Below are 287,251 nucleotides of genomic sequence, written 5' to 3'. Positions count from 1 at the left end.
CTTCCCCAACTGGCAGTTGTTTGCTTGACATTAGCTTACAGATGTATTCGTATTAATACAAGCAACTTCAGTTCAGTTCAGTTCAGTCACTCAGTTGTGTCCAACTCTTTGTGACCCCATGAATCGCAGCACACCAGGCCTCCTTGTCCATCACCAACTCCCAGAATTCACTCAGACTCACGTCCATCAAGTCAGTGATGTCATCCAGCCATCTCATCCTCTGTCGTCCCCTTCTCTTCCTGCCCCCAATCCCTCCCAGCATCAGAGTCTTTTCCAAAGAGTCAACTCTTCGCATGAGGTGGCCAAAGTACTGGAGCTTCAGCTTTAGCATCATTCCTTCCAAAGAAATCCCAGGGCTGATCTCCTTCAGAATGGATTGATTGGATCTCCTTGCAGTCCAAGGGACTCTCAAGAGTCTTCTCCAACACCACAGTTCAAAAGCATCAATTCTTCGGCGCTCAGCCTTCTTCATAGTCCAACTCTCACATCCATATATGACCACTGGAAAAACCATAGCCCTGTAGCTTAGTTTCCTTCATTTCCATCTCTGCATAAACATGCCACAGGTTATTTTTCCATTCTCCCATTACTGGATTTTTTTCTTTTGCCAAATGCGGCATTACCAAAAAATGCTGTCACTGTCACCACCATTTCACTTTTGGAAGGACATTGTAATATAAATACAATTGGAAAGTCCTACTCTCAGAGTCAAAGATGGTGTTTTTAATGGAATAAATTCTGGCTTTATATAAACGTGCTTGAGGGACTTCCCTAGTGATGCAGTGGTCAGGATGTGGAGTTTCACTACTGAGGACCACAAGCCACACACAGCCAAAAAAATAAAGCATTCCATTTGCCCCTTCGGGGGATGAGATTGTTGTTATTTCCTTGTTGATTGTTAGTTTGTTCAGGAAACTGATAAAAACACAATCACCTATACAACAAGCTCTGCTGAGGAGAGGTGGAGGAAGCAAGTAGAATGGAGAAAGGGTTCCAATGGAGTCTCAACTCTAATGCTTTATTTCTTTTGTTAACTGAAAAAAAAGGTCCAAGTCATTCCTACTCTTGTTTCTCTTTGAAACAAATCTTTTGCTTTTGTTACTATAACACTGGGACTTGCCTGGGGAGGGATAGGCAAGTGTTGCTTCAGTTTTTTGAGGCCTTGTAAGATAAACAATCACACGCTAGTAAAGGAATGCTCAAAATTCTCCAAGCCAGGCTTCAGCAGTACGTGAACCGTGAACTTCCTGATGTTCAAGCTGGTTTTAGAAAAGGCAGAGGAACCAGAGATCAAATTGCCAACATCCGCTGGATCATGGAAAAAGCAAGAGAGTTCCAGAAAAACATCTATTTCTGCTTTATTGACGATGCCAAAGCCTTTGACTGTGTGGATCACAAGAAACTGTGGAAAATTCTGAAAGAGATGGGAATACCAGACCACCTGACCTGCCTCTTGAGAAACCTGTATGCAGGTCAGGAAGCAACAGTTAGAACTGCACATGGAACAACAGACTGGTTCCAAATAGGAAACGGAGTACGTCAAGGCTGTATATTGTCACCCTGCTTATTTAACTTCTATGCAGAGTACATCATGAGAAATGCTGGACTGGAAGAAATACAAGCTGGAATCAAGATTGCTGGGAGAAATATCAATAACCTCAGATATGCAGATGACACCACCCTTATGGCAGAAAGTGAAGAGGAGCTAAAAAGCCTCTTGATGAAAGTGAAAGTGGAGAGTGAAAAAGTTGGCTTAAAGCTCAACATTCAGAAAATGAAGATCATGGCATCTGGTCCCATCACTTCATGGGAAATAGATGGGGAAACAGCGGAAACAGCGTCAGACTTTAATTTTTTGGGCTCCAAAATCACTGGTGATTGCAGCCATGAAATTAAAAGACGCTTACTCCTTGGAAGAAAAGTTATGACCAACCTAGATAGCATATTGAAAAGCAGAGACATTACTTTGCCAACTAAGGTCCGTCTAGTCAAGGCTATGGTTTTTCCTGTGGTCATGTATGGATGTGTGAAGAATTGATGCTTTTGAACTATGGTGTTGGAGAAGACTCTTGCGAGTCCCTTGGACTGCAAGGAGATCCAATCAGTCCATTCTGAAGGAGATCAGCCCTGGGATTTCTTTGGAAGGAATGATGCTAAAGCTGAAACTCCAGTACTTTGGCCACCTCATGCGAAGAGTTGACTCATTGGAAAAGACTCTGATGCTGGGAGGGATTGGGGGCAGGAGGAGAAGGGGACTACAGAGGATGAGGTGGCTGGATGGCATCACTGACTTGATGGATGTGAGTTTGGGTGAACGCTGAGAGTTGGTGATGGATAGGGAGGCCTGGCATGCTGTGATTCATGGGGTCACAAAGAGTCGAACACGACTGAGCGACTGAACTGAACTGAACTCAGATAAACAAGGCCATAAGTCAAATACGGCCAAATGTTGGTGTTTGTTAACTCTGGAGTGTGAACAGGATAATCTAAGCTTTGATCTAAGCTTTCAATAGTTTATTTAAAATGTTTCCATCATCAACAAATATCAGAAAATTTCCAGCAGACTTAAGACAGCTAAAAGACAGTTTGGTCTTCATTGCATAAAATCCAGAGCTGCCAGCTTGTCAATCCCTCTGTGATGTTGGTGAAGTCATTTAACTTTACTGAGTCTTGCGGCTCTCGTCTGAAATGAAAAAAGGGCTTGGTCAACCCAAATGTCCATCAACGAATAAATGGATAAATGAAATGTGGTCTCTCCATACAATGGAGTATGCTGCTGCTGCTGCTGCTGCTGCCAAGTCGAGTATGATTCAGCCATAAAAATAAATGAAGTACTGACACATATTACAGCGTCAATGAACACCAAAAACATGATGCTGAGTGAAAGAAGGCAGACAAAGAAGGTCTCGTGTATAATTCTATTTGCATGAAATGTCCAGGATAGGCAAAGATAGAAAACAGCTGGGTGGTGCCAGGAGCTTGGAGGAAGGAGGAACAGGGAGTGACTGCCACTAGGTACAGCGTTTCTTTTTGTGGTGATGAAAATGTTTTGGACCTAGATAGGACTGTGACAGGTAACACAGTCCTAGATAACACTGTGAATGTACTGAACACAACGGAATTGTACACTGTAAATTGGTTAGTTTTATGTTATGTGAGTTTCATCTCAATTCAAAAAGCAGGGGGAAAGCTTGTTCCTCCAAGAATTATTGAGGATGAAATTTAAAAGGACACGCATGCAAAGCTCCTAGCACTGTGCCTCCATCGTTGTTCAGAGCCATCTCTCCTGTAGTGGGTAAGGTGAGGCTGGGCTGATTAAGCTTGTATCACCTACTCAGTCAAGTTGGTGGCTTGCTCAAGGCCACACAATGAATCATGTGTGGACTCTGCACTAGAACTTGACTTTTCCAACCTGTGAGTACTGAGCAAGTTGTCTCCATGCTGCTTCTCCTGCTTTATACAAAAATGGCACTTTGCTGTTTAGAAAATATTTTTTCCCATGTGGTTTTCTAATACCCCTGGCTTCAGAGGTTTAGTGTGGCAGAGTGCTTAAAGGGTATGGCCCCTGAGCTGGGCAAATCTGGGTTCAAAACCAGGTTCTGTCAATTCTTAGCTGTGTGTCTCTGGGCAGTCACCTCTCTGAACCTTGTTTTCCCCATCTATTTATGAAGAACAATGACTTACTATGTGCATTAAGTGGAAATAAAGCTGGAAGATACATGGTTAAAGCAAGAATTAGGTCAATACCTAGCACATAGTAAATTCTGAATTGTTGTTTAGTTGCTCTTTTGGGACCCCATGGACTGTAGCCCACCAGGCTCCTCTGTTCATGGAATTTCCCAGGCAAAAATACTGGAATGGGTTGTCAGTTCCTTCGCCAGGGGATCTTCCAGACCCAAGGATCGAACCCATGTCTCCTGCATTAGCAGACAGATCCTTTACCACTGAACCACCTAGGAAGCCCTAAACTCTATTAGTATTAGTATTAGTAGTATTAGTAGCTCTGGCAAAGCACTTAACACATAGGATTAAAATTGATAGAAGGGGACTTCCCTAGTGGTCCCATGATTAAGAATCTGCCCTGCAATACAGGGAACACAGGTTTGAGTCCTCGTTAGGGAACTAAGATCCCACATGCTGAGGGGCAATTAAGCCCACAAGCTACAACTAGGGAGTTCATGTGCCACAGGTTTGATTCCCTGTTAGGGAACTAAGATCCCACATGCTGAGGGGCAATTAAGCCCACAAGCTACAACTAGGGAGTTCATGTGCCACAGTGAAAGACCCGGAAAGAAATAATAAAGAACCCTGCATGCCACAACTAAGACCCAACACAGCCAAGTAAATAAATAAATATATATTTTTAAAAAAACTGACAGAAGAACAAAACAGCTTCAAAGTCACTTTGCCACAAGCCCCAGATGCTGCAAAGCGGTGGTTCTCACCTAGGAGTGGGAGGGTGATGTTTGGCAGCGCCTGGAAAAATTTTTGAATGTTACTGTTGAGGAGAGGGGGTGTGCTTCTGGCATCTGGTGGATAGAGGTCAGGTATGTCACTAAACATCCAAAATGCACAAGACAACCCCACAATAGAGAATGATTTGACCCGGAAGGTCAGCTGTGTCCAGGCTGAGAGGCTCTACTCCAAAATGACCTTCCTTTTGCCAGACATATTTCCAATCAACAGTGTCAGCCACCCTCCAAATACTGGGATAACTTGCTACTTTCCCAACCCAGAGTGAGTCATTTTGTGAAGCTAAGGAACATTTAGCAAGGCGATAATCACCCTAATTTCTGTGTTGGGCAAGTGCAGATGGAAATATATTTGGAGCCTTCTCTAACACAGAAACATCCAGCATCAACATGGACTCTGAGGGCCAAGGATGGTTTGAAAGATCCATCTTAATCTCCCTTTCTTTAAGGCTTCTGGGAGCATCCCAAAGAATCTGCTCTCCTGATTCTGCATGAAGGGCCTGAAAAACAGAAATTGGCACACAGTAAGCACTAAATAAATGCTGCTGCTGCTGCTGCTGCTGCTAAGTTGCTTCAGTCGTGTCCGACTCTGTGCAACCCCATAGACAGCAGCTTGCTATTATTATTGTTATTATCATTATCAAAATTGTCCTCATTATAACTATTATCTCCCCAGGTACAGGGGAAGGTACATTCCCATAACAGCCTTCTTTAAAAAAAAATTATTTATTTGACTACACCAGGTCTTAGTCACAGCACGCAGGCTGGATCTTCAGTTGCAGCATGAGAACTCTCAGTTACAGTATGTGGGAACTAGTTCCCTGAACAGGGATTGAACCAGGCCCCTGCAGTGGGGGGAGGGCACAGAATCTTAGCCAATGAACCACAAGGGAAGTCCCTTACAACAACCTTCTCAGATGGGTGATATCACTCCCATTTTGTAGATGGGGAAACTGAGGCTCAGAGCAGTGAGTTATGCCACATTTTCCATCAGCCTTTTCCTTGATCTCAGAGCTTCTACTCCTATAGTCTGTTCTCCTCACAGACACCAAAGGGATCTCTTAAAAATGAAATTAGACCTTATTTAGGAGAAGATGCTCTCTGGGTGACAATGTTACATGATATATTATGATCCAATGTTTCTTTATGATTTAAATATCTTGAAAAATTAAGAGCAAAGCCATGATATCAGAAACCAACACAACACTGTAAAGCAACTATACTCCAAAAAAATTTAATTTGAAAAAAAAAAATGGGCAGTGGCCCAATTCCTGGAAATCTCCGCCCCTTCCCCAAAATAGTTGGAATAATCCTCCCACTCATTAGTCCATGAAATTGCCCAGCCCATAAAAACTAACCACACCATATTTGGGGGCCTTTTGCTCTCTGAGATGGCCCACACCCTGTATGTAAAGTGTATTTCTCCCAAGTCTGTTCTTGCCTTTTGAGACGGACCAAATTCTGTCTATGAAATGTGTACCTCTCTAAATAAATCCATTCCTTACCTTAAAAAAAAAAAAAGCCATGGTTTTGTAAAATGTTAGCATTAAAGGCAAACCAAGTGGAAAGGAATATGGAAAATCTTTGCACTATCTTTACAACTTCTTGGTAAATTTAGAATTATTTCAAAATATAAAAAAACTAATCAGATGATGTTACTCTTTGACCCAAAACCTAGAGACCCCTCCTAACACTCTCCCTCTCTGCACTCCAGCCACTCGGGTCTTCTTTCCATTCTTTCAACACTGGAAGATTGTTCTTGCCTCAGGGCCTTTGCACTTGCTGTTCCTTCTGTTGAGAATATGTTCCCCCCATATGAAGCTCTTCCCATGACTTTCTCTTTCTTATCCTTTAGATTCTGACTCAAATCTCTAATCCTGAGTCCCTCTCCCGTGTGATCACATGACCATTTCTAATTCTCTCATAAAACTGGATTCTCCTCAATTACCTTCTACACTGGTTTCTCTGCTCCTCTGTCTCCTCCACTAAACTGGGAATTCCAGGGGAAAGAGACTATGCTGCTTGGCTCACTGCTGCCTGTCCAGCTTCTCTCACAGAGTAAGGCCTCAGTAAACATTTGCCCCCTCCCCAAAAGTGGTAAAGAACTGCCTGCCAATGCAGGAGACATAAGAGATGTGGGTTCGAGCCCTGGGTTGGGAAGATCCCTTGGAGGAGGATACGGCAACCCACTCCAGTATTCCTGCCTGGAGAATCCCATGGACAGAGGAGCCTGGAGGGCTACAGTCCATAGGCTTGCAAAGAGTCGTATATGACTGAAGTGACTGAACACGCATGCACGCATGCAAAATAAGCCATGTCTGCTGGTTCAGTTCAGTTCAGTTCAGTGGCTCGGTCCTGTCCGATTCTTCCCGACCCCATGAATCACAGCACGCCAGGCCTCCCTGTCCATCACCATCTCCCGGAGTTCACTCAGACTCACATCCATCGAGTCCGTGATGCCATCCTGCCACCTCATCCTCTGTCGTCCCCTTCTCCTCCTGCCCCTAATCCCTCCCAGCATCAGAGTTTTTTCCAATGAGTTAACTCTTCGCATGAGGTGGCCAAAGTACTGGTGTTTCAGCTTTAGCCTCATTCCTTCCAAAGAAATCCCAGGGTTGATCTCCTTCAGAATGGACTGGTTGGATCTCCTTGCAGTCCAAGGGATTCTCAAGAGTCTTCTCCAACACCACAGTTCAAAAGCATCAATTCTTCGGCGCTCAGCCTTCTTCACAGTCCAACTCTCACATCCATACATGACCACAGGAAAAACCATAGCCTTGACTAGACGGACCTTAGTTGGCAAAGTAATGTCTCTGCTTTTCAATATACTATCTAGGTTGGTCATAACTTTTCTTCCAAGGAGTAAGCGTCTTTTAATTTCATGGCTGCAGTCACCATCTGCCGTGATTTTGGAGCCCAGAAAAGTAAAGTCTGACACTGTTTCCACTGTTTCCCCATCTATTTCCCATGAAGTGATGGGACCAAATGCCATGATCTTCATTTTCTGAATGTTGAGCTTTAAGCCAACTTTTTCACTCTCCTCTTTCACTTTCATCAAGAGGCTTTTTAGCTCCTCTTCACTTTCTGCCATAAGGGTGGTGTCATCTGCATATCTGAGGCTATTGATATTTCTCCCAGCAATCTTGATTCCAGCTTGTGCTTTTTCCAGTCCAGTATTTCTCATGATGTACTCTGCATAGAAGTTAAATAAGCAGGGTGACAATATACAGCCTTGACGGACTCCTTTTCCTATTTGGAACCAGTCTGTTGTTTCCATGTCCAGTTCTAACTGTTGCTTCCTGACCTGCATACAGATTTCTCAAGAGGCAGGTTAGGTGGTCTGGTATTCCCATCTCTTTCAGAATTTTCCACAGTTTCTTGTGATCCACACAGTCAAAGGCTTTGGCATAGTCAATAAAGCAGAAATAGATGTTTTTCTGGAACTCTCTTGCTTTTTCCATGATCCAGCGGATGTTGGCAATTTGATCTCTGGTTCCTCTGCCTTTCCTAAAACCAGCTTGAACATCAGGAAGTTCACGGTTCACATATTGCTGAAGCCTGGCTTGGAGAATTTTGAGCATTACTTTACTAGCATGTGAGATGAGTGCGATTGTGCAGTAGTTTGAGCATTCTTTGGCATTGCCTTTCTTTGGGATTGGAATGAAAACTGACCTTTTCCAGTCCTGTGGCCACTGCTGAGTTTTCCAAATTTGCTGGCAGATTGAGTGCACCACTTTCACAGCATCATCTTTCAGGATTTGAAATAGCTCAACTGGAATTCCATCACCTCCACTAGCTTTGTTTGTAGTGATGCTTTGTAAGGCCCACATGACTTCACATTCCAAGATGTCTGGCTCTAGATTAGTGATCACACCATCATGATTATGTGGGTCGTGAAGATCTTTTTGTACAGTTCTTCTGTGTATTCTTGCCACCTCTTCTTAATATCTTCTGCTTCTGTTAGGTCCATACCATTTCTGTCCTTTATCGAGCCCATCTTTGCATGAAATATTCCCTTGGTATCTCGAATTTTCTTGAAGAGATCTCTAGTCTTTCCCACTCTGTTGTTTTCCTCTATTTCTTTGCATTGATTGCTGAAGAAGGCTTTCTTATCTCTTCTTGCTATTCTTTGGAACTCTGCATTCAGATGTTTATATCTTTCCTTTTCTCCTTTGCTTTTTGCCTCTCTTCTTTGCCTTGAGAACCCCATGAACGGTATGAAAAGGCAAAATGATAGGATACCGAAAGAGGAACTCCCCAGGTCATTAGGTGCCCAATATGCTACTGGAGATCAGTGGAGAAATAACTCCAGAAAGATTGAAGGATGGAGCCAAAGCAAAAACAATACCCAGTTGTGAATGTGATTGGTGATAGAAGCAAGATCCGATGCTGTAAATAGCAATATTGCATAGGAACCTGGAATGTCAGGTCCATGAATTAAGGCAAATTGGAAGTGGTCAAACAAGAGATGGCAAGAGTGAATGTCGTCATTCTAGGAATCAGCGAACTAAAATGGACTGGAATGGGTGAAAATAACTCAGATGATCATTATATCTACTACTGTGGGCAGGAATCCCTCAGAAGAAATGGAGTAGCCATCATGGTCAACAAAAGAGTCCGAAATGTAGTACTTGGATGCAATCTCAAAAACAACAGAATGATCTCTGTTCGTCTCCAAGGCAAACCATTCAATATCACAGTTATCCAAGTCTATGCCCCAACCAGTAATGCTGAAGAAACTGAAGTTGAATGGTTTTATGAAGACCTACAAGACCTTTTAGAACTAACACCCCAAAAAGATGTCCTTTTCATTATAGGGGACTTGAATGCAAAAGTAGGAAGTCAAGAAACACCTGGAGTAACAGGCAAATTTGGCCTTGGAATGCGGAATGAAGCAGGGCAAAGACTAATAGAGTTTTGCCAAGAAAATGCACTGGTCATAGCAAACACCCTCTTCCAACAACACAAGAGAAGACTCTACACATGGACATCACCAGATGGTCAACACTGAAATCAGATTGGTTATATTCTTTGCAGCCAAAGATGGAGAAGCTCTATATAGTCAACAAAAACAGACCAGGAACTGACTGTGGCTCAGATCATGAATTACTTATTACCAAATTCAGACTCAAATTGAAGAAAGTAGGGGAAACCTCTAGACCATTCAGGTATGACCTAAATCAAATCCCTTATGGTTATACAGTAGAAGTGAGAAATAGACTTAAGGGCCTAGATCTGACAGATAGAATGCCTAATGAACTATGGAATGAGGTTCGTGACATTGTACAGGAGACAGGGATCAAGACCACCCCATGGAAAAGAAATGTCTGCTGGTAATACCATCAAAATAAAACTATGAGCTTTGTCAAACAGCTTTCATGCATATTTTTTCCTAAGGTTTCCTAATTTGTTCAAAATTTCCAGGATAAGAAAGCAGGAATAGAAGGAACATACCTCAACATAATAAAAGCTATCTATGACAAACCCACAGCAAACATTATCCTCAATGGTGAAAAATTGAAAGCATTTCCCCTAAAGTCAGGAACAAGACAAGGGTGTCCACTTTCACCGCTACTATTCAACATAGTTCTGGAAGTTTTGGCCACAGCAATCAGAGCAGAAAAAGAAATAAAAGGAATCCAAGTCGGAAAAGAAGAAGTAAAACTCTCACTGTTTGCAGATGACATGATCCTCTACATGGAAAACCCTAAAGACTCCACCAGAAAATTACTAGAGATCATCAATGAATATAGTAAAGTTGCAGGATATAAAATCAACACACAGAAATCCCTTGCATTCCTATACACGAATAATGAGAAAGTAGAAAAAGAAATGAAGGAAACAATTCCATTCACCATTGCAACGAAAAGAATAAAATACTTAGGAATATATCTACCTAAAGAAACTAAAGACCTATATATAGAAAACTATAAAACACTGATGAAAGAAATCAAAGAGGACACTAATAGATGGAGAAATATACCATGTTCATGGATTGGAAGAATCAATATAGTGAAAATGAGTATACTACCCAAAGCAATTTACAAATTCAATGCAATCCCTATCAAGCTACCAGGCACATTTTTCACAGAACTAGAACAAATCATTTCAAGATTTGTATGGAAATACAAAAAACCTCGAATAGCCAAAGCAATCTTGAGAAAGAAGAATGGAACTGGAGGAATCAACTTGCCTGACTTCAGGCTCTACTACAAAGCCACAGTCATCAAGACAGTATGGTACTGGCACAAAGACAGACATATAGATCAATGGAACAAAATAGAAAGCCCAGAGATAAATCCACACACCTATGGACACCTTATCTTTGACAAAGGAGGCAAGAATATACAATGGAGTAAAGACAATCTCTTTAACAAGTGGTGCTGGGAAAACTGGTCAACCACTTGTAAAAGAATGAAACTAGATCACTTTCTAACACCGCACACAAAAATAAACTCAAAATGGATTAAAGATCTAAATGTAAGATCAGAAACTATAAAACTCCTAGAGGAGAACATAGGCAAAACACTCTCAGACATAAATCACAGCAGGATCCTCTATGATCCACCTCCCAGAATTCTGGAAATAAAAGCAAAAATAAACAAATGGGATCTAATTAAAATTAAAAGCTTCTGCACAACAAAGGAAAATATAAGCAAGGTGAAAAGACAGCCTTCGGAATGGGAGAAAATAATAGCAAATGAAGCAACTGACAAACAACTAATCTCAAAATATACAAGCAACTTCTGCAGCTCAACTCCAGAAAATAAACGACCCAATCAAAAATGGGCCAAAGAACTAAATAGACATTTCTCCAAAGAAGACATACGGATGGCTAACAAACACATGAAAAGATGCTCAACATCACTCATTATTAGAGAAATGCAAATCAAAACCATAATGAGGTACCACTTCACACCAGTCAGAATGGCTGCGATCCAAAATCAGCAAGCAATAAATGCTGGCGAGGGTGTGGAGAAAAGGAACCCTCCTACACTGTTGGTGGGAATGCAAACTAGTACAGCCACTATGGAAAACAGTGTGGAGATTCCTTAAAAATTGCAAATAGATCTACCTTATGACCCAGCAATCCCACTTCTGGGCATACACACCGAGGAAACCAGAATTGAAAGAGACACATGTACCCCAATGTTCATTGCAGCACTGTTTATAATAGCCAGGACATGGAAACAACCTAGATGTCCATCAGCAGATGAATGGATAAGAAAGCTGTGGTACATATACACAATGGAGTATTACTCAGCCGTTAAAAGAATTCATTTGAATCAGTCCTGATGAGATGGATGAAACTGGAGCCGATTATACAGAGTGAAGTAAGCCAGAAAGAAAAACACCAATACAGTATACTAACACATATATATGGAATTTAGGAAGATGGCAATGACGACCCTGTATGCAAGACAGGAAAGAGACACAGATGTGTATAACGGACTTTTGGACTCAGAGGGAGAGGGAGAGGGTGGGATGATTTGGGAGAATGACATTCTAACATGTATACTATCATGTGAATTGAATCGCCAATCTATGTCTGACGCAGGATGCAGCATGCTTGGGGCTGGTGCATGGGGATGACCCAGAAAGATGTTATGGGGAGGGAGGTGGGAGGGGGGTTCATGTTTGGGAATGCATGTAAGAATTAAAGATTTTAAAATTTTAAAAATAAAAAAAAAAAAAAAAAAATTTCCAGGATATCCAGGCAGGTCCAGATCTACTGGCAAACTGCATCAACATTTCTTTGTATCACTTAACAATAATCCCAATGCTTAATAAATTGGGGGAAGGAATGAGGAAGAATTCACCCCAACGTTCTAAAACAGAATCCCAAATTGTTGACCTAGTGTCAAATGTAGCTCATGGATATGCTTTGGAAACCTTACATAGTTTTTTAGACGAACTTGAGTTCATGACCAACTTTTAAAAATTGGAAAATTTCACATCAAACTCCAGATGCCCAAGTTCTCCTGAAATCTCAGGGGATCTGGCCTTGCTGGGCCCGTTTCCCACTGGGTCCCCAGGGTCCCCATGGACTAGAGTTGGGGTGTGTGCTCCTCAGTTTATCACAGTCCCTATCCACCTGGCTTGGGCTACCCAGGTGGTGCTCGTGGTAAAGAATCTACTTACTAACACAGGAGATGCAAGAGATGCGGATTTGATTCCTAGGTCAGGACGATGGATCAGGAAATGGCAACCCACTCCAGTATTCTTGCCTAGAAAATTCCATGGACAGAAGAGCCTAGCAGGCTACAGTCATGGGGCTGCAAACAGCCGGACACAACTGAGTAACTGAACATACACACATCCACATCCACCCAGCTTACTTCCTTCGTGTTATCAGCCTAATCCCTCTAGGTACTAAGATTCCCCTCAAAGTCTAAAGTATCCTTAGGAATACTATTAGTTTCAAATATTTTCACTATAGCCCCTCTCTTCAAATCTTACATGGAAGTTTAATATCTAAAATAGATAATAGTGATTACAGTTCATTCTGATTGAGTGCATACTGCGTGCCATGGTTCTGCTTTGGTTGACTCAAGGGCTTGGGGACCCGAATTCTATCAGCTCTCCATCATTTTCAGCAGGCCTTTATGAAACCTCTGTCGATCCAAGGAAGACAGTTCAAAAAGAACAGGTTTTTGGTTTTTTTTTTTTTGGCCTTTCTGCATGGCATGCGGGAGCTTAGTTCCCCCATCACTGACAGTATCCATGCCTCCTGCAGTGGATCCTCAAGAGTCTTAACCACTGGACCACCAGGGAAATCCCTTCAAAAGTATATTTTAATCCATGCTCCTCACTATAGGCAAACTACAGGAGGGAGGAGACACTCTACCAATTGGAACAGTAGCCTTTCTGGCAGTTGTTTGTCTGCTAGCCCTGAGTGTTGATAGTGGCAGGAAAAAAGCCAATAAGGGGATCTGTTCTCTCCTTCCAGAGTTATTTGCTGTTTTCTGGGAGCCCTTCAGGCCTCTTAGACATGTTTTAGCAATTATGGACTCTGGAGGGGAGTTGCCTGGCAGAGAATGGTATGGAGACAGAGGCCCTCCCCATGTCCCAGTCCAGTCAGAAGTTTTCCTCCAGCCCTGATGATGTCAGCAGATGTGAACACACCTGCTACTTTGTCTATGGAAATTTTATGGCACTCATCGTCCATAGAGACTCTTTCAGATCATTCCATTGAGTCCCACATTTATGTACCTGGTGTGCGCCAGTGTTGCACTAGGTTCTGGGGATTTGCAGTGGGAATTTATTAAATATGAACAAGGGCTTTGGTTTCTGACTGTGCCTAGTTCCAGCTCTAGCTCTGAAACTTACTAGCTGTGTGACCTTAAGCAAACAACCTAGCCTCTCTGTGTCTCACTTCATCTGTAAAATGGGTGTGATAGGAATAGCACATAATTCCTAGGATTGTCTTGGGGATTCAGAGATAATTTTTTGACACATACAAAGAAAAGGAGTGCAGTTTTTTGTTTCGTTTTTCTCCTCTAGCATGCATCAGAAGATGATATGTTTTATTTGTATTTTTGTTTTTTGTCTGTCTGGCTTACTAGATGACTCTCCATGAGAAAAGCCTTGTCTTTCTTGTTCACCCCTGATTCTCCCCCGGAACAATGCCTGGCCCAGAGGAGGTGCTCCATAAATGTTTGTCTGCTGAATGAATCGCTGTCTTTCATATTCCTGCTTTAATTGCCATTCCGATGATGTGCCTTGGAGGAGCCCAGAGTCTCATGGACTCTGGGGAGAGCTACCATGACTTTGACAGCCAGCTGTTCACAACGGTGCTGTGCATCAACTTCGAACGTCGCCAACTGGGCTCTGTGCCCTGGGCTGACAAATGACACTTGTTTGTCTTCTTGCGAACAGAGTTACAGCACGGGAGGGTAAGTTGGTGACTGGGGAAAGCTGAGTGAGCAACTGCGCCAAGCAGGTGGGATCTCTGAACCTTAACGCCTCCAAGCCAGCCGCAGGGAGGCCTCGGGTCCATGTGGAAGGAGCCTGGGCCCCACCACTTTTGGGCCCCGGGGGGAACACCGGTTTTGAGACTGGATGCCCGGGTGGCACAATGATCTCGATATTTCGGGCTGGGAATTCGTGCATTTTGTGTGCCTTGAGAGACAAAATTAATTTCTCTGGCGGGAGGGAAACGGCTTTGCAAACTGTAAAGCGCTGCAGGAAAAAAGCAGTTAAATGAAAAGGTCAGGATCCAAAAGAGCAGATGCGTTTGCTGAGTGTAACTGCACTTTCAAACCCAGCTAAGACGACACGCAGCCCCCGGAGGTGGCACATTTTGGAGGGATCTCCTGGAGAGAGATTATATGTGGAGACTGAGAAGCCGATGGAAATTGACCAAAGTTTTCAGGGGTATCTGCAGAAGTGGGGACCCGACCGCAAACCTGCAAATTCTCCTTTATCTGCTGCACACGCTCGCTCATCTTCGCTCTGGCCGGAATCAGGGTAAACCGTTCCGATGATTATATAACTTCGCGAGTTCAAGAAAGATAATCCAGAGAGAGATGATGAAATTTTTTTGAGGGTAGATTAAAAAGAATTTTTTTCCCCAAATGTAAGTTACAGAGTGCACAAAAATGTGCATACAAATACCCATATTTCCACCACTCAGAAAGAATAACCTAACATTTTTATTTATCTGGGAGAGGACTTTTTAAATTAACCATCAAATGTATCTTTCCCTCCCCCCTAAATTCTAGCAAATTTGAAGCCAAAAAGAGTCAACCTATTTCACTGTTCACCTCTACCACAGATTTATCTTAAGGGGAAATTCCAGGACACCCAAATTCCCTCCGTGGGCTTTTCACATGGCCAGGTCTGCAAACACTTGGCCGCAGTGAACAGTGTCCTGCGGAGCCCGCAACCCTCGAGTGCACAGATGCATCTTCTCCCCCATCCCCAACTCCCGCGTTCAACTTTGCAACTCACGCTCCCGCCAGGGGGCCTATTTGCTCGGCCCGTTTGGCGGAAGGATTCCGCGCGCGAGCGCATTTACGCTCAACCGTCTCCTTCCCATTCCCGCGTTCTGGCCCCGCCTCCTTCAATCTCCCTGGCCCCGCCCCCTCCCGGGTGCCCTATGGCCCACAAAGAAGTCCCGGCCGGACCGCTGCACTCCCCCGCGCGCATTCGTGCGCCGCCCGAGGCTGGCTAAGGAGTCGGCGGCCATTTTGTTCTTCTCGTGGTTCCAGTGGGGAGAGAAGGAGGAAGCAGGGAGCGGGGCGGTTGGGGGGAACCCACCGCGGCTTCTGCCACCGCCGCCACCACCACCATCTCTGTGCCCGTGGCGTGGGAAAGGAGGTGTGAATCCCGGGCGCGAGCCGGCGGCGGCGCCGCTGCGGGAAGGTCGGCGGTGGGAAGGCGATGGCGGATATAGATAAACTCAACATCGACAGCATCATCCAACGGCTGCTGGAAGGTGAAGGGGGCGGCGGGCGGCTCCGGAGACTCGCGGGGGAGGGGGATTTGGGAGGCCTGTTGGGCTTGCTGCGCCGAGACGAGTGAGCCCCGCGAGTTCGCCCGCGGGCCGGGGACTGCCGCGGGAGGGAGGTTGCCCGGCGTTCCGCGCTTGGCCCAACCTGCGGACCCTCCTGGCTCCGCTCATTCATTGCTTGAGGGTGCAGCCTTTCTCCTGGCCGTGAAATTTGAAAACTCCGCTCCCCACCCCCACGTTTCCGGTACGTACCCCCGTGCGCCCGGCACTCCGGACCAATCTTTGGAGAATATTGGGGGCCCCAGTCCAACCTACTGGACTGCTCTTTCCGAACTTCGTGGTTCTCAATCTTTTGGAAAGCAATAAGATGCGGATATGGATTTCACCAAGCTTGAGGGCTTCTTTCCTAGCCTGCTTATTTTTATTTTTTTGTGAGGCTTGGGGTCGGGGGCCCAGTTACTTGTTACTCGGTAACGAACGTTCATTCTCAGAGAGATGTTGGAACCTGTCTTCTTCTACCCTCCCAGATATTCTTTTTAAGTTGTCTTTATCCCGGGGAAGTCTCCGCGCTCTTTTCTGAACCTGCCTCTGAATCGTGAAACCGGCAGTGATGACAGTTTCGTTAGGATCTTTCCAATGTGCCAAGCTCTGTTAAGCGCTTTGCGTTCACTGACTGCATTTTGCTGTCTTTTAGTCGCATCCGACTTTTCGATCCTATGGACTTCAGCGTGCCAGGTTTCCCTGTCCTTCACCATCTCCCGGAGCTTGCTTAAACTCATGTCCGTTGAGTCGGTGATACCATCCAACCCAACCATCTCGTCCGCTTCTCCTGCTTTCAGTCTTTCCCAGCATCAGGGTCTTTTCTAATGAGTTGTCTCCAGTACTTTGCGTGTGTCGCAAAAATCATATTAGCCATGCTTCTAAAGCGCTTACTGTGTGTAAGGCATTTTTTGGAGCTCCTTACACAGATTTCATGTAATACACCAGGTAGATGCCTTTTTTTCCTGACTAAGACCCAGAGAAGTGTAGTCACTTAACCAGTTAGTGACAGTCAAGTTTCAAACCCAGGCAGCCAGGAATTCAACGTCATTCAAGTCACCCTATGTGTGAAGGAAGGTGTCCAGTGGTTGAGCAAAGGTTAAAATAAATCTTCAGTTTTGACTGACCTAAAACTCCTGAGGTGTCTTGCGATTGATTTCTATTGATGTGGGATGGGAGAGGGATGAAGTTCGGATTTTAAGGAGAGACACTGAAATAAAATCACCCACCACCCCTGAATTCTAGAGCACATCTATTAATAATAACGTCTAATTCCTAACTTTGAAAGAATTCAGATCCTTTTCTTGAGTGTTGGATAATGTAGATTTGGCTGAGTTTTAACTGCATTTTTGCCTTTATATTCTAAAATATTGTTGGACTGTAAATGCTCAGAGATGGAGTCGAGCCTAAACAGTTGGACAGCTCTGATGTTAGAATTTACAGATCTTTTAAGTCATGAGAATGAAACTTCATCTTTTCTTAATCTCTGTTAAGGTTTTTTTCCTTTTATAGTGTCTCAAAACAAAAACTCGTTAAATGAGCCCCTGAAATGTCACTGCCATTTGTGGGTGAAAACCTTGTTCATTCAGTATCTGCCGTTTATTAGAGGAATCACACTTTTAATATTAGTTGATATAGTTCTTTGGTTTATGTGAGACAGCAGTGGGTCAGAAACGGATTAAAACAATTTGCTGTAGGAAAAGAACTTAAATTTTTTTCATTCAAAAATTGTAAATTCTGCATGTCTATGCAGGGACATGTGTGGCTTTATTTCTTTGAGAAAGCTGGAAAAAATGGAAGCTGTGGATTAGAAACAGAATTTTAAGATTAGTTAGGTCTTAATTGTGGGGTTGCCCATAACTTTTATATTCATATAACATCTTGTTAATTTTAATCTTATTTTTTAAATTGTGCTAAGGAATTTGCGTTGATTAACCTGGATCATTTACAGTGAGATCAGTCATTATTTCTTAATAGTTTCTATACATGTTATGTTGTGCTGGAAAACCAGGTTTTTTTAACATTTCATTTTTTTTCATTGAAATTAGTACAGCAGTGCATTTTCAGTCCTCGGGAATAAACTAGCTGCTCAACATTCTTAACGTTTGTTTTTTTTTTTTTTTTCTCGTCAATGTTAGATTGGCAGAGAAACTATTGAAAATGATCTATTGAAGATATATATGTATATCTTTCCAGGGTAGAAGATGTTGATAAGTTTTGTGATTTTTTTTTTTTTAATGCCTCACAAAGTTTTTCCTCTAAAAATTTTCATTAAGATTTAAGTATATCTGAAGATGGAGGGAATGTGAGTTTTATGACCTTTTTAGAATTTTTTACATTTTCAGAATTGTCTAAGGTGGAGGACTATACAAGCTAGTTGAGAAGTAGCTCAGTGATAGTACTAAAAAGACCATTCAAAAGTGAAGTCTTATCTAATGAAACGTCTTGCTTTAGGTTTTAGTCACTACAGCTTTGCAGTTATTTGCTACTCTAAACTTTCAGATTTTCTTTAAGGAGGCAACATTCTGCCACCCACCCAGGAAGGTCTGCCTTGCAAGTGATAAAACCTTGAGATTGTCACTCTTGTGTGTTATTGATGTTCACTTGCTTAAATGCATGGTAAAACTTTGGATTTAGAGAATAAACCAGCTGCTGATTTGTCTGGTAGTCCTACTGTGTTGGAGAAAAATGAGATTAGAGTCAGATTAGCTTTGTAAGTGATCTCATACAGAGAATGATTGATGGCTAGTGGTTTTCTTGCAAAGCAGACAGTTGTAATTTCTCGTCCTGCTTTGAGAGAAGCATCTCACCTCTGAGAATGGTGGTTGTCAAACTGCAGGACTGTGTCAGGCTCTGCACAATTGCTTGATTTGCATTAGTGATTTAAATGTGACTTCTGTCCTGGCTCTATGAATTTAATCCTCTAATTTGTCAAAGTAATCCCTGTGTTTAGTTTTTTGATGTGAAATGAAACATGTTTGTATTGTAATGTTAAAAAAAAAGACAGTGGTCCCTGGTCCTGAAGATAATAAAGGACAAACATAATGACACAAGAAAAAAATTCTCAAAATGCTGACCAAGGAAAACAAAAATAATCTTTCTTAATGAGTTTACACATCAGATCATTTTAACAATTAGACGCCTTTCTTGGGATTAATGATCATAGGGCATTTTGTTGATAAAGACAGTAATCGTAAAGTTGTGTGTTACTAATACCCTTAACTTCCAAGAAGCCTGTATTGTGAGGACCTCCCTCTCCCCTCCCACATGTCAACTGTATGCTGCATTCTGTCCTACAGGTAAGAAGAGAAAGGTCTTAGAGCTGTGATCTGCAGCTTGCACCAGTCCTAAACTGCAGCTGGGGAAGGGCTGCTCTCTGTGCCCACTGCCCTCTCGCCTGACCGTAGCAGGAGGAAGCAGTGAAATCTAACAGGATGGGGTGTGTCACTCTGTGATGCTTGAGGGAATGTAAACTGCGGGAGCAGGCAGGCTTTCCTCCTCCAAGCTGGGGGAGTGGATGCCAGGCTGCACCATGCATTAATGGCACATCCACCGTAGAGGTTGGTGAGATTGTTCTGTATCTGTGAAACTGCAGGCATGTGCCATTGCCATTCAGTCTGCCTGAGTAGGTGAGGGTTACTGATATTGAAGCAGGGAGATGATATGCAGACTTGGTCATTTCACTCAATTTACTCTCAAGGGTGTTAGTAGACCTTGAACACTGGAATGTGAAGGAGATAATACCCTGATAGGAATCGCTGTGTAAATGAGGAAACTGAAAAGTCTTAATTCAAGAACAATGTACAGAATTCTGGGGCAAATTTTGTATGTTCTAGGATCAGACCACTGTATCCAAAGCATGTAAGAATAGATGATTTACTTAATGGTCTTGATGTTTTATCTGCAATCTCCAATTTCACCGCCCCCGCCCCTCGGCTTACTGGCATCCCTCATCTAGAGGAGATTGTCTGTTACTAATATTAAGGCTTATGAAAATGCCACTCAGTACAAATGTAGGGTCAGATGTCAAGTCTAATCAAGCGTAGGTGGTTAGACTGTAGAGAGTTAAAGATTTTTCAATGAATTGTCTTCACTCTAGGTGTAGAAAACTCCAGGTTCTTCATTGAGAGCAATAGACAGTGTTTTGCAGCTACATCCTGATTGTATATATGCCTTGAGAAAATTGATGTCACCTTTAAATGCCCAAAGTATCACACCAGCAGTTAGCAAAGTCAAGGTGGGAGAGGGCGGCTTAGAAATTAAAATGGCCAAAAAGTGGATGTCTTCCTGCTGGTGACTTTGCAGTGAAACTGAATGGTTCTTGATTAACTTTTTTGTGGCTTACAGTTTTTGTAGCAAAGACCTCAGTTGTTTGTGGGAAAGTTTTGATGTTAGATGCTCAGTGTTTTTTGTTTGTTTTGGTTTGAGATTTTATTTTCCTAAATTTGTCAAATGTTGTGAGGTTATTGTCACTAGAATAAATATGATGTGGCATATTGTTAAGATTACCACCTTTTAATAGGATTTTCTTATTAGCAAAATCTCTGTTGACTTATTTTTATACTGGTTGTGCCAATTTTAGATTTTAAAACTTGATTATAATTGAGCTGAGGCTTTTTGGTGGGTATGCTATTCCTTTTCTGTGACCTTCTTTCAACAATTAAGGGGCAAGAGGAATACATGCTTATCCCTCATAAGTAATCCCAAAGTTGTTATTGTTGCTAAGTCACTTCAGTCGTGTCCGACTCTGTGCGACCCCATAGACGGCAGCCCATCAGGCTCCCCAGTCCCTGGGATTCTCCAGGCAAGAACACTGGAGTGAGTTGCCATTTCCTTCTCCAATCCCAAAGTAGTCTTAAGTTATTTCAAGTTTTTATCAGTTTGTTTAGTATAAAATTGCATAGGAGTTTTTATCATGTGCTCATGTGAGTGATTTGCCAGATAAATAAATGATGATATAAGGTAGAACAGAACAGTCTTTGCTGGTAACAGCCCTAATGCAGTTTTCTGAATCTGCCGTTTTAGCCAGATAAAAGCTTTTACTCAAAAGTTGACATTTGGGAATTCCCTGGCCATCCACTAGTTAGGACTCCAAGCTGTCTCTGTCGAGGGCAATCCCTGGTCAGGAAACTAAGATCTGCAAGCCTTGAAGTGCTGCAAAAAAAAAAAAAGTCACGTGCCTAAGACCTAAGGACCATTTTAATGTACCAGTCACTAATCTATATATGTCCGCTGTGCCTGCTGATTTTATTTCCTTACAGTATATAGCACCTGGACTTCCTAGAAACATTCTGCCTGGAAAATGAAATTCTTTTGGAATATTTTGGATCTCATTGGCAATTGTTGAAATAACTTCATACATGCAGTTTGAACTGCTACTTAGGAAGGTATCATTAGGAGACAACTCATGAGCTTCCCACCTTGGGGCTCTCTTGTTTACGTCTCTTCCGTCCTCCACAGCACAGTGAGGGCTGGAGTGGGCAGTGTTGCTGCTGCTGCTGCTTAATCACTGAGTCCTAGCTGACTATTTGTGACCCCGTGGACTGTAGCCTGCCAGGCTCCTCAGTCCATGGGATTTACCAGGCAAGGGTACTGGAATGGATGGCCATTTCCTTTTCCAGGGGATCTTCCCAATCCAGGGGTCGAACCCAAGTCTCCTGTGTTTCCTGCTTGGCAGGTGTATTCTTTACCGCTGAGCCACCTGGGCAGCCCTGAAGTGCAGAGTGACTGATGTGTATTGAGCAGCACTGTACTGTTTGTATTTTTTCTTCGTAGCTAATAGCGATAAAATAGATATGCCAGCCTTTGTCTTTTTAATGGTGTTGAAGATGTTGTCCCTAAGATAAACGTTTAGTTTTACAATTTTTATAGAGGGGTAGTTCTCGGTGCAGAATGTATAATAATCTGCAGTTACCTAGTTTGTCTTATCTTCTGAATCCTGTACTAGAATGTAAACCTCTCAAGAAAAGGGACAAAGTTCTTGTCTCGCCTGTTGCCAGAAGAGGATGCCCAGCATCTATCACCGGTTGTGGCAGGTAGTAGGGGCCCAGCAGCTATTTTGTTGAATATTTGCGTAAAGCATGGTAAAAATGAATATTGATAGTCTTAACAAGTAGATTGCATTAATTTTTAATGCTTCCTGTGTGTAAGGATGCCTTATGATTTTTATACTCATCAAATTTTTCTTAAGCACCAATGACTGTATAGAGGTTTAGTAGTTTGTTCTATAAAATTTCTTTTGGTTTAGAAGTATAATGAAAACAAATTCTTTTTTTTTTTTTTTAACTTTTTCGTCTTTGTTATTGCTTATGAACTTACAAAATGGCAAAAAACAGTTGTGTGCTGTTTACTTGCTTTCATTTGTTTTCTTACTAAGTTTCTAAGTTAATGCCATATTTTTTAAACATATTTTCAAGATGAAGAACAAATTCTTAAATGGGAGAGTGGTCTGGTGGAAGCACCACTTCAGAGCTAGAGTCAGCTGGGGCCTGGTGTCCTCCTTACAGGCTTTATGACCTTGGACCAAGTCACTGAGCCTCTTCCAGCCTGTAACACAGAGAAGTGACAGTGTCTGACTTCATGGGATTGTTGTATTGAATGGCACTGTAAATAAAGCCTCCTAGTGCAGCAACCCAGCACATGGGAAGTGCTCCCTAGGTGTTAGCTATGACTAGTACATGATTCTGTATGGTGGACCCTGAAAATAGTGAAGTAGATTGCTTATCCTGTCAGCTAATAGACCATCTCTAAGAAATGCCTGCTGTGTTCACCTAGACTGCCAAAACCCATTTTGAAATCTTTATTTTCTGTTAGATAAATTTTAAAGAGTAATCCTAAGTTTTCCCAACTAGAAAAATACTATAGTAAAGCCTATAAGAATGATACTGTTGCTTTGTAATTTGAAAACACAGACATGGTTTTTGTTCTTTTTTTTTTGGCTAATCAGTGTATAGTCTGGGGTGCATGCTAATTGTCATGCCACAAATGAACGAAGATTTATTCAGACTTTCATTCATGCAACAGATTTTGAGTACCTACTGCCTTGGCTATGGGCATGTACACTGCAGGGCTAGTGCTGTGGTCCTGAGGTTTACATTCTACCAGGATGAATAGATAGAGGTGAACTGGCAATTATAATACAGTGTGTGTGCTGGACGGTGTTGGGAGAGCATTTCAGAAAGCATAAAGCCGGCTTGTTAAGGGGAGAGACGATCGCTAAGAGGGGTTTTCCAGTGTGAGGTGATATCTAAGCAGTCTCGGAAGATGAGCAGGTATTTGCCAGTTAGTAGATGGTTTTGATGGAGTTTCTGTTTATATAGTTTTATTTCTTGAGCTAATTGTTGGGAATTTAAGAAGCTTTGTGACTGTGTTTTTAATGAGCACTGTTCAGACATAAACTGAATCCTGATTTGTTCTGGAAAAACTATTTAATCCTCAGTCCACATTAGGGACACTTTTTATAATTGTTAGTGTTGCATGGAGCTCTGCCAGGTACTGTGTGATGACTTAGAGGGGTGGGATGAAGATGGGAGGGTGGGAGGAGATAAGTGTATACCTATTGCTGAGTCGCAGTATTATACAGCAGAAATTAGCACAACGTTGTAAGGCAGTTATCCAATTAAAAATAAATTTTAAAAAATTGTTAGTATTGTTCTTTACTAATCTCTGTGCTCTGATACTTCAGGGACAGTCATATTAAGAAAACTAAAATTATCATGAACTATGTCTAAAGGTTGTAGTTGGAAGTCTCCAAACGAGTAAAATGTGTATTAGCAGCAACGATTTAATCTGATAGCATTCATATTAAAAGTATGGCTTGTGTTCCCTATAGGTATAAGTCTTCTAAAAGACCTAGAGTGGGCTGTTCCCTTACAAGTGTGGGCCTCTGCTGAAAAAGGTTCCCTTTGAAACCAGAAGTGTTTAGGAGTCCCCTAGCCAAAAATAAAGTTTCCTGTTGGGCAGTATGCCCAACCTTCTGGCTGACTTGTGGTAAAATCACTAATGATTGGGGTTTTCTGGCCAATAAAGCAACGATCCCACGATCTTTCCACTGTGAGGGTTTCTTGAGTTCTCTCCTGTGTGTGTCTGAAAGAAAAAATTACTTTGGTTCTGGAAAAAAGTCGGTTTTGTTTCACAAACAACCCAGTTGCTGTTGTATTGTGTATGTGTCCATTTAGTGTAGTCCCTCAAAGATTATTCTTACTGTGCTTTCCCTTTAGTCGATTCTTGTTTCTTAATATTTGATGAGCATGAGACTGGTGGTCACTTAGTTCAGTTACATGTTTTGGAGTCCAAAGAGGTGGTTTGCTCAAGACTATAAAACCAATACAGAAACTTGGTTTCTAGTTGCCAGTCCAATGCACTCAGCATTTTCTTTTCGCTGTACCCTCTAAGAGTTTAACTCTTTCCCCTTGTCATCCTTCCTTATTTACTGTCTTTCATTGAAAAAAAATAACACCCTTCCATTTCTGCTCAGCTTCTTTCCTCAGAGAATTTCATTTCAGTGGCTATTCAGGCTGAAAGAGGGCTTCCCCTAAGACAGTATTTTTCAAATTTGGGCACAGCCCTTTTTAATAGAAAAAAAAAAATCTCGGCAGATACCAGGATTTTTTTAACTTGCAATTTTTATTACTCTGTAATGTTACTTAGATATTTACAGAACAAAGCTAGATAAAAACCAGTTAACCATATTGCTCTTGTTTATCATTAGGCTAGATGATTTTGAATTTGAATATAAAGCCTTCAAAACTGATAAAGTTTAAATTAACAACATTGATTTAATCTGCTTATCACTTTATATTGGGTTTAATGGTAGAAAGATGTAGGCTTAGTTCTGTACTTAGTCTGGTTCTGTGTTTTTGCTTCAGTTCTAGTTCAGAGAATGGCTCCTTTCATGAATCCTTTGTACAAAACAAGTGTTAAAATTTTGATTGGAATCTGGTGGTAATCAGTCCCCATATTTAACCAGACCCTGGCACTTCATAAGGGGCTTCCCTGGTGCCTCCCTGGTGACTCAGATGGTAAAGAATCTACCTGCGATACAGGAGACCCAGGTTTGATGCCTGGGTTGGGAAGATCCCCTGGAGAAGGGCATGGCAACCCACTCCAGTATTCTTGCCTGGAGAATCCCATGGACAGAGGAGGGCTGCAGTCTGTGGGGTTGCTAAGAGTCAGACACGACTTAGAGACTGAGCAGCAAGAGCAGCCACTTCATAACTGTAAGATTAAGGTAAATTTAGTAATGCAGTGCTCCTTGTTATTTATTACCCTGGAAAAGGAAATGGCAGCCCACTCAAGTATTCTGGAAAATCCCATGGACAGAGGAAGGAGCCTGGCAGGCTGCAGGCCATGGGCTTGCACAAGGTTTGGGCACGACTTGACGACTAAATAACAGGCAGTGCAGTGCTGTTTGTTATATGCTTAATAACTGTCTAATCTGTTGCAACTAGAGTCAAAACAGAATTTCATTTCTTACTGCTACCTACCTGCTGATAAATGAATTATTATAAGGCCAGAGGAAATCTTGTGCTTCACTTTGATAGTGAGTAGAACTCGAGTCTTCTGATGTGATGTGTGCTGTGCCCTGATCTCTTCCTCCTTTTTCTCAAGTTTTACCTGTTCCAGTTCTAGGAAACTATTCTCACAGCAAACGCTGACATCCTTTGCCCTGTATAGACATGAGTGTATTCACAAATTCAGGCATACAACAGCACAGCACAAGATAGAGATCATGATCTGATTGAGATCCTGAGTGGGACTTGTTAGAACTGACTGAGTAACATGACAGTCTCTAAGGCTGATTCAATAAGGCTGATGATAAAAGAGCTGATCTGGTGAGTGGGCTGCAGGTGAACAAGGCCAGTTGTTACAAGTGTCCTGAAGATTACGCCTAAAAGCCTATGTTCTTGTCTCCTCTTTATTTAAAGCTTGTGCCTTTTCATATATGTTTAATTTTTATATGAAATCTTACTTTGACTTCACTTGACTAAATTGGGGTTTTTCTCCCCCTACAGTGAGAGGGTCCAAGCCTGGTAAGAATGTCCAGCTACAGGAGAATGAAATCAGAGGACTGTGCTTAAAGTCCCGAGAGATCTTTCTCAGTCAGCCTATCCTGCTAGAACTTGAAGCACCACTCAAGATATGTGGTAAGTTTCGGTGCACTGTTTCCTTTGGTTATGTGATTAATTGACTGAGTCAATGGTATATGTAGATGGTGTATAGATGATATTATGTTAGCCAGTAGAATTATGTACTGTTTATGAATAACCTAGAATTACATTATATAATTGTAGCTTTAGAATAAATACCTCTAATGGACCGAGTTTACTTAGATGTGCTTCAAAATTTCTTAAAATTATTTTGCTAAAGAAATACAAACATTGCAGAAGAAAGGAACGGAAACAGAAAGGAGAGCTAGGAAAAGGCCTGAACCTATGTATAAGCTTAAAGCAAAGGAACATTCTCTGGCAGTATCTAGCAGGGAGACATAGAAAGCCAGATGTGTTGGTGGGTGTAGTATGTGTGTGTGTGTGTTTACCTTTGTTCACGTGGGGTCAGGGCTTGTTAAGAGTGCATCACTTCTGCTGGCACGGTCCCTAGAGACGGAGCTGTTGGACATCTGATACTGATCAGCCAGCCTGAAAGGGAAACCGTGTTACTTGGCACGAAGGCCTGCCTAACCATTAATAATCTGCTCTGCAAAATAAATTATTAATTACTTGAGTTTTGTGTGTGATTCTGATATACACTTAAAATTTTCACTAAGCTCTGTTGGACTAAATAAATACTACACAACAGTGGAAATTAGTTATGTGGGTGGTTTGAACTATACAAATGAAGACACTGTATAATAAAATTCTTGCTTCTAGGTGATATCCATGGGCAATACTATGATTTGCTTCGACTTTTTGAGTATGGTGGTTTCCCGCCAGAAAGCAATTACCTGTTTCTTGGGGACTATGTGGACAGGGGAAAACAATCACTGGAGACTATCTGCCTCTTGTTGGCTTACAAAATCAAATATCCCGAGAATTTTTTTCTTCTCAGAGGAAACCACGAATGTGCCAGCATCAATAGAATTTATGGATTTTATGATGAATGTAAGTACTTTCTACAGGAAGATTTTCTTACATTGAGATAGATGGTCATAAACTGAACATGTTTCTGTGAGGATTTGTGAGAGTTTAGATGTAGTGTTGCCATTTTTCATGCTTACTATTTCGTTGACTAGTTTTTGTCCTGGCTTCTTTCTTGTGTTAAAAAAATTAACATTCGTTACAGTATGATAATGCCCTGGATTCTTGTATGATGTGATGATTAGATTAGGAAATAGAGATAACAGTGGTGATTGCTTTTAAGGTAATTGTGAATAGTTGCAGATAATTTTTAGTACAACTCTGAGAACCTGTCCAAATAGATAGCTTTGTTTTTGATAACTTTATTGAGATAAAATTTCATCCATTGTAAGTGTACAGTTGAGTGAATTAAATTGATAGAATGACACAAGCATCACCACAGTCATGTGTAAGCACTAAGCTACTTTCTGTCTCTATAGGTTTGCTTTTTCTAGATGTTGCATATAAATGGAAACTTGGAATGTACAAATAACTTTCGTAATTTGTAATATAGTTCTTTTTCCTTTGGCACACCCACACAAGAAAAACAGTACTCACTATCTGAAATTGTGTGCTGAAAGGAGAAAACAGGGCAGCAAGGGGAAGCTAATTAAAAATATTTGAATAATTTATGCATTGTTTGACCCATTTTGAAGGTGCACTTTGAGTTGATAATTGACAGGAACAGGATTCCTAAAGCCTTGAAAATAATCAGTTTCAGTGGAGTTTTTATTGATGCTATTTAAGTAATTATAAATTAAAGAATTTTTTTAAATCCTTATCTCCATCTTCCTTTTGTATTCATCATTTCTGTGAGTGGGAGTGGTTAAGGAATTTGAATTACTAGCACTTGGCAGTATAATTACAAGACTGGTTTTGTCTCTGTGGCCGTACCCTAGACTATAATCATAACCTATAGTCTCGCAAGGTGTGGTGTACTCCGTGTCAGTTTCACTTGGATGTGTTCATCTAGTTTCTTTGTTAGAAGTACACTGCTAGAAAGGTTACCTTCATAATAAACGTAGTCCTCGTACTCACAGCCTCTCCCTTGACTGTATGTATGTGTGTAGTCCAACACCCAGTTCATAAGATGAGGCGGGAGAAAATTGACTCTACTTCAGTAAAATTTAAAAAGAAAAGAATGAAGTGGGCGAGAAAGATATTTGATATTGACAACGAGTCAGAGAAGTGCTAGTAAGGCAGTCACTATTTAGGTAATGAAATGAGAGGCAGAGAATTTTATAACATTGTGTTTTAGGAATTCATTACAGGTACTACTGTTTAGAACAGTTTCCTTTTTATATAGCGGTTAGCCAATATTCTGAGGTTTTATTTGATAAAGTTCAAATTCACACAGTCTCTTTGTTGTGATATACTTCCTAGTGTGTTGGCTACATCACTTTTGGTTTCTTTTTTATTAGAAGCGTTAATCATTGAGAAGGTCAGCATTGAATAGTATCAATTTTGACTCTTTGTCTTCAAGACTCATGTAATGAATGACCTTGTACTGCAGCTTTCCCCTCTCCCATCAGGGAGGTATAGTTTGCCACCCAGTCTGTGGGCCTGAAAGTATCCTGACATAGGTGGCTTTCAGTGGATGGTTTACCAACGTAAGAAAACATTGATAATTTTGTTAAAATTGTACTGTATTGGAATTTTTTATTCAAATGTAGGTTTCCATGAGGGGATTTTATTTTATTTTATTTTATTTTTCCATGAAGGGATTTTAAAGCCACTGCTGAACGTGGTACTTTTTTCCTAAGTGTAGCAGGCACTCTGTGCTACCATTTCCTCCATTCCCCCTGCCCATGTTGTGACTGTAGTCCTGGAAAAGCTGAGGTATCTGTTGCTGGATAAAATGTGAATGTGTGTTACACTTTTCTGATGCCAGAGCTGTCTGGTCTGTGGTAATAGGAAACTGCATTAGGGGTTCTGGCTCAGAATCTGAGGATTTGGAAGCTTGAAGAGGCCTTGGCAGTTATCCAGGAATCTTTCTGGAGCCAGATGCTCCTGTCGGTCTGAGGTGGCCTTAGCGGGGAAATGTACAGAGGAAAGAAAGCAGCAGCCCGGGACTAAGTTAATAAGATGCTCAGGCAACAGGAGGAAGAATCTTAATTTTTGATGAAGAAGCCGACAGAGTGAGTTGTGAGTTGTTTCTTGGTCGCCTTTGGAAATGGAACCCACCTATGGTTTGAGAGTGGACAGAACAGACTATATTGCAGACAGAGTTGGTGCTATCAAATAATTGTTGAGGCTTAATGATAATCCTTAATCAGTATATCTGGAATTCTGTTTTCAGACTATTTTAAAATAGTGCATATGAAACTAAGTTGTTGCTTATAAATCATACATCTCTTAAATATTATATATATCTAATTCTCTCTTTTTTAATAAAAGCATAGTTTTTGAATATTGCCTTGGAGGACTTATCTTGAGGGTATGTATCTGCAGAACACCAGTCTCTCTTTTAACCATCCCAAAATTTCCACAGGTAAAAGAAGATATAACATTAAACTATGGAAAACTTTCACAGACTGCTTTAACTGTTTACCGATAGCAGCCATCGTGGATGAGAAAATATTCTGCTGTCATGGAGGTATGTGGGCTGATTTTAATTCCATGTAGATTTGGATTCTTCTAAAGGGTATACACTTTGACATTGATGAATTAACATTCGGATGACTTCCTCTGTGAGGTGACTCTCCTGTACTGCTGTGTTAAACCAGGAGTCCACTCTGGCACATCCAGGATCATCCGGATACAAGTCCAAAGTATGCAGTTGATTTGTTACAAAGACTTCTAGGCTCTGTAACAGTTAGTCTTGAAACTAGAGTAGAAAGTATTTTCGAATATAAAATAAACAATGTGCTATACCATAGACTCTGTAGGATACTGAAAATGTGAATATACTTTCCCTTGGACTGTTTTTGGTCTTTTCCTTTCAGAAATTTCTCTGACTTAGATGTTAAAAGTTATTTTGCTTGGTGATTGTACTTTATATGATGTAATTAAAATAGTAATGGCAAAGAGGATATCTTTTCATCTATGTCAGAAGTTAGACAACCATCAAAAAGCCAACTCGACTATATTTTAATAAAACCACTATCCTTGCCCTCCTTAGGTACTTATATACTGGTTTTGGTAGAGTTGGACATGTGATTTTTAAAGTCAGATTGAGAGCCAGTTATATCTGAGCTGGTTTGACTTTACAGTCCTTGGCCAGTGCACGTTTCCTAGAAAGCTTCATCACCTGAGTGTCTGCATCTTCTACGCCCGGTCACTACAGTGGTCATTAGGGTGCTCTGAATGTTGAAGTAACTTTCCTTGTCCTGTTTGGGCCCACACTGCCCCACAAATTAGTGCATGTAACAAGTTCCAGTGTCCCCCACCCCCCGTCCCTTTTTAACAAAAGCTAATAGGTAAGAAAAGATAACCAAAGAGTTCATGATTGAGTCTCTCTGAAGAGAAAGGGAAATATTAAAGTGCTGACTTCCCTTTTAAAATTGTGTTTTCTTCCATTTTGGTTTTTTCCCCCTCATTTAATAGGTTTATCACCAGATCTTCAATCTATGGAGCAGATTCGGCGAATTATGCGACCAACCGATGTACCAGATCAAGGTCTTCTTTGTGATCTTTTGTGGTCTGACCCCGATAAAGATGTCTTAGGCTGGGGTGAAAATGACAGAGGAGTGTCCTTCACATTTGGTGCAGAAGTGGTTGCAAAATTTCTCCATAAGCATGATTTGGATCTTATATGTAGAGCCCATCAGGTATTGATTTTGAATTTTACATGTACACTTAAGAGCATGTGTGTGAGCACAGATTCTCCTTGTTGATTTTGGTGGGTAGGTATTGCTTATTTATACAAAATGTCTCTGGAAATGACCTACAGGATATCAGGCTCAATGGGAAACTGAAGAGTGATTTTACTCACCTAAAGTTTGCACCCGTTCACATTGAAAACATTTTCTCTCCAAGGTGGTTGAAGATGGATATGAATTTTTTGCAAAGAGGCAGTTGGTCACTCTGTTTTCTGCGCCCAATTATTGTGGAGAGTTTGACAATGCAGGTGCCATGATGAGTGTGGACGAAACACTAATGTGTTCTTTTCAGGTAGAGGATGTTTTCAGCATTGTTTCCTTTTATTATGTCTGCATTTTATTGATTTTTTAAAAGTGCTAATTTCTGCCTATATTCATTTATGTGGAATAGACTGAAAAATTATTATTTTCCCTTAATTGGTGTTTGTCCTAGTTCAGTAATGAGTGAATTCCTTTTAAAAGAATGAAATGATCATAGAACTTTTGCCCCAAGTATTGAATTTAACTTTTTTCATATTATTTGAATACATTAAAATCATGAGACATTAAGTCTAAAGCTACAGTGTTAGTACCGTGTTCCGCTGAAATTAAACCACATGAAAGTAGCCCTCGCTGCCGTGCGCCAGGTGTGCCACGTGATGACTCAGTTCTCCCTCCATGTCTCTGTTTCTAAAAAACCTCTAGTGATTGACCGTGACATCATTTGGCCGTCACTTGGCACAAAAGAATCATTTACACATAAAGTCTGCAGTTTTTTTCTCATTCAATTACTATGATTAAACTTATACGACTTCAGGCTTACCCAATCATAAACAAAAACACAGCCACTGAAGTCAAGTCATCAGTTAACTGAATTAAAACAAGTGTTTTTGACTTTTTTTATTTTTAAATTATCAGGTCTTGCAACCCCCAGAGATTATGACATGATCCCCTAGGGGTTTGAGAAACACTATTCTAAAGAACTATATCCCCTGGGTCAGAAGGGATACCTAAAGATGTGACTTCAAAAAACTGTCATTTTATCCAGAGGCGAAACAGTTTGTCCAGATCATATATCATAGCGGTTTATAAGAGTATTTATTACCAAAATGTTTGTCAGCTTGGTTTGTGTTAATACGCCAGTGGAGCTTTCAGAGTTGTTGGGTCAATTTTAAACAAACTTTCTGAACAAAAGATTTGAGTGAAATGTAAGACTTGAGGTTAAGTGTATTTCCTAAAATACACTGTCTTGAATCTTTGCAGATTTTAAAGCCTGCGGAGAAAAAGAAGCCGAATGCCACAAGACCCGTCACACCTCCAAGGGGTATGATCACAAAGCAAGCAAAGAAATAGATGTCATTTTGATACTGCCTAGTTGGGACTTGTAACATATAGTACATAACCTTCATTTTTAAAACTGTAATGTGTATTGGTCAGCTTGCTCAAATAGTGTTTGTGGGGCTCCCCTTTCCATTTTTGACTTAATGAATGGTATTTGCTGGTTATAACAGCAAATGAAAGATTCTCCACTCCCAAGGAAAAATGTTTTGTTTAGTTCCCTGTTCCTTTTACAGACAACATTAATGGTGTTAAAGCTGTACACTCAGGACAGTGTCCCCTGTCTAAGGGGTGAGTGTACAACTGATCTTTTTTTAATTCAGTACAGCCCATAAATAATGTAAATGCTCATTTTCTTTAGGATATAAAGAGAGCCCTAGGGTGCTCAATCTGTACATGTTATTGTCATAAAATGCATACTGTTGGATACAAACCACTGTGAACTTTTTTGTTTCAAAGGGATTGCTTTTTTTTTTCATTGTCTTATGTACAAACTAGTTTTTATAGCTATCAACATTAGGAGTAACTTTCAACTTTGCCAGCATCACTGGTATGTATATTTAATTAAAGCACACTTTCCCCTACGGTATACTTAAAATGACGATTAAAGCCATTATTTTAAATGTTTGTGACTTTTTTCCTGAAGCCAAAGTTTCTGTTGAAATATATATTGACACTCCCCTAAGTAAGTACAAGGTGGCATGGTTGTGTACACCTGTCACCTTTATGGGGATTCAAAAACAGGTTTTTGAGTTTGAATAGCAGTTAGTAACATAGTGCTGTTTAAGCTATTAATAATTAAAGTTAATTACATTTTGTATGATTTCCATATAGTCTATTCATTAAGTAATCTTTTTACAGTTACATCAGGCCTGAACCCGTCCATTCAGAAAGCTTCAAATTATAGAAACAATACTGTTCTATACGAGTGACCGATTATGCATTCTTTGGCCTACATTCTTTATTCTGCGATGAAGTTGAGGCTTATAAGTCAAAACAAAGGAACTAACTTACTATCCACCAGTTTATACAGAACTCACAGTATATGACTTTTTTAAACTAAGATCTGTTAAAAAGAAATCTGTTTCAACAGATGACCGTGTACAATACCATGTGGTGAAAATTAATTCAGACTTATTAAATGATGAACTTGTTAAATCCTCTCAGTGTCAATTTATCAGCACAATACACACAGGAGAACTGTTGATGGCATATTGAATAGATTTTAATGAATAAATTGCTCTGGAAACCACACAGTTTCAATTTGGATTTGTCTTCCTTCAAATAGTCTGTTTTCCAAAGATGGATTGTAATATGGATGCTCATTCTTCAAATTCTTATTGGATATAACTAAGTTTCTGAAGTAGAGAGATGAGATTGAGCTATTTAGGGAGGTGTGGGACTTGGTGAGTTGTGTGACATCATCTGTATCCATATTTTTTGTCTGGGTTTATTTGAACTTGGCAATAAAATTCAAGAGCTACTTTTTGAATTATTCTAAGTCAACCACCAGTGTTTTTATACACAAACCTTTGCTCTTTTCTCTCTTCCCTAATTCATATGAAACACAATGTTGTGTCCTACATTTTTCACAAGTGTGTTGAATGCATATTCATTTCTCTGGTACATTAAAAGTGGATGGAGAGTGTGTCATTTGAAAAGCACATTCTTCTATCAAAAACTGGTTGTCTCATAGGGAGCTGAAAGAGGACCACCTAGTGGGGATTGTTTGAACCAGCATTTGCTTGTGGGAGAAAAGAGCATAGTTTGTACTGCAAGCCCTGGCCCTGGGGCATTGGCCGTGTCCGTGCCCCCAGTGTGCTCCTGGGTGACCTCGTGACGTCTAGCTGCTTCTCGCTCCTTCCTGCTCTACATTTGTGACAAATTCAGAGTTTCTTATTCTACTTAACGATATTCTCCCAGGTCTCTAACGGAAGAAGAAGATGAACAACAAGTTGTATCAGTTTCATAAATCTTTAATCTGTGCCTTGGACATTATCAATTTTATCACTTCCAGGATTTCAAAATCCTATAGGATTGTAGAATTGAGCCATTTGTAACCCATTGGGCTTGGGTTATAAAGTGTGGAGTATAGTTCCTAGCTCAAAATTCTTCTGAAAAGAAGCACAGCACTGGTTAAGTAGAGAACAAAATCAACCTTTGGTTTTAGGACATGAGATCTTAGGAGAGACTCAAATAACTTGAACTTAATATGTGAAAAGATACAACTTCATATTTTCCCTTGTAGATCCCTGTCTGCACTAACCTTACTCTCTCATTTGTCCTTATCCCTATGTGCAGCTCAGGGAACATCTGCCTTTATACATAGTCAAGGTCCTGGCTCCTAGCTGTGTGATTTGAGTGAGTGACTTAAATGCAGTATCCCTAGCTATGAAAACGGACAATATCTAATATCTCTCTCATAGCGAATCACTGAGTGAAGTAATGAGATCTGTTCAGAAGAATGCCTGACTCAGTATTCAGTAAACGTTTACTATTTGTTACCTTATAATTAATCCCGGTTGTTTCTTATGTTTGAATATTTCAATTGGCTAAGTTCTAAGAAGTATCTGCCTTTTATGTGTAGCCCCTGTTAAGACCTGATACTGAGCCATGGCTAGCTAAGCATTTCTGAGCAGTGATTGCATGCAGGATAGATATTTTCAGCAGATATGAAAGAAGTAACTAGGAAATGAAGTTCTTGCAGTTATTAGTGTAATTTTTCCATTCTAGTTTCAAGTGATTACGAAGTATTTTAGCTCTCAAGATGACGACACCATTACAGAACCATTCAGATACACAGGTATTGCCATCCTTATTTAACATGATACACATTATACATGATATGATATATATCCAAATAGTTAACATAATACTATTTGAACTCATTCACAGAAATTACTGATAGTTATCTTCTGTACTTTACTTGCCCACATCAAACATATCGTCTTGTTTTTCAAGCCCCTCGATTTAAGACTAGAGACTTTAAAAGTAACATACACACGTGGAGTATGAGACAGGGGAGCTGGGGGCAAATGAATGCTGCTTCATGAAGGCGCAGGATTTAGACTGATGGGAAAGGAGAGAACCTACGGTTCCCAACGTGGAGCCATGATGAAAAGTTGAAAGAAAACTCAAGTTTGTGCGAGAGTGAAGATGTATATCAGCCAGTACAACTACAGCAAGGTGGGCATCTTGGTACCCAAGTAAGACTAAAGAGCCATTGTAGGGAGGTGCTTCATGGAAAATGTTAACTTTTATTTTGGCAGAAAGAGACCCTCCAGATAAGAGAGATCATCATATCATGAATGTAGTAGAAGAGAAGATTAAACTGATGGAGGGCAAAGAATGCTTTGTTCATGTCTGGTTACAATAGAAGATATTAAAGGCTCCTTCAAAAATAGAGAAGGGGCCCCTAGGGCTCAGTGGTAAGGAACCTAGCTGCCAGTGCAGGGGACATGGGTTCCATCCCTGGTCTGGGAAGATCCCACATTCCCAGCGACTAAGCCTGGAAACTACAGCTACTGAGCTCACGCTAAAACTACTGAAGCTGGTCCACCTTGAGCCCATGCTCTGTCACAAGAGAAGCCCTGGCACCGCAACTAGAGAAAAATCCTCACAGCAACGAAAACCCAGCACAGCCAGAAATAAATACAATTTAAAAAAAACTCATTTAAAAAAATCAAAGAGGTTTCAAGTTCTATATGCCAGCTTTGCACATCAGCTAGTTTGAATCCACAAGGGTGGTTCTTCATTTCTTTTTTTAAAGTCATGTAAGGAAAATATGAACAGAGGCAAAAGCCAATTTTCGTTCATCTTCGCTGGATTAAGTATGTGAATTTATGATGAGTGAAAATGAAGGTGTACTATCAGTGCCTTCAGCCTCAACCCAAGAAATTGATTTACATAAATTTTCTGCATCCATAAATTAGTATATGATTATGATTGTGTGAACAGAAAGATGACTGCTACCCATTTGATCAGCAGTTAGCTCCCATCACCCAAACAGGCATGGCATTTGGATTTATTGCAGACACTTGAGTCATTTCAAGTACAGGTAAGCATCTTAGTTGTGAGAATTATTTGTGTGGCCAGTTATTTGAATTATATGTTCCAGAATAAAACAGTTAATTATAAGCACTTCTGTAACTAAAAAATTATAACTAAGAAACTTAGCAATAATTATGTAGGGAAATAGATTGTTACCTAGGTAAGGATGAACTTTATATTTGAGCTAACAGATTTATAAGGCATGCAAAATATTGGAAATTAATCAGTGTAGCAATCTTGTAAATGCTTTAAAAATCTTTATCTTACTGTTTTAGGGCACAGCACTCAATTTGGTTGTAGCACCAGCCAGACGACTTCCACCAGCTTCAGGTAGAAGTGAGCATCTGCTTAATACTAAACAGACGTCCAGATACTGACCGTAGGAGCCGTAAAGCAGATGATGTTGCTGAGTATCAGTCCTGCCCAGTATCTACTTTGGAAAATTCGACAATTCTAATAATTTAAAACTTAGATTTTCAGGGCATAAATTTCAAATTCATCCTTAAGCCCCTAACAACCACTTCTCTAGTGGTGATTTGACTGTAACCAACTACTGAATTTTAATAATCATTTAGCAAAGATGTGTATTTGATGTAATTATAGAAAAATTACTAAGCAGCCACATGAAAAACATGCATTCCTTTTTTTCTTCTAGCCACCCAAATAGCACGTTATCAAATACCGTGTTTCCCAGGGATGACCAGCCCACACACCAGTTGTTCAGGGCTGATGAACAAGAGAACAGTAACCAGTCATGTTCTGGGACAGACTGGCTGCCTGACCTTTCCAGCAAAACCCTAGTGAGTTAGGTAGGTGCTGCAGGAGAGCGGGTGGGATTAGGGATGTTCTTGCTGAGGTTGGCAGAAGTTCACATGCCATCTGCTGGAGACGTGCTTGTTCACACCCCACCCCACCCCCCATGAGCATTTAGTGGAGACAAATTCTATACCTTTCATTTACCAAAATAAGCTACTTCCCAGGTTTTTATGTCTCACCAACAAACACCAGCATCTTCCTTCTTATGTTTAGGTTTAATCTTTCTGAGTAGGGGAGTTGATTCTAACAGATCGTAGACTTGATTCCCCAGTTGGGAGGCTGTACAGTGTAAGTAAGATGCACAGGTCCAGTGTGGTGGATCAGGGGTTGACTGGGTTTTTTGCTCACCACCTTTGCTTAGATTGACTTGAGGTCTGTTTTGCTGTTCTAGGACCATTGGGTATTTCTAATGGTGGTGGACTAAGGAGAAGAAAGAAAACCAGTGATCCTAAGTTTTGCTGCAGTGCAGATTGCTTATTGGGTGCACATTTTGGTCACCATGATTTATTTTGATAAGATTATTTTTTTAATCCATAATCTTGCTCAGGTTAACACAATTTCATTTATATAGAGAGTTAAGAAAGGTGATCTGCATTCTCTTCCAACTCCAGGAAGCTTCGATTCCTGACAGTGCTGTTCAAACTTTTTTTTGCCAGGTGGAGCCCTTCAAACAAAAAACATCAAAGGTGGCATATGTAAAATGAATAAAATCAGAAAGGCCCTGTTAGAAGCAGAGGCTTATCATTCTACTTACAGACCTGTAAGCATGGGTAGGGTGTCAGTATAACCTGCTACTGTTAGAGGCTTTCCAACTTTGTGATGCTGTGTCTAACGTCTGATTAGCTAAGTAGGCTTTGGGTAGAGAGTCAGAAACAAGTTACGGCTTTCAGAGTGATTTAGCTGCCTTTCATTTCTTAGTGTTGCATTATGGGACGCAGTAGATCAGGAAAGCACTCTGCAGATTCTAATGAAACATCGTTTAGGAGACCGGTGTATTTCCTTGAGGATGTACCAGAGCCACTTTTTTGTATCTTGAGAGAGTGTGTGTCCCAGTGTGTGTATATGATCGATCCTTCCTTTTCTTTACTGTGCATGTCCCTGAACTGTATGTTAAATTTTTGCCAGTTTTTGAACACTATTCTGTAAATGGTTTCTTTCAGCGTATTTTGTTTTAGGGATTTATCCATGTTGACATGCTTGATTGCTGTGTTTTGGAGAGATGCAGTAAAGGGTTTCCCTCCTTTCTTGCTTTTTTCCGCCCTCCACTTTTTTTCTGTTTGAAGTCTTATCCTTTATAATTTATTGTTACTGTTCTTTTAGTGGTGATTCTAACAAATTTAAATTACTAGTGTTAGTAGTTATCTTTGCTCTTCTTCCCATTCTCCTTTGGGATTTATAGCAAGATGTGTCTTAGACCTCATTTTTCCATTTAACCTCTCACCTTTTTCCATCTCTGACCCTTTGCTTTGCATTCTCAAAGATGGCTTCAGCTCTGTCTTATAGTTTACTCATTTTCTCAGTTTTATTTTTGTTTTGATTTCAAAAATCTGCTTAGTTCTTCTTTGTTGTCATTTACTCCCTCCCAGTCTCTTGAACTTAAGTGTGATTTATCTAAATGTGGTAAACATGGCTGTTTTACATTTCGTCTGATTATTCCAGTATCTGAAATCTTTGGGAGTTTCTTTGTTGTTCCTACTGGTCCTATTTCTGTGTTTTGTGATCTTTTCATTGGAGTTGCCCGTTTTACTTGCCCGTTTATCTTTATCTGTGGGAAGTCTCTGCAGGCTGAATTGGAGTTCCCCTAGAGAAGATAAGAGTTTGCCTCTCCGGGTAGACTGGGGCAGTAACAACATAGAATCTTTAAATTCCTCATTTGATGTTTTTCACATTATACAGGTATTATAAAATTAAGCTAATTATGAATTTGTAGGAAAGAGCTTTTTGCTCCCCTCTAAGAGTTGACTCATTGGAAGAGACTCTGATGCTGGGAGGGATTGGGGGCAGGAGGAGAAGGGGACGACAGAGGATGAGATGGCTGGATGGCATCACGGACTCGATGGACGTGAGTCTGAGTGAACTCCGGGAGATGGTGATGGACAGGAAGGCCTGGCGTGCTGCGATTCGTGGGGTCCCAAAGAGTTGGACATGACTGAGTGACTGAACTGAACTGAACTCAAAGCCAGGGTCAAGATAGACAAGCTTCTTGGCCTTTTTCTGCCTAGAAAGGTATTTCCTCTTTGTTTTTAATGCCATATACCCAGCTGTAATTGAGGTCTACTATAATTAGGTTGAATCAAGTGGGGATGCCGCCATAATTCATCAGTGTTATAAAGTTCAGTTCAGTCCCTCCGTCGTGTCCGACTCTTTGTGACCCCATGAACTGCAGCACGCCAGGCCTCCCTGTCCATCACCAACTCCTGGAGTTCACCCAAACCCATGTCCATTGAGTCAGCGATGCCATCCTACCATCTCATCCTCTGTCGTCCCCTTCTGCCCTCAATCTTTCCCAGCATCAGGGTCTTTTCAAATGAGTCAACTCTTCGCATTAGGTGGCCAAAGTATTGGAGTTTCAGCTTAAGCATCAGTCCTTCCAGTAAACACCCAGGACTAATCTCCTTTAGGATGGACTGGTTGGATCTCCTTACAGTCCAAGGGACTCGCAAGAGTCTTCTCCAACACCACAGTTCAAAAGCATCAATTCTTCGGTGCTCAGCTTTCTTTATGGTCTAACTCTCAACATCCATACATGGCTACTGGAAAAACCATAGCTTGGACTAGACAGACCTTTGTTGACAAAGTAATGTCTCTGCTTTTTAATATACTGTCTAGGTTGGTCATAACTTTGCTTCCAAGAAGTAAGCATCTTTTAATTTCATGACTGCAGTCACCATCTGCCGTGATTTTGGAGCCCCCAAAAATAAAGTCAGCCACTGTTTCCACTGTTTCCCCATCTATTTCCCATGAAGTGATGGGACCAGATGCCATGATCTTCGTTTTCTGAATGTTGAGCTTTAAGCCAACATTTTCACTCTCCTCTTTCACTTTCATCAAGAGGCTTTTTAGCTCCTCTTCACTTTCTGCCATAAGGGTGGTGTCATCTGCATATCTGAGGTTATTGATGTTTCTCCCGGCAATCTTGATTCCAGCTTGTGCTTCTTCCACTCCAGCGTTTCTCATGATGTACTCTGCATAGAAGTTAAATAAGCAGGGTGACAATGTACAGCCTTGACATACTCCTTTTCCTATTTGGAACCAGTCTGTTGTTCCATGTCCAGTTCTAACTGTTGCTTCCTGACCTGCATACAAGTTTCTCAAGAGGCAGGTCAGGTGGTCTGGTATTCCCATCTCTTTCAGAATTTTCCACAGTTTCTTGTGATCCACACAGTCAAAGGCTTTGGCATAGTCAATAAAGCAGAAATAGATGTTTTTCTGGAAATTGCTTGCTTTTTCGATGATCCAGAGGATGTTGGCAATCTGATCTCTGGTTCCTCTGCCTTTCCTAAAACCAGCTTGAACATCTGGAAGTTCACAGTTCACATATTGCTGAAGCCTGGCTTGGAGAATTTTGAGCATTACTTTACTAACATGTGAGTTGAGTGCAATTGTGCGGTAGTTTGAGCATTCTTTGGCATTGCCTTTCTTTGGGATTGGAATGAAAACTGACCTTTTCCAGTCCTGTGGCCACTGCTGAGTTTTCCAAATTTGCTGGCAGATTGAGTGCACCACTTTCACAGCATCATCTTTCAGGATTTGAAATAGCTCAACTGGAATTCCATCACCTCCACTAGCTTTGTTCGTAGTGATGCTTCCTAAGGCCCACTTGACTTCACATTCAAGGATGTCTGGCTCTAGGTGAGTGATGTGATTATCAGGGTTGTGAAAATCTTCTTTGTACAGTTCTTCTGTGTATTCTTGCCACCTCTTCTTAATATCTTCTGCTTCTGTTAGTTCCATACCATTTCTGTCCTTTATCAAGCCCATCTTTGCATGAAATATTCCCTTGGTATCTCTTAATTTTCTTGAAGAGATCTCTAGTCTTTCCCATTCTGTTGTTTTCCCTATTTCTTTGCATTGATCGCTGAGGAAGGCTTTCTTATCTCTCCTTGCTATTCTTTGGAACTCTGCATTCAGATGCTTATATCTTTCCTTTTTTCCTTTGCTTTTTGCTTCTCTTCATCTCACAGCTATTTGTAAGTCCTCCTCAGACAGCCATTTTGCCATTTTGCATTTATTTTGGGGGGGATGGTCTTGATCCCTGTCTCCTGTACAATGTCACAAACCTCCGTCCATAGTTCATCAGGCACTCTGTCTATCAGATCTAGTCCCTTAAATCTATTTCTCACTTCCACTGTATAATCAAAGGGATTTGATTTAGGTCATACCTGAAGGGTCTAGTGGTTTTCCCCACTTTCTTCAATTAGATGCCTTTAAAAAGGGCGGGGGGGGCAGCCTTCTAATAGTATAGATTCCCTTCCTTGAGTAGGTTCTGGGCTTTATCTCCTTCCCCAGCACCCTCAGAGAGTCATAAAAACTGAAGTGGAAGGGTTTTGGGCTGTTGAAGAAGCCTTTAAGACAGGCTTCCCAGGTGGCTCAGTGGTAAGGAATCTGCCTACCAGCACAGGAGACATGGGTTTGATACCTGGGTTGGGAAGATTCCCTGGAGTAGGAAATGGCAACTTGCTCCAGTGTTCTTTCCCGGAAAGTTCCATGGACAAAGGAGTGTGGCAGTCTACAGTCCATGGGACACAATTGAGCACACACGCACTGCTGAAGACAAAGCCATGTTGGTGCCCACCTGCCTCCCAAAGTTCAAGGTTCCTATTTGCACTTTGTTTAGGTATCCGTCTGCTAATCTCTTTCCTGCCGGCCCTATAATTTATTGTTTTAACATAGTTTTTACATTTCATTTAGCATGTTAGTTATTTCAATTAAGAGGATCTTTCAGGTTCTTTCTCCATCATTTGTTCTCTCCAAGTCCCTTAACTCATTTCTGTTTCAGTAGTTGATCTAATTAAGTTGAATCCCTGGCATTGTTTTATGAATTCAAACATAAATATGTAAACCCAGAGACTTAAGTAGTTGGGTGCCTGTCAGATTTCTCTTTGATCCTGGATGGCACTTCAAGTGGGATTTTTTACTTTAAAATTGTTTGAAGTTACCACCTGCAGATCCTTTTAAGATCAGAGTTTGAGGTAGGAAATAATTTCCTGGGTTGGGTGTATCACTGCTGTCTTAAAGACCCTTGTTGATTTGCTGTGCCGTTTTGCTTCTATCAGAATTCATTATACACTTGGATTCCACAGCAGAAAGTGAAACGACTGTGGTGAAAAGACTATAAGGACTTAGGCCAAAGAAATTGAGCAGCAAGACCAGGCAGCAGAGGTTGGTCTCACTCCATAATGCCCTAATTCAGCCTAGCGGGTTATTGATCTGGGTCTGTGAGTGCCCTGAAAGTCTATGCTGTTAAGTTACTGTGAGTGTATATGTGACTTTTTCTACGGAAAGGATTTACAGCATCATCAAGTTTGCATAATTTAGAGGGGGTGAGTAGACCCGGGTTCTACCTCAGACTTCATTTGGCTTGAAGGTGGCCATTCTCATAATGGCTACTTGAATTCTGGAGTGTTTTTAAAATACAAAAATAATTCTCAGGCCTAGAATTTAATTCTTGCTTTTTTTTTAACTTCATGTTTTGAAATGGTATTTATGCACTCTTGTTAGTAATTATCTCGCTCATGGTTTCTTTGCCAAGACTAACAGAAATCCCACTGGTAATAACTTTTTTATTTATGTTGAACACATCTGTGTTCATTTTGATGAAAAAACAGCAGAATCATACATCTTCCAGCCATAAGGGAACTTTCTGAGTTGTTAATAGTTTCTTTACAGTATAGATGGGTGAGATTCAATTTAGGCTGTCTATTCCTTCAGGAGTCATTTGTTGCAAAGAAGTAGAAAAACTAACTCAAAATCACAAGGTTCTCTGTAAACTGCTGCTCCAGCTAGTTCTTACATAAACAGAGGTGCCCATTTCTATAATGAGTGTGTGGATGTTTGCAGAAGCCCACATAGGCAGCAGCTTGCAGCTCTTCCCCTTCCTGAGGGCTGGAGTGGCAGTGGTTAAAGAATGGACTCCGCAGCCAAGGGCCAAGATGGGAATCCTGGCTGTCACTGCCAGTTGTGTGGTCTTGATCAGGTCATTTAACCTTAGTGCCTCAGCCTTTCCCTTGCTGAAAATGGGGATGGTAACTTATATCAATGGTTGCTATGAAGATTTTAAGCAGTGATACGTGGGAAGAATTGAGACCCAGAGCCATAAGAGCTGTATGGTAAATATGAGGTGTTACTGTTATTACTGGGTTTCCTTGATGGCTCAGATGATAAAGAATCTGCCTGCAATGTAGGAGACCTGGGTTCGATCCCTAGGTTGGGACGATAACCTGGAGAAGGGAACGGCTACCCACTCCAGTATTCTGGCCTGGGGAATCCCATGAACAGAGGAGCCTAGCAGGCTACAGTCCATGGGGTCGCAAAAAATCGGAATGACTGAGTGACTAACACTTTAACTTTCACGATTATTACTGGACTGTTCACTGCCATCAAACCAAGTAGCATTAAATGAAAGGTATAAAACAATTTAAAAATTCGGTCCACACCCCCTACCATTATAACCAAAAATGGAATTGCTTTGCAAAATGCACTGTTGTGAAATTCTGTTCTATGAAGCTCCACAAGCTGTCTGTACATCACATGAAGCCAGCCAGTTTCACAGTCTCAGCAAAGCAAATACTAGTTAATTATTTTTTTAATATGTGGAATGCATGTAAGACATTTTCCAAAATACTCTGAAATGTTAGGCCTCACATGTTCCCTGACCCTTCGGCCACCCTCCCCAGGTGAACCTATTTTTGTGCACTTTTCAGGAATATGCTCGCATATGCCAGCATGTATGAGTATATATCTTACACCATCTTTTTTTTTTATGTGAGTGGTATTGGAACACTTTTTTCATTATGGTAGACTTTTTCATATTACTACATTATACAGCTACCACATCACTTTGCCAGCAAAGGTTCATCTAGTCAAAACTATAGTGTTTCCAGTAGTCATGTATAGATGTGAGAGTTGAACCATAAAGAAGGCTAACTGCCAAAGAATTAATGCTTTCGAGTCGTGGTGCTGGAGAAGACTCTTTTTGAGAGTCCCTTGGACTGCAGGGAGATCAAACCAGTCAATCCTAAGGGAAATCAACCCTGAATATTCATTGGAAGAGCTGATGCTAAAGCTGAAGCTCCAGTACTTTGGCCACCTGATGCAAAGAGCCAACTCATTGAAAAAGACTCTGATTCTGGGAAGGATTGATGGGAATAGGAAAAGGAGGCAGCAGAGGATGAGACGGTTAGACAGCATCACCGACTCAATGGACATGAATTTGAGCAAACTCTAAGAGATAGTGGGTGACAAAGCAGCCTGACATTCTGCAGTCCGTGGGGTTGCATAGAGTCAGACACAACCTAGCGACTGAACAGCACAGCCACCACATTCTTTGAACTCAGCCCCTGATTCTAATTTTTTAAAAAGTGTATAAGAGAATATTCTTCCTCTCTTTGTTGAAAATAGAGAAGTGTGAAGTCAGAAATACAGTAGTAAATTGTGGGGAGGAAAACCCTATCACAGTCAGACACAGAGACCCTGTTTTATGCCAAGAGAACTGACAATATTTACCTGGAAACATTTATTGTTTTTAACAAGCCACGTTCCCAGCTCTGGTTTGAAAGGTTGTTGCTGTCCCGTGGAAGACGCCGGGATTCTTGGCCTCTGGAGAAGAGGAATTCAATCCAGGGCCAGTGACGGGGCTTGATGACTCAGAGCTTTTGTGTGATAAAGTTTTATTACAGTATAAAAAAGATAGAGAAAGCTTCTGACATAGACATCAGAAGAGGGCAGAAAGAGTGCCCCCCCCCCCCACCTGCTGTTATATAGCTACTAGCAGGCTGCTAATTAGAGAAAGGAAATGTCTCAAAACTCAAGAGTGGCACCAGGCCCCTCACCCACAACATGTATTTTGAGATAACATTGGCACAAGGTGAGTCATCCCGGGCCATAAAATGAATGACATGAACCTTGAAGAAAGGCAGGTTTCCAAGCAAATACATAGTCTCATTAGCATAGCTTAAGAGAATATTTGCATGAGTAAAACATACTGGTTTGTCAAGGCGGTTCTGAGTCTTAGGCAAACTGACTTTGAAGAAAGTCAGAGTCTAGGGTAAATAGTACGTAGTTTATTAACATAGCTTAAGAAAAATATTTCCATAAGAAAAATGCATTGGTTAGCTCAAGGTTTGAGAAAAGTTCAGGTGGAACCAGGTGTTGTCATGGCAACACAATTTTAAAAGAAGCCACCTTTTGATTTTGTATAGAGAAGGGGAAAAAATCTGACACTTTAGTTTGTTTGCTCCTGCCACTTCAATAGTACCTGAACCGTGAACTTCCAGATGTTCAAGCTGAATTTAGAAAAGGCAGAGGAACCAGTGAAGGAGGAAACAGAACAGGCTCCATCTTGAGAGTAGGACTCTATCTTGGGCTGGAGTGTGGACTTTGAGCTATATGCCCAGCATCTATGGAAATGACATACCAACTGGAAAACCAGACCCCCTGGATGAAAGAGCCCAAGGGCTCGTACCTAGATTCTCCGCCACCTAAAAGAATAGCCTAATTATCTGTGTAGCCGAATAGAATCATAAATTCTATTATGCTTGTTGGCGTATGACCACAGGCCTATTGATAATTGTCTACTGTTAACTACCGGGCTTAAGGCATATGAATCATGGATTAACTTTGATTGTATCTTTCTTTTCCTTTGTTCAGACTAGTTTCAGGGAATTTGGGGAGGTGGGTTTGGGCATGTACACTTAGAGTATATAAGGTTTTCACAAAAACTGATCAGGGTCCTTGGCTAAGAGGAGACTGCCTTGGGCCCGCCAGTGTAATAAACTGCACTCCACTATCTGCATTGTCCTTCTGAGTGAGTTTGTTTCCCAGAACGCATGGCTACAACACCAGAGATCAAATTGTCAACATCTGCTGGATCATCGAAATAGCAAGAGTTCCAGAAAAACATCTACTTGATGCGAAGAACCAACTCATTGGAAAAGACTCTGATGCTGGGAAAGATTGAAGGTGGGAGGAGAAGGGGACGACAGAGGATGAGATGGTTGGATGGCATCACCGACGCCGTGATGGACATGAGTTTGAGTAAGTTCTAGGAGTTGGTGATGGACAGGGAAGCCTGGCATGCTGCAGTCCATGGGGTCACAAAGAGTTGGACACGACTGAGTGAGTGAACTGAACTGAACTGCTGCTTAAGAGAGAGAAAAAAACGACTGACTCTTGCAGCCTATTTCCTCAGTTTGGAGACCCCTAGCCTTCCTGCCCGGAGAAGGCGATGGCACCCCACTCCAGTACTCTTGCCTGGAAAATCCCACGGACGGAGGAGCCTGGTAGGCTGTAGTCCATGGGGTCGCAAAGAGTCGGACACAACTGAGCGACTTCACTTTCACTTTTCACTTTCGTGCATTGGAAAAGGAAATGGCAACCCACTCCAGTATTCTTGCCTGGAGAATCCCAGGGACGGGGGAGCCTAGTGGGCTGCCGTCTGGGGTCGCACAGAGTCGGACACAACTGAAGCGACTTAGCAGCAGCAGCAGCAGCAGCCTTCCTGCCTGTTACCCTCTCAGGTTCCTCAAGTGCGGGTTAAGGAGTGCCTTCTGAGTAAGTGCTGGAAGACTGAAATGAGCTCGGCGAGCCCCAGTATGGCTCTGGGATTGTGCCAGATGGAAGCAGTATGGGCTGCACCCCAAAAGCCAGGTGAGGGCTGAGCGCCTCCAGATGTGGCAGCTCACCTCTAATGACAGGCCATTAGCTCCTACCCTTGTGCCCATGGACCCTAGAGTGTCTCGTTCAGATTTTCTCGTTGGTTTTATGTAGTGAATAATGGCTCTGCCTGTGGTTAAAAAAATTTTTTTTTTCTGAAGGTAAAAAAAGAATAGTGAAAGGTCTCCTAAGCCTCAGTTTTCCTTCTCACAAACAACGAATGTCCAATCCTGTATATTTGTAAGTTGATCATCATTTCCTTACACTAATTTTTAACACACTTCTATGTCTTGATTGATTTAGTATATTAACCTATGGTGGTGGTGTAGTTGTTAAGTCTTGTGACCCCATGGACTGTAGCCTGCCAGGCTTCTCTGTCTGTGGGATTCTCCAGGCAAGAATACTAGAGTGGGTTGCCATTTCCTGCTCCAGAGAATCTTCCCAATCTAGGAATCAAACCTAGGTCTCCTGCATTGCAGGCAGATTCTTTACCGACTGAGCTATGAGGGAAGTCCATATTAACCTGTAATCAATAATAAATCTTCAAGATCATCTTATAGTATGTGTTCATATTGCTCACTTATTCTTTTTAGAGCTGTTTGATATTTTACCATATTTGATTTAATCCATCCCCTTGTTTGCTGCTGTACTAATGCTAAATAAACATCCTTGTCCATACTGAGGTGTACACATGATCAGCTTAAGTGCTATCTGTTGAATAGATTCCGTGAAGTCAAAGTGTTCATCAGAAGGGGGGGGTCAGGTTTTTCAACTTTTCGTTCTGAAAAAAAAATTTCAAATACGTAAACAGGTCGAAGAGTACTGAACCCCCATGTAGCTGTCACTCAGCCTCCACAGTCAACTTGAAGCCACGCTGTGTCATTTCAACTTTACGACCCCATGGACTGCAGCCTACCAGGCACCTCCGTCCATGGGATTTTCCAGGCAAGAGTACTGGAGTAGGGTGCCATTGCCTTCTCTACCTTTTGACATGAGTACTGTGGATTTCCTTGCCTTCTGCTCTGAAGAGGTTCTAAGTTCATTTTGAACTTTTCTTAGTTCTCCAGAGCCATGACTTTCCTTCAGTGGGAAATCGCCTTTATTTTCAAAGTTAGGGTTGGTGTGCATTGCCACTGAGTTTGTAGATTTCGTCAGTGAACAAAGCTAGGAAGTTCTTAATTTAACAATGAGTACTAAGAAAAGATCCAGCGAGTGTTTGGGTGATACCTGTGGTTTGTTTGGTATAAAACCCAGTGGCTGTCCTCATGTTGGCCCTCATAGTGCCCCATACTGTGTGTGCCAGGCACCAGAGAGGTCAGTCTTCCCACGCCCAGGGTAGGTACTCAGATCCCCATTTTATTGATGAATGAGGAAACTGAAGTACAGATTGTTAGTAAGGCAAATGATGTGGGTTTTTGTGTGTTTTTTTAAATAAAGATCAGCCAGATACAGAGTAGGCAACATTTGTCAAGTGAATACATGTTGCATCTTTTACCAGGGTTGCAAAAAGCTGTCACTTCATTAGTAGCTTTCTTCATTCAGGGACTATAGCAGTTGCTTTGCACTGGACCCTGGGAAGGCCGGAGTCCTGCCCTCACGGAACTCGCTGTCTGTTAGGAGAGACAGGCATTAAGCCAAGCACTGACGAGTGTGGATCAGTGTGCCGGGGGAGCTGCCAGGGCTTGGCCTGCTCTAGGGGCTGAGGGACTTTGCTGAGGAAGTGTCATTGCAACAGACTTGAGCACAAGCAGGCACCGGCTACACCCAGAGGGCAGGCCGGTGTTTCCACAGGAGGGAGAGCCTGGTGCAGGAGAGCAAAGCTAGGCAGGACAGCAGGAGCACAGCAGAGGGGTGCAAATGAGGCTCAGAGGAGCAGGGCCCAGGCTAGGCAGGGAAGGCCTCCTCAGCCACAGGATTGTAATCCCAAGAGGAAGGGAAAACCAGGGGGCGTTTCTGAGCTTTGTGACTCAAGAAAAATACTTTATTCCTTAACCTGGTGATGAGGACATGGCTGTTTTCATAGTATTCTGTTTAATTTTTTAATGTCTGTGATGTTTTTTTTAACAAAGTATAATTTTGTGAAAAATCACTCAGTACTGGGTGGGAGAGCAGGTCTGAGAACAAGAGCGGAATTGGGAAGACTGCTGGAAGCAACAGGTGGTGCTGACATGGCCCAGGATGGCTATAGTGAGGAAGAAAAAGAGGACAGGTGCCAGGGAGGAGAATAAGCAGGGAGAGAACTTCCAGGAGGTTACCAGGTTGGAGCAGGCAAGGGCGGCAAAGAAGAATCAAGACTCCTTGTATAGCATGAGTAAAAAGGTCACGTGCCCAGCATGTAGAAAGTTCTATTTTCATTCTAAAGACAGAGCAGGTAGTATGGAAAGGTGCTTACTAATGGGGACTTTGGGACAGACAGGAGCTGGTTTTAAATTCACCAGAGTGACTTAAGGCAGGTCGGTCAGCTGCCCTGAGCCTCCATTCCTTTCCTTAAAGATTGTCAGTGGTTATGGGGGTTACATGGGGGTGCGCATGTAAAGCATTCCCACAGCACTGTGCTGGGCACCCATGAAACAACTCGGGGAAGGGCTCTGTTTGGCTGTTACTGGAAATCGAGACTTTTTTTTTAGCGCACTGTGCAGCATCGGGATCTTAGTTCCCCAGCAAGAAATTAAACCCCTGCCCCTTGTAGGGGAGCAGTGGGAGCAGAGTCCTAACCGCTAGACTGCCAGGGAAGTCCTAAAGAGATTTAACATCCAGGTTGGTGGCAGGATCTTTGTTGGATCCTAGGTCACCTGCTTCAGCCATTGGTTCTCAGATGGGGGTGTCACGAGAACCCCCTGGAGTACTTGACAAAGGGCAGAGTCCTGGGCCTTGCCTCCAGAGATTCTGATTTGGAAGTTGGAGCCCAGGAAAGTGCATCTTCAGTAAGTTTAGTGTCAGAGTGATGCAGATAGTGGTGGTTCCTGGACCACACCTGCAGGAATTCTGCTGTGAGCCCTCCTGCTTTCCTAAAGCACACAGATACTCCCCAGCTTCCCCTAGCTGGTGATCCAAAGGGATCTGACATTTTCTTCCTCTTATTAGTTGACACTGACAGGAATACCAGTCAGACTGGCTGTAGCAAAAAAGGCATGTTTTGGCTTGTGCAACTGACATGACCAGGGTGGCTGTGAGCACACCTGGATGCAGGGCCTCACATCATGTGAGATCAGGATGTGGCCTCCATTTTTCCATCAGATCCCTCTGACGTCCTTCTCCGTGTTGGCCTAGTCCCAGGCAGGCCTTCTCTACATGCCCCACCGGTCCAGGCAAACCCACCCTTGCAAATAACCATCTCGGCAGGGGACTCCTCAGTGACGAGTGCCAGCCGGAGCCCGCTATGGAGCCCCCACTGGGGGCTGGTTGGTTGGTTTCTGAACTTGGATGGTTCAGTTTCTCAAGCCACCTGGATTGAAATTGAGGCGGCAGACATTACCTGAAGGAGGGGGACAATGCTGAGCAGGGACTCACTAGATGGCCACCACCCTACTCTGACCAGAAATATGCCCCAGCACAACGAGATGTCTCACAGGTAGTGAGCTCCCTATTGATGGAGATAGTCCAGCTGTAACCAGAGTAAGCACTTTGTAAAATGCTACTCAGAGAAGATTTTCTTTCCTCTAGATCTCAGCTTTTACAGTGTCCATCTTTCCCCTTTTCTCAACCGACCCAGCTTAATACCACTTCCCCCAAGAGGCCTGTCTGCCATCACCCTGTGGCCCTGCTTTCCTCTGTGTGACTGTAGCCACAGCTCCCTGAGACAGTGGGTTCGCATCTTGTACGGCTGGGTGACCTAGGACAAGTGACTTCACCTCTCAGAGCCTTGTGTTTTCTCACGGATTACTGGCAGTTTCCCAAGTCCTCTCTACTTCAGCAACCATAGACTTTCCAGCTGGGCACAAGGTACCCTGAGTAAGGACTGCAGTTCCCAAGTCCCCTTGCAGCTGGGTGTCCTGGGACGAAGGCTTCCCCATGAGTTGCGAGCAGTGCCATGAAGCCGCTCTGATGAGATGGCTGGCACACAGCCATCTAGTGTCCCTTTCCTGTTTATCCTCCATCCCGCTGCCTGCAGTGCAGGTGCTGCCGTCTTTGACATGAGGAAGGTGGAGCAGCGAGCCACGAGATGCTTTGTGAAAAGGAGGCACCTCCAGCCTTTGGTGCCAGAAATAACTTCTGGCTTGTTTACAGCACTGTTACTTCGGACTTTCTCTGACAGCAGAAGCTGATCCTGAGGCATCAGCACTCCTGCCTCGTGGGGTTGCTGTAGGGGTTAAAGGAGGAGTTGTGCCCATGCAGGGTCTGACACATTCCAGTGAGGTGTTTACAGTTGCCTCTGTAGCAGAGACCTCTCTCTCCCTCAGCTCCTGGCCTGGGTTCCTTGGATGCAAATGAGAGAAAGCAGCTCAGGCAGACTAAAGCAGGCAGGGAGCTTATTGTGAGACAGTGAAGCACCCAGTGGAAGGAAGGGAAGGCTGGAGTACACAGGCACCCACAACCCAGAGCTTCTCCACTGCAGACCCCGCCCTCTCTGTGAGCCGTCTCTCTCTGTCTCCCATTGGCGCCATGTGGGTCACCTGGAGCAGTTCCATCAGTCTGGACCCAACAGGTGAGTTAGTTCCCTCAACAGTAATGAACGCTCAGCAGCATCCAAAACCCAGCAAGTATCCAGGTATGGACAAGGGCTGGATGTTCTTGGCAATAAGTAACAGAACTCTTCATCCAAACAGTAGTGAAATGTGTCATCTGTCAAAAGTGGAATGATGCACATGGCTGTGGGCTGAGTAGATCGGGCGACTCAGCAGCAGTATCAGGGGCCCGGTGCATTCCACCCCCTTGCTCTGCTCTCAGATGGAGGGCAAGAGTGCCCTACAGACCTTAGGTCCAGATCTGAACCAGAGGGAGGAGAGAGGAAGCAGGTTCCTCCCACGATATTCCTGAAAGGAGCAGGCTTCCCCCTCAGGGCTCGCTGGCGAGACCATTGCGTCAAATGCCCTTTCCTGAAACACTGGCCGGGAAGGACAGCATCACCCAGATTGGTCTAGACGAATCTCCTGGGTGGAGGGAAGTTAGGAAGTCAGTCTACCTCTGGACAAACGTGGGACCCATCCATCTGGTTGAACCTTCTCCAGCCGGCCAGGAGGGCTGAACCACGTGGTCCAGAGTGGTTTCCAGGAGTAACCAGCATGTGGGACAAAACGAAGCCGTGTAGATCTTTTAGTTTCAGGTCCTTCTCACCAAAGTGAGAATCAGAAAATATTTCCAGGGTCTCCCATCCTCTTCCTCCTAGTTTTAAAAGTCTTACCCACTTCAACAGACAGGGAAGATTCTAGAGAACTGGAGAACCTGACCCCTGAACGTTGACACTCACCGCTCCTGGCACAAGTGGAGAAGGAGGCCACTGAGAATCCTGTGTTCACAGCACGATTCGTGCCGCAGCTCTGCCTTTTCCCAGCTGGGTGGCCCTGTAACTCACAGTCTTCCCTGAGGAACAGGGACAGGGTGCTTAGCACATCTTCGCCTGCATACAGTAGGACCTGAATAAGTGGAACTTCCTACATTCCAGGTTCCCTCTGGCGTGGGCCCTGCCAGCCCCTTGCTTTTGCCTGCTCTCTCTGCTTCCTTTTGTAAGCACCCGTTCTTCCTTGAGGGGTCCTGTGCCTTTCCTCCGCTTCCCTTCCTCTGCTCTCTTCAGCCCACTCCTATCAGCACCGACACCATTTACTCCTCTGTCTTCCTTCACACACGCCCTGGGTTTTTCCTCTACCTCCCAGTTACTCTGTCTGCCTTGTGGCTTCTTCCTCACCTGATCCATCTCTAGCTCAGTCCTGGGCCTCTTTGTCTACACTCAGGACGGGGAGATCTCAGCCTGGTCCATGGTTTTGAACACCAGCTGTATCTTGATGACCCCCTAAAGGAAAAACTCCCTGTTTTTCTCTCAATACTTTGAACAGATGTGTGGGGTCTGCACACCAAGCAGTTCTGACACTAACAGCCTGGAGTTAGCTCAGACCCCACAGGTTAAGGGCCCAGCCCCACAGGCCTTACCCTCTCTCCCTCCACCCTTCAGACAACCATCACAAGTCCAGGTTGTCCCCTGTATTTCTGACTGACTAGCTATAAATCAGAGGTTCCTGTGATCCTCTCCTCATTTGATAATTTGCTAGAATGAGATAGGACTCAGGAAAATGGTTTACTCTATATTAGGGTTTACCACAAATGGATACAAGTCAGGAGCAGGCAGATGGGAGAGATGCGTAACCAAGACATTGGGGGATGCAACACACGGCTTCCACACCCTCTCCAGGCACTCCATCCTCCCAGGACCTCCACAGGTTCACCAACCTGGAAACTCCAAACCCCTTCAGTGAGGATTTTTAATGGAAGCTTCATCAGGTAGCCTAAATTGGCTAAATCATCGGTCACTGATGATCAACTGTCTCTAGCCTGTCTCCCCTTCCCAGGGGAGATGGACTAAAAGTTCCAACCCTCTAACCCCTTAGTTGGCTCCCGCTGGCAACAAGCCCCACATCCCTAGGGGCTTTCCAGAATCACTTCATTAACAAACTCAGATGTGGTTCAAAGGGGCTGATTTTAAACAGCAAGAGATGCTCCTTTAACCTTAATTGCTGGAGCATTTCAGGAGCTGGGGACAAAACCAAATATAAGAAAAGATGCACCTGTTAGAAGAGTTTTAGGCGCTCTGGCCAGGAGCCCAGAGGCAAAATCCAAAATACGTAGTTCTTCCATCACAAGATCATCTCTCAGATCTCTGCCAGGTCTCAGACTCAGATCTACTACCGTCATGACACAGCCAGTTTGACAGTTCAAACATCAAAAACAACTGGGATGTCCTAGTTCCTTCTCTGTCTCAGTGGTGGCACCACTGTGTACTCAGGGGCTCCAGCCTTTTCCTCACCCTCCACATCCAGTCCCTCAGTTCCTCATCTGTTCTATCTCCCAAATGGGTCCTGAGCCCCTGCCCTTTTTCCCATCCCTCTTCCCAACATACTAGTCCAAGCCAGCATCTCTCACCTGTACTTTTTGCCTTCCCTGTAATCATCTTCACCCAGCAAGCAGAGTTATCTTTGTAAAATCAAACCATATCAGTGGATGAAAAGATAAACAGCCTTCCCTGATGGTCCAGTGGCTCAGACTCTGAGCTCCTAATGCAGGGGGCCAGAGTTCAATCCCTAGTTGAGGAATTAGATCCTACATGCCACAACTAAGAGTTTGCACCCTGCAACTAAAGATTCCTCATGCTGCAACTACGACCTGGCCCGGCCAAGTAAATAAAAATTTTTTAAGTTTATCTTTAAAAAGAAAAGAGAAAATGTGGTCTGTCCATACAGTGGACTATTTAGGCATAAAAGGAATGAAGTAGTGACATATGCTACAACATGGATGAACCTCAGAAACACACTGAGTGAATTAAGCCAGACACAGAAGGCCACATGTTGATTCCATTTATATGAAATGTCTAGAATAGGCAAATCCATAGAAACAGAAAGCAGATCAGCGAGTGTTTTAGGGCTGGTGGTAGGCAGTAACTGCTCAGTGGATGCATGATTTCTTTTTGAGATGATGAAACAGTTCTTGAATAGTGGTGAAGGTTGCGCAGCATTATAAATACACTAAATGCTACTGATTGTATACTTCCAAATGGTTAAAATTACATATGCGTGTGTGCTAAGCTGTTTCAGTTGTGTCCAACTCTTTGTGACCCCACGGACTATAGCCTGCAAAGCTCCTCTGTCCATGGGATTCTCCAGGCAATATTAGAATGGGTTGCCATGCCCTTCTCCAGGGGATCTTCCTGACCCAGGGATTGAACCCTTATCTCTTGCGTCTCCTGCATTGGCAGGTGGGTTCTTTACCACTAGTGCCACCTAGGAAGCCCAAAGTTATGTATATTTAACTACAATAAAGTTTAAAAAAAAAATCAAGCTGTGACTCTTCCCCTGCTTAGAACTCTCATAGCTTCTTTTTCTCTACTAATGATTTTATATTTCACTAATTGTGTAAGCTACACAACAGCTTTTTTTTTTTTTTTAGTTTTATTTAGTTATTTATTTGGCTGTGTCCAGTCTTAGTTGCAGCATGCGGAATCTTTCATTGTGGCGCATAGGCTCTCTAGTTGTGGTTCTTGGGCTCAGTACTTGTGGCCAAGAGGCTTAGTTCCCCGACCAGGGATCAGACCTACAAGGCGGATGCTTAACCACTGGACCACCGGGGAGGTCATTCCCATAGCTTTCTGTACTTTGAACTCCAGCCTTCCCATTGGCGTCTGTCCTTCTCTCTGACCTTGCTTCTCACCACTTTTTTTCCCTCCTGCCACGTTTCAGTAATTCTGACAGCCCTTTGGTTTTTCATCAAGCCAGGCTCTTTCCCAAGTCAGGCCCTTTGCACATACTGCCTCCACTTAGAAAGTTGTCCCCTCTCTTTACAGTCAGCTTTCAATATTAACTTAAACACCACAGAGAGGCCTTCCCCAACTATCCAACCTTGCTGGCCTTATCTCTATTCCCACCACTATTTACCGTAATCTCCTGGTCATTTCTTTAATAACCCCATAGTTTAGTCTTTGTATGTCTCCATCTAGAGTAAGTTCAATGAGAGGGGGTGGAACCTATCTCATTCGCCTCTGTATTCTGTATCTAGCACATAGCTGACACGCAGAAATTATTTGCTAAACTAATGAAAGATCACCCAGCTAACAAGGGAAAGGGTGGAGGCAGGATTTAAACCCAAATCTCTGACGCCAACTCCTATGTTCTTCCTAACCTTTCACGTGATTCTGAACCATGAAAGTTTGAGCCAAATACCATAGAAGGGGGTCAGAGATAGCCATGACCTTTTTATAAGAAGATTATTTGGGGTTGCGCCTGGGTCTTTGTTGCTGCACGGGCTTTCTCTAGCTGCGGCAAGCAGGGGCTGCTCTCTAGCTGCGGTCCACAGGCTTATCATTGGCAATGGCTTCTCTTGTTGTGGAGCACCGGCTCTAGAACACACAGGCTGCAGTAGCTGTGGCACACAGGCTTCGTCGCTCCCCAGCATGTGGAATTTTCCTGGATTAGGGATTGAACCAGTGTCCCCTGCATTGGCAGGTGGATTCTTAACAACTGGACCGCCAGGGAAGTCCAGCCATGACCTTCTACTGCAGCTACATCATCTTACATGGTACCTGCACCTATCATACATAGGTAGGTATCCTGTGTGGCTGTCACCACTGTGGATAAGTCATATCTGCTGGAAAAGGAGACTCTTGACCCAGATAGCAGGTGTAACTCTGGAAAATCCAAACAGCCCCTACCCGGCCCTGGTAGATTCTCTCTCCTTTCCATTTTTGTACCTTCTCCTTGAGCCTGGCTTTTCCCCTAGGAAGGGAGGTGGTCAGCTGCAGCAGCTGAAACACTGCGCTGGAGGAACCAAAACCAACAGAGATAGACTTCTCTCTTCCTACTGGGAAAAACCAGAACTGGCACTGTCCCAGCTCTCCTAGCATAAGCTCTCCTGCACAAGCAGGCTAGACCCAAAGCTTAGAGCTTCCTCAAAATGCTCCGTGAAGATCAAAAGGCATGATACCCAGAAAGCTCCTGGGGCAATGACTGACACATACTTGAGCAAGCTGGGCTTGCTACTTGATAAGAAATGTGAAGGATGGGGGCGGGGTGCTCCCTTGTGAAAGAGAACCATGTCAGCGTCACCCAAACCAGAGAACACATCCTTCCTTCAAGGCAGGAGTTTCTGATCTCTTTTGTAACCTGAGTCCTTCTCTCAGGGGAGTTTTTAAATGAGTAAAATAGAACACATCATATTGCAAAGAACCCAGTTACCTTGAAATGCATGTATTTTTTCTAATGGTGATACTATATGAAATTCTTTGTTAGCACATTAAACTGTGAGAACTAAGAAGTAGTTTAAAAACTACTGTAATTTTGAAGTAGTGGTGAGTATAACTTCTTTTTTGAGATGTCTACAAATACTCTATTGTAATGTAGACACATCTGTGAATTGACTGCAAAATCATGGGTGCTGCTACTATAACTTTAGTTTGTTACCTACATTCATAACTGAAGGAAGTGCTAAAACTAAGTTAGAGGTTAATGAAAATGATGTAATCGTTTGCAAAATCACTGCAGATGGTGATTGCAGTCATGAAATTAAAAGACGCTTACTCCTTGGAAGGAAAGTTATGACCAACCAAATAGCATATTAAAAAGCAGAGACATCACTTTGTCAACAAGGTCTGTCTAGTCAAGGCTATGGTTTTTCCAGTGGTCATGTATGGATGTGAGAGTTGGACTGTGAAGAAAGCTGAGCACTGAAGAATTGATGCTTTTGAACTGTGGTGTTGGAGAAGACTCTTGAGAGTCCCTTGGACTGCAAGGAGATCCAACCAGTCCGTCCTCAAGGAGATCAGTTCTGGATGTTCAGTGGAAGGACTGATATTGAAGCTGAAACTCCAGTACTTTGGCCACCTGATGCGAAGAGCTGACTCATTTGAAAAGACCTTGATGCTAGGAAAGATTGAAGGCAGGAGGAGAAGGGGACCACAGAAGATGAGATGGTTGAGTTGGCATCACCGACTCAATGGACATGGGTTTGGATGGACTCTGGGAGTTGGTGATGGACAGGAAGGCCTGGTATGCTGCGGTTCATGGGGTCGCAAAGAGTTGGACATGACTGAACTGAGTATTTTGCTTATCCAAGTTAATGGACTTCTTAGATTCTTTCTGTGGACTGCAGGTGACTGTACTAAAGACTATTGGCCTCACCTCCTCAACTACTTAGATAGGAACTCAAAGCTCCTTCATCTAATATTATCTAGAAAAGGCCTGCCACACAATCTGTATCCAGTGCCAAGCTGCTGAGTCTCATGGATTTTCCTGATAGACAGTCACATTGTTTGCAAATACTCGGTTTTCTCCTTTCAGTCTTTGTACCTCATGTTCCCTGTCCTATCGCATTAGCTGGGATCTTCAGTACAATGCTGATTAGAAGCAGCGATGATGGACAGCCGTACTGTATTATGCTCAATACTCATGTGTTAATTTATGCTACTGCATAATTGGACTTCCCTGGTGGCTCAGACGGTGAAGACTCTGCCTGCAATTTGGGAGACCTGGTTTACATAATGGGATGTAAAACACCTGCTACATGCCAGACTCTCTGCTAAAGATGGTAACACAATTGAGATCTTCTCCTGTCCAGTGAGAAGACCAAGTAGTCGAGGGATTCCAGTGAAGATAGCAGTATTGAGAACTTTACTAAATCCTCCATATTTGCTGACCAGCTCCCTCAGGATCCTGATTCCTAAAAAAAGTATGGGAATAGGTCCCTGCTGGTGGCCCCAGCCTCCAGGACATAGGTCAGGTTAGCAGCTGCAGGCTTTTCCAGCGTGGGTCAACAAAGCAACACGTGATAACAGTAATGAGTGGAGCCTCCAGCAGGGGTCAGCCAGAGGGTCCAGCCAGGGGCAGCATTTGATCCTGGCCTTGGTGGGGCCTGTCTGTTCTGCCTCAAAACGGTAGTCAGGACTAGTTGTTGAAGCCAACAAAAAGAGGATTGCAGCTTTGAGGTGGGAGGCACCTTAACCTGTTCCCTCGCCCTCTTCCCTTCCCCAGCCCTCAGGGAGTGAAGACAGGCGAGGGCTGGGAAGTACAGTCCCCACACCCTCTCCACTCGGTCTAGCTGGCCCTGGGGGTGGGAAGGGAGTTTCTAATAAAATATAAAGTGGAAGTTTAGAATGGGCCAGACTACGCCCCAGGAACCAGGATGGCTCTCCTGTAGTAACAAAATGTAACTGAGAAGTCAGATCAGACTGAGCTGTTTTAAGAAAGCCTGCTCCCCGCAGGAGACAGGATTGGGAAGAGCAGAATCAACAGAGGCTACTGGAAAGAGTATCTCTGTGCTAGGCAGCACACTGAATCCTCAGAACCTGTACAGATGCTACCTTACATGGCAAAAGGACTTTGTAGACGTGATTAAGTCAAAGATCTTGAGAATATTGATTGTTCAGGTGGGCCCAGTATAATCACAAAGGTCCTTTTAAGAGGGAGGGAAAGGGTCGGATGTACAGAAGAGATGTGATGATGAAAGCAGAGCTCAGGGTGATTAGCCAGCAGTCGAAGAATGCAAAGAAGCTGGAAAGGGCAAGGAATGGATCCCGCCCCAAACCCAGCTCAAGTTTTCAAAAGAAATAACAACACAGCCCTGCCAACACCTTGACCGGCCTGGACCTCTGACCTCCAGTGCTTTGCTGTTGTAAGTGTTTTTTTTGTGTTATGTTAAGCCACTAGGTTTGTGGTAACTTGTTACAGTGGCCACAGAAACCTAGTAACCGTACAATTCCAGGGAGTTGTGACTGCCCCACCACCACCACCACCACTACCAACTAAACCAGGAGCAGGAGAAGTGTAGAACAGATGCCTTCAGGTCTTGGATGTTTGGGACTAGTGATACTTTGGGGGAAGATAGAGGCTAACAGAGTAACTGAGACCAGTGCGAACCATCCCAGAAAGGTCTGGACGGAGTCCTGGGGAAGCCTGGGAGAGGGAGGGCCCGCAGGGGAGGAATGGTGCAGCTGAGCCAGGGGCAAGGGTGCGCTCAGCCTCCAGGCCAGAAGGGTCCTCCCTCTTGTCAATACCAGCACCCCCTCTTCACCTCCAGCCTCATCCACTCCGCTAGTCCAGGGGCTTTCTGACAGCTTATAAATTGGCCACCCGCTTAGGGCATTCTGTCCACCTTCCACCCCCTGCCTACAGATACTGTGCAGGGGACACTCAGCTCACGCTTAAGTAATCAGGAATTGGGGAGAGGGGTTGGAGGGAGCGAACCGGAGCCAGCCGGGCTTCACCGAGTGTGTGGTGGGGAGGGTGCGGACCCGCGGGCAATACATCCCTGTCAGAGGAAGGAAGTGGCTCCCTACTCCTGCCCCTCCCCTTAGGGTCTCCGGGGCCAGGATTCTCGAGATTCGCGATTGGCTCCCACGGACGGGACCTTTGTCCGTCTGCGGGATTGCAGGCGGCCCAGGCCAGGCTCGGGCCTGAGGAGCGGGAGGGGGCCAGGTAGGGGGAGGCCAGAGACCAGCGGGGAAACTGACAGGCAAGAACGAGGGCAAGGGGGCCGAGAGCCGGGCCGGAGCTCCCCGCCGGTCGCGGACTGAGTTAGAGGGCGGGCAGCAGGAGGGGGCGGGAGGAAGAAGCGGGCGGGGCGGCCCTGCAGACGCCGAGCTCGCAGTTGCTGCGGTGGCTACGGGCAGGCTGGGCGCAGAGTAAGTGCTCGGGGCTGGCCCGGGGCGCGTGGCCCTTTTTCGAGCCCTCCCAGCCCGAGCCGAGCCTGCCGGGGACCCCCCGCGGGATCCCAAGGGTCCCCGGTTGCCCGCGGTTCTGGCGTTTCCCAGCTCAGGGCAACGCGGGCGGGCAGTGCTAACGCAGGGCCCCCCTGTAGAGGGGAAGGACAGGAAACAACGCGTGCACCTCACTTTGAAAACGAGGGTGTGGACGAAAGCTACCCTTTTGTATGGAGTGATTCCCTGGGCCAGGTGCCTTCACTTCCTCACATGCCATGAAGCAGCAGCAACAGGTGAGCTAGGTACCATCCTTGTCTCCCTCTTACAGGTGAAGATACCAAGACTCAAGGAGGCCAAGCCACTCGCCAGGGGGTTACACCGCCCGCAGAGGCAGAGCCGGAACTCACCCAGGTCGGTGTGAACACCTACGTTCTCTTACTCATCAGACCTGCCTTGCCTGGGTCCTACACCCTTGGGAGATGGCAGGGAGAGACCAGTGCTGGGAATAGGGGAAGAGGCCAGGGTGAGCCTACCTGCTCATCACTGCAAAAAGAACTTTGTTGACAGCAAATCCTTCACCTGGGTAGGGGGCACCAAGGAATAAGAACAGTGCTTTGGGGCCAGGTTAAACTCCAGAACAGAGAGGAGGCATGGTGCAGCCCCCTGGTCTAGAAACTCCCAGGCCTGTACCAGCACCCACGCTGGGCACAGGGCTCTTTGCAGCTTTAGTGATGGGACTTTGATTTTCCATGCCTCAGTTTCCTTGTCTTTTTCCTTTGCTTATCCTTGACCTCGGGATTAAGCTTGGTACCTGCCCTGGAGCCTTGTTGAGGAGACTATGTGAGATGGTTGGTGTGAAGGCCTAGCCCAGTGCCTGATTCAGGCTAGGCCCCGTCTGTACCCGTATCTGCCCATCTGAGAACACTTCTCTGTCCTTCAACCTCAAGTCGCTCAGAGCTGTCTGAGATCTGCAGTATTTTCAGCAACCCCACCAGCAGCTGAAAGCTTCTTGAGTAAGACCAAGGCTGGAGGGCCTCGACACCTTCTTCTCTGACTTAGAAGGAAAGGCCAGCAGGAACAGGATTTTGAAAATCTTCAGGCTGAGGCTTGCACAATTCCAGAACTGCCCTGTAGCTCCTCAGCCCCAGTTTAGCAAGGAGGAAGGCCTAGGGTATTCTTACTCCAAAACCTGCTCTTTTCTTAATCCCCCCCATCTTGGCTAGCTGCAGGTCCTACGCCTCAGCATATTGTGAATCTGGTCACTCCTCTGCATCCCCACCTTGACCCACAGACCCTCAGTACTGTCTTCTGAAATCTCTGCACAGCCGGGCCTTGAATGATTCCTAACTCTTCTCCTCCCATGCTCATTCCTCTGCTCACTGCAGCCATACTGGTGTCCTCTTCCTTCCTTAGACATACAAAAAGCTCTCTCAGGGTCTGTGCACAGGCCCTTCCTTCTCCCGGTAATACTCATCCCTTCCATCTTCTTGTGACGTATTTCCTTGCAATTCAGAGACCACCATGAAAGTCACCTACTTGGAAGACTTCCCTGCCCACCCCAACCTGCAGGAGCCACTCTTTGCCTGCCCTTTGTTGCATTACTGTTCTTCCTTCCAAGTGATGTTATCTTGCTTCATGTGTTTCTTGGCTAAAATGTCAGTCTACCAGGGCCCAGACTTTTTCTTGTCTCTTCACTTTGGATTCCCCAGAAGCCGGGGCCATGCTTTGCACTGAGTTGTCGTTGTTGTTTAGTTGCTAAGTCATGTTTGACTCTTTGTGACCCCACTGTAGCCCGCCAGAGTCCTCTGTCCGTGGATTTCTCCAGGCAAGAATACTTGGAGTGGGTTGCCATTCCTTTCTACAGGGGATCTTCCTGACCCAGGGATCAAACCTGTGTCTCCTGCATTGGCAGGCGGATTCTTTACCGCTGAGCCACCCGGAAAGCCCCTTGCACTGAGTAAAAGTTCTGATAACTTTGTACAATTGCAGGCAGTGTGCGCAACCATTACAGTTCTGCTTCTCATTGCTTAACAACCTTCTTTCTACATTTCTACACAAACCTCAGAATTGTCATTCCTCCCACTGCCTTCTTCAGCTTTTCCCTACTATGGGACCTAGCCGCTATTTCCAGGTTCTAGCCATTATCCGACTTTGCTTAAAACAGTGTGATCCAAATTGCACTTTTATTTTCTTGCTTTCAAATTTCATTTTAACTTTATTTTATATTGGAGTATAGCCAGTTAACAATGTTGTGATAATTTCAGGTTCAAATGATTTTTGAGTCACAGTCACCAAACTGGTGTGTTCCAGTTAAGGGCCATCCTAAAGGCATACATCACTTATTACCAGGTGGCTGTTTAGAAAAATTATCCCCAGCATCTTGTGCAAGTTTCCCTACAGTCCCTTGAGCATGGGGCTTTTTTTTTTCTCGTTTTTATTTTGTCTAGTATAATGGGGAGGTCATGGCACGTTTAAATTTTCCATTGCTTGAATGAGTGAATCTGGGTGTTTTTCTATGCATGCGCTAGTTCTGTTTCCTGTCCTGTGGAGGAAGGAAATCTCCAGGGTACCTGAATTTTTCCCTTCACCTTCACTTGTGGTGGTGGTTCCACTTGAGCCCCATCTCTTGAGAGCAGGGTGAGGGCCCCCAGGGGCTGGAACAGGAACACACCCAGGTGAGCTGTGCTGGTTGCAGAGGCTGCTCTGCCAGTCAACCAGCAAGAAACTGAGAGTCCCTTGTGCCCTGAGCATGCTACCCTGGGGAGAGAAAGAACTCTTTTTTTATTTAATTTTTTTAAGTCTTTGTGATTTTTTTCAAAATTTTAATATTTTTTAAGTTATAAAAGTAGTATATGACATATAGGCGCTTCCCTGGTGGCTCAGATGGTAAAGAATCCGCCTTCCAATGCTGAAGACCAGGGTTTGATCCCTGGGTTGGGAAGATCCCTCGGAGAAGAAAGTGGCAACCCACTCCAGTATTCTTGCCTGGAGAAACCCATGGACAGAGGAGCCTGGTGGGCTATAGTCCATGGGGTTGCAAAGAGTCAGACACGACTGAGTGACACAACGTATAAGGTCATTCATTGAAACACTGGGGCAGCAAAAGATTGGGAAACAATCTAAATGTTGGTTGCTAGTGGGAACTACACACGCTCCCTCAGGGGAATCCCGCGCAGTCAGCTAAAGGCTGCATTTGCTCTAGAATATCCTGCGAAAGTCTCTGGTTCACTGTGTTAGTCTCCTGTGGCCACTGTAACAAAGGGTCGAAAATCTGATGCCTTTACCAGCTTCTAGAGGCTGCGCTTACTTATTTTAAAAATTTTTGATTGGAAAGCTTTGCACTGTTAGTTTGCAGTGTTCGTGTCTGCTGTACAGCAACATCAGTCAGCTATCTGTATACACCTACCCACCAATTTCACTCTTCTAGGTCATCACAGAGCCCCGAACTGAGCTCCCCGTACTACACAGCGGCTTCCCACAAGCTATCAATTATATCTTATTTTCTTTTTTACTCATAACCACGTTCCCTCAATCTTCAACACAGCATAACATCAAATCTGACTCCAGTCCCTGCTTCTGTCATCACGTCTCCTCTTCTTCTGGTTCTCTCACTCTACTTGTGAAGACCCTTCTGATCACACTGGGTCCACCTGGATAATGCCCCATCTTGACGTCCTTCATCTCATCACACTTGCAGAGTTCCTTTTGCCATGTAAATGGGCACATTCACAGGTTCTGGGAATTCGGACCGTGCATCTTTGGGCAGGGCATCTTTCAGCCTCCCACACCCTAAAGGGAAATAAGGAAGATTCAGAGCAGTGTGAGAGCTCACATTTAAAGGGAAAAAAAGAATAAATAAGACTGTGCTTGGGAAGACATAGAATACCTCCAGGGGCTACATGGGAAACTGATAGGAGAGGATGTTTCTGGGAAGACCAGGAATAGAAAGACTTATCATAGTATATCTTTTTGTGTCTAATTTTTTACTGTATATGTCACCTACATTAAAAATAAGCTTTAAGAAGTCACACATAGTCATTGTAAAATTTCAGACCTTTCAGAAAGAAGCCAAGAGAGAGAAAATACCCACCATACCCTCAAATCTCCAGCAGTAACCACTGTGAAGAATTCGGCTCTATCCTTAACAGATTTTTTTTTTAATGCGTATATCATCTTTTCACATGGATGGGATCATAGTACGCTATAAAGTGATGGGAGACTTGTTACATTCCTCACATCTTTCCTCATCCACCTATGGACATTTGACAGTACCGGATGTACCACAGATGTACCGTGACTGACTTGACCAGACCCTCAGTGGTGAAGATTTAGTTAGATTCCTTGCTGCTTTCCTGAGCAGTCTCAACACTAACATGTCTGCCTGGTTCCTAATTGGAGTGAAATGCACATCAAATTAAATTTTTTAAAAATTAAGTTTTAAAGTGAGCAGTGTCATTTAATACATTCCTGATGTAGTACACCTACCACCTCCATCAAGTTCCAGAATATTCTCGTCACCTCAAAGGGAAACCATGTCCCCATTAGGCAGTCACTCTCCTGTTCCCCTCTCCCCCAGTTCCGGGCCACCACCAGTCTGCCTTCTGTCTGTATAGATTTGCATGTTCTGGATATTACACATCAGTGGAACCATGTAATGTGTGACATTTTGTGTCTGCCTTCTTAACATAATGCTTTAGAGGTTCATTCGCGTTGTAGCATGTGTCAGTACTTCATATCTTCTTTCTTTTTTATTAAGATATAATTGACATACAACGTTAATTTCAGGTGTACAACATAATGATTCTATAATTTGTATGTATTGCAAAAGTACTTCATTTCTTTTTATGGCTGGATAACATTCCGTTATATAGATATAACATCTTTTACTTATCCATACATATGATAATGGGCATGGATTGTTTCCATCTTTTGGCTGTGAATATTTTTGTGCATGTATTTGAGTGCCTGTTTTCAGTTCTTTGGATATATATGGTCATCCTTCTACATATGGCTTGAACTTTACTGTTTACTGTTTTCAAACACTATTAAGCAAGTTAAAAATAATTTGTAAGAAAGTGTTGGAAAGCGCATAGTAAGGCAAATGCTGGCAGGATGACAGATCTGGACAAATGTTTTCTTATTTTCCAGATCCTGAGAAGACAGGAAAATGGCCACGTGGAATGAAAAGGTAAATTAATTCAGGTGGACTAGCAGAATTAATGGAGCTCCCAGCCTTGAGAAGATAATTGTTTGATGTTTCTAACAGGATGGAGGGAAAACACGTGTTCAGGGTGCTTGCACCATACCAAAGTGTTTAAAGTCAGAGGTGAAAGCTACAGGAGGAACCTCAAGATAGCCTCAAAATCAGAAACAGACTGTTCAAAGCCCAGCTCTGCATTTTAATAGCCCTCTATCCTTTGGTCACGCCCTTTACTTCCCTGAGCCTCCAGTTTCCTTATCTGGAAAATGGAACCAAGTTACCACCCTTGCTCCTGAAGGCTCGTCCAGAGAAGTTGAGGAGACCATTGCTAGGCTGATACTGAGCTCATCAGGACTCCTCCTGCCCACTTATTTTACAGGTAGAGACACTTGGGAACAGAGAAGGAAAGCTACTTGCTCAAGATCACACAGGAAGTAGCAGAAATGGGCTTCCAACCTAGCCTGATGGCCAAGCGAATGCTCTGCCTCCTGTATTGTGTGGCTGTCCAGAGGAGGGCTAATAAATTCTGTCCTTGGTATCTGGGGCGCAGGCTTGTTGGATTTGAAGAGATGTTGGTTGTGAAGGGTAGGGCAAGGTGGAAAGGAGAGGCTGGCTTCCATTTCAGCTGTTCTCTTGGAGTTTCTAGGGGCCTGGCCGGGTGGAGTTGTCAGGGCAGCACCAGAGGCTCAGGGTAGCAGCAGAGTAATGGGGCAGAGGACCATGGGACAATGGTGATGATCTTGCATTTTGTCAAATCGGTGGCCCCTTTAATTGTAAGAGTCTTTCTGATTTAAAGCTGTTTACAGTGTGGGAGGGGGAAGTGACCAATGGCCCTTACAACATGCTACCAATTCTGATTTCACAAATGTTGAAATAAGGGGAAAATGTCCGTCTTTGCATTAATGAAATTCGGTGGCATTTCCAGTAGAGGATGACAATCACCCTCCGTATTATTGTGGCAATTCCTGATAAGATACTGTAGGCTTAGTGCCTGCCACCCAGTAACAGGTGCTCCTTGAGTTCCCGCTATGATTACTACTCACAGAAAGGCAAATGGAACGGTTTCCTTCGTTTATCGCTCCCTACTAAGCAAAACAAAAAAAGCAAGCGGAAATTCTCAATGATGGTTATGCTGTGGTGAAACTGGCTCACTGCTACATCTCACGAGGGGCTGGATCAACCCACACAACTGCTGGAAAAAACTTGACTGGGTGTATCAGGAGTCACGAAAATGGTCATAATCAAACCTGGTCATCTCACTTACGGGAAAGGAAGCAACCCACAGAAAGGCAAAAGTATCATTTACAGCACAATTTAGAAACGTATGTGTTTCTTAGTCCATAAGATGCCCTTGACTGTAAATGCACCGTTATTTCATGTGCTATGAAGAAAAAAAGGGCCCGCCTGTTTACTGTGATCTAATGTGACACAGCACTGACATTGGGCAGTTGGAGGACAGATTTCAGAAATGTTAACATGTGTAAAAACGTGGCCTTTGAATTGGTGATAAAGATGCTGAAAATGAAAAATCAGAAAATACAATAATGAGAGCACTGTCTTCTGTGGTTAAAAAGCCTTGGCCATTAAAAAGGCATAAGTCTGATGCGTATAAGTAGTAAGGGGACAAAGATACAAAGTTGTGTGCAGCCTTGGATTATAATTGTAAAAGATAAGAGTGAGATGGATAGATAAGTAGATGATAAATTTGGTGTGTTGGAATTATGAATTTGTCTTTCCTCATGTTTTCACAGTAGTAATACTAAAAGAAATAGATGTGGAGTGACAGTCTGCTCATTAGGGTGAATGACAGCAGGTAAAACTTAGGGGTCTGGATGGGTCAGGAGGTCTGGCTGCAGGGACAGGGCACAGGAGTGGGGGTGAAGACATGAAACATCAGGGCAGGCAGCGTGTTGGAATGCACAACTAGGGACACACCTCAGGGGAGCCCTGGGGGTGGGAGCCTCTCTTTCATCGCACAGAGGCCAAAGCAAGAGGTGGTCCCAGCCGCATTGTTGGGCAGCTAGGGAGGATTGGCAATGGCAACCCACTCCAGTACTCTTGCCTGGAAAATCCCATGGACCGAGGGGCCTGGTGGGCTGCAGTCCTTCGGGTCACTGAGTCGGACACGACTGAGCGACTTCACGTTCACTTTTCACTTTCATGCATTGGAGAAGGAAATGGCAACCCACTCCAGTGTTCTTGCCTGGAGAATCCTGGGGACAGGGGACCCTGGTGGGCTGCCATCTCTGGGGTCGCACAGAGTCGGACACGACTGAAGCGACTTAGCAGCAGCAGCAGGGAAGATTGGACCAGGGCCACTTGTAGCAAATAAGCCTCTTACTGGTTCTAAAACACATTCCTTTTAATAATTTACCCCAATGAAGTTAATTATGTTTTTTAAAAAATTGTTTTAATAGGATTGCATTTAGGAGCTACTTAATCATCCAGCCCCCTTTAGCTTTAGGGAGCAAAATAGCTCTGTTGTAGGAGAAATGGGTGGGGTTTTTAGCCATGGTTCACTCCTGATCTGCTGTAGCCGGCTCTAATCAGAGGGGCCCTCAGCAGGCTCTGGACACCTGCCCTCCTGAGAGGCCCTCCCTGCCCCTGCCCACCTCTCTGAGCCTCCCTTTTCCTTTTTTGTAAAATGGGAACAGTGAGGATCAAACAAGATAGTGCCTGGAGAGCACGTAGCAGTGTGCAGTCCTAATACACAGGAGCTGCTGACGCCGTCATGAGGATCAAGTGGGTTTTGGGCCATCAGCTGACCCAGTCCTCAGCTCAGTCACCTGTCACCAGCCACACTGGGCAACTTGGTTGCCGGGTATGCTTAGAAATCCTTGTGGCCCTTTGGCACCTTTCTCATAAGGTGTTTGGAGGTACCAGGTTCATTCATGATGCTGGTTCTTGACCTTGACTGCACAATGGAGATCCCAGCCACCCAGGCCACTCTCAGGCCGACTGAATCACAGTCTTGGGGCCTGGGAGCCAGGCACTGGGGTTTGTTTGTTTTTAAATCATCCAAGGGGTTCCAGTGTGCAGCAGATCTGAGAGCCATTGGTTAAACTGCAGCTGCACTGGCCTCCTTCCAAGGACTGAGCCACAGTGAGGCAAGAAAGAGGGGCACCCTGAACTCTTGTTTATCTTGTCTTTTCCTCAGCTGAAGCATCACTAAGATGCTGGGGGATGGGGTGGCCCAGATGATTCAGTCATACTGATGATAGGTCCTAATTTCTAGCTGGGTAACTATATATTTTTACTTCTATGCTTTCATTTCTTTCTATGCTTTCAAAACACAAATAGCAGCCTGACTTGTGCTTCCCAGTTAACATGGGCAAATCACAGACTTGGGGCAGGACTGCCAGCTTTCCAACAGCTATCCTCTCCCTCCTCCAGGGAAACAGACAAAATATGTCCTACTGTACCCATGTGTTTCAGACTCAACCCACTGGTGATTCCTGAAATCCGTTAATGGGCTTCAGTCAGCCTCTTAAGAAATAGAACAAAGTGGAGAACTTTAAGTCTCTCACATATTAACTTTAATGTTGATTATAGAATGTATATATGTTAGCGTGTCCTAAGTGGCAGGGTATAAAATGTGTTTCTTATTGAGTAACACCGGGCTGAACTCCCGACTCAGTGTTGGCCTTCTTCACCAGCTGAGTCCAGAGCACGTTCAGAGGGGTCATGGAGGAGGGAGGGGATTCTGGGCCAGGCAGCCTGGCTTGGAATCTGAGCTCTGCATCTCACTGGCTGTGTGAGCTGGGGTAGGTTGCTTGGCCTCTCTGTTCTCAGTCTCCACACCTGTAAATGAAGAGGATTCCGTCTCCACCTCATAGAGTTGTTGCTGTATGTTGCCACAGGCTTCTGCACAGAGCTCAGAAAATGGCAGGTGCTTTGGCGATAGTTGCAGTCTCTGCAGTTTGCACTACCTTAAATATTAACTCCCACGTTGCCTCCCCAGCCTCATGATTGTCTTGCTAGGTCAACAGACTCTTCCATCAAGGCAGGAGTGATTCTGACCCACAGGAGATGGGGAAGAAAGTTGGAGAATGCATCTCTGGAGGCACCTGGGCTGCTGGTCAGGCTTCTCAGTCTGCAAGCAGCACCCACCCCCCACAATCTAGTCAGCCGTCATGGTGGTTATTTTCATGAACCTCAAACTTCCTCCCCACCCTAGAGAAGGAAAAGCTGCTACGCTTATTTAAAGACTTCCCTGATTTTAAAAATAGGCATTCCTCAGAACACAAATCCCTGGGGACTAGGGGGTTGGGAGATGGTGGTAAGAGAACGTGAGCTGCTGGGGTGCAGGAGTCCCCCAGGAGGAGAGATTTGCTCGAGGGATTCGTTCCACCCTCCAGGTATGTTTGGTGGGAACTTGCAGTCTTCCAGGCATGAGGGCTGTGGAGAATGTAGCATAAGCAGGAGCCCAGCCACCCAGGCCCCTAAGGAGGAGCTGGGAGAGGAAGCAGACTCCATTATACAAATGGGTGCATCCGTCTCTATTGTGGGAGGTGTGGGCCATGCATGAGTGCAACAGGGAAGGTACATGGTCAGCCTCCTGGAGCTTGGGTGCTTAAGAGAGACCTCCTGCAGGACACAAAGAAAAATGATAAGATGGCATTCCTGACAGAAAATCACACGTGCAAAGGGCCTGTGGTTGAAGGAACCTGTTGAGTATGGAGGGCTAATGGAGACCATGTGGCCAGACCAGAGACCGGTAACAGGTGAGATCAGATAAGCAGCCAGAGGTCACAGCCTGGGCAATGGCTGTAGGTCTCTGGAAGGCACTTTGGTCTTTTTTTTTTTTTTTTTTTCGCTCCTTACCATGCCACACAACTTGTGGGATCTTAGTTCCCTGACCAGGGATCGAACCCTGGGCCCTTAGCAGTGAAAGCAGAGAGTCCTGACCATTGGGATATCAGGGAGTTCCCTGTATCTTTAAGATCAGTGGGAATCCCAAGGAGAGTTTCAAATGAGGGAGTACCGTTGGGCCCCAAGATCGCTCCAGGTTCAGTGATTCAGTGGGAGGCCTCATAGGACTCAGCACACAGTTCCACTCATGGCTAAGATTTTTACAAAGGAAAAGGAAAAAGGTACATGAGGTGAAGTCCAGAGGAGATCAGACACAAGCTTTCAGATTCCTCTCCCATGGGAGTCACATAGGCCTTGCTTAATTCCTCCAGCAGGAAGCTGTGACGACACGTGAAATGTTATCTGCTGGGAGAGCTTGTTAAGAGACTCAGCACTCGAGGTTTTTATTTGAGAGGTGGTCACATGGGTGCCTTCCAAACTCCAGAAGTTCCAGACTACCCTGAGGAAAGCAGGTATTCAACATAAACCGCAATGTCGTTTACAAAAACAGTCCAGGCACAGTGAGCTGTTCTCACCAGATGAGAACCCTCCCGAGATACAAGTTCCCAGATTCCAGCCAGGGGCCAGGCAGACTTTCCTAAGGCCACAGCCCCAGGCCTTTTCTGCACAGGGAGACAGGATTGTTTCAAGGAGTGCTCTCAGGCTGTTGACAAGAGTGTGAAAGCGATAGGGAGAACAGTGAGGGGCTGATACATCTTCCAAGTAAAATGTGCAGGCTGAGGCAGGGAGGTGCCCCAGCAGCGAGGCTGAGGCAGAAGATGAGAGAAGTAGGTGATGGATTCAAGGATTATTTAGATGCTAAAATGCACAGGGCTTTGTGATTAGGTGAGCTTTGTGGGAGAGGGAAGGAAGGCAGGGATCGGGACAGCGTCTCTGACCCTGCCTGGGTGGCTGTTAAGACCCTTGGACCCAGAAGGTAAGAGATGCAAGGCCATTGGCTGTCCACTGGGTGGCGGTGATTGCCATGCGGCAAGTCCTTATTTTCCCCTACTGAGGGAAGGAACCCTTGCATCTCAGAACCTTGATTCCACTTCTTTCAATATCATTGTTCTTGTTGCTTTAAAAATCAGCCCTTCTGGCATGTTTTCCTCTCATTGACAGAGCGTCTCAGAAAGAACAAAGCTAGTAGAATTGAGTTCATATGTCAGCTTTACTACTTATGTTTGTTTTCAAAAACTGTACACAAATAAGTTCTCAGTATAAGAAATTAAAACAACAAACAGTTAGATATTAGGTTGAACCACATAACTGTCCGTTTCTACCAGTTTTGATCTGCAAAAATGGTAATTTTTAAAGAAGTCTTGTTTCAGTAGTTTTCTTGAATTATATCTTGAACCATTCTGTTCCATCGTTTTGGTTCTCTTATTTAGGGATTCCAGTTACGTATATATTGGATTTGTGTGTGTGTGTATATTTTTAAAAAATTCTTCCTCCCTTTTCCCCTCACCCAAATACTTCATTCTCTGCAGGTTAGATCTGACTCCAAAAATGGCTATTTCTTATTGTTAAATCTAACAGGGAAAAAAAAAAAAGTTTCTCTTCACCTTCCAACCCAGTCCTAATCCCTTTTGCTTCACAGAAGTAACGATTTGGTTTGGGTTGTTGATTTTGTTTTTAACAAACATGGAATTATACACTGTGGTCTGGTTAGAGTTAGTACTATGCCGATTTTCACTTGACTGTAGTTACATTTCTGTGTCAGTCCCTGCAGCCACACTGACGTAGGGCATTCTTAACAGCTGTGTTGTATTCCATAGTGTGGGTCTGTCACAGCATATTTAACCGTGGACCTTAAGGTTGTAACAGGACTGCAGTGAGTACATGTGTGACTGTCTTTGTGCTTGTGTGTGAGTCCCTTGTGTCAGGTCAAACAATATGGACATTTAAAGTTTTGTAGAAACTAGTTTAATGCTGATCCTTCCTTTGCTCCCACACCTGGCACATTGGGGAGACTCAAATATCCTTTGAAAAGATGAAAGAAACTGCCTCATTGCCCTCCTAAGAAGGACGTACCCATTTCCATGCCCACCAGGTGGTGCAGAGACATGCCTTCCTTCCTCCACCCGTGTCACCCTGCTATAGCAGGCGACTCTGGGTAGTAGATCTCTCCTCCCTGAGCCTCAGTTTCCCCTTCTGTAGAATGGAGAGGCTGCCTCTCCCTGCCCAGCCAATTTCTCACGACTGTCAGCATCCAGTGAGAGCAAGAGGAGATGGAGGTGGCCGATACGCTGCAAGCAAAGAGAAATAAGCTTCTTCCAAGTGGTTTTGTTGACCTCCAAAGGAGCCTGCTTCATCCCAGGAGTGTGGGACCGGTGTGTGGCCCATGAATATAAAGGGGGAGAGAGAGCACTTGATCTGTGGCACCCTTGAGCTGACTCAAGTACACCCGCTCTGTCTTAGCTTCCTGGGGTTGCCATAACAAATGACCACAAACCAGATGGCTTAAAAAAACAAATTTATTCTCTCAGTCCTCAAGGTCAGAGTTTCTAAAATCAGGGGCTTGGCCAGCTCAGTTCCTCTGGAGGCTCAGAGGGAGGGTCGGCTCCATTTTTCCTAGCTCCTGGTGCGAGCGTGCTAAGTTGCTTCAGTCGTGTCCGACTCTGCAACCCTATGGACTGTAGCCCACAGTCCATGGGATTGTGGACTGTCCATGGGATTCTCCAGGCAAGAGTACTGGAGTGGGTTGCCATGCCCTCCTCCAGGGGCCTTCCTGACCCGGGGATTGAACCCAGTCTCCTAGTCTCCTGCATCGGCAGGCAGGCTCTTTGCCACTAGCGCCACCCGGGAAGCGTAGCTTCTGGTGGTTTCTGGCACTCGTTGGTCTCCAGATGCGTCGCTCCAGTCTCTGCCTCCATCCTCCCATGGCCTTCTCCTCCAAGTGTTCCCTCCTTTTCTTTTCTTTTAAATATTTATTTATTTATTTGGCTGTGCCAAGTCTTAGTTGCAGCATGTCACTCTGTAGTTGTAGCATATGGGGTCCAGTTCCCCAACCAGGGATCAGACGTGGGCCCGCTACATTGGGAGTGCAGAGTCTTAGCCACTGGACCACCAGGGAAGTCCCCCCTCTTTTTCTTATAAGGACACCAGTCACTGGATTAAGGTCCATCCTAAATCCAGCATGGTTTTATGTCAAGATTTTTTTTTTTTACAGCACCGTGCACTTTGTGGGATCTTAGTTCCTTGACCAACGATTGAAGCCCAGGCACTTGGCCATGAGAGCCGGGGGTCCTAACCACTGGGACCTCCAGGGAATTCCCAGCAAGATCTTGACATCTGCAAAGGCTTGTATTCTAAGCAAGGTGACATTCTGAGGTTTCAGGTAGACATGGATTTGGGACAGCTGCGTTTCAACCCACTGCACCCTCCTAGCCAGCAGATGTCTGGTCACAGCCTGCCTGGCCTTTTCGCAGCCATGTCTTGTAACATGGGGGCCTCCAGGTGATACAGCCCAGCCCAAGGGCAAGTCCTGGTTCTGCCGTTTTCTGAGTGTGCGACTTTGGACATATCACCTTTTTCACCCAGACCCAAAATGATGACTTTGACCTCAGAGAGTTGTTAGGAATTAAAATGAAATAGTGCATTTAAGGAACTTACCAGTGTGCTGTTATAACAAATTATAAACAATCAGCAATAATAGATGTTGCTGCTATTGTGCCTTGTTTGGGGGTGGGAGTGTTGATTAATGAGGCTTCCCAGGTGACATTATTGGTAAAAAAAAAAAAAAAAAAACTCATTTGCCAGTGCAGGAGACATAAGAGACGTGGGTTGGATTCCTGGATCAGAAGCATCCCCTGGAGGTGGGCATGGCAACCCACTGCAGTATTCTTGCCTGGAGAATCCCATGGACAGAAGAACCTGGCAGACTGCAGTCCATAGGGTCACAAAGAGTCAGACCACAGCTGAAGTGACTTAGCATGCATGCACACACGTGTTTATTAATAAGCAAATGAAGTCCCCAAAAGTAGGCTCTGAGAGGGAATGGGGAAATGGGGACTTAGCAGACATTTGGCCCTGGGAATCAGCAGTCAGATGAGTTTCTTAAAAAGTACCTATTTCAGTGATTGCTGGATGACCATGAAATAGGGACTTTCCCCCTCCTACAGATGACAGCTTCAGAATCTGAAAAATAGACATTCACAAGAACACTTTCTTCCACATCAATTGTAGATCTGGTTTTTTGTTTGTTTGTTTTTCCCCCTCTCTCCCAGGTAGTAATTTTTCTGGTATAATACCTGTCATGTCTAAACGAGAAGTAGGCAATTACCTTTGATGGGCAGCTCCTGCGGTTTTGTTGTTAAATCGTTTATTAAATATTGAGCCCCTCCCTGTGACTGAGGGAGGAACAACATCTGCCCTCCCGGGGTTCACAGACTAGCGCCGGAGACAACCTTGCGATGTCACAGTGTTCGTTAGTGGCTTGATGGGGAAGTAGAGGAAGGACCCTCACCCAACATGTGGCAGTTAAGGAAGTCCTCCCAAGGGAGGTAAAATTGATTCTATAAAACGTGAAAAAGAACTAGGGTGAGGCAGAGGGTGGGTATTCCAGGCAGGGTGGGGGTGGGGGGGCGTGCAGGTCGTGTGAAGTTCTGAAAGCAAGAGAGAGTGGTTTATTCCAGAACCACAGTGCATTTAGTGTAACTGGAGTGTGGTGGAGGCTGGGGAAGGGACCAAGAGAGCTTTGACCTGGTCCTGAAGGCAGCAGCTGGCAGGGGGTGAGGGTGGAGGGACTAAAAGTAATGGGAAGCAGGGGAGGGAGATAGGCAAGGGCAGGGACGCAGCCAGCCCAGCATTGGAGAAAGGTGACCTGGCCACCACTGGGTGGAGAAAGGGTCAGAGGTGAGAGGCCAAATCAGGAGGTTGGTGCAAGTGTCCCATAAAGAGGTGAGGTGGTAGGAGAGAGAAGAAGACAAGGTGCAGCAGAAATGGTGTTCAGGAGGTTAGATCAACAGGCCTGATAGAGAGAGTGATCTTTAGCCGTGGACTTGAGCGGTGGGGCGGATGTGACTCCATGACCTAGGCCAGTGTGGAAGGAGAAGTGGATTTAGGGGGAAAGAAAAAAAATTAGTTCAGTTTGGATCACAGCAGACTAACGACTTGGCAGGATATCAGACGGCAGACTGGAGACTGATTGGCACCTGAGCAGCCTTGAGAACACAGATGTGCAGAGACCACCGAAGAGGGGCCCTGTGCCAGGGTGAGCTCAGGGTCGGGGACTCGAGGACTTGAGGTGGCTTGGGGGCAGGGACACGGTACAGGAAAAGCAGCCAGAGATGGGAGAAAAATCAAGAGGAGGCAAGATTGTCAAACAGAAAGTCCACACTGTGAGAGGATACAGCCCAGTCCAGGTGGGAACCACAGTTGTGGGCTTTGATACTGAAAAGTGACCCCAGAGAGAGCAGGGCCAGAATATACTGGGATGGCAAGGGGTAATGCAGGAGCAGTGGGGACAGTTCAGGGCCAGGGACTCCACTGGTCTAGATTCTCCGGATTGCACATGATAGAAGCAACTAAATCTAGCTTCAGCCAGAAAAGGAATCTTTCAGTCCATGTGACTAAACACATGGGGCTGCAGAGGCAGACCGTTTGGGCCCAGTAACCAGTGAACCGAGATATCCACAGGTGATGAAGAAGTTGGGGGAGTGGAGGTGAGAGTGTCTGTTACTGAGGAATAATAATACCAGCGGGTGCTTACAGAGGGTCTGCTCCTGGCCAGGCACTAAGGCTTGTGGTCCCCGCAACTCGCTGAGTCAGTCCTTCCACCTGCCTGGGCAAGGTGGGGGGTAGGCGGGTGCCGAGAGCTGAGAGTCCAGGGTGGGTGGTGAAGTTGCCGAGGCTCACAATGTTTTCATGATCTTTGTCTTTTCTGGAACTTTGCTGCTTCTGGCATGACGGATTTTTAACTTAAAACTAGAGTTGTTTTCTGCTCTGCTGGGTGCCATATTTTCATTCCAAATTACTGAAAGTTGCTTCGTTATTAGATGCAAAGTTTCAAAAAAAGTTTTCTGTATAAAATATGAATGTGGTTTTTGTAGCACACCCTGAGGGTCCCACCATGATGAGAATTAGTGCAAGAGGTTTCTGTCTGTCAGATGAAGTGTTTTGGTGGAGGGGATCATGGCCACTCACCACCCAGAAAGATTCAGGTTGGCTGTGGGCCTGGTCCTTGGCCAACCTTGAGAGCCTAGCAGTTGGAGGCACCAGGGCCCTCCACCAACAGGCACTTGATGAGCTTCTGCTCTAGGTCAGGTGTCACGTGGTACTCTGGGGACTCAGAATCTTGGACCTGTATGTTTGTATTTTTCCATTAAGTTTGGAGATTTTTTCCAGGTGTTATTTCTCCAAATATTTTCCCTCTCTTCTCCTTTTGGTACTCCAGGGACATGTATATCAGGAACTTAATGTCCCTGAAGCTCTGTTCTTTTTTTTTTTAGCCCTAGCCTCTTTTCTCTTCTTGCTTCCACTGCATAGTTTCAGTTTTTTATCTTTAAGTTCCCTGATCTTCTCTTCTGCAGCATCTAATCAGCTATTAAGCCCATCCAGTGATTTTTTCATTTCATATATGTGTTTTTCAATTCTAGAGTATCCATTTGGATTTTTTATAGTTTCCTTTTTTCTTTTGAGATTCTCCATTTGTTCCCTCATTAAGTTCATGTTTTCCTTGAAATCCTTGAACATATTTATAATTAACTATTTTCAAATCTTTGTTGGCCAATTTCATTATCTCCATCCCTTTTGAGCTGATAAGCTGATGTTTTATTGGTTTATGACCACGTTTTCCTGCTTATTTATCTGTCTGGTAATTTTTTATTATATGTTGGACATTATGAATGTTGTTGAGAGTATTTTGCTCTCTTCTTCAACAGAGTACTGAGTTTTGTTTCAAGAGGCAGTTAATTTACTTAGAGATAAGCATGGTCTTTTAAAAAGCCTTATTTTTAAGCTTAGTTGGGACAGGTCTAAGGTAGCCCTGACTGGAGGGCTAGATTAGGTCTATATATAAGGCATGGCTTTTCTGGAATTTCTACTGAATATTCAAGAGTATTCAAGAGGATCTCTCTACTCTTGCTGTTTGGAACTCACAGATCTCCCAACCCAGACCTATGTAACTCTCTGGTAGTTATTCAGCTCACAGTTCCATGAGTTTTTTTATGTTTTGTTTTTTCCTGAAAGTTATATTTTGCCCTGTTTCATGGAGTCTTGCTCTGCACATGTGACGTTTAGGACTCAGCCTAAGTCCAATATTTAGAGTGTTTTCTCTCTGCACTGCTTCCTTTTCTCTGGTACCTTGTCATGCAAATTCCTGAGGAAGTAAAGTTCAATAACCCTGAACTATAATCTTTGTCTCCACAGTCCAAAAAGTACCTCCAGGCAGAAGGCTAGAGTGACTGTGGGGCTCATCTTATTTGTTTCTCTTCTTTCAAAGATCACAGTAAATTTCATACATTTTACCCAGTTTTAGAGTTATATTTTATCTAGTCTTATGGCAGGTACTCTAACTGGTATAGTTACTTTTATGGCAGTTGCTCTAACTGGTATAGTTGTTTATACCAGTTACTGTGTCATTGGTCAGAAGCAGAAATCTCATTCTTTTGTATATTTATGCTCACATTTTGACACATTCCAAAAACAATACATGGTAGTATTTGGTAGCCATTGAGGTAGCAGGAAACTCAGAAAGTGGGATTTGAGAAGCCAGTGAAGGATGTTTTTGAAGAAAGGGAGTGATCTTTCTGTTTTCAGTACTGCTGAGGGGGTACACATGGATGTCATCAGTGATACACAGAGACATGGTTCATTCATTGTAACTGCTGTATAAAATTCCATCACGTGAATAGAGAAAACCCACTTCTCTGTCTCCTACCATTTAGGTGAACATTTGCAGTGAACGTTCTTGAACATGTCACTGATCTGAGTACATGTGGGCGAGTTTCTCTTTGAAACCTATCTAGGGGTGGGATTACTAGATCATTAACTAGTATAATTTCAACTTGACAAAACAGTACCAGATTGCTTGGAAAAATAGTGGTGCCAGTGTCTGTTCCTACCTTCAGGGTTCGAGAGACCCCCATTGCTTCACATATTCACTGTTTGCTATTGGAGATTCTAAAATTCTTGCCAATCTAAGGAATGAAAAGGTATGTGATTGTTACTTCAATTCACCTTTTCCTAAATATTAGTGAAGTTGATTGAGTGTCTTGGCTATCTGGGTTTCCTCTCACGTGACCTGACTGGTAATATCCATTAACTAGTTTTCCATGGAGTTGTCTTTTTTGGGTAAGATTTCTTTCTATATTCTGGATACTAAAATCTTTGTCTATTAAATGCATTGCAAATATTTACTCCCAGTCTGTGATGTGTCTTACTTTGTACAGGTGAGAAACAAACATTTTTAGCTTTCCTGAGTCAGGTCTGTTGATTTATTTTATGTTTTTTGTCTTATTTAACCAATCCTTCACAGTACTGAGGTCATAAAGATACTTATCTGTATTTTGTTTTTAGACTTTTAAATGCATTTATATAGATTAATACAAATGAAATTTATTCTCTGTGTGGCATGAGGTAGGATTTTTTTCCCCCTTGTTGGAAAAGACAAATGTCCTAACCTTGCCAGTGTTTTCTCACTGATCTGGACTGGCATTGCCATCACATCCAGGTTCTCACAGTGAGCTGGGTCTGTTTGGGGCTCTCTTTTCCTGTTATTCTGATCATATTGCCTCTTCTCATAGCCATACCTGAAAGTTTTCATTATTGAACTTTAGAAAACGTTTGATGTCTGGGAGGGTAAGTTCGGTAAAGGAGTGGGAATCTTATTTGCTTTTTCACTTTGAAGTCATCGGTCTTTTAAACAACCGTCTATAATTATTCAAAACAGCCCTGGCTGAACTTAGGAAAAATCCACTTGCTGACCAGACCTTTCTAGGACTGATCAATGGCGAGGGTGGCTTCGCTTTTGTATGAAACTCTGGGCACTTTTACTTCTGCCTTTGCCCTCTCCCTGTCCTGCCAACTCTCACCTCTGGGTTTTTAGGTTGTGATGTCTCTGCACCAGGGGCTGCTATTGGGTCTTCCGGTATTTACATGCGGGCCTGCGGTGGGTGTTTTGCGACTGGGCGGCAGTACCTCTCCTGTTGGTTACTGCCAACCAGACCACAGTGGCAGGCCTGACGGAGTCTGGGGTTTCCTGTTGCCTCACCGGTGCTGAGACCCTGGATTCCAAAAATAAATGCACGAAAAACCACTGTGACCTCACGGTCTGCGCTCGCAGGGTGCTCTGAGCGCCGGACCGTCTTCACCCCGGGGCCCGGCCTAGCGGGGGCTCTGCTCCCCTGGAGACTGACGGACAGGCTGCCTGAGCGCTCGCTGTCTGTCCCCCCTTTCTTCAGGCAGTCACCCGCAGGGCCAGGGTGGCTCCCGCCGAGAGGATGAGCAAATTCTTGAAACACTTCACCGTCGTCGGGGACGACTACCACGCCTGGAACATCAACTACAAGAAGTGGGAGAATGAGGAGGAGGAGGAGGAAGAAGAGCAGCCGCCGCCCACTGCCGCCTCGGCCTCGGCCGAGGAGGGCAGAGCCACTGACCCCACCCCGGCCCCGGCCCCTGTGCCCAGGCCCCGCCTAGACTTCAGGACCACTTTGAGGAAGCTCTTCAGCGCCCACAGGTTTCAGGTAGGTGGGCAGAGGCCCAAAATGCCTTGGGTGGGGCAGAGCCATCAGCCCCAAGTCACGAGGTCAGGTAGGGGCCCATCTCTGTCACCAGTTCCTTCACTCCGCAGATGCCTACCCAGCACGGATCCTGTGCAGGGCAGGTCCCCTGTTGTCAGGGGCAGAGTAAGTCCTAATCCAAAAGTCAATTAAAAATTCATCACCTGATGAATCCATTAAACAAAATGTGCTCCATCCCTACTCAGCTGCAGAGAGGAATGGAGCATTGACGTGTGCTGTAGTTTGGATGCCCCTTGACAACATGATCCTAAGTGGAAGAAGCCGGACACAGAAGGCCACATGTCTCGCAATTCCATTCACGTGCAGTGTCTTGAATGCATACATCCGCAGAGACAGCAGAGTAGAGGGCATGGAGGGGGGAGTGACCGCTCAGTGGATGTAGTTTCCGGCTGAGGTAACGAAAATGTTCTAGAACTAGATACAGTGATGGTTGAACAACCTTGTGAATGTACTTAAGGCCTGCGAACTTTATGCCAACCGTAAAGGAGTGAACATGTTAAGTTTTGCAATGTTAAATGTTAAGTTATGCAAAATTTACCCCCTACACACACAAAGGAAATGAAAGGATAAATTGGGGGGTGGGTGCAGTCTCTACTTTTCTGAAGTGATGCTGAAAATATCTGCCTGGCGTAACCAACCCGCCACCAATCTCTAGGTGTGGTTATGGGGAGACCCTGAGAGGGAGACACAGGCTTCAAAGAGTAGCAGAAGGAATAGGACTTCCTGCAGGGTTCAGGGTCAGTCCCAACGTGAGTGGAGTCTGGCCAGCCCTGTCTGAACCCCATCCCGCCACCCCAGCGTGGGTGAGCAGGTGTCTGGAAGCATGTTCTGAGACCCAGCAGAAAGCGGGAGGCTCCTTGTCAGCCCAGTCTGTCAGTTCCCAGAATGGAACTCTTTGAGGGCCCCTGCTGCAGGTTACCCCCCTTCAGCCATGATAACCCAGCTCCTCCCTGGAGCTGGTGTCCCTTCTGAAAGTAGAGAGAAGCAGCCCTTGCCTCTCCCATCACTGACTTTGTTCCAGAGTAAAAGAGAAGGAATTATTTTGGTCTTTTTTTTTTTCCACTCTTGTGTGACTTACAAAGCAGGCAACCAAGCACTCCTGGCAGCTCAGCACTTTCCTCTGTAGCTCTGACAGAAGAGGAAATGTGGTATTATGTTGTTGGGGTTGAAATCCCAAACCCTCAATTTCAGGAGCAGAAGGAAGGAGCCAGCTTCCTCCCAGCTGCAAGAGGAGCCCTGGGGAGGTACCCCCTCTCCTGACTGGACCCCCAGGCCACGTGGCTCTGGGGAAAAGCATAGGAGAGGTGTTTATTCATTCACTCAACAGTCACTTTTTAGTTTCTGCTATACACCAGGGTCATGGCAGTGAGCGTGGTGGACACATCCCTGCCCTCACTTGCAGAGGATGGATGCTCCGTGGAGAGATGGGCATTCCAGAAATCAGACAGATGCTGGATACAAGTGGAGGGAAGCCCTCGTCAGGGAAACGGGGGTGGCTCTGAGAGATCCTCGGGGTCGGGGAGACCCAATCGAGGACGTGAGGCAGAGCAGGTGATACTTCACCTGACATCACGAGGCTGGGCAGGAGTGAGGTTTGTGGATGGGAAGGGAGGTGCTTCCCAGGCAGAGGGGCCGTGTTTGCAAAGGGCCTGAGGGAGGAAAGAGTCTTGAGCATTGCAGGAATTGAGAAGGGTCCATGAGGCTTGTGCGTATCCAGTAGTGGGAACGGAGGCTTTGGAAGTCCACCCAGCGGCAGTGGGCAGCCATCAGAGTCCGAGTGTGCGGTGGGGAGGCAGCGACAGGAGCAGTTTGGAGAGGAGCCCAGACTGGAAGCAGGGAGGCTACCTCGGGGTAGGGAGCAAGGATTCAAGGGCTTGATCTCTGCAGATAGAATCCGCATGCAAGAAGAGTCTGGAATCGATCTCTGCAGATAGAATCCGCATGCAAGAAGAGTCTGGGATCCCCTCTCTTGGGTGCAGTTTCCACCTGTTCCCATGGTTTGAGGTGACCAAGGTGACATGATATATAGTTGACTGTTGTCACTTCTCACAGGATGGCACAACCAACCAAAGGAGAGAACTTGGGGTGAGTCAGGCCTCTGTGGTAGGCACAGACAGGCAGGGGAGCATGGCCAGGAAGGCCAGGAGGAGCCTCACTTTTATCACCTGCTGACCGTGGCCAGGCCGTCTGCTGAGCGCACCTCACACTTTTATCTCGCTCGATGCTGCCATTGTCAGTCGGGGTGGAAAATGCAGCAAAGTCCCATCTCCCCCGGCAGGACACTGAAGCTCGTTAGAGTTAACGCCAAGGCACAGCAGAGCTGAGAGCTGTACCCAAGGTCCAGGCTAACAGGGGAGCCGGCTCAGGACTGGCTGCCCCATAGCCCGCTACACCCTGCACCTCTGGGTGCTGCTGCTAGGGATGGCTGTCTTCCAGTGAGGATTTGGAATTAACCCACTTCCCTGAGTTCTCAGCCTTTTCACTTGTGATGTGGGTCCCCTCAGAACTTGTCCTGCCTTGTGAACTGGTGGATTCAGAGCCTTAGGGGTCAGTTCATAGAGGCCGGGGTTGGGACCCAGGCACTGTAGTTTTGTGACCTTGGGTCTGTCTCTCGAACACTTTTTAAAACTGAGGTGAAATTAAAATTAAGTAAATAATTTTATGATCAAATTAATCATTGCAAAGTGGATAATTCAGTAGCATTTATTTAGTACATTCACGATGTTGTGCAGCCATCACCACTATCCAGTTCCAGAACACTTCCATCACCCCCAGAGAGACCCAGTACCCAGTAACCCCCAGTCCCCGACAAACCCTAATCTACCTTTTGCCTATACCGGGGCATTTCATGTAAATGGAACCCTACCATGTATGTGATCTTTTGTGTTTGGCTTCTCTCACTTAGCATCATGCTTTCTAGGTTCATCCACACTGTAGCGTCCGTCAGTGCTTCATTCCTTTTTACAGCTGAGTATCCAGTCTGTTTTTAATATCTCTGTGCCTTGCTTCTAGACTAGATAAGCTCTTAGCTCCCTTTACCTCCAACATGAAACCAAAGAGGGAGGGAGGGAGGGAGGAAAGAAGGAAAGATGCTGTCTGAGGCTTGAGTCTTCATTAAGCTACTGAATTCGGATTTGTGTGAATATCTCATTACAGAGCACTTTGCCATACAATTTTCAGCAGTAAACCATGTCATCAAATACTTTAATTAGTGACATAATTGTTACAGGTCGAAATGGTAAAAAAAAAAAAGTTTAATAGTCCATTCTTTATAGGCCTGAACTGGTTCAATTGCGACCTGAAACTGCAGAAACTGCCAAGATAACGGCAGACTAATTCTCAGAGGTCAAGATCTATCTGCCTGACAGTGTAAGAGGCAAGGCCCCCGGGGAAGTAAGTGACAGTCCAGTATGTTCAGGGGAAGAAAGAGGTCACACAAGTGTCAAGGGAAAGAAGAGGAGCCCCCCACCCTGGGGTTCCTCCTGTAGCTGCCACTTCCACCACTCCCACCTCATCCCTGTGGTCTTCCCAGAGGCCATCACCTCCACCTCCACCTCCACCTTCACTATCCGATTCACCATCATCACTGCCTCCGTCACCATGACCACCCGCACCGCCATTGGTGAGACCACCCACTAACTTCACTAACTTCACCCTGGTCCCCTTCCCTCAGCTCCCCGCTCCAGCAGGTCACAAATCCCACGAGATTGTCTTTCCCTCAGCAGCTCCTCTGTTTCCCAGGACACCCAGAACTCCCTGCCCCCTCCCCCACAGTGAGCACATGGGGTTGGGGTGGGCACCTCAGGTCTCCACTCTGAAGCTGTTTGACGGGCACAGTGGACGTCACCCTAACCCAGCTGCCTGGAGGAGGCGTCCCTAGAGATCCTCCCACAGCTTGGGTCTCTGAGGCTGGATGTTTTATTTATTGAGCCCTGGCAAGAACAATTCCCAGATCTAGAAACAAAAAAGTTTTAAAAAAATTACTACTCATTTTTTGCCATCTAGGCGTTAGCAGTTTGGTTCAAGAGATACTGAGAAGCAGTGAACTTCCAAGTTAAGAGAAAGACCAGTGGTGACCAAGGGTCAGTCAGTGAGCTGCACGGAGGCTTTAGGAGGACAGGCACGGCCCCGGGCTGGAAGGAGGGGCTCCTGTGAGAGGAGCCAGCCCCCAGCAGGCCTCCTGTGAGGCGCTGGAGCTGCTGTGGGCAACTGGCCTCCCATCCTTGACCTCCAGGTGTTAACAGCCCTTAGAGATGGAAGGAAGGTCCCTGTTTAGGTCTCACGGTTTCTTGCTTCTTCCGTTGGCCCACAGGTTATCATCATCTGCCTGGTCGTCCTGGACGCCCTCCTGGTGCTTGCCGAGCTTGTTCTGGACCTGAGGATCATCCAGCCCGACAAGAATAACTATGCCCCCAGGGTAGTGTGTCCACAGCCCTTTAACATGGTTCACTCTTGTTACCTGCACTGAGGCTGGGCGGAGGGGGCAGCACCCACAGAGAATCAACCAGGGCTTCTCTGAGAGTAGTTTGATGGGGTGCTTTCAGTCAAAGAGCAGAGCACATGTCTTCCTTTCCCAGTTGTAGATATGAGTTCCCTACAAGCAGGAGACCTCAGGTCACTTGATGGCTTGCAGGCTTGCATCCTGCGCTGTCCAAGACACTGAGCTGGAGTCTGTCACTGATTCTCAAACCAGGAGAATGATTCCTTCCCATTCCCAGAGGAGGACGGGCTGTTTGTCCTCCTGTCAACATGCTGACGTGGTCCCTGTGCTGGAGCCACTGGGGGGACACGCCCACCATTCATTCCCTGATTCACAGTTACTGCCTGGCCCATCCCGGACAGTCATCCAGAGGGCAGTGGGTGCATTCTGTGACCCTATCACCAGTAACTGGGAGGAGGCCAGGGGCTAAAAAACATCTCCCCACACCCTTTGAAAAAAAATTCAGTGGGTTGTGCATAAGTGTCTTTTCAACTGGCAAAAGGGCAGGAAGAAAACATTAAACCTCCTTCCTACTCGTGGCCCCTTTGACCAAGGCAGTCGTTAACGTTCTCTTCTGTGACACTTGAGTCCTCCCGTAGATGGGTAATCTTTTCTCCCTCTACTGTTTAATAGAATCAGTAACTTACCACCTATGCTCACTGTCTTGTGCCTTTTTTCTTTACTTTTTATTATGAAAAATGGCAAACATACATTTTTCTGTATTTGCTTTCTTTATATACATACCCACAAGCATGCCCATATATTTTTGACCATTTGAAAGTCACACATCATGACACTTCATCGCTGAGTACTTCAACAATGCCTAAGAATGAGGTTTTTCTCCTATGAACCATAATAGCATTATTACACCTAAAAAAGTTATAATTCCGTAATATCTAATAACCAGTTTTCATTGAAATTTCCTCTTTCATAGTGCTTTTTTTTCCAAACTCGATTTCTGACATTATATTTGAGCTCTTTTAAAGTTAAATTCACTCAGTTGTGTCCAGCTCTTTGTGCCCCAAGGACAATACAGTCCATGGAATTCTCCAGGCCAGAATACTGGAGTGGGTAGCCTTTTCCTTCTCCAGGGGATCTTCCCAACCCAGGGATCAAACCCAGGTCTCCCGCATTGCAGGAGGATTCTTTACCATCTGAACCACCCTATTCCTTTATTCTGTTTCCTGTATAACACAGGTTAGATCAAGAGGCTTAAAAAGCAAGAGTTCTTCAAGGGTGGGCTATTTTTTCTCTATTTTTAAATCTCACGGCTGCTTGGGCCAGGGACCCACTGCTAGTCTGCTCACTTGGTTCAGGTTGTAAACACTGAGCTGTTGCATTGTCAAGGGGCACTTTTCCCTTTGCAGTCATAAATAATCCGCACGGAGACACTTCCATGTCATACAGACTTCTTCCCCAGTTGGCATCCACTGATGATCATTGTGTGAGTCTGTGAACACACTGGCTTGCAAACCAGTGATTTCTAATAATGCCTTTCCTTCTACATTGACTAATCAGTATCCTTTTATCAGTTCAGTTCAGTTGCTCAATGTTGTCTGACTCTGCAACCCCATGGACTGCAGCACTCCAGGCTTCCCTATCCATCACCAACTCCCGGAGTTTACTCAAACTCTGTCCATTGAGTCAGTGATGCCATCCAACCATCTCATCCTCTGTCGTCCCCTTCTCCTCCTGCCTTCAACCTTTCCCAGCATCAGGGCCTTTTCAAATTAAGTCAGCTTTTTGCATCAGGTGGCCAAAATATTGGGAGTTTCAGCTTCAGCATCAGTCCTTCCAGTGAATACTCAGGACTGATCTCCTTTAGGGTGGACTGGTTGGATCTCCTTGCAGTCCAAGAGACTCTCAAGAGTCTTCTCCAACACCACAGTTCAAAAGCATCAATTCTCTGGCATTCAGCTTTCTCTATAGTCCAACTCTCACATCCCTACATGACTACTGGAAAAACCATAGCTTTGACGAGATAGATCTTTGTTGGCAAAGTAATGTCTCTGCTTTTTAATATGCTGTCTAGGTTGGTCATAGCTTTTCTTCCAAGGAGCAAGCGTCTTTTAATTTCATGGCCACAGTCACCATCTGCAGTGATTTTGGAGCCCCCAAAAATAAAGTCTGCCACTGTTTCCATTGTTTCCCCATCTACTAGCCATGAAGTGATGGGACCGGATGCCATGATCTTTGTTTTCTGAATGTTGAGCTTTAAGCCAACTTTTTCACTCTTCTCTTTCACTTTCATCAAGAGGCTCTTTAGTTCTTCGCTTTCTGCTGTAAGGGTGGTATCATCTGCATATCTGAGGTTATTGATATTTCTCCCGGCAATCTTGATTCCAGCTTGTGCTTCATCCAGCCCGGCATTTCGCATGATGCACTCTGCATATAAGTTGAATAAGCAGGGTGACAATATACAGCCTTGATGTACTCCTTTTCCTATTTGGAACCAGTCTGTTATTCCATGTCTATTTCTAACTATTGCTTCTTGACCTGAATACAGATATCTCAGGAGGCAGGTCAGGTGGTCTTGTATTCCCATCTCTTTAAGAATTTTCCACAGTTTGTTGTGATCCACACAGCCAAAGGCATTAGCATAGTCAATAAAGCAGAAGTAGATGTTTTTCTGGAACTTTCATGCTTTTTCAATGATCCAGTGGATGTTGGCAATTTAATCTCTGGTTCCTCTGCCTTTTCTAGATCCAGCTTGATCATCTGGAAATTCACAGTTCATGTACTGTTGAAGCCTGTCTTGGAGAATTTTGAGCATTACTCTACTAGCGTGTGAGATGAGTGCAGTTGTGCGGTAGTTTGAGCATTCTTTGGCATTGCCTTTCTTAGTGTGTATCACAAGAACACAGTCATTCTTTTCAGTGTTCAGTTTCAAATGGTCCCAGATTTGGTCACTGTGAGCCTCTATGGGCCAGGATGATGTCTCAACTCTTCATATTTTCCCTGCCCCAGAATGGAAATGGTTATTTTAGTGAAGACTAGTATTTATAAATCTAGATCTGGGAACTCTCTTCATTTATCATCCACCTTGGTGATCATTTCTAGTAAATACTTATGGATCAGCCTTGGTCTTTTGAACAACTGTGTAGTACTCCACGAGGAGGTACTGAAATGCTTTTAAATGAACATTGCGGGGGCGGGGGGGGGGGGGCGCTCCGCAGAAAGAGAGAGGCAGTGGAACTTCCCTCAGCAAAACGGAGGCGTCCCGAGGAGATGGGAGCCTGCTGTCCGCCAACCCAGCCCCTCTGCGAGCAAAAGACAATCACACGAGCCAGGGGTTCCGTCTAAGCAGTTCTGCTTTATTGCCCCAAACTCTTGGTTTATATAGGCAAGCAAGGGGGGTTTGGGGAGGGATTTTCCATAGTTGCACCAATCATGTTAAAGGTCAAATCATAATATGCCATAGTTGCACCAATCACATTAAAGGTCAAATCTTAATATACCATAGTTGCACCAATCACATTAAAGGTCAAGTCGTCATGGGCTTCATTGTAACAGGAGTCTATGGTGATCACAGTAGTCTATGCTGTCCACGTGCGCAAATCAAGAGAGCCAATCAAAAGTTTTGACAAACAACTTCCGCCATGCCCTCATCTCTTCCGCCAGGCGCTATCTTAGCTCTAAACGGCAAAGCTAGCCCTTCTTTTTTAAGGTTTCCCATGGCCCCACAGAACATTTCTGTTGTTCTACAAACAATGAAGAAAATCGCCTGTTCTGCAAATAGTGCTGCAGTAAATATCCTTACTGTCTTTGTGCCCATGTGAACTTAGCTGTATGATAAATTCCCAGCAGCGTAGCCGCTGGGCCAAAGGGCATGGTGGATGTTTTCAGTTCTGCCATTGCCTCATTGCCCTGCAGGGAACAATGTCTGTGCTGTTCCCAGCTACAGTTGGAGCCTGAAACCAGTGCCTGGTGCTGGCAGGAATGTGGGATTGGTGAAGGGAATGGATTCTCTCTGGTGACGGGGCAGGTACATTCAAAGCTGGCTCATCCGTGTGAACCAGCTCAGCCCGTGATCAGCCTGTGTCTACACTCACGTGTCTCCTTGTCCCCTTCAGGTGTTCCACTATATGAGCCTTGCTATACTGACCTTTTTCATGACGGAGATTTTCTTTAAAATATTGGTCTTCCGCTTGGAGTTCTTTCACCACAAGTTTGAGATCCTGGACGCCATCGTGGTGGTCATTTCCTTCATCCTTGACATCGTCCTCCTGTTCCGGGAGCATGAATTCGAGGCTCTGGGACTACTGATCCTGCTCCGGCTGTGGCGGGTGGCCCGGATCATCAATGGTATGTCCCCTGCATGCCTGAGCTGGGGGGCTGGGGTTGGGGGGTGGGACAGTGGGTAGAGCCTGGAAGGGGCGCAGAGCCCCCGGTCCTCCTGGCAGCCAAGAGAAACATGAAACGGTCTGCTCTGGTGTCCCACTGCCACCTCTGTGGTTACAAATTGACACCAGCACATGTGCTCTGAAAGGAAGGGCCCTTCTCCTTTAGGCTCTATTTTCATGATTAATGAAAGATGTTAATAAAAAGGGTTATAAAAAAAAAAGGGTTATAGACCAATCCCTGATCTGTTGCCAAAGTACTTTTGTTTCTCACGAGGTGTTTCCTGAAGAGTGTTTTATCAAACCCCATCCCACCCTGGGAGGGAAGCCATCAGGGAAGGGAGCAAGGAAGCTGAGAAATACTGTACATTAGATTCTGCTGGCTTGGAGAAAATCACAACACGAGCGAGCACGATGAAGGCTCTGAGAACCGTAGTTGTTTTCCAAGTTGACACTGGGAGGAAATAACACCTGTCAGCCTGCTGTAGACTCTGGCTCTGGAGAACACGCTGGGGGAAACACCACTTTCTCGGATTTTAGGCACAGGTCCTGTTCCTCACACACTCCCTGCTGGTGTGGGGAGCCTGTTTCAGAGCAGCTGTTTGTGTTGTGATTTGATGTGGACTCAGTGACTGGTCAGTGGTTCAGCTGTTAGTGAATGCTCGTCTGTGGACCTGCCGCGTCAGAATCACTCTCAGCGCTCTAAGTGGCAAGTCTGGTGCGGAGGAGCCCAGGCGGGGTATCTGTTTGTGAAGCACTCCCAGGTGATTGGTGTCCAGCAGGTTTGGGAATCCCTGGACTAGGGCCCAAGCCGATGGGCTGTGGGTGGTTGTCAGGAGACCAAGTGAGCAACAGTGAGGCCTGCTGGAGGTGGGCTTGTCCCCTGCCAGGCGGCAGTGAGTCCCAAGGCACCTTCTGTGTTGGGTGCCACCCAGCAGGGTAAGGGCCTGTGCAGCGGCTCTGTCGGGCACGTGGGCTTTGGAACCTGCCAGTTCAGATCTAGTGATTTAGAGTAAAGCCTATTAAGAACATTTATTTGGGTTCTGTCAAAGGAAATAAAGGAAGCTTTTCGGATAATGTGGAAGATGCTTATGCTGACTGATTTTTTTTGGACAGAAACATACTGTGTGCAAAGGTTATGTGAGGTAGCTAGACTCTGACAGACTATAAATGACTCGTGAACCAGCTACTACCCAGCACTCTTCACATCACACTGTTATGAAAAGTGTTCATTTTGTCTTAAAAAAAAAATGGCTGCGAGGTGTAGGAGGACTAGCTACTGCCCATTATTACACTGCTATCAGATTTCAGCATGACTGAACATAGGCTAAACCAGACTCGGTGGGACAGCCAGGAACACTGTGAACCAGGAATGGCTGCTTCCAGGCCTAGTGGGCACCACATACATGGGTGATGGTCCAGACTCGGTCACTCACACTTGGAAGGGGGCAGAATAGCCCCACTGCAGCACAGGCTTTAAGGCCTCATCCCCACTGTGGTGTGGGCATCAGGGAGCTCTGTCCCCACTGTGGTGTGGGCATTGGGGAGCTCTGTCCCCCCTGTGGTGTGGGCATCGGGGAAGCTCTGTGCCCCCTGTGGTGTGGGCATTGGGGAGCTCTGTCCCCACTGTGGTGTGGGCATCAGGGTGCCCTGCCCCAACCAGGGTTCAGGTTAGTGCCTGACAACTAAACTGGCCATAGCCCTGGAGGCAGAAAGTGGGGAGAGTGACAACCCCAAGCTTGAGCATTTCCAGACTGGTACTTGGTGCCTCCTGAGCAACTGCTGCTAAGTAGCAGAACTGTTATGAACAAGGTCCCTTAAGGAGCTTAACCCTCATCTGGTCAGTGATTATTTTTAAGGATTTTTCACACCAGGCAAGCTGAAGAAGTATGTCTCAGCTGGGTACTGAGTAGCTCAGAAATGAAAAACCTGACCCTCCTAGTTATGATGCCTTTAAGCCATGATTGTTTTACTTGTCACTGCTCTTCCCAACTGTATACATTTATAAGGAATACAGGGTTTTTTCCCAGGTGGTTAAATCAGAAACTGGTATCATGGAGACCCTCACCATTATTTTTCAGGGATAATTATCTCGGTTAAGACACGTTCAGAACGGCAACTGTTAAGGTTAAAACAGATAAACATACAACTGGCCACCAAGATACAGCATCTTGAATTCAGCTGCTCTGAGAAGGTAAGAAGGCGCTTGGGAAAACACCCTGTTTACAGATTGTTCTCTCCCAGCCAGGCCTCTGCTCTCGTGGGGCCGTTAGCCCAGGGCCCCGCCTTCCCTGCGTCAGGCTTCCTTGTCCTTTCAGACTCAGGTCAGGCACTGCCTCCACCCCTGCAGGTTCGCCAGGAACCCCCCTCCTCTAGTGTCTCTCCTCTCTGCTGTCACTATTGGGCCCCGACTAAGTGATTTCCATGAGGAGTGTGGTTTTCATTCAGCTCTGTGGCCCAGTATGTGCCTGGGGAGGCTCAGAAGGTAAATTCGGTTATTTGTCTGCTTTTGTAATAACAGGAACAAGAAATTGAGAGACTTAACAAGCTGTTGAGACAGCACGGACTTCTCGGGGAGGTGAACTAGACGCACACCTTCTCCAGCTCAAAGGGAAGACCTGCCTCATGGGCTTGTGACAAGGAAGACAGCCGCCCCTCTGGGGCCATGTCGGGGAGAGCTCTGGTTTGATGGCTTTGCCTCACTGCTGCTGGCTCGGATCCTGGGGGACACAGCCTTTTACAGGCTCTATTTCTTCCTTGGTGTGACTGAGAATGTCCCACCCCACACTGTGTAACAAATGTATCATAAACTATATTTTTTCTCATGTTGGAACACTTTACTCTTGCTTGAAAATGAACAAGCTGGACAATTACTAGCTGTATATAAAATTTAATCTCATCAAACGTACAGTTTTCACTTTTCACATGTATATTGAGGGATCAGTACATCCTTTCATATGAGCACTCTGAAAAACAAAAAAGAAAGCTATCTTAGCTATCAGCACTTTCTAGAAGTCTTTTACATGTCCAAGCTGTTCTAAATAGCTAACCACAATTTCCCCCAAGGAGGCCATTCTCGAGTACCCAGCCCCCTCCTCTGCATCCTCCAGCTTTTAGCTGGCTCCACCTAGTTCTGCCACCTGACAACATTTTCCTCAGTTACTGTACAACTAATGTATAAAATAAACTCTCTCCTTCCCTCGGGCCCTCCTACTAGATCCTTCCAGCTTCATCTGCTGGGAATCACTTGGTGGCATCCCAGACCAGCCCACTAACTGGAGAGCAAGCTAGCTCCGGTGCCTGGTACAGAAGTGGCAATTAGACCCAAGACGCCACTGTAATTAACATGACATTTGGGGGAAGATCCTCTTGTGAGGCCTTGTCCTCTACTCGCATGATTTTAAACAATTTGCTATTTTTGTACACATTTCAGCAGGACCTGAAAAGGAAGAAAACCTGAATGAAAAATAATATTTTAAAAATAACTCACATTTAAAGCAGGGGATGAACAAACTGGATAAACCCTCAACGCCTGCACTACTTGAAGGTCTGTCCTCGTGTCTTCTCAAAGGTGCAACTTGGTTTCCACATATGACCTATGTGTTGAGAGTACTGGAACTGGCTAAGACCAGATCATGCCTCCTTCTAATGTCAGACCAACTAGAAGGACATTCCCGAAGGGAGACGAGAGGAGGGAAGCGAGTGGAAAGGAAGTGTGCTGGTCTGGGGGCAATCTCAAGGGTTATAATAAAGTGGGATGTCTCCGAGGGGCCGTGGGCCCCACACGTGCTGAATTCTGCAGATATGGTGTAGTTTCCTTATTTAACGACTTACATCAAACAAATGGGAAGAAGAAATTAAAGGGCAGCCTGGCGTTGATGGTTGGCCGAGCTCTGAAGCCTGCCTCTGCAGGGGCAGACACATCCACAAAAGTAACCGCAGTGGAAATAAGAATCGTCCTTTCATTTCCTGAGTTGGTCTGTAATACAAAATCAGAATAATGCAAGCCCTGCCCTCCAGTGTGCTATCAGGATAACAAAGATGGGACAAGCTTCCATGCCCTTCCTCACCCAATAGCTGTCAGTTCATGAATCTGATAGGTACATGGAGGGCTCATCAGTCACTAACTCAGAGGAGAGAGACAGTTTTCACTCAGGTTGTCCCTCACACACTGATGTCATGCACAACTCAATTCTGACAAGAATTTTAAAGATCAAATCTAAACAAGAATGCAAATGTGAACAAAACCATTTTGTTCAGTGGAGGCTTTTCCTCTAAGTAAACGATGACTGCTAGATTGTTCTAAGAATCCAGATTGTTTAAATTTTAATTATTTTTTACAAAATAATAAATTTCACCTATCACAGCTGAGTTTTGTCTGGCCTTGAGTCTTGTATCTTTAACATTAGGCCTACCTCAGGAAAGGAAGATGAAATTAGATTTGCAGTTACATTGACTATTTTGGCCTGTGGGTTCAGTAAGGATCCGTATTTAGTCCACTTCACTTCTACCATCAAAGCCACTGGGAGCTGGCAGGATTCCTGTACAATAATATGCCATTAATCAATTTGAGTATTATACAACCTTAAGTCAAACTTAATCTGCAGTTCAGAGTTTTAATTATAAAATGTTTCCCATATTACAAAATGTTCTGAACAAGAGAATGAATAGACTCTGGAAGTTCAGATAAAAACAGCTTAGAAGCAGCATGTATTTTAAAAGTACTCAATGCTCCAAAAAAATTTTAACACCTAAAGCATAATTCTTCCAGCCCTTCCTGTTTCTAAAGAGACCAGCATTACCTGGGAGTTGTACCCCCAATTATGGACCCTCCAGGGCCGACAGGTCTAACTGCACCCACCCATTTACATCTACCTCAGAGATTCTTTAGGAAAGGAGTTGGCATGGGGGGAGGAGGAAAGGGAATATAGTATTATTAAGTCAGAAATTAAACCTGACTGCATATCATGTTAAAATGTACTTAGAGGAAATTCAAGTCCTTTCTTTTCATTTATCTGATTTCACTGGTTGGCAATTAAGATGTTACATCGGGGTATACAGGCGCTGTCTTAAGTTTTCAAAGAAGTTAACTCTCACTCTCAGTCGAGGGCACTGGTGCCACAATGGAGCTGCCCCATGCAGGCCTGGACACTGGGAGCTGGGCCTGAGACCTCAGCCCCAGGATCTTTGTTTGCTCAGCCCTACGGGGAACATATGAAGGGGGCCTTCCAGACCTCTTTCCTGTCTTTACAGTTTCTTCAGTTGGCAAATGTGTTAAAGCTGCCTGATAAGGAGATGGAATTCCACTGGAGTATTCTACTTTTTGTCTATGTATGTGTGAAATTTTTCCACAGTGAAAAGTTTTTTAAAATACATTTCTTTGGGGCATGCAAAGCTAGCATACCTGCTAAATTTGGTGCCGGCTGAAAAGGCAAGGGTGGAATGCCTTGGCTTAGCACTGTCTCTTAAGAAATTTGCAGGCTCAAAAATCCTTGAGAATATCCTGTTTAGAAGATGCAACACGCAGCTGGTGTCACCTGAGCCCAGCAGATGCCCTCGTGTCGGCTCTGCCTAGAAGGCTGGGATGAAACCTGCCCCGGGCCCTCTAAGCTCCCGACTGGCACAGACCCCGACAGTGCTTGCGTCCATGCTGCTGCCTCTCCCGCCACAACTTGTGTCTTCCCTTCTAAGGGAGAAGTAACAACTGGACATCTTAACCCATCTGCAAGAAGCTGGGAGCAAACTGCCTGGTTCACTGAGGCAGCAGAGCTGAGCCAAGACTTAGCTGAACCGCAGGGACTGAGTAAACACGGCTCTCTGCTGGGGACTCAGTGGGGATGGTGGGATCGGAGCTAGTGAGCTAGTCCTCACCCCACTGTCCCCATGCTATAAATGTGCTAAGCAGATAATGAGAGGCCTGAAGAAACGGTGACATGAAAAAGCCGGGCAATTAAAGGATAAAGATGGAGAGCACGCCTCCGCTGACGGGGCCAGCCCACACTCTGACTGCTGAGACAAAAGAAAAAGGTGGGCAGGAGAACCACATGTGATCTGGAACCTATTTGTAGGATGTCAATTTCCATTAAACTCTTCTGGGAACTTTAGAATTGAAAGCTCTCATGGGTGGAGTGCTTTTATAGACCAGGGAACAATGGATAGGACAGCTCTGCAGATGGGAGGAAGTCTTGCTGAAACAGTCCACTTCACCTATCATATCATGATACCTAGAGAAACCTTGCATAACACCAACAAGGGACAGGATGGTGACTGGTAGTGGTCCCCATTTATAGAGAGACCACTAGGCACCATTAATATTACCCGATTTTAACTCTCAACAAGCCCTGAGGGCAGTAATACAGCTATGAGGAAAAAGAGGCTCAAACCGGTAAGATCGCTGGCTAAATCACTGCTAACTAGGGGCAAAATCAGTATTCAAGATCCAGGCCCATCTGATAACAAAGTCCAAACTCCCACCCACAGCCACTCACCCTCTTAACAGGTACCCCCTGCCTCTGTCTCCCCACAGTGAGAGGGGCAGGTGCACACTGGAGACCACTAGCAAGTGGCCTTCAGCTTCTCCCCCTTTACCTTCACATGTGACGTCTGGGTGATGAAATAGACGGGCACCCAGTCCAGCACATCCTGGGCCTGGGAATTTCCAAAAGGGGCCACATAGTCTGGGAAGCCCTGACCCTTTAGGAGGCTCTTCATCTTCTGCGCCACCAGCTGACACGTGAGAGCTTTGGTCAGTCTTTTGGGAAGAAGAATGAGGTCAAATGAGGTGATTGTTCAAACCTACAGTTTTTTCTTAATAAATGTCAAGGTCATGTTTAATTATGACATTTCTCTAGCACAAAAAAGTACTAAAAATAAGAAACAAGGGCATCTGTCTCAGGTATTAGACATCTTTATGTTACATCTGCCAAATACCTCACTTTATTACAGTGTTCAGTTCAGTCGCTCAGTCGTGTCTGACTCTTTGTGACCTCATGAATCACAGCACGCCAGGCCTCCCTGTCCATCACCAACTCCCAGAGTTCACTCAAACTCATGTCCATCGAGTCAGTGATGCCATACAGCCATCTCATCCTCGGTCGTCCCCTTCTCCTCCTGCCCCCAATCCCTCCCAGCATCAGGGTCTTTTCCAATGAGTCAACTCTTCACATGAAGTGGCCAAAGTGCTGGAGTTTCAGCTTCAGCATCAGTCCTTCCAGTGAACACCCAGGACTGATCTCCTTTAGGATGGACTGGTTGGATCTCCTTGCAGTCCAAGGGACTCGCAAGAGTCTTCTCCAACACCACAGTTCAAAAGCATCAATTCTTTGGCGCTCAGCTTTCATCACAGTCCAACTCTCACATCCATACATGACCACTGGAAAAACCATAGCCTTGACTAGAAGACCTTTATTGGCAAAGTAATATCTCTGCTTTTGAAGATGCTATCTAGGTTGGTCATAACTTTCCTTCCAAGGAGTAGGCATCCTTTACTTTCATGGCTGCAGTCACCATCTGCAGTGATTTTGGAGCCCCCAAAAATAAAGTCTGACACTGTTTCCACTGTTTCCCCATCTATTTGCCATGCAGTGATGGGACCAGATGCTATGATCTTAGTTTTCTGAATGTTGAGCTTTAAGCCAACTTTTTCACTCTCCTCTATCACTTTCATCAAGAACAGTGTTAGTACCCATAATATCTCTGATTACAGAATACTGTACCTGCAGTGTTTTTTTTTAATTTTTACATTCCTCAACAATACACATATTCTCTCTAGTTTCTTTTCTCACTCTCCAAAAAGGGGATTATTTGAAGTTAAAGTGTCTCTCACTTTGTGAAATTTTGGTTAGCCAGGGAGATGAATCCAAAACAAAGTTTCCCAAACTATATTCCATGGAGAAGCTCTGTACAAGAAGGGTTCCATGGCCAAACATTTGAGAAATATTACATACCCATGTCCCCGTTGAAGTACACTGACATTACTAAAGACTCTGAGAAGTGCTTACTTAGTAAGGAATCATGTTTTGAACTTTAATTTGGTGTTTCCCAAAATATTAAACCACAGACTTACCCCTGCTGACATTATAGAAATGTATCCCCACAGAACCTCCTTTCAGAAATGCTAATCTAACACGATCAGAATAATGTAAATGGTGAATTCTGGTCTAACCAAAATAATGATGTAGATACCCTGGGGAGATATAAGGATGGGAAGCAAGTCGCTTGTGGGGTAGGGGACCAAAAGAGAAAGAGCCAAATCTTCATCTCCCATAGTGGGAACTCAAATTAATAGTCATAAGAAAATAAACAAGGATTTGCTGTTGCTGCTGCTGCTAAGTTGCTTCAGTCATGTCTGACTCTGTGCGACCCCACTGACGGCAGCCCACCAGGCTCCCCCATCCCTGGGATTCTCCAGGCAAGAACACTGGAGTGGGCTGCCATTGCCTTCTCCAATGCATGAAAGTGGAAAGTGAAAGTGAAGTCGCTCAGTTGTGTCTGACTCTTAGTGACCCCATGGACTGCAGCCTACCAGGCTCCACCATCCATGGGATTTTCTAGGGGTGCCATTGCCTTCTCTGATAATAACCTATAATGGAAAAGAATCTGAAAAGAATATAACTGAATAACTTTGCTTTACACCTGAAACACTATAAATCAACTTTATACCTGAATAAAAAAATAAAAACAAAAGTCATAAAACCAGAAAAATGAAGAAGCATTATATATGGGTTATTTAAAAATTTGGGGACAAATTTTCAAAAACTCAACCATAAGAGCTGAAAGTGATTGCCTCTGGGATTCTGGGATAGGGAAAATGAAGGTTAAGAAGTGCTGTCTTTAGAACAAGCCACACAGAGCTGTTCAACATTTTACATTATGTTTGACAATAAAAAGATAAAACATACAAAGCCTTGATATTTTTACTCTGCCATATCTGATAAGCAAAAAGGGTTTTAACAATTTTCCTTTGAATCATGACAAATAGTTTATGGTTATGAGAATTAAAATTAGAAAACCAGAAACTGCATCATTGTAAAATAAATTATTGTTACTATTGCTGCTACCCAGTAATAATATGCTAATGAGGTTGTCCGCTGATGCAGAGTTTTGATTAAAATGAGAAGGGCTAGATAACTAACAAGGACCTACTGTATAGCACAGGGAATTCTAATCAATACTCTGTAATGACCTACATGGGAAAATTAAAAAGATGGGATATATGTATAACGACTCACTTTGCTGTATACCTGAAACTAACACAACATTGTAAATCAACTATACTCCAATAAAAATTATATATATATATATATAAAGGTACAGTGGGAGAACACAAGGAAAACAATGGGAAGAGTAAGAATGTTTTTGTGGGTTTTTTTATCAATGAAAATAGGCTCCAACAGAAGCAAGTTACTCTCTTACCTGAGTTTACAGCCAGACTGCATGTTGTAACCAAATAATACCGGGGCCCGGATCCCCTCTACTGCTAAGCAGTCTTGCTCAGTTGTGCTACGAAGAAGAGTAAATTGTCCATATCTATTCGTGGTCTGAATGATCCCAGACATTCACAGAAGGTTAAGGGAGTTGCCCGGTACTGAAGCAGCAGATTCTTAGGAGATGGTGTCACGTGTGTGACACCCCCAGAGACCCCATGGACTGTAGCCTTCCAGGCTCCTCCGTCCATGGAATTTTCCAGGGAAGAGTACTGGAGTGGGGTGCCATTGCCTCCTCTGACGAGATCTGAGTGAGACCCAAATATCCCTTCTCTAGGCCTTGGGGATTTTGACAGTTATTTCCCAGGAGAAGGAAAAATAGTTGTAACTGTTCCTTGATTAGGAGAGCCTCAGAAGAAAAATTCTCAGAAACTGGCCCTTCAAAATTAATTCCACATTTTCAAAACCACTAATTTAACAGTCTCAGTTTAAGTGTAAAATCAAATACCTCTAAATGTCTGTCAACCCTTCTGTCTGAAGGCTTTCACTGTAAGACACTGCCAGTCCCCTGGGCCACGCTGTCCCACCCCATCAGGCTCCACACAGCCCTGCCTGCTATGCAGGCCAAGCCCCCTGAAGGCAGCTCTGGCCGAGACCAGCCTCTCCAGCCCTCAGGACCCTCAGCAATCAGGAGAAGTGCAGCCCACATGCACGGACAGGGAAATGAAGCTTCTCTATAGATCCAAAAAGGATACCCCTTCTGAGGCTGGAATCCGGCAACTAACGGGAGCCCCACCACATAACCAGGGTTTCCACTGAGAGGAACTGGCTTTGTGTTTTGCTGAAAGAGAGTGCAGAAATGCCCCCAAGTAATTCTCATTTTAATAAGGAAATGGCAGAGGGAAAATGAAATGGTTTTCATAATGAAATCTGGGATTACCAGCCAATGAAAGAATTTCTCCCCCTACTCAGAACTATAAATATATCTCTGGAGTGTAGGCGTACATCATGCTGTATAAGAACAAGCTCACAGGGAGGAGAAGCTTACTCCCAAGTGGAAAAGACACAAGGACTCTGGCTGGATTTTGTGACAAGCTTCCACAGGCTACATGTGAGCCCTTTGTTCCAAACAAATGGTTGTAGTAATACTTCTAATTTGAGATTTTTTTTTTCACTAATTCATCATTTCTTTATACTTGGCAATTATTGATACTTATATGAAAACTGATCAAACTTACCTGAATAAAATAAATTTCAAACTTTTGCTGGAGTGGAACCATTGCACTGCTCACTGCTCCCAGAAGAAGAAAGAGATCAGCTTTTATTACCTCACCTGCATCTGTATATGTGAGGCTGTATGTCACCTAAAAACAAAAGGATACTTCAGATACATCTGTTCCCAATATGTTTCCATAGCTGTATTAATAACTCACATTAAAAAAATATACATTAGGAGGCTATCCCTTCCCACTTCTCATGCAGAGAGAGAAGCGTGTCTCTCCTGTCCAACCGGATTATGGGAGGTATTAGCTCAGCACCAGCCCCCACTGACAGGGGCATCTGAGCCTTCCATGCCCAATCATAGAAGGTACAAGTCAACTGGCCGGAGCAGAATGTAAACAGCCTATCTCTGCAGATAAATGTGTTAAAACAACAGCAGTAGCAACAAATTATGATGTATGCTTGTAAGTTATGAGGTTTGTGGAAAAAATCACATGTGATTACTTCAGGGACAAAGAAGTAACCTCTGATGAGACAGAATAAAGGCATGCAGGAGGCCAAGACAAGAAAAGCAATACCATCAGATGGGCCAGAGGGTGGCCAGTTACCCCTCAGGACCACACCTGGCTTGAGCCGGCCACAGACAGTGAACTTTCAAAGCCAAACTGGGTGCCTACCTCAAGAACGACGTTAGTGCAGATTTCAACATGCCCCGCCTCAACAACACCCTGCTTTGATACCCTCAGTATTTCCGTGTCTTCCACTCGGGTTAGTGTTTTATTTAGAGATCGAATGACGATGGACTGAACTGTGATAGGGACCTGCAAAGTAAAGTCCTGGGTTACCAAACACACACCTGAACAGAGGAAGTTAATGGGTAAAAATACTGTAAAACTTGAAACACACCTCCAGATACACTGCCAAGGAGGGAAAAGCACAGTATAGAACAATATGCATACTAGAATTCCACACTTGCAAAAACACAAATATTTATTTATATGTAAATACATGCACACATTCACATAGAAAATATCTGAGATGGATGTAACCAAAATGTTAAGTGATTACCCCTGAAAACGTTCACACAAAAACATGCACACAAATGTTCACAGCAGCATTCATAACAGCCCCAAACTGAAAATAACCTCAATGTCCATCAACTGATGAATGAACAAATAAAAGGTGATCTAGCCCTACAAAAGGATATTGTCCACAAAGAGAATCACCCATAAAAAGGAATGACGAACTAACACGTGCAACAACATAGATGAATCCTGAGAACACGGTGCTAAGTGGAAGAAGCCAGATACAAAGGACCACGTACTGTATGATCCCATCTGTATGAAATGTCCAGAACAGGCAAATCCATAGAGACAGAAAGTACAAACAGTGGTTGCCAGGGGCAGGGGGAGAAGGCTGGGGTAGAATGAAGAGTGACAGCTAATGAGCACAGGGTTTCTTTCCGGGGTGGTGAGAATGTTCTGGAATTAGATAATGGTGATGACTGCATAACCTTGCTAATATACCAAAACCCATTGTACACTTTAAAATGGTAAGTTTTATGGTAAGTGAATTATATCCCAAACACACACCACACCTCCCATCATGCCATCAAAGGCACACGTACACTCTCGCCTCCAACCACAGCTCCTACTGACAGATGCACTTGCTCTCTACACACATGTACACATTCTTCACAGAGTCCCAGAATCCATCCTCCTAAACCCTCACCGCCTCTCTGAATATATGCTTGACCCAGCTTATACACACTGTTTAGGAGGGAACCTAACTTGCGTCCATTTGTTTATATTGCTTTGAACTTTGCCCTCAACCATGTACTATGCTGATTATAATTCAAAATTACTAAGTATTTAAGCTGTCATTTTATAGATAAACAGGTAGTTCTTATGTCTCTGTTCCCATGACCAAGAAGACCTGCAACTGTCCCTTGACAGTCAAACCTCTAATACAAGAACATGATATTGTTCAAAAGCAAAGGTGAGCTGTCATGCGACAGAGTTGCAGGTTGGCAACTCCAGTCACCACAAAGAAAGTCCTCTGAATAACAGGAGTTCCACACTACCGGTTAATTAGCTATAGGGTAATTAGCTCTTAAGAAAGTCATCAAAAGATAACCATGGATTCCTTTATCTGAAATGCCCTGATTCAGCAATGATATACTGTGTTCCAAGCAAGCGCACACCTTGGAAGGCCAAGCAAGTGCCATCCCCGTGGAATGTGGGTGTGACTGGCAGAAAGCGAAGGGCTCAGTTTAAACTAGCTTTGTAAAGACTGAGAGAAGAGTGTAAGCGGCAAGAACTGCGCGAGGCTGTCACCGTGCATTCAGTCACGAGAACAAAGATGGGAGGGCTGCTCTGGTTTCCTGAATGTCCTATTCAATCATATCCCATTCCCAAACTAATCACTGGCAAAGAACTAAAGCCCACTTAGCAACAAAACTACAGGGCCATGACAATCTTTTGTTGATGGTTCAACAAATACTGACAACAATTCCAAGCAGTCACAATGAGCTTTGATTAGTGGGAAGACTGGATCCAACTTTTATATTCCTGATCCTCTAACAGACTTTGGAAGCTGCATTAAAAAAAAAAAAAAAATTAGACACATCCATGATATTAGGTGACGTCCTTTGGAGCTTTGATGCCACAGAGATCTGAGCTGGAAGTCCCAGACTGCTGTGGCTTGACTGCGTGGCCACAGGATACAAAGAAAGAATGTGTGAGAAACTTCTAACTTGGGGCTTGGCACACGGTAGAGCTGGTCCAGTCATCGCTAAGAATAATGTCTCTGGAGCCAGATAGCGTGGCTTCTTATCCCAGCTCTGTACTCCCCCGCTGTGTAGCCTCAGGCAAACTAATTCATCTCTCTGTGACCCACGTGCCAAACAGTGCCAACAACAGGACCTGCCTCCTAGGATCACTGGGACAACCAAAGGACTGCAGACACACAGGGCACGTGGGACAGCACTTGGCACACAGCATGTGCCTTTGAGTAAAGTCCCATTATTCCTCACAATAGGTCTTCCCTACTTGACTGAACCAGTCCTTAGTCATTAAATTAACACCCAACCCATGAAGGGCCCAGTACCTTCCAGGCACGCCCTAGTACCAACGCTGTATGGTGGACAGGGCAGCTGCCCCCAGAGACAGTTCAACTTTGAATGGTATAATAAATGCACTTTTTAGGACTTCCCTGGCAGAATCCGCCTGCCAATACAGAAAACACGGGTTCAGGCCCTGGTCCAGCAAGATTCCACATGCCATGGGGCAACTAAGCCCATGTACTGCAACCCTTGGGCCCGTGCTCTAGAGCCCAGGAGCCACAAGAAGCCACTGCAATGAGAAGCCCTCCACACCACAACTAGAGAGTAGCTCCTGCTTGCTGCAACTAGAGAAAGCCCATGTAAGGCAATGCGGACCCAGCCCAGCCAAAAATTGTAAAATATAAATAACTTCTTAAAAAGTACTTTCTTAGTGATCAGAGGTATTTGAGAGCTAGTCTATTACATGATTCTCAAACTGGGTCCCTGGGAGCTGTAGTGTTCCTCACAAGGGACCAGAAAGGAGAAAAATGGGGAAGTGGGGCAGGTAAAGGGTTTCTGATCCACCTCTGCTCCAACCAGGGGCTTTGGATTCAATCGTATTACATACTAGGTAGGCTCTGCTTAAGATTTCACTTGAAGAAGCACTGTAACTAAAATAAGTTTGAAAGCACCTTCACAGATGAGGAGATCCAGGGCCACACACAGTAGTGTGGAGTCCAAGGTCAGACGACTATCCCTTTCCAAACGTCTACCTCACAAGTTTGTGTCCAGAGACATAATGAACTCAGTCACAGCAGGTACCATGGTCTGCAGTGCTTCCTGTGCAACGGACGCCTTACCCAGAGCCGGACCTCACATTATGCGCATTCTCTCCCTCCAGCCTTACATCAAGCCTCTGGGGCAGACACTACCATCCACCCACTTGCAACTGGGGAGACTGAGGCAGGTGTCATATGAGAAAATAACAGCAAACCTGAGTTTTGAACCAAGGCCAACCAATTTCACAGGCTCTGGGAGCCAAGGGCAATGCTTTGGCCTCCTTGGGGACTGTGGTATTCACAGGGAGGAACAGGGTACAACCCCAAGAACAAGAACAACCCCACCATCTTTCTCTCTGACATTGCTGCAAAGAGACCACAGCCTCCTGACCACGGCTCTCCAGGGCCATCGGCTGGGGCCATGGCTTTGACTAGAACCTACCTGCAACTCAACCCTGGAAGCTATACTGACTGCTCATCTCCTACACAGGTGTGTACGTTCACTAGGCACAAGATTTCTTTCTATCTTCTACACTGGACAGACAGCATCCTGGGAGCTAGCCAGCCCTCGTGACAAGAGGCCAAGAAGATATCAAGGGATGCCCAGAAGGCATAGAGGCCAATCACACCCCTTGTCAGTCAAGACACCTAGGCCATTTAAACATGAACAAGTGTGGACTACAAAAACTAAAGGAATTGGAAAGTCTGACCCTTTCGTGATAATAAAAGAATGGTCTACCTAAGGAATTTCCCTATTTCATTTCTGCTTGCTTTTTGGCAAATGTTTTTGTTACTGGCAGTAAGGTACCCTTCCAGCTGTAAGCGTATTCATTTCAAAGGGCTCTAAAGTAAGACAATAAGTCCATTATGTATTCTTACCTCTATTCCTGAACCAGGCACCTAGATAAAAAAGAACAAATTTTGTTATGTACAACAAAAAGAAGCACTGTTGTTGCTTTTTCAGATGGTGCATTAAAGGGCATATTCCTCTTATTAAAGACATCTCAAAGAGAAAAACAGAATTTCCTTAATCAAGGCTTGCCACCCATATATTTTTGTATCTGTGTCATCATAAGAGAGGTAACTTTACATTTTCCTTCTATATTCATTTCCTTCAGACTGGGAGCTCAATAACACAGCCCAACAGAGAGTGTCTCAGGAAGCCTCCATGCTCCAGTGTAATTATCCGTTATTTTTCACATTACCATCGGCGACATAACACTGTAGAGAAGACAAGCTCCCCTCCTTCTGGTCACTTGTGCTGTGCCTGTCCTCATGGCAAGGACACCATCGCCTGCCCAGGTGGCTCCACAGTCTCCTGGTCTTCCTGTCTCTAGCCTGAGCCCCCTGGAGGCCAGGCTCCTGACTTGCCAGCATGGCCAGGGCTCTCTTCCTGAAGGGCTCTGCCACCCTCCATTCCTGTCCCTACACCCCCAATCCCACTTCTCCAACCACAAGAGGCCCTATTAGGCCAACGGGAGCTTTTGGGGAAGGGGTTGAGTAGACATGTCTCGGGGTAGGGGCTCTGAGATGAAAGAGAATTGTGCCTGCATGCCTGGGAGACTGTTTACAGGACAACTGCTAGGGGTCACATGAACTGGAAGAATTCGCAGGCGTAGATGGCTGACTTCAAGGAAAGAAAGAGGGAAAGGGTGGGAAGAGGAAAAGATTAAACTTGATTCTGAAAAGTGAAGTTCAGATGAATACAGATGCCATGGAACCCCTCACCCCCTGCCACCATCACCACACTCCCCTCTCAGGAGAAGGAAATCAGAAGGGGATGGGGGCTTTCACAATATCATATGATTTTTAATCACTGAGAAATGTCTTCTCCCCTTGCGACCCTCCATGTCACCCACCAAGTGGGCCAGTGGCCTCTCCCATCTATTCAGTTCAGGCTTCAGTCACCACAACCAGGAATAAAGGGCTGCTTCTCTTTCTCCAGCAAACCTATCTATCTCCTGTCCTTTCCTGGGTATTTATCTGCCAATCAGAAATATAACTTTTTGGTGCTAGTATGATCATTTCTGTGACAGACATCATTAGATGTTTTTATAATTCTGAAAGTTTTGGTTATTAATAAAGGTTTTTTTTTAATTCAGGAGATAGACATTAGTGGTTACCATCAAAATGAATGAATGCAAAAATGAAAAAAATGAAAGCAAATTATGAGCTAACTATATAAAAATAAAAATTATTTTAAGTGATTATTTCAATATCTTTGGTATCAGTACACCAAAGAACTGGAGAAGAAAAATTCTGAGTGTCAATCATGTACTGAAACAATTCTCTACTTGTCATATTTTAAAAGGGTAAAAAGAACAGAAAATAAACCCAATGAATCGAGTTTTACCTCAAAATAATTCTTACCCTCAAAATTCTAGGGCTGCTGTAATAAGCCATGCTCAGGGTTTCCATTTCTTCACAATATTCCAGATTTATCCTCCTGGTGCACTTAACAGCTTGGTTAACCAGAAATGCTGGAAATCATAACATTCCCAAGGGAAAAGGAAAAAAAAGAAGAAAAATTTCTAACTAAGAAATTGTAATCTAAGTAAAACTGCAAAGTGATAACATGTATACAATTATGTTTCAGATAGAGTATAAAAAATTATTTTTCAAATATGTAACACAGTCACATGATTCAAAATTCAGAAAAAGATTTGAGGAGTTGTCTTCCTCCAACCCCTAACCCCTAGCAACCACCAGTCCCCTTCCCCAGAGAGAGTCTGCATGAAGTTTCTTGTGTATCTTTCTGGAAATATCCTATGATATTTTCAGAAAGTGTGTGTGTGTGTGTCTGTGTCTGTATACACACACACTTTTTTAAAAAGTATTTCTTTCCGCTTTTGGAAACAAACTCACAACATATATTCTGCCCTTTGTCTTTTTCACTGAGCAAGGTATCTTGGAGTTCAGTCTATCTCAATGTGAAGAGCTTCCTCCTCCCCTTTTTAGGGATGACTCGTATTCCATTACAGACACACCATAATCTACCCAACCAGTTCCCCACTCATGGCAGTTGTCTCCAGTTTTGCTCCAACAATGATGCAATCTGTCCTTTTGCATGTGGGCCAGAGTTTCTGTAGGACTAACTTCTAGAAGTAGAGCAGCTAAGTTAAAGGGCATATCTGTCTGCAATTTTGATGTACGTTGCCCAAGTGCCCTTCACCAAGGCTGTACCAATTTTCAGTCCCACCAGTGATATAAACAAGCGCCTACTTCTCCACAGCATTAAATTTCTTTACGCTCTGCAATCCATTAGGTGGAAATGGTAACTCAGTTTGGTTCTAAATTACACTGCTCCTACTGTGTGAGCAAGGTTAAGCCTCTTCAACAGAACACATTTTTCTTCATGTAGCAAGTGTTGCTTCCTTAGACCACACACTATCATCCACAGCTTAGCGGGCTTCTGTATAGTGAGGCTGGCTAAGGATGGGAGAGCCAGGCCTATTGCCTTCTGCTGCCAAGAGCGGTTACTCCAGAGTCTACGATGTTCCTGAAGAAGCAGGACCCATGGGAGGCAGCTGCATGGGTTGCATCCCTGCTTCACCACTGCCTGAGTAAGAAATTGATCTCATTTTCTCAGTTTCCTCATCTAAAAAATGAAGATAACCCTCCCTGAGAGGATCATCGTGAGGATCAATGGGAAAACACATGCAAGCGCTTAACACAACACCCAGCACACAGTTAATCAGTGTTAGCTATTGACAAACTTTTGCTCCAGTGACAAAAGAAAAGAACTTTCCAACACCTCAAGAGTTAAAGAACTGAGTGGGCTGGTTACAGGTAGTGAGTTCCCCATCACTACGAATGCTCAAGCAGTGACCACAGGTGGCAGAAAAGATTCTGGCACTGGGCAGGGGTGAGGGGGAGGGACTGACCTATACAATCTCTGAAGTGTCTTTCAACTCTAAGACTCTGTTTCTAGTTACAAAGTTTGTTTATTCTGATTGCTATAAATTTAAACTAAGAGCGAACTTTCTAAGAGAAAAAGAAAAATGCCCACTCTCTTACCTGCAGGGTTATTATCAGTGCACAGAGATGATGTAAGGGGAGAAGGAAATCTCAAAAATGAATCTGAAGTCTGCAGATGAACCCCATACTGCAAAACAGAACAACCAACAGCTGTCAGGGTGCTACTAAGGCATCCGTTCAACACTCACTACACAGCTACTACGTGATGAGCAGCACTGCAGGGATGATTAAAAAACAGATGTGGTCCCTGCCCGCAGGGAGCAAACCTCTAGCTGCCCCACCCTTTACCTTTTAAGGCTGTGTGTTTCTGTGTATGCATGTTACAGAATTTGCAGGCTTTTTTATTCTAGGCTATTCTACTTCTATCCCACTGGAATGTTATCTAAAAGGCTGACACAGGTGCCAGCAAGCAGGGAACAAGCCCTCTCCTTCACTAGAGCTGAGAGAATAAACTCCTGCAGTCTTTCTGAAGGGCAAGCTGGTATTGGTATTTTAAATTTCCATTCATTTTGACTAAGTTAACCCATTTATAGGAACATACTTATGGATTTAATCAGACAAAAAAATATCTATAAGAATTTTTATTGTGGATTAGTTATAATAGCAAAAACTTGAAATGAATGTCTATTAGATAGTGGAATGGCTCAGTAATAAATAATGACACATCCCTGGAAGGAATACTCTGTATCAGTAAAATGCAGCTCCAACACTAGCTCCTTCCTACACCTACGTTTTCCTCAACACTTAAGATGGGGACTTCACTTAAAGTGAAGTATCCTTCCCAGGGTTGAGTACAGTGATGTCTGAAGAGCTCTGCCCAGTGCCTGGCAGGTGGGAAATGCTCCAGAAATGGCCACTTTTATAGTGACATGGGAAGATGCATAAAATTGATTGTGAATAATAAAGGAAATTTATAGCACAATGTGGATAACTAGAAATTTCATTTCTGTGCAATATTATATTTTAGTAGATGCACTAAAAAACTGGGAATATACACCCATCTGTTAACAGTGATTTTCAGTGTACACTGTTTATTTGTTTTTGGCCAAGGAAAATCCCATGGGCGGAGGAGCCTGGTGGGCTGTAGTCTATGGGGTCGCTAAGAGTCCCACACGACTGAGCGACTTCCCTTTCACTTTTCACTTTCATGCACTGGAAAAGGAAATGGCAACCCACTCCAGTGTTCTTGCCTGGAGAATCCCAGGGACAGGGGAGCCTGATGGGCTGCCGTCTATGGGGTCGCACAGAGTCGGACATGACTGAAGTGACTTAGCAGCACATGGTTTACAGGATCTTACTTGCCCAACCAAGGACTGAACTTGGGCCATCTGCAGTGGAAACGTTGAGACCCAACCACTGGCCCACCAGGGAATTTCCTTGCAGTGTGCTTTGGTTTTAATCGGAGATGGGGACCTTTCCATTTTTACTTCTCTGCTTCTATACCTTCACCTTTTAGAACTAGCACAGGTTGTTTTATACTTCTCTTTTAAAAAGATGCTTCCAAAAATTATGACATTTAGTCAAATTTAACACACAACATATTTAAAGGCTTATGGAGGGATGGATAACAAATACCACACATCTTCCCAAAGTCTGTAAAACTACACACAACTCTGAGAAGAGGCGCTGGCCTCCAGCCCATCCACTCTGTTTCCAGCAGCATCTCTCAACCAATTGGCTGCATCTTTTGAGGAAGAGAAGAAAAAATTCTGCAGAGATAAATGAAAGCTTACCAGAGAATATATGCCTCAAAACTCTATGTTAGAATTCAACTACTCAATTTTAATTTTCATGATTTTTGATCTACAGGCATAAACATTGTTTCCTGGTTTATAATATCAATTCTGTGTCTCAGGGAAGCTAGCTTACTGGGAACATACTTATAAAGACAAGATATTTATGACGGGATGAGTGGACTTAAGTTCCTGGCTCACCTCATATTTTGCAGTTTGGGGAGCATCCAGTGTGGTTGAAACATCTGATTCTGCATTCAGTGAAAAACCATCAGGTGCTTTCATCAATTTATCAAAACTGCTTTCATCAGTCACTTCTGGATTAATAAAGGATAATGCAGGTTTATCTGTTTTTAGAAAAAGTATTTTAAATCAGTATAAAATATAATATGTATAGCATATACAGTATACATAGTATTTAGGAAACAATCTTTAGTAGCAGTAAGGCTGCTGTAAAAATTTAAATGTCCCTAAATATTCACTTCCCCCAAGATTTCTGGAATCTTATTAAACAGACTCCCCAGGCATGGCCTCTTTCTCTACTGTGGAAGCAAGAGTTTCTAAGGCCTGCAGGTAAACAGCACAACAGAAGCCAATAACAATCAATCTCTTTCTCCAGTCCATGGACTCATAAACTGCATAAACCTCTCAGGGGCAACTCTCTCCAGATGGCTAGGGGAATGAAAAATCCTGTTTCTACCCTCACACAGCCACCTCCAAAGCCCAGGACGATGATGCGCTCTGTGCATGCGAAGTGGGAGGAGGAGAGAACAGGCTGGTTATGTTCACTGGGCCTGTTACAGTGACTGACCAGCCATTACTGCAGATTACAAACCACAGAGCATCCACCTAAATTTTTAAGTGCAAGGGGACAAAGCCAAAATATAAAGACATTCGGAAAAGATGATAAAGCTTAATTGATAAAACCATGAATGTGTCTCTGATCTTGATAATGTCTTATACTTTGGAACTAGACATCTAATTGAGCTAAATGCTCAGATAAAAATAAAGATCCTGTTTTCATGCAAATACCCTTAGTAAAAATAAAAGAGAAAAAAGGAAATTGAAACCAAAGCTGAACCTGACTCTCAACCATTAAGTCAGGAGGAAATGCACACACACACATATACACACACAAATAAATCTAGATTCTTAGGCATGTCTACATTTTATAAACACCTTTGAAATAAAATATGAGAATTAAGCACGAGATTTCAAAAGACAACTACAAAAGCACAATTAAAGAAAATGTGCATAGCCACAGGTTTATAAAGTTACTTGCAGTTGTCTGTGGAATGGCCTCAGGATAACCTCTAGCCAAAGCATAGAATAACTGTTTTAAATCTAATTTGATGTGACATTTTCCCATAAAACAACTTTTAAAAGAAAAAACTTTCCAGAGTTTCACACAGTATACCAATATCAAATACTTACAGTTTGTAATATGAACACAGAAAATAGATGGGTTGATCTGGTCAACAAGTTTAAATACTCTCTGAGGTGGGTCTGCTGTTAAATTCAATGAATAGACAGCTGCTTTTTGACTACAAAAGTGACTATCACCCCTGAAAATTAAAAAAAAAATAATAAGACAAAGTTTTAAGGCACAAGCACACAATCTTAGCAAGACTATTTTAGAGCTGTCAGATGCTTGCACTGCACTAAGTTAACAACTACACGGAGGCTATTTATGAAAGTGTGATGTTAGAATTGAATCCACTTTTACTTAGTTTATTCAGTGTTAAAATGTTCGGCACTTTAAACTTTCCCCTCTAACAGTGAAAATATTAAGACAACTAGAATAACCTTTAAGGAAATCTTGTCAAGTATGGAATACAGATGAGAAATGATTTTGATGTAAATGAACCGTGCAAACTCTGATGGAATATTCAATTATATAAAATTCTGCAGAACTTCAGACTGTTTATAAGTACCCAGAATGGATCCAAAATTCCTTGTCTTTAGAATAAAGCTGTCTTCAATGAATGAATGTGAAAATGAGAAAAAGTAACATCATCTGGAAGTTTGGGGGCTTAGAAACTATGGTATAGTCAAGTCTTCAACCAATCCCAGGCTTAACAAACCTAATCAATTTGATATAGATACAGACATGGTTTAGGGAGATACAACAAAAATGAGATCATATTACATACCACTTTAAGGCCTTTTCCCACTTAATATAGAGTACCCAATAGTTCCCATATCATCAAATGTTTTTGTATTATTATATGGTTTCACTGTATACCAATTTATTAAGCTATTCCCAATTTTTTTTTAACCAATCCTCTACCATTGACCTAGGCTGTTTATAACTTCTGATTATATATAATGGTTTAGTGACACCCTTGTACATACATTTGTATTAATGTCTCCAGTTATTTCCTAAGGCAAGATCTCCTGAAATGGAATTGCTGGGTCAAAAGGTAGGTACAAAATTTGAGGCTTTTGAGACTTGCTACCAGACTGCCTCCCAGAAAGGCAAGACGCCACCTCACCAACACTGCAGTAACAAGAGCACCTATGTTGCTGTACTCTTGCCAAGACCGCATGTTATCAGTTTTTACCGTTTGCTAATTTCATGGGCAAAAGCCTGTTATCTCATTGTTTTAATTCGAATTTTCTCTTTTACTAGTAAGGTTAAATATTTTTCCATATGGTTATTGCTCACTGGTATTTCTTAATGAGTTGATTAATTTTTATGAGAACGTTTGTCTTCTTGACTTTTTTATCTTCTTGACTTCTAAGAACTCATATTATGAATCCCTTCTAAGTGTTTAGAAATATTTCTTCCTAGTTTGTTAACCTTTCAGTTTTATAGTGTTTTTTTGGTCACACAGCAGGTTTTTTTTTTTTTATGATCATTCCCCTTTTAATTGAGGTATGATTAACTGATTTTTTTTTAAATAATGAAGTTGTCAACCTTTTCTTTTATAGATTGCCTTTGAATTTATCTTAAAAGACATTACCCGGGACTTCCCTGGCAGTCTAGCAGTTAAGACTCTCCACTTCCATTGCAGGAGGCATGCATTCGATCCCTGTCGGGAAACTAAGATCCCACATGCTGTACAGAGTGGCCAAAAAGAAAAAAAGACATTTCCCTAACCCAAGATTAATAAATTTCACATATATTCTTCATTCGTTAATTTTTTATGAAAAAAATTACCTGTTGGTAATTTACTTCAGTGTAACTCTATGAAGCAGGAATCTAATGTTAGTTTTTCAATAATCATCCTGCATCATTTACTGAATGATCCAACCTTTACTCCACAGATGTGAAATACCATGTTTACAATACCATGTTTACATTAAATACTTATGTAGAAAAAAATACTTTAAGAAAATTGGCTGGTGTAAAATCAGTACACACAACTGATTTTTGGCCTTTCTATTCTCTTTCAATGACCTACTTATCCATAATGAATTAATACACATTATATTCAATATTATAGTGTTACAAATGCTTTAAACCTAGTAGTTTGCTCTTCTTATTCAATAACGTCTTGGCTGTTCTCATCTGTTTATTCTTCTAGATGAATTTTAGAATCATTTTGACACATTATCCCTCTCCCATCTGACTGGAATTACATTATAATAAATTGAAATGTATAAGTAAGTAATGATTCTACCCATCCTACTACACAGATTAAATCTCTCCATTTATTCAAGTGTTTTATGTCTCATTATATCTTGAGGTTTTCTTCACATAAATTCTGAATAGTTAAGTTTAATTCTATGATGTTATATTTCTATTGGTGTTATGATTAGAATCCATTTCCACTATATTTCTGGAATGGGTATTGCTGGGGGATTGATTTATTTTGTAACTGGCCTCTTTTCCAAATGCTCTGTATAGTTCTAATGGTAAATGAGTTGCTATCATGGGCATAAAGAGTATTTTGGAAAAACCATGAGTAGTATAAATAAGAAAAGATCCAGCACTGAAAATCTACGAGTCACACTGGGCCTTAAACGATGAGGAGGAGTCAGACAGAGGGAATGGGAGGCTAATCCAAGTCCAGGAAAGGCATTGGCCAAGGACAGGTACTGTACTGACAGGTTTAGAAAACAGAGTACCAAAGCTACACTGGACGAAGGATTCCAGATGGGGATGCTAGGAAATAAGATGTGAGAGAGGCTGGGATGGATATGAACTCAGGCTATGGATTCTATAGGTAATGAGCATTTTCGAAGGTTCTTTAGAAAGGGAGTGACATGATGAGGCGCTAGCTTATGAGGAGGAAGGGAGCAGGAATGGACAGACGTGAGGGCAATCATGGAGGAAGATTCAGCCGAATGGGACTCTTGACCCCCCCTTCCAGTCAGTAGCGCTCTACTCCTGTGCAGTGAATCAACATCACATCCGTACACTTCTCTCTAGTCCCACCGTCATAGCCTTCTGGGTGAGAGGGGGACTCTTATTAATCCTCATTTGCCATAGCTTCCTTCTTGGTTCCCTGCCACCAGGCCTGGCCCCTGGGAGCCACTGTCCATGCTGCTGCAGAATTTACTAAATTGGGGATCTGATCCCCTCACTCCCCAGCCTGCTGAAGAAGCCAGGAGAAATCCAAACCCCTCAGCATACACACAAGGCCCCTCAGGACTTGACCCCTGCCCTTCCCCACACTCCTCTGGCTCCACCCTTCCTCAGCCATGCTGAGCAACCTGCAGTTAAGGCAACAGGCTATACTCCTTCAGCCCCAGGAATCTGCCATGTGGCTCCCTCACACAGGAATGCCCTTCCTGATTCCATGCTGACCAACTTCGCTTGTCCTTCAGGACTCGGCTCAGCTACTTTTCTAGAAAGACCTCCCTCGTCCAGCTGCCTGGGTTAGAGCCCACTCCTCTCAGTTCTCCTAGAGTTTGGTGCAGAAACTGCCATCCGCTAGTTTGTCTCCTTTACTCAATGAGCTCTTTGAAGACAGGACCATGTCTCACTCGTTTTTAAATCCCTGGTGCTGGCACACGAGAGGTGCTCAAGAAGGGTATGGTGAACTGCAAGAGACAGCTTAGCGTGAGAAGGCAAGGAAGAGGCACAAGTCAGGGGAGCCCCTAGGTTTCTGACGTGCGTTTCCGCCTGAAACAATGACAGTAGAGAAAGTCAAAGGGACACTCGAGAGTCAGTTAAGGGTAGAGCAGAGAAACTCACTCATCCATTCAACTCACTTTTAATGAAGACCAACTACATGGTAGGAGCTATCCTAGGCACTAGGGATAAATGATATAAGATAATTCTTACTCTCAAGAAGCTTACATCTAATGAGAGGGAAAAGACACTAATCCACTAATCTTAATGATAAATTCATAATTTTGTGAATGGTAAGACTTGTTTATGACAGTTCAATATATATAAATAAATCTTCTATGAACTGGAATCTATAACAAAAACACGTAACTAATTAGGACTGTTCAGTTCAGTTCAGTTCAGTCGCTCAGTTTCTTTGTGACCCCATGAATGGCAGCACATCAGGCCTCCCTGTTCATCACCAACTCCCGGAGTTCACTCAGATTCACGTCCATCGAGTCCGTGATGCCATCCAGCCATCTCATCCTCTGTCGTCCCCTTCTCCTCCTGCCCCCAATCCCTCCCAGCATCAAAGTCTTTTCCAATGAGTCAACTCTTCACATGAGGTGGCCAAAGTATTGGAGTTTCAGCTTTAGCATCATTCCTTCCAAAGAAATCCCAGGGCTGATCTCCTTCAGAATGGACTGGTTGGATCTCCTTGCAGTCCAAGGGACTCACAAGAGTCTTCTCCAACACCACAGTTCAAAAGCATCAATTCTTCAGTGCTCAGCCTTCTTCACAGTCCAAGTCTCACATCCATACATGACCCCTGGAAAAACCATAGCCTTGACTAGACGGACCTTAGTCGGCAAAGTAATGTCTCTGCTTTTGAATATGCTATCTAGGTTGGTCATAACTTTTCTTCCAAGGAGTAAGCATCTTTTAATTTCATGGCTGCAGTCACCATCTGCAGTGATTTTGGAGCCCCAAAAAATAAAGTCTGACAATGTTTCCACTGTTTCCCCATCTATTTCCCATGAAGTATGGGACCGGATGCCATTATCTTCATTTTCTGAATGTTGAGCTTTAAGCCAACTTTTTCACTCTCCTCTTTCACTTTCATCAAGAGGCTTTTTAGTTCCTCTTTCACTTTCTGCCATAACGATGGTGTCATCTCATATCTGAGGTTACTGATGTTTCTCCCGGCAATCTTGATTCCAGCTTGTGTTTCTTCCAGTCCAGCATTTCTCATGATGTACTCTGCATATAAGTTAAAATAAGCAGGGTGACAATATACAGCCTTGACATACTCCTTTTCCTATTTGGAACCAGTCTGTTGTTCCATGTCCAGTTCTAACTGTTGCTTTCTGACCTGCATACAGATTTCTCAAGAGGCAGGTTAGGTGGTCTGGTATTCCCATCTCTCTCAGAATTTTCCACAGTTTATTGGATCCACAGAGTCAAAGGCTTGGCATAGTCAATAAAGCAGAAGTAGATGTTTTTCTGGAACTCTCTTGCTTTTTCCATGATCCAGCAGATGTTGGCAATTTGATCTCTGGTTCCTCTGCCTTTTCTAAAACCAGCTTGAACATCAGGAAGTTCATGGTTCATGTATTGCTGAAGCCTGGCTTGGAGAATTTTGAGCGTTACTTTATTAGCATGTGAGATGAGTGCAATTGTGTGGTAGTTTGAGCATTCTTTGGCATTGCCTTTCTTTGGGATTGAAATGAAAACTGACCTCTTCCAGTCCTGTGGCCACTGCTGAGTTTTCCAAATTTGCTGGCATATTGAGTGCAGCACTTTCACAGCATCATCTTTCAGGATTTGAAATAGCTCAACTGGAATTCCATCACCTCCACTAGCTTTGTTCATAGCAATGCTTTCCAAGGCCCACTTGACTTCACATTCCATGATGTCTGGCTCTAGATTAGTGATCACACCATCATGATTATCTGGGTCGTGAAGATCTTTTTTGTACAGCTCTTCTGTATATTCTTGCCACCTCTTCTTAATATCTTCTGCTTCTGTTAGGTCCATACCATTTCTGTCCTTTATCGAGCCCATCTTTGCATGAAATGTTCCCTTGGTATCTCTAATTTTCTTGAAGAGATCTCTAGTCTTTCCCATTCTGTTGTTTTCCTCTATTTCTTTGCATTGATCGCTGAAGAAGGCTTTCTTATCTCTTCTTGCTATTCTTTGGAACTCTGCATTCAGATGCTTATATCTTTACTTTCTCCTTTGCTTTTTGCTTCTCTTCTTTTCACAGCTATTTGTAAGGCCTCCCCAGACAGCCATTTTGCTTTTTTGCATTTCTTTTCCATGGGGATGGTCTTGAACCCTGTCTCCTGTACAATGTCAAGAACCTGATTCCATAGTTCGTCAGGCACTCTATCTATCAGATCTAGGCCCTTAAATCTATTTCTCACTTCCACTGTATAATCATAAGGGATTTGATTTAAGTCATACCTGAATGGTCTAGCGGTTTTCCCTACTTTCTTCAATTTGAGTCTGAATTTGGTAATAAGGAGTTCATGATCTGAGCCACAGTCAGCTCCTGGTCTTGTTTTTGTTGACTGTATAGAGCTTCTCCATCTTTGGCTGCAAAGAATATAATCAATCTGATTTTGGTGTTGACCATCTGGTGATGTCCATGTGTAGAGACTTCTCATGTTGTTGGAAGAGGGTGTTTGCTATGACCAGTGCATTTTCTTGGCAAAACTCTATTAGTCTGTGCCCTGCTTCATTCCGCATTCCAAGGCCAAATTTGCCTGTTACTCCCGGTGTTTCTTGACTTCCTACTTTTGCATTCCAGTCCCCTATAATGAAAAGGACATCTTTTTGGGTGTTAGTTCTAAAAGGTCTTGTAGGTTTTCATAGAACCGTTCAACTTCAGCTTCTTCAGCGTTACTGGTTGGGGCATAGACTTGGATTACCGTGATATTGAATGGTTTGCCTTGGAGACGAACAGAGATCATTGTGTCGTTTTTGAGATTAGGACTGTTAGTTTTCATTATTTCTATACTTCATATTTAGTAGAAGGTCACAAGCAAAACTAACTCAAAAAAAACCTCAAGTTCTTTCCTGAGGGCACTACGAATTCAGTTCTAATTTCTAACCCATGGTGCCACAAACTACACTTAATCTTGTAAATAAGTTTTACTGAAATGTAGTCACGCCCATTCATTACATGCCTGCTTTTGCTCAACAGTGGCAGAGTTGAAAAGCTGCAACAGAGCCCACACAGCCTGCAGAGCTTCAAGTGTTCATTATGTGGCCTTTTACAGAAAAAGTTGGCTGACCACCATTCTAAATAGTCTATATCTAAAATTACAGTACTGGCTATTTCTTAAGAACTACATTCTAAATAATGACCGCAAATCAGAACAGATATCTCACTCTCAAGCTCCTGGAACTTACTAATTCAGGAAAACAGAATGATTTTCAACAAAGACTGAACCACAGTATAGTTCAGGGAGCCAGAAAAATAATCTGACTACAACACCCCATGCTCCAGGCATTTTAACAACATCAGAAGTAGATTGGATTTCCTATTGGTCAATAAAATAGTTTCTCATGGGAAAAACACACTGTGCTTCCAAAAAAGCATTCAACCTATCAAATTTCAACTGCTAAACTTCGTACAAGACTGAATTTAAATTGGCTATCTCTGAATAATAAACTGGTCCCATCCTGAATAAATTAACTTCTTATAAGTGCTATTATTTTATCAAAAAGCTTTGAAATCAGAATTACGAAAACCAGGTAACTCAGAAGAAACTGTTTATCTTGCAATCGACTGGGAATGTCATTTTCCATTATTCTCCTACACGATGTGAACTGTGAGAATTCCTCGTAGATTCATCTACTAGAAAGGTATAAACAAAGCTTTCCTTTCTAATTTTCGTTAGAAAATTATGTCCACAACAAAAGCTGTAAAATTAAACTGCACTTTTCACCCTAGGCTATACCTGAGACTAATTCACAAATACAAAAACGTGACACCTTATTTGTTTACAAATCAAAGTGAAACGTAATTCAATCTCTTAACACAGAGATTTCATTATAACCTTTGTGAAAAGTACACTCTCACTTCTCTTTTGCCTGCACTATCATCTGGCTGAATGCAAATAAGGGATAGATACTGTTCTACACAGGCTTCCCAGATGTCTCAGTGGTAAAGCACCCATCTGCAGATGCAGGAGTTTGATCCCTGTGTCAGAAGATTCCCTGGAGAAGGAAATGGCAACCCACTCCAGTCTTCTTGCCTGGGAAACCCCATAGAGAGGAGCCTGGCGGGCTACAGTCCATGGGGTCACAAAAGAGCTGGACACGAGGGCTTCCCTGGTGGCTCAGTCAGTAAAGAGCTGGACACGACTTAGCGACTAAACAATAACTCTTCAATACACTGATTTCAACAGCATGGCTTCTGAAAGATGCAGAATTCAGGAAATCAGCCTGGGGTGATTTGGGTTTTTTCAGCCTGGAGGAGTTTTCACTGTCTGTCCCCAAATTTTATAATCTTGGTCCAATTTATCAAAACTTCATGTTACAAACTTACGTGACAACTGGAATTGAGCAGGCAGAAAAGACACTGAAATCCACGGAGCTGCAATCAGGATCACAACAGCAGTTGATGTCACACTGTGCTGGAGACAAGTCACAGACACACAGAGCAGCAACTACAGAAACAAGAGAGGTGGGGCGCAGAGCGTCACAATCTGCAGGTAGTGACTGCCCCCTGCCACTGCAAAGTACCAAAAGTCCATCTCATACAAAGGTCCATTTTATTCTTCCTATTGCACTTTGGGGGAAATCTGTGAAGTGAAATGAGTCAGTTTGAGCACTCCTCCATCTGAGATTTTCCCAAAGTGGCCAATCATCTGACTCACTTGGAAAGTTCTGTTTGCACTCTCCCTACAAAAACTCTGATTTGGTAAGCTAACTGTGAAACCCACACACCTGGTCCTTTCAAACACTTTCCAGGTGATGCTGATAATTAAAATAGGTTTAAGAATCAACACAGTAAATCACTTGCCTGACCATAAGAACCATCGGTTTAATATTGCAGATTTCTAAGCTCCTCTGGAGATTCCAATTCAGAGGAAGGGCCCACTTAAGGCTACCAAGAATCAAAATTCTCAATTTTGTTCCTCTCCTCAGATGTCACCTGCAGCTTTGAAGCTGAGTCCATGTTCACAGGCTATTGGCCAAGGATAACGCTGGCTCAGGTTCCTTGTACTTGGGGTTCTAGAAATATCTTTGGTAATTCAGACAGTAAAAACATGGGAAGAGGTAGAAGCCCTACTTAGCAAGTTTTAATTTTTAATAATGATGACCATCTGGATTTTTAATTCCCTGTTTCAGGCTGTAAACGGGGAGGTGTGGAGGTGAGGGGAAACTTAAATAGCAGAGCATGAGAATGATAAACACTGAACTCATGGTAGTTTAATTATTGCTGGAAGGAGGGAGTAAGATCGGTGCTTCAACCTTACCTGTAACGTTGTTTCTTTTTTTTGAAAAAGGATTTCATGCAAAAAATAAATTTTAAAAAAGGATCTCAAGCAAATGCTGGTAGACAATCCATACAACATTCTTATTAGCATTTATGAATTATTTTATAATAAAAATAAGCTTTAGAAGGAATTCCCTGGCAGTTCAGTGATTAGGACTCTGTGCTCACTACCAAGGCGGTTCAATCCCAGGTCAGGGAACTCCAGACTCCACAGTCTGTGAGGTATGGCCAAAAAAAGAAAAAAAACTTTAGAAAATATATACCTCAAAAAAAAGACTCGGTGCTCACTACCAAGGCGGTTCAATCCCAGGTCAGGGAACTCCAGACTCCACAGTCTGTGAGGTATGGCCAAAAAAAAAAAAAAACTTTAGAAAATATATACCTCAAAAAAGGTACAATAATAAACTCTGGGAAGATGAATGTCAGGAGAAGAGGAAATTTTTGTCGGTAAATACACAATCCATTCTTAGAGACACAAAAGTTTCCACCCTAGAGTTTACATGTTTCTCTCTAGCCAAGGACTCCCTTATGTCCTTAGAAAACTATAACACCTCTCATGTACACTAAAGTGTTGAATAAAAAATAAAGTATTGAGACACCCTGCCTTATGTGTTTGAAATTAATTTTGATTTATTTTACAAAACCTAAAACCCGTATAGGTCCCTAGTAGCTGTAAGACTACTAGGGACAAAGCAATAGTGTTTAATAACTCTACTTAGGAAAGAAAAAAGGGTGAGCGTACTTAATCAGCCAACAAGTATCTGCTGAGTACTTGTAGGGTCTGAGTAGCACTCAGCTGCTCTTCCAAGCCTCTTCACAGCTACAGGGTACTAATGAACAGAGCTCAGATTCCAGATGAAAGTTATCATCCTTCTCTTGCACCTGTAACCCATTCTGCAAAGGGTGGTCCAGTTCTCCACTCAGTCTCCTGCTACAACCTGTACCTAGGTTGTGACCTAAAATGAGGCAAGTAATTCATAAACCTAAAAAATGGCAATAACCCAGGGACTTCCCTGGTAGTCCAGTGGTTAAGACTCTACCTTCCAATGCAGGAGGCATGGGTTCTAAGCTCCTACATGCTGTGCAGTGCAGCCAAAAAAAAAGTTAAAGAAAATGTTAAAAAAATTTTTTTTAAGTTAAACATTAAAAAGTTATAAAAGAAAAAGTTAAAGAAAATGGTGACAACCTAACATCATAAGACTGTTAGGAGGATTAGATGAGACACATCACAGATGAAATCCTTAGCACAGAGCTTGCTACATAGGAAGTAGTTAATAAATGTCAGCTGTCATTTATCACCATTACTTGCACAGATCTAACTAGAGGCCCTTTAAAAAGACAAAGGAAAAGTGCAAATTCATCCTCTCATACTGGAAAAACAGCCCTGAACACATGACCTATTAATGATGGTTCAAGAATAGCTTCATTTGGGGGATAAAGTGCATTAACAAATGAAATACTTACATGGATAAAAGGCAACTCAGCCCAAAAAATCTTAAGAGAGTTTCAGATATTGAATACTCTGCTATATTTTGTCCCAAATTATCACTTAACTTCCCTGCTAACTCAACAATTTCAATATAAAACAAAGTTTTTATATTAAAATAGCAAATATGTTTCCTGTATTTTTTCTGACAGACTATACAATTTATAAAGGAGAAATAAAGGTTCAGTAACTTAAGTTCTAGAGTTCAGAAGGTCAGCCAATGATTTTTTTATTTACTAATACTGAGCCTGATTCAATTTAAGAAAGATCTTTCTTAAGAAGGGATTTAAAAAAAAAAACACTGCATATCTATTGGGGTTACAGAGGACTTAAAAGGGATTTTTTTTTTGAGATCATAAACCCATTTGACAAACTACCATTGCTATGAACCTTCACCCCAGAAAAACGCATATTCACAGAAGTTAGCTCGATTTTGGAGTCAGATATCCCCTGAAGTCACCCATGTTAAATCAGATTACAAAAGTCACTAGCTGTGTAACTCAAGGATTAGATCATTTTCTGAGAAATATGCTAATTATCCTTAAAGATGAATCTTAAGAAGTGGGCATAACCCCTCACCCCATAACTCCCTACATTCAACTCAACACAGGAGGACTTGACCTAGTCATTTTCTGTAAACTAGATTTTTTGCATCTCTTTTTCATAATTGAAAAGCTCAACGTATCCTATGCACTTAATTCCCACAATTTCCTAGAAACTTTCAATTTCAACTGAAAAGCTGCAAGTATTCATTCATTAACACTTTTGGCATTAGTGTCGTCCAGGACCACTGCAAGTACTTCTAAAGATTTTTATATTGTCTCACTTGGCTCTCTGAGCTTCGGTTTTCTCATCTATACGACAGTGATAATAACATCTACCTCTAAGGGTTGTTCAGAGAATTAATAACCTATGAAACACTTAACAATGACTGCACACTTTAAGTGGTCAATAAACGTAAACTATCGCTATTATTACATCCTCACCCGGGCTACCAACCCCCGCAGGTTGAACCACTGTAGATCCCCAGGAATTGGTACTTGGTTACCCACCGTCTGTGATCGGGGCGGGTCTGGGGCCGGAGAAGGGCCTGGAAGCCCTGGGGATCTCAGGGGACTTAGAAGATAAAACAGGTCGGAGAGTCGTCGGGACTGGTTTGGTGGAGTTGAGGCCCTCCGTCGCTACCACCGGGGTGGTCCCGGCCGGGATGGTCCCGGCCTGGGCGCTCACGGAGGCCCAGCACTCTATGAGAACGAGCAGGAGCCGCGGAAAGGCCCGCAGCCCCATTGCCCAGCCGCAAGCTGAGCGGCCAGTGGCTGGGTGGCTGGGAGACCGCGAGACCGCGCGTTACCTAGCAACCGCGGCGGCTGGGCGCGGGGCATCACGGGAAGGGTCACCCTAGGCCTGGAGAGACGTAGGGACAGAGGGCGGGGCCTGGGCGAGGCGGGCGGGGCCTGGGCGAGGCGGGCGGGGCCTGGGCGAGGCGGGCCAAAAGAGGAGGGGACGAGGGGCGGGGACCTGTCCTGCTTGTGAATTCCCCACGTGGTTTCCAAGAAGACTGCAGTGCTTGTTTTAAAAATGTAGATTTCCAGGTTCCGTCTCAGGGGATTCTGATTCAGTCCAAGGGCAGGGTTCAGGGAGCAATATTTTTAACAAATACAAAACCAGTACATTTGGGACAACACACATCTAACACACAACTAACACAATCAGTGGAGGGAGAGAAATCTTGGGACCCACTCTCCTAAAGCTACTAAATAGGGTTTTTTGAAGCAGAGATCATATCACTAGCCTTGAATTTTTCTCTATCTCATATGTGTCTACACTTGCTTTACCGATGTGGTTTTAGTTCCCTCAAGGCTATGGTTTTTCCTGTAGTCATGTATGGATGTGAGAGTTGGACTGTGAAGAAGGCTGAGCGCCGAAGAATTGATGCTTCTGAACTGTGGTGTTGGAGAAGACTCTTGCGCGTCCCTTGGACTGCAAGGAGATCCAACCAGTCCATTCTGAAGGAGATCAACCCTGGGATTTCTTTGGAAGGAATGATGCTAAAGCTGAAACTCCAGTACTTTGGCCACCTCATGCGAAGAGTTGACTCATTGGAAAAAACTGTGATGTTGGGAGGGATTGGGGGCAGGAGGAGAAGGGGACTGGAAGGAGACTGGAAGGAGAGATGGCTGGATGACATCACGGACTCAATGGACATGAGTCTGAGTGAACTCCGGGAGTTGGTGATGAACAGGGAGGCCTGGCGTGCTGCGATTCATGGGGTCACAAAGAGTCAGACACAACTGAGGGACTGAACTCAACTGAACTGAACTAGGATCTCTGAGCTACAGTTTTATGTCAGGAATGATATCTACCTCTAAGGGTTGTGTACCAGGAGGTCACCAGATAACTTCTGGTTGCTGTGTTGTGATTGTGATAAGAGAAACAGATGAACACTTAATAACTTTTTTACAGTCAAAAAAATGACAAAAATTAAATAGAATGATTTATAGGCCTTTAAAAAAAAAAAAACAAAGCAAATCTACTTTATCTGTACAAAAGGACTTGAAGACCACAAGACTCAGGGAAGCCCCTCAGTTATAAACTGCTGTATTTATAGAAGTATTCCAGACCAGGGATGTTGGTTATTCCACCTTTGATACTTTATCTCCTTACAATTCAGAAGTGAATGTGAAAATACTTAAACATATCATGGTAATTACTCAAGAAACACATTTTTCAATTCAGAAGAATGTAAAACAATATATATATATATACCTAGATTATTAAATTTATATATTAATAGCAAAGCTAAATCATCAAAATGACATCTTTAGTACCTTCCAATGACATTGCAGAGAAAGTATCTAAAATATAACTGGATCAAATGTGTAATACAGATATTTCCAATTCTTTCCTACTGAGTATTGCTTTAACAACTACCTGAAATTCTGAATTGATGCCTTTGAACTGTGATGTTGGAGAAGACTCTTGAGAGTCCCTTGGACTGCAAGGAGATCCAACCAGTCCACCCTAAAGGAAATCAGTCCTGAATATTCATTGGAAGGACTGATGTTGAAGCTGAAACTCAATACTTTGGCCAACTGATGCAAAGAACTGACTCATTTGAAAAGACCCTGATGCTGGGTAAGATTGAAGGCAGGACAAGAAGGGGACAGCAGAGGGTGAGATGGTTGGATGGCATCACTGACTCAATGGACATGAGTTTGAGTAAGCTCTGGGAGTCGGTGATGGACAGGGAAGCCTGGCGTGGTGCAGTCCATGGGGTTGCAAAGAGTTGGATGGACTGAGCGACTGAGCTGAACTGAACTAAAATTCTGGACCACTTTTAATAACTGATGTAAAGTGATGTAATGCTTCTGTGTTATTTTGGCCATGCCACTCGGCATGTGAGATCTTAGCTCCTTTGCCAGGAATCAGTCCCATGCTCTCTGCATTTGGAAGCAGTCTTAACTACAGGACCACCAGGGAAGTCCCAATACTTCCCTTTAAAAAACAACAAAAAAAATGTTTTCCAAATCTTCATCTTCAGTTCAGTTCAGTTGCTCAGTCGTGTCCGACTCTTTGTGACCCCATGAATCACAGCACACCAGGCCTCCCTGTCCATCACCAACTCCCAGAGTTCACTCAGACTCATGTCCATCAAGTCAGTGATGTCATCCAGCCATCTCATCCTCTGTCGTCCCCTTCTCCTCCTGCCCCCAATCCCTCCCAGCATCAGAGTCTTTTCCAATGAGTCAACTCTTCCCATGAGGTGGCCAAAGTACTGGAGTTTCAGCCTTAGCATCATTCCTTCCAATGAATATTCAAGACTGATCTCCTTTAGGGTGGACTGGTTAGATCTCCTTGAAGTCCAAGGGACTCGCAAGTCTTCTCCAACACCACAGTTCAAAAGCATCAATTCTTCGGCGCTCAGCTTTCTTCACAGTCCAACTCTCACATCCATACATGACCACAGGAAAAACCATAGCCTTGACTAGACGGACCTTTGTTGGCAAACTAATGTCTCTGCTTTTGAATATGCTATCTAGGTTGGTCATAACTTTTCTTCCAAGGTGTAAGCGTCTTTAATTTCATGGCTGCAATCACCATCTGCAGCGATTTTGGAGCCCCCCAAAATAAAGTCTGACAGTGTTTCCACTGTTTCCCCATCTATTTCCCATGAAGTGATGGGACCAGATGCCGTGATCTTCATTTTCTGAATGTTGAGCTTTAAGCCAACTTTTTCACTCTCCTCTTTCACTTTCATCAAGAGGCTTTTTAGTTCCTCTTCACTTTCTGCCATAAGGGTGGTGTCATCTGCATATCTGAGGTCACTGATATTTCTCCCGGCAGTCTTGATTCCAGCTTGTGTTTCTTCCAGTCCAGCGTCTCTCATGATGTACTCTGCATAGAAGTTAAATAAACAGGGTGACAATATACAGCCTTGACTCACTCCTTTTCCTATTTGGAACCAGTCTGTTGTTCCATGTCCAGTTCTAACTGTTGCTTCCTGACCTGCACATAGGTTTCCCAAGAGGAAGGTCAGGTGGTCTGGTATTCCCATCTCTCTCAGAATCTTCCACAGTTTCTTGTGATCCACACAGTCAGGGCTTTGGCATAGTCAATAAAGCAGAAATCGATGTTTTTCAGAAACTCTCTTGCTTTTTCCATGATCCATCGGATGATGGCAATTTGATCTCTGGTTCCTCTGCCTTTTCTAAAACCAGCTTGAACATCTGGAAGTTCACAGTTCATGTATTGCTGCAGCCTGGCTTGGAGAATTTTGAGCATTACTTTACTAGCATGTGAGATGAGTGCAACTGTGTGGTAGTGTGACTTCTAAATCCAGGATGACTTGTTTTTAAATTTTCTCTTGACTTCCAGGTCTCCACTTTCTTTTCTATTCCTTAATATCTGTCAATCACATTGTCCTATTTGCTGCTTTGAATTTTTAGGCTGTTGGATTAAATTTTGATAAAGTGCCCTTCAGTTCTAACATTTTTGTGTGTATGGTTTGGGAAATGATCTCACCATCCCCTTTCAAACGAAAACACTCTATAGGTGGTTCAGAAGTAATTTTATGACATCTTACACAGGCAAAATGAGGGCTGTGTCAACTGAGATCCATTTTGCAAACCTTGGAAACACTGAAACTTTTCATTTCACAGGTGACCCATTTCTGCCAGTTTTTTTTTCATCTTTCAACCTAAAGGATCCTTTCTCCCTCCCTTCTCCCATGGTCTTGGCAGGTTCTCTCATTAAGATAGAAGGACACAAAGAAGGGCCAAGATCTATTTCCATATTTTGTCCCAAACTGCAGCTTTTGGGTTGTGCGTAAATGTTTGTGATTTAAAATGTCCATCTGTTTCCCTAGAATTATTGGCATTCTCAATTCCTTATAGTCTGTGCCAATGTTGGGAGGATTGAAGACAATTTCAGCTTTTTGGAATTCTGCACTTGGAAACTGCCACATATGAGAAGCCTGAAAAAACAAAGATAGGAGTAGCTCAATGGAAAAATAGCTGAGGCTAACTTCATATAGCAGGGATAACCCCTCTGTCTTGGTCTTCGGTGTGGTTTGGGGTGAATTGACTCATTATTTTTGCTAAAGTCATGGCTTCTAATCTGTCTAAAATTAAGTATCCATTTTTGCCTATATTAAGTATATCCACCCATATTTATTCATCTGAGCCAAATATTTTACAAATAGGGGTGCAGAATCATTAATTCTTATAAAGAGATTTCTTAGAACAACACAAGATCAAGGCTGTGTGAGGACAAAGGACTTACTCTATTGTCTCTGACTGAAGTGAACAGCTCAAGTAATTCATTTCTAAATCAACATCCAGAAGAAAAGAAATCTCACTTCTCTCCTCCTCCTGTTCCCACGTGCCTTGTCAACCACCAGATACTATTCTTATTCTTCAAATGTTTTCTGAAACATTATGGGGGCAGAAGGGCTGTTTGAGCAGGCTCCACATTCTTGAAAAGTCTCAAATTTACAAGTTTGACCTTTTCTGAAAATGAAATAATAAATACGGTCACAGACATACACTGACAAAAATGAAACAATTCTTTGTTTACCAGACAACTGTAAACTTGCATCCTATTATTGGACCATACTGCAGTTTTAATAAGTCAATCGGCTTTTTAAGAATACCTTTAAAAATGTTCAGATTGAAACATTTCAATCACAATAAAAACATTTCTTTCAATCACAATAAAAACATTTCAATCACAATAAAAACATTTTAATCATAAGACCACTAAACACTGCACCAAGATCAGATTTGACATTTTCCCACGTTTACTCCACATTTCTTTTTAGTAAGTTTTTTTTAAAACTAATTAATTTTAATTGGGGGATAATTACGTTACAATATTGTGGTGGTTTTTGCCATACATTGACCTGAATCAGCCACAGGTGCACATGTGTTCCCCCATCCTGAACTCTCCTCCCACTTCGCTCCCCACACCATCCCTCTGGGTTGTCCCAGAGCACCGGTTGAGTGCCCTGCTTCAGCATAAAACTTGCACTGGTCATCTATTTTACATATGGTAATATACATGTTTCAGTGCTATTCTCTCAAATCATCCCACCCTCACCTTCTCCCACATAGTCCTTTAGACAGTTTTATTGAGCGATAATTTATATGCAGTTTTTTATATACAGGTTTTCTCATGCATCAATATACAGTGTTTTTGGTTTACAGTTTTCTGATTTTTAACTAACACATACAGTCATGTAACAACAACCACAACTGAGAAAATATTTGTATATGACATAAGGTAAGGGTCTAATTTCATTCTTTTGCATGTAGATATCCAGTTTTCCCAACACCATTTATTGAAGAGACTATCTTTTCCCCATTATATAGTCCTGGTTCCATTGTTAAAAAAATGATTTGGCCAGGGGTTCTTTCAATTCATTCCTTTCTGTTGCTAACAAGTATTTCATAATGGGGGCTTCCCGGTGGCTCAGATGGTAATAGGTAGCGAATCTGCCTGCAGTGTGGGAGGCCTGCGTTCGATCTCTGGGTTGGGAGGATCCCCTGGAGGAGGGCATGGCAACCCACTCTAGTATTCTTGCCTAGAGAATTTCATGGATAGAGTGAGATTCCTGGGTTGTCTGGTGAGTAGATATTTAATTTTATAAGAAACTGCCCAACTTTTTCCTAGAGTGACTACATTCTGCATGCCCATGAGAGCAAAGTTTGAGATTTCCATTTACTCCCCAGGCTCCTGACAACTTGGTATGATCAGTTTTGTTTTCAATTTCATTTTTAGTTGTTCTAAGAATTATGTGGCGGTATCTCATTGAAGTTTTATTAGTCGACTTTTAATAAATACAGTCATCTTGTAATGACACATTTACATGGCATTTTAACCATGGGGTGTAAAAAGAAATTGTTAAATATTAAATGAAGAACTGAATTCTTCATTTTTTTGTAAACAAAGAGCCTCAAAAAATGGAAGTGAGCTGACCTCTTGGCACCACTTAGGGACACTCCTCTCTCCTCCCCCACTTCTGTTTCTGTTTCCGTGTTGTAAACATGTTTTCATTGTCCTCCCCAGGATCTGTAGGTAGTTCCCTTTTCATCCACCCCTTATTGGCAGCCTGTGAGTAAATTCTTCTTGAGCCCTGAACCTGCTTCATTTTGCCCCAACATGGGGTCAGGCATTTTCTGCTACAGCTTGTTTAAAGCTTTTACCTCATGTTAACCCGAATTTGTTGGCAAGAACATGGAGACCAAAGAAAAGCAAATACAAGATTGGGTAAGTCTGTGTCAAAATCACCAACCTCACACTGTTAGAGTATGTTTTCCATGCCCCAAATCAGAACCTGTGGCCTGACAAGTGCGCACATAGTTAGGAAGACAATTTAAAAATTGGAATGTCCTAGAAACGTCAGAATTATTGTAGTCATACGTGCTGTGTTAAGTCAGTTGTGTCCGACTCTTTGTGACACCATATACTGTAGCCCGCCAGGCCCCTCTGTCCATGGTGATTCTCCAGGCAAGAATACTTCAGTAGGTTGCCATGCCCTCCTCCAGGGGATCTTCCCAACCCAGGGGTCGAACCCAGGTCTGCCGAATTGCAGGAGGATTCTTTACTGTCTGAGCCACCAGGGAATCCCCAAAATACTGTAGTGGGTAGCCTATCCCTTCTCCAGGGGAATTTCCTGACCCAGGAATCAAACTGGGGTCTCCTGCATCGCAGGTGAATTCTTTGCCATCTGAGCTACCAAGGAAGCCCAACTATTGTAGTCATAGTTATGAAAAATCTGGATGAAATTTAACCCTAAATTCAAACTCCCAGAATCTCCATCTTTACATTGTAGGCAGTTTATTTAGAGGGAAAGGAAAGATAGCCAGATGAGAAAAGATGAAGTTTAACTAGGTCAGTTTGGACAAAGACTCAGACTGATACCTCTTTTAGTAGAGAGGGCTTCCGTGGTGGCTCAGACAGAATTTGCCTGCATTGCAAAAGACCTGGGTTCAATCCCTGGGTCAGGAAGATTCCCCTGGAGAAGAAAATGGCAATGCGCTCCAGTATTCTTGCCTGGAGAATTCCATGGAGAGAAGAGCCTGGTGGGCTACAGTCCATGGGTTTGCAAAGATTTGGACATGACTAAGCGACAAACATCTTTAGTAGAGATTGTTTGTGAATTCCTTAAAACAAATAATGAAAGTCCATCCAATGTAAATCCAGCTGCAGGTTCTCCCTCAGAGGGCAACTGCTTACCCTAGTGAGATAATGAAAGATCAGTCGTATTTTAATTTCTGTCTCCTTCTAACATGAATCAACCTAAAATTTTCCTCTTAAAATGTTCTCTGCAAGACCTAAGAAGCTGGTAATTATAACACTTTCTGGGGAAGAGGAGGAAAAGAGAGTTAATCTTTGATCTATTTTGCATTTCACTTAATAACTAAAATGTGGGGGGCCATGCTTCAAGGCTTGCAGGATCTTTGTTTCCCAACCGGGGATTGAACCCCAGGCCCCACCAGTGACAGCAATGAATCCTAACCACTGGACCACCAGGGAATTCCCAATAACTTATTTTCAAATTTAATGAGCACAACAATAAAACAAATTTAAAAACATGTTCTCTCTCTTAATCACATCATCCCTATATTCCATTAGGTTGAGCATTTGGAAAATAAGGCACAAATCCTTTCCTCCTGCCAGCCTTGCCCAGCACCCACTGCTCAGACTAGACTTGAAAGCACATTTTAAATCTTGTGAACATTTTTCAAGTCTTAAAAAAAAATCAGACTCAAACGAATTGTGTAATCTTCAGTCTGTGGGGTTGCAGAGTTGGACGTGACTGAGCGACTTCGCTTTCCATTGCTTTACTGTAAGAGCTGCTTACTTTGAGGCATCAGTGAAAATACATTTCACTTTCCTTGAAATTTTTTAAAGGGATGGCACAGGGAAACAAGTTGGTCTGCCTTGGTGATGTCTGTTGGTCAATTGATCATACTGACCTCGGGTTTTGACATTTCAGAAAGAAACTCTTTCCAGGTCAGCCCAGGATTGTTGGGAAATAGCAAGCAGATTGTCCATTGATCAAGAGAAATCCATTTATTGCTCTTACTTAATCTTCAGATTTCACCTCCTCCAAGAGGCCCTCCTACCTGACCCACCAAGGAAGCAGACCTTCACAAATTTAGTTGCAAGACCAGGCTGTTATTCTTGTTCCATCCTTTATGAGCTGGGTGACCTTGAGCAAGCTAAATAATCTCTATGAGAAAATCCATCATACTGATGTTTCCGATTGAAATCAAGACTAGAGGGCTTTTATTTAACTATATCGACTACACATGTTATTTTGTTTCTCCCACACCATAGAGCTTGGTTCTCAAAAACTTCAACATAATTTATTATTTGCTTTGTTCCAAAATACATTTAGCATAGTGCTAAGTCTAAGAATAACAATACCAATACTACCATCAAATATACCATTTTTTTATTCTGATTTTTTTAGCTGCACGCTTTCATCTAATACCTCTGTTTTTAGTGTGTTACCTCACTTCCATCCTCTTCTCTGACTGTGATCTCTGAACCTAGAGCTATCATGTTTCAAATTCTCCAAAGAATAATCTTTGCAGGGATAGGAACAAGGAGTCACAGGAGGGAATCTGGGGTTGACAGCTCCTATTACATATATACAATTAATGACCTGCTTTCAGGGGAATTGCCTGGTTGTCCAGTGGTTAGGACTCTGCACTTTCTCTGCCAAGGGTCTCATGTTACTCCTCACTGACTTTCTCCTCCATAAGATCTAGGGGTTTTCCACTCAGCTAAATCATCCATCCACTTTCTATCTTCCAGAAAGGATCTGACATCTCTCATGAGCAATCATCTTCTCCCCTGTTGTCTGCGGGCTCACACTCTGGATTCCTTTTCTATCATTTTAATACTGTTTCAGGGGACAGCAGAGATACTTGCATGGGTTTCATTCGCCACACTTCTACATGTTTTCTATAAACGTTTTCCCAGCTGTAGAGAGGTAGTGTAGTGAAATGATTAGATGCACTCATTCTGAAGCCACGATCTTCAGGTTCAAATCCCTAGTTTTGCCAGCTTCTGTGTAACTCAGTCATACTTTCTGTGCTTAGATTCCTAGTGTATAAAATGGAGATAGTGGTGAAGTGAAAGTTGCTCAGTCGTGTCTGACTCTTTACATGGACTACATAGTCCGTGGAATTCTCCAGGCCAGAATACTGGAGCGGGTAGCCTTTCCCTTCTCCAGGGGATCTTCCCAACCCAGGGATTGAACCCAGGTATCCCACATTGCGGGCAGATTCTTTACCAGCTGAGCCATAAGGGAAGCCCAAGAATACTGAAGTGGGTAGCCCATCCCTTCTCCAGTGGATCTCCCCGACTCAGGAATTGAATTGGGGTCTCCTGCAAGCAGGCGGAGTCTTTACCAACTGAGTTATCAGGGAAGCCCAGAGATAGTGGTACCTACTGCAAAACTGTGTGTGAGGGATGGCCCTGGGAACTTATTAAGCACTCCAAAGGCTTTAAATGTTATTAAAGAAAGGGTACAGGTTTCCACAATCAGAAAGAGCAAAATGACATTGATTAATTCTGCCTTAAACGAAAGGAGAAAAAATTGATTCTCTCCTAATCCTGCCTGGAAGTTGACAGTATTTTCCTCAGGATTTAGCAGTTCTGAATCTTGCAGTTTCATTTTTTCCCTGCAGGTGGCAGCCTTCATCACCAAAACTTTGTTCCTCATATAGAGCTGACCCTGAGGGGAAAACAAACCCTCTACCTTCAGTGTTTCATTGGATCCATCATTCAATCAACATCTACCATGTGCCAGGAACCAGGGGAAAAGCAGTGGTCAGGTGCACACTATTGTTGCCTTTTCAAAACTTGCTGTTTGCAACAGCTGTAGAACTTAATTTCAAAGAAGCTGAGTGGACATCCCAAGAAAACTTTCCATATAGATGTACTACTACTATAGGTAAAACCTTAACTCTGAGACAGAGTGCTCTGTTGAACAAAATGACTCTGTAAAGGAGGTTTTCATAAACTCCACTATCATGGGTTGGGAGGTTAAGGGGCATTGAGATCAGTCACCAGTGCACAAAGAGGATATTGGGGTGTTCAAGTGGGTAGATGGAAGAGCTTAGGAATTACAGGCCAGAGATGACAACTCTCCTATAGTCCCCAATTTTTAAGCCAAACATCTTTTTTTAAAGAAAAATTAGCCATAATTTGCAAATAAGACCAAGATAGGGCAGTGTAGTTCTTGCCATGTCATGGAGGGCACTGTTTAACAAGCTCACCCCAGGATTAATTCTCTAGAAGGAGCTGGCAAACTTTTTCTGTAAAGGTCTAAGATAGTAAATATTTTAAGCTTTGGGGCTATATACTCTCTATCAATGACTTAGCTCTGTCGTCATAGTACTGCAAAAGCAGCCTTACACAGTCAGTTCGGTTCAGTCACTCAGTCATGTTCGACTCTTTGTGACCCTATGCACTGCAGCACACCAGGCTTCCCTGTCCATCACCAACTCCCAGAGCTTACTCAAACTCATGTCCATTGAGTCGGTGATGCCATCCAACCATCTCACCCTCTGTTGTCCCCTTCTTGTCCTGCCTTCAATCTTTCCCAGCATCAGGGCCTTTTCAAACGAGTCAGTTCTTCGCATCAGGTGGCCAAAATATTGGCGTTTGAGCTTCAGCATCAGTCCTTCCAATGAATATTCAGGATTGATCTCCTTTAGGGTGGACTGTCTGGATCTCCTTGCAGTATAAGGGAACTTCAAGAGTCTTCTCCAACATCACAGTTCAAAAGCATCAGTTTTTCGGTACTCAATTTTCTTTATGGTCCAACTCTCACATCCATACATGACTACTGGAAAAACCATAGCTTTGATTAGACAGACCTCTGTTGGCAAAGTAATGTCTCTGCTTTTTAATATGCTGTCTAGGTTGGTCATAGCTTTTCTTCCAAGGAGCAAGCCTTACACAATAGGTAAGCAAATGAACGGGGTTGTGGTCCAATAAAACTTACTATAAATGCAAGCAACAGAGTCAGATTTGGCCCACTGGCCATATATGCAAACCAAGGAATGTATCTTTGTTTTCTTTGCTATTTACTTTTTATTAAAGGCTCAGATATTTGTCTGTTTTAAATTCCAAAGTATTTCTTTCCAGTATGAAAAAGGACCAGAGATTAATCAGTTTAGCATTTAAGACTCCTCCTTCTTCAAATATCTACTTCCTCAAAATGCTCTGAACCAGCTTTTCCATCTTACTGTTTCCTCTTTAACAAGTTGAATAAATTTTTGACATGTGATTGCCCTCTATTTGAATAAGTCATGTTTCAACGTTGTTGTTTGTTGTACTTTTGTTGTTCCCTAGTAATTAGCAATAAAACCTGTTACCTAAGAGCGCTGTGTTACCATGGAGAGTAGCAAGGAAAGAAAGAATTTAGGAACTGCATCTCATCTTGTGGCCAAACTCAGAAGACAGAGGAGGGAAACCCCCTACAAATGGGAACAGAGTTTTTGAGCCTTTAGTGCTTGTGTGCTTAGTTGCTTAGCCATGTCCAACTCTTTGAGACCTTAGGTACTGTAACCCGCCAGGCTCCTCTGTCCATGGGATTATTTCAGGCAAGAATACTGGAGTGGGTTGCCATTTTCCTCCTCCGGGGAATCTTCCCCACCCAGGGACTGAACCTGAGCCTCCTATGAATTTCTTGCACTGAAGGCGAATTCTTTACCTGAGGGTCTAGCAGGGAAGCCCTTTTGAGCCTCTGGCAAAGAATTAAGAGCCAAGATAACTTCCTCCCAAATTCCTCTCCCCTCAGCCCAAATAAGGCTTAATTCCTCATACTTCCAAAAATGGACTATGGGAGGTATCCTTCTGTCTTATCCAGTCTCAGAGTTGATCTCTAGGATTTCACTTCCACATATCAGCACTGAAGTCCTGGCCTCCTCAAACTGACATTTTTATTTTCTGTTTTGTCCCTAAACCTTGAGGGAATCTTAATTCCCTGACCAGTTGATCAGTCCTATGTCCCCCGAAAAAGAAACACACAGTCCTGCCTGTTGAACTGCCAGGGAATTCCCTCAAACTGACTTTCTAAAACAAGCCCCACACTGAGGTGTTATGGACTGAATGCTGGTGTCCCTCCAAATTTGAATGTTGCAGAGGAACCTATTTGCAAAGCAGAAACAGACACACAGACATAGAGAACAAATGTATAGACACCAAGGTGGGAAAAGAGGGATAGGATGAATTGTGAGCTTGGGATTGATTGTCAAGATTGGGATTGATTGTTGTTTTAGTCACCAAATCGGGTCTGACTCTTTGCAGCCCCGCCAGGCTCCTCTGTCCATGGGATTTCCCAGGCAAGAATACTGGAGTGAGTCGCCATATCCTTCTCCAGGGGATCTTCCCGACTTGGCAATCAAACCCACGTCTCCTGCATTTGCAGGAAGATTTTATAAAATAGATAACTAATGAGAACCTACCATATAGCACAGGGAACTCTACTAAATGCTCTGTGGTGACAAAGAGGGGATATATGTATCAGTTCAGTTCAGTTCAGTTCAGTCGCTCAGTCGTGTCCGACTCTTTGTGACCCCATGAATTGCAGCACGCCAGGCCTCCCTGTCCATCATCAACTCCCGGATTTTCAGACTCACTTCCATCTAGTCAGTGATGCCATCAAGCCATCTCATCCTCAGTCGTCCCCTTCTCCTCCTGCCCCTAATCCCTCCCAGCATCAGAGTCTTTTCCAATGAGTCAATTATTCGCATGAGGTGGCCAAAGTACTGGAGTTTCAGCTGTAGCATCATTCCTTCCAAAGAAATCCCAGGGCTGATCTCCTTCAGAATGGACTGGTTGGATTTCCTTGCAGTCCAAGGGACTCTCAAGAGTCTTCTCCAACACCACAGATCAAAAGCATCAATTCTTCGGCTCTCAACCTTCTTCACAGTCCAATTCTCACATCCATACATGACCACTGGAAAAACCACAGCCTTGACTAGACGGACCTTAGTCGGCAAAGTAATGTCTCTGCTTTTGAATATGCTATCTAGGTTGGTCATAACTTTTCTTCCAAGGAGTAAGCATCTTTGAATTTCATGGCTGCAATCACCATCTGCAGTGATTTTGGAGCCCTCCCAAAATAAAATCTCTCAGTGTTTCCACTGTTTTCCCATCTATTTCCCATGAAGTGATGGAACCAGATGCCTTGATCTTCATTTTCTGAATGTTGAGCTTTAAGCCAACTTTTTCACTCTCCTCTTTCACTTTCATCAAGAGGCTTTTGAGTTCCTCTTCACTTTCTGCCATAACGGTGGTGTCATCTCATATCTGAGGTTATTGATATTTCTCCCGGCAATCTTGATTCCAGCTTGTGTTTCTTCCAGTCCAGCGTTTCTCATGATGTACTCTGCATATAAGTTGAATAAGCAGGGTGACAATATACAGCCTTGATGTACTCCTTTTCCTATTTGGAACCAGTCTGTTGTTCCATGTCCAGTTCTAACTGTTGCTTTCTGACCTGCATACAGGTCTCTCAAGAGGCAGGTTAGGTGGTCTGGTATTCCCATTGCTCTCAGAATTTTCCAGTTTCTTGTGATCCACACAGTCAAAGGCTTTGGCATAGTCAATAAAGCAGAAATAAATGTTTTTCAGAAACTCTCTTGCTTTTTCCATGATCCAGCAGATGTTGGCAATTTGATTTCTGGTTCCTCTGCCTTTTCTAAAACCAGCTTGAACATCTGGAAGTTCACGGTTCACATATTGCTGAAGCCTGGCTTGGAGAATTTTGAGCATTACTTTACTAGCATGTGAGATGAGTGCAATTGTGCGATAGTATGAGCATTCTTTGGCATTGCCTTTCTTTGGGATTGGAATGAAAACTGACCTTTACCAGTCCTGTGGCCACTGCTGAGTTTTCCAAATTTGCTGGCATATTGAGTGCAGCACTTTCACAGCATCATCTTTCAGGGTTTGAAACAGCTCAACTGGAATTCCATCACCTCCACTAGCTTTGTTCACAGTGATGCTTTCTAAGGCCCATTTGACTTCACATTCCAGGATATCTGGCTCTAGATGAGTGATCACACCATTGTGATTATCTGGGTCGTGAAGATCTTTTTTGTACAGTTCTTCTGTGTATTCTTGCCACCTTTTCTTAATATCTTCTGCTTCTGTTAAGTCCATACCATTTCTGTCCTTTATCGAGCCCATCTTTGCATGAAGTGTTCCCTTGGTATCTCTAATTTTCTTGAAGAGATCTCTAGTCTTTCCCATTCTGTTCTTTTCCTCTATTTCTTTGCATTGATTGCTGAGGAAGGCTTTCTTACCTTTGTTTGCTGTTCTTTGGAACTCTGCATTCAGATGCTTATATCTTTCCTTTTCTCCTTTGCATATAGCTGATTCACTTTGCTGTAGAGCAGATCCTAACACAACATTGTAAAACAACTGCTGCTGCTGCTGCTAAGTCGCTTCAGTCGTGTCTGACTCTGTGCGACCCCATAGACGGCAGCCCACCAGGCTCCCCCGTCCCTGGGATTCTCCAGGCAAGAACACTGGAGTGGGTTGCCATTTCCTTCTCCAATGCATGAAAGTGAAAAGCGAAAGTGAAATCGCTCAGTCGTGTCCGACCTTCAGCCACCCCATGGACTGCAGTTTTCCAGGCTCCTCCATCCATGGGATTTTCCAGACAAAAGTACTGGAGTGGGGAGCCATTGCCTTCTCCGTGTAAACAACTAAACACCAATAAAATAAAAGAAATTAATATATTTAAGCCCTCACCCCAGTGTGATTGTAATCAGTGGTAAGGCTTTGGGAATGTCATTGAAATTAAATGAGGTTATAATGATGTGGCTCTAATCTGATAGGGCTGTGTTCTTTATAAGAAGAGGGCTGTGTGCCAGGTGAACACACGGTGAGTGAGAAGGTAGCCAGCTGTCTGCAAGCCAGTAAGAGAGCTCTCATCAGAACCCAAGCATACTGGCACCCTGTTCTCAGACATTTTTCTTCCAGAACTGAGAAAATAATTTGTTGTTTAAGCCACCCAGTCTATGGTATTTCCTTATGGCAGCCTGGGCTAAGACATCCCTAAGCTTATTCCAGCCCAGGACATTTGCATTTGCTCTGCCCTCTGCCTGGAATGGGCTTCCCTGATGGTTCAGATTGTAAAAATCTGCCTGCCATACAGGAGACCCAGGTTCGATTTCTGGGTGGGAAGATCCCCTGGAGAAGGCAACAGCAACCCACTCCAGTATTCTTGCCTGGAGAATCCCATGGACAGAGGAGCCTGGCTAGCTACAGTCCATAGGGTCACAAAGAGTCGGACACAACCGAGCGACTAACACACACACCGGCCTGAATGCCCTTCCTCCAGAACTTTACATGGCTGGCTGTTCTCAAATTTTCACTTCAGTCTCTTTCCTGCATTGGGAAGCAAAGTCTTAACCACTGATCACTAGCAAAATCTCTTAAAGTATTTTTTTAATAGTGTCTTTTACTGTGCAGACACTCTAATCATTGCTTAAAAATGTTAATTGTGGTAAAATATGCATGACATAAAATTTAAGACAGCATTTTAAAAAGTGTACGGTTCAGTGCCATTAAGTACATTCACACTGTTGTGCAACCATTACAATCATCCATCTCCAGAACTGTTTTCATCTTGCAAAACTGAAATTCTGTACACATTAAACAAGAACTCTCTATTCCCTCTGCCCTCCAGCTCCAGGAAATGACCATTCTACTTTCTGTCTCTATAAATCTGATTCCTCTAGCTTGCTGCCTCATAAAAGCACAATCATATAGCATTTGTCTTTTTTTGGTTCTGGCTTATTTCACTTACCATAATGCCCTCAAAATTCATCCATGTTATAACATGGGTCAGGATTTCCTTCCTTCTTAAAAAAGAATAATATTCCACCATGCTGCTAAGTCGCTTCAGTCGTGTCCGACTCTGTGAGACCCCACAGACGGCAGCCCACCAGGCTCCCCTGTCCCCGGGATTCTCCAGGCAAGAACACTGGAGTGGGTTGCCATTTCCTTCTCCAATGCATGAGAGTGAAAAGTCAACGTGAAGTCGCTCAGTCGTGTCCGACTCTTAGCGACCCCATGGACTGCAGCCTACCAGGCTCCTCCGTCCATGGGATTTTCCAGGCAACAGTACTGGAGTGGGGTGCCATCGCCTTCTCCGAATATTCCGCCGTATGTATTATCAAATTTTGTTTATCAGTTCACCCATCAGGGGAAGATTGGGTTGCTTCCACCTTTTGACTATTGTGAATTATGTTGTTATGAACATAGGTATATAAATATCTGCTTGAATCCCAGGTTTCAATTCTTTCAGGTATATATATATACAAAAGTGGAGTTGTTATATCACATGGTAATTCTGCTTCAACTGAGGAACTAGCATAATGATTTCCACAGAGTCTGAACCATTTTACATTCCCACCAACAGTGCACAAGAGTTCCAGTTTTCCCACAGCCCTGATAACATTTGCTATTTTCTGGGGGCTTTTTGTTTGTTCATTTGTTTTTTAAAATAGTAACCATGATAATGGAGAAAGACTCTTGAGAGTCCCTTGGACTGCAAGGTTATCAAACCAGTCAATCCTACAGGAAATCAATCCTGAATATTCATTGGAAGGACTGATGCTGAAGCTGAAGCTCTAACACTTTGGCCACCTGATGCGAAGCGTGAACTCATTAGAAAAGACCCTGATGTTGGGAAAGATTGAAGGCAGGAGGAGAAGAGGACGACAGAGGGTGAGATGGTTGGGTGGCATCGCCGACTCGATGGACATGAAGGGAGACGGTGAAGGACAGGGAAGCCTGGTGTGCTGCATTACTTGGGGTCGAAAGGAATCGGACACCACTGAGCAACTGAACAACAACAATCCATCTTGATGGGTGAGAGGTGATATCTCTTTGTGATTTTGATTTGCATTACCTGACAATTAATGATGTCAAGCATCTTTTTCCTATGTTTGTTGGCCATTTGTATATATTCTTTGGAGAAATGTCTATTCAAATCCTTTCTCTGTTTTTAAATCTTTTTTATTGTTTTTGAGTTATTGAAAAAGCAAGAGAGTTCCAGAGAAACATCTACTTTTGCTTTATTGACTATGCCAAAGCCTTTGACTATGTGGACCACAACAAACTCTGGAAAATTCTTCAAGAGCTGGGACTACCAGACCACCTGACCTGCCTCCTGAGAAATCCGTATGCAGGTCAGGAAGCAACAGTTAGAACTGGACATGGAACAACAGACTGGTTCCAAATAGGAAAAGGAGTATGTCAAGGCTGTATATTGTCACCCTGCTTATTCAACTTCTATGCAGAGTACATCATGAGAAACGCTGGAGTGGAAGAAGCACAAGCTGGAATCATGATTGCCGGGAGAAATATCAATAACCTCAGATATGTAGATGATACCACTCTTATGGCAGAAAGCAAAAAAGAACAAAAGAGCCTCTTGATGAAAGTGAAAGAGGAGAGTGAAAAAGTTGGCTTAAAGCTCAACATTCAGAAAACAAAGATCATGGCATCTGATCCCCTCACTTCATGGCAAATAGATGGGGAAACAGTGGAAACACTGAGAGATTTTATTTCGGGAGGGCTCCAAAATCACTGCAGATGGTGACTGTGGCCATGAAATTAGAAGACGCTTACTCCTTGGAAGAAAAATTATGACCAACCTAGATAGCGTATTAAAAAGCAGAGACATTACTTTGCCAACAAAGGTCCATCTAGTCAAAGCTGTGGTTTTTCCAGTAGTCCTGTATGGATGTGAGAGTTGGACTATAAAGAAAGTTGAGTGCTGAAGAACTGATGCTTTTGAACTGTGGTGTTGGAGAAGACTCTTGAAGGTCCCTTATACTGCAAGGAGATCTAACCAGTCCATCCTAAAGGAAATCATTTCTGAATATTCATTGGAAGGACTGATGCTGAAGCTGAAACTCCAATATTTTGGCCACCTGATGCAAAGAGCTGACTCATTTGAAAAGACCCTGATGCTGGGAAAGATTGAAGGTGGGAGGAGAAGGGGACGACAGAGGATGAGACTGTTGGATGGCATCACTGGTTCAATGGACATGAGTTTGAGTAAACTCTGGGAGTTGGTGATGGACAGGGAGGCCTGGCGTGCTGCAGTCCATGGGGTCGCAAAGAGTCAGACAACATTTAGCAACTAAACTGAGCTGAACTGAGTTATAGGAGTTTTTATATATTCTGGATGCATGTGTGCTGAGTCATAGCCAACTGTTTGCAACCCCATAGAATTTACCAGTCAAGAATACTGGAGCAGGTTGCCATTTCCTCCTTCAGGGGATCTTCCTGACCCAGGGAGCAAACTCTTGTCTCCTGTCTCTCTTGCACTGGCAGGCAGATTCTTTTACCACTAGTGCCAACAGGAAAGCCTATATATTCTGGATGTATGCCCCTTATCAGATATATCATTTGTGTATATTTCCTCCCATTCCATGGGCTGCCTTTTCAGCCTGTTGGTAATGTTCTTTGATGAACAGAAGTGGTTTTTTTTAATATAAATTTATTTATTTTAATCGGAGGTTAATTTGATGAACAGAAGTCTTAAATGTTGATGTAGTCTAGTATATCTATGTTTTTCTTTTGTTGCCTGTCCTTTTAGTAGTCGATATAGGAAGTCAAATCCAATAAAATGAAGCTTTCACCTATGTTTTCTTCTAGGAGTCTTAAAGTTCTAACTCTCATGCTTAGGTCTTTGATCCATTGTGAGAGAGTTTCAACTTTTAATGGAGTCAAATCCATTAAAATTTTCCCTAATAGCTTGTGCCATCATTTCTTATCAAAATATTCTATATTTTCTTCTAAAAGTTTTAAATACGTGCCCTTGCTATTGGCTTCTAGAATTTACTCTTGAGTATGGTGTGAGAGGGATCCAATTTAATTTTTTCCCCCAGAGGGATGGATTATCAATGTCCTTCCACCATTTAAAAATAATTTCTTCCCAGAAATCTGTAATATTACCTCCATTCCCTCTGAAGATGGCACATGGGCATGAGTCTATTCACCCTCTCAATTTCTAATTAGATGAGCCTTCAAAATATCATTTCCTATGAATACTCTGGTGATCGAATGGTTAGGACCCCACAGTTCCACTGCTGGGGACCCAAGTTCAGTCCCTGGTCAGGGAGTTGGGGAAATAAGATCCTGAAAGCTGTAAGGCACCGCCAAAGTAGAGGGGGGAGAGTTAAAATTCTTTTAAAACTTATTTCCCTTTCATATCTGTATAGTCTGTCTACTAAAATCATAGTGTTAGCTTTTATAAATCTCTGATCTTTGGGGAGAGTAATTAGGGTGAAGATGGGAGCAAGGTGGAAGGTAAGACAGCTGAGCCCACAGAGAAAAGATCTCACGGGGCACAGGAAACCTGGGTGAAATAAATTATACCAGCACGGAAAGAAAATTCCCAACAAAAGCAAGCAGTTTAAGGAGTACAAACATCCCCCACACCCCAGCCAATTCTTCTTCTGGGACCAAGGATTTCATGGCCCAGAGTGGGCAACAGATGGGAGAAGGTTTAAATCTGCCGTTACTTCTGCCTGTCTCTGCTTCACATCTATGTGTCTGTTTCTCTTTAGTGTGATTGAAAATCCTGTTTGTTTGTTTTTTTTTTAATCCTTGCCTTCCTCAATTTAGTCAGCCAGTCTTCCTTTATTTGTCTTCTACTCTCCTACTAGTTCTGTTTTGGTAGCACGACAGAAGCTTTTTTTTTTTAAGTGATATATTGGGGATTTCCCTGGTGGTCCAGTGGCTAGGACTCCATGCTCCCAAAGCAAGGAGCCTGGGTTCAAACCCTGGTCGGGGAACTGGATCCTGAGTATTGCAACTAAGACCTGGTGCAGCCAAATAAATAAATTAAATAAAAAATTTTTAATTTGTATATTGGAGGTATATTTCACATACTAACTTCAAAATAATTTGCTATTTGTATATGTTGCCAAATGATCACTACAATAAGTCTAGTTAACACCCAGCATCACACATGCTTACCAAAACAAAGTTTCTTGTGATGAGGGGTTTTAAGGTCCACTCTCAGCAACTGTCAACTATGTATGATGGAATCATATTTTTGAAAACAACCTCGTTCTTCCTTGATTCCCCGAGCAAACCTGTTTCCCAGAGACAAAGTCTTCTGGGCATAAGCTTCTTGAGCTGCCTTTTCAGCTTTTGGATTTTCATTAGTTTTCTCTACCTCAACCCACAAAGAAGCATATCTCCTGTATAAGGGTGCTGTTCTATTAACTTGTTTTCTCTAATAAAGTGCACCCCCATTCTGCAGGGCAACTCAGCCTGGGCTCCCCAATCCAAAGCCATGATCAAGGCTTATGCAATAGACAAATCAGAACAAACGTGGGCTCCCAGGAGTGGGGTGAACCTTACCAGCACGTACCAAACGGAGTCAAGAGATGAGTTCCTTCATCCCTTCACAGGTTCTGCTCATGACCCTGAATGAAGTTCAAAATGACCTATAGAAGAACAGCTTCGCAGATTCCACCTACTCCCTGGGTTCACGCTGTAAAAAGGCTACAATCTCACCAACAAGAGCTCCCTTGACTCTGTACAATTTCATCACCTTTGCTATTTAAAATCCAGCCCGAAGCTTTGCCGAAAGACATAATACAAGAAGCAAAAATTGTCTACCCAAGAGAGCAAAGCTAAAGCTCTGTCCTCTTTAAAGTAAGCCTTCCCTGGAACAGACAGGCTGTTTTCCCAGTAACGTAATCCCTGTCCCAGCCACCCACTGAGGTCAAAGCTATACTCACAGGGGTTAGGTCAAGGCCTGCCTGCCCCAGAGGCTCTCGTATTCAGGTCCCCACTACAACCGTAACTGTCCAGGTCAAGAATCCACTTGACCTACAATTACCTTTCAGCCTAAAGTCCTGACTACACCAGAAATCTGATCTCCATGTGTTATTTCAGCCCCCACATGTCAGGTTTCCTGCCCACCTCTGAAGTTTTCTGATGAGAAAATAACATGTTGGGAGTTTACGGGGCGATAATTAATTGCTCCCTTCTTGGCCCTTCCAAATTCTAAACCCACTGAGACATCAATGCATGAATCAGGCAGCCAGAGGTACAAGGTATCATCTTTATTGATGAGGCTGACTGGAGTACACCGTTTCATTGCGCCCACAGTTCAGTTCAGTTCAATTCAGTCGCTCAGTCGTGTCCGACTCTTTGCGACCCCATGAATTGCAGCACGCCAGGCCTCCCTGTCCATCACCAACTCCCAGAGTTCATTCAGACTCATGTCCATCTAGTCAGTGATGCCATCCAGCCATCTCATCCTCTGTCGTCCCCTTCTCCTCCTGTCCCCAATCCCTCCCAGCATCAGAGTCTTTTCCAATGGGTCAACTCTTCACATGAGGTGGCCAAAGTACTGGAGTTTCAGCTTTAGCATCATTCCCTCCAAAGAAATCCCAGGGCTGATCTCCTTCAGAATGGACTGGTTGGATCTCCTTGCAGTCCAAGGGACTCTCAAGAGTCTTCTCCAACACCACAGTTCAAAAGCATCAATTCTTTGGCGCTCAGCCTTCTTCACAGTCCAACTCTCACATCCATACATGACCACAGGAAAAACCATAGCCTTGACTAGACGGCAAAGTAATGTCTCTGCTTTTGAATATGCTATCTAGGTTAGTCATAACTTTTCTTCGAAGGAGTAAGCGTCTTTTAATTTCATGGCTGCAGTCACCATCTGCAGTGATTTTGGAGCCCCCCAAAATAAAGTCTGACACTATTTCCACTGTTTTCCCATCTATTTCCCATGAAGTGATGGGACCGGATGCCATGATCTTCGTTTTCTGAATGTTGAGCTTTAAGCCAACTTTTTCACTCTCCACTTTCATCAAGAGGCTTTTAGTTCCTCTTCACTGTCTGCCATAAGGGTGGTGTCATCTGCATATCTGAGGTTATTTATATTTCTCCCGGCAATCATGATGCCAGCTTGTGTTTCTTCCAGTCCAGCGTTTCTCATGATGTACTCTGCATAGAAGTTAAATAAGCAGGGTGACAACATACAGCCTTGACGTACTCCTATTCCTATTTGGAACCACAGTTCCCATCTAAATTACACTGACTTACTTGGTCATAGACTGCAGGCCTCCTTCAGAGGAACAGACTCCCCATGGCAGAGGGGGAAACACGGGTATCTGAAGGACAGACCACAGCAAAAAAGAAAAGAGAAAGGACTGGCGACATGCTCATTGAGACTGAGTTACCCTGAAATGGAGGTCCCCTGCCTCTTTTATGATTAACCTCTCTATCCAAAACTTTATGCCTTTCTTGTCCCACTCCTGTTCCCCTCAGGACTGAGGAACACTGAAGAAAAAATGGAATGAAACTGAGCAGGACTCTGGGGGGCCTTTCTGGGTACAAGCCCCTCAGTGTTCCCCACTTCTTGTTTGATCTTCCCCAAGTTCCAAACAGCAGACTCTGGCAGTTAATGATTAGAACAGTAGGGTCTCAGGATTCTGAGTTCTTTCTGAAGGGATATAGACAAGAATCTGACATATATCTGAGTGTTCTGCAGAAATTAAGACTCCCCACCGCCCCACTACCACCCACCACCCTGCCTTGCACCCAGGTGGAGAACGGTGGCAACATTCTGACCACAAACACACAGACCCCAGACTGGCTGGAACCAGAAAGCTAATGAAGATTTACGAAACATCACCCTGTTACCTCACCCCCAATCAATCAGAAAAATGTTCATGACCTGATCATGCACCCTGCAACTCTCACCCTCAATGTTGCCTTTAAAAACTTTGGCCTGAAGGCCATCAGGAAATTTTTAATTCTTTTGAGTACTAGCTGTCTGTTCTTCTTGCTTAGTGCCCTGTACTTTTCTTTACCACAACCTCCTGTCAGTAGACTGACTTTACTGAGCATCAGGCAAGGGAGTTGAGTTCAGTGACATCAGCATCTTCTTCTGAACCCACTAGTCAGACCCAATTCTCCTCTCATGGAAGTAGTAAAGAAATAAATCAGATGTTTTATTTTAGTAATTTTTCTACTGAGGCATGGCAGTTCCCTCTCCTCTATGTAAACTGGCAGAGAAGTTCCCTTCTAAAAACTGCCTTTGGTTTAGTAACTTATTCCTGATTCAATAACTGTAGTCATGGTATCAGGATCACCTGATCTGTCAGAATTCACTTCACTGCAAGTCAAATTCAAAGTTGCTTAAATAAAAGAGGGAATTAATATGACTTCAGGGACTGATGACTTCAGGCAAAGCTGGATTCAGGGGTTTAATCGATATCACAAATTCTCTTGTTGTTCACCATCTCTAGGCTCTGCTTCTCTCTAAATTCCCTTCATTCTCAAGCTGGCTCTTCCCAAGCAGTGGCAAAAATGGCCATCAGCAGTTCTAAGCTTGCATCTTATGGGTTTAGAAAACGCTAGTGAGAATTTCTCCTTAATGCTTTCAGCAAAATCCCATAGTGGAGTTTCATTAGTCCAGCTTGGGTCATGTGCTTTCCTATTGGACCAATCACTGTGACCAAGAGAATGCAATGCACTGATTGGTCAGGCCTGGATAATGTGCCCTTCTGAAATCTAGTTCCTTCCAAACCACATAAACCAACATAGATTATTCCCCCAAGGAATCAAAATACTGTTATCAGAGACTGGAAGGCAATGGATTCTAGATGGGAGAAAACATGACCATCACACACAATGCAAAGTTCAGTGGAAAGAGCAGCTTGTGGCTAGTGCCTTCAAAGAGCCTTCAAAAAGGCTTTGCAGGGCAGGGACCAAGACTGTCCCGGAGGGCTCTCCAGTTAACCTAGCTCCACCGATAAAATTCCTATGGGAGGAACCTGTTACTCACCCTTCCCTTTTCTCAGCTGTGAAACGAGTTGCTTGTTCTATATGACCTCTAACGTTCTCTTAGTCAACAGCATTCACTTCTTAGGTATTTATTTATTACCTATTGTATGCTAGGCAGTGTTCCAGACACTTGAGATAAAGGATAAAATACACAAAATCCCCTACTGTTATGGAACTTACATTTTAGTCAGGGAGGAGACAAACAATAAACAGAAAAAATGAGTCCCACGTGAAGCATAGACAGGACTGGTGGGTGTTTTCATGCTTAAATAGGTGGTCAGTGTAGGTCATGCAGGTAATGCACCTGGGAAGTTCTTAATCCATGGTATCTTTTGCTCTCATTCTCATCACTATTCTTGCTTTATTATCTTATATAATATTATTTATTGTTATTTTATTATTATTGGCACATTTAGAGCATTTAGTGACCCCCGCCTTGTTGTCTCCAGCATTAAGCACACTCAGCTTAGCATACAAGACCCTCTGCTTTAAGTCCTAAACTACTTTTTTTTTTTAGTGGAGATATTCACACACCATAACATTTACTCCTTTAAAGTGTCCAGTTCATTGTTTTTTAGTACATATAAAATGTTATGCAACCATTACTACTAATTCCAGAACATTTTCATTACCCCAAAAAAAAACCCCAAACCCATTAGCAATCATTTCCCTTTCCCCTTCCTCCCAGTCTCTGGCAACTACTAACCGGTTCTGTCTCTATGGGTTTTTCTGTTCTGGACATTTCATATAAATAGCATCATACAATGTGTGGTCTTTGGGGACTGGTTTCTTTAACTTAGTATAATGTTTTCAAGGTTCCTCTATGTTGAAGCATGTATCAGTACTTCATTCCTTTTTATGCAAAGTAGTTTCTAAACTATTTTCCCAGCTCCATTTCTCATTATTCCTCATGCAATCCCTAAAGTTGAGCTTCACTGGACTACTTGCTCTTCTTCAATCACACTCTGCATTTGCTGATTTCCCATTTCTTTCTCTTGGAATGATTATATCTCCTCCTCAGACCTCTGTCCATGCTCTTGCTATTGCTTGTGCTCAGTTGCTAAGTCGTGCCCCATGCAACTGTCGTGCCCCTTTGCAACCCCATGGACTGTAACCCACCAGGCTCCTCTGTCCATGGGATTTTCCAAGCAAGAATACTGGAGTGGATTGCCATTTCCTCCTCCAGGGGATCTTCCTGACCCAGGAAATGAACCTGTGTCTCCTGCATCTCCCGCATTGCAGGCAGATTCTTTACCACTGAGCCACCTGGGAAGTCCCTGTCCATGCTGGCCTCTCACAAATGTTACTTCTCCATAAAGTGCCCTGACTGTTCTTCCATCCCAGTGGGTCCTCTTTCTCCTCCTTACATGCCTTTATTTTAACTGATGGTGCTTATTTTCTCTATACATTTACTTAATTTTAACCCTCTTTGTCAGTACTATAACTGCTATGAAGGCATCAATGTTTTTTAATCCTTAACACAGAGCCTCAGATTTAACAAGTGCTTCCCAAATATTTGTTCACTTGCAAGGCATTGGTATAACTCAGCGGTTCTGAACTAGAGGCAATTTTGCCCCCTTGGGGCATTTGCCAACATCTGAAGACATTTTTGGTTGCCCCAACTAGGGAGTGAGTGTGCTATTAGCATCTAGTAGGTTCAGATCAGGGATGCTGCTAAACACAATTCAATGTGTAGGACCGAGCCCTCCCGCAAAGAATTATGTGTATCCCAAATGTGAATAGTACCAAGCCTGAGAAATCTTGCCATAAACTAATTAATTCTCTTTTTGAATAGGTTAACAAAAAGAAATCAGAGATCAGTGTACCAGTCTGGCAGAAAATCTCATTAGGGAATTCATGCCTTTTTTTTTTTCTTTCTTTCTTTTTTTAGGAGCTGGGGGTGACTCCAGTGCAAAGCTCTTTCCTAATGCCATAGAGGTGCCCTGGGAACACAGATGGTATTTTCACCACTTGCTCGCTTCTGAGAGTGACAACTGACCTCCCAGGAATCCTTGAAGTGCTAGGAATGTAACTCTGTTAAGGAAGAAAACTCTTAGGGCTTTTAAAGTCTAGCAAAATGTCACAAGTGAATTGTGCTCCCAGGGAGGGCAGGGGAAGGTGTATTTTTTTTTTCTCCAAGTACCCTGTCCTGGCTTCCCCACTATAGTGAGACTTTTCAGAACTGGCTCTGGAATAAATGATTCAAGGAAACCTGATGCCCTGTCTCTTCTTTCCAAAAAGAGCAAAGGAGCTTTGAGAAAGGATTCTGTTCACACTGTGCTCCGAAAAGCAACTCATTTGCAGGAAACTCAAGGCACCGGTATCATTTAACTGTGAAAACAGTAGCCCCAACAGAGCAGAGGTTACCCAGCATGAGAGTCACATCTTATGTTCCTACTTATCTCATCCAACTGGTTCCTGTGAGTGACATGGAAATGAGGTAATATATGTCCTGAAAATGAAAAGATAGTAGCAGTCGGAGGGAGTCTGATGAGGCAAGGAATAAGGGTTGACATGCTATTTTAAAAAATTTGTCCTTGGGGTAGAATTACCTGACATCCTGGCTGGGATTTGGTAGTGTTATGTGCTTAAAAGAACAACCTTTAGCATGGCTGGCACAGACATAAATGCCAAGCTGAGGATCCACAAGATTCCACCCTCTTCTGGGCACTCTCTAATTCTTGTGGGCCATAAAAAAATAGAAAGGTGTGACTGCACGCCTAGAATCACTCTATCTTTTATCCGGTAAATGAATCTTTTTTTGTCTACACATTTGACAAAAGACCACTCATTGTGTGAAGTGGTTTGTTCAGTCCAATTTTGATGAAAACCCTTAAGGACAGAAACATATAGAGTACTTAGCACACCGTGAACCACAAAAGTATTTAATGATGACAGTAATTGGGATAACAGAATGTGCTTTGAGTGGATGGTTGGCACGTCTTTAGATATACTTAAAAAGCTGTAAAAGAGATTCGTTTGTAGATTGAGACAGGAATCCCCAGAGGAACTATCAGTCAGTTCAGTCGCTCAGTCGTGTCTGATTCTTTGCGACCCCATGAATCGCAGCACACCAGGCCTCCCTGTCCTTCACCAACTCCGGACAAAAAGCTGGAAAAGGACAAATGCTTCTGGGTGATAGCAAAAACTATTTCAGATTAGATCATTTGCCTCAAATCTGTTTTCTTTTATTTCTGAATCCATTCATTTAATCATTCCTTTATTTGACAAATGCTATGTTTTATTAATATTTATGGTTCCTATTCAATTATCCTTTCTTTTGTTCAATAGTTATATAAATTGTATCAGTTGTAATAATATAGTGGCAAATGATCCTTGCCTTTAGGGTGCTTAGGATCTAGTGAAATATGCATTCATTCATTTATTAAAGTGTTTATCATGTGCCCATATGTTCTGGGGATACACTGAGAAAGAGCACAGGACACTCAAGAAATGGAATTAGATTCACGTGGATGGAAGGGGGCTTCCCATGGTGGTTCAGTGGTTAGGACTCCATGCTTCCACTGCAGGGGTGTGGGTTCAATCCCTGGTGGAGGATCTAAGGTCCTAGTCACTCTGGAGTGCAGCCAAAAAAAAAAAAAAAATACACAGTGGGTGGAAGGAAGAGCAAAAGCAAAGGCCTTGAGGCACCTATGAGCATGAGGAGCTAAGGTCCTATTCACTGTGAAGTGCAGCCAAAAAAAAACCCACCATATATATATATAATGAAAATAAATACACAGTGAGTGGAAGGAGGAGCAAAAGCAAAGGCCTTGAGGCACCTGTGAACATGGCTACAGTCCAGTTAGTGGACTAAACCCGTCCCTAAACCCTTCCAATATACAAATGCTAGAGGTGTTACTAGATTTGTGTACTTCAGTTTAATATATATGTTACAGAAAAATCATACGTGACCCGATTAATTTTTCCAGGTTTTTTTTTTTTAAAGGAATAGTGGCGTTTTCTCTTCACTGAAAGCAGGGGAGAAAACTTTCAAACAACCCACTTGCAATTCTCCGCATTTTAACTTCGGTCTCGCGTCTGGGAACTCCTCCTAGGTCCTTGAAGCTAGGCAGTGAAGTAAAAGAAGCAACTACAACCTCCTGACTACAACTCCCAGGAGACATTGTGACCACATCCTCTGCGCAAGCTCGACCTCTGTGACTGCATACGGCACCGAGCCGAGGAGGAGGAGGCTTGGTCCTAAGCCGCGGGCCGTGGGCGGGGCTATAGGCGTGGTCATAAGGGGGCGGTGCTGCCGGCGCGGCCCGGAACACGCTAGTGGAGCGGAAGATGGCGGCGGCAGCGGTGGCTGCAGCCGGGACCCTAGTCGGGTTGAGGCGGAGGAGCCGCCGGTTCTGACCTCGCTCTGGCTCCAGTGCGCGCGGCGGAGCGTGTGCGAGGCCCCGCGCGTCGGGCAAGGGCGGCGGCGGTAACTGCACGCCGCCTTGAGGAGCGTCCCGGCGGCGGCTCGGCTGCGGCTGAGGAGAGAGCCGGCTCCGGGCCTCCGCGTCCTCCTGTTCCCCGGGCCCCCCGCCTCCTCGGGGGGGCGGCGGCGGCGATGTTCTCGGTCCTCTCGTACGGGCGACTGGTGGCCCGCGCCGTGCTCGGCGGCCTCTCGCAGACCGACCCCAGGGCCGGAGGCGGCGGCGGCGGCGGCGGCGGCGGCGGCGACTACGGGCTGGTGACGGCCGGCTGCGGCTTCGGCAAGGACTTCCGTAAGGGCCTCCTCAAGAAGGGCGCTTGCTATGGGGACGACGCGTGCTTCGTAGCCCGGCACCGCTCCGCAGACGTGCTTGGTGAGTGCCCGGCCGGGTCCCCCCTCCCCAGCCCCGGATCCGCCTCCTGGGGACTCCCCTGCTCGGGGCTTTTCCAGCTCCTCCAGGCGGTAAGAGGAGCCAGTGAGCCAGTAGTAGCTCATTGTACGGAGCGCTTACTAGGTGCCAGGCGCCGTGCCAAGCGCTTGAAGGTGCGTTTTCCACTTGATCAACCCCCATTTTAGAGATGAGGAAACTGAGGCGCTGAGCGGTGGAGCCACATGCTCAAGGTCACACACCCTGAGAATGTGACCAGTTTGTCTGAGTCCGGAACCGCACTGTTAGTCACTTGGCAGTGCCAGCCCCAGACGACCTCGTTCCCTTCCCCGGCGACACCTGCAGGCTCCGAACCTCGCTCTCACTCCCTCGCTCCCTTCCTCCTCCCTCTGCGTGCCCTGGGGATCCCTGCTTCTTCGAGCTCCTGACGCCTTGGCCCGGCTATGGGTTGCGGGATCCCGAGCAGACTGGCTGTCGTAAGCCCTACACAGCTCAGCCGCATTCTTTCGTCGCCTCGATCCAAGACCAGATCTCCATCCTTGTCGGAGTCTTGCAGCAGAGGCCGCTGGCCTGGTAAAAAATCACTCGCAGTGCATTCTTCCAACTGATCTTGGCCACTTGAGGTCACTTAGGGTGGAAGAGAGTCTCCTTGACCCAAAATAGAATGGTCAAACCCTCTTCTCCACTGCGGCCAAGAAAGCCTTGAGAATTGGTTAAAGCCATTTCAGGCCACAGGTGCTTCAGAGGGCCTAGTCCAGTTACATCTTAGGGGTTGGGAGTCTTTAGAGTTAGAGCTTGCAGAAATGGCTAAATAGAATTCAGAAGCGATCAGAAACTTTATCATCATGCATGTCTTTGGAGGCAGTGCGTATGCTATAGACTCCTATGCCATTTAAATCTCTCTTAATAAATGGAGCACTTCCTGTGAAAATGAAGGACACGTTGTCATTGAACTCAAGTTCAAATGTCGCTTTGTTTTCACTTCTCAGGTGAGATTGAGTAATTTGACTACTTTAAATTGCATATACTGAGCCAAAGCTTGGCATTGGAACACAAGGTCCTGTAATTTTATAATGATAATTACTTTTTAATTTGGTCTCAGAATAAGTGTATTATCTTTGCTTTTACTCATGTACTGTGTATGAAGATAGCACTAGAAAAGTTGTTTTCAGTTTAATTTATGAAAGACTCCTTTAGGTAGGTTGGAAAAAATCATTTAGTGTTTAGGCAAAGACTCCTTAGAAGGGAACTTGCAAGTTTTAAAAAAAAATTTTATTGGATTATAGTCGATTTACAATGTTGTGTTGGTTTCTGCTGTACAAAAGTGAATCAGATACACATATATCCACTTGTTTTTAGATTCTCTTCCCATGTAGGTCATTATAGAGTACTGAGTAGAGTTCCCTAGGGGAACTTGAAAATTGAAGTCATACAAATCACTCTAAAGTCAGCTCGACCCTGACTAAGAGTTTATTTATTTATTTAATTTATATTTGACTGTGCTGGGTCTTCCTTGCTGCACGCAGGCTTTCTCTAGTTGCCGCAGGCAGGGGCTTCTCTTGTTGAGCATGTACTCTGGGCATACTGGCTTCAGTAGTTGTGGTGCATGGGCTTGGTAGTTGTGATGCAGAGGCTTAGTTGCTCGGTGGCATGTGGGATCTTCCTGAATGAAGGATTGAACCCATGTCTTCTGCATTGGCAGGCAGATTCTTAACCACTGGGGAAGCCCTGATATCTTTTTTTTTTTAAAGGTCGGTCAATGGTTCTTTTTTCATTACAGTCGAGGCACTTCACAGTTAAAAGCTTGTGATGACCTGTACTGCTTTTTCAAGTTGCTGGTATAGTGCAATAGGATAGAGGATATTGAGCCACTAAGGTTCCCCCTTAAAAATCTGCTATGTGCTGGCTTATGTGAAAGATCTGTGATTTGATTAATGATTCAGGGGATAGTTTAATGTGTCAGATGCTTATGCTGAAATTTGATTTGAAGTTTTTTGAAGGCTACCTTCTTAATGGAGTAGGGTATTCATAAGGATATGTGAAACTTTGGTCAAACCCATTTTGAAAAATGTATAAACATACCATCCTGGCATAAACCCAGCCTGGTTTGGCGCTCAGCGTTTCCACTCTCTGATCTGTGGTTTTGGGCAAGAGCCTCTCAGCTCATTTTCCTCCTCTAGACTAGAGGATGAGGGAAGTGGACTACCTGATCCTCAAAAACTTGTGACCATCATATATTTTCTTTTTGTTTTGAAAAGATAGCACTCTTTGTTATTTTTCATCTCAAATAGTGGACATTACTTCCCATTTTATTCACATGGCCACCTTCAGTAGATATTTTGTTTTATATCTGGCGCTGAAACCAGTGGTTCTTAACTTTGCTTGGTTCACTGTCCAAAGACTTTCTCTCTTCAGAAATGTGCATAGAGACAGAATTTTGCATAGGCCTTTGGAGACTTCAGAGACCCCGTGAAGTACATAGAATCCACCTATGGGCCACCTAGAGGTCCATCTAGAGGTCCTCTTGGGTGGTACAAGATTAGGAACTACAGCTCTGTAGCCCCTCTTGAAGGGAATGTTCCTAGACATAACCAGACAGATGATGGCTTATGTGAACTAGGGATGGTCTTTGGCCATATTTGACAAAGAGCTGTTTTGAGAGAAAATTGTATGCAAATCAGGGAACACAGGTTCTCTAGGACTGTCTGTATTGGAGCAGTTCTTCCAGAAAGCCATCTTGAGAGCCACCTGATACAATTTCTGAGTTGGCCTCATTTGATCTTTGGTTTCCACAAACCAATTCATATGATGGTGACTTCTCTATTTTAGTGACACCATCCCCCCCATAATAGGCAGATCTGATTATCTCTTGCTATGGAAGAGGTAATGAACCTCAGTGAGTTTTTAATACTGCTTTTTACTCTGAAAGTTGAAGTTGTAAACTGAATTGCGTTAAAGACTATGTTGTGGGAGTTCCCTGGTGGCCTAGTGGTTAGGACTCAGTGCTTTTACTGCTGAGGCCCAGGTTTGATGGTGGCTCAGTCAGTAAAGAATCTGCCTGCAGTGTAGGAGACGTGGGTTTGACCCCTGGGTTGGGAAGATCCCCTGGAGAAGAAAATGGCAACCCACTTCAGTGGATTCTTGCCTGGGGAATTCCATGGACAGAGAAGCCTGGAGGGCTACAGTCCATGGGGTCCCAAAGAGTCGGACACAACTGAGCGACTAAGCACAGCACACCGCAAGGGAACTGAGATCCCACAAGCAACATGGAGCAGCCAAAAAAAAGAGGCTGTGTTGAATAATGTTATGTTGAACCTCAGTGCTTTGAACCGTCTAGTTCTATAGATAATTAGTTTTCTTTGGGTTGACGCTATTTATTGCTGAGTTATCTGTGTAACTCACTGTGGTCATCTAGGACTCTTTGGAATGAAAGCTGTTTATTTCTTTTTGTATTAGAAAGAGAAAGCTATTTTATTTCTTTAATTTAGAATTATCTGTCCTGTTAGTCATGCAGTGACTAAAAGTACTTGCTGCTTTACAACATTTTTGTAGAGTCCCACTGGATTTCTTTTAGGAAAAACCAACTATGGTGGGGGTGGTGAGACATAGGAACCACTCCTATCCCCTGGAAAATTGGCAAAGGTGCTTTCTCTTTATTAGGTCCAACAGGAGTAAACCAGTACCAGCAGGAGCTATGTGCACTTTTCTTTTCCTTCTTCCCTGTGACTAATACTGGGTTCTCTTGTTACTCAATGCGGCGTGGTTGCCTAAGTACATAAAAATATGGGAGCTGCCTAGTGTGTAATTGCTGGGCCTCTCACAGCCCTAAGCTACTTAACAATAGAATCAAAGACTGTTGAGGGTTGTAAGATTTAGAAACCTTGGAATCCAATTCTTTCATTTTACTGAAGAGAAGACAGAAGTCTGCAGAGGGTCAAATGACTTTACCAAGGTTACTCCATTAGGAGTAACCCCACAAGGTTACTTTGCCAAGGTTAATGGCAGAATTAGGACTAGCACCAAGATTCCCTGTTCCAGTCCTCTTTCTGTTACACCACTGGTTAAGTGTTCTTGACAAGATAGGTGAGTTCAGAACTGGTCTGTCTTTTGGTACCGTTAAATCATTCTGGTAATGCTTTTCTCCCTTAAGGGGGTGTGTGTGTGTATGTACTTCTTTATTCATTCTATGACTCATAATTAAAGTGCAGCAAAACTCCTTTGTATACTAAACCACAGTTTATTGAAAAAAAGATAGCATGGTGTAGGCCATCTAAGTTCTGGCTTTGAGTTGTATTGAGTTTTACAGTAATTCTTGTAAAACTGGACAATGTTTATTTAAGCTTGATTAACTTGAAACCTTAAGAGACTTAAATTGAAGAAAGTAGGGAAAACCACTAGACCATTCAGGTATGACCTAAATCAAATCCCTTATGATTATACAGTGGAAGTGAGAAATAGATTTAAGGGACTAGATCTGATAGACAGAGTGCCTGATGAACTACGGATGGAGGTTCCTGACATTGTATAGGAGACAAGGATTAAGACCATCCTATGGAAAAGAAATGCAAAAAAGCAAAATGGCTGTCTGAGGAGGTCTTACAAATAGCTCTGAAAAGAAGAGAAGTAAAAAACAAAGGAGAAAAGGAAAGATATTCCCATTTGAATGTAGAGTTCCAAAGAATAGCAAAGAGAGGTAAGAAAGCCTTCCTCAGCAATCAGTGCAAAGAAATAGAGGAAAACAACAGAGTGGGAAAGACTAGAGATCTCTTCAAGAAAATTAGAGATACCAAGGGAACATTTCATGCAAAGGTGGGCTCAATAAAGGACAGAAATAGTATGGACCTGATAGAAGCAGAAGATATTAAGAAGAGGTGGCAAGAATACACAGAAGAACTGTACAAAAAAGATCTTCACGACCCAGATAATCACGATGGTGTGATCACTCACCTAGAGCCAGACATCCTGGAATGTGAAGTCATGTGGGCCTTAGAAAGCATCACTACGAACAAAGCTAGTGGAGGTGATGGAATTCCAGCTGAGCTGTTTCAAATCCTGAAGGATGATGCTGTCAAAGTGCTGCACTCAATATGCCAGCAAATTTGGAAAACTCAGCAGTGGCCACAGGACTGGTAAAGGTCAGTTTTCATTCCAATCGCAAAGAAAGGCAATGCCAAATAATGCTTAAACTATCGCACAATTGCACTCATCTCACATGCTAGTAAAGTAATGCTCAAAATTCTCCAAGCCAGGCTTCAGCAATATGTGAAACGTGAATTTCCAGATGTTAAAGCTGGTTTTAGGAAAGGCAGAGGAACCAGAGATCAAATTGCCAGCATCCTCTGGATCATGGAAAAAGCAAGAGAGTTCCAGAAAAACATCTATTTCTGCTTTATTGACTATGCCAAAGCCTCTGACTGTGTGGATCACAATAAACTGTGGAAAATTCTGAAAGAGATGGGAATACAGACCACCTGACCTGCCTCTTGAGAAATCTGTATGCAGGTCAGAAAGCAATAGTTAAAACTGGACATGGAACAATAGACTGGTTCCAAATAGGAAAAGGAGTATGTCAAGGCTGTATATTGTCACCCTGCTTATTTAACTTATATGCAGAGTACATCATGAGAAACGCTGGGCTGGAAGAAGCACAAGCTGGAATCATGATTGCTGGGAGAAATATCAATAACCTCAGATATGCAGATGACACCACCGTTATGGCAGAAAGTGAAGAGGAACTCAAAAGCCTCTTGATGAAAGTGAAAGAGGAGAGTGAAAAAGTTGGCTTAAAGCTCAACATTCAGAAAACTAACAGCGTGGCATCCGGTCCCATCACTTCATGGCAAATAGATGGGGAAACAGTGGAAACATTGTCAGACTTTATTTTTGGGGGCTCCAAAATCACTGCAGATGGCGATTGCAGCCATGAAATTAAAAAACGCTTACACCTTGGAAGGAAAGTTATGACCAATCTAGATAGCATATTAAAAAACAGAGATTTTACTTTGCCCACAAAGGTCCGTCTAGTCAAGGCTATGGTTTTTCCTGTGGTCATGTGTGGATGTGAGAGTTGGACTGTGAAGAAAGCTGAGCGCCGAAGAAGTGATACTTTTGAACTCTGGTGCTGGAGAAGACTCTTGCGAGTCCCTTGAACTGCAAGGAGATCCAACCAGTCCATCCTAAAGGAGACCAGTCCTGGGTGTTCATGAAGGACTGATGCTGAAGCTGAAACTCCAATACTTTGGCCACCTCATGCAAAGAGTTGACTCATTGGAAAAGACTCTGATGCTGGGAGGGATTGGGGGCAGGAGGAGAAGGGGACAACAGAAGATGAGATGGCTGGATGGCATCACCGACTCGATGCACATGAGTTTGGGTGAACTCTGGGAGTTGGTGATGGACAGGGAGGCCTGGTGTGCTGCAGTCGATGGGGTCACAAAGAGTTGGACACGACTGAGCGACTGAACTGGACTTGAAACCTTAAACAGAAATAAAAGTGTACCCTCTAGATAAAATTTTGATTGTGGCCAGGAATGTGAAATGTTTCTGTGAGTTGTGCCAGTCTTAAAAGTAGTTTGTCTTGGGACTTCTTGGCAGTCCAGTGGTTAGGCCTCCGCACTTCCACTGCACAGGGTACAAAGTTTGATACCTGGTCAGGGAACTAGAATCCTGTAAATCCCTCAGCATGACCACACACACAAAATTTTTTTTTTAATAAAAAGTAGTTGTCTTAAAGTATGAGGATTACTTGAACAATATAAAGATCAAAGTTTTATATAGGAAGTGAACTGGTTAGGTAGAATTTGATGTTTTCCGACAGTCATAGTAATTTTGATATACTTGATCAAATAAAAGCTCTATATCTGAAAGTGAGTTGCCCTTGTAACAAAGTACTAGTCACCTTGGAGGAGTGTGTATGTGTGCTACTTCCAGCCTTTCAAGAAGCCCTCATTTGAATTTCCCTTATCTAGATTTCAAGCTGTGTCAGGAAACCAGTCTCATCATTTATATAGTCACAATTTTCTGAAAGTCAGAATTCAACCTGACCTACCTGCCAACATTCAGCCAACATGACCCTGACTGAATTTTTTTTTTTTAATATACAATTCACCTGCCATGACATTCACTGTTTAAAGTGAAAAGTTCAGTAACACAACATTCATAAGGTTGTGCAACCACTGCCACTAACTAGTTCCAGAACATATTCATCACTCTGTGAGAAAACCCCTAATGATTAGTCACTTCCCAACTCCCCTCCCTCAGCCCCTGGCAACAGAAAGTAGATTCTGACACTACAGATGTGTCTATTTTGGGCATTTCAGGTGAATGAAATCATGTAGTACGTGGTCTTTGGTGTCTGACTTTTTTTCACTCAGCATAAGATTTTTAAAATTTACCCATATTGGGACTTCCTGGCAGTCCAGCGGTTAGGACTTCGCCTTCCAATGCAGAAGATGCCAGTTCAGGCCGTGGTCAGGGAGCCAAAATCCCACAAGCTTCATGGCCAAAAAACCCCCAAAATATAAAGCAGAAGCAGTACTAGAAGATTTATTTACACTGTAGTGTATATTCCTTTTCATGGCCGAATACTATTCTGATATGGGTATGCCTCATTTAAAAATATCTGTTAGTGGACCCTGTGTTGTTTCTACTTTGGGGCTGTTGTGAATAGAGCTGCTATGACACATTTATGTATAAGTTTTTTTGTAAACATATTTTCTATTCTCTTGGGTATATACCAAGAAATGAAATTGCTAGTCATATTATAACTCTGTAACTGTGAGCAATATAGTTGTCTTTATATATCTATTTTATATCATTCTAATATAATTATTACTAGAGGGGGAATATTTGTTAAATATCAGCAATCAGATATATAAGTTCTGAGATCAATCAGTACTTTAAATATGCTGGATTTTATAATAATCTATTTGCTTTCGAGAGTAAATTGTGGAATGTTAAGGAAGTATGAGAATTGTTGGCTCAGTAAAAGAGCCTTCCAGGACTCGTAGAAACAGCCGGGTTTAAGAAGCTACTGACGGAAAAAATAGCCGCTGATTAGTTGCTCTCCGACTCTTCATGGTATTCTCTCATTCTGTAATAGATAGATTACAGGGTTAACCGATAGAGGAGTTTTGCTGTTTGTTTCTCAAATCCCGTTCACTGATATTTTTCTCATTTTGCTACATAGGTATATTATTCTTTTCATAAGGTATAAGGCATGTTATTTTTAAAGTCATTGTCTCATTTGTTACACTGTCAGAGAGAGCTGCTTTTCTTTTAGTCAGTCTTTAGTCTAGGAATTCTCAAGCTTAGGTTTTAAATTTTCCTAACTTCCAGCTTCTCTCTGTTTGTTAATAATCTCCTTAAAGGAATCTGGATGAATTTTTTTTTTTTAATAGAGCAAGTAATTGCATTTTAAATGCATGACAATACTTATTAGAAAATATACTTTTGTTAAAAGGTTTTAAATTGTAGAAGAAGGTAAGAGGTAGATATTAGCTGCTTGTGCTGTGGGTGTTTTGGGGGGAGAGGAGTTGAGGGAACCTGGATTAGAGGAGGCTGTTCCTGAACTTTAGCCCTGCTTTCTGAAACTGCCCAATACATGACCTGAATGGTTGCAACAGTGTCCAAACGGAGTTTGTACCCCTGTGACTCAAGAACCACTACACCAGGTCAGAGTATTTGACCTACAACCATGTTCTTTGAATAAATGCTTATGTCAAGTTCAAGCTAAATGTCAAATTCATTTTATAAAGGTCCCTGTGCCTTTTAGAGAGGCCTTAACTGGGACTTTAAGTCAGAATTTTCAGGAGAATGCTTTGGAAGAGTAAGTTGACAGTTTGTTCTGTCTAAAGAAGTTTTACTTTTCTGTCAGTTGAAGAATGATGTGCTTTCTAAGTTTGCCTTTCAAAGCTAGTGTTAACTTCTGGTCTCATTTTAAGAACTGGTTACCTATATCCTAATTTTTGTCATTTGTATTAAATTCAGTGATCTGTCTTGTTTGAGAGTTGTCAAATATTTTTAAAATCTATTAGTTTTCTATCTCTCTGAGATATAAAAGCATTTGTTCCCTGTTATTGAACAGTTCACAGAATTGCATCATAAATCAAAACATTTTTTGCAGAAACTGACACACTGCAGAAGGCATTGGGCTGATAACACACACTTACTCATTTAAACTTGAGTTGACAAGTGGCACCGATCTTCCAGTTTAAAATTTTAAAGAAAATGCTGAACACTTTTGAATGGGATCCCAAACTGAATTTTAAGGGAATGCTGTGGTGGTGGGGGTGGGGCAGTGAAGGAGCAGAAACTTTTCTTTAAAGAGTAAAGATACTTCATTCTGTTTTCTCCTAAGCCTTTGTTCAATATCTGACACAAAGTATGATTCAACTTACCAGTGCTTTATTCAGTGCTTTAGATTTTACAGTGTTTTTATGTTTTACCTTATTTAATCTTTTAACTATGAGATAGTTTCTCTTACCTCTGCTTAATCTGTGTCTGTTTCCTCATCTATAAAGTTGACTCATCAGTAAGGTTAGTACAGCTATTATCAGAGCTGGGACTTGAACCTAAGTTTTCTCTTTCGAATCTAGTGCTTTTAAATAAATGATTTTGTTTTGTGCTTATAAAAAGTAACACGTTAACAAAAGCACAGTATGAAATACTTGTAACTTATAATTCAGTTACAGTCAGTGTGGTTTCCTCTAACTTTTGTGTATATACAATTGTATGTATACAAATTAACAAATAAGATCAGGTTACTATATATTCTGCTCTGTAACATTATTAATAAGTAATGTAAATTGAACATATTTCCATACTAATAATCTTAGGTATATTTTACTGCATATATAGCCCATGAAGTCCTCTATTTTTAGTTATTTAGATTATTTCCAATTTTCTGTTACAAGTAACACTAGAGTAAATATCTGTACATTTGAATATTTCCTTAGGATAAATTCCTTGAAGAGGAGTTCCTGAGTCTAAGGCTATGAACTTTTGAAAGGCTTCTGATTTAAATAGTAGTGTAGGTCCCTCCAAAAAAGTTGTTCAAATTCATACCTTTCCATTGGTTATGAAATTACTCTCATCAGTAAGCTTATTGTTGGAACCTCCCTGGTGGTGCATTGGATGGGAATTTGTCTGCCAGTACAAGGAACACAGGTTCGATCCCTGGTCCAGGAAGATACCACGTGCTGCGGAGCAGCTAAGCCCCTGCGCCACAGCCACTGAGCTTGAGCTCTAGAGCCCTCAACTGCAATTACCGAGCCCCGATGTCAAAACTACTGCAGCCTGAGTGCCTAGAGCCCGTGCTCTGCAACATGAGAAGCCTGCACACTGCAACTAGAGTTGCCCCCGTGCAAAGCAACGAAGACCCAGAGCAACAAAAATAAATAAGGAAAAATTAAAATATATATATATAAGCTTATTGTTGATCTTGAGTCTGTCATATTTAACAATTTATGAATTTACTAGGTTCTTAAGCAGTTATTTTTGAGGTGAATAAGTTTGTAGCTGGTGAATAGTTCTAGAATTGATTGAATTGTTGGTATGAATCCCACGGACTACAAAATGACTGCAAAAACTTTGCCAGAGACTACAAAAGTGACTTGCTACAAAGAGTGCTTTCTGCTTAGCGACTGAGTACTATTTTGACTCAAGCCAGTTCCAACACATTTTTGCACTGATTTTTCTTTTACTCATTTCTTTTGCTCATTCCCTCATCATCATGGAACTTCTTTCTTTTTGTACTACTGTGACTGTACATTTTGATCTTTGAAGGATGCTGTCCCTAGTAGGTTTTTGACTTATCAAAGTGGTCTGTGCCATCATTTGAGGCAGATGCAAAAGGTTAGCTATGCTGAATGAAGCAAACAAAGAGTGCTTCTGTTTTTACATCAGTGTTTGGGTAGCAGTTTTGAATTAGAAAATAGATTTAAACTATTTACACAAGAAAACTGTTCATGGCCTCTAGGTTGAATGCTAATTGGCAATATGGTCATCAGTTTTGCTATGAAATGAGAAAATATAAACAGAGATGTCTTATATTAAAAATCCACTTCTTAATTCTTGAGAAGCCACATTCATCTTAGTTTTCTTGTTCTTGTACACTGAATTCACTGAACAATTAATGGTCTTTGATGTGTTTTGTGAATAAATTCTACACATATATACTAAATCATTTACAGATCGTCTGAATTCAGTGAAACCAGTTAATCTATAGCTGTCTTTTATTTTATCAGAATTTCAAATTGAAAAATGGTTGGCCTTCCTTTTTGTCAGTGGCCTAAAGGAGAAAACCCTGGAGAAGGAAATGGCAACCCACTCCAGTATTCTTGCCTGGAGAATCCCATGGACAGAAGAGCTTGGTGGGCTACAGTCCACAGGTGGCAAAGAGTCAGACACGACTGAGCGACTTCACTTTCACTTTCACTAAAGGAGAGAAAACTTCCTCAACATTCTAGTCAGATGGTTAAAACTGAAGTAAAAGGATATGGGACATTGCTTTTTTAAATCATTATTGAAATTCTCTGAAAACATACATGAGGTGGTATACTAATGGGAAAGGATAAATTGAGAAGCCTACAATGGAATGTTTGCTTCAAAAGTAAATGTAATATTCTTCAGACAGTAAATGTAATATTCTTTTCAGGTGGTGCTAGTTATAAAGCACCCACCTGCCATTTCAGGAGACATAAGAGATATGAGTTTGATCCCTGGGTCGGGAAGATCCCCTGGAGAAGGACATGGCAGCCCACTCCGGTATTCTTGCCTGGAGAATCCTGTGGACAGAGGAGCCTGACGGGCTACCATCCATAGGGTTGCAAAGAGTTGGACATGGCTAAAGTGACTTAGTACGTGCCTATTAACTTTTATTTTATAGAGTTTCTAAAACAGGCTCCCTTGTCTTGCATTGTGACTTCAGTTCAGTTCAGTCACTCAGTCATGTCTGACTCTTTGCGACCCTGTGAACTGCAGCACTCCAGGCCTCCTTGTCCATCACCAACTCCTGGAGTCCATCCAAACCCATGTCCATTGAGTTGGTGATGCCATCCAATCATCTCATCCTCTGTTGTCCCCTTCTCCTGCCCTCAATCTTTCCCAGCATCAGGGTCTTTTCAAATGAGTCAGCTCTTCTCATCAGGTGGCAAAAGTTTTGGAGTTTCTGCTTCAATGTCAGTCCTTCCAATGAACACCCAGGACTGGTCTCCTTTAGGATGGACTGGTTGGATCTCCTTGCAGGCCAAGGGACTCACAAGAGTCTTCTCTAGCACCACAGTTCAAGAGCATCAATTTTTTGGCTCTCAGCTTTCTTTATAGTCCAACCCTCACATCCATACAAGACCACCGGAAAAATCATAGCCTTGACTGGATGAACTTTTGTTGGCAAAGTAATGTCTCTGTTTTTTAATATGCTGTCCAGGCAAGAATACTGGAGTGGGTTGCCATTTCCTTCTCCAGGGGATCTTCCCGACCCAGGGATCAAACCCGGGTCTCCCGCTTTGGAGGCAGACGCTTTAACCTCTGAGCCACCAGGGAAGCTCCAGTATGCTGTCTAGGTTGGTCATAAATTTTCTTTCGAGGAGTAAGCGTCTTTTAATTTCATGGCTGCAATCACCATCTGCAGTGATTTTGGAGCCCAGAACAATAAAGTCAGTCACTGTTTCCACTGTTTCCCCATCTGTTTCCCATGAAGTCATGGGACCAGATACCATGATCTTAGTTTTCTGAATGTTGAGCTTTAAGCCAACTTTTTCACTTTCCTTTTTCACTTTCATCAAGAGGCTTTTTAGTTCCTCTTTCACTTTCTACCATAAGGGTGGTGTCATCTGCATACCTGAGGTTATTTATATTTCTCCCGGCAGTCTTGATTCCAGCTTGTGCTTCTTCCAGCCCAGCGTTTCTCATGATGTACTCTGCATAGAAGTTAAATAAGCAGGGTGACAATATACAGCCTTGACGTACTCCTTTTCCTATTTGGAACCAGTCTGTTGTTCCATGTCCAGTTCTAACTGTTGCTTCCTGACCTGCATACAGGTTTCTCAAGAGGCAGGTCAGGTGGTCTGGTATTCCCATCTCTTTCAGAATTTTCCAGTTTATTGTGATCCAGACATTGTGACTTAGAATCTTAGAAACTCTGCAGAGAATTTGTCCTCCTACCCTTTATTTCACAGTTGAGAAAACTAAAGTTTAGAGAAGTTATTTGGTCAGTGTCCTACAGCCAGTTAGTGGCTAAGAATGCTGGGTGCTGTGTCATCTCCAAGACTCCTTTTCAAGTGTCTTTCCATTCAGGCTTAGGTTAACGTTGTGAGAGGAGGGCACGACACCTTGTGCACCTGTAGGATGAGGTAATGGGCTCACTTCCTCCCTCTCTCTTTGTTTTTAAAAATTTTCTTTGGAATAAAGTTGATTTACAATGTAGTTTTAGGTGTACAGCAAAGTATCACTTATATATATATCCGCTCTTTCTTTAGATTCTTTTCTCATGTAGGCCATTACAAAGTATTGAGTAGAGTTCCCTGTGCTATACAGTAAGTTCTTATTAAGTTCTTATTAGTTATCTATTTTAGTAGTGTGTATATGTCAATCCCAGTCTCCCAGTTTGTCCCTCTCCCCCACCCCCAATGGATTAATTCTCTTTTTGAAGTGCTCAGGTGAAAGTTGGTATACAAGAATTCAGTATTCTATCTTACCAGTACAATCAACTGAATTCATTGTTTACTGGTTGTTTCCTGTTAGTCCCTGATAGATGCTGTGGAAAAGACCCAAGAACAAAACAGATTTAGGCTCTGACGTTTCATAGCCCCATGGAGAAGTTCACATATGCACAGGAACAGTATAAAAGAATGCATACACTTTTTGAGATGTGGAAACATGGAGTCGGGCTTCCAGAGATCGGTTTTTCAATAAATTGAGCGAAGTGAAGGGATTGGTAAGGCTCTCCAGATTGAGTGATCAGCAGAGGCACAGAAGACTTCCCAAATACAGCTGTTTTGAGGCTAGAGAGTAGTTTGGGCTGGCAAGGTAGAGATGGAAGGATGCCTGAGAATTGATGTTAAAAAGCAGATTAAGACCAAGTTGTCAAAGGTCACAGTTGCCATATTGGGTGTCGTTTTGTTTTTCGGTTTTGGTAGAAAGCTATAGAAGGTGTATTTGCTTTTGTTGTTTTGGATTTAGTTTGATTGTTTTTTGAAGAAGCAACACACTTGAATGGTACAGAATGCAGAAGGTATTGATAATTCAAAAGTATGCATACAGTAAGGTTTCCCTTGTCTCCTAGCTGCAGAAGTTCCTCTCCCAGAAGAAACCAGTGATATCAGTTTTTTATATATTCTTCTAGAGAATATTCTTAGAAATACAAGTAAATAAGTGTATATACATGGAAGGTATTTGACAAGAAATATAATATGGACGTAGCAGTCTTGTTTAAAAAAAAGGTAGAGAGGATATAATGAGAGCTCAGAAGGCAAAAGACCAATTAGGAAGCTCCTGAAATGGTCTGAGCTAGAATGGGGTTTAACTAGGGACACTGGAAAGTAGCTGGGCTTCAGGCACAACGCAGACATAGAATCACCAGGACTTAATGATAATTGGACAAAGAGGGTGAAGGAGAAAGAGAAATTGAAGTTGATTTTGAGGTTTTGCCTTCTAGAAGCTTCTTTAAGGTTCCAAGCCTGCAAGTGTGGCTGGGTTTGGCTGCCTGTAATTGGGTTAGGAAATGCAAGAGAAGAGTCGACTTTGGAAATTGAAAACGGAATTGATTGGTAGAAGAGGCATTTCAGAGGCACAGTCATTTGGCTTGGGCATGCACGTGTCCATCTGGTCTTTATGGAGTCCTTAGTGTGCGGAAGAAGCTGAGTCTTGTTAGAATCTCTTGCACAGTTTGGATTTTTAAACTTTGTTACGAGGCCCAGGCTTACCCTGGGCCTACTGGCTCGGTAGGTGGGGTTTGGTTTCCACAGCTCATCTCAGTGTGCAGCAGGAATTCAGAACTGTTGGGATGGGAACCCTGCTAGCACTCGAGGATGAAAGATGTTACCAGTATGAGAAAGTCTCAGCCCTGAAGGGGGTCACAATAAGGAGAGAAAAGTTATGATAGAGGTGTTGCTGTTACCATAGTAGGCTCAGGAGATCATTAGGTCTACTAACATCTATTTGTTAGTAGTAGTTATAAGAGTCCCCACTTAAAACGATAAATTTCAAAGTGTGAACTTTGGCACATTGTAGACAGCAGGTGCTTAAGAGATATTTGTTAAATAAGCTTACTTCAGAGTCATTTCTGGAAAAAGAAGGCTAGTTTATTTCCTCAAGATGCAGGTGAATCTTTTTCTTTGTGTATTTTTTGGAGACAAATACAGATTTGTTCCTTGGTGCTTGAAAATGTTGCTGTTAAATGTTTAATGGAATATTGAATGGTGGTGGATGTGTTACCAGGAAAGCTGAATGGACCACTCATCTTTTAGATGTTATTCATGAGTGGGAATTGTCTTTTGATTGAAACCATAGTCCAGTGTTTGTCAAGCTTGCAGCCGGCACTGACCAAAGAACTCTTTTTTTCTGATCGCTGCAGAGTCTGTATACACAGTCTATAACTTGGCCTTTTTAAAGAGAGGCATAACACTCATTTACTGCATGTTGGCCATGAGCTGAGCAGTGTAATGAGGCAGTCTTTACACCATTATCCCTGTTCCCTCACACCAGGACTTGATGTTCATGAGTTGATTCCCATTTACAGGTGAAGATAATGAGGCTCAAAGTGTTACCCAGGGTGCCCTTAGTACACCTCATCCAAGTCCTGGAGCTGGAATTTGAACCCAGGTCTGACTCCAAAGCCTGTGCCCTTGCCCAGTGTGTTTATAATGACTTTGATGCCACAAACGATCACTTAGAGGCCTGGCGTTCTGCAGTTCATGGGATCGCAAAGAGTCGGACACGACTGAGCGACTGAACTGAGCTGGTGGTTCAGGTGGTAAAGCGTCTGCCTGCAATGCAGGAGACCCAGGTTCGATCCTTGGGTCAGGAAGATCCCCTGGAGAAGGAAATGGCAACCCACTCCAGCTCTTGCCTGGAAAATTCCATGGACGGAGGAGCCTGGTAGGCTACAGTCCATGGGGTTGCAAAGAGTCGGACACGTGTTTTACTGAGATAATCTTTGTTGGGTCTAAGTACTGTTTTTTTTTGAAAGTCGCTCAGTCATGTGTGACTCTTTGTGATCCCATGAATTATACAGTCTGTGGAATTCTCCAGGCCAGAATACTGGAGTGGGTAGCCTTTCCCTTCTGCAGGGGCTCTTCCCAACCCAGAGATCAAACCCAGGTCTCCCACATTGCAGGCAGATTCTTTACCACCTGAGCCACAAGGGAACCCCTTTATTGTTAAGTTGCTCAGTCATGTCCAGCTCTCTGTGACCCCATGGACTGCAGCACGCCAGGCTTCCCTGACTTTCACCATCTCTGGGAGTTTGCTCAAACTCATATCCATTGAGTGGATGATACCATCCATCCGTCTCATCCCCTGTCGCCCCCCTTCTCCTGCTGTCAATCTTTCCCAGCATCTGAGTCTTTTCCAATGAGTTCCCTCTTTGCATCAGGTGGCCAAAGTATCGGAGCTTCAGCATCGGTCTCCAGTGAATATTCAAGGTTGATTTCCTTTAAGATTGACTTGTTTGATCTTCTTGCTGTCCAAGGGACTCTCAAAAGTCTTCTCAAGCACCACAGTTCAAAAGCATCAGTTAGTTATAACTATTCCTAGGCTAATAATTGAGCAAAGCCCCCTGATTAAAACAGAGAAAGACCTCAGTGAGCCTTGCTGAACTGTTAGTAGGCCTCTGGAACTTTGCTGGCATCAGGCCAGCCCTTTGCTTCTGAGGGACCTCCCAGATGCCTTAACTCTCACAGTGCATTGTTTGGCTAATTGCAGGTTAGAGGTTCGTGGTAGGGGGATGATAGGTGTTTACCTGAAGGTGAGATTTCTCTGCTCTTAGAGCTGTAACCTCACCTTTATTACTTGTACTTTATTCATATTAGTAAAAATCACAGGGAGCTGTCTGAAATGGCTCTCTCCTCAGCCTCCTCTTGCACAACTTTTATTTTCATCTTTCCAGGCTCAAATCAGACACCTCTCCCTTAATACTTTGCTGATTTCTTCAGCCGGATGTAATCTGATCTTCCTTAGTTTTGGTTTTAGTGGTGCATATTTATTTTGTTTTTTTAATAGCCAGTTATCTTAAGCCTCTCAACCCTACTCCCCCCATCACAGCACTTGATTTTAAGTTCCTCTGACCAGGAAATCTTTTACTATATGTAAATCCCTTTGGCTCCCTTTCACCACAATGTTTTACATATAGGAAATACTCAATAAAATGTTGAATAGCTTTACTATTTAATGTAAGTGTAAAATGCAGTTCTCACTGAATTTGTATAGTTTATCATTTCTCCCTTAAAGGTAACATGTACTCATTACTGAAAAAATGAGAAAGTATGGAAAATAAAAAGAAAAAAATTACTTGTTTTGCCACCTGAAGGTCATTACTTAATTGAACAATATATTGAAAACATAATTAGTATTCAGAAATTAAGGGTCAGTTCCTCATTTGGCCTTAATCAAAGGAATTGTTTTCACTTGTTAATTTAAAAAAAAGCATTTATTGCCAGGGTTGCATGTGACTTGACCTCTCCCAGAGGGTGGTATTTTAGTAAAAAACAGCTGTTATTTTTATAGAGGGGTGAAGAAAGTAGGGGGTAAAATAGTATCCTCTTTGGGTGGTGGTGTTTAGTTCCTAAGTCATGTCTGATTCTTTGCAACCCCGTGGACTGTAGCCCACAGGCTTCTCTGTCCATGGGATTTCCCAGGCAAAAACAGTGGAGTGGGGTGCCACCTCTTTCTCCAGGGAATCTTCCTAACCCAGGGATTGAACACTTCCCCGCCCCCCGCCCTGTCTCCTGCATTGGCAGACACATTCTTTACCACTGAGCCACCAGAGAAGCCCTATGTTAATTGTTATGAATATTAAGCCAACCTTTAAGACCAAAATTCTAGATCTCATAAATGGAAAGAAATTTCTTAGGGCCAGTACAAGGCACATATCAGATGGCTGAACTTTCATTGTTGTTACTTTCTTATTTAAATATTATTAGGCATTGTGTAACATTTCCTAATATCTAGAAATGGAAAATCCTCAGCTTTAATAGAAGCCATTAATTCTGTAACACACTAAGGGCCCTGTGTCTACTGTTCATAACTTAAAATCAGTGTGACCCCCCACACCCAGATGATTTGTCTGTTGCTTCCTCCTGTCCAAAAAGCATTGCCAACAGCATTTAGCATTTGAATAAGATACTGTTGCAGCTCAGAAAAGAGTGAAGTGACCTTTATCTGTGACTTCACCCTCAACTTTTAAGGTACCCAAGATCCTCAGCCACAGTTAAGTCCAAATACATCATTCCACATTAAATATTTGGTATTTAAACAGAAGAGGTAAAGGAAGTTAGAGAAAACATTTTTTTGTTTAAAAAGGTTGACTTTGAGTTTCTTTGCCGTCACGCTGTCATTTCCTAATCATCTTCTAGAGATTACAATCTCTAACTAATGAATTATTCTGGACAACAGGTGTAAATGTATATATGTATGTGTGTGCATTTTAATTTGATTAATTGTTGAGTAATTTCATGTTTTCTGAGCTAGAAAGAAATGGCTATTTTCTTTAGAATTCTAAAACATAAAATAGATCATTTATTCCTCCTTTGAGTCCATTTTTGAGCTTTGTTAACTGTTCTGCTACTGCTGCTGCTGCTAGGTTGTTTCAGTCGTGTCCGACTCTGTGTGACCCCATAGACGGCAGCCCACCGGGCTCCGCCGTCCCTGGGATTCTCCAGGCAAGAACACTGGAGTGGGTTGCCATTTCCTTCTCCAATGCATGAAAGTGAAAAGTGAAAGTGAAGTCGCTCAGTCGTGTCCAACTCTTAGCAACCCTGTGGACTGCAGCCTACCAGGCTCCTCCGTCCATGGGATTTTCCAGGCAAGAGTACTGGAGTGAGGTGCCATCGCTTTCTCCGGTTAACTGTTCTAGACAGTACTATTTCTTTAGCACAATTTGAGTTTTGCTGCCAGGTTCCCTTTTCACACATTTTATCACAGAGTTTGAACCATTCTTTCTTCCATCCTTTCAGCTTTATTGCCTCAGCTTTGAGTTAGCTGTTTTACTTAGAGATCTTGAGTTCTTGACATAGATTTGGTATCTGGAGAATTCGAAGATGCATGTTTCATCGTGACTGATGCATAGTGGTTACTTCAGAGAAACCTTGCATAGGGAATATATCACTTGCTTGTTAAAGCAGGAAGGACGTCATAATCTATATAATTTCACCTCTAGAGAACTGAAAGGAGTTTTAGTCAAAGCAAATTGTACTTTTCTGAATAAATCAACTCTTAAATACATTTTCCCAGTAATCCTTCTTTTTGTTCCCTTTGGGATAATTATTTGCAGATACATTTCACAGTCCTGAATCACAGGGGAGTGTTCTTAATGCCCAAATAGTTGAGGCTTCAGGATTGTTGATACAAGTGTGATCTGTTCTATTTGCTAGAAAGTGAGTTTATACTCCATTCTCATTTCTCTAGTTACAATGCTTCAGATTGTGATGTCTCTCCACAGTGTTGGCTCTGAGAACACTAGATTTCATATTTGAAGAAGACCCTCAGCATCTGAAAAGAAGCCAGCTGTAGCACTGCAATAGCTGCTGCCTAACCAGTTCCTCATTAGATGAGCACTCACTGCAGAAAGGGTAACACCAGACATCCTTATGTGTTGGGTACAGAGGGTCTCCTGCTGCTTTTATTATTCATCTCTTGTGATCCAGCCAGATGCTTAACTCAGTTTCTCCTCTGGAGTTTCAGTTCACTATCAAGTACCCATTCTAGTAGATAGGAGGTGTGTTTCACTGATGGAGAAACAACCCTGTAGAACCATCTTGCTTCATTAGAGAGTATGAGGTTCCATGTAAAAGGCCTCAAGATTATCAAAGATGCAAGAATAAAACTCTGTTACCTTTGGGTACTACTTAGTATTTGAAATTCTGACAGAGCTTTTGTTGGATAAAAACAAATGACCAATTTTTCTTCACTGATTTTTATATTAAAATTGAAACAGTATTTATTTTGGGGGCATCACTTTCTTCTAGAAAATGTCTTATAACTAATCGCATGTCTGTCTGAAGATGAGTATAGTAGGAAGAGTTTAAGAAGAATGGCAGCCTCGTACTGCTTGGTGATAATGGATAATGATGGAGAAACTCAGGCTGGTGGAGGTCACTTAGTTCAAAATCTTGTTCAAGGTGAGCCTTTTACAACTACACAGTTAGGTGGCCGTATGCAGTTGAAAAGAGGGTTTTTAAGCTTCCACAGTTTTAGCTTACTTACCAAATCTTTTTTTCGCTTGTACTTTTGGCTTAGAATAAAGGTAAATATTTGAGTTAATAAAAAGCTAGGTGATTTTTTTTTCAAGTACAGCAAAGTTTTGTTTCTATGTGGTTATAACCATAGGCAAAGACAAAAATGTGTTCAGTTAAAAAAATGAAAATTGTCTGTTACTTTAAGAATTTTCTTCCTGTAAAAAGATACATTTAAATAATGGGAGATATATCTCCTTTCTTTTAAGCCTACTGTAGAAAAGCAGTCTATGGAAAACAGCAAAATATTTTATAAAAATCAGAAATTTAAATATTCTGTAGTTGCCTATTTCCCACTTCATAAAACTTGACATTTCCCATTGTAAATGGTACAACTAAAGGAATGTTCTGTGCCCTATCGTTGTTTCCTCTCAGCCTTTTGCTCAGCTCTGTCAGATATGGAACCATTATCTTAATCTAATAATGGTTTTAATTGGATCTTAGGGTAAAGCAAACACTTCAACTAGACATGGGCTGACAGAATGTTATGAATGGAGACGTAAGATGATTACAGTGAGTTAAAGGAAATAGCTTCTGTATTCAGTGGACATTCTTTATCTTGGCATTCAAAGACTTTCTGTCCACCTTTTCAGCTTCACTTCATCTCTAAAGAAATTATTGGTATATCATTCTGACAAATTGGGTTACTTAGCTGTTCCTTAAACAGTTATATCTGATTTTGTAATTTGATGCCTAGAATAAGAATGCAATTCACAAATGAGGTATTTGGCTAGGAATTCTTATTCCTAGGGCTTCCCTGGCAGCTCAGATGGTTAAAAAAAAAAAATTGTTTGCAATGCAGGAGACCTGGATTCCATCCCTGGGTTTGGGAAGATTCCCTGGAGAAGGGAATAGCTACCCACTCCAGTATTCTTGCCTGGAGAATTTCATGACAGTGGGCGAAGAATCTGACATGACTGAGTGACTAACATTTCATTTCATTTCTTATTCCTAAGATAAAATTCCCCTTAACTCCTTAAACTTTTTGCTCTATTCTCCTTGAGTATCCATGGGGTCAGTACTAGACCTTTGTCAAAGAACTGGCCCTGATTGCCTTCCTAGCTGCAGAATCTAAGGTCCCAACTTCATACAGAGCATGTCCACAAAAATACCCCACTGGTGCCTGAAAATCAGCATTCTTGAGACAGAAGTTAGTATCTTCTAAAGGCATTTTTACCCCCTCCTAACTGGGGAATCATCTAATCAATATTCATTTCTGAAATCCAGAAATAACACTCATACTAATTGATACAAAACGTATTGATGTAGAGCCCTGTTGTCTTTATGTTCTTTGTATTTCCAGTGATTGTCTATTCTACTTTTCCCATTACCTTTAACCTAAAATCTCACAGCTGATGCCTCTCTTAACCTGTTCTCTCCACTGGTCTCAAGATTACTTTTCTAAAATATAGGTTGGATTTTACGCTTCTACCCAGAAACTTTTGATATTTTCTATTGTCGAGAGCAGTGTTCTTCAGTAGAAATACACTGTAAACTATATATGTAATCTTAAAATTTTTAGTAGCCACATTTAAAAAAGTAAAATGAAATGGATGACTTAATTTCAATTACTGTGTTTTATTTAACCCAGTATATCTGAAATATATGTTCAGCATGAAACTAAGACATTTTACAGTTTGAGGGGTACTAGGTTTTTGGAATCCAGAGTGTATTTTACATTTAACAGCTCATCTCAAACCAAACTAGATGCATTTCAAACTAAATGACCACATATGGATGGTGGCGCCCATATTGGACAGCACGGGTCTGTAGCATAAAGCTTAAAGTTCTTGGACTGCAGTTTGGGGCCCACCACAACTTTAGCTTCTGAACTGCATACTTAACTTCTGTGCCACTCACCCAGGCCCCAGCAGCACCTAATTTGCTGTTCTTTTCCTTTAACTACCCTTCCCTGCCTGTGGGAATCTGACTTACCTTCCAGGGCCAGATCTGAATGCTGCTTCCTAGTGAAAGCTTGCTCCACTCTCACAGTGCCCTGTAAGCATTAACCACTTGCTTTTGACTCTTCAGTAGCAGCGTTTGTGGGAGCCGTTTGTCTAGCTCTGTGAGTGAGTGGTCTAGCTGCCCACTAGAAGGTGAGCTTCCCAGAGACAGGGTGCACCTCCCTCAACCTCTGTTTCCTACCATTCATTGTAGCCGTTTGCTCCTAGGGATTTTCTTACCCTTTGTTGCTTGATATCTTCGAGATCTAATGCAATTTCTCTTTTAACAGTTGTTTACTGCAATGAAATTTCCTTTTATGTATGGATCAGTTCCACTGTTTAATTGGAAGTGTTCTCTCTTTGTGGATTGAAGCTTTTGCTTATGCAAGAGAGGAAATACTCATTTTCTTGTAGAAATAACTGCCTAATATGAATAAACTAGGTTTCAAATGTAGGTTACTCTGGTTTTAGCCTGGTTCTAATCCCAAATGCAACTCTTTCTGTTATATAACTTGGTCTGTGTAAGTAAACTTTGTATGTGTACTAAGACTTTTCCCCCCAAAGATTTATTGAAAAGTTTACATGCTTTTTGAATCCCTTTTTCCCCTAACAAGATTTACAAGTGGAGTTTTGCCTGGGTTCTTTTTCCCATATAAAAGCAAACAGGTGCCTGAAAGGTTATGCTCTATTCTGGGAGATATCTGATTAATGTTGAGGGGCTATGCCAGGTCAGACTCTGTAACCTGTTGAGAGATTGTTTAGTGAGTGCCAGGATCAACTCTCAACATTATCTCAGGTTTTAATGGTTTTCTTCTGAAGGGCATTTGTAGATGAAACCAGTTTGTATTTAAAGTTAATTGTGGCTCTCAAATCAGAGTCTGGTTAAAAAGAAATTCTTTCCTCCAGCAAACAGTAGTTTGAAAAGAATGAATGATTCATCAGATGGAGTTGTAAGGACTATAATTGCATTTTATGTTTTAACACAAATTATTGCATTTAAATCGTGGTAAAAATCTTACCCCTGGTGAAGTAAGAATTCCTCAAAAGAAGATCCCACTAAACTTTCATAAGAATTTCTAGATAGCCTTCCAACTGCCTGAAAAACAGCGATACTTCTCACTGGGAGGGTAGACGTCAGCCATCCCTGAAGCTTCTCTTTCCACCTTCCTCTCTGCCACCCCCATCAGTCAACCTGTGAGTCCTTTTGTTTCACTGGATCCCAAATCCCTGCACTCTGACTGCACTGCCACTGTTTCCCAACTGAGCCACTGTCTCCCGACTCATGCCATTACTGCTTTTGCTCTCCACGTGGCAGGCAGAAGGATGAGTGTATCTCTCATTCAACTTCAGTTATCCATTCATGGTCAGCCTTATTTCATCTACTCTTCTCACACACACACACCGACACACACCCCTACACCCACACCCTACACCCACACCCCACTAATAATTTGAAACAAATCACAGACATATCTGATCAACTAATTGTATTTTGCCCTAAAGTGAAACTTTGCCTTGTGACTTCCCTGGCAGCTAGTGGTTAAGGGTTCGTGCTTCCACTGCAGGGGGCATGAGTTCAATCCCTGGTTGGGAAACTTACCACAAAGCATGGCCAAAGGCGGGGGGGGGGGGGGGGGGGGGGACATGAAATTTGCCGGTTGGTTGGTCATAAGAGATGGGAAGGTTCTGCCACAAAGTGATAAGTTATTTGTCAATCTCTTTACTGTCTTCCAGCTCTGTTTCCTCTTATTTTTTCGGGATGTGTTCCACTTCTGTTTATTAAGTGCCATTACCAGAGAAACAGTTTAATGTGTTCATTTTATGTTAAGTCAGTTTTTCAGAGATGCATATATAAGCACCTTGCTACTTTTGTACCAGATATGTTCTTTGAAGTGTGTAAGTTGAATGTACAAAAAATATACATATAGCCCATTTACACTTCAGAAACAAGCTCATAGAAAAAGAAATCAGGTTGTGGTTACCAGAGGCAGGAATGGGTGAGGGGTAATTGAATGAAGGCAATCAGAAGGTACAAACTTCCAGTTATATTAAATAGTAGGAATGTAGTATACAAGTTAAATTATATGATAAATATAATTAACACTGCTATATGTTATATATGAAATGTGTTAAAAGAGCAAATCCTAAGAGTTTTCATCACAAGGGAAAAAATTTTTTTTTCAATTTAATTTTGTTTATATATGAGATAATGGGCTTCCCAGATGGCTCAGTGGGTAAGGAATCTGTCTGCAGTGCAGGAGACACAGGAGATGTGGGTTCAATCCCTGGGTTGGGAAGATCCCCTGGAGAAGGGAATAACGACCCACTCCAGTATTCTTGCCTGGAGAATCCCACGGACAGAGGAGCCTGGCGGGTTGCAGTCTGTGGGGTCGCAAAGAGCTGGACACAACCGAGCACAAGGCACCCTGGCACATGAGATGATGGATGCTCACTGAACTCACGATGAAGTCACTCCATGTTGTCTGAAAGTCAAATCATTATGCTGCACACCTTGAACTTTAATAGAACCATAGGACAATAATATCCCAATACAACTGGAAGAAAAAATTAAACGTGTATATAAGGAGGGTGTTTCATGCTCAGAAAGCCTTAAGAATTATAAATTTCCTAATATTTTTTGTTATAAAATCAATACATGCTCATTATAAAAATAAAATTTAAATAATACAGAATAGTGTGAGGTAAAAAGCTTAATTTTCCCATTTGTTCACAGATCACTTTCAGTCTTTTTTATTTCAGAAACAACTATATTTCTTATAGATCATTCCAGAAAAGTTCATTTACTTATATTCACTTAAAACCTTAATAATATATATATCTGACTTTCAGTTTGGATTTTAGTTTAGTTTGAATAGCAAACCATTTCAGTTTGTTTGAAATTAGATAGAAATCAATTTTAATGTTGAACAATTAACTTGATGTTGCAAGGGATTGAGTAGGAGATGGTATGTTGACTTTGATGTCTGATTTTTCTTGAACACTAGTTTGCTCACGATAAAGGAGTCTTAAACTGAAATCATCAAGAGTTTTGTGGACCCATGAAAACCTCTATACCAGTGCTGTCCAATAGAAATATAATGTGAGCCACATATGTCATTTAAAATTTCCTAGTATTCACATTAATTAAAAATAAAAATAAACTTTTAATTTGACATTAATTTTCATAATGTATTCTCTTTAGCACATTATATGCAAAATATTACTTCAACATATAATAATATAGAAATTAATGAGATAATTTACTATTTTTTTATGCTAATAAGTTTTCAAAAAGTCCAGTGTATGCTTATACTTAGAGCATTTCTCAGTTTGCATCAGTCAGTCCCATTGCTAGTGCTTACTAGCCACGCAGGGTAGTGGCAGTTATTGCTGGGCAGTGTGGCCGTGTACAGGATGGTGGTTGTCTCTGACAGAGGAGCAAAGAGGGTAAGATAAATTCTTAATTTTGTTCTCTCTTTCACAATTATTGACCAATATTTGAAGTTAAAAGTGTGCTGCCTTTGGTATTCTTCATGATGGCCAAGTGTGGCTCAGTTGTATTCTCACTAGCATCAGCACTTTTTAAGAAAATCAGTTTTCATTCTTATAAAATACAACAAAGATTAATAACACAGCTAGTTGTGTACAAAGATGAAAATCCTGCTGAAAACAACCTTTTGGCCGGGAGGCAGTGCCACCCTATGGTAGCTCACGTGTTTATTCATCAATATATGAAAGATCAGATTCTAAGTAGAGAATGTGGCTTAGGAGTATTAGTGTATAATACATTAAACCTGACTGCTTTTTATTCCGAATTTCATGGTAAATTTATGTACTGCTGCTAAGTCGCTTCAGTCGTGTCTGACTCTGTGCAACCCCATAGATGGCAGCCCACCAGGCTCCCCCATCCCTGGGATTCTCCAGGCAAGAGTACTGGAGTGGGGTGCCATTGCCTTCTCCAAATTTATGTACTAGTATGTAGTAAAATTAGTAATAGAAAGCCGGAGTAAGAATTCCTGAGACACTGATTAGAACTATCTTTTGAATGTAATTTTTTTTTTTTTAAGGGGTTGCCGATGGTGTAGGAGGATGGAGAGACTATGGTGTTGATCCTTCTCAGTTCTCAGGGACTTTAATGCGAACATGTGAACGGTTAGTAAAAGAAGGACGGTTTGTCCCGAGTAATCCCATTGGTATCCTCACCACAAGCTACTGTGAGTTGCTGCAAAATAAAGTACCTTTGCTTGGTAAGTACATATCCCATGTGTTTTCCTCTCTAAAGAAACCCCCCCTGGTGGTTCAGACAGTAAAGAATCTGCGTGCAATGCTGGAGACCCAGATTTGATCCCTGGGTTTGGAAGATCCCCTGGAAAAGGCAATGGCTGTCCACTCCAGTATTCTTGCTGGAGAATCCCATGGACACAGGAGCCTGGTGGGCTTGCAAAGAGTCAGACACAACCGAGCAACTAACATTTAAAGAAGCCCAGGAGGTGGTTAACAACAAAACCAAGAAAATCACTTACAGCCCAGCTGTTTATCCGAGGCTCTTCCTGTTAAACAGTTTGATGGAGGAGCTATAGGCTATACCAGAATACTTAATACTGCGTGAGATAAGTACAGCCACTTTGGAAAACAGTTTGGAATTAAAGAATAAAGTTAAACATGAATAGATAATATGCCCCAAAAGTTCAACTTCTGGGTCTTTACCTTGAACTAGAGAAGCTCTTGCACATCTATGTGCAAGAAGCTCTTGCATATCAAGAGATGGGTACAAAAATGTTCATAGTAACCTCATTTATAATAGCAGAAAACTGGGGACAACCTTAAAGTCATTTATAGGAGTAAAATGCATTTTGAAACAGAATGCGTTAAGGTTGCATGAAGTACTCAGGAACATGTTATTGAGGAGAAAGATGACTTTGCAGAATACCACCCAGCAGTCTGAGTCCATAAATTTCAAATTCAGAAACCTAAAACTGTATCATTTAGGGGTTCTAAAATGTAAAAGAAGAAAGAAAAGCAAGTGGTTGTATAGTTGGGTTAGTGATTCTCTCCCAGGGAGGAAGAAAGGGGATTGAGGTCCCACATGTAACACTCAGTTGACTACTTGTGGGGAGTTCAGGTTGCAGATGGATTGCCCAATTGTTTGCAGTTAGCAGTTACATTAGTCTGTATAAATCCCTGTTAATCTTGTATTAGAAAATATACAAATATGTAGTGTTTGTTTATATGGCATGCCAATGAAGCATCCTTTGGCCAAGCTTCTCCATTTGTTTGTTAAATGGTTTCTTGGGCTCTTACCCAGTCTTCTAAACAGGCTCTCAGAAAGGGTGTTATTAAGTTTCTGCTAATTGCCAGCATCTTTCTGGTTACTAGAAAGTCCCCTCCCAGTCACCAGGCACATTTAAAATCAGCCTTCTCTTTTCAGTGTAAATGGAAATCTCCATTTTCATAGAATTTTACCTTCAGTTTGAAACCTTTGTAAGAAGGGGTTGTTTCCATCATGCTTCTGTCTTCTCTGTGCTGTGATTAACCTGCTTGTTCTCCTTCTAACTGAAGAGAAATCTTGTCTTGAGGTTTCAATATACTACTTTGTCTTAATCTGCTATTTTAGACTTGCAATCTTGAACTTCCCCGGTATCTTGAAATATCCTAGATTCTATTTCTAGCACCTCTCTGTCAACTTGCCTGCCATATGACTTTAGGCAAACCACCTAACCTCTGACCTCCTTATTTCATGTTAACTAGATGAATCTTTTTTTGTGAAAAGCAGTGACTTAAAGCTTCTTACAGTACTCAGAAACATCTTAAGGGAAAAGACAACACATTGCAGGGTACCATCTAACAGAGAGTCTGTAGACACAATACCAGGGACCTGACTCCTATACATTCTTGTGAGTCTTCTGCCAATACCACTCCAACCCCAACCCTGCAGTGCATGTACTAAATTATTGTGACTTGGAATAAACCATTACAACCTATAACAACTATCCTCATTTTGTGCTTTGAAAGCCTTGTTTTTTTTTTTGCTGAGTTTCTTCCTTATAACTGCTTTTTCCCCTATTTACCTTCATGTAACTGGAGATCTTAGTAGAATAAGTTTAAGGACATAAAAGAGGTTTTTTTTACATTGAATGTTACAATTAACTGCTTTCTCCTAAAAGACACTTTGAAATATTCCTTTGTTACTATGTTTGACAACATGTATACTTCTGTCTTTATCTGCATATCTCTAAGCTGTTTGTAACTAAAACCCAAGTATATTTTGACAAAGGTAGGCTGCTGAGTTTTACTGAACCTCAGCTGTAGTTATAAATAATAACTTTTAGGATTAGATAATCTTTAAAAAAAAATCTTACAACCTTGCAGAAGCATAATTCCAGTATAAGGGTGAGCTGATAGCTGTAACCACTTATTTCTTGAGAATTTCTAGCTGCTTTTAGATCTGGATTGACATCACAGGCTAATTGTTTACATATATTATTTCTTCAGAAACCCTTAAGTGGATTTAGGTCTTAAGAAACCAACATATCTTAAGAATTTGAGTAGTTAATCCTTGTAAGGTTATCCCTTTCTTCCTTTGCTGCTCAAAATGCTTAACTGTAGTTTACAGAGTAAGGGCCATTTTTTCATGAGGGATATGCTTGGGGACCTGTCTGGATTGCTCATCTGAATATTCAGCATGGTTCTTAGCACTCTTTTCTTTCTTCTTTGCTTGCTTGTTCTTCATCAAACATGTAAGGATGAACTCTTCTCCCCATGTTAGACTGTCAGGGCCTGAGCCGCTGTACTCAGCAGTAATTTGAAGAGGCCCAGATGATTGTGTAAGGCCGAGCTTCCCCTCTTTGGCACTGCTTTGCATGTTAAAGCTCTGTCTATCACTCATGAGGACCATTTTTATTCTAACACAGCGGGTGACTGCCACAAGGGTAGCAAAATGATAGCCTAGGTTTGTCAGTGAGTAATAATGAGTCAACATGAGTCCTTCCTGCAGCAGCATCTTCAGGACTGTGCCTCTCTTCTGTCATTTTTTTGTTCTCGGTTGAATTAATCCCATCAGCTTTCAGAAGATCTTTTGTGTGGTGGTTCTGTTAATGATGTAAATGATTAGATTTTTTGTGTATTGGGTTAGGAAGGAAGGAAGGGTAATTGGTGACTTTAGCTCTAATGTAAGCTATAGAATAGGTTCTCAGATAGCATGACCAGTTAGTTACAATACCTCTGTTTTTCTTTTCCTTGACATTTAATGGGTAGGGACTAGATAATTTAGCATTAACGTGTCAGATTTGTACCCATGCATATACTGTAGATAACAAGGAAACAGAATTTTTGAACATTGCAGTGACACAAATGCTTATATTTAAGTGTTTTTTAATTAAGTTACACATTTTCATTAAGGAAACTAACAAAAACTTAAATTACTCATAATCTATTAAGAAAACTATTAATTTTTTAGTGATTATGCTTCCTGACCTGTTTTCTTTGTGCATAGAATAATAGTAACAGGAATTGAATCTACTGTGTGCTCACAGTAGCCCCAATAAGGTAGATTTGTAGGTGCTTTTATTCCCCGTTTTGCTAGGAAGAAACTGAGGCCTAGAGAGAATAAGTGGTTTTGCCCACAGCCATATCCATGGCTAGAAAATGACAGAGCACTGGGATTTAACACAGCTGGTTTCACAGCCTATTTATTTTCTTCTTTTTGCCCTTTAACTGTCATTTTAGCAGGTTAGCTTTTGGCTACATATTGTGCTTTTTAAAAAAAGATGACAGTAAGTATCGGTGTTTCTGATGTACAGTTCGTTATATTTGGTGTCACTTTTTAAAGGTAACTTCAATACGAGCTTACAATCTACTTGTTTCACTTACCTTATCTTTCATTCTCAAATATGTTTCTCTCACACAATTTTAGTTGCTGTCAGATAGCCAGCGAACACTTATTATTTGTTGTAAGTCTTTGACATGATTTAACTAATTTTATCTTACAAACAACTCTCTGAGGTAGTTACTGTTATCCCTGTTTTTATAGATGGGGAAACTAAGGCACAGACAGGTTACATAATTTGTCCCAGGTCACACAGCTAGTAAGTGGCAGAGCTAGCATTAAGATGCAGGCAGGCTGTCTCTAGAGTCTGTATTCCTAAGTATTATGTGATAGTGCATAGCCTGCCATTGTATGGATGAGCTATAATTTATATAACCAACCCCTTAATTTTAGATGTTGAAGTTGTTTCCAGTTCTTTGTGATCTTATACAGTGCTTTGTACTTAAGTCTTGTTTGCGTTTCTATTTTCTTATAATAAATCCTCACAAATGGAATTGCTAGGTCAAAGGATATGTACATTTTTCAGGGCAGTATTATCCTTTAGAAAGATTTATTTAAGTTTTACTCTCATCACCATGGAATGAGAGTGACCACATTCCCTATACTAGTGCAGTGATCATTAAAAATATATATATTTACAGACCGTTTACATGGTGGTTGAACTTATTTTTTCAATTTTGCCATTTTCTGTTATGTATAGGTTGAAATTTTAGCATTTGAAAGCAATCTCACTAACTGGGTTACCAACTTCAGGCTGAGAAAGGTCATGTGAGCTGTGTGCTACAAAGGTACACAGAAGCTTCTGCTTGGAATGTTCCCTCTAAATGTTGATAGTCTCTGTGAAGTGAACAGGTTGATTCCCCACCCATGAAACTTGGTCTTGTTACTCCACAGTGAGTCTGCAATAAAATTTTTTCATGACCTTAGCAGATGGAAATCCCATTAAAAATTGAAGTTATGTGCCCTGTCTTAAATGTTAGTGAATTTCACAGGGAAGGCTTTCTGCCAGTGACTAATGAAAAATGTCATGGAAACGTGACATTCTCATTTTGGCATTTAAGTATTAAAACTTAATATCTCAATAACATCCTTTAGAAAATTTGGCATAGATTATAGCACTATTGAAATGAAATAATGTGGTTAAATACCAGCCATTTTTATTATTTCTTATCTCTGCAAGTGGAAGAATCCAGATCATCAGTGGCCCACTTTGCATGCGTAGTATAAATCCCTTTTTCTCTCCCCATTGTGTTGATCATGATCAGGTTACTACTGACATGGGTATGGAGCCGTAACTAAGAAAGGACCTATTAGGCAAAGGAGGTTCACATTATGGTATGTTGCTCCTCAGGATGATATGATAAAAATGTGTATGCAGAGACAGTCTGGGAAGAGAAAATAAATGGACATTGTTTTTGTTTCTAGGTAGCAGTACTGCCTGCATTGTGGTGCTGGACAGAACCAGCCACCGCTTACACACAGCAAACCTGGGTGACTCAGGCTTTCTGGTTGTCAGGGGTGGGGAAGTTGTGCACCGATCAGATGAGCAGCAGCATTACTTCAACACTCCATTCCAGCTCTCAATCGCGCCCCCTGAAGCCGAGGGAGTTGTCTTGAGTGACAGGTAATCTCCCCTCTCTCACCAACAGGTTCCCTCCCGTTCCCCTTAACTAGGCTGTTGGAGATGGGCATTTTCCATTCTCACGTGAGAAGAGAAGACACATTGAAGACCTTTTAGTCTGACATCGAAAGATATTCTGCTTGAACTTGATTTCCAGCCAAGTTGAATTCTGATAAACACCTATTAATTTGACCTGATTGTGAAAATACTATTTCAAGCTTATAGAATATCAGTTTTTCATACCAAGACCACATGGTACATACAGTTGTATTTGTTAAGTAGTGCTGGAGAAATGAGTCATTGTTCATGTGTGCCATGCCATATACAAGTTTTTGCATATGTTATTAGGGAAGAATGCAAATAGACATCTGCTTTATTTATCAGAATAACTTCCTGATTCTCAGAGCTGCCTATAATGTGCATCAAGTGGAACTTTCAGTCCTTGCAGATCTTGTCAGGCAAAGTTAACTTGCAGGAAATGGACTTAAAGGTGGTGTTGGGAATGTTCTCTGATGGTACTCTTGAAATGTGTGCTTTTTTTTCTTTCCACACCTTCTCAGTTCATTTTAAACTGTCAAGACCTTTCCAGGACAGTCAGTACTTTTTTGAATCAACTTTTATAGTTTATCTTTTTTCAGATCAGAGTACAGAGTAATACTAAGTCTCAGATTTTACTGCCTTTAGCAACCTTTTAGGGTTTGACACAAACATTGTGGGCAATTCATAAGTGTAGTAAAATGGGTAATGAACCTGTTGTAAAAGTAGAAGCATCCTAGCAAATACAGATTGTCTCTACTTAATAGTTCTTATTAGGCCAAATCTTAGGTCCAAACTAAGGTAAAATGATGATTACTGCCATCTTTTAACTAGAATGAGCATATTATATAAGCGCTCCATATTACCCAACTAAAGTTTATTGCTGACTCCTACAGAGAGGGAAGCATTTTTTTTTACTTTCAGAGTAAGGCAGATTACCATAATTGGAAGAAAATTTGATTATAGGCCCTTCTTCAGTTGGCTGTAGTAGCACATCGATATTAGTCACATTGGAGTGAGGCAGACTCAGAACCCCAAGACCTTGGTAAATGTCAAGTTCAGCTAACAGTTTTTGGAGAAACAGTGTTTTTCATTTTCCTTTATTTGATCCTTGTTGTTTTGGCTTCCCAGTGCTAGAGCACCCCTGCAGTACCTCACACGCTCTCTTTGGGACAGTTTGGTCAGGGCAGCACTTGGCCTGTCCTGCCAGTGAGGTGGAGGCTGCTTCCCCTGGAGCCCAGAGACAGTTTGCTAGCATGTGATTGCAGCTCGTGTTTCAGTGCAGTCAAAAGTTTCCAGCAGCACAGTATGTTCAATCAAAATGGGCAGAACTGCAGCTGGCAGAACACCAAGCTCAGGGGTGGGAGTGTTGGGAGAAGAGGACGAACTGTCCAATGGCAGCGAGTCTCTCACAGACAGCATAGCAAAAGACACTCCTGGGGAAAGAAAGACCTCAGCATAAAATAGAGCTTCAGTGCCAACCTGGTCATTAATCTAAACTTCTAGAGGCTGATTCGCTTCCAAAGACTGAGCAAATGTGCAATGTCTTGTATTGTTTCTCTTTATTCCATGGAAGAAATCGACCTGGTTTCTACCAATTTACAGTCTGTTTTAGTGTGTGTCTTTTTTTTTTTTCCTTCTCTTGGCTGCTTGTTATCCTTTGTTATCAGTCTCTCTTATCTATAAAATATTATTTGAACCTTAACTTACAAATTTCCTTTAATAGCTGTTTTGACAACAGCTATTGTTGTTAAAACAGCTATGTTATTGTATAAATGTATAAGTGAAAGCTAGTTTGTTCCTTGTCAGAAGCCCGTTACAGAACTTTTTGGTGTGGTGCTGCTTTCCTCAGTCAACAGAAAACAAACTAGAAATTTTCTTAGTGTAAATCCCCAGCAGGCATGGGTAGGCTGTTTGTTTTTATGTTTTCCCTTTACAAATTTTATAGTACATCACTTAAACAATTTAGTGTTTTTTGTTTTTTTTTTTTTGGTGAGGCTTAAGGTGCTTTGGTTCTGGCCCCTGCCTTCTGGGTCAGTGTATGAATTTTTTCCTGGCTCTTGTTCCCTAATTACACGTTTTAAGGCAAATTATCAGATATCTCACCTTTCCCTTACCTTGGAAGCCTGGAAGTGGTAGAGCTGGCCTTTCAAAATGGCTGAGAATCAGTCTCCAAGGGAGCCATGAACTCTTTGAATATATTATCTTCTCTTTTTCTCCCCACCTGGGCTTCTGTTTTCTTCTTGTAAGTCTCCCCTCTATCTTTTTAAAAAAGTTTTACACAGATGTAATGAAAAATCTACCACCTGTCCTCAGAGGCAGCCAGTTATGTTTCTTTGAATCCTTCCAGATTTATTCTCTGCATGTAGAAGCGCCTGTATATATAGATCTTTCTTTCTCACACACACAGTACCTTGTTCTTTTCATTAACAATATTGAGTCTTTACCCAAACTGGAGGATTAGTTACTGTGATTCTTCATTCATTAACTATTTCTTGAAGACGTATTATGTGCCAGGAGCCCTTATAAATAAGTAACCTGTGCGTGATGAGAACTTTGTAAGCCCTGAGAGAGACAGTCTTTACTCTGCCAGAGTGAGGGTGATTTATTAATATTTATTTGGTGTTACTGGTAATATACCAGTAATTACTAGCATTATAGTAAGAAATACCATTGTAGATATTTCACAGGAATTAATTCTTATAGGACTGGCATGTGCTCCTCCATAGTGCTCATTTATTCCACTAGAACACAGCCTCCAAATTCAAGCCTGCAGGGAAACTGATGAGTGGAAAGTGAGTAAGAGAGGATGGAATTTGGCACTAAAGAATTAGGAAACAAAGACTCATTTCCACTAGGATTCTAGAGGCATTTTAGTGTCTGACTCAGAAAAGAACCCCTCTTCCTTTTAAAGCACATGTGACTAATCATCAAACTCAGTTTTACTTGATAGTTTTTGTTAAGCTTTTGAAAGATTTATATCAGAGTTTTCAGTTTTTTTCAAGGTTAAGAATTTCAGAATAGTGATTTTTATTATTGACTGCTACTATAAATTAGTTTTCCTTAAAGCTTCGTTATATTGTAGCATCGTCCCCATTGGAAACTTCTAACAGTATCTCTAAAGGGCTCTGCTAACTTTGCCACCACCCTGTCCTTGTTACAGCCCAGATGCCGCTGATAGCACATCTTTTGATGTCCAGTTAGGGGACATTATCCTGACAGCGACAGATGGACTCTTTGACAACATGCCTGACTATATGATCCTTCAGGAGCTAAAAAAGTTAAAGGTAATTAACTCAAAGGTGGGCCTTTAGAAACAGTGACCCTCCCTGGACAGCCGAGTTTTTTTTATTAATTCAGTTGCGTAAGCTCTTTTTGTAGTTTTGGAAAGGACTACTTCGTGAATTTAGGAAAATGAAAATGGTTCTGATCTTGTTCTAAACAGTTGTAGACAGAAATATTCACAGTTGGAAAACCTGAGGGAAAAAGAGGCTTCTCATCCAAGCCCCTCTTTAGTAGGGTGGTAAAGGTAGGAAAAACTCTGATAAGAGATTTGTGTTTTTAATTGTGTTTTAATGGTATTTAATGGTGTTGGTTGCTGGTTATCTTTTTCATTTTTTAGTCTTGTAACAAACCCAGCAGGTGTTGAGGCTGGGAAAGATAGGAAATCATCATACCAGAGCCAGCCAAGGCAGCAGCCAAGGGTAGCAAGCAGCTAAGGGCCTTGATGTGATCTGAGCTGTCACCAGTAACAAAGCAGTTCAGACTTGGCCCATATAGTGAGTGGAAGGAAATGAAAGCCAGTCTGCATATTCTCCTGGCTTTGTGAAGTACTGACTTGGGGGGATTGATCTTTTCTCATGTTTTTACTACTAACCAGTATGACCTTGAGTTTTCTAAACTTTCTTAGCAGTGTTTTTCTCACCTATAAAATAGGGGTGGGACAGTTCAAAGACCCTGTTCTGTAGGGCTGTGGTGAGGATGAACCAAGACTACGCACTAGAAATCCTTAACACCATGCTTTGTCTGTGGAGCTTAGGAAGGTCAGGTGCTGCTGACACATGCTGGCACTGTGCCATGTGTGTAACACTGAGAGGCAGAAATGACACATTCCCTGACCTTATGGGGCTTACATTCTAGTGGAGGAAGACAGAGAATACAGAGAAAGAATAGAAATAGTGTTGTTGCTAAATAAAAAAGAAAAAGCATGGAGAAGAAATAGAGAATAGAGAGGGCTTTTCAGTGGGGTAACTGGCAGCATTTACTTGGAGAGCAAGCACACTGAGCTTGGCCTGGGGTGCACTCCCAAGCAGGGAGAATTTTGAGGTCATCCTAAAATGCTATCAAAATCCGCCCCTTCAATCCCATCCCATTTTAGCAAGAATGCCTTAAGAATTTCAAGGGGGCCGGGGAGATAAAAAAATTCAAACTTCAGGACCCAAGGCCATCCTCACAAAGAACTTTCTCGTTGACGTCCTATGTAGGCAGCACTGGTGATCTTGTTCATTTTAGTCAAGGTATTATGTTCCACTGTCTTCTCTAACTGGAACAAAATTTAAATGGTGGAAACTATGATTAGATAAATCTTACTGTCTTAAAAAGTGATGTTTACCTGCATGTAGAAATCATGTGAGGCATTTTGGTAAAAATATCTCCCTCATATTTTTGTATTAGAATTCAAATTATGAGAGTATACAGCAGACGGCAAGAAGCATTGCTGAGCAAGCTCATGAGCTGGCCTATGACCCAAATTATATGTCACCTTTTGCACAGTTTGCATGTGACAACGGATTGAATGTGAGAGGTAAGCATTCTTTGGGAACTTCATAAGGACTAACTGGGGACATAGGGGATGGAGCATTCTGGGCTGTGTGTGAGGCCAGCTGCTGCACTGGGGTGAGACTGCTGAGGGGTCCTCTCCCAGCTGTGAGCTGGTGACTTTGCACAAGGTCAGCAGGCCTGAACACTGGAGGACAGCAAGTGCATGCGTTCCCTACAGAGGTGCCCTTCAGAGCTGCACTTCATTGGCTGCAGAGGCAGGTGGAACCTGAAGCCCTTTATCGCTGCCAATGCTCTGCTTGGATCTGAGCCCAGAAAACCTCTGAGCTCTGCCTGGAGGGCCTGGACATTGCTAATGGTTTAAACATTCTGCCCTTCACAAGTCTGACATTTCACTTCTCCCTTCGTCTGGCTTTGTGGGACTCATTCACAGTATTTGCCTACCAAATTGCTACAGCAAGTTTTTTTGTTTTTTATTAATTTTTATTAATTGTAATTAATTGCTTTACAGTGCTCTGTTAGTTTCTGTCATACAGCAAAGTGAATCAGCCATATGTCCCCTTTTTGGGATTTCCTTCCTATTTAGGTCACCACAGAGCACTGAGTAGAGTTCCCCTGTGCTGTGCAGTATGTTCTCATTAGTTATTTGTTTTATGCATAGCAGTGTGTATATGTCAGTCCTAGTCTCCCAGTTCATCCCACCTGCCTCTGTAGGATGTTTTGAAAAGGGAAGACTCTCCTTGCCTAGAGTCTTCCTATCTACTGAGCAATGTGTAACTTTGGGAGCAGGCCAATATCTCAGCTTTGAGCTTGGATAACATGTTGGTGCAAGCATATCAGCACTTGTAGAGTGGTCAGCTTCTTGCAGGTATAATATTATGACACGCAAAGCATTTCTTAGCTGTCCGGGAAATATTAAATAGAAAAAAGCACATGCCATAGCTGTTTGCCAGATTAGACTACAAGACTATCAGCTAGTTTCAAAACATTGGGTATGTTTGTCCAAATTAGGATTGCAGGAGGGTGGAACATAGAACTTTCTTGTCAGGCAGAATAAATCTTAGTAACATTTTGTCTTTATTGTGATTTCTATACACAGAGGATGTGGTGGTGGCCATTTTAACAAAGCTCCTATTGTAAAGGAGCAGAGAGGATTTTTTTTAAAGCTTCAATTAAATTAGATGTAATTTCTTGGTGTGTTTTAACTATCGATTTTTTCTCCTTTTTTTCTACTAGAGTATATTGACAAACCTATTTGTCTCCTAGTACTTACTTATTTAGGCTTATATTTTTTTCTTGAGTTTTAAAATGTGTGACTGCATTTTCATTTTCATTGTAGGTGGAAAGCCAGATGACATCACCGTCCTTCTCTCAATAGTGGCTGAGTATACAGACTGACTCGCCTAGGTGTCGACTCCTGCCTCCCCTTCATCATCCCAAATTCTCCCCTGCCGTGTGTGCTGATCCTGCTGGCAGGACCACGTCTCTTTGCCACTGATCTCAATGGCCAGTGATGTAAACCTTTTGCCTGTCTCTTTGAGATCCTTGTTGAGAACCACTACTGTCATTCTACTGCTCATATCTGCCAGCAACATTTGAAGAAAATCAAGATCTGAAGATTGGCCTTCACATTCTCCTTTCCATGATGGGATGGATGTTTTCAAAGCCAAAATGACTTACTTTTTGAAAACGGTTGAAGTATTGAAAATGAGTAATATTGGTAAAGTGAATTCAAAATTACAGTGTGTAAAAGGGATTTTAAAAGTCTGACACAAATTGTATGTTATGATACATCTACTAGAAACATGCTCATCAAATGATGCGTTACACGTGTACTATACAGTCTGTGTTATGATCGAGTGTGACTATATTTTCATTATAAACTCCTATTTTTCAGGGGCTTATAATTTTGCTCTAAAACATTGCTCTGGATTATAAAATCTTGATCCTAGGAGCTTTTTTTTTTTTTTTTTGCAGGTTGGAAAGAAATTCAGTTTAGTTCTATGGATGCAAATGTTTCATGGTTTTTAAAAGATGCTTAATTGTGCTCCTGTGATGAAAGTTTTAGCATTTTAGTGCGTATCACAGGCTGGTGGCTTATCTGCAGGAGGGGCTGGGGAGACTCCTTACCAGAATTTTATAATGAATATTATTCAAGGTTATAAAATTCCTCAAGGCCTAGGTATTTAATGTTGCAGCTGAAATTCCTCCCAGCTGTCTGGTATGATTCCCCCATGTGAGAGCTCGAGGCCCACAGGCCTGAAGGGTTGAGAATAGACAGCTCTAACTTTGAATTTTGTTGGCCTATCAGGTCATGCTACCCCTCATGTCTTAGACCTGTCGCTAGTAGCCTTGCCTTCTGTAGACAAATTCAGGGAGTCCAGGTGAAAGAGCATCATGGGCACAAGAGTCCACGAGGAAGATGTCTAGTGATGACCTGACATTTGCATTTGCCCTCCACAGAAACGTAGGGGTTTCCAAATCAAGCTTAATGTTTACAGTTTCCAAATAGCCATCTTGCAGTGTATAGTTTTCCTATAAAATTACCCCATATCCAGTTTTTCCATTATCTGCAAGCTCAAAGTTATTTTTAAGGTTTGTGTACAAGTCGACTGCTGTAAAGATACATATTTTGGGGTCAGTTTTTTTCCTTCATTAACTTGGTGGTAGAAAAATATATATACTTAGAAATCCTTAAATTAAAGCCATGTTTTATATATAAGTCAGGTAACATTGGTGTATAGATAAGAATGCAATTAAACCTGATGAGAATCTACTTGAGGAGAACATAGACAGTCTCTTTCTCTAAAGGAGATATTTACTCCCTGGTTTATTGCATTAAAACTTATGTTTGAGGTTACCTCAACTTGTTTTAAAAAGATTTTGTTTTGTGAATTTGTACTGTATATTTGAGTAACTGTCAAGCTTGTTTTATTTAAAATTGTTTAACATGTACCATGTACATGTCATTACTATATTTCAATGCATCATGCTTGTAACAGGCATTTCATTTATAATAAGAATGAGTTATTCATTTGTAAGCCGTTCAGTAATTTATCTACTATTCCTAAATTGGCATAATGTTTAGATACCTATTTTGAATCACCTTTAATTACTTGTCAGAATGCCTTAACTACCCTAACTTGACAAAACAGAATTTGGTAAAGGAGATCGGGGGGTGGGGTAGGGAGTGGAGAGGGACTGTTTAAATAATGAGAACCCATCGTGCTGTGATAATACACAGACGGGTGAGTGGCAAGTGGCAGGGTATTTATTTTGCACAAACTATTTGCAGTCTTTCTGTATTTAAAAAGTAAAGAAAGTTGCATCCAGAAAGGTTTTGTTGGAAGGAATACATTTACACTTGGACTGACAACTTCAGTTCTTTTGTTGGGTTTTTGATTATTTCTGGTCAGAGGCATGGAGCCTTATGACCCAGGTGTATTCTGTATTAGTTTTCCATTGCATACACTTATTTCCTGGTAAGAGCAGTGCTGGTCAAGTCACTGGCTTTTCTCTGCACTCATCTAAACTCATCAAACACCGTCTTCATAAAGGTAGATTGATGGTATTTTACACAACTCATTTAATCAACTTAGTATTTTTTGAGAAATGATCGTTAGAAATTGACGTGTTTCAGTGATGTTGAAAACAGTGGGACAAGAATTGAGTTTCACAGGGGAATTGACTTTGGACCTGGCCTGTAGATTAGGGACACAAAATATTTTCTCTTTTTCCCCCCTGCCCTTTTTGTGTTATGCACTTAATTTTGTGACTTTGGGGGTCTGTTGGAGTGCTGTTTAACAACTCTCCTACTCTCAATGGTCAGAGGCTGTGTAGGTACCCATACTGGAATTTTCCAGGCCACAGGACCCAAGTCTTTGTGGGGCGTGCCTAACATATACCACTTGGTGGGTCTAATTCTAAACTTGATGTGTTAATTGTACTTTAAGTCAAGCAGTATAAACACACACATTTGCCTCGTGTAGTGGACTTTTATAATAAAAGAGAATTTGGATTTCTAATTTACAAATGGCAAATTATTTATCCCTCTCTGGATGCACCAAAGACCAGTAAAGTTTATAGCTTTTCCATCTATATTTATAAAGCAATACTGTATTATAAAAGTCAATATTTTTATCACATGCTTGAAATTTTTATTTTGTTCTGTTTAAAATGTGCACTCTAAACATATCAGAACCTTATTTCTTCCTGTGAACTTAGGCTGCCTGCGCACAAAAAAAAAAAAAAAAAAAATTACCGAATGGATATGCAGTAGAGTCCATACGCTCTTAAAACTGAAGCAAGAAATGAGGTTGGGAGAACAAGTTCTTTGTCCTGAATTACTGTACTGGCTTGACATGGTTGATGGGTACTAAATCACAAAAGAATCCATTCCAGTTGTGTATGTCTGGGGGTTGGGCTGTGACTAGATTTAGAAAATAGACCTCAAGCTTTGCATGGTGGGCAGGTATCTTATCCCATCGGTTGCATTTGTTCTGGATAGAACAGTGGCCTTCAGTACCACCTTCAGTACCACCAACGTACCACATCAAGTAACAAGGCAGGAATTGTGGGAATTCACTGAGTCAGTTTTGAGCATTTTGGAGATTGTAAACAAGATTGGCTAGAACTGTAAATGTTTGTACTTTTGATTAAGTTCATGGTTCCTTGTCACCTTATACCAGCTATCTTTGGTAGAAGCTACAGCATCCAATCTATCACATTTGTGCATTTAACAAAGTTTGCAATAGCAAAAAAACCAAAATCTGCTTATAAAACATTTGGAACAGAAAACATTTGGATTCCACTTAAAAAAAAAAAAAATTATTTGCAAAATTGGTCTTAGTTAAAAATCAGCAGTTGTCCACGTCAAAATTTTAACTGTAAGCAGGTAGTTTGTGGCAAAGATGGCTAAACAATGAAGCAAGTTTGAATTTGTGTATGCTAATAAGCTGCTTTTTTCTGTTGAGACTATCATTATTTGTCTTATTACCCAAGAGGCAATGACCTGAATTGGATGTCTGAAGTTTAACTTATGCAGGAATAGTTCTGTAAATACATTTAAATAAACTGTAAAGATATTTAATAAATATAGTATTTATACTAATCTGTGTACTCCGTTTAATTTGAGTAGTAACAGGACACTGGCCTTGACATTGAGTTTGTTGGTCTCTATCAGGTCCTCATTTCCAAGCCTCTGAGTCTAGCAGTGACTCCATACTTTGTGGCTGTCGTTTCTGTCTTTCACTAGTTGATCTCTAAGGCTCTTTTTCACCAGCTGATTTATTACTACATCAGTTTAGCTTCACTGAATGTAACAGACAGCTGTTCTCCCAGCTGGGAAAACTTTAGCATTTTTTAAATGATATGTGAAGTCAGACACAAATCTGGTGTCATTTAAATTTAGCATTCTGTATCCAAATTCTAAAATCCAAACTACAACCTGACAGTGGTAACTGTCTTTTATAGACCAGTGCTAAATCTAGGTGATCACTAGTGATGGTGCCTTCACAGGCCAAAACGCCCTGGCCCATTTCAGTGAGCGAATCAGAAACTTCATCCTCAGCGAGGAGACCTACACTTATTCTTGGATATAATATCCTCTGGGTAGTCATCTGCGTTTGTTAGGAATATGTGTAGTTCATTGTTAATCATCAGTGTAAACAAAAGATACATAAATCTTTAGCCTACAATGTGGAATTATGTGGGCATTGCCGATTTCCACAAAAAGCTTGGTGAAAGCCCATTTTCATTCACTGAGGAACATTTCGGGATGAACTTGAGTTTTTATTAGGTTATTGTGGGTAGTTCTGACTCATCACCAAGCTATATGAGCCAGACTCATTCTGGTTTCAGTTAGAACTCTGTTCACAGTTCTAAAGTTAACTAATCCACTCAGCCACCTTTGTTTAGTTAATCCTCACAAAATCTAAAGCACGATTGCTTGCCAGTTAATATTTCCTTGTGATTTGATGGTTTCATAGACTCAACAATAAGGTGTTACAGAAGTCTAGTTTGTCAGGTTATAACTGACTATAAACAGGTTTAGGGGAGGGAGAGGCATACATCATAAGATGTTACATAACAATGTTATTGTGTCAGACTGTTTAGCTTGTGCAGGTAAGAAGCTAATTCTTAAAGAGGCAAAAAACAGAGACATTAATCTTCCCCCTCATTCCACTCTAGACCCAGGCTCTCTTGGCAGTGGAGGCTGCTGTTCTATGTCAGCTAATACAGAAATAATTTCTTGGCATCCCTTCCATTCTTTTCTGCATCACACTGCAAAGTTTTAAAATCACATTATTTAACTTAAATTCTTAATATAAGCAATGGAGAAAAAGTTGTTTTTTTTGCCCTTTATTTATTTTAATTTTTGCAGTGCTGGGTTGGTTTCTGCCACACAACAATGTGAACCAGCCACAATCGTACATGCCCTCTCTCTGGGCCTCCCCTCATCCCATCCCTCCAGGCCATCACAGCACAAGACGGCTCCCTGTGCTACACAGCAGCGTCTCACCAGCTGTCCATCTTACACCTGATAGTGCATATATGTTGACGCTGCTTTCTCCATTCATCTCACTCTCTTCCCCTGCTGTGTAAAAGCTACAATCTTATATGAGAAAAGATTTCAGGACGTTTTAATCTGTCAGAAAGCATCAAAACTCAAACACTTGCAATCAAATACAAAAGATATCTGAACTTTACAAGCCATTCTGATGCACTTGAAATGGCTGCTACAGAAAGTTTAAATAACTATAAAACTGGCAAGAAAATGCTAAAAACTCTATTGTAAATAAACAATACATTGAAAAAGAAATTTTTTTTTTGGCCATGCCATGCAGCTTGTTGAACCTTAGGTCCCAGAAATCGAACCTGTGATGGAATCAGAGATCAAACCCTGGCCCCCTGAATGGAAACTCAGAGTCCTATCCACTGGACTGCCAGGGAATTCCCTGAACTGAAGAAAATTCTAATGAGCTTTTTCCCTACACAAAAAGCTTTTCTGCCTCCCACATAGCATAATGGATTTAAAACAAGTTACATTTATTGACAAGTAGTTATTTCTAGATAGGGTGGTTGTACAAGATGATGTGTAGATAACCAGTAGCCCATTCTCCAGGAAGCCCAAGACAGTATCTTCATAGATTTAAACGTGAAAATGTGCGGTACAAGTGAACCAGTAAATGGGCAGGGGGCGAGCTCAGTCATCATTGTTAGAATGTGGAGAAACTGCCATTATTCATGTCCTTCACTGTCACTTGCTGTTGCCAGACTCTGGAAAGGGAGGCTGCAGGGTTCTTGTTGGTCAGAAGAAACTGCTCCAAAGAACATGCAAGAGAACTGGGGGTGGGGGGGTGGGGGGTGGATAACTTGTTTATTCAAAGCAAGTCAGTGCTTGTCAAATGCCTCTTTTCAGAAACTCAGCCACTGTGGTCTCACATTAGCTGATGGTTCATGAGATATCCAGAACCTTCATGAGTGGCCCAAAACATCCTAAGGTAAAACCCTTCCCTGGACTCCAGAGGCACACAGTTTTGGATCAGTGATCTTCAGACTACCCTGCCCGAGCCACTGAAACCAACACCAGGGCTGTGGGAGACACGAACAGAGACTGCTGGCTACCTTCCTCCACTTCATCCATCCTCTCCCCTTTCCCTCTTGCTGTGACAGAAGCTACTCCCGACCAGAGTCAGTCCTTCCCTCCCTGTCTCTGACTCCCAGCCCCTCCCATGCCTCCTCTACTGGATAGGAATATCAGCATTTTAAAATAATCAGATGTCTCATTAAAACATAGCCTCATCCACGTCCTCCCTCCAACTTAATCTCTGCTGTAGAACTGTCTACACGTGCTTTTTCTATTTTCTCATTCTCCTACTCTTAGGTCCTATTAAAAAAACTCCTGACCCTCATACAGAGATTGTCCTTATAATGGTCACCAAAAATTGGCAGATTCCCTAAACTGATAGCCAGTCTCCACCCCACTAGATACTCACTCTGACACTCTTCTCATACCTTCCCCATGCTATGTTCTTCTGGTGGTTCTTCAGTTGGCTTGCCTTTTTATTATTATTAAATTTATTTCTCTTTAAATGAAACAAACATGAATGTTTACCCTCTTCTACCCACACTTTGAATCGGGGTTTTTCAACCTTAGCACTGCTGACACTGGAGGACTTAAGTTTCTTTGCTGTGCGGGTTGTCCCGCTCCTAGGAGGACACAGAGCAGCACCCCTGGCCTCTACCTGAGATGCCAGTGGCAGCCCGCTTTCCTGAACTGCGACATCCAGAAGTGTCTGCAGACATTGATGGCTCTGTGTCCCCTGGCTGTGGTTAAGAGCCACTGCTTTAAATGGTGGCAGTCTTCTCTGCCACGCCCTCTCTCTAGGAACTCGCATTCACACTGCTGGCAGAGATTACTGTGTATATGCCAGGGAGTCTCACAGTTAGAATTTGAGCTTCTTATATCCTACTACCTACTTGATTTCTGCAACTTATATCCAAAATAGAATTCACGATCTTAGGACTGAACCTGTTTCTCCATCCTTGATACCTCCCTTTCCCTTAAGCTCCATGACCGATCCATCACAAAGTCCTGCTGTTTTATTTCCTCAATTGGCTGTTTACTTTGGCCACTTCTCTCCATTTTCTACTGAATCACCATCTTTCAGACACCACAACTGAGTTTCCAGTCTTGCTTCACTGCACTGTGGGCAGCCTTCCCTGTTAAAACCCTTCAAATACTTTCAATGCCACAGTACCTGACATGGCCATTTACCTCCAACATGAGCTGGAGCTCACTCACTGCTCCAGCTTCATTCACCCTGTGCCATTGTTTCCCCTTGTCTACCTGCCCTCTGGCCACACTGGTCTTCCTCCAGGTCCTTAAAACTACCACACTCCCTCCACGACAGGGGCCTCTGCACATGCCACATCCACTCAGCTTCCCCCTGCTATCTTATCCTTTCCAGCTCAGCTCCAAACACCAGTTTCAAAGACTTTCTGACCTCCTGGAGTAGGTCATCTCACACTTTAAATCCTCTCAAAGCACCTTGAACTTTTCCTTTATTAAAGTTACCACAGGTTAGTTTTTTAAATTATCATATGTTTAGTCATATGGTTATTTGTTTAATGTCTACCTCCCCCACCCCCCATTCCCAGTCTATAATCAAGTGTAGGAACCTTTCTTGTTTATTTTGCACACCACTGTATACCCACGTCTATGACGCAAGGCCCTCAACAAATACTGGTGGGAGTTGCATGGTAGGTATCAAGCATGAATAAAAAAACAATCCCTATTCTTGGCTCACCCTTACAAATCAGAAACTGAAGATGCCCTCTGCATGGGGCACTTCAGACAGCAGTTGCTGAACCTTGGCTCCAGATGCTGCTGCTGCTAAGTCGCTTCAGTCATGTCCGACTCTATGCGACCCCATAGGCGGCAGCCCACCAGGTTCCCGCGTCCCTGGGATTCTCCAGACAAGAACACTGGAGTGGGTTGCCATTTCCTTCTCCAATGCAACAAAGTGAAAAGTGAAAGTGAAGTCACTCAGTCGCAACCCCATGGACTGCAGCCTTCCAGGCTCCTCCGTCCATGGGATTTTTCTAGGCGAAACACCCCAAATTAGCTGTGATATTGCCTGTGGTAGGCAGAATGATGGTCTGCCTTCACCCCCAAAGATGTCCACGTCTTAATCCCAGGACCTTGCGAATATATCACAAGGCAAAAGGGAATTAAAAGAGCAAGTGGAATAAGGTTGCTATCCAGGTAGGCCCAGTGGGAAATCGCAATGACCCTTAAATGTGGAAATCAGCATCAGAGTGAGGAAATGTGAAATGGACTCCACCAGCCATTGCTGGTTTAAAGCTGAGGGGTAACCATGTCTAAAAAATGCAGATGATCTCAAGAAGAAAGGAAAAGAAAGCAAGCAGACTCTTCCCTAGTCTCCACAAAGGGACACGGCCTTGCCAATGCTTTGATTTTAGCTCAATGAGACCCATTTTGGACTTCTGAACTGAAAGATAACTGGGGTTGTTCTAAGCCACTAAGCTTGTGGTAATTTGCTATAGCAGCAATAAGAAACTAATACACGGGTAAGCTAAAAATCTTAGTTTACTATGGTCTTTGAGAGCTGCCCTGAATCTGCCACTGACTTGAGGTCAAATGTCATTTGCTACCCCCTCTTGTCCCCACCTACTCTTCAGCCTCTAAATCGTTCATGGCTGGATGATCAAGCCCTTCCCTACTATCTAATAGTCTTCTAATGCAGAAAGTCTGTGAATAACTATGTAACTTGGAATGAGTCCAAGTTCTGTATGAACTGAGTAAGAAGGTGCATTGTTATAAAAAATTTTTTTAACAGTATACATATTTTCTTAAAAATAGAACTGCCATACAATCCAGCAATTCCACTTCTGCTATTCTTCTGAAAAAAATAAAAACACTAATGCAAAAAAGTATCTGCACCCCTATATTCTTTGCAGCATTATTTATAATAGCCAAGATATAGAAGTGACCTGTGTCCATCAATAGATGAAGGGATAAAGAAGATGCAGTGCATATAAAAGGAGTATTACTCAGCCACAAAAAAGAATGAAAGTCTTGCCATTTATAACAAAATCAATGAACCTACAAGGTATTATACTAAGGGAAATAAGTCATAAAAAGACAAACACTATAAGATTTAACTTATATATGGAATCTAAAAAGCTAGACAAATGAACAAGCATAATGAAACAGAAACAGACTCATAGATCCAGAGAACAAACAGGTGGCTGCCAGAGCGGAGAGGTGTGGGGGGTGAGTGAACGAGGTGAGGGAGATTAAGAGGTACAAATTCCAGCTACAACATAAATGAGTCATGTGGATGAAATGTACAGCATGAAGAAATAGTCAACAATATTATCATAACTTTTATGGGACTTTGGTCTTTGAAAACCACTCTAAATTTCTATTATTGTGATCATTTTATAATGTGTGGAAATACTGAGTCCATATAATATAATGTGTGGAAATATGTTATGCACATAGAACTTACATAGTGTTGTACGTCAATCATACTTCAGTCAAAAAAGATACCAATACTAGATATTTTTCCTCATTTTGGTGTCCCTGAGAGCTGTGTATAACTTCTTGATTAAACTTATTGAAAATCCACAATGGAAAAACTATTGGTCGTTATTTAGAATATAGTAATATTTCTCTGTGCTGTGCTTACTCAGTCATGTTTGACTCTTTGCAACCCCATGGACTGTAGCCCGCCAGGCTCTGCTGTCCATGGACTTCTCCAGGCAAGAATACTGGAATTGATTGCCATGCCCTCCTCCAGAGGATCTTCCCAACCCAGGGATCAAACCAGGGTCTCCTGCATTGCAGGCAGATTCTTTACCAGCTGAGCTATCAGGGAAGCCCAATACTCCTCTACAATAGTTTAATTTTGAAAACCCCCTTCCCCAAAGTAGACTACTACCATATACTTATTTTTTTTAATAAGGTGAATTTAAAAATTGGTTTCATTTTGGAATTTTGTGATACTATTGGAGGGATTTTAAAAATTTTCTTGGGCTATCCCAAACCAGGTCTGAAGGTCTGCCAACTACTGCCTTACGCACGAGGAATACAGAGATGAATAAGACTCAGGTCTGCCCTTAATGAACTCACAATCCACCTAGTAGAGTAACGGGCATATCTATCAAGTTATTATGTGACAGTAATAACAAGTAGAATGAGAAGACTTCAGAAGGAGATGTATCATCTGAGTTGGGCTTTGAAGGTGGGTAGGAGTTTGAACAGTGAAAAGAGGAATACTACTGCCCTGAAATGTAGGTGCAATAATATGAGCAAAAGTAGAACACAAAAGTATATGCAGAATGTTTCCATTAAGATCAGGAACTAGTAAGCAGGCACATTCTCTCCACTCTAAATGCTGTACCAGAGGTTATGCGCTAATGCAACTGAACAAAAGAATCAGTTGGAGGCATTAAAGAAGGAATGAAACTATTGGTATATAAAAAAGTGACATATAGCAAGTATGTCTGAAAACCCTGAGAGAATCAGTGATAAAACTAATGGAAATAATAACATAAGTCAGCAGGGTAGTATGATATAAAATTAACACAAAAAACAATAGCCTTCATATACATAAAAGGCAGTGAGAAAACAGAAAACATAACATCCATTCACAGTAGCAATATAAAAGGTTATTTAGGAATAAGCTTAATAATAAATGTGTAAATATATGAGAAACATTTCTAAAACACTCCTGAAAGACACAAAAGTAGACCTGAATAAATGGAAATACATTGCCTGTGATTATAGACAGAATGACTCAACATCATAAAGATGTCACTTAACATCCTCAAGTTAACAGAAATTTAAGGAAATTCTAATAAAAAAAACACCAATAGGTTTTTATGGAGTTGGATACATTGATATTAAAGTTCAAATAAAAAATATATACTCAGGAATAACCAGGACAAAAACTGACAAAATCTAAAAGGGATACTAAATCTACCAGACATTAAAACATAATCTGAAGGACTAGAACTGGACCTCAGAGGAGGAAATGAGAAGATTATATTAAATACTCTAGGGAAAGTCCCCTAATGCCATTTCAAGGAGTTTAAGTGAAATTCTATGGGAAAAGTGGACAATCCAAGAGATTTAAAAGCAGGAGAGTGATGCTGAGCACTATCTGCCAGCTCCATCTATTAGCTCCATTAATTTTTACAATTCAATTTCACAACAATTCATCATTATTATCCTCATTTTACTAACAGAAAGAAAACTGAAGCAAAGATATGTAACTTTACATACAAGTCACACAAGTGGCAAGACAGAGACTCCAACCCAGGAGCCCTATACCTTATTGCAAGGTCCAAACAGAATCTTTTAGTACAGTGTGGAGGAAAACGAGAGTGGAGAAGAATGGAGGTGTGGAGGCCAATTAGAAGGCTCACTGTAGTTCAGATAGATGATAAGGGTCTAAATCATTTACCCATAATGTAATCTCATTTTTACAGGAGTTAAGGCAAAAACTTCCCTTCCAAAGTAGAGTTTTCTTTTTAGAATTTAGGATTTAAGTGACATGATAGAAAAGAAAAGAGTGCTGTAATGAAACCTGGGGAGCTTACAGCTCTAAATGTCACTTTCCCTAGTAAGAAAATTGGCAATCTTAGCGAATTTCAGGGAGATGAAGCAGCAGGGAAATGTGTTCCTGTTGTTGTCTGTAAAAAAATAAAAGTAAGCACAATATGTGTGACCAAAAAACAGGATGGGGAAAATGTTTTTGCATAATGAAAAGACAGATTTCAGTTTTTTTTTATGGCCAAGTTAGTAATTCACAAGAAGAGAAAATTGCCATAAGTACTGGGCATATAACAGGTATTCAATAAATACCTACGGCATCAAACCGAATAATAAGTGGAGTTTACTGTCCAATTTTACAACCCTAGAAGTCTTTATTACAGCATTGTTATTGTTTAGTTGCTCAGTCGTATTTGACTGTTTGCAACCCCATGGATTGTAGCTGGCCTTCCTCTGTCCACGGGATTTCTGAGGCAAGAATACTGGAGTAGGTTGCCATTTCCTTCTCCAGGGTATCTTCCTGACCCAAGAATCAAACCTGCATCTCTTGCACTGGCAGGCAGATTCTTTACCAGGAAAACCCAGTAGCAGTGGATATTGTGACTTAAAAGTGAAATAAAGTAAAAAATGTAAAATTCATAGGGGTATGTAACATGGCAAGTGTCAGCTCCCTACTCTTTCTCTTAGTAAAAAACTGACTGCCATCCTAATGACACTTTGGAACTGCAACTTAAATTGGTCCATTTTGCTAATTACTATCAATTCTGAAAAGGACTAGTGAGAAGTAAGTTGTAACTTTTAGCAATATTATTTCTTCTTTCAAATTTCTAACTCTAAGAAACTCATATTTCCAAACCAATAATAACAACAGCAAAACAAGCTTGAATAAAACATTAATGTAAACATGTAAAATGGGGACTATCATTAACTAAGATACTTCTAATAAATTATGTTTATCTTCAGTGCAATACATGACATAAGGTTTAACATTATAGCATTTTGTAGAGTTTATCATCCATCTATAATAGCAAAATATTGGTATGACAATAATGTTATTAACTGGGACTCTACTACAAAGAAATTTGTGATGTTTCTTGTGATGAAATTTATATCTGTGCTACTATAAGAGATTTCTTGACCAAACTTGAAAAAGAAAATTAGGACACTTATTTTAGAAAACAAAGTATATGACTTTAGCATATTATCAGTATTTGTATGCAAAGATAAATATGCTATAAATAATCATAATTTGTTCTTTAAAACAAGTGACTCAAATCTCTAAACATACTTTGTTAGAATTACTCAATGAACAATTTGTTTTGTATTGACATTGTATAAATCAGCCTTTTCTCCATCTCAGACTGGCTTCAGCTCTCCCCATCAAAAAATAAGGAAATTAATTTCCAGGATCTTGGGGGTGGGCTGAGGCAGGGTATTGAAAAGGGAGATGGACAACAAGAATTCTTGACCTTGGCTTAGTTATGTCTCAGTGTTGTTCCTTTACCTTCCTGAGACATGGAGACCCTGGCACATCTTCCGTGTCGCTGACATTGCTTTCTGGTACTTCACTAATATCTCCATCGCTTTCAGGTACTTCAGTAATGTCTTTGTTCGCTCTTTTCATCAAAGGGCTGCCACAATTTTCCAATGTAGAACTGTTCGTGGGAGTCTCATTAGAATATAGCCTTTTGGGTTCTACTTTTCTTGAGATATACTCTGGGACCTTGCTGGTTACATTTTTACCAGCCTTTGAATTTGAATGTATCGGCTCTGACCTGAGGTATTAATAGAGATTAAATGAATGAACTGTTTACTTTGAAATATATATTTGTATATAACTAAAGGAGCAACATGAAATGACAATGATAATACCAGTTTAGGGAATATATTGAAAAAACATCAAACTAATTGTTTGAAGGTTAAGATTCACATATACGATTATTTAGAAATTCTCTTGCAGATTCAAAATTTTCAGTAAAGCAACCCAAGTGTGCAGGAGACAATCTTATAACATAGTAGAAGGGTATAGGTAGGGGAAAAAAAAGTCAAATAAATTATAATACATCTGTATGATAAAATTGTACAGAATCATTAAAAAACATGTTTCCAAGTCATTATCAGCAATATTAGAAAATGTTCACAATAGAATATTTTGTGGGAAAAAAACAGAATATAAAACTACATATGCTATATGAGCCAATCTTGTTTTAAAATGCAAATATATGCAAAATTAAAAGTCTGAAAGAAAACACAGTGTGCCAAACATTAACAATGGGTGTTGTTAGGTGGAAAAATTGTGGGTGTTTTTCACTTTATTCTTTGCACTTTACTGCATTTTCCTAATTTCCCATAGAAATTTGTTATTTTTACTATGAAGTAGCCTCCACCAAAAAAAAAAGTTAAGAGGCAAAAAGGGGAGTTCCCTGGCAGTCCAGTGGTTAGGACATTACACTTTCACTGCTGTGGCCTAGGTTCAATTCCTGGACAGGGAACTGAGATCCTGCAAGCCATGCAGTGCAGCCAAAATTAAAAAAAAAAAAAAAAAAGAAAGAAGAAAAGAGAGAGACAAAAGGGAAAAGAAAGAAAGAAAAACAATGGCTGCCTGTCCATACGTCTAAGAAAGAGAGCTCTGGGTAATGAATACAAACCTTCCTGTGAAACTTAACACTATATCACTCCTAAAAAACAACCACTGAAATCAGAAATGAGTTTTAGGCAATGACAAAGATAAACCAGACAGTTCTGTTAAATTGTGATCATAAGAGAAAAAAGCAAGTATCTGTGAAAGATGGGTGATATTTCTATGTTACAGTTAGGTCTTCCTGGAGCTCTTCCTGATTCAGTTAAAATTTCAGATCTTCTAATGTTTTCCTTCTCAGTTGTTTCCTAAATGAATGCCACTGAATTATTGCAGAATAAGACTGTAATAGCTTTATCCAAACCAATAAAGACATTAAAAACACAGCCTTACCTTTTTTGTTTTTGTGAAAGACACAGTGTTTGTAGAGAAGATGCTCTACTTGGCTCATCAGCTAATGTAGCCAAAATAAAGTTGGCTTCCAATAACATATCATCAATACTTAACGCCATTGGTCTAAAAAAGGCAAAACCAGAGCAAAAACCATATTCACTTTCTGATGGACACTGGGAAAACATTAGAAAACGATACTTAATTTTGGAGTAAAAAGAAACAGTAAAAGTAGAAGTCTTCTTTGTTTTTTCACAAATTGAGATAGTCCTTAGAGCTAAAAGAGCCCTTAAAAATCATCACATCCTAACCCAATCTCTTTGAAATTTTCGTTCTGAAATATAACATACCATATTTCATAGAGATTTAACTTGTTTAAGGCATATATAATTTTCTAATTAGGCAATTTATTCAGTATATCAAGTTTATAAACGTTTTCGCTCTGCAAAATAACGTATCTTTCTAAATCAAGTCACCAATCAAAAGAACACTAGGTTGTAACATGTTTCAAAATTTTAGTTTGATAAGTTTTGCTAGTAAAGTTAAGGAATTCCTGAGGTGTGAATTAATTTCAATGTGACCCAAAAGGTTTTATTTATTAGTATATGACAAAAGAAAAGAAATAAACTCAAACTTCCCAAAGACCTACTTCCCAGGAAAGTCAAAATGAATGGCTATAGGAGCATGTATAGCTTCTGAAAATATCAGCACTCCCTGAAAAGAAAAGAAGGGAAAAAAATGTGAAGTCTTTATTAAAAACTGCCACTGATAATTCTACTTGGACACTAGTTTTGGTTTTACCTTCAGTTCTTTGAAGCAAAATGTTATTTCAGTGTCAATTCCAACTTGAAAGAAGTCAAACTCATCTGGACCAACAAACATCTCACTGTATACAGAATCGGTCAGGTCTGTTCAATATTATAGGAAAATAAAGAATAACATCAATTCTGTAGGTATTTGTGAAATTTCAATAAGAAAATATCGTCAGGGACTTCCCTGGTAGTGCAGTTAAGACTCCTTACTCCTAATGCAGGGGGCTGGGGTTCAATACCTAGTCAGGGAACTAGATCCCACATTTTGTAACTGAGAGTTCCCCTGCTGCAACCAAAGATCCCACACAGTGCAACAAAAATGGAAGATCTTGCAATTAAGACCCAGTGCAGCCAAATAAATAAATATTTTTTAAAAAAGAAAAGTAAATTAAAAATAGTCACAAGTTCTTTGACATTTCTTCATTGAGTGGTAGGGTCTATATCTGTGTCCCTTCCCCTTGGGGTGAGTGGGCTTTCTGTCTACTCTCACGAATAGTATGTGGTGGAGTGATCCAGTGCTGGTTTCTGGTCTGGGCCCATGCATTAAGAGACTGCCATCTCCACTTCTTCCATCCCACAAGCTGGGAGGGGTGGCCAAAAAAGAAAAAAATGGAAAGTAAAAAACAGCTTCACAGAATGGGAGAAAATATTTGAAATCATATATATATGATAAGGGAGGCTTCCCAGGTGGTGCTAGTGGCAAAGAACCCGCCTACCAATGCAGGAGACATAAGAGACACAGGTTTGATCCCTAGCTTGGGAAGATCTCCTGGAGGAGGACATAGCAATCCACTCCAGTATTCCTGCTGGGAGAATCCCATGGACAGAGGAGCCTGGCAGGCTATGGTCCACAGGGTCACACAGAGTTGACTGCAGTGACTTAGCACAGCACGGCACATATGATAAGGGGCTAGTATTCAGAACAATAAAGACAAATAACTCAAGTGAAAAATAAACAAGGGATATGAACAGACATTTCTCCAAAGAGAATATACAAATAAACAATAAGCACACAAAAAAAGATACTCAACGTCATTAGTTACTAGAGGAATGAAAATCAAAAGCACAATGAGACAACACTTCATATCCACTAGGATGGCTATAATCCAAAAGACAGACAATAACAGGTGAATTTTGTTCTCTGATATTTCATTAAAATTTCATGTGCATTTTTAAAATGAAAATACAATCATACTATGCATACCATTTTATAATATATTCAATAATATATCCTGGCTATATTTCCACATCATAGTTTCTCAGTCGTGTCTGACTCTCTGTGACCCCATAGACTGTACAGTCCATGGAATTCACCAGGCCAGAATACTGGAGTGGGTAACCTTTCCCTTCTCCAGGGGATCTTCCCAACCCAGGAATCAAACTGGAGTCTCCTGCATTGCAGGCGGATTCTTTACCAACTGAGCTATGAGGGAAGCTCAGTCCCTTATGTCAAGAAGTACATTTTCCAAATTATTTCTGTGTATTGGTGTTTTGTGTTTTCCACTACAATATTAACTTCAATAAACATCTTTGATATACATACCCAGAGAGAAAGAGATGTATATATACACACAAACAAGACCACTATCTTTTTTTTTTTGGCTGTGCAGCGTGGCTTGCAGGATCTTAGTTCTCCTGCTGCTGCTGCTAAGTCACTTCAGTCGTGTCCGACTCTGTGCGACCCCATAGACGGCAGCCCACCAGGCTCCTCAGCCCCTGGGATTCTCCAGGCAAGAACACTGGAGTGGGTTGCCATTTCCTTCTCCAATGCATGAAAGTGAAAAGTGAAAGTGAAGTCGCTCAGTCGTGTCCGACTCTTAGCGCCCCCATGGACTGTAGCCTACCAGGCTCCTCCATCCAGGGGACTCTCCAGGCAAGAGTACTGGAGTGGGTGCTACTGCCTTTAGTCCTCCAACCAGGGACTAAACCTAGGCCCATGGCAGCAAAGGCCTGGTATCCTGCTAGGCCACCAGGGAACTCCCAAGACTACTTTTAATAATAGCTTCATTGTATTTCACCAATTAAACCAATCTCCTATTCTCAGATCTAAGATACAGAAAAGTGCTTTTATATATTAAGTACTTTTCTCCAGATAGGGGGATTCCAGGTGACTTTATTACTTTATTAGTGCTTTTTGTGTGTTTTTAATTTTTTTCAGTGAACATGAATTTTTTAAGTGTAAGAACAAAGGAGAAATAGTATTTATATTTTAAAAGGACCAAACAATACCTTACAAATACCTTTATCTCAATCAAGAAGGCTCAAGTTACGACTTGTGGTTGCCGTGGGGGAGGCAGGAGGGCAAGGGAGGGTTGGATTGGGAGTTTGGGATTAGCAGATGCAAACTATTAGATGTAAAATGGATAAGCATGTCCTTCTGTATAGCACAGGTAACTATATTCAATATCCTATAATAAACCATGATGGAAAAGAATGCAAAAAAAGAATATTTTAAAAAATAAATTAAAAAAAGAAGGCTCATGTCACTCCCAGTGTGCTGGCAATAGAGTAGGTTCAATAATAAAATTAAACAACTGGGTCCCCAGCCAAGCATAACTATAACTACTCATTAGAAAGCTGCTCACAAGGGATAGCGTCTCCTGGTTACTAAATGGCCATCTTTATTCAGAGATGGCATTATGAATATAAAACAGGTTCTCTCACTAGCCACGCATATATTTTCCAGATCATGCACTTCTAAGTGCCAAAAAAGAATACTAGATGAGACTTGAGAGGAGTAATAAGGGCACGGTGGTAATAAGCCTAAGCCCTGACAGCCTCTATTCAGATCATAATCCACCACTTATTAACTGCGTGACAGCAGCAAGTCACTTAGTTTCTCTGTGCTTCTTATTGTTCATATGGAAAATGAGGATACTAATAGTAGCTACATCATAGAGTTGTTACAAAGATCAAATGGATTCACAAATATAAACCATTTACAACAGCATCTGGCAAAAACTAAACACTACAAAGTCACCTGACCCACCTTACGCACTAGTTATACTGGTTTTTCACTTTCAAATAATGTTTCTACCTTTATATTCTTTCTTTAATGCTATCACCCCCAAAATATTATCCAAGGTCAAAGAATCTCAAACAGCTTATGCCAAAAATACCCTAGTAAATTTCCTTAATAGCAAAACTCCAGATTTAATCATGCCATAGTGTCTCCATTCCATCTGGATAACTCTTGGAAGAGTGAACTAAAGAAATATTCACATTTTCTGCCTTATATATTTGCCATCTGGAATATCTTACATTTCTAACTTAAAGTTAATTTTCCTTTTTATGTGGTCAAAGATCATCTCAATTGGATGGCTGGCCTCTTCCCTTCCTTTATGCTAAATACAAAGGATAAGAAATAGACCTTAAAATTTTAACTGAAAAAATATTTTTCTCAGTAACCATTCTAATTTTAAAACAATTTGAATTTCAAAGCCAAGTATTTTAATTACTGGTTGACAAATTTCTTTGATCTCTTGAAAATTTTGATGATCTTTCTATATTTTACTTTTACTGCCTTTTAGTCAAGAATAAATATTGTGCCAGTAATATTTACTGTATAACCATAGAGTAATCAACAAAGCCAGGAAGTAATATTCCATCAAAGCACAGTGACAGATATAATCCTTACCCATTGATTCCTCATTAGAACTCTTAATGCAAACCTTCAGTGGAGTAACAGCAAGAGTAACTTCCTCTTGACTCGATGTAAACAGAACAATTGCCTCAGCAAGCAACCTGTAAGATGCAATGAACAATATTACACTATTTGAAGAACAGAAATAAGTTATCTTATGAAATGGAACTCAAATCTTTAATCTGGAAATAGTTGAATTGTCCTGAATCTAGAAAAATCTACCCAAAAGACTCATCTCTATTCTTCTACATGACCTGCTATATTTTTCACATATCTTAAAATTACACCGTTGGAAATACCAGGGTGTTTCAGTGGTTAGGACTCAGGCATTCACTGCCAGGGCCTGGGTTCAATCCCTGGTCCAGGTTGTCCTGACATCCCAAATGCCCTTTCATCCTGGGTTCCCTTTTTAAAAACACCATTGAGATACAATTCATACTCTACACAATTCACAGATTGAAAGCTGTATGGTTTGCATTTCCCTAAGGACTAATCCCTTGCACTGCAAGGAGATCCAACCAGTCCATTCTGAAGGAGATCAGCCCTGGGATTTCTTTGGAGGGAATGATGCTGAAGCTGAAACTCCAGTACTTTGGCCACCTCATGGGAAGAGCTGACTCACTGGAAAAGACTCTGATGCTGGGAGGGACTGGGGGCAGGAGAAGGGGACGACAGATGAGATGGCTGGATGGCATCACTGACTTGATGGACATGAGTCTGAGTGAACTCCGGGAGTTGGTGATGGACAGGGAGGCCTGGCGTGCTGTGATTCATGGGGTCGCAAAGAGTCAGACACGACTGAGCGACTGAACTGAAGGACTAATGATGTTGATTATCTTTTCACGTGCTTGTTGGCCATTTGTGTATATTCTTCGGAAAAATGTCCATTCAAATCCTTTGCCCATTTTTTTAGTTAGGTTATTTATCTTTTTATTACTGAATTAAAAGTTCTGGCTTATATTTTAAATCTAAGTGAGGTTAGATAAAAATGAGATTCTTAGAATTTCTGTAATGCTGGTGTTAACCTGATGCTAGACTTTAGATTAGCAGTGTTTCTCAATGCCAAAACGTCAGGAACACCTACCAAATTAATCCGGGAACTTTTCCAGTGTCAAGGGAGAGGTGTTGTTCAAGATATCAAACAAGCTTATACAAAAAATGACAACATGAAAAAAAAAATGACAACATGAAGGCGCAACTCAAAAAAGAAAAATACAAACTTCTAGTAAATGTAAAAAGATGCTCAAGCTCCCTAGTAATAAAACAGACATAGTAAAGAACAACTGAAATGCCATTTTCTACCAAACAGGTTGGCAAAATTTTTGAAGATTAATCATAATCCTTTACTTGGAAGGATTCTCCTACACTTTTGGTAGGAATGTAAATTGTGCACAAACTTTTCAGATAGCAATTTGCTAGTCCATATGTATGCAAATTTAAAATTTGTGTAAGCCTTTGACCCAGTAGTTTCATTTCCAGGACTCAATATGTGTTGTGGGCTTCCCAGGTAGCTCAGTGGTAAAGAATCTGCCTATTAATGCAAGAGATGTGGGTTCAATTCCTGGGTCAGCAGGATCCACTGGAGAAGGAAATGGCACCCCATTGCAGTATTCTTGCCTGGAAAATCCCATGGACAGAGGAGCGTGGCGGGCTACAGTCCATGGGGTTGCAAAAGAACTGGACACAACTTAGCAACTAAACAACAAAGTATGTGATACAGTTTTCAAAGACAGAAAGGTATCCATAGATATAGGGAGAGGGAAAGTTATAGACAAACTGACTATAAATAGAAGATGTAAAAAGATATACCCCAAATTGTTAACAGATGGTACACCTGCCAAGTGTGATATATGGGGTGAGCAGAGGGGAAAGACTTTCACTTTTCATCTTTGCACTTTTCTATAAATCATAGATGCACTGCAAGGAGTATGTATTTCTTTTGTAATTTAAAAAACTATAAGGGTAAAATATCTTTTAGCTTACAAAATAATTAATGTTTAATGCTACGGTTTAATTGAAAAATTGAGTTCCCCCACACTGACAAATATATCTCACTCATTTTCTAGGAAAAAACAAACAGGGATAAAATCAATCACATAAAAACTGTTACGATTTCCTCATGCTGTGTGTTTTAAGACACACAGTGTCTAATAAAAAGCATCATATGAATGCAAAGTATTATCAAATAATATATTTTTCTCTTAATACCACTTGATGTAGAAAGCCACTGATGGGATATTTCTAGAACTTTCTTGGCCAATAAATTATTATTTCTACCATTAGGCAGTTATTATCTCCTATTACCTTTCTTCAGGTTTCCTCTTGATCCTGTAAGGTGATTTCTCCAAGTCTAATGTTAGCTTTAAAAAATGTAATTGATTTAAAAGTTCTAGGGCATTAATTCTTTACTCTGTGACCATACTATATTCAGGAATAAAACAACAGAGAACTCATTACCTTGGTTGAATCACTAGTGTATTAGCACACATATTCTTTTGAAAAATAACTTGCAAAGGCTGACTTTCTTGAAAACACACATTATGAATCTTTTTAATACCTTAAAAATAATAAAGCAATCCATTAATAATTTTAAGTGCAAAGTTAAAAAAATTTTTAAGACTTTTACACTTTTAAGTTCAGATTAAAATGATAAAATTAAAGTAATATTTAATATCTAGCAGGTGCACATAGTTTACAAGAAACACAAATCCAAATGAATGTGTTTATCGCTCCCTAGTGGACACCATGTAACACGTCACACTCTCCAAACAATTAGGCAGCAGAGTTCCCACATTCTTTTGAATTATGGGTAATTTCTTAAATTGTGTGTAAAATAGTAATTGCCCACTACCAATCATATATCTATGATTCTCTTTCAGAATTTTTCAACCAAGGCTGATATTTCTGGATGGGACCTTTGAAAATAAAACCTGAGCATTGAACCTGTGTGTTCTTTCCCTCTGAGAGGATGAGAGGAGTATGGAGCAGTGATGGCTATGGTCCAGAGTACCCACAACTACAGTATACACTGCACAGACATTATCTCTGATCCTCTCAATCTCTCTATGGAGTAGGTACTTAATCTCAGAAGAGGAAACTATAGCTTGAGCTTGGTTAAATGTCTTCAAGGCTAAGCTGTTTTAACAAGTATAGTCAGAACTTAAGTTTATCTTTTTGTTTTTTTCTGAATCTAAGTTTGAACAGTTAGAACCAGACATGGAACAACAGACTGGTTCCAAATAGGAAAAGGAGTACTTGAAGGCTGTATATTGTCACCCTGCTTATTTAACTTATATGCAGAGTACATCATGAGAAACACTGGTCTGGAAGAAGGACAAGCTGGAATCAAGATTGCCAGGAGAAATATCAATAACCTCAGATATGCAGATGACACCAACCTTATGGCAGAAAGTGAAGAGGAACTCAAAAGCCTCTTGATGAAAGTGAAAGAGGAGAGTGAAACAGTTGGCTTAAAGCTCAGCATTCAGAAAACTAAGACCATGGCATCTGGTCCCATCACTTCATGGCAAATAGATGGGGAAACAGTGGAAACAGTGTCAGACTTTATTTTTGGGGGCTCCAAAATCACTGCAGATGGTGATTGCAGCCATGAAATTAAAAGATGCTTACTCCTTAGAAGAAAAGTTATGACCAACCTAGATAACATATTGAAAAGCAGAGACATTACTTTGCCAACAAAGTCCCTCTGGTCAAGGCTATGGTTTTTCCAGTGGTCATGTATGGATGTGACAGTTGGACTGTGAAGAAAGCTGAGCGCTGAAGAATTGATGCTTTTGAACTGTGGTGTTGGAGAAGACTCTTGCGAGTCCCTTGGACTGCAAGGAGATCCAACCAGTCCATCCTAAAGGAGACCAGTCCTAGGTGTTCATTGGAAGGACTGATGCTAAAGCTGAAACTCCAATACTCTGGCCACCACATGCGAAGAGTTGACTCATTGCAAAAGACCCTGATGCTGGGAGGGATTGGGGGCAGGAGGAGAAGGGGACGACAGAGGATGAGATGGCTGGATGGCATCACCGACTCGATGGACATGAGTTTGGGTGAACTCTGGGAATTGGTGATGGACAGGGAGGCCTGGCATGCTGCAATTCATGGGGTTGCAAAGAGTTGGACACGACTGAGTGACTGAACTGAAGTTTGAACATAGAGCCCATATAATAAAATCAAGGTAGGCTACAACTTTCTACAGCATAATAATGTTACAATGAGAATCAAAATGATTCACTATAAATAGCATTTCTCAACTTGTTTTTTTAACTGAATTAATAACAGCAATATTTATTATTTTCACTGTATTTTTGATGGTATATCACATAGTGGGCTTCCCAGGTGGCGCTAGCGGTAAAGAACCTGCCTGCCAATGCAGGAGAGAGACATGGGTTTAATCCCTTGGTCAGGAAGATCCCTTGGAGGAGGTCATGGCAACCCACTCCAATATTCTTCCCTGGAGAATTCCATGCACAGAGGAGCCTGGTGGGCTACAATCCATAGGGTTGCACAGAATCAGACACAACTGAAGCAATTTAGCACTCATGTACACATGTTACAAAGTGGTAAGTACACAGGAATTTAAAAAATATGGCAGAAAGGGAGCTGGGGAGTGTCAGCAGTGAGGGTAGCAATTTTAAATAGGGAGTTCAAGGAAGACCTCATGGAAAAGATGCCATTTGAGCAAAGACTGAAGGAGGTCTTCAAAAGATCAAACCACGCGCTGTCTGGAGAGGGAGCTTGCTAGGCAGAGGGGACAGCTGCCTAGCCCTTGAGGAGAAAGCATGCCTGGGACTCCTGGATCATGTGGGACCTCACAGGCCATTGTAAAATCTTCAGCTTCTACCTTGGGTACAATGGAGAGCTTTTTGAGAATTTTGAGCTGGAGTGACATAATCTGACCTATTTTAAAGGTATTACTGTGGCTGCTATTTTGGAAAGATATGAAGCTCAAAAGTTGGCATACCTTACTTATTTTAAAAAATATTTTCAAGTTACTTTTAGATGGATACATAATAGAAGACAATAGATGTGCAAGGCATAACATTTAAAAATTACCAAAAATAGACAATGAAAGTTAGTCACCCTCCACCTCTGACTCCTGCCACCCCAGTACCCTTTTCAGAGGTAACTACTGTCACTGGTTTCTTAGGTATGCTCCAGAAATAGTCCATGCATATACAAGCACAATCATACCTCTGTAACAAATATCTGACTCAGGTGAATAATGTATTGGTATTACCAAGGATGTCCAAGTAATGCCTTATTTCTTCGTCATCCCTGAGGCTCTTTTGCTGCTTGCTTTCTTCCCCTTTTTCATTAACACGAACAAGACACTTTGAGTTTAGACCTTTGATCACATTGCTTCCTCACAGTAGAATGCCCTCCCATTTCTGACCATTGGAAATGTACCCAGATGTGAGGCCAGCACCTACAAAACCTTCCTTTCCTCTTCACCTTTTCTCTCCCAAGTACATCCATTGTACCCTTTTAAAAGTTAAGTTGGTTGGGGGCTTCCGTGGTGGTCCAGTGGCTAAGAACCTGCCTGCCAATGCAGGGGACATGGGTTCAATCCCTGGTCAGGAAGACCCCACATGCTGCGGGATAGCTAAGCCAATGCTCCGCAACTGCTGAGCCTGTGCTCTATCTGGAGCCCTTGAGCTGCAACCGAGCCCTCGTGATGCGACTACTGAAGCCCATACACCTAGAGAAGCCATCCCAATGAGAAGCACCACAACCAGAGAGTAGCCCCTGCTCGCTGCAATTAGAGAAAACCCACGCAGCAATGAAGGCCCAGGGTGGCCAAAAATAAATAAATAAATCTTTAAAAAATTAAGTAACTTGGCTTGATATACTTCTTCATTGTATTTTTTTCTAGCCTTCTAGTTTACTAATTTTCCGTGACAGAAGGCAAATGGGATAAAAATTTAAAGTCCTGTTTACTCTGTGTCATTTACTGACTTTTTCTAGTGCTGCACAAAGTACTGAACTATAATGAGACAAGGAATTTTCACCAGAATTTCTTCCTTCATTAAGAAAGTCTTATTATTGAAACAACAATGAAAACAAAACAGTTGAACTAAATAGAATGCTTAGCAGTGTTGACTTAAATTCTGGCATAAGTTCCTTATCTTCTCACAGACCAGCAACAAACAGTCTGAGGTCCAGCCCCTAGTCCGTGGACCGCTTGAAAGCACTGGTCTGTACCATCTGCTCCCAGCAATGGAATACCTGATGCTACGATAGAATCTTGCTTGCTATTTCATAGCTCAATCTGCAACTTCCTTCAGTGGCTCCAGAGAACTCTCTCAGACCTGAAGAGGCACAGCTAAGGAATAAGCATTATTTTGGAGATGTTCCATTTGTGGAGTTTGGAATTTCAGAGGTTAGTGATAGTTCAAAAATCTTACAAGTTGACCCATGTTCCAAATCCCTTTACATTCAATGTTACCGAAGTTTAATCATGAGTAGATCTGTAAATGCCCTTTCAAAAAATCTTAAAACCCTGAAGTGGGAATCCTGCCCTCTTGACACCATGTCATTAATATACATGTACAAATCAGGGTTTTATTTTCACTCAAATAGCCAGTGCCCCCCTCTTAGGGAATCCCCTCTCTGTTGGAGACCTGTTTTCTTGATCAGAACAGAACTTAGTAGCAGGCGCTTTGGATCAGCAGAGCATGTTCTTCAGGGACAACTCACTGACTCATTTTTAGCTACTCTGGGACTTGTGCAAATGAAAATACAGAGAGTTGACAGAATTATTACTAGGCAGGTGAATATTTCATATGAATCTTGGTTCTTGATGATATAAATTATCTTTTTTCCATTAATAGATGCTAAGTATTCAAGAAATCACCATTCTGGGAAATACTTGTAATTAGAGAAATTAGTCTTTTTTAGTGGCTCATATTTTCACAACTGTTTTCTATCAGTGAAGAGAGCCAAATTTACTTCACTGTCCTTAATTTCTTCCCAAATTCCAAATATGTATTTCTAGAAATTTATTGGATATCTCTGCCCAGGTGATTTTTCTCAACTAAATTTGAACACTGTTTCCCTGCCAGATTACAGAAATAAAATTGCAAGCCTAATTTCCTGAGTACATACAGTTTTGGAAAATATGTAAATATTAATATTTACCCGAATTACTATACTAGCATCTATCGCCTTTGTTCCCCTTCCTTCCTGAGACATCCTTCCCTGTTGTGCAGCCACCACGAGGTTTGGGAGGCACCAGCTTCACTTCAAGCATCACTTGTGGGCCCTCAATGGTATAAATCAATTGATGTAATCTTATCTCCTTTGTGATTGAATTTGGTCCACATATGGCAATAAGCCAAGGCAATTAGAGAATGGAATTCCCGTGGTCCCCCAGCATTAGTTTAGGTTGGTCCAATCAGAGCCAAGCCAAGTACTTTTGTTCAATGCATGTATGAGGTATAACTCTCACTCCTCTTATATGAAAGAGAAAGCATGCTGCCCCAACAGCTGCTGCTAGAAGTCACCTTATTATTAAAAGTTTATAAGAGAAGCTGGACTTAGTATAAATCACATGGAGGAATGTAGAGCTGAGAGAATTTTAAAAGGAAGGAGGAGGAGAAGCAGCTACTGCAGCCTGGATCAAACCACCCCTCTGATCTAATTTTGAACTTTTAGCTTATATGAGCCAACATTCCTCTTTACCGTTTAAGTCAGTTTGAGTTGGATTTTCTGGGTATTTTTCCTTTCTTTCTGTTACTTGTAACTTAGAGCATCCTATCTCATACAATTTCCCAACAAAAGCTATTAAAAATCTACCAATCACAAATATGTATTGGACATTAATCAGGTCACTTGAGACATACTTAAGAAACTGAAAACAGTACTAGTGATACCTCTTAGAAACTATGCCAGGTATTTCTCTAAACATTGCAGAGCTATAACTTCCTATAACTCACTGAATCTTCACAAAAACCCTAGAAGGCTTGTATTACTACTGTCCCCATTTTACATAAGGGAAACTGAGGCACAAAGTAAAATAATTTGGCCAGTGTCTCAGCAAGGAAGCAGCAGTGCAGGTTTCCACCCTGGACCTTGGGGCCTCCAGAGTCCATGCTCTTATTATCATGCTATATATATTTAACCATGTAAAATCCTGTATGTAGACGACACCACCTTTATGGCAGAAAGTGAAGAGGAACTCAAAAGCCTCTTGATGAAAGTGAAAGAGGAGAGTGAAAAAGTTGGCTTAAAGCTCAACATTCAGAAAACGAAGATCATGGCATCTGGTCCCATCACTTCATGGCAAATAGATAGGGAAATAGTGTCAGACTTTATTTTTCTGGGCTCCAAAATCACTGCAGATGGTGATTGCAGCCATGAAATTAGAAGACGCTTACTCCTTGGAAGGAAAGTTATGACCAGCCTAGATAGCATATTCAAAAGCAGAGACATTACTTTGCCAACAAACGGCCATCTAGTCAAGGCTATGGTTTTCCAGTGGTCATGTATGGATGTGACAGTTGGACTGTAAGAAAGCTGAGCGCTGAAGAATTGATGCTTTTGAACTGTGGTGTTGGAGAAGACTCTTGCAAGTCCCTTGGACTGCAAGGAGATCCAACCAGTCCATCCTAAAGGAGATCAGTCCTGGGTGTTCATTGGAAGGACTGATGCTGAGGCTGAAACTCCAATATTTTGGCCACCTCATGCGAAGAGTTGACTCATTGCAAAAGACCATGATGCTGGGAGGGATTGGGGGCAGGAGGAGAAGGGGACGACAGAGGATGAGATGGCTGGATGGCATCACCGACTCGATGCATGTGAGTTTGGGTGAACACTGAGAGTTGGTGATGGACAGGGAGGCCTGGCGTGCTGCGATTCATGGGGTCGCAAAGAGTCAGACACGACTGAGCAACTGAAGTGAACTGAACTGAAAATCCTACGTGACTACGATGTTTGAATATCTATCTTGCAAGGCTGGGAGGCAGGAAATCTCTGTTACAACTTGGTGTATCAGAGAGAATGAATGAAGGTCTTGGCTCCTACAATTGAGGGACTGGACTCAGGGTACTTCTAATACAAGTAGGCATTATTCTTTTTCTGTTCTTTGCAAGGAACACTGTTACCAAGCCACGCTTACAGAATATCATCCAGCAGTTAGTTAATTTTAGAATAATCAATTGTTAGAGTTCAGATGAACATTTGAAAAATTGGTCTGGGGACTTCACTGGTAATCCAGTGGTTAAGACTCCGTGCTCCCAATGCAGGGGGCACGGGTTTGATCCTTGGTTGGGGAAATAAGATCCTATATAGCAAAAAAAAAAAAAAAAAGCCCAACTGGTTTGTATGTAGGCATAGCCTGTGCCACTGACAAGCCAAAAAAAGAAAGAATTAATACCAGTCATCTCACAATACTTCTACAGAGAAAAGTACAATAATTTTTACAACCTCCCTATCATAGACTACACAAATTCTAAGCAATATTGCAGTCTGAATATTCTAAACGTGAACAATATTAACAAAAAATGCACATACTTTAAACTAGATTTAACTATACCTACCATGTCTGCAGAAGAACTGAATAACTACTTTGCACTTATCAGATCTGGTAAATATTTTGCACTTCTCCACATTTTTCTCTAGGGAATTCAGACATCTAAAGATGGGCAGAATTGACTGTAACGCAAACACATTAAAGAACAGCACATACTTAACATGGTTGCTTGATTCCTTTAAAAAAAATCTAACAAGAGTATTTATATTCTTAAATGAACAGACCTGTCCAAGTATTAAGAACAGGATAGGTGTTATACCCTATATATCGAGCATTTCTACAACACAAGAGGAAATCAGGCTCTTACACTTACCTTCATTCCCAATCTGCAATTTAAATTCAATATTTTGTCAGTATCATTCATTTTCACTGAGGTTGACCATTGATAATGTTGAAAAAACACAGGAGAGAAGAGGACACATCCATATGCTGACCGACAAGAATTCACAGATCTTAAAGCAAGCTAGAAAAATAAAATAACAGCCATATAGGAAAAGAAATCAGCTTTCTTTAATGGTTAACTTAAAAAATTATAATATGTTTAGCATGTCATTGAAATGCATTCAAGTTAGCTATGGGATGTTAACTGCATTATATGGACCACATTATACATATGAATTATAATATTGATATAATATGAACTGCATTATACAGTGTTTTTTTAAAAATTATTATTATTTTTTTGGCTCTGCTGGGTCTTCATTGCTGCATGAGCTTTTCTCTAGTTGCAGCAAGCGGGGGCTACTCTCTAGCTGTGTCATGCGGGGGCTACTCTCTAGTTGCGGTGTGCAGACTTCTTAACGTGGTGGCTTCTCTTTTTGCGGAGCATGGGCTGTAGGGAGCATGGGCTTCAGCAGTTGTAGCATGTGGACTCAGTAGTTGTGGCTTCCGGGCCTCAGTGCACAGGCTCAATAGTTATGGCACAGGGGCTTAGTTGCGCCACTGCATTTGGGATCTTCCCGGGTCAGGGATCAAACTGGTGTCTCCTGCATTGGCAGGTGGATTTGTTTACCACTGAGCCACCAGAGAAGCCCCTTTAGAATGTGTTTGTAATCTGCATATGTTTACACATATGTGTCCATATCTATACTATACCTATAGGTTTTAGGTCTAAAATCCTGCATGTTGAATTTGTATTTTTTGTTTGTTTTGGTAACAAGAACATATTTTTAATTGCAAAAATGTAAATGCTCACAGGTACCTTAACTTTAAAGTACAAAGTGAGCAAAGGCAATAATACAAAAGGAAGTAAAAAGACTGCAGCAAATGGCAGTCTTACCTTGTCTAAGGTAAGAAATTGTTAGTCAGTCAACCATTAATACTTCCACTTGGGAATGCAGGCCCCTAACTAGCCCATCTTCTGAGTTTTCAAGAGAAGCAAGAAATTCAGATTTTTATGTGGACCCTCTCAACTACTGTTAGAAAATTATTTCAATTTTTTAAAATTGGAGGATAACTGCATTACAATATTGTATTAGTTTCTGCTGTATAACAGTGTGAATCAGATATAAGTATACATATTCCCTTCCTTCTTGGCCTCCTTCCCACTCCCCCATCTCACTCCTCTAGGTCATCACAGAGCACCAAATCGCACTCCCTATGTTATATTTCAATTTTTGAAAAAACAGTACAGGTCCCACAAAACATTTCTTCAAATTATATCTAGCCTCTTGACCACTAGTTTGTGATTCTGGCTTAAATCAATTGTGTATGATTTTTTTTAAGTTTACCGTGCTCTAAATGTATTAAGATATGTAAAATACAGATCAACAGTGAAAGGGATAATTACAATTTCTGGATTTCCTAGTTAACATTCAATCTGGACTGGGATCTTTAAACATCATCTTTTGCCCTTACTTGATGGTCTATGAGCTAAATTTCTTACTTACACCTTTTTCAGAGGGGTCTAGCCACAGCTCATCACTAATTCGTGACAGAGCTTGGATTGCTTTCCCAAATACTATGGAGAAAAAGAAAGATGCTGTTTACATTCTTTCAAACAATAAAAATAAACCATAGAACTACTTCAGCTTTCACAGAACTCAAGATAAACTCACAAAGAACAGTGTTTTATAGACTAATGCTACAAACTGCTTTAAGAAATACAGTATAATGGCCTTGGCAAAATTCCAGACACATAATAAGTGCTCAATAAATTCACAGATTGGGTGTGTGAAATAATAAAATGCAACAAACGAACTACTGTGGTAAGCTAATTTCCATACTAAAGCATTTTTAAACTTGGTTTAAATGTATACCCCTTACTGCAAAAAAACAAAAGTGTGAAAACAGAGCATATAGAAAATGGTTCAAAGGGTCTTCATAACTTCACAGGCGGCAAAGTCAAAACAAGAGAGAAATTAGAGGCATTCAAGATATATCTCTGATGCTTGATCTTGCCAGAAAACACGGTTAGATGCCCTGTCATAAAGAGTAGCTAGCCCTGGATGAAATACTGGACTGATTTGGTATGACACTGTTAGTGTTCTTAAAAATTATAAGTAAAATATATATATATATATATATATATATATATATCAAACAGATATGGGATACTATGTTTCAATAAAAAAGGATGGCTATATCAATTCATGGAAAAGTAGAAAAAAAGGAAAAATAATCCTAGAATGTAAAATCATATTACGCTTAAGAATCAGAGTTGGGAGCATCATACTATGATTGGTCCAGTGGTTAGGAGTCTGCACTAAGATCCCACAAGCCACATGGCATACTAAGAAAGAGAGCGGGGGAATACAATCAGAGCTGGAGGTGTGGGCCTCAAACTGAGAACACAGGATGACTAGGGAAAAAAAAGAAAGTGGCCCTTTTTTAACACTTCACATTCACCACATTTTCCTGGAGCTAGCTAATGAAGACCTTTTGTTCATTCAGTTAATATTCACTGAGCGCCTAGCAGATTCCAAGAGTATAAGCCAAGGCAATGGGGGATATAGCAATGAACAAGACAGGTTTACAGTTCCCACCCTCACAGTGCTTAGGTTCTGGAGGAAAAACAAAATTAAAGAATCATACAAATTATCACTTATTGAGAACTAAAGTACACACTGCAAAAGAGAACTTTCTAGAACTCTGAAAACATGCAACAATGGGGATCTTTTTCTTTCCTGATCATTAATACTGATCCATAGATGCCCTCAACATAGCAGGAGCCAGCTGGGACACAAGATGCCTTTCAATGATCATTTTCAGATTATGATCTGTAGAAAACCATTACTTTTCGAAACAGAGACTTTCTGGAGTAACTTACATGTTTAAAGTACCATTTATAATAAGGATTAGTTCTTTTACATTACCATTTGTTACTGAGCTCTTTACCTGCATTTCATTCCTACAATACTATAATAAAGATGCTGTTATTATTCTCATTTCACAGATGAGGAAACTGAGCCCTGAAGGGATTCAATGGCTTGTCCCAGGTCCTACTTTTAAAAATGGTAGAATTTGGAATGAAAACGAGGTTTATGCTTTTCTCATCGCGCTAAAATACTTTTAACTGTCCAAGCGTTATTTTTCCCAAGTTCCCACACAGTCCTTATCACCCCGAGTTTGAGGCCTACCCTTCCACTACCTTGTCCCGGTGGTGCAACTTCATTTAATGGACACCAATGAATATAAATAATACGCATAAATAAAAGCAGATGAGCCTTCATTTGCACCTCAGAAGTTAACAGGACCCTGGGTGAGTGGATGCTGCCTATGGCCAGGCCTTCAGTCCCTTAGGCACAAAGGCAAAGGTCAAGAAATGAGACCACGGTGGAAACGTCCCCACGCCCACAAACCCTTTTTTACACAGGAAGGCAAGAAAGGCCTCTGCACCTTTCACCTGACTGCCGCTCATCACGCATTTCAGCATGGCTGCAATTCCTAAAAAGTAACGTCACACGGCACGCCTCAGAGCGAGGGCGCCAGATGTTGCCCGGATGTTGCCCGCGCTTCGAAACTTCGCGATTTTGCCCCCACCCCATTTGCCACAGAACAACTTCGCTTTACGGCGGGGAAGGGCCCGCGCAGGCCTCCGTAGAACGGTCTCTTGCTGACCTCTCTTTTCATTGGTGTTGAACGAGGTGGGCGGGTCGCCGAGAAGCGTGAGGAAGAGAAGGCGGCGGTGATTGTGGTGACTGAGCGGAGCCCAGTGACAGGATGGTGAGTACCGCAGCTGCGACCACGGAGGCCTGCCTCTCGCCTGAGGTTCTGCGTCGTTGGGAGCCGCTGGGAGTCTCTGGGCGAGGGCTTGGGTGATCCTGGAGGCCGTGACGGGCGCGACCGCGGCCTGGGCTGGTGCCTGGGGAAAGGCAAAGGAGGAAAGAGAGCGGCCACCTCTGGGTGCGGCCAGCCTGGGCCTTGCATCCCGGCCCCAGGGGCCAGAGGACGTCCGAAGGCGGAAAGGGCCACTCAGCTGCTGCTTCTGTCACGAGATCCGCACGCCCGAGCCGGGGAAGGCTTTGGGCCTGTGCCTTGGGAGTCCCGGAGAAAGGAGCCACGGGATCCCCTCCGTTTCCAGACGTTTCCTAGCTCTTTTCCCGCAAAAAGCACCTCCCGCTTGTTGGTAACCCACTGGTTACCACCCCCATGTGGCGAAAACTGGCTTCTCGGATGCAAAACGGGAAGAAGCGAGTAGAATTATCTACCTGTTTTAATTTGCTGTCTGGGGAAAGGGAATAAGTCTCCTTTCTCCCCTGAAATAACGTGCAGCTGCCATTGAAATGTGGCGGTGTCCCCTCAAAGGACTGGATTTGGCTTTTCATTTTTTTTTGGCTTTTAAGAATTGCTGGAACTACTTGCTTCTTCAGGAGATTGCGACCCTTTAGAGTAGAATTCCTTAGTAGTTTTCGAACTGATGTTGTGAGTACGTATGTTCTTCTAGTTAAAGGGCCATTATTGGCGGCCAAGAGGAATTTGGGAAGCTTTACCTCATTGTCCATCGGATTGCCCCGGACCGACCCATCACCCCCTCACCCCCAATAAGTCGGTACCCCTACGACCTTCCTACGTGAAAACTTGGGAGCTACTGCTGGAGAGGCCTAATAGCTGTTATCAGATTTTCAAAGTGCCCTTGATTTTCAGAAAAGTTAAGAACGGTTTGAAAAGGAGCTCTGATGATCTTGGTGTTTGTTGATAAAAAGGGACTCCTCTCTGTGATGAACATCCAGTGCGTTTTTAAAATAATCGTGATTCTATAACAAGCAACCTTTAAGGTGCCTTATAAACGTGACATTCGTGATCTGTGGTTCTTTAGTACTTTGTATATGTTAGAGACTCTAATCTCACTTACGATTTTTGCTTCTAAACAGACTCCAGATTAGAGTAGTCCAGTTAACATTAATTTTGAGACATCTTATCCCGGGGAAAAGATGAAATTACCTGACATGATTTAGGTATTCATGTTTCTGAGGTTTTTTTGAGAGGTAGTTTTTCAGGGTAGTTGTACTGAAGTAGATTCACTTTTCATGTGAAATAGAACTGGGCAAGGTTTAGAGCATTGATGGATTCTTTTACAATTAAAAGCATTTTATTTGGTAATGAGACTAAAAATGTTTAATATTCAGCAGTATCCAGAGTCTGTGGGCGACAAATTTAGGTGTGGGGGAAAGTCCAGTTTTAGCTGGAGGAGGGTGTCTGCTTCTATCATCCAGTATCTGGTGACTTGATGATGTATTCATAGTGCTGTGTTAGATCTTCTGTACAAAATAATGACCTAGCTGCAGCATAATTTTCCAGCTACTAGAATTTTTCAACATAAGAGGATTAAAGTCAATGTATTTAAAGAATAATTAAGCCTAAAGAATCCAGAAAATGTTAGCTTTCATTTAAGCTATCAGTGGTGAATTTTCCAAATTGTTTTGTAAAATTCTAAACAGAACAACAAACAAAAGGGATAGGCGGCAAAGTGGAGAGTGAGATTAAGAAAATTAGAAAAGATTGTAAATGTGTGTTTGTGTGTGTGTGTGATATTTAATAGTACAGCAAATGGTTCTTTTGGTATTGTTTTGAGCAAAGCTGATTTTTAACATTTTCTTTCATAACACTCAGAAATCATTAACAATTGTTTGCTTATTCATTTGATGAGTTTTTTGTTCTTTTTTGGTTTGTTTCTTTTAGTTGCTTTCTTTTAACATTGGTCATGTTTCACCCTTTTTTTTTTCATTCCCCTGTCTGCAATCAACTTCTTCATTCCACTAAGGCTGGGCACAGAGTAAGTTTCTTCTCTTAGCTCCTACTAACAGTGGTGGTGGGGTGGCTGATTACTGGGATTTCACCCTTTTACAGTCTATCAAATAGCAAGTAACCAAATTTTCTATGCTTTGATTAGATTGGTTCTTTATTTAAATTTAACAAGACTGCCATTTCCAGAATCTTTTGCCATCTTAAAAGACTCTATGTAATCTATGTCTAACCTGCACTGTCAAAGTGTGGAATTTGGGCAAAGATGCTGCTCAAAGTATGACATTTGTTATGTGACACTGTTCCCCATATAACTTCGTTAGCTGCAGGAAACCAGAGTCCTAGTAAGGATCCTTATTAATTTGAAATAATTTCTTTGTGGCCTTTCATTGTTACATCTTTAAACTGCTAATAGGGTAGGTACACTTAGGTATAATCCACAGTATGTTATAGAATTCAGGTTATTGATCATTATAAAGTACTATGTTTTATGAATGTTCGTTCAGCCACACTCAGATTGAACAGCTCATTCACGATTAATCCCAAACATTTTCAACCTGTTACAGTCATATACCCTTAATTTATGAGTTTGAGGTTCTTTTTTTTTTTTAATATAGAAATTTGTTTTTTTACCTTTTTCTTAAATGCCAGCTTCCCACATTAACTATGCACTTCAATCCATATCTGAAGGGATCCCCCTCTAAAGATGAAGATTGTTCTATCTGCAGGTACTTTTGTATTGATTACCACTGAGGGTGGAAGCTATGTGGTGGTTTTTAGTTTTATAGATGTTTTGTCCACTGAGATCTGGATTGAAACAATATAAGTCATTGAGCAAATACCAGCTGAAACTACTCTTTGTAAAGAAGCTTATTAATAATTTCTTTTAAAGTGCACGGGTTTTGTTACCTTGTGTTACTTTGGTTACTGTATGTTCTGTTGACATTTCCTTTGGTTTGTAATCATTTTGATATTTGCTGCAAGACGGATCAAGCTTATTGTGGTAATAATTTTAATTTTACACCTTGTGATTAATTTTAATTTACAAAGTCTGTGGTGGCCAAACTTTTCTGTTGATCTTAAGACAGTTAATATTTCCTTTGGTAATATCAAGGAATAGTCATACCTTCTTTGAAACCAGTTAAAGGGCTTCTACATTTATGGATGGGACGTCTGTGTGGAAAGACATCCTGTTGTAGAAAGAAGGTGCCTGTACTGTCTATGGCCATACCACCCTGATCTCCTCTGAAGGTGCTTATAGTAATCCACATGGAGAAATTGATTCTGTTGTCCTTTGGAGGGCAGATAACTATTTTTATATGACCTTTTTGACAATTCTGTTAAATGATGTATACATGTGAAATCTTGAAATTTTAAAATTAAAAATTCACAGAATTGAGGTTTTTAAATTCTTGTGTTTATGTGCAGAATTTGTTTTTATCATCTGAGATTGTGTTCCAACTCTAAACCACCTCCTGCTGAATTATCACTTATTTGGTTGATCTTCCTTTCTTTTTTTAATGCTCTAATGTACATGAAATTTGTGATTTGTTATTTTAAGTTTGGGAACTAAACTGAGGATAGGCAATTTAATCCAGACAAAAATACGACAGGATTTCTAACAATGAAAGAAAGAGAGGATAACAAAGATTACAATTCAAAAGCACGTTTGTCCTATTGAAACTCTTTGAGGCATAGGCTGTTTTTATTTTTCTGTAATGTATAGTTAATATTTTAAGTAACGAATATTGTAAATATTGTAAATTACTCTTCCTCCAAATAGTTGTCAACATAGTGAATTATAGAGTTAACTTTTTTCTCTATCATTATAATTTTAACCATTCTTTTTATTAATGTCCCTGGAATTAATATATGTTGTACATTTAAGACTGCAGAAATATGAATTACCATATCAAAATTCCATAGGGTTCAGTTTTCAATTTTTTTATGGAGTTTAATTTTATAGGTCTCTAAATGAATTGCTTTAGAAAGCTTGGCTTTATTCTCAATAAATAGAATGGTTACTTGTATTGTGTGTACACCTATTTATGACCAAAATAAACTAAGATTGATTTAGAATCACATGTATTGTTAAAATGTTCATGATAGGAACTGTGTGAATAAGTTCTGCTCTTTGGGTTCTGAAGTCTGATTAATTTAATTTAAAAGAGGAATTATGGGAGGAGAATATCTTATTTTGAAATCATGTTTAACATTACACCTTTTCTCACCTTGACACTTTAAAGTTGGTGTTGGTATTAGGAGACCTGCACATCCCACATCGGTGCAACAGTTTGCCAGCTAAGTTCAAAAAACTGCTGGTGCCAGGGAAGATTCAGCACATTCTCTGCACCGGAAACCTTTGCACCAAAGAGAGTTATGACTATCTCAAGACTCTGGCTGGCGATGTCCATATTGTGAGAGGAGACTTCGATGAGGTGATGTACTTCCCTTTGCCTTCCCAAATACTTCCTTTTTCTTTTTTTTTTTTTCTTGTTGCGTTGACTATATACTCATGAAATATTTCCTTTTCTTGGTTCTTATATATGTATAAGCTTTATTTTTTAGACCAGAGTTTCTCAACTGTTACGGTCTTTTTTTTTTCCCTAGTGTTCCAGTGAAAACATACTATATGCACGGTTTGAAAATGGCTGATTTTAGACTGCTTATTAAACGTTACATACTTGTTCTAACTGAACTGATAGTTTTGTTTCTATTTTTTGTCGTGCTATCCTTTAGAATGCAAAGTTTTGTTAGGAATTTAACTGCCACCATCTCTGCTACCCGTTCTAAGCCACTATATCACTTTACTGTGTCCAACTTCCTGGTACTACCCTTGCTTCCTCCATAGTTTGTTCTCCAAGTAGCAGCCAGAGTGACCTCTTATAGGTGAAGTGAGATCAGATCACTTCTCTGCTAAAAATCCTACCATGGCTCCCTATCTCGAGGGTTAACTATAAACAGACATGAAGGAGTTGTGAGGAGCGGGTAGACTGTTCTGTATCTTGACTGTGGCGGCACGACTATATGTGTTTGTCAAAACTCCTTGAATTGTATACCAGAAAGAGTAATTTTCCTGTATGGAAGTTATATCTCCATAAATCTTGCCTTAGAGAAAAAATAAGGAGTCCTAAAGTTCCAACTTTGCCTATTAATTAATACTGGGATTTTAGGCAAGCTGTATCCTCTTTCTTAGTTCCCTACTATGTAAATAAGATTGGAATAGATGATTTTTAAGACCTCTGCCAGTGTTAACACCGTATGATCAAGCTTAGTAAACCTGACTCTAGTGTGAAATTTTTATTTTGTATTTCTGGAAATAGAAGATTTTTCATAAATTAACTTCGCTGGTGCTCCTTTTTTTTGCAGTTAAGTTTGAATAAACTAGAGTTGGCATGAAGGTGGGATGAGGGTTGGGGGTAATGAAATAGGAAAGGGCAGACATGTTAACAGAGTATAGGTTTGGATTATTAAAAATATATTAGGAGTTCTGTTTGTGATATGCTAGTTTCAGTAGCAAGAATTAAATTTTTTTTTGCTTCTAATTTGCTAATAAATTCACCAACCCTGGAGCCATACTTCCAGGGTTTAGATCTTGGCTTAAACAGTTAATAAACTGTGACATTAGGCAAGCTGTGTTAACTTCTCTGTACCTTATTTTCCTCATCCATAAAGTAGAGGTCAAAATGAAACCTACCTCTTAGGGTTGTTTGTAAGTATTACATAGGTTGACATTTATAACCTCTTGGAAGAGTGCCTGGTTCATACTAAGTGCTACATAAGTGTTAACTATCATTATTATTCTAAGTCATTAACTATTAAAGCCTGGGATGTAATTTCAACACATCCTAGCTTACAGGTCATATTCCTTGGATTCTTAGAGGAAACACAAATTTGGGGGAATTACTCTGTAAAGAACTCATAGTCTATAAAAATAAACTCAATAAAGAGATTGCATGATAAATTCCAGTTCTGAAGGAAGTTATGTTTTGAGCAGTTACAGCCTTAGATTGTGAAGAAATCAGATGTTTAACAGATTTGTTGGTTGTGGAGCACTGTTTCAAAACACCAATATGAGACTGAATATTTAAAAGAAAGTTATTTATAAACATCAGTATCTCTAAAATATTTTTTTATGTCTATTTCGTATTTTAGAATCTGAATTATCCAGAGCAGAAAGTTGTGACTGTTGGGCAGTTCAAAATTGGTTTGATCCATGGACATCAAGTTATTCCATGGGGAGATATGGCCAGCCTAGCCCTATTGCAGAGGCAGTTTGATGTGGACATTCTTATTTCAGGACATACACATAAATTTGAAGCATTTGAGCATGAAAATAAATTCTACATTAATCCAGGTTCTGCCACTGGAGCATATAATGCCTTGGAAACGTGAGTAGATGCAATTTTGGGGTTTTATAAAGTTAATAATTGCACATGTGACATTTTGTAAAAGATAAATATGGTTACTTAAATAATTACAGCCTTTTTGGCAGTATTCTATTGATGATTATCTTAATATGTCTAACAACCAGATTTCTCCTTCAATCCCAATTGTCATCCTAAGTTGAAATTTATAATGCTATGGCTTTTTAATACAAAACAATGACATTATTTATATTTTCTTCCAGAAACATTATTCCTTCATTTGTGTTGATGGATATCCAGGCTTCTACAGTTGTCACTTACGTGTATCAGCTAATTGGAGATGATGTGAAAGTAGAACGAATCGAATACAAAAAGTCTTAAAGCCAGGCCTGTCCTGTTGATTTTTCTCCTGGGCCTTTTTTTTTTTCATTCCCCTGTTCAACTCAAGTAATTAAACATTTAAGAGCCACAAAATTGTATCACTTTTATAATATTTTGCAGTAAAATATATCATCTTCTGTTAATACAGTGTTGGAGCTTCTTGTAAACTATAAGATTATATTTAGTTTAAGTATATGATTTCTATGAAAAAATGTTCACTACACAGTAAATGGTCACACGTTAAGAAAAATTTAGCCTTGTAAATATCTTCATAGTTGATATTTGGAACTTTATTACCAAAGTAGTGCATGAAGAGGAAGAACCTAGACTTTCTTGTATACATTTTTCTCTTCTCCAGTAATAAACAGTTACCTTTCATTTATACTTTCTTGGTTAAACTGTGTTTTAATTTTTAAAAATCATGAAAATAAGAGGCCAAATGAAACTGCAGACAAGTGTTACAGTGATAAGGTAGATGACTTCAGAGCTCATTCCTTAACAACTGTTCTAGATCATAATGTTGGACTCAGGTTTTATTTTCTAAATAGTATACCATATTGACATAGTAAATCCAGTGATTTTTCAGACTGTTGCTTTTAAATGCCCTGTTCTTTTAAGTTTTAACAACAAAATTTTGCAAACATGAATGTTTAATTCAGGAAGATAACATGCACATGTATTCATAGCAGTATTATTTACAATTGCTAAGATATGGAAAGAACCTAAGGGTTCATCAACATATGAATGGATGAAGATGTGAATATTACTCGCCATTAAAAAAAGTGAAATTTTGCCATTTGCAGAAACATGGATAGACTTGGAGGGTATTATGCTAAATAAAGTCAGGGAAAGACAGATTATTGTAGATATCACTTGTTTGTGGAATCTAAAAAATAAATTAGTGAATATAACAAAAAGGCAACATGGATATAGAGAACAAACAGTGGTTACAGGGGGGGAGGCAAGATAGGAATAAGGGGATCAACAGGTACAAACTTAAAATATAAATAAGCTACAAGGATATAGTATATAACATAGGGAATATAGCCAATATTTTATAACTAAAAATGGAGTATAACCTTTAAAAATTGTGAATCACTATGTTGTATACCTGAAACTTACATAATATTGTATATCAACTTTACCTCAAAAAATTAAAAAAAAAATTTTTTTTAAACTGATGTTTAGAAGGTAAGAACACTAGAGTGAAAATGTAATGTGACTAGTTCTTTTGTTAGTACAACTGTTGTACTGTTGTATTAAAACTTAAATCTTTAGTTTGAGAGTCCAAGTGTTTGGCAATTTTCATAAAATAGGGCAAATTGATGTTTCTGTTTTTAGTTCAAGAAAATAATACTTATTGAGCACCTCTACAAGGCAGGGTATTATCTCTATCAAAGGCTGTTCTATATCAGGATATTCAGAGTTTTCCTCAGCCTGAGGAAAATATTTCTAGGATATTCTAATGTTGCTATTTTAGGACTTGTAAATAGAATTATACAATGCATTTGTCAGCTTTAAAGAAAAATAATTCAGATTTTAGGTGACAATAACTTTTAATTGTATCTAGGAATACAAGCATGTGTTACACATAAATTTTATTACATAAATATCAGTAGTGCATGAAACTACATCAGACTTTTTATGTTGTGGCAAAAGTTTCTGAACAAGCTAAAATTACTTGAGTAACAATACTGCCCTAAATGTAGAGAGAGGACACAATTCACAATCCCTTCCCCCACCTTTGGCACATCATCAATACTCAGGTTGTCAAGTTAACATCAGATGTTCTCCCTGTTCTTCAATTGACATTGATTGCATACACTTATTTAGTAAATCTTCTTCCTTTTTTTCTTCATTCATGTATGATTCAGAATCATTTGTAGAAACTGAAGGGAAAATAAAGAGTCTATAATGTCTGTTTTGGAAATAAAGTATTTCATCCTGAAAATTGAGATTTGTATTTAAGAACAAGCTTCAAAATTACCTACCTTATTAATAAGCATTTGCCATAAACTTCCTGTAATTTTCAAAATTTCATGACTTCCCCCTCCCCCTAAATATCTCACTTTTTAAAAGTAAGTTGCCTAATACTGTATTCTAATCAGGTTGTATTATAGCAAATTCTTTGCTACTAAGTCCTGTTTTCCCATTGCTTTGCAAAAATCTTTTCACTGGGGGAAGTTATAGCTTTAGTATTCTCCATTCCTTAAGTTTCTTGTTTCTTTTCTCTTGGGACCACAGGGACTTTTCCTCTGTCTGTGGTTTCCTTCGGGTGTTCTTTTTGGAACCATACTTACCTTCTACCCTGCTATTTCCCTCATTTCTTGGGTAGGCATAGCATGGTAATTTACAGCAGAGCTGGGCGGTGCTGTCACACAGCAGTGGGATAGGGGTTCAGAAGGCCTAACTTCCCTACTTCCTACCCACTTCCCTCTTACTGTGGTAGTAACTAGGTAACTGTTTAACTTGCACTTAATCCTTTCCACTTTATCAATTCTGAGAAATACCTCTGAGCATTCAGTCTTCCTTCCTCTTGCCGTTTTCATTTTGTCATACTTGGGGTAGAAGGATCCTTTAAGCCAGTCCTTCCTAAATGTGGATTTATCTGAGTAGCTCTGCAAAATTTTGCTAATGTTGGTTTGCTTCCTCTGGCTTGTTGAATATTAAACAAAAAGGTATAGGTGATACAGCCCTTTGTTAACTATTTGATGCATACAAAATTTGCTATTAGGGTATTTCCCCGGTGGTTCAGTGGTTAAGACTGCTTCCACTGCAGGGGGCACAGGTTCGATCCCTGGTCAGGGAACTAAGATCTCTCATGTTGCACAAGTAGCCAAAAAAATGTTTTCAATGCTATCTGTCAAAAAATTACACTATCTCATAAAAGAAGTGCTGTGGCATGAAAAGGTCATGTTTATGGCTCTGAGTTCTGACAAATTTCATTCTCTGTTAAGTCTCTGGCCTTGACTCTAATATCTTTACTCAGAAATACACTGAATCTTAACTTTCCTGACCACTGTTCTTTTATGTGGAAACAGAAATCGATTTCACATTTTGTTTGGAGCAGTAAGCAAATCACACTTCAAAATTTTTAATGTCTTCTCTAATAGAAATGGAGCTATATTGGGTTTAATGTTTTTAAAGCATAACATCTTTAAAAACATATATTAAAAATTCCACATTTACCTGATTTCATGAACAGTCTGCCTGGTTTTCTAAAAATCTTCAATGATTTACATCTTGTTTTAGATGCATATCCAGTTTTTAAACTGTAAGAAAGAGAAGCATCTTAATTGGAACTAGCAAAGTGCACAGTTGTCTAATATATGTGGAAGACCATACAAATTTTTATTAAGCTGCCGACATCACCAAAGAGACCCTTTTAGCCCCTGAATTCTCACATAACTTATTAACCCTGAGATGCAAAGCTATCAGTTGTAGCATAGGTTGAATAATCAAGCATCTTAATCTCTTTTTCCTTTTTGGTTTATAGTATTCTATTCCCCTATGCAGAAGCCACCGTATACTTCTCCTTTTGGAAGAGCTTGTATTATTTTGAATTTAAGAGGGAATCATTTAAAAGGGTTCTAGCTGATCAAAATTTTTACAATTCCACAAAATTTCTAAAAGCAGTAGCAGGACTTGTGGCAGAGTGGCTAAGAATCTGCCTGCCAATGCAGGGGACATAGATCCGATCCCTGGTCCAGGAAGATTCCACAAGCCACAACTACTGAGCCCACCCTCTTCAGCCCCTGAGCCCCAACTACTGGAGCCTGCCTGCTGCATCTGCTGAAGCCTGTGCACCAAGGGCCTGTGCTCAACAAGAGAAACCACCTCAATGAGAAGCCGGTGCACTTCAACGAAGAGTAACCCCTGCTCGCTGCAACTGGAGAAAAGTCCATGCAAAGCAACAAAGGCCCAGTGCAGCCAAAAATAAATAAAGTTACACATATTAAAAAAAAAACAGTAGCATATCCCAGTCAGCTCAATAAAGAGGCCATAAGATAGTATTCTTTTGTGCCTTCGTCCAACCTATTCTGAACTTAAAGTGAACTTATAAGGAGCATGAGAAATAACATCATTTAGCTACCCTTCAAGTAAAGTTGGGGGTACATTTTTTCTCTGAAACAAAAGGAAACAGACCCTTCTTTGTTTCTCACTGGTCGCCAAAGCGAATGTTGTATCATCTCAGGTGCAGATGCAGCTGCAATGTTAGAAGGTCCCAAGTCCTCTCTCTCCAGCTGGTGTCGCCATGTAGTACAGGGGTAATGCTGCTTCTGTGAGGAACGAGAACTGAGGTGGCCCCTGTGATGAGTGAGGACACCTGTATACAAATCACCTCTGTTAGAATGCTCTCTTGTTTCTCGTGAGAACTATTGAGAAACTACCTGGAGGTATACCTGCCTGGCTTTTGGGAGCTGCGCTGGATGACATGCATGTAGTGCCTCTTCATTAAAGTCCTCAGATAGCTTGCGTTATAGATCTTAGCAATGCTACACAGGTAGCGCTTCTCGACTAAGGTGAGGTCTGGATGCTAAAAGACAAAATGTATAGGCTGTATTGTAGAACAGAGGTTGGCAATATTCCATATCTGAAAGGATGAAATGTTCAGGAGTGTCATACCATCTGTACATTTTACTTATGCAAATTCAACTACATTAATCTGGCTCAAAATTTACCAATTTGCACACCTCTTTAATCGTAATTTACATTGCTCTAGAGAGGTTAATTCTGGCAGCTATGATCTTTAATGGATAATACAGATCAACAGTCATGAAACACTTGTTGCCATTTTCTTGCTTGCTTTTAATTTTAGAGTCCTTGAGCAAAATCTTTATGAGGTTGGGTTTCTATCTCTAGAGTGGAACTTTCCTCTGGCATCTTTGTGCTTGGGGCACTAAGCTTCCTGAGTGAAGAAATATACATTAAAGCCAAAGTCTCATAAAGCATGAAAATATTCCTATGAAAGGGAATCTATAATGATAAAATTCTTGCATTGATTAATGAGTTTGTTGCTGCTGCTGCTAAGTCGCTTCAGTCGTGTCCTACTCTATGTGACCCCATAGACCGCAGCCCACCCCAGCAGATATTTATGGACTCCTCCCTGGTGGCTCAGACAGTAAAGCGTCTGCCTGCAATGCAGGAGACCCGGGTTCTATCGCTGGGTCGGGAAGATCCCCTAGAGAAGGAAATGGCAACCCACTCCAGTACTCTTGCCTGGAAAATCCCATGGACGGAAGAGCCTAGTAGGTTACGGTCCATGGGTTGCAAAGAGTCAAACACGACTGAGTGACTTCACTAGACAATGTGCTGGGTGTACCTGTGTTCTACAGTGCTTTACTCTCTTGAGTGGGTGAATGAAGTTGCTCAGTTGTGTCCGACTCTGCAACCCCATGGACACCAGGTTCCTCCGTCCATGGGATTTTCTAGGCAAGAGGACTGGAGTGGGTTGCCATTTCCTTCTCCAGTTACTCTCTTAACTAGATTCAATAAAAAGTTCAACTCTGAATACAAAGACTATTAGCATTTAAATAAAATATTGGTATTTAGTTAGCATACCTTTAGAAAGAAAGGCTCTGGCTTTGACTTAGGGGTGTGAATTGTTTGAGGCATTTTCCATAACTCTTGCAGCTTGGCTCTAGGTGAGTTCACTTTGTGTCCATCTTTGATTCTGTCTGTAGGCAAGGACATTATAATGTGAATCTCATTAGCAAAGACTGGTTTCACAACAATTTTATCTGTTTACATGTGTGTGATTATTCTGGAGTACTAGTTTTGGTCAAACTATTAAATTTGAGGAGACTTTATGATTGCCACGTGGTTTTAGAGCACACAAAAAATCGAAGACATTTATAAATATTTACTATATATAATCATTGCATCTGGACAAAATTATTTTGAACTCAGCTGAGATGCAAAGGACTGATGCTAAAGCTGAAACTCCAATACTTTGGCCACCTCATGCGAAGAGTTGACTCATTGGAAAAGACTCTGATGCTGGGAAGGATTGGGGGCAGGAGGAGAAGGGGACGACAGAGGATGAGAGGGCTGGATGGCATCACCGACTCGATGGACATGAGTTTGAGGGAACTCCGGGAGTTGGTGATGGACAGGGAGGCCTTCAGTTCAGTTCAGTTCAATCGCTCAATCGTGTCCAGCTCTTTGCGACCCCATAAATCACAGCATGCCAGGCCTCCCTGTCCATCACCAACTCCCGGAGTTCACTCAAACTCAACATCCATCGAGTTGGTGATGCCATCCAGCCATCTCATCCTCTGTCGTCCCCTTTTCCTCCTGCCCCCAATCCCTCCCAGCATCAGAGTCTTCCAATGCAGTCAGCTCTTCACATGAGGTGGCCAAAGTACTGGAGTTTCAGCTTTAGCATCATTCCCCGCAAAGAACACCCGGGACTGATCTCCTTCAGAATGGACTGGTTGGATCTCCTTGCAGTCCAAGGGACTCTCAGAGAGGCCTGGTGTGCTGCAATTCATGGAGTCGCAAAGAGTCGGACACGACTGAGCGACTGAACTGAACTGAGATGCAAACTGTTGACAGTATACTTCTTTAGTTCATTGTTTGTCAGACAATACTAAACAGGAATATACATGCAGGACTTGTGCTTTTAAAAGATTTTCAAAAATATTTTATCATTCAACTTCAGTATGTAGTTTCAAAATTTTATATTAGACACAACATAGAATAACACACATTTTGTCCCTTTAATAAGGCAGTGTTAAAATGAAGAGCTTTGCAGAAATTTATTAAAACTCATTTTTACATAATTTCAGTTATTTCATTGTTTCAAATATGATGTAGGTAGATTAAAGTAATTGCCTTTAATAAAAATAAAAGTTGAGATGTTTTCGCAGAAGAATGGAAAGTAGTTTTTAGCTTCACATATGTGAAGATAACTCAGTATTACTAGCAGTTTGGGGAAAAACAGTGCCTGGCAAAGTTTAATCAGAAAATAACACTTTTTTACATTCCTATCCTCCCCATACACTTCCTCTTTCCAAGCAACCACTGATGCATTTTCTATCACTATAGCTTAGTTTCTTGAGTTTGCTATAAATGGAAATATACAGTATATATTCTGGTTTTGTCTGACTTCTTTCGCTTAACTTAATTATTTTGAGATCTATTTATGTAATGTGTAACAATAGATAGTGCCTTTTTATTCTTGGGTTTTATTCCATTGCATGTTTATACCAGAATTTGATTATCCATCCACTTCTTGATGGAAATCTGGGTTGTTTCCCGTTTGGGGCTATTACAAACAGCTGGCAGAATAAATTCCAAGTTAAAAATCTGTACTAGGTAAACTAAATAAGCACAGTTTTGTTTCCATTATTATTGATAACAAAGCCACTGTAATTTTACATATTAAACCTTAAATTTAGTTACTTCTTCAAGATTTGGGGAAATTGGATGGTTAGTGCAGATAACTAAGAACTACATTTGCATACTAAAGGACTAGCTAATTTACCAACAAATACAAAATCATCCAGAAATTACATTATTATGATTGATCCTTAAAACATAATTTGGAATTTGTAATAATAAAAACGAACAGCAATTCAACATACTAAAAGTTTATTTTTTAAGCCTTTTCAAGTCATAAGTGTAGAGTAATTATCTAAGAATATATTTTGTGTGTCCTTGTTAATAGTTCTGAGGTGCATATTAGAACTGGGACTAAAATTTAATTCCTCAGAAGCTTAGCATTTCTTTACAGAAAATGAAATCTTTAAAAACAATAGTTAAACACAACAAACAACCCAGCTGAAAATGGGCTATGGACTTAAATAGACTTTAGATGTCTTCAAAGAAGACATACAAGTGGTTAATGAACACATGAAAAGATGTTCATTATCACTAATCATTAGGGAAATGCAATCAAAATCACAATGGGATATCACTTCGTAAGTATGAAAGTGAGAGAAAGTGAAAGTGAAGTCGCTCAGTGGTGTGCAACTCTTTTTGACCCCACGGACTGTAGCCTGCCAGGCTCCTCCATCCATGGGATTCTCAGGCAAGAATACTGGAGAGGGTTGCCATTTCCTTCTCATCAAAAAATGAAAACAAGTGTTAGCTAGGATGTGGAGAAACTGGACCTCTGTGTGTTGCTGCTGGGAATACAAAATGGTGCAGCTGCTGAGGAAATAGTATGGCAATTCCTCAAAAAATAAAACAATTGCCATGTGATTCAGCAATTCCATTTTAAAACAACCACATGTATATAAAATAAAGTTATGTGGATATACACACACACACACACAAATATGTGTGTTTTTCCTAGGTAACTGTAAGGACTATAAATTTTCCAAGAAAAAGCAAAGCGAATTCAAGTTTTATATATCATCTGAATTGAAACTGCTCACCCACAAAAAGTTAGTGAGAGGTCTTTGGGGGCCTGTCTTAACCTCTTACCTCCAGCAGCTATATCCTTAATTTCAAGTGAGAGGAAAACAATAGCATTGAAAAATATTTTATGTTCTTTGAAGTTGTACAATTGAGAATTTTTTCCTTCAATCTTTGTATTAATATAAACCCCAGGTTATGTTCTGTCCTTTCAACCAACATCAGTTATAAACAGTTCTTTTCAGATTTTCTGCAATTTTGAAATACTCTTTTGATGTGTGGTATTTTATTTGGGTGCTCCAGGTCTTAGTTGCAGCATATGTGATCTAGTTCTTGCCCAGAGATCAAACTTGGGCCCCCTGAACTGAGAGCATGGAGTCCTAGCCACTGAACCACCAGGGAAGTCCCTGATGTGAGATATCTTAGCAGGAGACAAAGACCTGCTGGATTGTTCTTTGAAAATCTTAAAAACTGAGTTTACCAAAGATGCTAATAAAGACTTTTTGAAACTCCATTGTATTAGTAGTTATAGCAAAATTTATTTCTCTTAGCTACATTATTGATGCATATTATCGATGCATATTATCTGCTTTATATACTCACCAGTACCTTTGGAATTCTGGTAATAAGAATGTCCAGCTGATCTGTTTTAAGAAAAAAAGGATGTATATAATATGTAACAATTGAAAGTTGTATAAGCATTAGATAAACTATTTTAAATGAAAAATAAGGACAGTATTACATATGCTTTTTACTTTCCATTTCCATCAGTTATAATGTCTTGCAAAGCCTTCTCCTATTATTCTGTTATATCCTAATGACTCCAAGCTTTTTCAAAGTCTGTATAAAGGATTTACTTTTATATAAAGGATTTACTTTTAGCCAGATTTGGCCTTACTTTTACAGTCTCAGAATCTAATTCCTACACTGAGCTCAATGAAGTAATTGGGCTTCTGTGCTATCCATGATATTTTCTTTTACTCTTAATAAAATTATTATATGTAATTTACAGTGTACTGGAACTAAGTTGGTCTAGAATGTTTGTACAGTTCATTTTTTCTGTTCTCAAATTAAGACAAAACACTCCCCTTTTCCTCTTCCTACAATTTTTTTCAATGACCAATTCATTGATGCTCTGATATACTAGGATCCAGAACTTCGCTAAACACTCTGAGGAACAGAAAAGAGGAACATAGTACCATCCCGTCTTTAGAAGTCATCAATGCACCAAACACATATATCTATTTTTAAAGATGGCCATGGGTGCAGCAGGAGCCATGACTATGGGCTTGAGAGGAACATCAGGCAGTTCTCACTTTTAGGGAATAACTGATGCAAGGGATGAGGTACTGCCTCCAACAGTAATTTCACCAACTATCTTCAGCGTCCAGAAAATAATAGTAAAAACCCATGGCAGAAACCATTATAATGCTGCTGCTGCTGCTGCTGCTGCTGCTGCTGCTAAGTCACTTCAGTAGTGTCCGACTCTGTGCGACCCCAGAGACAACAGCCCACCAGGCTCCCCCAGTCCCTGGGATTCTCCAGGCAAGAACACTGGAGTGGGTTGCCATTTCCTTCTCCAAAACCATTACAATATTGTAAAGTAATTATTCTTCAATTAAAAATTAAAATACAAAAAAGTTTCCACTAAGCAGTTAAAAAAGTAAAAACCTGCTCAGAATGGATTTATGAAAAAGGAACTATTGAGTGAAGAAAATGCCAAATTCAAGGTGCCTCTAAAACTTGTCTCATTACAGATTTTGAATCTCAATTTGACATAAAGGTGACTCATGTCACACAGGGAAATGATTTGTTGACTTGGAAGCGCTCCTTTGAGCCTCTCTTCCCTTGGTGCCTCCCTAACCTCCTACCCCCAGCCTGCCAACCCCTTTTTGTAGAAATACAGTGGCCAGACGGCAAACGTTCAAGCAGATTTCGCAGCGCCCCCTGGGACACAAGAAGCACCCAGACGACTGTCGCAGTCACTGCGTTTAGTCAGTCATTGCACCAACCCTTGTCCTCAGCTTTCCTCAGAAGCCCGTCCCCTAAACTGTGAGTCGGCCACAACAAAGGTTCTCCCTTCCTCTCACTTCAGTACACTAGGGACCAGTCCAGCCAGCTCCCACCCCCTCCTCTACCCCGGGATCACGACCCAGGGCTGACGGCCATCCTCCCAAATCCCCCAGGGCCCCGCAGCCTCACCCGCCGCAGCCACCCTCGGCCCTGGCCACTGCGGGCGGCTCTGCGGAAGAAGAGCCGGACACTGGACCTTGGTTGGGCATCTCCTCCCGGGTGCCCTGACCGCGAGCTCTCTGCGAGAGAAGCTTTCCCCTTTCCCCTCCCCTGTTAGCACGCGTGCGTCAGGCCGGGAGATATTGGGGGTGAAGAGGCAGACGCCGGATTCTAGCCCCTCTGATGAAGTCCGGACACTGCCCGAATAGCTTCAGGAAAGCGGAGAGGGCAGATCCAAGATCCTGGAATTAAGTTGGGGGAGGGGCGGGAGTTCATTAGTTGATTACGCGTTTGTTCATTTGCGTCTTTTTGTGGAAGGGATGCGTCGCAGAAAGGAAGTATAATTTCCCTCTAAAATGAAAGGTTCCTTTCACGTTAGTATCCAGACCCTCTGCAAATTTGCAAATCTTGAGGGTCACCATATAGGTCAAACAGCAGTACGCAAACCAAGGACCAAAGCACCTCGCTGAGGCATGCGGAGCGTTGTCGGTTGTTCGTTATCACCAAGGCAACCAGACCTTGCCAGAATCCCAATTGTTGATTTCCGCCAACTACTTCTGCGCACGCGCAAAACATCCCTGGACTTTTGGCAAAACGCGTTTCTCCTGGGATTTGGCCTTCGGCACGCTCCGTAGTCGGAGGCGTGGTAGAACAGAAGAAGCCAAGGAAGTTGGATTGCGATTGGTTTCTACTGCGTGTTCCCGGAACTTAGTGGGCGTCGCGCGAAGGCTGAAGGGAGCGTGGTGGTCAGATTCTAAGTCTGTGGGACTGGAGGCGTCAGGAACCGGGGGAGCTACCATGCCTCGGTACGCTCAACTGGTTATGGGTCCCGCCGGCAGCGGGAAGGTAAGGATTTGGCAGGCTAAGGAGGGAAATGTCGAAGTTTGTGGGAGGTAGGGAGGTTCGCGTCCTGAGGGAAGGGCTGGAGGTTGTATTGGGGACCCTGAGACCTGGGCAGCTCGCTTCTGCAGCCTGGGCTTCACTGTCCTTTTTGTTGTTCTTTTGAAAGGAAATTAGTGATAGTTGCTAGTTTTTAATTGCATAATTAAGCCCCAGATACTGCGCTTAAACTATTTCCACAACAACCCCGTGAGTTAAGTCCTGTTACTGCTACTTTGCCGGTAAGGAAAATGAGACTTAAGTTTTTGTTCAAGATCGCACAGCTAGTAAGTGACGGCTGGAATTTGAATCCAGTTTTGTGTAACTCCAGAATCTGCCCGTGTCTTTAACCCAGGAGGTTAATTTAAGGTGGGGTCTCGTTAATCACTGTTTCTCAGAACTTGAGACGTGGACTTGTGGTGTACCTAGGAAATACGCCTGACATTAATGAACATTGAATCATATATTGAGAAAGTCGCTCCCTTTTCAGTTTTCTTTCAGTTTGCATTGAGATGAAATCATCAGTTTGGTGCTAGTGTGTCTTCAGTTCAGTCGCTCAGTCGTGTCTGACTCTTTGCAACCCCATGAACTGCAGCATGCTAGGCCTCCCTCTTCATCACCAACTCCTGGAGTCCACCCAAACATATGTCCATTGTGTCGGTGATGCCATCCAACCATCTCATCCTCTGTCGTCCCTTTCTCCTCCAGCCTTCATTCTTTCCCAGCATCAGGATCTTTTCAAATGAGTCAGCTCTCCTCATCAGGTGGCCAAGGTATTGGAGTTTCAGCTTCAACATCAGTCCCTCCAATGAACACCCAGGACTGATCTCCTTTAGGATGGACTGGTCGGATCTTCTTGCAGTCCAAGGGACTCTCAAGAGACTTCTCCAACATCACAGTTCAAAAGCATCAATTCTTCGGTGCTCAGCTTTCTTTAAGTCCAACTCTCACATCCATACATGACTACTGGAAAAACCATAGCTTTGACTAGATGGACTTTTGTTGTCAAAGTAATATCTCTGCTTTTTAATATGCTGTCTAGGTTGGTCATAACTTTCCTTCCAAGGAGCAAGCATCTTTTAATTTCATGGCTGCAGTCACCATCCGCAGTGATGTTGGAGCCCAGAAAAATAAAGTCAGCCACTGTTTCCCCACCTGTTTGCCATGAAGTGATGGGACCAGATGCCATGATCTTCGTTTTCTGAATGTTGAGCTTTAAGCCAACTTTTTCACTCTCCTCTTTCACTTTCATCAAGAGGCTCTTTAGGTCTTTCTCACTTTCTGCCATAATGGTGGTGTCATCTACATATCTGAGCCTATTGATATTTCTCCCGGCAATCTTGATTCCAGCTTCTGCTTCATCCAGCCCGGCATTTTGCATGATGTACTCTGCATATACATTAAATAAGCAGGGTGACAATATACAGCCTTGATGTACTCCTTTTCCTATTTGGAACCAGTCTGTTGTTCCATGTCCAGTTCTAACTGTTGCTTCCTGACCTGCATACAGGTTTCTTAAGAGGCAGGTCAGATAGTCTGATATTCCTGTCTCTTGAAGAATTTTCCACAGTTTATTGTGATCCACATAGTCAAAAGGCTTTGGCATAGTCAATAAAGCAAAAGTAGATGTTTTTCTGGAACTCTCTTGCTTTTTCGATGATCCGGTAGATGTTGGCAATTTGATCTCTGGTTCCTCTGCCTTTCCTAAAACCAGCTTGAACATCTGGAAGCTCACTGTTCACATATTGCTGAAGCCTGGCTTGGAGAATTTTGATCATTACTTTACAAGTGTGTGAGATGAGTGCAATTGTGCGGTAGTTTGAGCATTCTTTGACATTACGTTTCTTTGTGTCTTCAACACGTCTTTAATTCTCCTCTTTTTTGAGAGCAGATCTTAGACTCAGAGCTTTTGACAGGCAATTATATTTACCTAGAACTAAAAATGTTTTAAAGTTGTGTTATCTTTTATGGTTATCTTCACGTTATGATAAGCATAGCTGTTTTTCTGGTTAGAGATACAGTTTTTTCTTGTAAGCAACTATTAAGGAAATCCTATTAGAGGCTCTTAAATATGGTAGTAATTGTGACTTTACTGATCAAATAACAGGAGTGTGGGAAACACTGGAATCTGTGAAAGTGTTTTGTGGCTTCAGTTTTTAAGTTGACAAACTCGTTCCTCTGATTCTTGGCTTTTTCTGGGTGCAGGAGATACACATGTGACTATGGTATGACCCTTGCTTTCCTGGAGCCAGCAGTCTATTTGGGATGTGTATATGCGTGTTAGTTGCTCAGTCATGTCCGACTCTTTGTGACCCCATGGATGGTAGCCCACCAGGCTCCTCTGACCATAGGATTCTCCAGGCAAGAATACTGGAGTGAATAGTAGACTACTATCACACTTATAGGTGACTAGTCAATTAAAATGCAATGTGATATGTAGAGAGGGCTCCTAGGCAGAGAGAACAGTGTGTGTCAAGTCACTGAGGAGAAAGATAAAAGCATGATAGAGGTTATTTTTATATTCTAGATTAACTTGCACACTGTGTTAAATAAGTATCTTTCTGTAAACTTTTGATGCCTACTATCAGAAATACTCTGGGGGATTGTGTAGTGACTAAAATACACACACAAAAATCCTCTCCCTGATGGAGTTTATTCAAACATATTAATCAATTAGAAATAATTATCAAGTACTTATTATGTACCAAGTACTGTTATAACTCCTGCGTGCATCTCAGTTGCTCAATCATGTCCAGTTCTTTGAAACTCCATGGATCGTAGCCCACCAGGCTCCTCTCTCCCTGGGATTTTTCAAGCAAGAATACTGGAGTGGGTTGCCATTTCCTTCTCCAGAGGATCTTCCAGACACATTGATCAAACCCACGTCTCCTGCGTTGGCAGGCAGATTCTTTACCACTGAGCCACCTAGGAAGTATGTTATGGCCCCTAGGCTTATAAAACTGAATAAGACACATCCCTACCTTTCTTTATATATTGGGAGTGTCAGGCAGCTTGTAGGATCTTAGTTCCCAGACCAGGTAGGGATCAAACCCTGCCCTAGTGGTGAAAGCACCGACTCCTAACCAGATTGCCAGGGAATTCCTGACACATCCCTGCCTTTAAATAGAGGGTGGGAGAGACAGACAAGTAGCCTTAATGTAGTATATGAGGGATGAAGAATTCTGTAAACCAGAAGGTGTAAACTGATAGCATATTGCCAGGCTGTTTATTGGCCTGATGTTCTCTCATCTTGGATTGTATTCCGCTGGCCTGACGAGTGCATTGCTGTCCCTCAGCTCAGATACTCTCTTCTCAGATACATCATCCCTAACCAGCCTACCTAAAGCTTTGTTTGGACTGTACCAATCCTAGTGGAGACATCATGTGTTAGATGCTGCACAGTGTAATCAGAAAATTGCCCTTTAAATTCCGCTTGTTGCACATGAGAGCGGTAAGGAGCCTTAGTGATCATGGAAGCCATCACATTTAGAGACAAGAAAATGTAGGGAGAGAATGCAAAAGCACCTCCCCATGAGTCCAAGCCAGGTCTGGATCCATAGCCCAGTCAGGTGTCCTGACTCCCAGCCTAATGCCTTTTAGCTTCTTGGTCAATGAAGGAATAGTTTTGGGCTTAGTAGACACTGCCCAGGGTGGGTGGAGAGCCCTTCTGGAGGTGGCGGGGTAAGCACTGTACTGAGCGTTGCTCTAACCCCTCGTGCCTTGTGATGTTACAGAGCACTTACTGTGCCACCATGGTGCAGCACTGCGAAGCCCTCAATCGGTCTGTCCAAGTTGTGAACCTAGATCCTGCAGCAGAGCATTTCAGCTATTCCGTGATGGCTGGTAAGTCCTGAGCAGAGCCTTCCCCCTCCTTCAGGAAAAACAGGAGAGTGGGGAGGCGGTGAGTGCTGGCTGCTGCACACAGAAGCTGAAAATTAATACAGCCTGGTCCCCTGCTTTCATGGTGAACAGCATGAGGCGGAATGTCATGTGGTAACATCAGCTCATGTTGACGTGTGACAGTATCCTTTCTTAGTCTCATGTCGGAATGAAAAGTGAGTAGACTTTCCCTCACCACCGTTCCCTTCTGGTTTTTTTGTGTTTGATCCTGTTTGGTAAATCTGTTTTACTGCTGATTGTACTATACTGTAAGTGAGCAAGCTTTAAGTATTTGGTTATGTCTTTTAATCTTTTAATTTATTCAGATGTCTACTGGGCACTTGCTTTATGCTGGACACCAGAGTCATAGCAGAGAACAACACAGATATTCTCTCTGTCTTTGTGGGCCTTTTAGCAAAGGAAATAAACAAAATTATAAAATCGGTTACAGATTGTGATAAGTGCTGCTATAGGCTGATGTGAAGAAATAACTAGGGAAGAGTGTTGTAGGTAGCATAGTCAGGGACGACATCTCTGAGGAGGGGCTATTAGGGCCTAGACCTGAAGATGGTAACATGCTCACCAAGCTGGTGAAAGGCTTTCCAAGACAAAGGAACGTCAAGGTCAATACTATAGCCGAGAGATGGGAAAGGGTTTGGTGTGTTCTGGAAAAAGCAAAGGTGTTGATGAGCTGGGGTATAAGAAATGAAGGAAAGAGATGGGTAGCAGCTAGTAGGACAAGAGGAGTATGGCTTCTATCCTGTTTTTTCATGCTGTTAGTCTGTTTGGGATGCCGTAACAAAATACTACAGACTTGGTGGCTTCTAAACAACAGAAATGGATTTCTCACAGTTTTGGAGGCTGGAAGCCCAAGATTAGGGTGCTGCCAGCCTGGCCCTCTTCCACTTGTAGACTGACGACTTCTCACTGTGTCCTCATATGATGGAAGTGGGCGAGGGATCTCTTGGGACCTCTTTTATGAGAGCACTGACCCCATTCATCTTCCCAAAGTCCCACCAATTAATATCATCACCCTGGGCATTAGGTTTTCAGCATGAGTTTTAGAGGGACACAAATACTCATAAGGGAATTCCCTGGCAGTCCAGTGGGTAGGACTCCATATTGCCATCGCAGGGGCATAGATCAGACCCCCTGAAGGCTGCATGCTGCAGAGCCAAAAAAAAAAAGCAAACCCGAAAAACCCCCTAGCACCTTTCAACTGTGAAACGCCATTAGAGGGTTTCCAGCAGGGGAGAGGACTGACATCTGATTTATGTTTTTAAAAATATCTCTGGCTCTCAGACAAAAAATAGACTCGAGAGAGTCAAAAGTAAAACGGGGACTGGGGTGGTCATGGTGAACATACAAAGGTACAGACAGGTATCGGTTCAGTTCAGTTGCTCAGTCATGTCTGACTCTTTGTGACCCGATGAATTGCACACGCTAGGCCTCCCTGTCCATTACCAACTCCCGGAGTTTACTCAAACTCATGTCCATTGAGTTGGTGATGCCATCCAGCCATCTCATCCTCTGTCGTCCCCTTCTCCTCCTGTCCCCAATTCCTCCCAGCATCAGAGTCTTTTCCAATGAATCAATTCTTTGCGTGAGGTGGCCAAAGTATTGGAGTTTCAGCTTTAGCATCAGTCCTTCCAATGAACACCCAGGACTGATCTTCTTTAGAATGGACTGGTTGGACCTCCTTGCAGTCCAGGGAACTCTCAAGAGAGTCTTCTCCAACACCACAGTTCAAAAGCATCAATTCTTTTGCGCTCAGCTTTCTTCACCGGAGAAAGCAATGGCACCCCAATCCAGTACTCTTGCCTGGAAAATCCCATGGACGGAGGAGCCTGGTAGGCTGCAGTCCATGAGGTCACTAAGAGTTGGACACGACTGAGCGACTTCACTTTGACTTTTCACTTTCATGCATTGGAGAAGGAAATGGCAACCCACTCCAGTGTTCTTGCCTGGAGAATCCCAGGGACGGGGGAGCCTGGTGGGCTGCCGTCTGTGGGGTCGCACAGAGTCAGACACGACTAAAGCGACCTAGCAGCAGCAGCAGCAGCAGCTTTCTTCACAGTCCAACTCTCACATCCATACATGACCACTGGAAAAACCATAGCCTTGACTAGATGGCCCTTTGTTGGCAAAGTAATGTCTCTGCTTTTTAATACGCTGTCTAGGTTGATCATAACTTTTCTTCCAAGGAGCAAGCATCTTTTAACTTCATGGCTGCAGACAGGTATATATTTTGCAAATAGAATTAGCAGCATTTTGTGGGAGATTGAACTAAAAAGGTTGGAAGAAAGGGAGGGATCAAGATTCACTGTTAGGTTTCTAACTTGAGCTGTTGAGTGCATGATCCTGTTTATTGGGGAGGAAGGCAAGTCAGTGTAGGATCACCTTATATATATATATTTAAAGATGTTTATTTTGGTTACATTGGATCTTTGTTGCTTTGTGAGAGCTTTCTCTAGTTGCAGTGAGTAGGGGCTACTCTTCATTGTGGTGCTTGGGCTTCTCATTGTGGTGGTTTCTTGGTTGTGGAGCACAGGCTTTGGCCATCTGGACTCAGTAGTTGCTCCATGTGGGATCTTCTTGGACCAGGGATCGAACTCATGTCCCCTACATTGGCAGGTGGATTCTCAGCTATTGCTTCACCAGAGAAACCCGGGCCATCAAATTAAGAAATGGAATTGGTTTTCTTTGTTTGATTTTGTTTTACTTGCTTATCGGTTCAGTTTAGTTCTGTCGCTCAGTCGTGTCTGACTCTTTGTAACCTCATGGACTGCAGCACGCCAGGCTTCCCTGACCATCACCAACTCCCAGAACTTGCTCAAACTCAGGTCCATTGAGTCGGTGATGCCATCCAACCATCTCATCCTCTGTCATCCCTTCTCCTCCTGCCTTCAATCTTTCCCAGCATCAGGATCTTTTCCAATGAGTCAGTTCTTCCCATCAGGTGGCCAAACTATTGGAGTTTCTGCTTCAGCATTAGTCCTTTCAATGAATATTCAGGACTGATTTCCTTTAGGATTGACTGGTTTGATCTCCTTGCAGCCCAAGGGACTCTCTCAAGAGTCTTCTCCAACACCAGAGTTCAAAAGCATCAATTTTTTGGTGCTCAGCTTACTTTATGGTCCAGCTCTAACATCCATACATGACTACTGGAAAAACCATAGGTCTGACTAGACGGACCTTTGTTGGCAAAGTAATGTCTCTACTTTTTAATATGCTGTCTAGGTTTGTCATTGAGCCCATCTTTGCATGAAATGTTCCCTTGGTATCTCTAATTTTCTTAAAGAGATCGCTAGTCTTTCCCATTCTGTTGTTTTCCTCTATTTCTTTGCATTGATCGCTGAGGAAGTCTTTCTTATCTCTCCTTGCTATTCTTTTGGAACTCTGCATTCAGATGTTTATATCTTTCCTTTTCTCCTTTGCTTTTTGCTTCTCTTCACAGCTATTTGTAAGGCCTCCTCAGACAGCCATTTTGCTTTTTTGCATTTCTTTTCCATGGGGATGGTCTTAATCCCTGTCTCCTGTACAATGTCATGAACCTCCACCCATAGTTCATCAGGCACTCTATCAGATCTAGTCCCTTAAATCTATTTCTCACTTCCACTGTATAATCATGAGGGATTTGATTTAGGTCACACCTGAATGGTCTAGTGGTTTTCCCCACTTTCTTCAATTTAAGTCTGAATTTGGCAATAAGGAGTTCATGATCTGAGCCACAGTCAGCTCCCAGTCTTGTTTTTGCTGACTGTATAGACCTTCTCCATCTTTGGCTGCAAAGAATATAATCAATCTGATTTCGGCGTTGACCATCTGGTGACGTCCATGTGTAGTCTTCTCTTGTGTTGTTGGAAGAGGGTGTTTGCTATGACCAGTGCATTCTCTTGGCAAAATTCTATTAGTCTTTGCCCTGCTTCATTCCATATTCCAAGGCCAAATTTGCCTGTTACTCCAGGTGTTTCTTGACTTCCTACTTTTGCATTCCTGTCCACTATAATGAAAAGGACATCTTTTTTGGGTGTTAGTTCTAAAAGGTCTTGTTGGTCTTCATAGAACCGTTAAACTTCAGCTTCTTCAGCGTTACTGGTTGGGGCATAGGCTTGGATTACTGTGGTATTGAATGGTTTGCCTTGGAAACGAACAGAGATCATTCTATCATTTTGAGATTGCATTCAGGTACTGCATTTCGGACTCTTCGTTGAACCTGATGGCTACTCCATTTCTTCTAAGGGATTCCTGTGCACAGTAGTAGATATAATGGTCATCTGAGTTAAATTCACCCATTCCAGTCCATTTTAGTTCGCTAATTCCTAGAATGTCGATGTTCACTCTTGCCATCTCCCATTTGTCCACTTCCAATTTGCCTTGATTCATGGACCTGACATTCCAGGTTCCTATGCAATATTGCTCTTTACAGCATTGGACCTTGCTTCTATCACCAATCATATCCACAACTGGGTGTCGTTTTTGCTTTGGCTCCATCTCTTCATCCTTTCTGGAGTTATTTCTGCACTGATCTCCAGTAGCAATTTGGGCACCTACGAACCTGGGGAGTTCCCCTTTCAGTATTCTATCATTTTGCCTTTTCATACTGTTCATGGGGTTCTCAAGTCAAGAATACTGAAGTGGTTTGCCATTCCTTCTCCAGTGGACCACATTCTGTCAGACCTCTCCACCATGACCCGTCCGTCTTGGGTGGCCCCACACGGCATGGCTTAGTTTCATTGAGTTAGACAAGGCTGTGGTCCTAGTGTGATTAGAATGACTAGTTTTTTGTGATTATGGTTTCAGTGTGTCTGCCCTCTGATGCCCTCTCGCAACACCTACCATCTTACTTGGGTTTCTCTTACCTTGGACGTGGGATGGTATGGACCTAACAGAAGCAGAAGATATTAAGAATTGGTCGCAAGAATACACAGAACTGTACAAAAAAGAGCTTCACGACCCAGATAATCAGGATGGTGTGATCACTGACGTAGAGCCAGACATCCTGGAATGTGAAGTCAAGTGGGCCTTAGAAAGCATCACTACGAACAAAGCTAGTGGAGGTGATGGAATTCCAGTTGAGCTATTTCAAATCCTGAAAGATGATGCTGTGAAAATGGTGCCCTCAATATGCCAGCAAATTTGGAAAACTCAGCAGTGGCCACAGGACTGGAAAAGGTCAGTTTTCATTCTAATCCCAAAGAAGTAAAGTGAAGTCGCTCAGTCGTGGCCGACTCTTTGCGACCCCGTGAACTGTAGCCCACCAGGCTCCTCTGTCCTTGGGATTCTCCAGGCAAGAATACTGGAGTGGGTTGCTATTTCCTTCCCCAGGGGAACTTCCTGACCCAGGGATCGAACCCAGATCTCCCGCATTTCAGGCAGATGGTTTAACCTCTGAGCCACCAGGAAACCCAAAGAAAGGCAATGCCAAAGAATGCTCAAACTACCACACAATTGCACTCATCTCACATGCCAGTAAAGTAATGCTCAAAATTCTCTAAGCCAGGCTTCAGCAGTACATGAACCATAAACTTCCAGATGTTCAAGCTGGTTTTAGGAAAGGCAGAGGAACCAGAGATCAAATTGCCAACATCCGCTGAATCATGGAAAAAGCGAGAGTTCCAGAGAAATATCTATTTCTGCTTTATTGACTATGCCAAAGCCTCTGACTGTGTGGATCACAATAAACTTTGGAACATTCTGAAAGAGATGGGAATATCAGATCACCTGACCTGCCTCTTGAGAAATCTGTATGCAGGTCAGGAAGCAACAGTTAGAACTGGACATGGAACAACAGACTGGTTCCAAATAGGAAAAGGAGTACATCAAGGCTGTATATTGTCACCCTGCTTCTTTAATGTATATACAGAGTACATCATGAAAAACGCTGGGCTGGAAGAGGCACAAGTTGGAATCAAGATTGCCCGGAGAAATATCAGTGACCTCAGATATGCAGATGACACCACCCTTATGGCAGAAAGTGAAGAGGAACTAAAAAGCCTCTTGATGAAAGTGAAAGAGGAGTGTGAAAAAGTTGGCTTAAAGCTCAACATTCAGAAAACGAAGATCATGGCATCTGGTCCCATCACTTCATGGCAAATAGATGGGGAAACAGTGGAAACAATGTCAGACTTTATTTTGGGGGGCTCCCAAATCACTGCAGATGGTGATTACAGCCATGAAATTAAAAGACGCTTACTCCTTGGAAGGAAAGTTATGACCAACCTAGATAGCATTTTAAAAAGCAGAGATATTACTTTGCCAACAAAGGTCCATCTAGTCAAGGCTATGGTTTTTCCAGTGGTCATGTATGGATGTGAGAGTTGGACTGTGAAGAAAGATAAGCACAGAAGAACTGAGGCTTTTGAACTGTGGTGTTGGAGAAGACTCTTGAGAGTCCCTTGGACTGCAAGAAGATCCAACCAGTCCATCCTAAAGGAGATCAGTCCTGGGTGTTCATTGGTAGGACTGATGCTGAAGCTGACATTCCAAAACTTTGGCCACCTCATGCAAAGAGTTGACTCATTGGAAAAGACTCTGATGCTGGGAGGGATTGAGGGCAGGAGGAGAAAGGGACGACAGAGGATGAGATGGCTGGATGGCATCACTGATTTGATGGATATGAGTTTGAGTGAACTCTGGGAGTTGGTGATGGACAGGGAGGCCTGGCATGCTGCAATTCATGGGGTCGCAAAGAGTCTAACATAAGTGAGTGACAGACTGAACTGAGGTTTCTCATAGCTTTTTTCCAAGGAGCAAGTGTTTTTTAATTTTATGGCTGCAGTCACCATCTGCAGTGATTTTGGAGCCCCAAAAAAGTCTGTCACTGTTTCCATTGTTTCCCCATCTATTTGCCATGAAGTGATGGGACCAGATGCCAGTATCTTAGTTTTCTGAATATTGAGTTTTAAGCCAACTTTTTCATTCTCCACTTTCGCTTTCATCAAGAGGCTCTTCAGTTCCTCTTTTCTTTCTGCCATAAGGGTGGTGTCATCTGCATATCTGAGGTTACTGGTATTTCTCCTGACACTCTTGATTCCAGCTTGTGCTTCATCCAGCCTGGCATTTTGCATGATGTACTCTTTATATACATTAAAGAAGCAGGGTGACAATATACAGCCTTGATGCACTTCTTTCCCAATTTGGAACCAGTCCCTAGTTCCATATCTGGTTCTAACTGTTGCTTCTTAACCTGCATACAGATTTCTCAGGAGGCAAGTAAGGTGGTCTGGTGTTCCCATCTCTTTAAGAATTTTCCACAGTTTATTGTGATTCACCCAAAGGCTTTGGCATAGGCAATAAAGCAAAAGTAGATGTTTTTCTGGAACTGTCTTACTTTTTCTATGATCCAGCAGATGTTGGCAATTTGATCTCTGGTTCCTCTGCCTTATCTAAAACCAGCGTGAACCTCTGGAATTTCGCAGTTCACATACTGTTGAAGCCTGGCTTGGAGAATTTTGAGCATTACTTTACTAGCATGTGAGAGGAGTGCAATTATGCAGTAGTTTGAGCATCTTTGGCATCTTTGGCATTGCCTTTCTTTGGGATTGGAATGAAAGCTTACCTTTTCCAGTCCTGTGGCCACTGCTGAGTTTTCCAAATTTGCTGGCATATTGAGTGCAGCACTTTCACAGCATCATCTTTTAGGACTTCTTTTAGCTGGAATTCCATCACCTCCACTAGCTTTGTTTGTAGTGATGGTTCCTAAGGCCCACTTGGCTTCACACTCCAGGATATCTGGGTCTAGGTGAGTGATCACACCATTGTTGTTATTTTGGTCATTAAAATCTTTTTTGTACAGTTCTTTTGTGTATTCTTGCCATCTTTTCTTAATATCTTCTGCTTCCGTTAGGTCCATACCATTTCTGTCCCTTATTGTGCCCATCTTTGCGTGAAATGTTTCCTTGGTTTCTCAATTTTCTTAAATAGCTCTCTAGTCTTTCGTATTCTGTTGTTTTCCTCTATTTCTTTGCGTTGATCACTGAGGAAGCCTTTCTTATTTCTCCTTGCTGTTCTTTGGAACTCTGCATTCAGATGGGTATATCTTTCCTTTTCTTCATTGCTTTTTGCTTCTCTTCTTTTCTCCACTATTTGTAAGGCCTCAGCAGACAACCATTTTGCCTTTTCGCATTTCTTTTTCTTGGGGATGGTCTTGATCATTGCCTCCTATACAATGTCACGAACCTCTGTCCATAAGTTTAAGAATAGTTACCTTAGGGCAGAAAACGAGGAGGAACTAAAAAGCCTCTTGATGAAAGTGAAAGAGGAGAGTGAAAAAGTTGGCTTAAAGGTCAACATTCAGAAAACGAAGATCATGGCATCTGGTCCCATCACTTCATGGGAAATAGATGGGGAAACAGTGGAAACAGTGTCAGACTTTATTTTTGGGGCCTCCAAAATCACTGCAGATGGTGACTGCAGCCATGAAATTAAAAGACGCCTACTCCTTGGAAGAAAAGTTATGACCAACCTAGATAGCATATTGAAAAACAGAGACATTACTTTGACAACAAATGTCCATCTAGTCAAGGCTATGGTTTTTCCAATAGTCATGTATGGATGTGAGAGCTGGACTGTGAAGAAGGCTGAGTGCTGAAGAATTGATGCTTTTGATCTGTGGTGTTGGAGAAGACTCTTGAGAGTCCTTTGGACTGCAAGGAGACCCAACTAGTCCATCCTGAAGGAGATCAGCCCTGGGATTTGTTTGGAGGGAATGATGCTAAAGCTGAAACTCTAGTACTTTGGCCACCTCATGCGAAGAGTTGACTCATTGGAAAAGACTGATGCTGGGAGGGATTGGGGGCAGGAGGAGAAGGGGATGACAGAGGATGAAATGGCTGGATGGCATCACTGACTTGATGGACATGAGTCTGAGTGAACTCCGGGAGTTGGTGATGGACGGGGAGGCCTGGTGTGCTGCAATTCATGGGGTCGCAAAGAGTCAGACACGACTGAGTGACTGAACTGAACTGAACTGAATGTATATTCACGTTGTTCAAACTGCAAAAGGCACAAGGAGTAAATGTTCAGGTAAATGTCTTCCTCCTAGCTCTGGGTCCTGGAAAGTGGCTTCCCTCCCTCGAGGCAGCCAGTGTTGCTAATTTCTGGGGTATCTTTCCACAGTCTATGCATGTAAAATCAAATATATATATATATATGTATACGTAGTAAATTTTTGTCTTTTATTTTTTAACACAAATGATGGCATTCTAATAGAGTTTTGCACTTTTCACTTAACAGTATACCTGGGAGACTATATGACATCAGTACTTAAAAGAACTTCTTTTTGTGGCTGCACAATATTCCATAATCTGGCTGTACAAAAATGTATTTAATTTGTTTCCATGGACACTACTACAGTTAATAGCCATGGACAGAAATCATTTCATGCATGTGAGTTGTTATATAATTATTAATTATCACCAGCGAGGATGATGCTCTTGTGTTCTGGGCCTGTCTATTGTTTTCAGACATCCGAGAACTGATTGAGGTGGATGACGTGATGGAGGACAGTACTCTGCAGTTTGGTCCCAATGGAGGATTGGTATTTTGCATGGAGTACTTTGCCAATAATTTTGACTGGCTAGAGAACTGTCTTGGCCATGTAGAAGATGACTACATCCTTTTTGATTGTCCAGGTAAGTCAGCAATTTGAATGTGTCATTTTACTTGAGATCATGCTCTTTCAGTCCTCAGTGGAGACAGTGAAGTTAGCATTCGTAGCTCTAAACCCTGCTGCAGTAAAGTACCATTCGCTCATTCATCATCTCTTATTCATTCACCGAGTTTGCTGAGTGCTTATTTTGTTCACTGGAAATACCTAAAGAACAAAGTAGCCATGGTCTCTAACCTCAGGGAGCTCATAGGAAAGTGGGAATGCTAGGCAGTATACATCAGAAATCACCCAAATGATTATTTAATATTTGTGACAGGCTCCTCACAGGAGTAGCACCGACCATCATGCAGCAGGGAGGTGGGAGGTTTCTGACTTAGCGTGAGAGCCAGGCCATAGGGTGAGGCGAGGGAGACTGTGCTCCAGGCAGAAAGCGTGGGCTGAAGACCTTTAGGCAGAAAGGAGCCAGGTGGATTTGAGGCGCCCAGTAAACAAAGGGAAGTGTCCTGAGATGAGACTGGTAGGGGCAAAGGATCATACCAACTTTTCAAGCCAAATCATGAATTTTAGACTTGAGCCTAACCTAGTTTTGATAATTTGTAACTCTCATATTTTTCCCTTTTTTTTTCTTTATTTTAATTGGGAAATCACTTTACAATATTGTGTTGGTTTCCCCTTTGTTTTTAATTGAACACACATATCCACAGAAAAGTACAGACGTCATAAGTGTACAACTTGATGAATATTCCCAAACCTGACACACCTTCATAATACTTGCTTTTAATTAGCTAAAACAGAAGTGTGAAGAACCTCACTTTCTACATAAAACTGAATAGTTTCCTTGGGATTCTCTTGGTATTGTGATTGCTTTAAGAGCCTGTGAGACCCCTTAAAAGTTGAACAAATTACCAACAGAGGTTGACTTCCTTTTTTTAAATTTTCTCAGCTGTCTTATGGCAAAATTTTTTTCTGTACTTTGATAATTTATCTTGTGTCCTGATTGTAACAGTCTTGTAATGTTCTCCATGTAGGTCAGATTGAGTTGTACACTCACCTGCCTGTGATGAAACAGCTGGTCCAGCAGCTGGAACAGTGGGAGTTTCGAGTCTGTGGAGTTTTTCTTGTTGATTCTCAGTTCATGGTGGAGTCATTCAAGGTTTGAGAATATATCTGTTTATCAATTCTTTGGTCATGGGTACAGGCAGATGGCAATCTCCTTTAATTGTTTTTTGATTCTGGATATTTCCCAAACTATACTCCAGAGTTATTTAGTATCCCTTATTATTAAATTATTATAATTTTTTTGAGGGGGGCCATGCTTTCTGGCATGCAGGATCTTAGTTCCCTGACAGGGGATTGAACTGTGCCTCCTGAAGTGGAAGCACTGAGTCTTAACCACTGGATCACCAAGGAAGTTGCTATAATAATGTATTTTAAAAATTTATATGGTAAATTATACTATATAGATTTGAGAGTACTACTTATGAATAAAAATTAGGCAGATGTGTGCATATATACGTCTGTTTTTCTGATAATGGTTTGTCTAGTTTATGAACTATCTAAAACAAACTTTACTTCTCATTAGTAGCCCCTAAGGAATACCAGACCACCTGACCTGCCCCTTGGGAAAGCTATATGCAGGTCAGGAAGCAACAGTTAGAACTGGACATGGAACAACAGACTGGTTCCAAATAGGAAAAGGAGTATGTCAAGGCTGTATATTGTCACCCTGCTTATTTAACATATATGCAGAGTACATCATGAGAAACGCTGGGCTGGAAGAAGCACAGGCTGAAATCAAGATTGCTGGGAGAAATATCAATAACCTCAGATATGCAAATGACACCACCCTTATGGCAGAAAGTGAAGAAGAACTCAAAAGCCTCTTGATGAAAGTGAAAGAGGAGAGTGAAAAAGTTGGCTTAAAGCTCAACATTCAGAAAACGAAGATCATGGCATCTGGTCCCATCACTTCATGGCAAATAGATGGGGAAACAGTGTCAGGCTTTATTTTGGGAGGCTCCAAAATCACTGCAGATGGTGATTGCAGCCATGAAATTAGAAGACGCTTACTCCTTGGAAGGAAAGTTGTGATCAACCTAGATAGCATATTAAAAAGCAGAGATATTACTTTGCCAACAAAGGTCCATCTAGTCAAGGCTATGGTTTTTCCAGTGGTCATGTATGGATGTGAGAGTTGGACTGTGAAGAAAGCTGAGCACTGAAGAATTGATGCTTTTGAACTGTGGTGTTGGAGAAGACTCCTTGGATTGCAAGGAGATCCAGCCAGTCCATCCTAAAGGAGACCAGACCTGAGTGTTCATTGGAAGGACTGATGCTGAGGCTGAAACTCCAATACTTTGGCCACCTCATGTGAAGAGCTGACTCATTGGAAAAGACCCTGATGTTGCGAGGGATTGGGGGCAGGAGGAGAAGGGGACGACAGAGGATGAGATGGCTGGATGGCATCACCAACTCGATGGACATGAGTTTGAGTGAACTCCCGGAGTTGGTGATGGACAGAGAGGCCTGGCATGCTGTGATTCATGGGGTCGCAGAGTAGGACACAACTGAATGACTGGACTGAACTGAGCTGAAGGAATATTTGATGGGAATGATTAAAGATATCATCTAAATTGAGATTTGTGATCACTGTTGCTTATATCTACATTTTCCCATCTCATCCTCACCCTGGGAAACCAGGAGTCAACAATCTGATTAGTGAAATGTCCTGTCTTTAGAATTAGCCCCTCTTTTACTTAGGCCAGTTTTGCTCAGAGAGGAGCAGAAACCTCTCTTTTGTGCAGAGAGACCAGGGAACTTTCTTCATACAAAGTTAATTCATCTTCCCTTTTCTGTTTCCTCCTTCAGTTTATTTCTGGCATTTTGGCAGCCCTGAGTGCTATGATTTCTCTAGAAATTCCTCAAGTTAACATCATGACGAAAATGGATCTGCTGAGTAAGAAAGCCAAAAAGGAAATTGAGAAGTGAGTTCATTTCCACTATCATCACATCTCTGTTGCTGAGATGAACCCTCAAAGAGTCATTTAAATGTGAGGCTATAAAACTAGTTTCCTGATTTATTCTTGCTTTTATTTATGTCTTCTTTCTCACTTTTAAAGGTTTCTAGATCCAGACATGTATTCTTTATTAGATGACTCTACAGGTGACTTAAGGAGCAAAAAATTCAAAAAATTGACTAATGCTATATGTGGACTGGTAAGCTTTTGAAGTTGTTGAGTTTTGTTTTTAATGGCCTTGTCAGGTGTTTATCAGCATCCAATCAGTGGCCACCATTTTGGAAAGCACAGTCCAACCCTAGTCCCTTGCAAAGGGGGGAGGGTGGGAGTCTGTGGACTGGCTGGTCAGCAGCTGAATTTAGAAGCAGTCATTGGCAATAGCCAATAAATTAAGTGACATACCTATTATTCCAGGCTGTTTTAGGAGTTCAGAACTGTCTTTGTCCTTATGAAATTTCCAGTGGTTTTTGAATTCAGGTAAATGCCTATGAAACAATGTCTAGTTAAGTGTTGTAGTTGATCCGAGGTCAGAAAAATCAGTATAGATTTGCTGTTGTTTTGTCTCTCTCTGTCCCTCCTCCCTACATCGCACACACAGCTGATTTTAATCAGAAGTTGTAAATGGTTATAAAACTCAAATATAATTTGAAAATTAAGTATTTTATACCTCAGAATGACCTTTTCTGAAATCCTCAACTTGTAGATTGATGACTACAGCATGGTTCGATTTTTGCCTTATGATCAGTCAGATGAAGAAAGCATGAACATTGTATTACAGCATATTGATTTTGCCATCCAGTATGGAGAAGACTTGGAATTTAAAGAACCAAAGGTAATTTCTGGTTTGGGGTGTTACTGCCTATTTGTAAAAGTGTTTACCAGCACTCTGACCTCCTGCATAATCCCAGCAAGTCTAAATTTTATCTTCATGGTGGCAGTAAGCTAGGCTGTTCTAGGTAATCTTTGAAATTGGCACTGTGCTAAACAAGCAATACCAGTTTTACTCTGCCTTTCATTGAGTTAGTACATATTACTGAGTTAAATTCTTTGTACTCAGAGCTTGGGCATGTATGCAAAGAGGAGGTGAAATTCAAGTGGCCTTGGGCTGCCCTCACAAATGTCAGTGGGGCCCTCTCCCAGCACATTAGCTGAGAATTGACATGAACGTAAACTCAAGTAAGAGTTTACTTTTAATGGGACATAAACCTTTTGCTATGCTGTGCTTAATTGCTCAGTTGGGTCCAACTCTCTGCGACCCTGTGGACTGTAGCCTGCCAGGCTCCTCTGTCCATGGGAGTCTCCAGGCAAGAATACTAGAGTGGGTTGCCATACCCTCCTCCAAGGAATCTTCCCATCCTAGGGACTGAACCCAGGTCTCCTGCATTCCAGGAGGATTCTTTACCGTCTGAGCCACCAGGGACTCCCCATAAGCCTTTTATCACATATCTGGAAACATTCTATCCATCATTCCTTTTGTTATTATTGATTACTGTGAAGAACACCTGGAGCTGATGCTGGGCCTTAGCTCTTTATAGAGCATTGCTTAAAAACAGTAGGCACATATTAGGCCTAACTAAGGAGAAATGAATGTATTTTCTTCTTTTTTTAAAATTTTATCTATTTGGCTGTGCTGCATGCAGGATCGTTTTTAGTTGTGGCATGTGAACTCTTAATTGCAGCATATGGTATCTAGTTCCTTGACCAAGGATGGAACCAGGGCCCCCTGCATTTGGAGTGCAGATTCTTAGCCACTGGACCATCAGGGAAGTTCTGAATTAAATGTACTTTGTATCTTGTGTTTCCTTGGTGTCAGGAACATGAAGATGAGTCTTCTTCTATGTTTGACGAATATTTTCAAGAACACCAGAATGAATGAAGAGTTTATTTAAAAAGTAACTATATGTGTGAGGAGCTTGTGGCTGAACTGCCAGAACCTTCTTTTAGGAAGATGGAATGCTAGAGAAAGCTACTTATTTAATGAAAAAAATAATACTTGACTCTTTATCAGCAATCATCAACATGCCTGAATCAAGTTCTTAGGTATTCTGAAAGTGCTTCTGGTTAAAGTGGCATCGTTTGGTATTATTTTAACAGCATCAATTTAGATTTTAAAAGTTGAAGTTGAATGTACATAGATTTGTATATATAATATAAATTAGGACCTGGGGTACAGTTAAGACCAGTCTACTTTTAATTTCACTGTTGATCTTTGTTATTTTTGAAGGTTTTTTTGAGGGACAGGAATTATTGTAACAAAATATATATTATGTGTCCAGAGAAATAAAATCTGGAAGGATAGAGATAAGACCATTGTTTATTAGTAGCTTCTAGTTTTCCTACACTGAAAATGTATTATTTGTGTAATTAAAAAATGAAAAAAGTAACTATGTCTTAAGATATATATAAATAAAAGAAAAATAGCACTAACTTTTCATCACACGCCTGTTGTCCAATCAGAATTTGAAATACTCAACTAAGGCAAATTTTTGAATGAGTAAATTTTCGCAAGTGTCAAAATGTAGGCAGTGACTTTGTTTTTTAAAATGTGGTTTATAGTCTCTGAGCACTTTTAAAATGTATACTTTGCTTTAATAACAAATGCACACAAAAATGCAAAAGACATAATTTTTTCTTTTTACCTACTTGCCACATTGAGTTGTTTATTTTCAGTATTTCTAAGTTCATTTGTGATAGGTACTGGGGAATGGCTAATCAGTCAACAGATACTTCTCCAGCACCCGCTAATAACCCAGACACTGCTAATGGAAAGCAGAATCTCTTTCATTTAATCCTCACAGCAGGTCTAGGTTCCATTGGTGTTGGATCTTCCTACTGATGCAGATCAAGTCCCTGTAGAAAACCTGCAACTCAAGTTAAGTTTTTAATCATTCTTGGGCCTGGATAGCAGAAGTACGCCTACAGTGTCAAACTTGATCCATTTTCATTAAAGATGTAAAGTGTGAGGAGCCATAGGTATCAGGGGTAACTGATAGCAATGTGCCTGGGGGCCCAAGCTGGGGGCGAGAGTTGGGTATTGGCACCATAATCTGCTGGTGTGAGCTAATTCTCACAGGGGCACTTAGGAGAACATCAGTAGTAGACAACATGAGGACAGACTGGGCTTCTTAGGGAATTCTTCTAAGTCCTAGTTCAGTTCAGTCACTCAGTCGTGTCCGACTCTTTGCACCCCCATGGACTGCAGCACACCAGGCCTCCTGGAGTTTACTCAAACTCATGTCCCCTGAGTCGGTGATGCCATCCAACCATCTCATCCTCTGTCATCCTCTGCTCCTCCTGCCTTCAGTCTCCCACCATCAGGGTCTTTTCCAGCTCTTCACATCAGGTGGCCAAAGTATTGGAATTTCAGCTTCAGCATCAGTCCTTCCAGTGAACACTCAGGACTGATGTCCTTTAGGATGGACTGGTTGGATCTCCTTGCAGTCCAAGAGACTCTCAAGAGTCTTCTCCAACACCACAGTTCAAAAGCATCAATTCTTCAGTGCTCAGCTTTCTTTATGGTCCAACTCTCACATCCATACATGACCACTGGAAAAACCATAGCCTTGACTAGATGGCCATTTGTTGGCAAAGTAATGTCTCTGCTTTTTAATACGCTGTCTAGGTTGATCATAACTTTTCTTCCAAGGAGCAAGCATCTTTTAATTTCATGGCTGCAGTCACCATCTTCAGTGATTTTGGAACCCAAAAAATAAAGTCTGTCACTGTTGCCACTGTTTCCCCATCTATTTGCCATGAAGTGATGGGACCAGATGCCATGATCTTAGTTTTCTGAATGTTGAGCTTTAAGCCAACTTTTTCACTCTCCTCTTTCACTTTCATCAAGAGGTTCTTTAGTTCTTTGCTTTCTGCCATAAGGGTGGTGTCATCTGCATATCTCAGGTTATTGATATTTCTCCCTGCAATCTTGATTCCAGCGTGTACTTCATCCAGCCCAGCGTTTCTCATGGTGTACTCTGCATATACATAACAGAGTGACAATAAATAAGCAGCCTTGACATACTCCTTTCCCTATTTGGAACCAGTCTGTCGTTTCATGTCCAGTTCTAACTGTTGCTTACAGTTATGCTAATCTGCATACAGATTTCTCAGGAGGCAGGTCAGGTGGTCTGGTGTTCCCATCTCTTTAAGAATTTTCCACAGTTTGTTGTGATTCACACAGTCAAAGGCTTTGGCGTAGTCAGTAAAGCAGAAGTAGATGTTTTTTTGGAAATCTCTTGCTTTTTCTTTTTTCTGTGGCCCTCGAGTATGCAAAGGGCAAAAACACCCTGATCTAATGTTACTGTCATGTGAGAGAGTCAGAAAAATAAGACACCTTTTCATTTGCCCTCCTCATCCTGCTTGAGCTATACCTCCCTCATTTAGCCTTATGGAGAGTTTGGTGTGTGCTCAGATGGTAAAGAATCTGCCTGCAATTCAGGAGATCTGGGTTCAGGGTTCTCCAGGGAAGAACCCCTGGAGAAGGGCATGGCAACCCACTCCAGTATTCTTGGCCTGGAGAATTCCATGGACAGCAGAGCCTGGTGGGCTACAGTCTATGGAGTCACAAAGAGTTGGACACGACTGAGTGACTAACACACAAGAGGAGGCTTTTTTGATGGGAGCAAAGTAGCCCCACAGTCACCCTCATTAGAGGTTTCCTTGTGTATAATTAGTCTTAAGGGCCCAGTAGATCAGCTCGATCAGGGAAGACTATCTTTACCATCTGAGACCACCAAGGAAGTCTCCTCCTAAAAGGTAAAATTTGGCCAGAAATATAAATGAGAAATCAATTGTGGGAACATGGGACAAAGTAATTCCTTCTGTGGGACTGGCAAAAGAAATGGCCAGAAGCAGCAGTGAACTTGGCTTTTAACCTGAGGTGCTTTCCGGTAAAGATTAAGAATTCCTTAGCTTTTAGTATGTTCCAGGCATGTAAGTTCTAAGCACATTCCATGCAATTCATTTCCTCACAAAACTCAGGTAATCACTGTTATCTCCATTTTCAGATGAGGAAACTGAGGTATGGAGGTTAACTTGCCAAGGTGACACAGCCAATAAATGTTGGAGCTGGATTCAAACCAATTTTTTCTCAACCATTACACAAAGAATCGCAGTACGTAATCACACAAGAGTAGTACACAAATCCCTTCTGTGATCATTTTTTCCTTTTTAAAATCAGTGGACTGAGTTCCTTCTCTTACTCAACACATGTTATTGATGCTTACCTTGTACCGTCCTGTTACAGGTGTAGGGATATAAGCAGTGAACAAAACAGACAGTCCTTGCATTTTTGACGTTCATACGAATGGACAGAGACAAAACCCAAAAGTAAAACATGAATCATAAGAACTGAGGGAAAGGGCAGTGAAGTGGGACTGAATTTAGGATGACCCAGGGAATGCTACTGAAAAGGTGGTCTTGGAGAAAAAACGAAAGAGGTGATATATCTAGGATTCTGTAACCCCGAAATCCACCTCATTCTCGCCCACACTTCACGCAGGCGCGATACTCAGAGCCCCTGCCTAGGGTTCGAGCGCCCCCTGGTGCCCTGTCGGATCCGCGCAGCTGCAGCGGCTAGCCACATACTGCGAGGCCGGAAGCGCGGCGTCCTGCCCTCGCCCTCCCCTTCCGGCTCACTTCCGCCTACCCCGCCCGGGCTGCCAGACCGGAACCGCCGATCTCTACCCAGATTCTCTTCGTTGGGTTTGAAACCGGGGCGCCTCCAAAATGCCGGTAAGTGGGCCAAAGTGGGGGTGTCGGGAGACGGCGGGGATTTGAGAGAGTCGCGAGAAGTCTTGCGTGCGGTGAGAAAAGTAGGCCGAGGAGGGCAGAGAGAAAGCAGGGGCCTGAGAAGGGGAAAGGCCAGAGGAGAGGGACCGGCCTCTGTGGGATTAGGGCGGCCCGGGGATGTCGGCCGGCCGTGGAGGAACAGGGCATGGCAGAGTGGGCCAGAGACCCGGGGCGTGCTGAGGAGACTGCCACAGGTCTGCCCCCTCCTCTCCAAGCTTGATCCTTTTTATCGCTTTTTGCGCCTCTGCCCGTCCCCCCGATTCCAGCGGGGTTCCCAAAGCCTCACTAGAGCCGTGAAGGCAAGGGCTGCCCTTTTAATTTCTCATATCACAGCTAGGGCCCGGCTTCTTTTTTTTTTCCCTGTAGGCCCACTTCCTCCTTTGCCTCTGGAGGCGGGTCCCTTATGCTGCCTGTCGCCTGTCCGACCCCACTTCCCTGACTCCTCCTCCCCTGTCGCCCCGGCAGTGGCTGCCACCCCTGAGCCGCTGGGTTTAGGGCTCTCAGAGCAGGTGCAAGGTCCGCGCCTAGTTTCCACATGTTTGTTTAATGTGCATCAGAGTAGGAGTTAAAATTGATGGTGGTTTGGTTGTTCTTAATTTCTGACAGTCACGGGTAGATTTATCACCATCATGGTCTCCATTTTGCAGATGAGGAAAAAGCATGTTCAGTAACATGTGATGTTTAGCATCTGCTGCATGCCAAAGCACTATTACAGCGGTGAATAAGGCCAACAAGTCCCTATTCTTAAGGAGTCTACATTCTAATGAGGAGACATAATCTGTGAATGTGAATAAAATGGGGGGATTGTTTAAGATAGTGGCAAATGCCATGAAGGTAATAAGACAGCATAGCTAGTGCAGGTGAGACAAGGGGCTGCGTTAGGTGAAGCACATCGGTAATAAAAAGGAGTAAACCATAGTTAAGGTTTGGTGAATCCCATAGCTACCATTTGACTCCTGATGCATGTCAGGCCAACTCTGAGCTACACAGTTTGTATAAATTATTCCCTAATTAATCCTCAGAGTGATTATGAAGTGGATATGTTAGTGGTTTTTCATTTTGCAGAGGAGAAAGTTGAGGCTCAGAGAAGTTAAGTAACTTGCCCAAAGTTGCACACTAGTGTGTAACACACCAGTATGTGTGTGTGTGTTGTGTGTTTGTATTGGGGTGTAGTAGATTTAACAATGTTGTGATAGTTTAAGGTTAACAGCAAAGGGACTCAGCCATATATATACATGTATCTGTTCTTCCCCACACTCCCCTCCCATCCAGGCTGCCACATTACAATGGGCAGAGTTCCATGTGCTGTACAGTAGGTCGTTGTTGGTTATCCATTTTAAATCCATTTTCGCATAAGTTAAAGTTAGTCACTCGATTGAGTCTGACTCTTTGGGATCCCATGGGTCCTACTAGGCTCCTCTGTCCTAGGCAAGAATCCTGGGCTCCTCCTCTAGGCAAGAATACTGGAATGGGTTGCCATTTCCTCCTCCAGAGGATCTTCCCAACCCAGGGACTGAACCCAGGTCTCCTGCATTGCAGGCAGATTCTTTACCATTTGATCCACCAGGGAAGCCCTTAAATACATAAGCACGCTAGTAAATCTTGATAAAGCCAGATTTTAAGCCAGAACCCTAATGCCTTGTACTCATCATTCCAGGTGCACAAAGAGCACCCTTGACCTCCCCTGTGATGACTTACTTATTTTCTGTCTCCTCTATTCACCTGACAGAGCCAGGGCTGGTCTTGCATGCCAATATCTCCACATGCCTTGCACACAGAAGGTACTTAGTAATCTTTTGATGAATAAATGACTGGGGCCCATGTTGTCTTACAAAAAGCCAGACATCTTGTAAAATGCCGAACTAGAAATTGGCCTATAAATTGTTCTCATAAATGTGATTTTTTTCCTCTCTCCGCTAACTCACATCCACCCACTTAAAACAAGTATATATGTTTTTATTTTACAAATGTAGAAATAGGCTAAGAGAAGAAAAGTGATGTCTTAAGGCATAAAGCCAGAAAGTGGCAGAGCTGAAGAGCCAGTTCTTTGATTGTGGTTTTAACACCAGCTGGGTTGCTGGGTACCTCTGATTTATATAGTGTTTGCCTATTTCTATAGTGTGAATACCTCACCAGTTACCAATGTTCTGTCACCAGATGTGAAATTGGAAGGAAAGCACAGTAGCACCTTATCATACAGTGTTTCCACCGTAGGTGCAAAAGGCATAACTAACCTTAAGATCACAGACATTGGTAAAATAATTTTAAAATAGGAAATAATGAAAGTGTCAAATATTTATTACCTTTGTTTTTAATATAATTTATTTAATTGAAAATTTCTATAACTTTATTTTTAATAATGGCTGTGTTCAACAATTAGCTTGCCTCAAATTTTCTCAGAATTCCTGAAACTTTGATAGTTTTCATGAGCCAGTTTATCTTGGATGAATTATTTTTTTCCTTGGGGAAGTGTACTTGTTTGCCCCAGTGACATTTGCTCTCTTTCTGCTTCTGTGTTCTTACCTGGCTTGTCCTTACAGGCTTACCACTCTTCCCTCATGGACCCTGACACCAAACTCATTGGAAACATGGCACTATTGCCTATCAGAAGTCAGTTCAAAGGACCTGCCCCTAGAGAAAGTAAGTCAAAACCCCTTTCCATTATTTTCACATTTTGGTATGAAACCCTCTGATGTTAGCACATCAGGGAAATCTCAGATTGCTCTTGTATTTTCTATTTGCTTGATGGATATTGTGCTTTCCACCTTCTCAGATCTTGGGTAGATGTTGCATTTAATAGGAAACTGTATTATTGCTGCTAGTTTCTCTGGGATATTTTGTTGAGAGAGAAGAGGAAATGTGCTTAATTCTCAACACTCTTCCTATCATCACTGTCAGTTCTTACTAATCTAATGCTGCTGCCTCTATAAAACATCGTGTCCCCATCCTTTCTGTGTCATCAAGCTGGAAAAAACAAAGCGTATTTTAACCTCTTTCTTTATCTAAATCTGCTTCCTTTGTCCATTCTTCAGGACCCCAGTTTTTACCAATACCTCAGTCTTAAGTGTCCTGTATAACATTATTCATTTCTTCTCTTGCTTTTCTGAATTTTGTATCTTTTGCTTTCTTTCTTGGCACTCACTTGTTTTTTGGAGCTTTTTTTTTTTCCCTCTGTTCAGAGTGCCTCATTCTTTTCAGATACTATCTGAGACTCTTCTGACGACATTCTGAGATGTTCTGCCAACAGTGTAATTTGTGTTATATTAGACATGGTTTCCCTGCAGCCAGGAAGGGTCTGCACTGAGTTCCATTTGTGGTTTCCAAGACCATAGTTTAGATAACTAATTTTGTACTGACCCTGTCTCCATTCTTCTGGCCAGTTTATTTGACTTGACTTCCTCTTAATTTAGTTTTGTTTTCAATACCAGTTAAAGCTCAGTAAACTTAATAAATTTGGTGAGTCACCACAATCTTGTTCTGAGATGGAAAAAAAAGCCACCAAAAACAGGAAAAATAATGTAAAAGAATGACATTATTCTTTTGCAGAGGAAGAATAAGGATCAGTGTTTGACCAGATTACTTCCCAGATTGTGCCAAAATACCATATAGTATATCAGAAGATTTAATTGACCAGTGAAGTGACTTTAATTACCACCTTTGCAATTCTTGGGCCCTTGAGAGAGAATGGGACTGCAGGAAACTGGAACTTCATGATTTCTGTAGTTAAGAGTAGCCTGTTACTCTTCCCTAGGGGGCTGGAATAGGACTGAATTGGAATTATGGAGAAATACAAGCCTGTGCTATGGACTAAGTAACTGTTAGCATTAATCTAGTTATTTACATTCAACAGATATCTTTTGAACACCTTATATATGCCAAATGCTCTTCTATGTTCTGAATCCTATCAACTAGCCTGAGTCCTATCAGCTGGCCTCTTTCCCTTCCTCTGCAACATGACACTAGAGCTAGCTTGTTTTTTGTAAGTACTGTGGGATCATAGAAGGAAGTTTCTTTTTTAGCAAATAAGAGACTAGATCACAGGGAACAGAAGTCTAGAGTTAGAATTCTTTGGGGGACTTCTGTGGTGGTCCAGTGGTTAAGACTGCAGGGGGTGTGGGTTCGACCCTTGGTTAGGGAACTAAGATCCCACATGTCCAAAAAAATTTTTTTAAAGGAGGGTAAAAAAAAAGAGTTCTGTTAAAATTCTCCAGCAGGGGAATGGGCAAAGATAAAGACAACTGGATTAGAGTACAAAAGCTTCTGCATTTCTGCTGTGTGAGAGGGATAGCAGTCAGCGTTGCGAAATGAAAATAACCGTTTCTACATTGCTAAAACCAGCTGCCGGATATCAAGACCCTGGGATTGTGACCTTTTTAAAATAAAAAAAAGGAAAACCCAAAAAAAGCCACAGAAATTTTGTAATGAGATCTGTCTTTGTTGCAATAGTACTTCTGGTTTTTCTCAGTCTCTAGCCACCTTGAGCAGATTGTACATATTTGAAGTCAGTTTTTATAAAAAGAAAGATGTATGTGTGAATCCCAGTACATTCCTAAGTGAACAGCTGAGAGTTTTTTCCCCTAAAGCTATAGTATGTAAGTTCAAATAAAATTGTATGGCATTCTTTGTGTTGGGTTGGCCAAAAAGTTCATTGGGGTTTTCTGTAACATCTTCTGGACAAACTCGAATGAACTTTTTGGCCATCCAGATTTTTTTTTTTCTTTTTTTTTCATCCAAATATTTTTAAGAAAGCAGTTTATTAAATTTAGTCTGTGTCTCAGTCTGTTTTTGTAAATGCATTGAGAAATGTCTGGAGTGATGTTCACCAAATGCTGAGCATAGTTATTTCTGGGTAGCGAGATTAGGGTGACAATTCCTTTTTATTTTCCTGTATTGATTCATTTGTTTCTCTAATGAGCGTGTATAATTTTTATAAAGACAATAAAGCTGTCTGAATAAACCATGTGCCTATTTTTCTGGAAATTCTAAAGACTTTGTTTCAGTAGCCTGATTGTGTGTTATTTAATTCCAAAGCCCTTGACTGTTGAGCTTTGATTTTTTTTTTTCTTTATAGCTTTTCAAATGTTATGTTTTACATTTGGCTAACATCCTCTGCCTTTCTCCCATCCTACCCTGCTTAGCAAAAGATACCGATATTGTGGATGAAGCTATCTATTACTTTAAGGCCAATGTCTTCTTCAAAAACTATGAAATTAAGGTAAAGTACAAAATTTTTATGCTTTAGTTTTCTGATGGGGATAGTATGTACTTGGCAGTCAGAGTTAATGTGAGGAATAAGTAAAATGAAATTAGATTGTGTGATTTTAAAAATCCAGAACAGTGCCTAATTCTATATTAATCTTAGTTCACCGTGGTTTTGCAGACACTGTCTGAGGACCAGATCTGGCCTTCCATATGTTTTTGTAAATTTTACTGGAACATAGCCATTTGCATTTATTTACATATCACCTATGGGTACTTTCATGCCACAACAGCTGAGTTGAGTAGTTGTGACAGACTGTGGCTCACAGAGCTTAATATTGTTTGGTCCTATACTGAGATTTACCCTTGTCTACACACTTCTTTATATTTATTTACTCAGCAGCATTAAGCACCTATTTTGTACGAGTCCAAAACCAAAAAATTTTGCATGCTGTTTTTTATATGCTTCTGTGTCCTGGACCCTTCCCTCAACCTCATAGTTCTTGTGATCTCAGGAGGAAGGGAGAAGTGGAAGTGGGTAGAAGAGGAAAGGGAGAAATGGAAAGTTGTCTGAGATGCTGCTGTGAGCAAGTTACAAGGAATGTCAGTGAATCTCCTTGATAATGTTCTAGATTATGGAATTTCAGTTCAGTTCAGTCGCCCAGTCGTGTCCAACTCTTTGCGACCCCATGGACTGTAGCACGCCAGGCCTCCTCCTCCATCACTAACTCCCAGAGTTTACCCAAACTCATGTCCATTGAGTCGGTGATGCCAACTCAACCATCTCATCTTCTGTCGTCATCTTCTCCTTAAGCATTCAATCTTTCCCAGCATCAGGGTCTTTTCAAATGAGTCAGTTCTTCGCATCAGGTGGCCAAAGAATTGGAGTTTCAACTTCAGCATCAGTCCTTCCAATGAATGTTTAGAACTGATCTCCTTTAGGATTGACTGGTTTGATTTCCCTGCAGTTCAAGGGACTCTCAAGAGTCTTCTCCAGCACCACAGTTCAAAAGCATCAATTCTTTGGTGCTCAGATTTCTTTATAGTCCAACTCTTACATCCATATATGATTACTGGAAAAACTGTAGCCTTGACTAGATGGACCTTTGTTGGTAAAGTAATGTCTCTGCTTTTTAATATGTCTAGGTTGGTCATAACTTTTCTTCCAAGGAGTAAGCGTTTTTTAATTTCATGGCTTCAGTCACCATCTGCAGTGATTTTGGAGCCCAAGAAAATAAAGTCTGACACTGTTTCCACTGTTTCCCCATCTGTTTGCCATGAAATGATGGGACCAGATGCCATGATCTTAGTTTCTGAATGTTGAGCTTTAAGCCAACTTTTTCACTCTCCTCTTTCACTTTCATTAAGAGGGTCTTTAGTTCTTCACTTTCTGCCATAAGGGTGGTGTCATCTGTATATCTGAGGTTATTGATATTTCTCCCAGCAATCTTGATTCCAGCTTGTGTTTCTTCCAGCCTGGCATTTCTCATGGTGTACTTTGCATATAAGTTAAATAAGCAGGGTGACAATATACAGCCTTGACATACTCCTTTTCCTATTTGGAACCAGTCTGTTGTTCCATGTCCAGTTCTAACTGTTGCTTCCTGACCTGCATACAGATTTCTCAAGAGGCAGGTCAGGTGGTCTGGTATTCTTCCCATCTCTTTCAGAATTTTCCACAGTTTATTGTGATCCACACAGTCAAAGGCTTTGGCATAGTCAATAAAACAGAAATAGATGTTTTTCTGAAAATTGCTTGCTTGCTTTTTCCATGATCCAGCGGATGTTGGCAGTTTGATCTCTGGTTCCTCTGCCTTTCCTAAAACCACTCGAACATCTGGAAGTTCACGGTTCACGTATTGCTGAAGCCTAGCTTGGGGAGTTTTGAGCATTACTTTGCTAGCATGTGAGATGAGTGCAATTGTGCGGTAGTTTGAGAATTCTTTGGCATTGCCTTTCTTTGTGATTGGAATGAAAACTGACCCTTTCCAGTCCTGTGGCCACTGCTGAGAGTTTTCCAAATTTGCTGGCATATTGAGTGCAGCACTTTCACAGCATCATCTTTTAGGATTTGAAATAGCTCAACTGGAATTCCATCGCCTCCACTAGCTTTGTTCGTAGTGATGCTTTCTAAGGCCCACTTGACTTCACATTCCAGGATGTCTGGCTCTAGGTGAGTGATCACACCATTGTGATTATCTGGGTCATGAAGATCTTTTTTGTACAGTTCTTCTGTGTATTCTTGCCACGTCTTCTTAATATCTTCTGCTTCTGTTAGGTCCATACCATTTCTGTCCTTTATTGAGCCCATCTTTGCATGAAATATTCCCTTAGTATCTCTAATTTTCTTGAAGAGATCTCTAGTCTTTCTCATTCTGTTGTTTTCCTCTATTTCTTTGCACTGATCACTGAGGAAGACTTTCTTATCTCTCCTTGCTATTCTTTGGAACTCTGCATTCAAATGGGTATATCTTTCCTTTTCTCCTTTACTTTTTGCTTCTTTCAACTCCTTGCCAAACTTTAATCCCTTGGAATCCAACAGAGTGTGAAATCTTTGTTTGTAGACTCTTGGGCAATAAACTGTGATCTAAACATTCTGTGATGTTATGGACATCTCTAATCTAATGCATGGTCTTAAGTGTGGTGTTTGTGTTAAAATTCCACCACATTTCATTCTCTCTCGAATATCATAGACTCTTAAAACTAGGGAAAAGTGTAGTTTGTTTATTTAAACTACACTTTAATTAAACTCTGTGTAAAATTTGACCTGAAGTACTGCCACATTTGATTAGCATCCGTTTGTCTTCTCCACATTTTCCTTTGGGTCAGGTCAAAAGTTGGACTTTTGGAGCTCTTCAAGAATAGGTCAGTTGTGAAATAATTGCTTCCTCCTTTAGAGTCATAAATGTTTCTATTCTCGGCACAGATCCTGAAGTGAAAGGGCTTTTAAAGATTAACGAGCCATATGGTTCACCTCAGGTTTTCCAGGCGGCTTTGTTAGCTCTCCTTCCTAGAAGGAGAAGTTATTGGTACAGCTTCTCAGGAACCCAAGGCAAGGGGAGCTGAGAAAAACAGGGGCAGCCACACAGCTCAGAGAGGAAGCTGGTGGCTGCCTCCCCAGGAGCAGACAGAGGGCTTGAGAAGATTACATTTGGAGAATGGGAATTTTTGATACTGTGATAACTGTGCTCTCAGTTTTCAGTTAATAAATCAAAAGACAAAGATTGAATTCTTTTATTGCAAATAGTTATTGCATTTTGCTCAGGACTGTTTTTAAGTTTTGTTTTCTTCCCATAGAATGAAGCTGATAGGACCTTGATATATATAACTCTCTACATTTCTGAGTGTCTAAAGAAACTCCAAAAGGTAACTAAGCCTGGATAATCATTTGTCAGGAATACAATAGGTGTTTAGTCTTGTTGAGTCTTTAAGGAGAAGTAGAAAATATTCCTCTGACTTAGAGCATGGACTTGAGAGGAAAATCTGAATGTAGATGTCTAAACTTACAGTAGTTGACTAATGAGAAGGATGATGGTGTTTTAAGGTTTTGGCAAATGTATATCTCTTAACAGTAGTTGACTAATGAGGAGATAAGGATGGTGGTGTTTTAAGGCTTTGCATATATTTTTCCAAGACAGAAATCTTGACCAAATATTCTTTTTTAAGCCCATGGCTCAAGGGTTCTTAACCTGGGGTCCAGGGATAGAATTCAGGGGTGCATGAACTTGAGTGGAGAAAAGATTACATCTTTTCACTAACCTCCAACTGAAATCTAGCATTTACTTTGATTATTAACGTAGGCAGCAGCCCACAGTAGCATTAGCAATACCTGTGACTTTCTGTGGCAGTTTCATACTACATTTATAATTGAAGATATTTTGAAATTTTACTTGCATTCATTACTGCTTCAAAATTCAGTTGTTAGGTCCACTGCTGAGTCTTGTTATTTAGTGCATTAAAGAGCACATGTGTGGCTATGTCATAAAGTTGATTTTTTAAATATTGTAATTATTGTATTTCATTATAATTGGATTCTTGTGTAGTCCTGTTTTATCTTATTCATTTAAAAGGTTAGTTTGAGGAGGAGCCTACAGGCTTCACCAGATTACAAAAGGGCACAAAAACAGAACCCCAGACCTAGCCACTTAGACCAAAAAACTGCAAATTGAAATGTTATATCCTTTTTCCCTACGTTTGTGTATATAATTTTTTTTTTTAAGTGCAATTCTAAAAGCCAAGGCGAGAAAGAAATGTATACACTGGGAATCACTAATTTTCCCATTCCTGGAGAGCCTGGTTTTCCGCTGAATGCCATTTACGCCAAACCTGCAAACAAACAGGAAGATGGTAAGAACATCTCCTCCCCCTTCCTGTGTGGCACATGGTTTTCTCCACTGGACTGTTTACCCGCCTCCTTTTCTTGACTTGATTGTTGTACAGATTGAGAGTGGGCTCATTAGCTCATGCACTAGCCTACTTTGTGAGAGTCACTCTCACAAAAGATCCTTGGCAACAAGTATGACACGTAGAGAACCTTTTCGACCAAAATGAGTATAATCTTAAAACCATTTGAACTGCTGTTTCTACTTCTTATCCTGTTCAGATGTTGAAGAATATTGCCAAGGTCAGTGTCTAAATCAACAGCTAGCACATTTGGGATGCTTTCTCAAATATAATTTTTTATTTTACCTGCTCTTGATTTTAGAGGTGATGAGGGCCTACTTACAACAGCTGAGGCAAGAGACTGGACTGAGACTTTGTGAGAAAGTTTTTGACCCTCAGAATGATAAACCCAGCAAGGTAAAAACTCTTTTTATTGCCTATTTAGTTGATAAATTACCTTTTACCCTGTAGCCACCTTAAGCCATGCTAAGGTGTTTAGTTTTCACATTGCAGTGTTGCCTAACTTTGTTACCTTATACATGGTAGGAGTTCCCTGAGTCACACAGAATAATGAATTACCTGTAATAAGAAATTTTGTTTGTATGTTCTTAGGTTGGGGCATTGTAAACCCATAGAACAGGTATTGTGTGAGACAGCTTTAATGTATTTATTTTGTTGTCATAATTTTGAGTGACCTGTGAGTCACTGCAGAAAAAAAAAGGAGAGAAAGGAAGAAAGAAAAAGAGAAAATTTTACATGTACCTTCAAAGAGCTTATATAATGTAAGGGCTACCAGACCACTATTAAGTTTTCTTGTTAAGTAAATTCATATTCTGATCTTACCTTGAACCTGCACTGTGATTTGACCGCCACTGTTCCTTGTTTTGTTCCCCCTTGTTAGTGGTGGACTTGCTTTGTGAAGAGACAGTTCATGAACAAGAGTCTTTCAGGACCTGGACAATAAAGCCAGCCTCAGGTGGACCCTGGCTTCACAGCTGTGGGCAGCATTCACAGCAAGATGTACACAGTTCTTTGCCTTTATTTCATAAAGTTTTATACAGAGGAGAGAAGAGCGTGTGTCTTTACTTGAAGAGCTCTTTATCAAGAATTTGGGGTGGGATGGGTGGGGAAGAATGAGTTGTTGCCTGGTGATTTGAAATGTCTGCAGTATTAAGCTGGTGCTTAATAAATAATAATAAAGAAATTTCTAACATTTCATGTCAGAAGAAATCCATTGCTTATCTTTGACATTTACATAAAAATTGGGGGCACTGTATTCACCTTTTTCAAGTGTACAGTGCAGCAGTTGATAATACACATTGTTGTTGCTGTTCAGTGGCTAAGTTATGTCCATCTCTTTGCAACCCCATGGACTGTAGCACACCAGGCTTCCCTGTCCTTCACTGTCTCCTGAAGCTTGCTCAAATTCATGTCCATTGAGTCAGTGATGCCAGCCAACTTTCTCATCCTCTGTCGCCCCCTTCTCCTCCTGCCCTCAATCTTTCCCAGGATCAGGGTCTTTTCCAATGAGTTGGCTCTTTGAATCAGGTGGCCAAAGTTTTGGAGCTTTAGCATCAGTCCTTCCAATGAATATTCATGGTTGATTTCCTTTTATATACTAAGTTTTTCTCATCACCACTAATTCCAGAAGATTTTCGCCACCCTAAAAAGATGTACTCTTTAGCAATCATTCTCCCCAAATTACTTTCCAACCCCTTCCTCCCACTGTCTCTATGGATTTGCCTTTTCTGGACATTTCACATAAATGGAAATGTAAAATGGGTCTTTCCTGTCTTGTTTCTTTGACCCAGGACAATGTTTTCAAGATTGATCCATGTTATAATGTGTATCAGTACCTCATTCCTTTTTTAAAAAGATTATGGTAAAACACTGCAGAAAGGTGACTGCAGCCATGAAATTCGGAGAAGGCAATGGCACCCCACTCCAGTACTCTTGCCTGGAAAGTCCCATGGATGGAGGAGCCTGGTAGGCTGCAGTCCATGGGGTCGCTAAGAGTCGGACACGACTGAGCGACTTCACTTTCACTTTTCATTTTCATGCATTGGAGAAGGAAATGGCAGCCCACTCCAGTGTTCTTGCCTGGAGAATCCCAGGGACGAGGGAGCCTGGTGGGCTGCCATCTATGGGGTTGCACAGAGTCGGACACGACTGAAGTGACTTAGCAGCAGCAGCAGCAACAGCCATGAAATTAAAAGATGCTCGCTGCTAGGAAGAAAAGCTACGACCAAACTAGACAGCATATTAAAAAGCCAGAGACATTGCTTTGCCAACAAATATCCGTCTAGTCAAAGCTGTGATTTTTCCAGTAGTCATGTATGGATGTGAGAGTTGGACTATAAAGAAAGCTGAAGAATTGATGCTTTTGAACTGTGGTGTTGGAGAAGACTCTTGAGAGTCCCTTGGACTGCAAGGAGATCCAACCAGTCCATCCTAAAGGAAATCAGTCCTAAATATTCATTGGAAGGACTGATGCTGAAGCTGAAACTCCAATCCTTTGGCCACCTGATGTGAAGAGCTGAGTCATTTGAAAAGACCCTGATGCTGGGAAAGATGGAATGCGAGAGGAGAAGGGGACGACAGAGGATGAGATGGTTGGATGGCATCACCAACTCACAGACATGAGTTTGAGCAAGCTCCAGGAGTGGGTGATGGACAGAGAAGCCTGGCGTGCTGCAGTCCGTGGGGTTGCAAAGAGTCAAACACAGTTGAGTGACTGAACTGAATGTATCACATTTACTATGTTTTAACCAGTCTAAAATGTATAATTCACTGCGATTAATTACATACAGTGTTGTGCCACCATCACCACTGTCTGCTCCCAAAACTTTTTTGTTACCCCAGACAGAAACACTAACCGTTAAACCCCAGGTGCCTGTAACTCCCAATTCCTGGTCACCTCTAATCTACTTTCAGTGTCAGAATTTACCTTTTCCTAGCACCTCATAGATACTAAGTCAAAGAATGTGTATCCTTTTGTGTCTGGCCTCTTTTACTTAGCATAGTAGTTAAAGTTCATGCATGTTTTAGCCTGTGTCAGTACTTCATTCCCTTTAATGGCTCTGTAATATTCCATTATGTGAATAGACCCCGTTTTATTTGTCCATTCATCAGCGTATGGACATCTGAGTTGCTTTTTTTTTTTTTTTTGGCTATGATAAGCAGTGCTGCCGAGAACATTTCATGTACAAATTTTTGTGTGGACATACGTTTCCATTTCTCAGTTATATATGTAGAAGTGGAATTACTGAGTCATATGATAGCTATATGTAGCTTTCTGAAGAACTTCGGGACTTTTTTCCACAGAGGCTCTACCAGCTGTACTGTCTTACCTTCCTACCAGCAAAGCATGAAGGTTCTGATTTCTCCATGTCCTCACCAACAGTTGTTATTTGTTTATAGATACCCTGGTAGGTCTGAAGTATCTCATTTTGTGATTTTGATTTATATTTCCCTTATGCTAATAGTACTGAACATCTCTTCATGTGGATATTGACCATTTGTCCATCTTTTTTAGAAAAATGTTTGTTCAAATCCTTTGCTCGTTTTTTTGTTTGATTTGTCTTTTTGTTGTTGAGTTGTAGGGTTTTTTAAAAATATATATACTAAATACTAGACCCTTATCAGATATGTGATTTGCAGATAATTTCTCCCATTCCATAGGGTTTTTTTTTCTTTTTTTACCTTGAAGGAAATGTTTATTTTCTATGAAGAACTGTTCCTTTTTAATTGAAGTATAGTTAATAGCTCAGTTGGTAAAGAATCTGCCTGCAATGCAGGAGACCCTGGTTTGATTCCTGGGTTAGGAAGATGGGCTGAAGGAATAGGCTACCCACTCTAGTGTTCTTGGGCTTCCCTTGTAGCTCAGCTGGTAGAGAATCTGCCTGCAATGTGGAAGGCCTGGGTTCAATCCCTGGGTTGGGAAGATCCCCTGGAGAAGGGAAAGGCTACCCACTCCAGTATTCTGGCCTGGAGAATTCCATGGACTGTATGGTCCCTGGAGTCACAAAGAGTCGGACACAACTAAGTGACTTTCACTTTCATAGTTAATTTACAATATTCTGTTACATTCTTTTTCAGATTCTTTTCCATTATAGGTTATTACAAGATACAGAGTTAAGTTCACTGTGCTCTATAGAAGGTCCTTGGTTTTTTTTCCACTTTCTTGGTTGTGTCTTTTGAAGCACAGATATATTTAATTTTAGTTAAAGCTAATTTGTCCATTTTTCCTTTGGTCACTTATGCTTTTGGTTCATACTTAAAAAACCATTACCTGTCCCAAAGTATCAGTTTTTACCTATGTTTCCTATACTTTTAGTTCTTATATTTAGGTCTTTTTTTCCCCACATTGTAACAAATTTAGAGTAACAAGAAATTTTAGGTCTTTGATCCATTTTCTAAGTTATCTTTAGTATATGAAGTGAGGTAGGGGTCTAACTTTTTTTCTTTTGCATATGACTGTCCATTGGTACCAGTGCCACTTATTGAAGAAGACTATCCTTTCTTTGAATTGTATTGGCTCCCTCATCAAAGATCACCAGGACATAAATGTATAGATTTATTTTTACATGCTATTTTCTGTCCTTATGTGGCATTCATTTTTACATTTGGCCAGTTTTTAGCATTTAAGAGGTTTTCATTGTTAGGCTGACAGTAAACATGAGTTCTTCCAAAAACTTATGGGACCATGTATTTTTCAGGTATGTTAAGGTTATAAATTAGGTATTTTAGAAAGTGCCTCAAGACTTTTGGCCATAAACTAACTGCACTGCCTCTAGGTTGGGAAGATCCCCTGGAGAAGGGAAAGGCTACCCATTCCAGTATTCTGGCCTAGAGAATTCCATGGACTGTATAGTTCATGGGGTCACAAAGAGTTTTACATGACCGAGTGAATTTCACTCACCTTTGTTGTACCTTTATGTGTTAGATTTTTGCTTTAAGAGGCAGTTGTTTTGGTATCTATGTTGGAATTGTATTTGGCCACAAGCTCAGAAAACCCAATTTACAGTGCTTTGGGGGTTTTGTTGGTTTTGTTTTTAAATAGTTATTCATTTGGCAGCACGGGGTCTTAGTTGCATGTGGGATAGTTGGAACATGTGGAATCTCTTGGTTGTGGAATGCGAACTCTTTTAATTGCAGCATGTGGGATCTAGTTCCCTGACCAGGGATCGAACCCAGGGTCCCTGCATTGGGAGCTCAGAGTCTTACCTGCTGAAACACTTGGAAGTCCCTGTTTTATAAATCTGGAAGTAGTCCCAGATGGGGTGGCCATTTAAAGATGTTGTGGAGGGCCCAGGCTTCCTGCTCCACTCTCCTTTGCACGTGGCTGTCATCCTCATAGTCTCTCGCTCCTGCATCTCAGCTTGGCTGAAGGAGCATAGCAGCTGAGTGCCACCTTACCTTCCCAGAAATCCTGCCCAGACTTGCACTTGTGTCTTGATCTCCAGCTACAAGAGAGCTTGGAAAGATTGTTTTGCTTTTTTTAAATTTATTTTTGCCTGCACTGGGTCTGCTTTGCTGCATGGGCTTTCCCTAGTTGCAGGGAGTAGGGGCTACTCTCACGCTGCATGGGCTTCATTGCAGTGGCTTTCTTGTTTCAGAACACAGGTTTAGTTGCCCTGTGGTATGCGGCATCTTCCTGGACCAGGATCAAATGTGTCCCCTGCAGTGACAGCCAGATTCTTAACCACTGGACCACCAGGGAAGCCCAAGAGGCAAGTTTTAACTGAGCATCTTGCCACCCAGATTGTTTGTATTGTGCTGCTAAGGGCACAGGGAATCCATATAGGAGCAGAACTAAATTTCAAATGGTATTAAAACTGGAGCTTTGCAGTGAAACTTGATTGACAGAGAATTTTCACTTTGGCTTTTATGGGTTAAAAGGTAATTTAAATGTTTGAGTTAAATTATAACTCTTGAGCATCTGTTCACTGGTGATCTAACTTATGGACAAAGTTAAGTACCATATTTCACATAACCCAAGAAAACACACTCCATAGATAGATAAAAGAATAGTCCTGAAGCCAAAAGAGTGTTTTTGGGTTTTTTTAATTGAAACTCTTAAATCAGATTCTAGGTGTTTGGGTTGGAACTTCTGCTATAGACTCAGAGACATGTCAAAAATTAAGCCACAGTGATTCATATTAAGATCAAAGGTTTGTTTCTAACAAATGTTCTATTTTTTTTCAATTGTGGAAACATTGTTATAGAAACCAATTCACTGTGGTGCCTATTTCATTAGGACCAGCAGGGGGAGCACAGACAATAAGTTAAAAGCCTGGCTTCCAATCATTTCCCATCAGTGCTGTATGATGGTTAAGTGTTTTGTTTTTTAACATACCAGAGAGAACACTTTCCAAAGGATTTAGAAGTAAATTATACATGAAGTATAGCATAATGGGTTCAAAAATACAGCTTTAATCAAAATTCAATGCTGACATTAAAAGATGATTACAAGGTACAACTTTTTAGAGAAGGCAGTTTAGTAGTTATTGAGGTTGTTTTGTCTTTTTAAAATTGTATTGTTAAGTGTTCATTCTTTTTGATTCAGCAACTCAGCTTGAAGTATTGTTGAATATTGGAACACATACACACACACCTGGAAATAATTCAGACATTTTCAATAGAGTATTGGATACATAAGTAGTCATGACACACCTATAAAATGAAATATGCAGCCATTAAATCAATAAGGGGCTCTTATCTGTTCTGTCATGTAAGATGCCTTCAGATATACATCAGTGACTTTTAAAAAAAGGTTTAGGGTAGCATTATAGTATGATTCCATCCTTGATTATTTGATTGTACATACTCTCCCCCCCCAAAAAAAAATTTAAAGGCGCTTGCTCCTTGGAAGAAAAGTTATGACCAACCTAGATAGCATATTGAAAAGCAGAGACATTACTTTGCCAACAAATGTCCGTCTAGTCAAGGCTATGGTTTTTACAGTGGTCATGTATGGATGTGAGAGTTGGACTGTGAAGAAAGCTGAGTGCCGAAGAATTGATGCTTTTGAACTGTGGTGCTGGAGAAGACTCTTGAGAGTCCCTTGGACTCCAAGGAGATCCAACCAGTCCATTCTGAAGGAGATCAACCCTAGGATTTCTTTGGAAGGAATGATGCTAAAGCTGAAACTCCAGTACTTTGGCCACCTCATGTGAAGGGTTGACTCATTGGAAAAGACTCTGATGCTGGGAGAGATTGGGGGCAGGAGGAGAAGGGGACGACAGAGGATGAGATGGCTGGATGGCATCACTGACTCGATGGACGTGAGTCTGAGTGAACTCCGGGAGTTGGTGATGGACAGGGAGGCCTGGCGTGCTGCGATTCATGGGGTCACAAAGAGTCAGACACGACTGAGCGACTGAACTGAACTCCCCAAAAAACTACAGAAATACATAACACCAAACTGTTGAGAGTGATAATTTTGCACCAAAGGCAATTACAAAGACTTGTACATTCTAAGTCATATAAACTGTAATTCAGTAAGATGTGTATTACTTAATAACTGAGGGGGCAGGAATCTAGTCTTTAAAAAAACATTGATAGAAAATCAAATATTAGAAGAACTGCATTAGCCATAAGCAAGGTGAGAACAGCAGTCACCCGGTACTTTTCTTAAGCATACTGTTTACATTTGCTGTGTTAATATGCCACTGATTACTGTCATATGTATAGTAATGGCACATGGAAATGCTTGAGTAAGATTTATGAGAATTGTTTTCTTCTACATTTTCCTTTCCTCCAAAATTATTAGCACTGAAGACCTTAATAAAAGTCTGGAGCTATGTCCAGAAAGGGATGTAATACCAAAAGCCACTTGGTTCATTTCTCCCTTCATTTTGTTTATAGCAGTTTGGAAGCCCATTTCATTAGGAGAGTGTAATTTTAGGGCCACATCTGTTCTGTGTTGAGTTTGAGATAAATCACCAATCACAATTTCCCACTTAACACTGCAGCTCCAATTTACAGGTGGTCTGGCAGCTTGCTAAACACTTTGCATGTTTAAATCCTATTTAACCCTTTCAAGGGTCTTTGAGGCAGATACAAGTACTATCAAGAAGCTGACGCCTACAGGAACTAAATAATTTGCCCAAACTCAAACGCTTGGAAGTTGGCAGAAATGGCAATGAAACCTAAGTCTTTCCAAACCTAGGGCTGGCCCTCGCAGCCATTATAAGATGGTCAGTTGGCTACACTGCAACTTTTTAGTAAAACATTCAGGCAATAAAATCAGGAGATTGCAGATGTTCAAGAAATGTAAACAGCAGCTATGCTTTCCAGGCTCTTAGCCATCTGATGAGAAATATGTATAACAATATAAAAACCAAGAAACACTGAAAGATTTACATGACTGTTCAGTGATGTAGAAGCCCAGAGAAAGGGCAGGCTGATATTACTGAGGTCGGTTGGGGAAGACAATGAAGATGGCAATTAACTGAGGTCAGAACAGGTGAGCCAAATCAGGTAGGCTAAATGAGAGAGAAGGATATTTTGACATAAGCAGGCCTGGCATGAAAGCAACGTTAGCACAAAGAATATGGGGACAAAGCTGCCCTACCAGGTGGTAATGAAGGACCCATGTTTCTGAGAGCCAGAGTCAGGGTTAGAACTTTAAACTGTATTCTGTTAGTGGGACAAAGGACAGGACGGTACCTCCGCACAAAGGCACCATTCTGTTTTCACCAACCATTATGGCACAGTGGCAAAGAATCTGCCTGCCAGTGTAGGAGATGGAGGTTCCGTCCTTGGGTCGGGAAGATCCCCTGGAGTAGGGAATGGCAACTCACTCCGTTATTCTTCCCTGGAAAATTCTGTGGACAGAGGAGCCTGGCGGACTACAGCCCATGGCGTCACAAAGAGTCGGACACAACTGAGCAGCTGAGCATGCACACGTGAGAACAATTTGCCTGATTTTTAAAAATATTTTACCAGGTCTTAGTTGAGACACCAGGGATCTTAAGTTGCAGCTTACTCAGTTGGGGCATGTGGGATCTAGTTCCCTGATCAGGGATCAAACCTGGACCGCCTGTAGTGGGAGCATGGAGTCTTAGTCACTAGCACCAGGGAAGTCCCCTATTTGCCTGATTAATCATCACTTTTCCTTCTCTCTTTCCCCCCAAACCATTCCATAGTTCTGTGCATTACTTTCAAGTGCTTTTCTTAAAAAACAGAAACAAAAAACCAATGGCCTTCTTGAGATAAAATTCACATATCATATAATTCACTAATTTACAGTATGCAATTCAATGGTTTGTAGCATATTAATTTTCCATTGTGACCATTTTAAGTGTACAATTCAGTGGCATTATATTCTAACATTTCTTTGAAGTTAACATGTGCATAATAGGAAACCAAAAAACACAAGAAACAAAAAGCAGTCATCCATAATCACAAGCAGTTGACTGTTTGATGTGTCCTTCTAGGTTTCATTTGTGTGTTTACACAAGTAACCATCCATTTTTATGTAATTAAAATCATAGTTATGTATCATGCTTTTTCACACATCCTGAATATTTATTATTTCACAATCCAAAGGCTATGAGTATTTTGATAACCAAGAATACACTACATCAGCTCAGTCTAGAAGGAGAAAAATATAATCCTGTATTTCTGAAACTTTTTATCATCCCAAACCCACTAAACAGTAACTCCCCACGGAGTTACTGTTACGGGCTGGGCTCTTACTCCCAGCCCGTGTTAACCTCTAATCTACTTTCTGTCTCAGGATTTGCTTACTTACATGTCACATAGAAGGAGAAATCGTACAGTATTTGTCCTTTTGTAACTGGCTTCTTTTACTTAGCATCATGTTTGGGGGGTTCATTTGTAGCATTCCCTTATGTGAATGAATAATACCCCATTATCCATTCACCTGCTGATGGATTGCTTCTATCTTTTGGCCACTGTGAATAACGCTGTAATGAACACCAGTGTACCAGTGTCGGTTCGAATTCTTCTCTCTCAACAGTGCTTTAAAATAAAGATCACTCATTTGCCACTTTGTCACAAGTCCCCCCTGAAGACTTTTCCCTGAACTAGTCATTATCCGTCATATCGCTATTTAAGTTTTTCGTAGCCCCAATGCCTAGAACAATGAGGTGCATACAAGGGGCACTTGAGAGACAGGAGGTCCTAGCAGAATTAGGAGACTGAATTTGATCCCTGAGACAAGTCAACAGCTAGAAATCAGGAAGAATGAAGGACTCAGCAAAGAATCAGCCTAAGATTCTTAATTAATTAGAGTAAATCAGAGTAAAAGGTGGATTAATAATGTGTGGGAGTCCTAGAGAGGAATTCCTTGGAAGGGGTTGTTGATAGTGTTAAAATCTCCAAAAAACTTTATGGCAGTTGAACTCACTTGGAAACCTTGGTTTTGCATTTTACAGTTAGTTGCTGTATCCTTAGTTGTCTTACCATCTCATAAACAAAATGTCAATCTGGACAACTTGGAACCCTAGAATATATTGCCTTGTCAGCCACTTTTACTGAGAAGAGGGAAAATCATTTGGAAAGATGACTGTATTTATTCCCTCCAGTTGTCCAGGGAAATTCTTCATCCTGAAGTTACTTTCCCAATGAAAGGAAGGCTATCACTGCCAGGAGACACTTAAGGCATATTAAGTAATGTTTCCCTTAGAACAATTTACAAGTGTTATGTTTTCCCCTTGTACAAAAGACAGATCTAAGAAAAATGTCTAATGCAGCTGCTTGATTTTCATTCTTAGGTGGCTGTTGGACATTTAGAAATGAACTTAAGTGGACCAGAGCATTTACATTTATAAATTGTTCCTCTATTCAATACTCCACAGAATCCATGTCATTCTGCATCTGTTAACTGGCTTAGCTAAAGGTTCATAGCCAGTTGTGTGTCTAAAAAGACCACTCCAGTTACAAAATTATTATTTTAGAAAATTCCATGAGAAAGAGGAGGCCTTGTCCCCTTGTGTGTTCCATGTTAGTTTAATATTACATGTGCCATTTGTATATTATGAAAATCAGTATGATCTGACCTGCATGAGTTTAATGGAACTTAACCTTGGATGAATGGTTAACCATGGGTGAGTGATTAACTATGGATGAATCCATCCTATTTTGTAGTAATTTATTTTATAAAAAAATTTCCAGAGGGGGTGGACTCTCCTTTGCCTATTTTTTTTCCTATAAATATTTTGCTTTGTGCATTCTTCTTGTGGTTTATCAACTACACAGATGTGTTTTACCACTATTTCTTTATCGAAATTATCAACATTTCTCCTGCCATTTAGCTAGTGATACATTCTCCTTCATTCCCATCAGGACATAGACATGTTATTTCTTCCATCTTAAAAAAAAAAAAAAAAAAAAAAACCAAACCCTCTCTTTTTCTGCTATCACTCATTCCCACCCCACCCCTGCCCCTTCCCTGTATCACAGGACTTCTCAAGTTTGACACTTGGACATTTTGGATTTGATTTCCTCTTTCAATCTACTTAATGCATCAGACAGAACAACCATCAAAAAGCAAGTCAGACCACATTACTTTTCTGCTCCGGAGTCTTGACATCCATAAGCCTGTTTCCAACTCCTCTTCCACCTCTCTCAGCTCCAGCCCACTTACCTCCTTACTCTTCTGACTTGCTAAGATTACTCCTGCTTCTGACCTCCAAGTTTATTGTTTCATTTGCTCGGGGTCCTCTCCCTCCCTCTAGATTTCTACGTGGCTCCCACTTTCCCTCCCTCAGGTCTTTACTCATATGTCACCCAGTTAGTGCATCCTTCTGTGGTTAAAAGGGCAATCCCTGCCCCAACGCTCCTTTTCTTTCTTCTCTACCTTTTAAGCACCTTTAAAAAACATGGAAGTTTTATTTTTTAAATTTTATTCATTTATTTATTTTTGGCTGTGCTGGCTCTTTGCTTTATGAGGGCTTTTCTCTAGTTGCTACGTGGGCTTCTCATTGAGGTGACTTCTCGTTGCTGAGCATGGGCTGTAAAGCATGCAGGCTTCAGTACCGCTTGGGCTCAGTAGTTGTGGCGCCCGGGCTTAGCTGACCCGCACATGCGGAATCTTCCTGGACCAGGGATTGAACCCTTGTCCCCTGCATTGGCAGGCAGATTTTTAACCACTGGCCCACCAAGGAAGTCCAGAAATTTTATTTTATTTTTTTTAATGTTTTTTAAAGTTTTTTTTTTTATGTGGACCATTTTTAAAGTCTTTATTGAATTTGTCACAATATTGCTTCTGTTTTATGTTTTTGGTATTTTGCCCCTGAGGCGTGTGGGATCTTAACTCCCTAACCAGGGATCAAAACCACGCTGCTGGCCTTGGAAGGTGAAGTCTTAACCACTGGACCCCTAGGGAAGTCCTGGAAATTTTAAATATATATACATTTTGAAAGAATAGCATAATGAACTCCCATGTACCTGCCACTTAATTTCAGTTGATACCAGCATTTTGCTACTTTTCATCTATCTCCCTCCACTCCCAGGAATATTGAAACTGAATGCTAGACATTGTTTCTTTGGCGAGTAGTACGTTCGATTACCATCTCACGTAATATTTGTGCTGCTTAGTGTTTGTCACTCATCAGAGTGTCGCTCCGTAAGACCATGGGCTTTTGTCTTTGTTCCCACTCTCACCACCAAGTCACCCCCAATCTTTCTGTAGCTTTCAGTTTGTCTTTTCTGGATATCTCTTATGGTCTGGTTTCTTTTGTCTAGCATGACTTTTTATTTAGCATAATATCTGAGATTCATCCACGTTAGCAGCAATTTGTTCATTTTTCCTGAATAGGATTACATTGTATTAATATACCATATTTGGTTATATAGTGATCACTTAAACATTTCAATTGTTTCCACTTTTTGCTATTATTAGATATGGTTTTAATTTTGAAATATTTCAAGTGTATCAGTAGAAAAATATATAATAGCAAGCATTTTTATGCTTACTGTGTGCCATCCTTTGTTCTAAGTGTGTTAGATACAGTGGTGTATTTAGCATGTTTGACACCCAGAGAAGGTCAGTTTTTACACCACCAGCCCCTTTCTTTTTTAGTAAGTTTTTTTCAAGCAGTTTAAATTCAACACAAAATTAAGGGCCACTAACAAATCCTGAAAGATGATGCGGTGAAAGTGCTGCACTCAATATGCCAGCAAATTTGGAAAACTCAGCAGTGGCCACAGGACTGGAAAAGGTCAGTTTTCATTCCAATCCCATAGAAAGGCAATGCCATAGAATGCTCAAACTACCGCACAATTGCACTCATCTCACATGCTAGTAAAGTAATGCTCAAAATTCTCCAAGCTAGGCTTCAGCAATAGGTGAACTGTGAACTCCCTGATGGTCAAGCTGGTTTTAGGAAAGGCAGAGGAAGCAGAGATCAAATTGCCAACATTTGCTGGATCATGGAAACAGCAAGAGAGTTCCAGAAAAACATCTATTTCTGCTTTATTGACTATGCCAAAGCCTTTGACTGTGTGGATCACAATAAACTGTGGAAGATTCTGAGAGAGATAGGAATACCAGACCACCTGACCTGTCTCTTGAGAAATCTGTATGCAGGTCAGGAAGCAACAGTTAGAACTGGACATGGAACAACAGACTGGTTCCAGATAGGAAAAGGAGTATGTCAAGGCTGTATATTGTCACCCTGCTTATTTAACTTATATGCAGAGTACATCATGAGAAACACTGGACTGGAAGAAACACAAGCTGGAATCAAGATTGCCCGGAGAAATATCAATAACCTCAGATATGCAGATGACACCACCCTTATGGCAGAAAGTGAAGAGGAACTCAAAAGCCTCTTGATGAAAGTGAAAGAGGAGAGTGAAAAAATTGTCTTAAAGCTCAACATTCAGAAAACGAAGATCATGGCATCTGGTCCCATCACTTCATGGGAAATAGATGGGGAAACAGTGGAAACATTGTCAGACTTTATTTTGGGGGGCTCCAAAATCACTGAAGATGATGATTGTAGCCATGAAATTCAAAGACGCTTACTCCTTGGAAGAAAAGTTATGACCAACCTAGATAGCATATTGAAAAGCAGAGATACTACTTTGCTGACTAAGGTCCCTCTAGTCAAGGCTATGGTTTTTCCTGTGGTCATGAATGGATGTGAGAGTCGGACTGTGAAGAAGGCTGAGCGCCAAAGAATTGATGCTTTTGAACTGTGGTGTCAGAGAAGACTCTTGAGAGTCCCTTGGACTGCAAGGAGATCCAACCAGTCCATTCTGAAGGAGATCAGCCTTGGGATTTCTTTGGAAGGAATGATGCTAAAGCTGAAGCTCCAATACTTTGGCCACCTCATGCGAAGAGTTGGCTCACTGGAAAAGACTTTGGTGCTGGGAGGGATTGGGGGCAGGAGGAGAAGGGGACAACAGAGGATGAGATGGCTGGATGGCATCACTGACTCGATGGACTTGAGTTTGAGTGAACTCCGGGAGTTGGTGATGGACAGGGAGGCCTGGCATGCTGCGATTCATGGGGTCACAAAGAGTTGGACACGACTGAGCGACTGAACTGAACTAAACAGGGAGTTCCCATATACTCATTGCCTCTACACATGCGCAGCTTCCCCACCAATCAGCATCTCACACTCTTGATACTTTTGTTAAAAAGATGAATCTACCATTATCACCTGAAGTCCATAGTTTACCTTAGGTTTCTCTATCTAGGTAATGTACATCTTATGAGTTTTGATAAATGAATGACATGTATCTTCCATCATAATGTCACATAGAATAGTTTCACTGCCCTAAAAATACCCTGTGTTCCACCTATTCTCCCCTCCTCGGTATCCCTGGCAACTGCTGATGTTTTTACTGTCTCAGTTTTATCTTTTCCAGAATGTCATACAGTTGGAATCATACATAATGTAACCTTTTCTGATTGGCTTCTTTCACTTAGTAATATGCATTTAAGTTTTCTCCATGTCTTTTCATGCCTGTGCTCCAGCGATTGACAAATCTGTTTACCTT

At 41.9% G+C, this 287,251-nt stretch overlaps 9 protein-coding genes and 1 long non-coding RNA gene across 30 annotated transcripts; 6 read left to right on the top strand and 4 right to left on the bottom strand.

Moving 5' to 3' along the window:
- The first annotated feature begins 15,661 nt into the window (after positions 1-15,661).
- PPP1CC (protein phosphatase 1 catalytic subunit gamma) lies at positions 15,662-33,470 on the top strand. The gene is made up of 8 exons (XM_027956509.2): positions 15,662-15,912; positions 25,980-26,111; positions 26,835-27,065; positions 29,572-29,676; positions 30,627-30,850; positions 31,059-31,193; positions 32,144-32,204; positions 33,080-33,470. Exons 1-8 carry the CDS (start codon positions 15,858-15,860, stop codon positions 33,148-33,150), a joined length of 1,014 nt encoding a protein of 337 aa, XP_027812310.1. The 5' UTR covers positions 15,662-15,857; the 3' UTR covers positions 33,151-33,470.
- A 26,494-nt stretch (positions 33,471-59,964) lies between these two features.
- On the top strand, positions 59,965-93,275 carry HVCN1 (hydrogen voltage gated channel 1). Of its 10 annotated transcripts, XM_042234604.2 has the most exons (9): positions 60,234-60,269; positions 60,616-60,698; positions 65,436-65,475; positions 78,411-78,494; positions 79,743-80,027; positions 84,397-84,501; positions 88,638-88,869; positions 90,986-91,098; positions 91,426-93,275. In XM_042234604.2, the coding sequence occupies exons 3-9, from the start codon at positions 65,455-65,457 to the stop codon at positions 91,489-91,491; spliced, it is 906 nt and encodes a 301-aa protein (XP_042090538.1). In that variant the 5' UTR covers positions 60,234-60,269; positions 60,616-60,698; positions 65,436-65,454; the 3' UTR covers positions 91,492-93,275. The 10 variants fall into 10 exon arrangements, with proteins under 10 accessions (XP_060256739.1, XP_042090538.1, XP_060256738.1 ...); XM_060400756.1 differs by lacking the exon at positions 60,234-60,269 and adding an exon at positions 59,965-60,063 and having other exon boundaries at positions 90,986-93,275; XM_060400755.1 differs by having other exon boundaries at positions 90,986-93,275.
- TCTN1 (tectonic family member 1) lies at positions 91,779-122,405 on the bottom strand. 5 transcript variants are annotated; one of them, XR_001435939.4, is made up of 15 exons: positions 122,136-122,405; positions 118,644-118,764; positions 110,518-110,648; positions 109,285-109,430; positions 107,390-107,477; positions 105,743-105,852; positions 104,252-104,272; positions 100,228-100,371; positions 99,568-99,693; positions 99,085-99,170; positions 98,319-98,459; positions 95,493-95,655; positions 93,320-93,445; positions 92,395-92,883; positions 91,779-91,870 (listed from the first exon to the last, which is right to left on the bottom strand). XR_001435939.4 is itself a non-coding variant. In XM_015101632.4 (15 exons), exons 1-14 carry the CDS (start codon positions 122,368-122,370, stop codon positions 92,740-92,742), a joined length of 1,782 nt encoding a protein of 593 aa, XP_014957118.1. In that variant the 5' UTR covers positions 122,371-122,405; the 3' UTR covers positions 91,779-92,343; position 92,739. The 5 variants fall into 5 exon arrangements, 4 of the variants coding, with proteins under 4 accessions (XP_014957118.1, XP_027812304.1, XP_027812305.1 ...); XM_015101632.4 differs by having other exon boundaries at positions 91,779-92,343; positions 92,739-92,883; XM_027956503.3 differs by having other exon boundaries at positions 92,739-92,883.
- Positions 122,406-127,124: 4,719 nt separating this feature from the next.
- On the bottom strand, positions 127,125-143,309 carry LOC132658000 (uncharacterized). Its single transcript, XR_009596870.1, has 2 exons — positions 143,021-143,309; positions 127,125-133,450 (listed from the first exon to the last, which is right to left on the bottom strand). It is a non-coding gene; the product is annotated as an uncharacterized LOC132658000 (long non-coding RNA).
- Positions 143,310-150,740: 7,431 nt separating this feature from the next.
- PPTC7 (protein phosphatase targeting COQ7) lies at positions 150,741-193,038 on the top strand. 2 transcript variants are annotated; one of them, XM_004017365.5, is made up of 6 exons: positions 150,741-151,259; positions 177,735-177,914; positions 182,918-183,116; positions 186,313-186,436; positions 187,824-187,953; positions 189,268-193,038. In XM_004017365.5, exons 1-6 carry the CDS (start codon positions 151,022-151,024, stop codon positions 189,324-189,326), a joined length of 930 nt encoding a protein of 309 aa, XP_004017414.2. In that variant the 5' UTR covers positions 150,741-151,021; the 3' UTR covers positions 189,327-193,038. The 2 variants fall into 2 exon arrangements, with proteins under 2 accessions (XP_004017414.2, XP_042090533.1); XM_042234599.1 differs by lacking the exon at positions 177,735-177,914.
- Positions 193,039-194,275: 1,237 nt separating this feature from the next.
- On the bottom strand, positions 194,276-221,869 carry RAD9B (RAD9 checkpoint clamp component B). The gene is made up of 11 exons (XM_042234597.2): positions 221,820-221,869; positions 219,872-219,942; positions 218,296-218,445; positions 217,990-218,104; positions 210,896-210,995; positions 208,433-208,539; positions 204,785-204,891; positions 204,633-204,697; positions 203,987-204,109; positions 202,520-202,790; positions 194,276-195,272 (listed from the first exon to the last, which is right to left on the bottom strand). The coding sequence occupies exons 1-11, from the start codon at positions 221,854-221,856 to the stop codon at positions 195,168-195,170; spliced, it is 1,251 nt and encodes a 416-aa protein (XP_042090531.1). The 5' UTR covers positions 221,857-221,869; the 3' UTR covers positions 194,276-195,167.
- Positions 221,870-222,073: 204 nt separating this feature from the next.
- VPS29 (VPS29 retromer complex component) lies at positions 222,074-229,297 on the top strand. Of its 2 annotated transcripts, XM_027956502.2 has the most exons (5): positions 222,074-222,146; positions 224,185-224,196; positions 226,412-226,603; positions 228,321-228,556; positions 228,796-229,297. In XM_027956502.2, the coding sequence occupies exons 1-5, from the start codon at positions 222,144-222,146 to the stop codon at positions 228,911-228,913; spliced, it is 561 nt and encodes a 186-aa protein (XP_027812303.1). In that variant the 5' UTR covers positions 222,074-222,143; the 3' UTR covers positions 228,914-229,297. The 2 variants fall into 2 exon arrangements, with proteins under 2 accessions (XP_027812303.1, XP_004017412.1); XM_004017363.4 differs by lacking the exon at positions 224,185-224,196.
- On the bottom strand, positions 228,934-240,070 carry FAM216A (family with sequence similarity 216 member A). 2 transcript variants are annotated; one of them, XM_027956500.3, is made up of 7 exons: positions 239,480-240,070; positions 237,881-237,921; positions 234,476-234,591; positions 233,321-233,450; positions 233,060-233,240; positions 232,103-232,185; positions 228,934-230,802 (listed from the first exon to the last, which is right to left on the bottom strand). In XM_027956500.3, the coding sequence occupies exons 1-7, from the start codon at positions 239,557-239,559 to the stop codon at positions 230,684-230,686; spliced, it is 750 nt and encodes a 249-aa protein (XP_027812301.1). In that variant the 5' UTR covers positions 239,560-240,070; the 3' UTR covers positions 228,934-230,683. The 2 variants fall into 2 exon arrangements, with proteins under 2 accessions (XP_027812301.1, XP_027812302.1); XM_027956501.3 differs by having other exon boundaries at positions 237,887-237,921; positions 239,480-240,062.
- Positions 240,071-240,219: 149 nt separating this feature from the next.
- GPN3 (GPN-loop GTPase 3) lies at positions 240,220-262,540 on the top strand. 4 transcript variants are annotated; one of them, XR_006056674.2, is made up of 9 exons: positions 240,220-240,355; positions 244,123-244,231; positions 253,735-253,902; positions 254,909-255,033; positions 256,749-256,864; positions 257,000-257,096; positions 257,601-257,729; positions 261,904-262,010; positions 262,398-262,539. XR_006056674.2 is itself a non-coding variant. In XM_042234600.2 (8 exons), exons 1-8 carry the CDS (start codon positions 240,308-240,310, stop codon positions 261,928-261,930), a joined length of 819 nt encoding a protein of 272 aa, XP_042090534.1. In that variant the 5' UTR covers positions 240,220-240,307; the 3' UTR covers positions 261,931-262,540. The 4 variants fall into 4 exon arrangements, 3 of the variants coding, with proteins under 3 accessions (XP_042090534.1, XP_027812299.1, XP_060257146.1); XM_042234600.2 differs by having other exon boundaries at positions 261,904-262,540; XM_027956498.2 differs by lacking the exons at positions 261,904-262,010; positions 262,398-262,539 and adding an exon at positions 258,711-259,324.
- Positions 262,533-273,487, top strand: ARPC3 (actin related protein 2/3 complex subunit 3). Of its 2 annotated transcripts, XM_042234601.1 has the most exons (8): positions 262,533-262,630; positions 264,417-264,468; positions 265,228-265,327; positions 267,826-267,902; positions 271,184-271,252; positions 272,107-272,233; positions 272,592-272,686; positions 273,171-273,487. In XM_042234601.1, exons 2-8 carry the CDS (start codon positions 264,451-264,453, stop codon positions 273,231-273,233), a joined length of 549 nt encoding a protein of 182 aa, XP_042090535.1. In that variant the 5' UTR covers positions 262,533-262,630; positions 264,417-264,450; the 3' UTR covers positions 273,234-273,487. The 2 variants fall into 2 exon arrangements, with proteins under 2 accessions (XP_042090535.1, XP_004017411.1); XM_004017362.5 differs by lacking the exon at positions 264,417-264,468.
- Positions 273,488-287,251: the final 13,764 nt, after the last annotated feature.

The sequence above is a fragment of the Ovis aries genome, chromosome 17 (genome assembly GCF_016772045.2).
Source record: "Ovis aries strain OAR_USU_Benz2616 breed Rambouillet chromosome 17, ARS-UI_Ramb_v3.0, whole genome shotgun sequence".
NCBI classification, from domain to species: Eukaryota; Metazoa; Chordata; class Mammalia; order Artiodactyla; family Bovidae; genus Ovis; species Ovis aries.
The sequence above is the reverse complement of the archived record's forward strand: the minus strand, read 5'-3'. Positions and strand labels throughout refer to the sequence as shown.

Excerpts from the sequence above, each read along its gene's own strand:
- VPS29 (XM_027956502.2), top strand. Across the intron at positions 226,604-228,320 it reads TGAGAGGAGACTTCGATGAG|AATCTGAATTATCCAGAGCA; the intron begins GTGATGTACTTC and ends TTCGTATTTTAG. Across the intron at positions 228,557-228,795 it reads GCATATAATGCCTTGGAAAC|AAACATTATTCCTTCATTTG; the intron begins GTGAGTAGATGC and ends ATTTTCTTCCAG.
- FAM216A (XM_027956500.3), bottom strand. The coding sequence starts at position 239,559 with ATGCCCAACCAAGGTCCAGTGTCCGGCTCTTCTTCCGCAGAGCCGCCC. Across the intron at positions 234,592-237,880 it reads CCAGAATTCCAAAGGTACTG|ACAGAATCAAAGATGGACAC; the intron begins GTGAGTATATAA and ends CCTTGCCTACAG. Across the intron at positions 232,186-233,059 it reads CCAGTGAGAAACAAAGAAGG|TTTAAAAACTGGATATGCAT; the intron begins GTCTGTTTCCTT and ends TCTTTCTTACAG.
- HVCN1 (XM_060400756.1), top strand. The coding sequence starts at position 65,455 with ATGGCCACGTGGAATGAAAAG. Across the intron at positions 80,028-84,396 it reads TCAGCGCCCACAGGTTTCAG|GTTATCATCATCTGCCTGGT; the intron begins GTAGGTGGGCAG and ends GTTGGCCCACAG. Across the intron at positions 88,870-90,985 it reads GGTGGCCCGGATCATCAATG|GGATAATTATCTCGGTTAAG; the intron begins GTATGTCCCCTG and ends ATTATTTTTCAG.
- ARPC3 (XM_042234601.1), top strand. Across the intron at positions 272,234-272,591 it reads TGCAAACAAACAGGAAGATG|AGGTGATGAGGGCCTACTTA; the intron begins GTAAGAACATCT and ends TCTTGATTTTAG. Across the intron at positions 272,687-273,170 it reads AGAATGATAAACCCAGCAAG|TGGTGGACTTGCTTTGTGAA; the intron begins GTAAAAACTCTT and ends CCCCCTTGTTAG.
- PPTC7 (XM_004017365.5), top strand. The coding sequence starts at position 151,022 with ATGTTCTCGGTCCTCTCGTACGGGCGACTGGTGGCCCGCGCCGTGCTC. Across the intron at positions 151,260-177,734 it reads CCGCTCCGCAGACGTGCTTG|GGGTTGCCGATGGTGTAGGA; the intron begins GTGAGTGCCCGG and ends TTTTTTTTTAAG. Across the intron at positions 187,954-189,267 it reads CAACGGATTGAATGTGAGAG|GTGGAAAGCCAGATGACATC; the intron begins GTAAGCATTCTT and ends TTTTCATTGTAG.
- GPN3 (XM_060401163.1), top strand. The coding sequence starts at position 240,308 with ATGCCTCGGTACGCTCAACTGGTTATGGGTCCCGCCGGCAGCGGGAAG. Across the intron at positions 253,903-254,908 it reads CATCCTTTTTGATTGTCCAG|GTCAGATTGAGTTGTACACT; the intron begins GTAAGTCAGCAA and ends TTCTCCATGTAG. Across the intron at positions 256,865-256,999 it reads GCCAAAAAGGAAATTGAGAA|GTTTCTAGATCCAGACATGT; the intron begins GTGAGTTCATTT and ends TCACTTTTAAAG.
- RAD9B (XM_042234597.2), bottom strand. The coding sequence starts at position 221,856 with ATGCTGAAATGCGTGATGAGCGGCAGTCAGGTGAAAG. Across the intron at positions 218,446-219,871 it reads TAGACCCCTCTGAAAAAGGT|CTTGCTTTAAGATCTGTGAA; the intron begins GTAAGTAAGAAA and ends TTATTTTTCTAG. Across the intron at positions 202,791-203,986 it reads CTTTCACAAAAACAAAAAAG|GTCAGAGCCGATACATTCAA; the intron begins GTAAGGCTGTGT and ends TTAATACCTCAG.
- TCTN1 (XM_015101632.4), bottom strand. The coding sequence starts at position 122,370 with ATGGGGCTGCGGGCCTTTCCGCGGCTCCTGCTCGTTCTCATAGAGTGC. Across the intron at positions 99,171-99,567 it reads TTGAAATTTATTTTATTCAG|CAAAACACAAAGCCAGTTCC; the intron begins GTAAGTTTGATC and ends ACTCTCTTTCAG. Across the intron at positions 92,884-93,319 it reads TTTCATCTTCCTTTCCTGAG|ACCAACTCAGGAAATGAAAG; the intron begins GTAGGCCTAATG and ends TTTGTATTACAG.
- PPP1CC (XM_027956509.2), top strand. The coding sequence starts at position 15,858 with ATGGCGGATATAGATAAACTCAACATCGACAGCATCATCCAACGGCTG. Across the intron at positions 29,677-30,626 it reads AATATTCTGCTGTCATGGAG|GTTTATCACCAGATCTTCAA; the intron begins GTATGTGGGCTG and ends CTCATTTAATAG. Across the intron at positions 30,851-31,058 it reads TTATATGTAGAGCCCATCAG|GTGGTTGAAGATGGATATGA; the intron begins GTATTGATTTTG and ends TTTCTCTCCAAG.